This window comes from Macaca nemestrina, chromosome 13 (genome assembly GCF_043159975.1).
Source record: "Macaca nemestrina isolate mMacNem1 chromosome 13, mMacNem.hap1, whole genome shotgun sequence".
NCBI lineage: Eukaryota > Metazoa > Chordata > Mammalia > Primates > Cercopithecidae > Macaca > Macaca nemestrina.
Window position 1 is genome coordinate 110,599,639 of NC_092137.1, and position 288,358 is coordinate 110,887,996.

Sequence of the window (288,358 nt, forward strand, 5' to 3'; positions counted from 1 at the left end):
ATAGGGTAGCATAGAATAGAAGAAACATTGTAACATTATGTAGTATAGTATACAATAGGACAAATAGTATGACATGGTCTAGAATAGAACAAGTGGGATAGTATTGTAGAGTACACAGTTGAACTAATGACGTAGTATTGCATAGCATAATGCAGTCTAGATTAGAACACACAGCCTAGTATTAATATTAAGTAGTATGGTGTGGAATAGTAGAGTCGCATGGCACAGAACAGAGAGGATAGTGTTCTGTAGCACTGACGCAGGAGTTTTGCTCTTTAGCTCAGCTGGGTCCAAGTTCTTGTCTCATGACCAGGAAGAAACAGGCACGGGGGCATCGAAGAGTGAGTGCAGCGGAACTTATTAAGCTAAAAGTTAAGCTCTCGGCGAAAAGAGGGGTCCTGAGAGCAGGTTGCTGGTCGCCCCCTTCCCAGTTGACTACAAGGGCTTTTATATAGAAGCTGATGGGGCTGGGCTCCCTGTCTAAGGAGCAAATTTCTGGTGGTTCCACCCCATTCCCCCGTGTGCATGGGGACCCTTAGTCTGCTGTGAGCATGTTTAGGCGAGACCCCCGTGCAAGTCCCCCTATCTGCACAAAACATGGGCTGGAGGCTCTCTGGGACCCTTCCCTTACTATCCGCCTAAAGCAAGCTGGCTAACTGCTTTCCGTATAGAAGAAAATAGAATAGAATAGAACAGATAGTACAGTATTTTATAGTATAGAATAAAGCTGTAGTATTCTATCGTAGAGAATGGAATAGTATAGAATAGAACAAACAGATCGTACTAGTGTAGTATAGAATAGTAGCCTCAGGCAGCACGGAGCAGTGTTGTGCTCCCTATGTACAGAGTGTAACCACCAGGAGAGCGTTCTTCAGTGGGGCGCCACTGGCCCTTCATATTTCTTTGGTTCTGCGGAAATGAGGAGAGGGAATTAAGAGAGGGGGAGGAGGTTGACTTTCTTACTTTTAAGGCGCTCATTACTTCTTGGGGATCATTTGATGCTCCCCTTTGGTAGTATTCTGTGAAGCAGTCTCTGTACTCTGTGTAGGGTGAAATGTGGGGCAGTCTGTGGACTCTGTAGGGTGAAATGTGGGGCAGTCTGTGGACTCTGTAGGGTGAAATGTGGGGCAGTCTGTGGACTGTGTAGGGTGAAATGTGGGGCAGTCTGTGGACTCTGTAGGGTGAAATGTGGAGCAGTCTGTGGACTCTGTAGGGTGAAATGTGGAGCAGTCTGTGGACTCTGTGTAGGGTGAAATGTGGGGCAGTCTGTGGACTCTGTAGGGTGAAATGTGGAGCAGTCTGTGGACTCTGTGTAAGGTGAAACATGAAGCAGTTGAGAAAGGATGAAGTCAGAAGTAGCTCAGCAGAGATGCACCAACTCTTACCTGGGAGACTGTGGAGCAGTCTGTGGACTCTGTGTAGGGTGAAATGAGGTGTTTTATGTAAATAGTTGTCTCATACCTGGCACATGGCAGAGCCTCCGTGGATCTTGCCATCATGAACCCTCTGATAACTTCTCTACAGTGCCCTCCACACTATGAATACCATACATTGTGGGAAGTCCAGGCCTTTTCAAAGGCTGGGTTTCATTTTAACAAAATTGGAATGCCCTGCATATTTGGAATGGCCAGATCATCCTGCACTTTTGACTTCCCCTGTCCAGCTGGGTACACCTCCTTGCGTGCTGCCAACGTTTACGGTGGAATTCCCTGATGCCACTATCCTCACTGCCTGCACCTGAATCTGCTGTGGGGTCATTTCCTTATTGGACTTGTCTGGGGACCTCTTGAGGGGTGGATGGGTCAGGACTGGGTTATCTGGGGAAGGTGTTCACAGCATTCCTGTTTGCAGTCTGTGTCCCTGTTGGAAGAGATGCTTTTAGCACATCGGTTAATCCAGACGTGATTAGCAAGGGGTGTCTCTCCCAGGTAAGAGTTGGTGCATCTCTGCTGAGCTACTTCTGACTTCATCCTTTTTCAAGTCTGTTACAAAGAGAACTTTGGTTTCTCAAGGTTTAAGAATTAATGTCAAAGAGCAATTTAGTGTTCTTTTCGAGTCGCCAGCCTTGCTGTGGATGATTCGTGAGTCCTTGGTGGTCAGGGCCACAGCACAATTGGTGGGCCGTCTGTTCCCCACCCTGGTGGATACTTTCTGACCCAAAAAAATGTATTCTGTTAACATGTCTCAATTAGAATATTTTAGTAGGAGACAGACTTATGGCTCTTGTTTTAATTTGTAATAGATGATGACTGTAGCAGGGTCAAGGTTGAGACTTGCAGTGTAGCTCAAGGAAAACATTGATTAGGAACACCCAAAATATATCACCAGCTTTGTTGTTGCAGCTCCAAGGGACTAGGAATGCATATACATTTTTTCTTTTGTTATTATTTATTATTTTTATTTTTGAGACAGAGTCTTGCTCTGTCACCCAGGCTGGATTGCAGTGGCATAATCTCAGCTCACTGTAACCTCTGCTTCCAGGGTTCAAGAGAATCTTGTGTCTCAGCCTCCCGAGTAGCTGGGATTACAGGTGCCTGCAACCATGCCCAGCTAATTTTTGTATTTTTAGTAGAGACAGGGGTCTCACCGTGTTGGCCACGCTGGTCTTGAACTCCTGACCTCAAGTGATCTGCCAACCTTGGCCTCTCAAAGTGCTGGCATTACAGGCATGAGCCACTGTGCCTGGCCGCCATGACCATTTGAAATGTGGCACTGAATATCTGCCTTTTTTTTTTTAAGAAGTGCAGATGTTACACCTCACACCTCTATTCTGGGGCTGGCCTGGGCTGGCCAGCAGGGTTCCCAGGCTCGAAGCCATGTCTGAAGTGTTGTTGGACAATGTGGATCTGTGACCCTTGGTCTTTGGGGACATGGGGCACCCCGAGACACCCACAGTCTTGCGAGGGTTTACGGCTCTGTGTGTGGCTGCTGTGAGGCAGCTTTCGGTGGGGAGGAAGGAGAGCAGAACCCATCTGTCCTGGTGCGGAAAATGCCCAAGAAAGTAAAGAAATGATACAAAAAAATCATCGTCTGCCCTGGTGCCATTTCTGTTAAAAAAGAAAAAAAAAGAAAAATTCACTCTGAATGTGGTTCTGTGCTTGTGGAGGATAGAAAATACCTGGAAAGACGCACAAAGTGTTCTTATGGGGCCAGCGCCGGGAAGTGGGATGGGAGGCTTGGGAGTGTGTGGAAAGGAGGACGCGGCGTATTTTATTCTAGTCTATTTGGTAGAGCGAGTGACGAAAGTGAAGCTTGAGTGATCGGAGCAGCTCGGCCTGGCCATGGGTAGATCCCAGCGTGTCCCGCCTCCCGCCTCCAGCTGCAGCTCTATTTCTCAGTCACAGATGAGACAGGTGGCCTGAGGCTGTGGGCGGAGGAGGGGCAGCGCGGTGTCCCCAGCATGTGACTGTCCAGGCTGCTCTTGGGCCAGCCTGAGAGAAGGGGCGGAGGAGAGCTGGGAGGGTGCACAGTGCGTCCCCCTTCCCCGCCCTGGGACTGAAGTGAGCCCAGGCTGCTGTCAGGATGGAGGAAGATGCCCTCAGGACGGAGGAAGAGGCCGGTGGAGTTTGGTCAGGAACCAGTGTGGTCTTTCCCACAGGGGATACGCAGTGCGCCAACTCGCAGGAAAAAACTCTGCTTTAGTTTTTAAATTTTGCTCATTCTGTTTATCGTGCTGGTCATGGTAAGATTTGGATATTGTTGGTAGGAATCAGTGTCAATTGCATACAGTTGACTCTTGTCCAACACAAGCTCGAGCTTTGCGGGTCAACTTATAGGTGGATTTTTTCAACCAAACTCAGGGAGAAAATACAGTGTTCTGCTACGTGAAACGCATGTCGGAGGGCTGATTCTTTGTACACGCAGAAAATACAGTGTTCCTGCCATGTGAAACGCGTGTCGGAGGGCCGACTCTTTGTACACGCAGGTTCAGCAGGTCCACCTGTGCGGCTTGAATGTGCCTGGATTTGGTGTCCATGGGGTCCTGGAACCCACTTTCTGAGTCCAGCGAGGCTGGCCCCGGGATCGACTCCTTGAGGACAGCGAGGCTGGCCCCGGGACCGGCTCCCTGAGGACAGCGAGGCTGTTTCTAGTAGCAGGTGGTTTATTTTGTGTTTTCCCCCTGGCTCTACACCCCGTTCTCAGAGACACGGCTGTCACAGGGGGACCAGCTGGGGCAGGGGAAGAGTGGAGGGCAACTGGTAGAAGTGGCCATGGACTCTCTTAGGAACGATAACCGTGGCACCTACCGTAGATGAAGGTGTTGTTGGTCTGCACTCTTCTCGTGTTGGTCTGGGGCATACAGTGGCCGTGGGTTGGTGTGGTCCACAGCCCCGGTCTGGGGCATGCAGTGGCTTTGGGCTGGTGTGGTCCACAGCCCCGGGCTCTGTGGTCCCTGACCCTGAAATCCCATCCAGTGATGTGTCACCTTGGGCCAGTTGTCTCCTGAGGGGAAGGGAACAGGGAACAGCCCTCCCCGCATGGCCTCCCCAGCACCACCCACCCCCAGGACCTCCAGTGTTGACCCTGCTGGGGGTTCCTCTCTGCTGGGGGGGACCTTGTCCCAACAAGAGGACTCCATGAGCTGCAGGAGGTGTCGAGCTATTTTCTCTCCTGGAACTGGGTTGCTGGCAGCTCCCAGATGCAGGAGGAAAGGCTCAGAAGTGCCTTCATAATAAGGAGTTGTTGACTTGAACTTTGGACAGCAAACACTGCTTACATTTCCTTTTCCGTTTTGATGCGTTAATGGTGTGTGGCAACACTGTGACACACGGGGATGCGGGTGATGGGTGACCCCCCCGCAAGGGGGCCATGCACCTGTTTGAGAATAAGAAGGCACGCTTCTCTTACTGCAAATAAAACTTTTAATGGTTTTCTCTCAGAAAGACCCTGTCCTTTATGTAGGATACATAGAGGATCATTTGGCAAAGGATTGGGGATTTGGGGTTAAACTAAAAATAAATTAATTTCATTTTATAGCACTCTGAACCCATTTGAGTTAATTATTCATTGAGAAGTTGAATAGCACACACTGTTCTGACTTCCAATTTCCCCCTAATGAACGGCATTTGCTGTAACATGACAAAACCCTGAGTCTTAGAATTACTGGGTAATGTGGAAAAAGTCAAAGTTGGTTCTCTGTTGTTTTGCTTTAAGGAAATTATATTATTTTGCAGCCACTTAGTTTTCTCCTTTCCAATAAGAAAAATTGCTTTCTTACTACCTGAAAATTCGTGAAGGTCAAGGGGACACAGGCTGCAGTGCATTAAAAGCCACCATCAAATGTGGACGTGGACTGAGTTTTCCCCTGTTCTCTCCCACCATCAAATGTGGATGTGGACTCTGTTTCCCCCGGTCTCGCCCATCATCAAATGTGGACGTTGACCCAGTTTCCCCGTGTTCTCGCCCATCATCAAATGTGGACGTGGACCCAGTTTCCCCCGTTCTCTCCCACCATCAAATGTGAATGTGGACCCAGCTTCGCCCTGTTCTTGCTAACCATCAAATGTGGACTTGGACACCCTTTCCCTCTGTTCTTGCCCACCATCAAATGTGGACATGGATTCAGTTTCCCTCTGTTCTTGCCCACCATCAAATATAGATGTGGACCTAGTTACCTTCTGTTCTCACCCACCATCAAATGTGAATGTGGACCCAGCTTCCCCCTGTTCTGGTTAACCATCAAATGTGGACTTGGACACACTTTCCCTGTGTTCTTGCCCACCATCAAATGTGGACACGGATTCAGTTTCCCTCTGTTCTTGCCCACCATCAAATATAGATGTGGACCTAGTTACCTTCTGTTCTCACCCACCATCAAATGTGGATGTGGACCCAATTTCCTTCTGTTCTCGCCCACCATCAAATGTGGACATGGACTCAGTTTCCCTCTGTTCGTGCCTACCTTGCCACCATGGCTCATTTCATAATCACTCAGGAAAGGAAGAAACATTATTTTTAATAGGCATGAAGGCAGTTTTTTTGTTTTTTGTTTTTTGTTTTTTTTTTTTTTTTGAGACGGAGTCTCGCTTAGTCGCCCAGGCTGGAGTGCAGTGGCGCGATCTCGGCTCACTGCAAGCTCCGCCTCCCGGGTTCACGCCATTCTCCTGCCTCAGCCTCCCGAGTATCTGGGACTACAGGCGCCCGCCGCCTCGCCCGGCTAATTTTTTGCATTTTTAGTAGAGACGGGGTTTCACAGTGTTAGCCAGGATGGTCTCGATCTCCTGACCTTGTGATCCGCCCGCCTCGGCCTCCCAAAGTGCTGGGATTACAGGCGTCAGCCACCGCGCCCGGCCAGAAGGCAGTTATTTTTAACCTAAGAAACAGGACATAATTCCAGCAATGGAAATTACCAGCTGAGTGGGTCTGTGTGAGGTTTGGAAGAAAAAAAGGATTTTACCTTCCCTCCTCTGTGTGTGCCCACCTGCCCCAGTTGAGAGTCACAGATTTAGTTACTTTAATTTTGGGCTTAAAATTATTTGACAGCCTAACAAAAACTACTACAGTCCTATAAAATTCTGCTGTGTGTTTGGTTTTTCAGTTGCTTGGCTTAATATGGTAAATGAATACATTATGAGTTGTTATTTTAGTAATTGCTGTAAAAATTAATGTATGTTATAACCAAGTGTTATAAAGTTAATTTAGCACCAAAGTAAAGCTAAAGCTGCATTGATTTCCCATTGTACTTGTGCATAACAACGGCTCCATGAGGCAGGCGCTGTGACCCTGTAGTCTGGTGGGAGAAGGTGCCACCTGGCTGGTGCGGTCGCTGCCCGTCCCCTCTTGCTGCCAGGCAGCTTTGTAGTTTCCAGGCTATGCGGGAGTTGAGGCGGGTGGTCAGTAAGTGACGGTGGGGAGTTGGGTGGTGCAGTTTGGAGTGGGGTGGAAGGAGACGTGGAGAGCCTGGGGAAGGCTGGACAGCAGCTCCGGTACCTGCACACGGGGGCAGGGTGCGGCGGCACCGGGAAGTGAGTAGCTCCTGGATACAACCCTTGAGGTTTTTATAGACGAGTCTGTCTTCAGCTCTGCACCTCTTTCCTGCTGAGTCCGGGTGGAGGGTGGAGGCGTCGAGCGCTTGTTTCTCCAGGTGAGGGCCCATCGGACACAACCAGTGTTTCCTGGGGTCCCCTCACCTGGGAACGTGCCCCTGCTCTTTTCAGAACAAAACAAATCTTAGTTAAACTTGACACATCACCTTTCCAGAAGGTGTTTAAGTCTGTATGCCTGTTAAGTCACCTAACTTTAAAGAGTAATGATACAATATGCTTCTTTTTAGGGGAGAAAACCTAACTGATTTAAAAGATAAAATCAGAGGTTGGGGTCGCAGCATTTTGGAGGAGACTTGGTTTATGTCCTAGTGGGCAGCAGTGTTTCCTCAACTGTTGTGTTTGCTCTATTATTACATTACAGAGGTGACACTTCAAACATGGGGAAATGGAAGACAAAACAGCCCCCCCACCCCATTCAGAGATAAACGTTATCAACGTATTCATGCACTTCCTTCTGCTGTTTTTGCTCTTCACTTTTTATTTTAAGACCGCGTTCATAGGATGGATATATAATTGTTTATGGTGATTTTAAAAGCACCTTTCTTGCTAAAAAGAGTATTTTTTTCAGTCTGGAAAATTTAGACAACATGTTTTGTTTAAAAATTAATTATAATACCACCGTGAAGTCATCAATTTTTTTTACATTTTCTTGGTCTCTTTATGGACTTAATATATACAATTTAACAAATTGGAAATAACGTAATTTTATGCATAAAATGTTTCTTGGCTTTAGAGATGGAGCAGAAAGGAGGCACAGGGCTTCCCGCTGGCTGAGGTCCTCCCAGGGTGTGACCAGCAGCCTCCCAAGTTTAGAGTCTGCACGGAGTAAGATTTCTAAATCGCCTTACACCACAAGCCCTGCAGCCATGCACCCCTTTGATAAGGGAGTGTACTCTGATAGATTTTTCAAGACAAGAGTTTGCTGGATCTGAGGCTGTTTCAGCTGCTTCTGGAGATGGCAGCTCTGGGACGTTTGTGCCAGCTCTCCCTCAAGACCCCACAGATGCCACATCCTCGTCTTTTGGAATCCAGTGTTGTAGAGGAGAAGTCTGAAGCCAGTTTGATTTTTGCTTCCTGGTAGGAAACTGATGTTTTCAGGCTTTTTCCCTTTATTTCCATAATGAAGATGATGTCCCACCTCATCCAGAGGTGTTTTTGTTACCTTGTCGGGAATGTCCAGCCCTTATGTGCCCCTTCAGGTCCTCAGTCCCTTTCTCAACTTCCTCACAATCCTCCCCATCTCATCCATCTTCACTGTAATTCTGTTATTTTTTTCATTTTTGTGCTCACTTTCCCATGCGACTTTTGTTCTTGTTTCACAGATGCCCGTGCCAAACTTTATGTCTGAGGCTCGGGGGCCGTGTTTTATTCTGTCTGCCTCTGCATGTAATTTTGAGAAGTGGGGTTGGATGTTGCCCCCCAGGTGCTGTTTCAGCAGGACCTGCCCAGACTCTGTGAATTAGGGGCGTCGGGCAGAGCCCATGTGGCTCTATGGTGGGCCGTGTTGCTGAACTGTACGTCTGAGGTTTGGGGGCCGTGTTTCATTCTGTCTGCCTCTGCATGTACTTTTGAGAAGTGGAGGTGGGGGTTGCCCCCTGGGTGTTTCAGCTCCACCTGCCCAGACTCCCTGAAGTGGGAACGTCGGGTAGAACCCGTGTGGCTCTACGGTGGGCTCTGGTGCTGACAGAGCAAGAAGCCGCACTCCCAGGACGTGCTTGCAGCTGTTGGCAGGTCTGGGATTGTGACAGGATGATTTCCTTCTCTAAAATACATCTCAACTGTTATCCACAGGGTTGGCTGTAGGCTTTCAACAGCTTCACTCTTCTTAGTGACCAGGAGACAATTCACTAAACAGAGTTGCGGTCAGGGTTTAATTAGGAATTTCTGCGAGACGCTGGCGGGACAGCTCCCTCTGCAAGCCTCCTGCAGCCTCCCTGTCCCCACTCTTGGGCCCAGCCACCTGCGTTGGTCTGTGGAGGCTGCACATTCCCTGTTCTCCTAAGGGGCTTCTGGACTTCGGGACAGCCTTGGTAAGCTGATGTGTAACTCCCAGTCTCTTCTCTCTTTAAGTAAGTAGGTTCATGGAATCCTGATCTTCTATATTGTTTCATCTTTGTAAAACAGCCACAGTTTCCTAAGCCACCTTGTGTCTGAATGTGAATCACTTGTTATTTTTCACTGCAGAATGAACAGAACTGGAATCATAAGATTTAGAGGGTGATGAAAAGACAGAGGTTAGCATATTCCATTTTCTCACCTTTTCCTTACACTTTTTCCTTAAATGCACCCCTCGTATGTCTGTGAAGTTCTTCCCAATTCCGTAGCGTCGCTCCATCCTCAAGTGGAACATTTGTGAACAGTAACAAGCATTGATGTGTACACCTCTGCAACCCAGCAGGAATTAATGCTTTTTATTGATGAATGGATGGTCATCGGATGGCCAGAGGGATTCCCTGTGAATTGCGGGGGTCCTCATGCCTGCTTGTGAGTGACATGCACATGGCGAGGGCTAGGGAATCTCAGTCTCTCTGATTCGAGTAGTGACATCGTTTACGCAAGGCAGGTGGACGACTGTTTGAGCTTGGCATGCTCCTGGGTGGCACAGCACAGCTGACATGGAGTGGGGCAAGGGCTTGTTCCACGAGTTTCTGTGTTTTTTGTTGTTGTTGTTATTTTTTTTGAGATGGAGTCTCTCTCTGTCACACAGGCTGGAGTGCAGTGGTGCGATCCAGGCTCACCGAAAGCTCCGCCTCCCGGGTTCACGCCATTCTCCTGCCTCAGCCTCCCGAGTAGCTGGGACTACAGGTGCTCGCACCACGCCCTGCTAAATTTTTTGTATTTTTAGTAGAGACGGGGTTTCACAGTGTTAACCAGGATGGTCTCGATCTCCTGACATTGTGATCCACCCGCCTTGGCCTCCTGAAGTGCTGGGATTGCAGGCATGAGCCACCGTGCCTGGCTTGTTTTTATTTTTTTGAGACGGAGTCTTGCTCTGTTGTCCGGATTGAAGTGCAGTGTCATGATCTTGGCTCACTGCAACCTCCACTCACTGCAACCTCTGCCTTTCAGTTCAAGCAATTCTCTTGCCTCAGCCTCCCTAGTAGCTGGGATTACAGGCATGTGCCACCATGCCTGGCTGATTTTTGTATTTTTAGTAGAGACAGGATTTTGCTATGCTGGTCGGCTGGTTTTAAACTGTTGGCCCCATGTGATCCGCCTGCCTTGGCCTCCCAAAGTACTGAGATTACAGGCATGGGCCACTGCACCCGGCCCTGTGTTTGACTCTTAAATCTTCTTTTTCTTTTTAATATTTCTCTTTCTGGAGGGCCACTCAGAGGATATGGAGGAAGAGTTCACAGACGTCCGTATTACATTTGTTTCTTAAATTAGCCTCCCTTGAACACTGCTGTAGGGTACAGACGCATGAAGGGCTGAAAGGGTGGTTGCGTCCCAGTAAGTGTGAGCGTGGAGCTGGTCTGTGAGACCCCGGTGCCGGTGAAGGCACCCGTGTGAGATGGCCTGGGACGGGGGTGTGCAGAGCCCTGACCGTGGCACACACCCTTCAGCTTTGATGTTTCCGGCCATTGCTGTGGTCATCAGTGAGCAGAAGGTCTAACAGCAGTGATATTTATCACTAGCTGTGTTGACCAATGTGTTAGGAGGGTGAACCTGTTTGACTTAAGCTGTTTGATGGGTTTGCATTTAAATAGACAACTGGTGACCTGGTGCCTGGACCCTTGCTCTGTGACCTGCCCCACGTGGCTTCTCCCTCTGCTATGCATTAGATGAGATGGGCGTGTTTAGGGTGGCGTGGCCCTCCACTGGAATGCATTAGAAGTGCAAACCCTGCCTCACCCCAGACCTGCCCCACCCCAGTGTGACTTTTGGAGGTGGAGGCCCAGCATCCCTCACCTGCCCTCCAGGTGGACCTGAGGATGCTGAGGTTTCAGAGCGCTGCTTTGCTGGCACACCAGCAAGTCCTGCTTAAAGAGACCAGGATCTGAAATGGCAGGTTACCAAATTGTGTAGCAGAAAAATAGAAATGTTTGCTTAGAATGGGTGTAGGAAGAAAAATGATTTCTTTCACCGTATCTGGAAAAGATTTCAAGTTAGCAGGCACTATTTTTAATTATTAGTGGTCTCTTGTACTTCTTATCTTTTTTTTTTTTTTTGATATAGGGTCTCACCCTGTTGCCCAGACTGGAGTGCAGTGGTGCAATCTTGGCTCCCTGCAACCTCCGCCTCCTGGACTCAGGTGATCCTCTCACCTCAGGCCCCTGAGTATCTATCTGGGAATACAGGCATGATACCACACCTGGCTAATTTTTGTATTTTTTTTTTTTGTAGAGATGGGGTCTTGCTATGTTGCCCAGGCTGGTCTCAAATTCAAGCATTTGTCCTGCCTCAGTCTTCCAAAATGCTTCTGTACCCCTGACCCAACGAGGAAGGACAAGAGATGTGAGCCACACTCCCGGCCTCTTGTCTTTCCTTGTTAGAGCAGGAATGGAGAAGCACTTGCCGCAGCTGACTTGAGTATATCCCGTTTTGCTTTGTTTACCTCACGGGTAACCTGGCAGTGCTGTGCACCAGTGCTGCTGGCCAGCTGTTTTTTCGATGGACTGGCAGAAAATCAAACTGAGACCCGGGTTCCTTTCTCCCTGGGTACTGACCAGGTGGGAGAGGAGGGACATTATCTGAGTATCATCTTCATGAGGGCTGGTGGGGAAACGTCAACTTGAAGGTGCCTGGGATCTAAGGCATGAAACCCAGCAGTGCAGCGGAACATAGGGGATGTAGCCTTGGGAGCAGAGACGTGTGGGCCGGTGCCCTCGTTCCTGGTGGGTTCTGAGTGCAGGGAAAGGTTAGTGAACCAGCCGAGGTCACGGAGCAACCTGCCAAGACCTGCCTGGATGTATGGCTAGCTGCCATGCTGGCCCCAAAACTGCCCATTTAGGGATTCCTTGCAGTTGCAGACCCACCTAGGAGTCCGGAGAGCGTCCCAACCATGACCTCAAAGAACGAGGTGTTGCCTTGAGAACCTCCAAGGTGAGGTTAGGATTTTTTTTTTTCAATTAACAATAATTTGTTGTGAGTGATCTTGGACCTATTTTCCACTTCTTTGTATAGGAAGAGAGACAGAATAAAAAGTCTCAATGTGCCAGATGCAACATCAATGGATAATGCTGCGATTTGGTTTCCTCCCGTGGTCCAAAACACGTTCTAGAGATGCCGCTGCTTTGTGTGTACTTGAGACAAGGGTCTAAATGTATTAGGGCCTTGATGTAATCTGTAAGACAGGCACAACATGCCTATTTCAAAGAGGCACTAGACAAGAAAGCATGCTCTACTCAGTACAATAAGAATGCTTCATTGTCATAAGCAAAGTAAAATGCCTTCAAGGCGAGCTTACCATGCGTTTAATGACCTTGGACACGAGCTTCCTAAACCTGCCAGAAAGTGCTTCCAGCGTGGCTTCATGCAGTGGTTTCATGCAGTGGCTTCAGTGGAGAATGTGCATATGCGGCTTATACTGAGAGCTGCGCAGCACCCTCCTGACCTGACGGATGCCCATGTGTGAACCGTGAGCCAGGCATCCTGACTTGACGGGTCCCCATATGTGGACCGTGAGCCGGGCAGCACCCTCCTGACCTGACGGGTCCCCTTGTGCCCATTGTGGGACCTCCGTCACTCAAGCAAGTGACACGCGTCAAACTGAATGCAGGGAGGAGGGTCCAGGATTGCACGCAGGCTCCGTGTCTCGTCCTTCTGAGGCCTTCTGGGAAGCCAGGAGGGCAGTGGGGTCTTTTGTGTGTTTCCTCCTGGTGGCTGTGAATTTGTAGCAATGGCTTTTTGTCAAAGGGCCCGGAGGCGGAATCAGAGCCTGTCTTGGAACGGATGACATCTTCACGGACACCTCTTTCCGCCACTCCAGTGCTCCTGTGATTTTCAATATGTGCACCCTGCAGACTTCAGCCTGCTAGTGTCTTGGGGGAATAGATACCAGGATTGCTCCAATGCCTGCAAACCTGAAACAGGAATTTCTCTGCATGAAGTTGGTCACCAAAATGGGAGGTAAGGGGAGAGGGGAAGGAACTTCTTGGCCTCGTCAGCCCTTTTCTTGAAACTCACAGTCAAACTTTGTCAAATTCTAGGTGATGGTGCTTCAGGCGATGCACTTGTGTATGTTATGTCTTGTTTTCTGACTATGGTGCTTCGAGAATTTAAATATTAAGGTGAAATTGCCATGCACAGTTGAATTGGCACCATAATTAGACTCTCTGTAAAGCCTTTTGGTTTCCTGTTAGAGTGACTTACCATTTTTTGAGTTAACTGAAGCAAACTCACTCTGCTGTCAGCACGAAGGAACCACTGTATAGTTAGGACATCCAATTTAATAGAATTATCCTAAATAAAGTGTGCTCTTTTCATAAATTTTAAAAATTCATTTATTCATCAAACACATATTGAGTACTTATCACCCTGGTTGCTAGTCACTGTTCATATATATTTTTAAGGAATTACTTCCACCTAGCTCTGAAATAACATTACATTTAGAATTTAGCCCAGAGGTGATTAAGCATGAACTTTTCTCAGCAGTCTTGTTTTCATTTTTACTTGACAACATGTTCTCAGACTCGGTGCCCAGCTGACATTACCGTGCGTTGCCCGAGGCACACACCTGCCCGGGGCTGTGTCTCTGGGGCTTTAGAGCAGGAAGGAAGGGCTGCCAGGTGTCTGGCCCTTCCATGTTTCCCTGGGGTAGGAATTAGGCCTTGGGCAGGAGTCTTGGCTTGTCTTACTGGATTAGCTGGTGTCATTCAGTCAGCTCTGCCTTGGTGTTAAGCTCTGGACTGACACTGACCTCCGAGTGGCAGAGGAGAGGATGGCGATTTAGAATCAGTCATGCAGACCGGGACACCCAGCGGGTCTCGGATAAAAAGTGGTAGCAATTGATCACTTGCCTTTTTGGGAGAACTGTGTGGATTGACTCAGACCTCTTTCTTTTGATTTTATCTTGAGACTTTGTAGAAGCAAAAATGCCTTTAGAAAAAATTAAATGATGGGCTTTTGTAATGTTTGTGTCTCCCCAAGATTCACAAGTTGGAATCCCCACCCGCAAGGAGATAGTGCTAGGAGGGGGAGATTTGGGCGGTGAGGAGGTCGTGAGGGTCTCATAAATGGGATCTGTGCCCTCAAAAAGGGACTACAGAGAGCTCCCTCACTCCTTCCACGGTGTGTGGACCCAGTGAGAAGGCGCCGTCTATGAACCAGGAAGCCCTCACCAGGCAAACCTGTCAGGCCTTGACTATGGATTTCTCAGCCTGAGACTGAGACTGGGAGCTGTGAGAAATGAACTTGTGTCGTTCGCCAGCCCCCACCCAGCCTGTGATATGTTGTTAGAGCAGCCTGGGTGAACGAAGGCAGGTTGTGAATTTTCTGTCGTACTTTCTGGCTTCAGATACTTGCTAAGGAGATGTCACCATCTTACCCAGGTGGCACTGTCTGGAATCAGACGTTTCGTTATGATTTGACCCTGTTCTTGCCCCACGCCTGTGCCGTTCACACCTCCAGGTGTCTCGGCTGCCCGCGGCCCCTCCAGACGTTTCTGATTCGGGGTGTGGTGCTTGTCGCGTCCGCACTGTCAGTCACCAGGAGTAGGAGCTCGCGCCCCTCGTGAACCAGCAGCCTCACCCAGAAGCTGCCGAGAAGCGTTTGACAGAAGGTGATCGCGCCTCAAGACTGAAACTTCCTGTTTACAGGGAATGGAGGTGCATAGTAGGGAATTTAATGATGGCCTTAGAAACAGATGCCTCTGGGGTAGGGGATATTCAGCAGGACAACGGCCCCTGACTCTCGAAAATTGAAGATCACAAATAAAAGGGTGCGAGGCTGTCCCTGACGAAGACGGGGAAGGAGAATCACCCGGTGCAGTGTGTGGCCCGGATAGAAAAGACGTTTTCGGGACGATTGTGCTACCTGAACATAACCTGGACAGCGATGCTCTGAAATCATTCTTGTCTGCTGATGATGGCACTGTGGCTGCAGAGGGGCCCTTATTCCTAGGGAATGTGTGCCTGAGGACTCGGTGAGGCAGCAGGAGCCTCTCACCTTCAAGTGGCTCCAGAGGAGAAACAAATCTGTCTCTCTGTCTGATCTACAGAGAGAGTGAGAAAGCAAATCTAGCGACACATTAGCAGTTGTTGGAGCTCCACGTGGAGAAAACTTGAGCACTCATTGTACTGTTCTTCCACTTTTTAAATATGTTAGAACATTTTCATAATGAAAATGTGGGGAAGTAAAAATAAATCTGGAAATTAGAACGGAAGTGAGCCCAGCCAAGTGCTCTTGGGTTCAGCCGTGAAGAGCCAATGGTCCGCTGGTGTTCTCTTGACTCGTCGTGTGGATTTCCTCCTCCTGGGTTCACCACCTAGTTTTCCTTGTGATAGTTGTTTTATACATAGCTATGAACATAGGTGATGCTGAAAACACACGTTTAGTGTGGTTTGTCATTAAGAATTTGGAGAACTGGCTAAAGAAACCACTTGTACAGAGTTGAGATGAGCACTGCCTGCCTCAGCGTCTGTGGTAACAGCTTCATTTGGGTGCAGAGCTTGGCAGAGGTTTGAGTGACTCTGTCTCGATGGTCCTCTGTCAGAGGACAAGGTTAAGCGTCACCACCAAGGGCCCTGTTGAGCCTCTGGGCTGGAAGTAACCTCCCCCGGGCTGGTGAGGCAGCCTCTGGGGGCCTTTCCTGACAAAGCCCTTCACTGAGCTGCAGTCTGGCCACCTCTGCCCTCGCCTCCCTGACTGCAGGGCCTCGAGGTCTCACCACCTCCAGCCTGAGCGCCCAGTGCCCAGGGGCAATTTCCCGCCTTCTCTGGGGGCTCAGGATGCCGGCTCCCGGGGCAGTGCCCGCAGCTGGGTCCCTCCTCCTGGGCTGGGGGTAAGGCTGGGCACGGCCTCCTGCTATGTCCCACTGGCCACTTCACGACAGCTGCAGCCCACACTGCGTGGCCGCTCCTGCTTCTGTTGGATGAGGAGATGCAGGCCTTCACCGAGGCTTCCCGGCCTCGCCCCTGCTGGCCCCAAGGCTGTGCCGCTTCCCCCTGCCCAGCCCCTGGTCTCTGTACAGTGTCTGTCCAGGATGTCTGTCCATCCGTCCTTGACCTTCTATCCAGACGCGGCCACTCTCATCCTAGTCTGTGAGGGGTGAGCAGAGCCCAGGTGTGGTCGATGTGGAGACGTTGATGGACTTCAGTGTGCAGGGAAGTGAGTTCCTTCATATCTACAGCCTCTGCACAGACAGCTGGGAGCTCACCCCATTGACTGGTGGATGTGCCTTGTTTTTTAGCCCAATCGCCTACATTAAGTCAGACAAGTCACAGTTCCCTGCTTTTCCGGCTTTCGTGACCGTCCGCCTCCCTCCTCTGCCTGGGGCTGAATGGTGGGGTCTGTCGTGGGTTCGTGGGAGCCTCTGTTCTCGTGAGGCCACCAGGGACTGTTATCCAGGCTGATTCCACAGGAGGAGTTTGGGGTGAGCTCCTGAGCGAGAGTTGGGAAGACTGACGTCTGCGTAAACCTTGCTTGTTCGTGGTTATTCCTCTCAGTCTTCTTAAATTCTGAAAAACTGGGGCCAGTTTGAAATAAGGATTTAGGTATGGATCGGTGAGGAAAGAACGTTGATCTGATTGAGTTTACGTTGTGTGTGACAATTTTATGCTACCTTCGGGAAGAACTGAAGATGTTGACAGTGTCGTGAGAATCCTTTCTTTCTTTCTTTCTTTCTTTCTTTCTTTCTTTCTTTCTTTCTTTCTTTCTTTCTTTCTTTCTTTCTTTCTTTCTTTCTTTCTTTCTTTCTTTCTTTCTTCTTTCTTTCTTTCTTTCTTTCTTTCTTTCTTTCTTTCTTTCTTTCTTTCTTTCTTTTCTTTTTTTCTTTTCTCTTCTCTTCTCCCTTCCTTCCTTCCTTCCTTCCTTCCTTCCTTCCTTCCTTCCTTCCTTCCTTCCTTCCTTCCTTCCTTCCTTTCTTCCTTTCTTCCTTTCTTCCTTTCTTTCTTTCTTTCTTTCTTTCTTTCTTTCTTTCTTTCTTTCTTTCTTTCCTTCTTTCTTTTCTTTCTTTTTTTTTTTGATGGAGTCTCACTCTTGTTGCCCAGGCTGGAGTGCAAAGGTGCAATCTCAGCTCACTGCAATCTCTATCTCCTGGGTTCAAACAATTCTCCTGCCTCAGTCCCCCAGTAGCTGAGATTATAGGCGCTCACCACTATGCCCAGCTACTTTTTTGTGTTTTTGGTAGAGATGGGGTTTCGCTTTTAAGGAGATTGTTTATTAAGTATTAATTGGTGGCCTGCCGTTGAACTAATGTTAGCGTAGTATTGACATCATCAGCCACGGCAGAAACTTACTTGGCACCCCTGGAAAAGAGGGCAGGGAAGCATAGTGCCCTGAAACCACCTAGTTCTCCAGTGCTACTTCCAACTCTGAGCTGATGGTCATTATGGGTGGATCTGCACTGGACAAGTAGTTTAGTGCAGCTGTCTTGGACAGGCAGGTTAAAAGTAACAAACCGCCACAAAACTCAGCTAATAAAATGTGAGGAGAGACATGGGGCGCCAGGAAGGGGTGAGGCCTGTCTCCCTGTGTGCCATCTGTGTGGAGCCTCAGTACCTAGGGGACAGCGTTTACGCAGAGCCCCAGGTTTTTATTAGCGTTTCCCTGAATAAAATGTCACTTGTGAGCTGCGGACTGGGAAGCTTTTTCTGATGATTAGGTTTTGTAATGTGGGATCATCAGTAGGCAAGGTGGACCTGAGGGCTGTAGGATCTGGAGACTGTCCAGGGCGGCTTTCTGGGGATGACAGGCTTGTCCTGTCAGCAGTCAAGACACCAAAGAGAGTCTTTCTGAGAATAAAAGACAGAAGCTTTTAAGGAAAAAAGCAGTTTCTCTCTCTGTTTGGGAGTTGAGTGCATTTTCCTACATTTATTCGGAGATGTTCCTTGGTTCCCACCATGTGCTATTGCCCCGCTATGGGGTAGGGTCACCCCACCGCGTACCTAACCCAGGAAAACTCCTCTGCAGTGATTTCAGAGGCTGTGTGCATTTCTCTTGCCTCAATGGGTGGAGTGAGTTTTTCTTCCTACTGTTTTTAGTCAGTTTTCTTAATCTAGCGTACCTTGCGTAGAGAGCAGTCCACCTGTAACCAGTTTGTTCCTGGAGGTGCTGCAGTGACCTTGGTTACGCGAGGGCCCCGTGGCCCAGGATGGGCTGAGGAAGGAGTGTGTGTGTGAGCTGTGGGCACTGGCCAGAGGCAGGGGAGGTGTGGCCACTTGTGGCTTAAACTCCCCCCATGCGCTCTACTGCACCGCTGGGACGTGAACACTCTCACCCTGGACGTTTTCTCTGAATGCTCAGTGCCCAGGCTCTTGGGTACACAGGCGGCCCCGGGGTTTATTTGAAAAAGGTGTCATGAACAGTGAAGTAACCCACGTGCCTAAGCTTTGATTGACATGAAGGAATGTAGAGGCTGCTGAAATCCTGGTCATTTTAGAACAAAGTATTTTATTAACAGTTTTCTGACAGAAAGAAATCGTTAAAAAATTGATCCCTGTTGAGGTAGAAGGATCTCGTCCTCATGCTTCTCAGTTCTTTCCAGAATCAGCTTCCAGTTCAGCTGCACAACAGGTTCTGCTGGTGGCTGGAGCAGCCCAGGCAGGTGCTGTTGGGTCTGAGTTCACACTGGTGCCTGTGTGGTCTCCAGTTATGGTGTGGGCTGTGGGGTCTGAGTTCACAGCATTGCCCATGTGGTCTCCAGTTACGATGCTGGCCGTGGAGTCTGAGTTCACACTGGTGCCTGCGTTTAGAACGTGAGGTTGACGTTACTGTGGTAAGGGGTATCCTACACGTCATAATTCCCAGTCAATATCGGGTACTTAGTTAAAATAGAGTCAAGTATAGAGAGGCATTGGCCCCTCTGGCGAAAGGGCAAGGCACGGTGCTTTAGGTCCAGGTCCCCAATATCAACTATGAAAATAAAACGTTGTCAACTCCAATTGCAGCCCTGTCCTCAGCGGGTCATTGTTTATGCTAACAATTATAAACAGCGTGAACTTGCTGTCCTGAGAGGCAACACACCCTCCATTCTCTCTGCAGTGCAGCTGCCTTGGTGGATGGAACATGCCCCTCCTCCCTCCCTCCACCCTCCTCTCTCCTTCCCTCCCTCCTCCTCTCTCCCTCCCTCCCCCCTCTCCTCTCCCTCCCTCCCCCCTCTCCTCTCCCTCTCTCCTTTCCTCTCCCTCCCTCCTGCCTCCTCTCTCCCTCCCTCGCCCTCCTCTCTCCCTCTCTCCCCCCTCCTCTCTCCCTCCTTCCCCCCTCCTTCTTCCTGTTTTCTCTCACCATTCTCCCTCCACCTTCTCTCCTGGGTGAAGGGCAGAAGAGAAGAGACCTCCGGAATCTTGTGCTTCATCCAAGCAGCTTTGGGGCAGCATCAACAGCTGCAATTTGGCTGCCCCAGCAGCTGCCTCAGGGCAGCCTTTCTAATGGGAGTCCTGGAATCATGTCTTTCCTTAATGTGCCCTAAAGGCTGGAGGACATGAAGTGAAACAATGCTCCATGCTCAGTCCTGTGATTTTGTGTATTTATTGGACTTACTTTGAAATTAAACTAAATGATACTCAAAGTACAGCATGAGAAAAACGAAAAAACAGGCTATGGTGTTTGAAAAACAAACAAAACCGTTTGGTTTTATTGGGGTCCGTGAGGGGGGTGGTGGAGAATGAAAGAACACACAAAAGACAAAGACACACAGAGAACATGGCGGCCGCGCTCAGAGCCTCCGCCTCACTTTATTTATACTCCATAAACCCCACCTCAGCAGAAAGAATGCAATGCAAAACAAACTTTCTTTTCCCAGATGTAACCTTCTACTCAGTTCTTTGTTTCTTTTTTTTTTTTTTTTTTTTTTTGAGACGGAGTCTCGCTCTGTCACCCAGGCTGGAGTGCAGTGGCCGGATCTCAGCTCACTGCAAGCTCCGCCTCCCGGGTTCACGCCATTCTCCTGCCTCAGCCTCCCGAGTAGCTGGGACTACAGGCGCCCGCCACCTCGCCCGGCTAAGTTTTTGTATTTTTAGTAGAGACGGGGTTTCACTGTGTTAGCCAGGATGGTCTCGATCTCCTGACCTCGTGATCCGCCCGTCTCGGCCTCCCAAAGTGCTGGGATTACAGGCTTGAGCCACCGCGCCCGGCCAGTTCTTTGTTTCTATGCTCTTCCTTATCTGCCCGCCTTCTTGGCGCCTACGGGAGTTCATTAAAAGTTCAATTGGAGATACTGTCCTTGAGCCCGATCTATTCTCAGCATACTGTTTTCAAAGGCCCCTGCATTTCCCCCTTTTTTTTTTTGTTTTGCTTCAATCCTAAAAAGGTAGCCCATATTTGTTCTTGTGTTTTCTTTTGTTTTTGGAGGCGACGGAGGGAGCATCAATCACCAAAAGAAGTAGACCCAATCCAAGTGCCCAAAGCAACATACTTCCAGAGATTGTAGAAATCCATGTCTTCTTCTGGGTCCATGGGTTAAAGGCAGCAAGGCACTGACCCAGCTCCTGAAGGGTTACAGTTTCGGACAACACATGTAATTGTTGTTGAAATGCTTCGGAAATGTTCTGAGTGAGCTCTTGGATGTCCAAACTAATATTTTTATGGCCTATTAATAATTTTTGGATTACGGTCCAATTTTGAGAGATGTTAAAAAGCACAGGCGTTACACAAAATTGAGTGGAGTTCCAATCACATTGTAATGTTATCCGAGTACTGAGGACAGTGAGCTGATCTCCAAGCCATGTCAAGGCTTGTTCCATGTTGTCCAATCTTTCAGCAAGTTGAGAATCAATGTTTCGTTGTTGAAGCCATAACCAGTGAGATTGTTCATGCCATTGCTGCACAAATTCAGCATTTTGTATGCTTTGATGAAGAGCGAGCCCTGCTATGGCCGCAGTGGAGACAATGGCGACAAGGCTCATCACCGAGGCAATTATAAGTCCAAGGGCATGGAGGGTTCGCTGGAGAGAAGTCCAAATATAAGTCTCAAGAGGTGATGCCCCCCACGGTCACGTAAGGTTAACAGGTAGCCAAATTTCCTTACGATCCCTGAGGATATAAATATCCTCAGTAAAGTTGTGCCACCAGGAATGATTGAGGCAAGACAAAATTGTACACGTATCTGTACAATTAACAATCCCCGTATCATTATCCCATGTCAAATTCCCTGCTAATAATAGGTAGGGCTTACGGACACAAGCAATAATATATCAGGAGGTATTTCAGTATAACTGAATATGAAAGGAGTTATTTGGGTTAGAAAGATTAAGGGGCATATTCCCCACAAAAGTGCTAATGGCATCGCCTGCAGCTAACAACTTCCAAAAGTAACTCTGTACTTCAGGCCTCCTTCATGCCATACCAAGGTTTCATTACTGTTAGCAGCAATACTTTTATTTACCCAGTGTCATTTCAAAGGTATGTGACTAAATTTTGTTTGAAAATCACCGTGCACACTTCAATCAGTTATTTGCATCCCATTGTATTCTAATAAAATCCGGGGTTTAGTTCCCCGACATTGTTGTCACTCAAGCACCTCAATATTAGGAGAAACCTCTAGAATAGGACAAAAAAGTAAAGAACTAGGAATAGTTTCATTACTATATACAGTATGATTATATTAAAAACTTCTAGTTACGATAATAACAGTATTAGCAGCCACATGACTATGATTATAACCAACAGCCCAGGCTTCATGCGATCTTCGGAGACAATGAGAACTATTTCCCATACATATTGGAACTCCTTCCACTCCAAATTGATATGTGTTGTTTATAATTCCCGTTTCCCGTTCTATATTGTCTTTGTCTATATAGGGAGACGGCATCCAAGTAGTGTCATTGGTGAAAACCTTAATTTCCGCCTCTCCCCAGGCGACTCCCTGATACAAGCGTGGAAAGGGAATATAAGTCCAATATTCATACAAAGCCTCACTAAGAGAAATAAGTCCCCCGCCGAGGCACATCCAACAAAGGAAGAAATGCATGCTGAATCCAGTTTTCTTTTCAACAGGGTTTCAATCATCTTGTAGGAAACCACTCAGGTCCGCTCCCTGTAAGGCAAGAGCATAGCCCCGTCCCTGTTTTAGAACTTGCCCTTGAACATACTTACCTTCTTCATTAGGATACCAAACCTTTAAACTGTCAGCGGGGACTATCACCGAGGGAGGTGAGGAAAGATGGGTTACGGCAGCGGAATCTTGCAATTGTCTCCATTGATTCAAAAAAATTAAGGTAAAAAGAACCTTCAAAATCTGGTTTCAAAATCTGGTTTCTGGGGGGCTCATTTCCCCCTTTTTGTTTAGTTTTAATAGTTAAGTTTTTAAAGTTAAATTTGCACGCTCAATGATGGCTTGACCTCGACTGTTGCCCAGGATACCGGTGATATGTTGAATATTGTATTGCTGTAAGAAAACTTGTAATTTATGAGAGACGTAAGCAGGGGCATTATCAGTTTTAAGTATAAGAGGAATGCCCATGATGGCGAAACAAACTAAGAGATGAGTAATAACAGAAATGAGAAAAGGTATCAATGGTATGATGAACATTTTAATCGTCCAAAAGAAGGGACATCTCGTGGATTAACCCCAGGATGGAAGGATGGAATGCTCAAAGGAGCACAGGAAGGACAAGCTCGAATAAGAGAACGAGCTTGTTTATGAGTTAAATGAAACCATCGTTGAAGGCCAGAACTATTAGTGTGATGTAGAGTATATTTTTGTTCTGCAGCATGTAGGTGGCCGATTAAAAGCAAATCAATCTGAGTATTACCATGAACTAATGGTCCAGAAAGTTGAGAATGAGAACGAAGATGAGTGATGAATAAAGGAGCTCGACGTTGGCTCAAAGTAAAGGATAACAAAGAAAAGAATTTCTGAAGAGAAGAAGTAGCACAAAGAGGTAAAGTGGCCTGAGAAATATAAGAAGTAACATAAACGGCGTATTGAGAATCACTAACAATGTTACAACCAGTAGTAGGGAAATCAAGTAAGACCATGAGAATAGCAAACAATTCTCCCTATTGCACCGAGGGATAAGGATAAACTGTAACTCAAGATTGATGAAGCTTCTTGCCAAGAATCAGAAGTTGCAAGAAGATAAGTGATCTGACTATGAGTGAATTGAGAGATAATTAAGGAAGGATCTCCTCCCCAAAGTTGTCGACAGGGATGCCGTCCTTTGATGATCAGTTTAGCTAAACGATAGATATAAGTAGCCAAGCATTTAGATATTTTATTGGACTAAAAGATCCATTTTAGTGGTCGACTAGTTTGATGAATCATTCCTGTGGGAGAAGGTAAAGTATGAAATAAACAAAAGGAAGGGCCTTTTGAAGTTGCTCTTTAACAAGCTGGAGTTCCTGTAAAGCCAAAGGAGTTAAATGGCGTGAGTTGTCCAAGTGACTGTCTCCTTCTAGAATAGAAAAAAGATGTTATAACTGATATGTTGGTATTCCTAAAACAGGACGCATCCAATTAATGTCTCCTAGAAGCTTTTGAAAATCATTTAATGTTTTTAAATGATCACGTCGAATTTGAATTTTTTGGGGTCGAATATTTTGTGCCCCCAAGGTATAACCTAAATATTGAATAAGAAAATCCAGTTAAATTTTTTCTGTGTCAATATTAAGTGAGTAGAAAGAAAGCTGAGTTTGTAATGATACAAAAGCATCTTGCTGCTTTTCTCTGGTTTTAACTTTGTGGGATAAGGGCAGGATTAGGAAGACCAGGCTGTAAAATTTCCCTAGGTTTAATGTAAACAATTATAGTTTTAAGACAAGACAAAGACGGGAATTCCATGCAGAAATACGTGGCTTTATATTCCTCTCGGCCATTTGTTTTTTGACTTACTCTTTTAGAGTCCTAAGTATTTCTTTAAATAATGGTCACTGTTTCACCTAAATAGGAGTGGTGGCTATGAGTTTAAAGGATTGTAGCCCATTTTGAACATCATATTTTTGGCAGCTGTGGAAATATGAGGAATGTTTAAAAAAGCAGCAAATTGTTGTGAAAGATCTTGTTCCCAAAAATTAATATTGATAGGAACAATATAAAAATAAAAAAAAAACACTTGACCTTGTTGACCTTTAGGACCGACACAGGTTAAAGGTTCTACGTCTTGATAAATCACAGAAGCAGCACCCAAGCCAGTGAGTATAACTGAAATTTGTCTTTTTTCCCATTGTATAGGCCGCTAATTTAAACAAATAATAGACATATTCACCCCCGTATCAATTAACTCTTTTAAAACTATCCCATTAATGTGCAATGAACATAAGGGCTTTTGATTAGAAACTAAAGTTTCCCAAAAAACAGTTTTTTCTGTGCTACGAAACCCTCTCTATTGAGAATACGTTCCCCTGCCTCTAGGCGTATAAATTGTGAAACTTGTACCAAAATAAAAATTTTATTAGTAATATCACGTCCTTTTGGCAAAGGGCCACACACTCTAATAGCTAATTTATATACTCCTCTATTAGGAGACAAAGTATAAGGCTGAGTAATAGCTAAGTCAGCAGCAGCGCTCTGCTTAGTTGCCGCATAAAGCTGAGAAACTGGGGTAAGGTGTGGGATCCTTAAGGAGGACTTGAATTTATTCCTTAATGTTGTAGGCCATTGCTCACTGAATATTGTAGTAGACTTGTATTGTAATTGTTGGGGCCCCAAGCCTGTGGGCCCCGGCTCCCGTTTCCCAGGAGAGGAGATAGTAAATTTCCACTTTTATCAGTTTTGGAACGACATTTATTTGTCCAATGTCGACCTTTACCCCAATATTTGTACACCTCTGAAGGCAGCTTTCTGCCTTGAGGGATAAAAGTGTTCAATTTTTATGACATTCTTTTTTGAAATGTCTAGGTTTACCACACTGAAAGCAAACACCTTGTTTGTTATTTCCTTTTAAGGCTTTAGACAAAGCTCCAGCAAATAATTGAGCATTATAAATAGCCCCTCCAACACTAACACAAGTTTTAATATATTTATCTAAATTGGCCCCATTGGCCTTTAACGATTTTAACAATTTTTAACAGTCAGCATAAGCATTTTTAAAAGACAATGTTTGTAACAAAATTTTTGAAGCAAGGCCAGCACCCACAATTTTGAAGACAGCATCCTGGAGACGGGCTACGAAATCTGGATATAGTTCATTTGTGCCCTGTAAAATCTTCACAGAGGAAAGGGAACATTTTCCTGTTATCTCTACCTTATTTCAGGCCCTTAAAAACAAAGTCTTAATTTGAGTAAGGGCAACATCATCTAGACCAGCCTGAGCATTAAGAGTAGCATATTGGCCCGTGCCTGTGAGTTGTTCCTCAGCGGGTCCAGGGGGATCACACATAATATTTTTCCTAGCCTGTACATGTGCCTTGTTCATTTACCAGTTGTGCAATTGTAACCACTGAGAATGATCAAGAAAAGCCTTCCCCAAAGTCTTCCAGTCTATAGGAATTATCAAATTTTCTGATGAAAAATATCAAGAAGACCAAGGATAAAAGGAGATTGAGGTCCATAGTTAGAAATGGCAGCTTTCATTTCTTTTTAAAAATTTAATTTGTAAGGCATTAAATTGGACATTATTGCCACCATTTGAAAACTGAGCATTAGGAGCAAAAGAAGCACAAATAATTGGAAACAGATCCAGCTCCTTAAATTTTTTTTTAAATTAAAAGTATATATAATATATAATAATACTCATATCCCCAAATATAAAGAATCTCAACATATTAATAAGAAAAGGCAAATAACCCAACCAAAAGTAGCAGAACAAGGAAATGACAATAAACCTATATGTCTAACATCATTACTCACTAGGAAATATGTATATTAATACCAAATTGAGAATCATGACATACACAATACAATGGTTAAAATTTAAAAACACAGAAAATATCAAGAGGTAGTTAATGTGTTAAGCAGCTCGAATAGTCAACTTCTGTTTGGAGTGTAAATTGGTGGAACCTATGCACCCCTATAACATAACAATTCCCTAGCTGGGGTTATTAATACTATATTAATATTAATAGTTAATATTAATGTGCTTATTTATTAACTATTGAAATACTCATAATATTTTAACAAACAACAAGATATACATATACACTGGTTTTGACATATTAAACAGGTGTTTAGTATAAATTTAAAGTATGTCTGATGTGAATAGGGCTTCAACTTTGCCAAACAAAGGTAAAGATAAGGAAGCCGGGAGATTGGAGGCACTGGAAAATCCTCTTTTAACAGGGCAGAAGGAAAAGAAACAGGGAAAGCTCACAAAGGTGAATTAGAAGAACGTATCTGTAATATTTGTTGAAGCATTTCCATAATACACTGCATGTCAGAATTTCCCTTAGAAAAAGGAAGAGCTGGCTTTTTCTCTTCTCCCCCTTTTGCTACCCCCACCATCCTCTGTTATCCTGGCACAAATGGGCTCCATTTCAGATTTATTTTATTTTATTTTTCCCAAATCCTCAGATACCTTTCCTCCTGTGGCTACGTTACCACACTCTGAATCAGTCTCAAGTAACTCTAATGTCTGAGTGATAGAGTCACACAAGGTCCACAATTTTAAAGGCATAATATCCCCTAACTGGAGAGCTCTAAGCAGAGTTTTTACTACCTGTAACCATTCTCTGCGATTCAGCTGCACTTTAGTCTGATACTGAAACCAGTAACAATGTTGTTCTACATGGGCAAACAATCACTTCAAAGTCTTTTTCTTTCACTTCTACTCCTATAGACAGCAATAGTCCTTGAAACAGCCGTAAATATTCTGAGGCCAGAGAGATGGAATTCCCCATAATGAAAGCTTAAGAAGGTTCCCCTTAACAATATCTGGGCCTTACCCGCCCCTAGGGGGTTCCCCTTCTTGTTCTCCCCTACTCACCCGTGCTGACCCTGCTCGCTGCGCCACTTGTTGGGGTCCGTGCCGGGGGTGGTGGAGAATGAAAGAACACACAAAAGACAAAGACACACAGAGAACATGGCGGCCGCGCTCAGAGCTTCCGCCTCACTTTATTTATACTCCATAAACCCCACCTCAGCAGAAAGAATGCAATGCAAAACAAACTTTCTTTTCCCAGATGTAACCTTCTACTCAGTTCTTTGTTTCTATGCTCTTTCTTATCTGCCTGCCTTCTTGGCGCCTACGGGAGTTCATTAAAAGTTCAATTGGAGATACTGTCCTTGAGCCCTATCTATTCTCAGCATACAGTTTTCAAAGGCCCCTGCAGGTTTGTTGGTTTGTTCTTAGACCTTCATAGGCTCCTAGGTCACACGTTTCAGTTTCTCAGCGAGCGACATTCTCTGCGAAATGTCAGCCTCTTGTTTGTTGATGTCAGCCACAGCAGAAAGAAGCACTCCATAGGCCCTGTGCTCAGCTCCTTGGCGTGAGCTCTTGCAATCTTCTGTTCATCCTCATCACAGCTCTGTGCAGTGGGCGTCCTCCTGATCCCGGTGGGAGGATGGAGGATGGAGGCGGAACGGTGAGTGACAGCAGGATTACATGAGGGGTCTCTCCCGAGGTAGGGAGGGGAACCGGCCCAGAATCTCAGTGCCCATTACGTCCTTCCTACTCCTCCTCTGCCTCTCTGTGACTGACTCAGGCTGCAGGGACAGACGTGAGTATGTGCAGAGTGTGTGTGCACCCCTGGGGGTGTGTGCTCATATTGGCAGGGAGGGATGTGAGTGTGTACAGAGCGTGTGTGCACACCTGGGCATGTGTGCTGGCATTGGCAGGGACAGATGTGTACAGAGTGTGTGTGCACACCTTGGGGGTGTGTGCTGTTGGCATGGACAGACGTGAGCGTGTACAGAGGAAGTGTACACACCTGGGGGTGTGTGCTGGTGGTAACATAGACAGACATTAGCGTGTACAGGGCATGTGTACACACCTGGGGGTGTGTGCTTATGTTGTTTTGTAAGCGGCAAATACGTGGCCCGATGCTTCTGGCGGCCCTGCGCCCGTGCTGACTCCGTCAGTGGCTCTCGGGTTGGGGTCTCCATCTCCCCAGACAGCACTAGAGTGTCTTGAGGATTCAGATTCTTCCTCTCCGGTTACTTGGGCCTCCTCAGACCAAACATCAGAACCAGCCAACTGCAAACTACAAGAACATTCAGATGCATCTTCAGTAGAGAAAACAAAAGCAATTGGAATAATTTTCCAACATGACCCCGTGGTTAAGCCGTTAGATACTCCAGCTAACAGATTGAGTCACTTTAAAATTCACACCAATTAAAATGGTTGTGACAGTTGCAGAGCTTTACCGCTAAACCTTGAAATAATTGAAGAGTTCTGCTCCACTTGCTTACAAACTGGGGTTGGGGATAACTTTCAGTCCAAAGTAGTAACCTTCTAAATCCACCTTAGATGCGAGGCTCCCACTCACACAGGAAGAGATAGAGACCCTTGATTATTCTCCTGTTTCAGATACTTTGTCATTTTTTTTGTATCCTGATCATCACTTCTGCTTTTCCAATTCAAACTAAAGGGAGTTTAGTTCTGTTTTGGAGAAGCTGTGGTTAGTGGTTTCTTTTCATGGTTTGCTTAATCTCTTAAGTCTGGCACTTACATTTGCCCAAATGGACTTTTCTTTAGTAAGACGGTGCCATAGCCCAGGGCTTCTCCCTCCATATCTGCTCCCCAGGAGGCCCCCTAGGAATGGGCGCTAGAGATCCAGCCCCTCTCCGTGTGCCATTTTCTTTGAGTCCAATGTAGGTTTGGCTCAGAGAAGAAAAGAGGCCTCCGGGTTAGGTGCCTCTGACTGCTTGCTTGTGAAATGTTTAATGATAAGGCGACTTCCAAACTAATTTTACACATTAATAGTTGTAGCTTAAAGTATCACTGCAGTCATAAGAACAAGAAACACTTCCATAAAGTAGATAGGCAGAAAAAAAGCCATAAAAGTTTAATAAAGTGCAAATAAAATGGTGTTGTAAGAATGTACAGTGGGAAATGTTCTCAGTCCAGCCAGATCGGCTGTGGCGTCCTCCTGTAAATACATGCAGCCACGTGTGGCCCAGATCGCAATCAGTACTGTGAATTGTGATCCAGAATGTTCTTGGGGGCCGATAGCTGGACTGTGCCAGCAGCTGAGTCTGATGGGACGTCACGGCGGTGATGTGCTAGGCGTGGCCAGCTGGGCCGAGGGGTGGCCACCTGTGCACTAGCCACGTGCAGCCGTTATTCTTGTGATGGAGTTGCACGGGGCGTGGCCTGTCCACCTGGGCTACTTATAGTACCGGGAACGCAACCTCTGGTGGGTGCCTCCCGACATGGGAGCTATCTTTTTTATCCAGGGCCCTCTGGCGCTGCAGACCCTGAGTCCATGGGGAGGCAAAGGACAGCTCTGCTGGGCCATGGAGGTCCCGGAGCAGGTGGTCACTCATTGCTTGTGGAGTGGTCCATGGCCTGTGAGTTTATTCCCGGGGTCTGTGTGAGCGAGGTTAACCAGTTCACAGCTGGGCACTTACCCCTTACACAGGTGACACTAGTTAAAGTGGAATCTATATTAGCTCGCACGGGAGTGTGTGAGGAGCTGGGAGGGTGGTGAGGCTTGGCCCTAGCACTGGAGCCCGGGCTCCTGACGTTCTGCGTCTTCCTGTTGAGGGGCCATCAGGGCCGCTGTGGGTCCTGAAGACAGTAGGTGCCATATGGACCAGGGGATGCGGAAGCCTCTAGAGGCTGCGGGAGGCAAGGAGACAGTCGCTTCCCCAGAGTCAGCCCTGCGGACACCTCGACGTTAGCTGGTGGGACCTGTTTTGGACTCCAGCTTTCAGAAATGGGAGAAAATAAGTCAGAGTTTAGGACGCTAAATTTGGGGTGATTTAGTGGAGAAATAGAAAACCAGCCCACGAAGGTGCACGTATTGAAATGTGCTGTGTCCAGGTGTTCACAGTGGCGTGAGGGGGATGACGTCAGGGTTCTGGGAACTGTGCAGTTTTACTGAAGGAAGGGGGCTCGCCACGCCTTTCCTCATGTAACTGAAGGTATGTATGCCTGCCACACTGCCCAGGAGACGGGGACTAGAATTCTGACTTTATTTCTTATGGGAACCAAGGTCAGAACACGGTAAGGGCTGAAACGAGCTTCCTACAGCCTGAACTGGGCAGAGGAATCGCAAGTAGTTTGTGTTTTTCTACACAGATCTGTCCTTTCAGGTTTTGTTAAGTTCTGGAAAAAGGGAGAAGCCAGGCACACCTCGGCGACGGACAGTGTTTCTGGAGGTGGTGTGGCTTCAGCCTGAATGTGGCCGTGTGACTGGGAGGCTTAGAAACTGCCCTCCAAGAGCACTCATCTGTTCCTTATTGCACTAATACCTCATTTACAGAAATCCACAGAAATTACAGAGCTGTGCGGGAGGCCTCTGGTCTGGATGGGTTTGTGTGGACTGAGGTCAAGGGGTGTTGTCCCAAGTACTTATCCTGATCTGGCAGAGGCTCTGTTCCCAAATGATGATGCCACAGTTTCAGAGCCTATATCTGAGTGATAGTCTTTTAACTTTGTTGCATAAAAGCAAACAAAGTATGTCTTGAGAGTCTAAAAATCCGTTTAGTAGCATGGCTGTTAAGTCATACATGGGGCATTGGGATGGAGTGAAAACCATCCCCTAGCGTGGACGCTGTGTGGTATTTTGTGTGGTGGCCTGCTCGTGCTTTGAGCTCCATCTGCAGTGTGAACAACAGCTGTGCATTTGAGAAATGTGGGCAGGTCAGCTTGCTCCTCCAGGGGCCTGCAGGCGTCCGGGAGAGGGGCCTGGGATGAGGCCACGTCAGTGGGAAGGAGCTTGGTTGTGTCAGCAGATATGTCTGCCTTTACAGGCCCGCAAGCCCGCTAGAACCCAGTTTTCCTTTGGTCATCCAATGCCAGAAAACCCGTTTCTTAGAGATTCTCGTAATTTATGTTAATGAACCATTTGACCATACATAAGATGTTATAAATGCATGAGGCTTTACAACTTGGCAGATGTATAACTCGCATGTTATGATTGAATCAAACTGTTGAAGATATTGGTTTCACTTGAAGATTTTTAGCATTTTATGCGCAAATCAAATGCCAGTAGCATTTTGAAGGAGTATTTTGGAATCGTAAATACAGTGGGACAGTGCTGGGTCTCTGGGATGCTGGTGAGGTGTACGTGACCTCAAGCTCTTGGAGCTTACAAATAAGATTCCTAAACTGTCACACCTGCAGTGCTGGAAGTCAAAGTGGATTTCTGTAAAGGAGGTATTAGTGCAATAAGGAACAGATGAGTGCCCTTGGAGGGCAGTTTCTGAGCCTCCCAGACACCCCAGGAGGAAGCGGGAGAGGGAGACAGTTACCCACCAGAAGCTGGATGGTGGAGCTGGGTTTGCTGGTGGCCCTGCGTGGCAGGTAATTACGTGCAATAAGGAACAGGTGAGCGCCCTTGAGGGCGGTTTCTCGCTCTGCTTCGGAACTGCAAGTGGAAGACGCCCCAGAGTGGGGCTGGGGGGTGTGGTCGGTTATCCAATGGGGCCAGATTTGCTGTTGGCCGCTGAGTGGCAGGTCACTCCGGGGAGCGATGGGAGGTGAGTGGAGTGGGAATAGAGGATGCAGCCTCCCACAGCTACTGCTGGGAGTTGGCTCTGGTAGCAGAGGGGGCATAGAGGGATTCCCGTCAGGGGCAACACGGCCGGGGTCCCACGTGTGCTGGATACCGAGGTGTGGCTATATGTGATCTCAGTCTCCACAGCCGTCCTGGGAAGTGGGTTCAGTCACCTTCCTTTCTCACATTTGAGAAATCTCAGGGGCTTACATCACAGCTGGGTGGGTTGGAACTAATGTCTCAGGCAGGACGTTGGCCCGAGAGCCCAGATCTTAACCACCCCCTGCTCTTTTCAGTTCACCAAGCTTGTAGAGAGGGGTGTGTGGTGGTGGGGGGCGGTTAAGAAATGAACACAGTAGAATGGGGGAAGGAAATAAACCAGGCAGGAGACACAGGCAGTGCTTGGGAGGTCTGTGTGGGGTGTGGGTGGCACCTCTGGGCCTGTGCTCTCAGCTTGCCCTGTGCTCTCGGCTTGCCCAACCTTGGCCCTCAGCCATATGCTGTGCACTTCAGGTGAAATCTCAGTCCCTTGTGTGGTGCGGGCATCTTTTCTCCCTGGCTTTGCCTCTCCTTAAATCACGGAGTCTCAGTGGGGATGGAGGGGTGGTTGGTGGTCCATGGAATTTGCCCTCCACTTCCCCATCCTTGTCCCGTCCTGTCTGGCCTGTTACCTGAATCTGTGTCTCTTCAGAGCCTGCAAATGAGTGGAGGGCACGGCAGCCTCTCGCTGACCGGCCTCTCAAACTTTTTTATTCATCAGAATCGTGTTAAATGCTGATTCCTAGGCATCCCATTAGACTCTCTATGCCTGCCTGGCATGAGTACTTTGGGGAAGGTACAGAGGGTTGCTGGGCTGTTCCAGGAGGAAAGTTGCATTTGTAGAATGTCCACTGTGGTCTTTCCAGCACTCTACTTTCCACGCACACATGGCATTAAACCTGGACAACCTCTGGGTGCTGTGCTGGTGAGGAAGCCCCGGCTGGACGAGGGGCTGCTGGGGCTCGGACTTGATTCCTGGGCTGAGGGCTGTGGGCTTATTCTCTTCTGTGGGCCTGCTGATGGGATGCCCTGAGAAGTTCTGCTGTGCACTCGGGGAAGGTGCAGAGACAGGCTCAGGAAATACAGACCATGGATTTAAAAATTCCTACTGGAAAATCTTTTATGAGCAAAGAAATTTGCATCTAACTGAAAACAATCATTGCTTGAATAATTGGTTTGTTTACCAAATTGGTCCTATGAACAGATTAAAGTTTTCATTCATGCCTTGTCTATAACGTAAATAGGAGCTATTACCGCAACCTAAATTAGCTTTAAATTTTGTATCAGATTGCAGTCCAGATTACAAACGGCTGCTTGATAATCTAATTGATAAAACGGAGGAATTTAGTACTTGGAACCCAGAGTGAAGAGAACAGAATTACTTTGGTTTCTCAAAAGCGTGTGACTGAGGGGTGACCTGGGGTGAAGAGAAGTGGCTGGAGTCATTACACTCGAGATGATCTGCCCCAGCCTTTCTCAGCTGTCTTCTGGATAAAACAAAAGGATGATAAATGGAAAAATTCAGCACTGAGTTCATCTATGCCCTGAGCTTCTCTTATGGTCATTAATGTGACCGGGCTGTATCTGTGAAGGCTCCATACAGGCACAAAGGAATTAGGCTAGAGTAAGGCGGCCGGCGACCTCTGGCGTCTGGGCCGCGTGTCATTTCCTAAAGCCCTTTTGGGTGAAATGACAATCACAATGTCTGTTCGGAGAAGTGTAATCTCACGTATGAGATGCAGATTTTAAATGATGCATATTTTAAATACCAAAGTCAGGAAGCTTGGTGGGAGTGGCTGTCTTCCAAGTGGTTTTCTGTGCTGCCATGGATGAGGCGTGGATGGGTCATCTGTTGGTGAGATCCAGTGGTGAAGGGGCTAAGCAAACCCTGGAGCTGGGGCGGTGTGAAGTTACATCTTTTCTGGCATCCCAAGTAAATACATTTTGTAAAACTTGTGAATTTGACCCTGACGCTAACCCTGAGTGTTGAAGTCTGGTGCAGTGTTTTGAGCCCTCTTCTGCATTGAGGGTGAGTGACTGTAAATGACCAATTCCTCAGTGATGAAAGTTCAAATTTAGCTTGCCTGAGGAAGCCAGACCTCAGTCACACGTATCTCCATTGTAAGCACTGTGACCTCTATGCAGGTGGCTGCAAGTTTCCAGGCCCTCCTTGGAGACACAGCTGTGCGGTGCTTGATGATTTGATAACATCAGCCACCTTCTGTCTAATGACGGTACAAATGTTTCTCCTACAAGGAAATGGATCTGGTTTCTTCCCTGATCGTTGGAAGAAGCAGCCCGCCTAGGGACTGCACCGTCCTCTGCACTTTCACAGCGAAGCCTGTATCTGTCTCCGAGGAGTGTCGTGTGTTGTGGGAATAGCAAGAATTGCCTCTTTAATTCTTCCTGCTTTTGAGGGCTCGGACAGCTCTGCCTGTTTCACCTGGGACGAGCAGCGGGTGGTCTCTGGCTGCTGTGGGACTAGGACTTGGGGTGCATCATCACATCCGGTGACCTGTCCAGGTGGGCATCATTGTCTTTTGCCTGTTGGCTGAGGCAGCTGTGATGTCATGGGGGTCATGTTTGTGTCAGGGCCAACCCAGTTCTTCCCATGCACACCTCTCCTGGAGTGCCTTTCCTTATGATGACGTGTTAAATTAGCGTGGACAATGCAGAGAGGCTCTGGGCCTCTCCTTCCCATTCTTACTCCCTGGAGCTGTGATGCCGGACAAGGTAGCCCATAGCCAGAGGCTCCTTTAAATTTAATTAGAATAAAGATTTGATTACATAGCCAAACACATTTGAAAAGAACTTCACAGATTAAATCCCAGATTCAGCCCTTCAGGCCCAGTGGTCACGTTTCGGGGCTCAGCAGCTGTAGGTGGCTGTTGTCTTCCTGTGTTGGCTCAGCAGATTGGGATGTTTCCAGTTCGGCTGGCAGTTCTCTTGAATGGCTCTGCCTGTGGTGATGACACCTTGGCTGGAGAGCCTCGTGGGGATCCTTTAGGCCTCTGGCTACAGCCAGGCTGCACGGTTCCTGTGCCCCACGTCCCCTGCAGACCCAGAACTATCCCACCACAGAGTCAACACTGCTAGACTTGGATACTGTGTGCAGACAGCAGAGGGGCACGTCTGGGTCTTGCAGGGGCTGGGGTGACTGGCCTCCTTGGCCAGGATCCCCTCTCCAAGTTTTCAGAGGAAATGCATCCACCATCCACACCGTGCACCAGAGAAAAACTGCCGGCTTCTCTGTGGATGGTGAATTGAGATCATGCAGAGTGACTAGGCTTGGGCTCCTGACCAGTGTGAAACCTGATACCTTTAGGTGGAACCTGACATGCCTCCATGTGTACATGGCAAAGAGAATGCAGCGTTGTCAGCTTGAATCCAGATGTGCTCCCGTTTTGAAGTGGAAGGTTCTGGTAGTATTGGCCGTTGGTGATTGTCCTGCCATGGAGGACTTTGAATGCAGGCACTGGCTTAGGATAACCCTGGTTTCCTGGTCCTGTATGTGGGCATCGCTGAATATCCTGGGCTGGAGGAAGGCAGGGCAGACAGGAGGGTGACAAGAGGTCAGGTGTTTCCAGCTGTGGGGAGTGATGCCATCAGATGGCCGAGATCAGGTGACCAGGGACCAAAGCAGGGGTGCATGGAAATGCCATGTTTCCCGGGGCATGTGGAGGACCTGTTGAACTCTATTCCTGGGCAACAGTTCTTCCATTCTCAGGAATCTGTGCCATTGTAATTGAGTATCAAATTCTGTAATTGCTTTAATTACTTACTGTTAAGTCCCCATCCCAATTACCATGAATTAGCAACAGTGATAACAGTTTGCCTGGTCAAGCCTTGCCAAGAAAAACCAGTGGAACTAGTTTTAGTTGCCTCAAGTTCCCTCCAAGTCGGATTCCTTAGCAGCTTCTGTCCCTACAGCTGCTGCAGTTCCTCCTGGGCCTGGCAGGCACATTCCAGACATTCACATCTCAGCTCAGATGCAGGCCTGTATATTATAGAAAATTGCACTGCGCTGTGATCAGCTTGAGCTGACGTTCTCTAGGTGGGAGGCGGAGGCCGAGGACCTGTGAGGGACTATCCGTGTGTCCTCTCATTGACTTGGAGCAGGTGTACATCGGTTCTTCAAGAGTTCTAATGGGATGAAATTAGAAATATGAATTTTTAAATTTCACGTGTTACGAGCTCTGTTCAGTGATTTCCTCTGAAATGAGAGACTATTTGCAGACGAGGCATTCAGGCTGCAGCTCTCCTTAGAACTGTCCTATACCTCGATGCTGTCCTTTGGCCTCTTCCTGGGTGTGGGTTGCTCTGCTTGAAGTAAAACCACGTGGTCTGTGCATCAGTACTGCAGCCAATTCAACGTACACACCCACTGGGAGGGGGGCCGGATCACTTAACATTTTAAATGCATTTAACATTAAACCAGCAAGTCAGCCAGTGCTTTCTGTAACCAAGCTGCCTGGCTCATGGGAACCTCACACTTAACTTTTCGGAAGAGAATACTTGCTTCTGTGGAGTGTCAATATTTGTCTCATTCGTTGAGACTCTGCTCAAAGTGATGAACGTGTGTAAATTAGGACCTTTTTGTGTAAATTGGGCCACAGAGCTCTCTAGGCACAGTCAGGGGAGTAAACGGCTGTGAAAGATGCCGCCTGATGTGAGCCGTGACCAGGCACTTTGGAACCTGGGATTCCATCTCCAGCCTTTCAAAGGACATAGAGGAATATAAAATGCAGATGGGAGAGTTCATATTTTGGGCATCTCTGTTCTTTTGAAATCAAAGTGCAAAGAAAAAGTTTTGCCTTGAGGTCTTACCCCATACTTGTTTTTCTCCTGAAGTTTTAACATTTTCTTAACTGCTTTTTTCTCCCCCGATCCTTGGGGAACTTCTATCTTCGTATCTTCTTAAAAGATATGGTTAAATTCAACACTGAAATTTAAAAACATGCTTTCATATTATTTTTCTTTAAACTGATGTATCTGACATTGGTGAAAAACTATCTGGGCGTATTGGTGTATTTTTATTTTTTGGAGACAGTCTTGTGTTGCCCAGGCTGGAATGCAGTGGCACGATCTTGGCTCACTGCAGCCTCACCTCCTGGTTCACGCCATTCTCCTGTCTCAGCCTCCTGAGTAGCTGGGATTATAAGTGCCTGCCACCATGGCTGGTTCATTTTTGTATTAGTAGAGATGGGGTTTCAACATGTTGGCCAGGCTGGTCTTGAACTCCTGACCTCAGGTGATTCGCTCGCGTTGCCCTCCCAAAGTGCTGGGATTACAGGCATGAGCCACCACCCTCGGCCTGTGATATTCTTGATGGTAACTGTAATAGATCCCTTTAATAAAAACAAAATAGAATAACAACAACAACAACATAAACAACTCTCTGAAAAGTCCCAAAATTAAAGAGCTCACTTGGACAGGGATTTGGACACCAGTTGAATGGCCCAGCACAAACCATAGTTACGTGGGCCACTCGGCCTGTTAGATCCTTAGGGTATTTGAATTCATGTGGATATTTGCATTTCTGCTTCTGGATATCGTGTCAGTATGAATTCGGCTAGTGTTTGAGGGCCAGGCTCAGATCCGGGAAAGCAAGATCCCCTGCCCTCACGGCACTTCTCTTCCATGTGTGTGTTAGGAAAATAGAAAGCATAAGATATTTTTTTCAATGAGCTGGGAAGATGGAAAGACAAGCCTAAGATGTTTACTTGTTCAGAAGAAGGGAATTGCAAGGAATACTCAGCTTTGCTGCTGCTGAAGGAGGCCGTTTCAGAGGTGGGGTTTCTCTGAGAAAAGTGATAAGAGGCAAATAGGATTCCCCATCTGGTTTGCCAGAGATGGGGAAAGTTAGTATCCCCAAAACAGCCTCAGCATTCTGGCAAAGACTTTGGAAAACCAGCTAGGGTGTGGGACCTTGTTGGCCACTGGGTGGAAGGAAAACATTGCTGGTCCTGAGGACTGTACTATTCTTCCACTGCTATAAAGAACTACCTGAGGCTGGGTCATAAGGAAAAAATGGTTTAATCAGCATACAGTTCTGTGGGCTGTACAGGCTTCTACATCTGGGGAAACTTAGAGTGGAAGGTGAAGGGGAGGCAGGCATGTCTTCACATGGCTGAAAGGGGAGAGAGTGAAGGGGAAGGTGCCATGCACCTCCAAACAACCAGATCTCAGAACTATCATGAGGACAGCACTTGGGGGATTGTGCTAAACCGTTAGAAACCACCCCCATGAGTCAGTCACCTCCCACCAGGACTCACTTCCAACAAAGGGTTAGAGTTCAGCATGAGATTTGGGTGTGGACACACAGCCACACCATGTCAGGCTTCCCATTCTTCTCCTGCACGTGCTTTGCAAATGGTTCTGTCATTGGTTTTTGTTTTTGTTGATATATAATATATGTACATATTTTCAGAGTGCATGTGATATCTTGATTCATCCCTATATTGATGAAATCTGGGTACTTGGGATGTCTTTCACTTTAAGTATTTTCTTTTCCTTATGCTGGTAATGTTCAAGTTATTCTCTCCTAGCTGTTTTGAAATCCACAGTAGATGACCCACTGGCATCCCCCTGCTGATTTATCAATAGTAGGACTTGTGCTCCCATTAGGCTGTGTGTTTGTGTCCGTTACTAGCCTCTGCCCATCCTGCTTATGAGTGGGCTCTGCTGGGCCCTGTTGACCACCTACTCTTGGCCTCCATGAGATTTGCTCTCAGCTCCTGCTTATGAGTGAGAACATACTCCGTTTCTTTGCTTGGCTCGTTTGCTTAACGTAATGCCCTCCAGCTCCATCCATCCTGTCTTGGATGACAAGGATCTCAGCTGTGTGGTGGAGTATTGCTCCTTTGTATGTTCAGGCCACGTTCCCTTCATCCCCTGTTGACGGGCACTCAGGTGATTCCGGACGTTGTCTGCTGTGGATGGTGCTGCATTGAAGCTGAGAGCAGTCACTGGCTTTATACTCGGGGGACGTGAGCCACTTTGATGTTCTCAAGCAGCCATTCCCCAAAGCCCTCCGTAGAATGCCGCATTCCTTTGTGCCCATGGCTTCCACTAGGATGAACAGCTGGGAAAGGGCTTTGAGTGAACGCTTGGGTTTCTGGGTTTAATTGGTACCCAGCTGCACTGGCCAAGTGGGGGTCCCAGTGACCCTGGACACTACTTCATATAAGGTCCAAAGATGCAGTTAGGTTCTTTTTTTAACTTTAAAAGAAAAAACAAAAAATGCTTTTGACCTGGTTAAGCTATAGCATTATCGGTTAGTGTTTTTCATATTGGAAAGGTGTATATTTTATTTTCTAAGAAGGAAAGAAATCCTGTTAAATACTCTAACCACAGATTAAATCATGTCAAGGAAAGAGGTACTATTTTGGGGGAAAATGACCCCTTCATGTCAAAGATCAAGGAGATGACTTACATTGTTTAATTGAGTTAATTATGAAATCTTAAGTGGTTTTAAGAAGATGAGCTGTGGATGCTGCAAGACATGAGACTGATGCTGATTTCATATTAGTCAGCCCTGACAGAATGTGGCTAATATTTAAAGCTTGCTCCAGTATTGCTTGAACTAGTCACACTCAGTGCATTGTTCGGCCCGAGATGGGCTGCCTCTGGATGAACCCATTGTAAGTTGAAAGTATTATGTCAAATGCACTTTCTATTTAGGATATTTTCAGCTTACACTGGGTTTATTGGAACAGTTTCATCCCATGGTAAGTCAGGGAGCATATATGCTCATAAAAGTAGAGAGGATCTCATAGATACCATGAGATATAATGTCTCTGATGTTATAGAGATATGATGAAAACAATCAAGTGGGACTTGGAAGCCTTGAAGGGACTCACAAGGGTGGCTCCTGGAATGCAAACGTGAGTGCCACTGCCTTCTGGATGTAACATCTGTGCCTTCTGCTTAGCCCAGTGGGTTATTGGCTGCTCCCGAGGGCAGAGAGGTCCATCGTTCCTGTGTTTAGGTGTTTGAGCTGCCTTAAGAGGCTAGGGCGCTCATTGGTGTCTTCAGGGCTTTAGGCCTTCTGAACAAGCAGGAGGAAGGGTGACTTTGTAGAGCTTTGGAAATCTCAACGGACTTCAGGGCCATCCCCCTTGGCAGGAGAGAGCCCCACTGGAGGTGAGCAGGGTGCCGTGCATGCCTGTGCTGGGCCCAGACGTGTACGGACATTGTGAGAACCACAGGACACAGATCGGTCTTGGTTTACAACTGGTGTCGATGGCCACGCAGCATTTCTTCCAGGTACATGACTGCGGGGACTTGGGTTTTGGGGTGTGCGTCCTGGTTGCCTAGTTGCTTGGAAGACCACTATTCAGACCCCAGCCTGAGTCACCGTGACAGGCCGCCCACTTCACACGCCACATGGAAGCCGTGGCGTCAGTCACTGACGCCCACCAGCTGTCAGATGTGTGTGTGTATCTTCCCTGGTCTCAGGATTGGTCTTGTTTTGAGGTTATAGTAAACGTTCTTTAAGAGGGGTTTTGGATTTTTTATGTTGTTTGCAAGGAGGCAGCAGGGAGCGCTTGAGCAGTGAGATCCCCTTTCCAACCAATGCAATTTCAGATTACAGCAGGTAATTAGGGCAGCGGATCTGTGGGATCACCTTTCCAACCAATGAGAATTCAGATCCCAGTAGGTAATTAGGGCAGCCGGGCGGGTGGCAGAACCCTGAACTGTGGCTGTATCTGGTGTCTTGCCCCGGACAGAGCGTGCTGGGGCCTCCGTGGTCCTCTGTGGGGTGGGTGGAGCACATGAACTGGGTGCTGCTGGGCCATGGCTGGCTCCCCAGCCTGGGGTTTATGCAGGACTCATTCTGAAGACAACTTGGAACCCAGAAAGCAGCACGAGGAGAACGTGTTTGTGCGTTTCTGGATCCTTGGCGCTTCCCAGTCTCAGACGCTGTGCAGGCTCTGAGGGGTCTCGCCAGGAAAACTTGCACAGTCGGCCCCCAGGGTGGAGTGGGGCTGTAGCAGGTCTTGCAGGAGCTGGAAGTGGGGGTGAGTTTCTCACCAGCGGGACTTTTCAAATGGGCCCAGCAGGATGCATCTGTGGAAATGGTGCCACCTAACGCAGGGCTGCGGCCAGCAGGGCCTGAAAGGCTACAGCGGGCTCTGTTTCTGCTCTCTCTTGAAAGAGTCTCTGCACGGTTTTCCTTGGTCTTTGTCTATTTGAGGGACGCTTCCCCCTTTGTTGGGCTTACCTAGCCTTCTGAGCTGCCTTGTTGAGTACGACAAAGCCCTGAGAAGGCATTTTTATTGCATAATTATGTTATCCTGGTGGCTGGATTAATGACCTGCAAATGTGGGTGACTCAATAGCTCTGAGGGTGTTCAGTATCCAAGACAGGTGGGAAGGAAATGTTCAGGCAGGCGTCAGAGGATCTGTTCTCTGCTACACACTGGGGCCCTGGTTTGCTGACAGTCTTCGTACTCGATCCAAAATGGGATAATGAAGTCTCACGGATTCGGCTTCAGCTGAGAGCTGCCTCCAGCACAGTCTTGTGTGAGTAACAGTTTATATGTTTGGTGCAAAGGGCGGGCATCAGTTGATCTTATTTGTGGTGGTGCTTATGGTGGCTTTTCCGTAAGGAATTTAGACTTTATTAGCTTTGGCAAGGGAATCCTGAGTGATAAATTGGAAGAATGTTTCAGGAAATTCTGGAACCTGCAGTGAATCTGTATGAAATTGAGATTTGGATTCCCACGATTTCCTAATGCTACCCTGAAACCCAGTAGTAGACATAGTCGTAGAGCTTCAGTTGTGCTGCCCCACTTCCCCAATTTAAAAGGACACGTTGCTTTCATCTAGAATGTTCTAAGCTCTGAGTGCTGCCGGCGGAGTGGCCAGCTCTCTGCCTCAGAGGGGAAGCCAGGGCTGCGTTTATGGCGTCGCGGCAGCTGGGAGCTGACCCTGGACCTCAGACACGTGTGATATTGACCATTTTCTGTAAACTCCAAGGGTATAGTGGTCTCCTTGGTGCTTTACAGTCTTCGGAGGCTTTTGATGTGTCTGGACTATAGATTTTTCAGAAGTAGACGGCCTTTTCCCACACCCTTGGGCTGAGTTTTGTCAGAGGCTGGTGTGTGGGAAGCACCACACCCACATTCTGATAGGAAAGACTCTGGTGCCCAACTGAGGTCAGAGTGGAAATTCCTTTTTTCCTTCCCTCCAGTCTGGTCCAGCTGCTCCCTGCTTGGCCAGAAGAAAATCATGCTTATCCAAGTCGTAGGCAAACCCCTAAATCAAACATTTCTCTTTTTTCTTTAATATGCCCATTTAGTTTTTATGGGACGATAGATAGAGAAATGTCTTTTAGGGAAAAATTAATTTCTTTAATTACAGAGAACTTTTTGGATAAAAACTGCAATCAGGAGGCTATTTTGTAATATGATCTAGTTAAATACCACAGTGGAAAGCTCCTTATATTTGATCTTAAACTTGGGCCTGGTGTGTGTGGCCGCACACTCGTACTCATGACGCCACGCTCAGCTGTGAACTACAGGCACGGTACATACTTTGTGATAGCTTTTTTGAAAGTCTTATTGCTTGGCCTCTCTGACTCAAATGTTGAGTTACGTTGATTCTGTTCAGAATGTTCATCCCTCCGTCTATGGTCCAGTCGTCCATCTCAGAGGAGGAGACCTGAGGATGAGATAGAGGCCAGAGGGCTGTGGGGCTGAGGGCGGGTATGGGGTGGGGGCCAGAGAGGCATGGGGCCAAGGGTGGGACAGGGGCCTGAGGGGTGCAGGGCTGAGGCCGGGGCAGTGGCAGAAGGGGTGTTGGGGTGTGAGCCAAGCTGCATGGTGGCCTCTATGAATTGGGAGACTCCAGGCAGGAACACAACCTACTGACCCCTTGACTTCAGCCCTGGGACTCCTGACTTCCAGGGCTGAGAGGAGGTTTGCATTTGTGGTAATTTGTTGCAGCAGCAATAGGAAGTTAATGCATTGTATCTGTTCTTCACCTCCAAACCTTTGAAAAGTAACCCTGTTGTATCGGCCTTTTGTGTGCCCTAAATTCTAATGAGATGGTTTGTAGGAAATAATGGACACAAACGACGGCAGAACACAAAGTTGGACAGAAGCAGTGTCTTCTGTGGTTCTGTAGTTTGGGTCTGGGAAGTTAGATTTCGGTCAGAGAGTGTGTGGTCTTGTTCAGTGTATACCTGGAGTACTTGTTCAGAGCTCCTGGGGGAGTGGTCTTTAACACTGTTAGCATTAAAACTCCAAGCACATCAGGGCCAGAGTTCCTGAGTCAGTGTTAGGCGACCTTTGAATAAGAGTTGGCATGTAGAATCTGCCCACTTTACTAGTATGAAGCAGCAAAATCTTTTTTCTTTTTTTTTTTTTTTTGATGGTGTACACGGGAGACAAATGAGCTCCCTTTGCCCCACACTGAGCAGAGACTGGGCAGGCGGTGGCAGCACTGTCCCCCATGGTGCATCCTTGGTGCATGGAGGAAAGTCTGTTCACCCTTAAAACACAGCCCATCCTCTCAAAGGCAGGGTGACAACCACATTTACATGTGGAATCTTAAAAAAGGGCCCATCTCCCTGAGAGAAGAATGTGGATGTGTGTGTACCTCCTTTTTTTTTTTTTTTTTGAGACAGTTTCCCTCTGTCACCCAGGCTGGAGTGCGGTGGTACGATCTCAGCTCACTGCAAGCTCTGCCTCCCGGGTTCATGCCATTCTCCAGCCTCAGCCTCCTGAGTAGCTGGGACTACAGGCACCCGCCACCACGCCTGGCCAATTGTTTGTATTTTTAGTAGAGACGGGGTTTCACCGTGTTAGCCAGGATGGTCTCGGTTTCCTGACCTCGTGATCTGCCCACCTCGGCCTCCCAAAGTGCTGGGATTATAGTTGTGAGCCACCGCACCGGGCCGTATGTGTGTACCTCTTTACAAGTCTTGCCTGACCTTTGCATATAAAAATTATTGAAAAACTTAAGGATGTAACTGACAAGTACTTTATAGGTTTCTCCAAGTAAAAATTTGGAAAAGTTAAGTGAACCCATAATGTGTTTTATTTCTATGAGTCCCACACTTGGATTTTTAAATGTGGGCAAAACATCTGTATGTTCTTCAGCCTGATTTCCGTGGAATCGTGAATGAAACGTGCTGAAGTTGCCGTGTGGATTTTGTTATGTGGCGGTGACATGTGGGGGCTGGTCATTAAACCACTGGAGGGACCCCTGTCCTTTCTGTGCTCCTGTTGGACATTAGGCACGTGCTTGAGTGTTTTCTGTGTGTGAGGACAAGATGACAGAAGTTCCAGATTCACACGGTGGTATCTTCTCCCTTTTCTGTTAAAACGTGTCTTCTGCTGCTTCTACATAGACAAAATGTTTCTTTCTCTTGCCTGTCTACATAAACGCTGTTTAACAAAAACTGTATTGTAGACATGTGAAGCTGAATTCCACATGATAAAGCAGATAGAGATGACTGAGTATACTGTTTTGTGGAAGGAAGGTTTAAAATGATTTTTAGCTTTTTCCCTGAAACAGGGAATAATTTTAACTTTTTCCCTGAGATAGGAAATAATGAAATGGGAAAATAATTAAATTTTCCCATGTAATTGTTAGATTATATTTAATTATTAGATTATTCATGTATTGCAAGGGAAAAAGGAACTCGATCACCCCATGTACCCAAATGAAAATTTAAAGGGTATGGGTGAATTCATCTGAACTCCTTTAATTTGTTTTTGTTTGTTTGTTTTTGACAGTCTCACTCTGTTTCTCAGGTTGGGTGCAGTAGTACAATGACAGCTCACTGCACCCTCAACCTTCTAGGCTCAAGTGATTCTCCTGCCTCAGCCTCCCCAACTGCTGGGATCTACAGGCGTTAACCACCACACACAGCTTATCACCTCTTGGAGACTAGCTTTGAGTTTGGGCATTCACTGGAACTATATTTTGGTTAATTCTCAAAGTTTGTCACTGTTTATCTTTAATTTGCTAAAAATCTACAGGTATTGTGAAATGCATTACATTTCCTTAGCATTTATGGATTCCCTGTTAGTGGGGCAGAGATGCAGAAGGGCAGAAGGCGTTCGGGCATCATCAGGGTTGCAGTTGAGTGCTTGCCCCGAACACACTGGGGCTCTGGGCTCTGTGGCCCTACGGGGGTCCTCTGTCCACTGAGGGGCCGGGTTACCTGGAAGGTCCCTCCAGCCTCTGCCATTTTGCCCTTTTCAGTTTAACATCTCATCGTTGTCCTGGACAGCACTGCCATTCGTTCACTGACCCACGAGTGAACAGCTGGTCCATGGCCAGTGCTTCTTCCTGCAGCTTGGAGGTGGTGATGTGATAACACTTCCTTGGAACGTGGTTCTTGGTGTGTATTAATGGTTCAGTTGTATGTTTCTTTTTAATCTGCACCTCTGAATTGGTCTTTTGATTGCAAAGAGATTGCTTACTGGATTTGTTTCTGAATATTTCGTGGATAACAGGAGAACCTTGTTTATCTGTGTGTTCATTTAATGTGTTTTTGCCAGGCATTTGAATGGGTGTGTTAGCCCTTAGCCCACTTTCTGTGTGTGGTGGAGTCATTGAAATCATTTATGTGAAGTCTCTCTTCTATTAAGGCCGGAGGACGTGGGGTGGTGTCTCCCTAAACTAGGGGGAAATGACTTGTTCTGCCCTCCTCCCTGGGAATGCTGGTGTTTCCAGGTCTCTGAACTTGGCTCCCACACTGGGAGAGTGGCTGTGGCTTCTGGAGCCCGTTTTGTGCGGGACTGACTCCTTCACTTGCTTTATTCCCCACCGTCTTTGTTGCTTTATAATGCAGGGATGAGGAAGTTGGGCCCGGGGGCCTTGTCTGTGCCTGAAGGGCCCGATGCAGAAACTCCTCGCAGAAACTCCTCATGGGAAGGATGTTCCTTGAGGGCAACTTTTGGAGTCTTTTCCTAATTTTAACTGAGAAGTAGCTATTCACATGGTTCTATTCTGCTAGGGTGTTTCAAAATAATTGGTGTAGAGTTACGAAGATGTCCGAGACACCCATGATCCACTCCGGGCCAGTGCCGGACATTGAGCTCAGATGCATTCAGACCACATTCAGATGCCAAAGATTCTTGCTTGGTTATTCTCAAACTTATGAGAATCTAAAATGCGAGCCACGGTATGGATTTTCTCTTGAGCCCCCATGACTTTGCCTTGTATTTTGGGCATGAATGACTTCATCAAGGGGAAAGAATTTGAGGAAGGAGCCTCTGAGGCTAGGAGAGGGTGGGAAGGGGCGGTGGGAAGAGAAGGGAAAAGGAGCTGTAGAGGGAAGAGCCAGGCTGGGGCTGCGGCATCTCCTCATGTTGCTCCCCCACCCCTGGCGCAAGGCCCCAGGGACTGACTGATTTTCCCACAGGAAATGGGTATGATTGCATGTCTGTTTTGTGGGCTGGCCATTTGGATTGAGGGAATGTCCGTGTTGTGATTCCTTATTGATTTGAAGGTTGAAAAGGTTTGTGCTCAATACACGGGTCTCTTGGTGCGATGAGAAATGTGACCGCAGCCGCCTTCAGGGTGGGGAGAGCCCTTGAGGCCCTCAGTGGTGGGCGGTGTCGGCCTTCGTTTCCCTGGGTGAGCTGCCCTCAGGGTAGGAAGGGAGGTCCTCGGTGGTGGCCACTTTGGCCTTCGCCTCCGTGGGTGAGTATTGCTCCATCCCCGGCTCTCTGACTCCTTGCCTGGCATCTTCTTCGTTGGAGGCCATGATCCATCAACCTTGTCCACGCGTGTCCTGTAGACTAGTGCTGACTGTAGGTTCAGGAGTGGTCAGAGGAGGCCCTCGTGATGCGAAGCTAAACGTTTAATGATGGCGCTGCCGAATGCATGAGCCACGTCAGCCCAAGTGGCTGGGTAGGAGGGAACCGCGGGGTGGAGGGAAGACTGAACAGATGGGTGCTTTCCTCGGACCCTGGGAGCACGGCCAGGTCCATGCTCAGACCTCCTGGTTTCTCCCATATTTCCATAAATAGCAAGGGAAGGACTCGGGGCACCCAGGGACCTCAGGGGGTATAAGCTGTGTCCTCGCGTGGCCCCAGCTGTGGCCAGTGATGATATTCTCTTTAACCTCAGGCTTATTTTGTATAAAAACACAAAGGGACAGAAGTAGTTCAAGGGCCTCTAAAGATTTAAGTAATTGTTAATAGGCCTACTTTTATGCTTTCTTATGTATTAAGAGCAAATCATGAAACAAACTCATTTCTGTTTGAAGAAATCTTGACGATTCTCATTTTTGTGGCAAGCAACATTGATTTTTTGTTTAGTGAGCGTTAGTGCCCTCCTGCCCAGTGCTGCTGCCTGGCGTGTCCTCGCACACAACTCTGTCCATTGGTCTCCGTTCACCTTTCCGCCTAGAATTGTAGGAGGGGCGCTAGGATCTTAGGGCTAGAAAGAAACTCTGAAGACCACTTTTAGGGGCGGCTTCTGGTCAGGGCTCTCCAGAGAGCCAGCCAGCCGGGTGTGCATGTGTCTCCAGCGGGAGGGCTGTTGCAGGGGTACGGAGTCCAAGAAGCCCCAGGACCCACAGCCTGCAAGCTAGAGTCCTGGGAGGGTGTGGCTTGAAGACTTGAGAAGCGGAGGCTGCAGATCCCACCCGGGTCTGAGGAGCTGAGACCCAGGAGCATGGGCTGCAGAAGACAAATGTCACTGGCCCATCAGCCAGATAGGTGGAGTGAACCCAGTTTTCCCCGCCTTGCTGTTTTACTCGGGCCCTGGGTGGATGGGGTGGTGTCCCCCACACCGGCGAGGATGGGTGTCCACTCAGTCCAGAGGCAAACATGCATCTCACACAGAAATAATGCAGAACCAGCCATCTGGGCACCCCGGGCACGCTCAGGTTGATGCACAAAACCGATGCTGCGCGTGGCCCTGACGTCTGCGTGTTCGCATCACTCCACGCACATTGCTCGGTCATCGCCTCGGTGAGTTTGTAAGCTCGTTGTGTGGTTCTGGGGCTCTTTGTCCGGGTGGTGGTGGTGGTGATGACAGGCTCCCCACTACCCCAGCTCAGGTATGGAAGGTGATGGCATCAACGGCTCCTTGTTTCTCAGACACTTGAGCGGGTGCTCTGTGCAGCCAGTACCACCTGCAGCAGCATCTGTTCCCTATGCCGATTCCATTCGGAGGGTGTGCCTCCCTTCTGTTGAGGGTGCAGCCTTCTTTCAGAGAAGAACTGTGTCCTGTTCGCCTATATCTCCTGTGGTGTATCTCATGGTTGAATAAGTAGCTATAGTATACCTCGGTGGCTGAATGATAGGTTCATTAGAAGGAAAACTTTATACTTTTTTTTTTTCTTTTTGGGATGGAGTTTCACACTCAATGCCCAGGCTGAAGTGCAATGACATGATCTTGGCTGATTGCAAACTCTCCCTCCCGGGTTGAAGTGATTCTCCTCCCTCAGCCTCCCAAGTAACTGGGGCTATAGGCGTCTGCCACCATGCCTGGCTAATTTTCATATTTTCGTTAGAGACGGGGTTTCACCATGTTGGCCAGGTTGGTCTTAAACTCTTGACCTCAGGTGATGCACCCACCTCGGCCACCCAAACTGCTGGGATTACGGCCATGGGCCACCACACCCAAGAACTTAATACCTTTTTTTTTTAAATCATAATGGGCTTGTTAAATGCTTACGTTAATGTTTATTTTTAAAAATGTTATCTGTGACCTTTCAGCTTTTCATAGCACTTCTCGTGTGAATATTTAAAAAAGGCCCTTTACTGGTGGGGGAGAAGCCGTTACCCCTTTCAGCAGAGGGAGATGGAGGAACACGCCCTGGTGCGTCTGAGCACAGGCAGTCACCCCAGCCTTGGTGCTGGCTTAGGTCTGTTCTCCGTTCACCGTAGCACATCCACTCTCATTGTCAGCTTAAAAATAAGCTTTTTCCTCTTTCTAATCAGAACAGTTAGTTTGTTAACCATCACGTTAAGGTATCGAGAATGATGGCTTTCAGGCCTCAGATATGACACAAGTAGTAAATGCAGCTGACCCTGAACAACATAGGTTTTGAGCTTCGAAGGATCACTTATGGTAATTATTCTCCAACCAACCCTTACTGAAAAAACCTGGCTTTGTGGAGGGCCGACGTTTCCTACATGCGGTTCCATAGGGTGGCCGCGGGTCCTGTGGATACATAGATTTGGGTAAACTCGGGGAATGTTCTGGAATCCATGTCCCTGTGTATACAGAGGGACAACTGCAGCTTTTTAAAAGTTTGTGTCCTGCCTTGTCCTAAAAAGGCTCCAAGGTGGATGCAAAATTATTTCATCCTTTTGGTTTTCTTGGTGGGATATTGATGTTTATTCTTCAGTGTCTAAAATCCTGAGTGAACAGAGTTAGTGCTTCAGGAACAAAGCCAGTCTGGAAACACATATTGAGATATCCACCTTTTCTTCATGGTTTCACTAAAGGCCATGATCCTATTTTATTCGGTTGAACTGTAGGAAACTGCCAATATTTGCTGTTTTTGGGCTACAAAATGGCAAGTTCGTACGATATTAAAAACAAAGGCTTCCTGGATGGGGAAAATAGGAATCGGTGAGAACCTGAAGTTGTCTGTCATGGCCTCTGAGTCACAGGTAAATAAACCTGCGTGAGGGGAAGTTGGCTGTACAGTATTTTCCTTCTGTTTTGAGACTGTCAGAAAAAGGACAGTTCCATTGCATTGGGTCCCTTTTCCTCACCTTTGCTGCAGAGGGGACTTGCCATTATTCCTCTTGTTTCCAGTGCCCAGGATGCTGATGTCATATAGAAGACCTGCAGGTCGATGCATGTGAAACAGGCAACGGACACGCTGTGCACCTTGGGACGCATCTGAGAAGTACGTGCTTGCAGCAGGTCTGAGGTGAGGGCGTGTTCCATCTCCTCTCGCTTCTCTGGCTTTGCAGGCCTTTGAAGTTGGTCCTGGAAAGTGAAATTAGTTAATGCTGATTAGCTCCAGGTCAAAGCCGGGGGGCCGAAGGGACCCGCCCTTCACTCGGGGTGTGAAGCATTGGGCCCTCCCATTAGGAGGCAGGAGGGACTCGAGAAAGCCGCACATGCCCTCCAGTTCCCTTATGTTGAAATGTTTTGTACTCGGCCATGCCAGGTCATTTGGGAGGTAAATGGGGGGTTCACATGGGGGTGTGCAGTATTCTTAGGTGTCAGGTGCGAGAGTTGAATTTGTAGAAGCTGTGCGGATAGGAAAGGGCCTGGCAGGGAGTGCTGTTTACATGGAGCCAATTTAACACGAGATCTGTGCTCTGCCTGGGTCCGTGTCTGACCGGTGTCTCCCAGTCTGCAACAGGACGTTGACGTGACTCGGCGCCATCGGCCCACTCTGTGTAGACGTCTGAGGATCTGTGCGCGGCTGCTCTGTGAGAATGAGTTGTGATAATGAACTGAGAAACAGTGAACAAACCCTGAATTGGTTAGCACTGGTTCCACGGCCACTTCTGCCGTGGTTGGGGTCATTCATAATAAAGTGTGCTGGACTCCTATGCAGAGCTCTGAATTTCAGAGGCCCTTTAACTCGGCAGCTAACCAGTGGCTTCCTTCAGAAGACATTTGAGTCCCCTTTACCTACCAGGGTGACCCTGGGAGTTTGAAGATGAGTGAGACAAGCCCTCCCTGTCTTGTGGATTTTACTGTCCAGAGGGGAGACAGATGTGGACGGTGAAGGGGGGGCCCTATCAGAGGTCAGCGCACGTCAGTTTTATTTCTTCAGCACTTGTTGTGTTCAGGCGGTGCCCCGGGCCATGTGTAGAGCATCTGGGGACACTGCCCATGGCATCCCAGGCACAGCTAGCATCTGCGCCATCTTCATACTTGGCCTGAGTTTTGGGGAAGCACCGAGGATGTCTTCTACCTTTGCTGGAGATTGTTGGAAGTCAGGGCAGCCCTCCACAAGGAGATGATCGCCAGCTGATTCCTCAAGAAAGAGAGGTGGTCCCCACATGGGCAGAGCAGGGCAGCATGCACAGACCTGGGTGTGGGGTCTGGGGCATATGCATCTGAGTGGGGTCTGCTGGGAGACAGCAGGGGGTGAGGTGTGAAGGCAGTTGGAATTGACAGGATAAATTATCACTAAGGCGATGCTGGCAAAACATAAAATTGGGACTCTCTGGGGTAAACGTGGACTTAGGGTGACCCTGGGCATGGGTGTTTTCAGGCTCTGAAGGCAGAGATTTAGGAAATTGGGGCAGAGCTGAGCCCCAGATGAGGATGAAGACCACCCTTGGGATGTTGAATGAGACAGGGGTGGAAACCCAGTGAATGTCGTGGGGTCAGTCCAGGAGGAAGGCAGCAGAGGAGACCGGTGTCCTCAAAGGCCCCGTGGGGCCTGCTTCTCAAAGTACTGGGATTACAGGCATGAGGCACTGCTCCCTGTGGACACTTTTAAAATTTCTAAGCTACTCTCTCTCATACCCACTCCGGTATTTTTTTTTTTTTTAGACTAGGTTTATGGCTATATTTTTTCCAAGGGAACCAAACAGTTACCTGTTTGAAGTACAAATAACACCGTGTTTAAAAACCGAAAATGCCAATTTGCATAGCAGTTTCCAAATACCCAGTTGGTTTGAGCCTTGCATTGCAGTGTCACTAACTGCTCTTAAATTTCTACATGATGTATAGATAGTGAGGCAGGGACGGCTCGTACATCTTCAGGTTTTGATTCTAGTAACTTGGGCTATATTTTCATTTATTTTGGCACATCTGTGGGTGTGGCAAGCAAGGCCAGGGTATTTATTTTGAAGCTTGTCCAATAACAGTTGGGAAGATTTTCACATTTTTAGAATTTTCATGGTAATAGTTATAATTTACAAAGAATTAAAAATTGTGTAGTCATTATTTTGCTTTTTTCTAGATATGCCCTGAAACAGGGTTGCTAACTATCATTCTACATCACAGGATTCAGAACAGTACCCTTTTGGAGATAATAACAGACCCATACCAACGTATGTAATAACATACCCATACCAACGTATGTAATAACATACCCATACCAACGTATGTAATAACATACCCATACCAACGTATGTAATAACATACCCATAGCAAGGTGTTGTGGGGCGGTGCTCAGTCCTCCGAGGGAGGGAATCGGCTCTTACCCGATTCATATTCAACAGGACCAGGGAATGTGTTCTTGTTCCATGTCCTGGTTGCCAGGAAGTCCTTGCCCTGGAGCCTGTAATGCCTGGGGTCTTCCTGATAAACGCTGGTGGCCACTGGAGCACAGCCCGGCCCCCTCCAGTTTCTCCGCTTTGTAACTGCACTTGTGTTTAGCAGGTCTTCCAGGACTTAGACGCTGCTTGGTGTGAGCCAGGTTTTGTGTGGAAAGAGGACGGATCCGAGCCGGCAACCAACCATCCCAGAACTATCTTTTATGCTTCCAGATTCTGTGGCCAAAAACTTACCCGTGGACATTGAGGGTGATGCACTTCTGCTCCAAGACGTCTGTGGACTCAGCTGGAGGGATGGAAAGGATATGGAGCCTCTTCACTCCTGGCCTGGGCTTGGACCTGCTGTGCAGCCTCTCAGTGGCACTAGGGTCCCCTTGTGTCACAGCGGTCTCGGGTTGGTGGCACTGCCCCAGGATGTCCCAGGCTTCATGATGTCCAGGCTCCTCTGGTATGGCGGCCCCAGGTAGGTGGCACTGCTCTGATGGACGTCCCAGGCTTCATGATGGTAGGGGCTCCTTGTGCCATGGAGGCCTCCGGATGGTGGCACTGCCCCAGGGTGTCCCAGGCTCCAAGGCCAGTGTTCTGTCCAGCGATGGGAAGTTGTACTGTAAGGTCTAGTATCGGAAGATGCCTGGGGTCCTATCCTTCAGAGTGGTCCTACACTCACCACAAATCAAGCCAGGGGAGGCCCTGCCAGAATTTGCAGCTGTGTTTCAGGTCGTTCCACAAGGCCTCTTTTATTTTGGCCTAGTCAGGTATATAATTCTTTATCTCTGATGTTTTTGAGACAGGCAAAAAAACCCTTTTTGTTGCCCAGGCAGTGGTGTGAGCACAGCTTACTACAGCCTCAACCTCCCAGGCTCAAACGATCCTCCTGCCTCAGTCTCCTGGGTAGCCAGGACCCACAGGCACATGTTCCACGTGTCCCCATGCCTGACTTATTTTTGTATTTTTTGTAGAGATGGAGTTTTGCAATGTTGCCCAGGCTGGACTCGAACTCCTGGACTTAAGCAGTCCAGCTGCCTCAGCCTCCCAAAGTACTGAGATCACAGGCATGAGCCACTGTGCCTGGCCAAGTGTGTTTCTAATTTCAAAATTAAGAGGACCCAGAGTCAGTGAATGGCGTCTCTACTGGAACATGCTGCTTATAGTATATTAGGAAAAATCATCCAGAGCTTGGAAAAGGGGCTGGACAGACACAGCCCTTTGAGGTTGTCTGATGAATCCCTGGGGTCTTTGACCATCTGGAGGGATGTACCGTGTCAGACTCACTGTTGTCGATGGGCTGAAGCCCAGGTTTCATGACGTTATGTGTCGGCTTGTAGTACTTTCTCTGGCAGAGATGCGAGTGACTTCTGCTCACTGAGAGACTCATCTCAGGGACTTCATGGCCTGAGGGACGGCAGCCTGTTTGAGCTAATCGAGCAATCTCGCACTACCCTTATTTTCTGAAACGCCTATGAGTGACTTCTCACATGGTCTTTGAAGCGGCTTCATGCCCGCGCTCCTTGGTAATGATCGAATGCTTTTTTTGACCCCTCGTCCCCTTTATTTGGGGTGTTCCAGTCTCAATTCTCATGTGTTCTGCTTCTACGGGAATTTCTGAAGCTGCTGAGTGTAGAAAGCACTGAGGAGGCTGTGCTCCCACCCCTGTGAGTCTTCCAGGCATCATCCTCTCCGAGGCTTGGCGAGGTGGCGTCCATGGCACACCGAAGAGGCTGTGCTCCTGTCCCCCATGAGCTTTCCAGGCGTCCTCATCTCCCCTCCGGGGGGACAGGAGGAACCTTTCAAACTCTTCTTAAACTTGTTTTCATGTCTTGGTTTTAACAGATTTCTTTTCATGGTCTCCCTTATCCAGAAGTGAGGGTGAACGCTGAGTTATTCACGGGAGTCAAGAAACCACACGCAGACCAAAGAGACGTTTGTTTCCCTGGAATGATTTGTGTGTGTTCACCTTAAAATGCAACTTAGTAAAACAGGTGTGTTTTGAGGAATGACTTTAAATTACCCAGGTAAAAATGTGACAGTTAAATTTCATCATCTGTGCTGGTGTCCACAACCCCCTTCTGTGATTGCGTGTGAGTTTGTGACTTGTGGTTATTTTTGAAGAAAGAAAATCTGTTGCTGAGGACTTCAGAGGGTGTGCTGGGATTGTGTAGGGTGGACATCGGGGGCTTCAGTGTGTGGCTTCCTTGAAGAGGTTCAAATTAAGGCTGAGAGTCCCTACTCCAAAATGCTCTGAAACCTGAAACATTCCGAGCTTTCCCATGACACTCGAAGGAAATACCCTTCAGAGCACTTTGGATTTCAGTCTGGGGATGCTCAACTGGAAAGTGAAATATTGCAAGACCCTTCTGGCCCCAGGAGCTTGGATAAGGACATGGAAGGGGGCCTGTGCCGGGTGTCCCTGGAGTGTGAGGCAGCCTGGGCTCGCTGGACTGGTTTTTGTAGGAGCCACAGAAGGGAAAGAGGGTCAAAGTGGCCACGCCTGGGTCCTGGGAAGGCTGAACCAGAAGGAGGTGGGTGCCAAGGGCAGCAGTTGAGTCCCCAGCGTCAGGGGCTCCTGTCCCTGGTGGAGTTGAGAGCCTCCTCTAGTTGTGGCCTCTCCCCTGTCAGCAGCCACTGAGGCCTGAAGGGAGAGGGGGCTGAGGAGAGGAGGGAAGGATAGACCTGCTTCTGGAGAGGGCCGGCGTCGGCCTGTGCTAGCCTCATGTGCTACTCCGGCATCCAGGGTGCACGGCCGTGCCTCGTGGTGTAGTGGTTCCTGGGATGCACGGCACTCTTGTCTGCAGTAACGTCTTTGTCTCCAACCCTTGGAGGCAAGTTACCTTTTTCCCCAGTGAAAAGAGGTAGAAAATCTTATAGAAATGCATTTGCTCTAATGTCTGTTTTCCGATAAGAAGTGGTCGCTTAGGCTAAATCTTTGGGAGGTCAAGACAGGAGGATCACTTGAGGTGAAGGGGTTGAAGATCAGCCTGGACAACATAGCAAAACCCCATCTGTATAACAGAAAAATTAGCTGAGTGTGGTGGTGCGTGCCTGTGGTCTCTGCTACTCTGGAGGCTGAGGTGGGAAGATCACTTAAGGCTACAGTGAACTGCGATTGCTCCGCTGTACTCCAATCTTGGCGACAGAGCCAAGACCCTGTCTCAGAAAGAAAAGTTAAAAAAAAAATCCAGAAATGTCATTTTCTTTTTAAATCATCCCAAAAGAAAAATCTTTTTTTCTAAGAATGTGAAGGGTAACTGATACGATTCTTTCCTTGCATTGTTTCTCCTTTTCAAATATTTACAGTAGTCCGTCCACATCATCTCTCATCTCTCATCTCATTACAGAGCAGCAGGTTTCTTTGAGGTTAGTGGTGTTTCTCTGTGTTGCACCTTGGAGAACAGCCAGCATGAAAGCTCTTACCACGATCATGCGTATTGTTTGTAGTCCCAATTAAAATCCTCTCCAGAGACGCCTGTGCTACTTATTATAGCAGAACTTTGGTTGCGGTGAAATGTGCATTCAGCTAACGGTTTTAAGTTCATATCTGAGATGATGCTGTATAATTCATGAAGCATATGGGATCAGTAATGATTGATGATAATTCTGGCTGATGTCATTTAGAGGATATTTTTCACTTCAAATTAAAACTTCCTTCGCGATAGTCATTTTGGGATTCATTTAACTATGTGCTTTATTTCATAGCTCAAATTTTCATTAGTCATTTCATAACACAGGATTTTGAAAGCAGACTTGGCAAAATCTTTCTAACAAAATGTTTGCTTCTGACGTCCCAAGGAACAGCACTCAGAATTGCTGGTAACTGTGGTACATTTTAAGGCTGATGATAGAAGTCACTTGAACGGGAAGGGCTGCTTTGTGAGGCAGATGGGGTTTGAACCCCGACCCTCCTGATACACCAGGCCTGATCCTGGCCTTCTCTCCTCTCCACTGGGAGATGAGAAGGGTGCCAGCATCCACCTCACAGGCCGTCCTGAGAACCTGGGACTAAGGGCTTGTGTTCCTCTTGCAGGTGGCGCAGATGTGGGAGCTTGACGATATACACACTGCAGGCTGCCAGTGTCGGGGTAATCCAGTTTTAGTCATAAAGGTGGGATTTGCTTTGCTCCCCTGCAGACCAGGTGCAGTGCTGCTGTTGTAGCAAGTGTGTGGATCCTCTTGGGTGGTCCTCAGGTGGACAAGGAGTCACCGATTCGGATTCCCAGTGTTAGATATGAGGGGACCAAGGACCTCATGCGTTCAGAGGGGAGGAGTAAAAAGCTTCCCTTGTAATTCCAGGACTGTCTATCCCAGGAATGCCAAACCACTGGCTTTCACCTGATGCTGCCATAGGTGACACTGTATGGAAATGAGGACTCATATTTCGCATACCTGAGCCAGTACCCATCTCCCTCCAGGGCCGTGGCCGAGCCCTCCTGATTTTGCTGGGTTTCCAGCCTGGGGATCTGTAAGCCCAGTAACGTCTCTGGTCTCGGTCCCCGCTCCCCGTGGGGACAGGAGATGGCTTCAGGAGGCTGGTGATGAACGCCTGAATGAAGTCGACTTGTGACTGCAGTTCTAAGAGCCTCCCCGGGTGTTAGATGTCAGTAAATGACACCTGTGTGTGGATCTCATGTGATGAGAGAAACAGTGGGGGAAACCAAAGCTTGTGGAGTCTGCAGGTTCTGGACTTGGGGTTGTGTGCACCTGTGTACTTGGTGAGGGGTGTGATGTCTGGAATGAGTGTGCAGGTGTGTCACGTTTGTGCGTGTGTGGTGAGTGTATTTAGCAGGTGTGGGTGGAGTGAGCATGTTCATGTGTGTCGTATGTATTTGAGGGTGTGTGTGGAGTGTGTACACGCATCATATTTGGTGAGTGTATTTGAGGGTGTGTATGGAGTGCATACATGCGTTTGCACGTCTAGTATTGGGTGAAGGGGTGGCATGTGTGGAGTAAGCATGCACACGTGTGTGCTGTGTGTGGGGTTTCTACGTGGTCCTCCCCTGAGCCTGCTCCTGGGCCCTGCTGTCCTGGCAGCTTTCCAGTTTGGTGTGTCTTTGATTCCAGAAGATTCTGCAACCAAATTCTGAAGCTGTGATCACAAACTTGCAGCCCTGGAGGACGCTGGTTCATGGAGCCAGCACGAGGGTCTCTGTGCTGGACTCACCCTGGGCTCTGTCCACAGAAGAGCATGTCTGATGATTGAGCTGTGTGGGTGTGTGGCTCCCCAGCCTCAAGTCAGCCCTCAGTTCTGTCTCGCCTCTGTTTTTCTTGCTGAGGGGCTCCGGGAAGTGGTGCCTGGGATGCCGTTTTCACCCTGGGGTTGCTTCACCAGCTGCCCAGGTGCTGGCTGCCTGAGGCCTGCTGCCATCCTGGGTGGATGGGGCTGTCACGGGGCCATGCCTGAGCACCTGTGGGAAGGCAAGGTTAGGAAGTGCCAGAGGTGAGTGGCTTCATCCCACACTTGATTTTTTGGAAAGTTCTGGATCTCATATTTTTCCCTAAGGGAAGTTAGAAACTGAGTTTCTCTTTAGGGAAACGTCTTTGCAGCGTCTGTTGTTTGAATGTTCTCCAGGTGTGGAATACTCGGGGCCGTGTGTGTTTGGGAACATCCGTGTCCTAAGCGAATTCAGTAGGGAATGGAGAGAGGCCTCCTGTCAGCTTGGCCTCTGTTTCCAGCTTGTTGAGAGTTGATGGCTGCTGGTATTCCAGGGAGAGTAAAACACTGGGCTGTGTGGGATGGGAACGTTCCCTCTGACAAGGTCAGTGGGAAAGCATCTAAACAAACGTCGCTGTTCTCCGGGCTCCTCGGGGTCGAGCTTGTTTTGTGGTGTTGAGGGAAAGCTACCCTTGTTCCTGTTCCTCACCATTTGAAAGGTGTCCAGGGCTGGTTCTTCTGGAGAGGTGATGTGCGTGAGTGGGGGCCAGGTCGCAGCCTCCGAGGTTATTTGGGACCTGTCAACTGATTTCCTGAACACACAGGTGCTTGGTAAAGATGTTCCTGATTAGCTAAAACATGTCAACAGGACGTGATAGCTGGTGGTTGTTTAAAGCCTATCACAATTTTCCTGTTACTTTTTAAATGCCTGTTGAATAAGGGAGGATTCACGTATTTTTGTTTTCCCGTCTGCATACTTGATATTTTGTTTTTTGTTTTTTATGTGGATGTGCAGTTAACAGGATTTAGAAGCAGTCTCAGCCCTGGGGAGACTTCAGGGCCACCTCAGTCAGTGCTGAAGGAGGCAGGGATTTGGGGGCTACCTCCTCCATAGGACAGACACCAAGGGCTAGAGGTCAGCAATCTCAGTGAGGTCACAAAGACGGGCACACCCAGCACCCTGGCCTATATGCCTCTCCTTCACATTTGTCTCTGCTCAAACTGTTCTCCTGGGTCATCACGGGTGATCTCTAGGCGCTTGCTTGCTTCTTGCAGAAGTGGTGTCTGGCTGTGGTCAGTGTGGGCCCTCAGGACTTCCATGTTTTTGGCTCACATCAATATTGGAGAGTGGTGTTTGTTTTGGAGTGGTAGATCCGGTGGATTTTGGCTTTACCAATTCATTTCATACCTGTTCTCCTAGATATAATACCTGTTCGTAAGCCGCATGTTTTCCTAGGTGCTGGGGCCCTATCATAAGCCGCGTGTTCTCCTAGGCGCTGGGACCCTCTTGTAAGCCGCATGTTCTCCTAGGCGCTGGGACCCTATTGTAAACTGTATGTGAGGGATCTCGGAGGTGCTCCTTATGAGGATCCAATACCTGACCTGAGGTGGAACAGTTGCAATTCAAAACCAGCCCCCAGAAAAATTGTCTTCCATGAAACCCATCCCTGGTGCCAAAAAGGCTGGGGGACAGCTGGTCTAACGCGGGCTAAGATGTCAGTAGATTTTTGGACTCGGGCCTCAGTTGAAGAGGATTAGATTTTGAAAGGTGGGGATTGAAGACTTCTACAGGGCAGGTTTTCATCTCCAGTGGGGCCTGGGCAGAACTGGGTAGAACTGACCCAGAACATGACTATAGTCAGGCTGGCTCACTGCCTGAATCCTGTGTGTGCAGCCTTGCTGTTTATTCAGTTGTCTCGTGGTGTGGATTCCATCCACAGCCTCAGAGTAGTGGAACCCATTACTTCAAGGCTGATCTTATTTAACTTTATCAAAAAGACATGAAAATCATTTAGTATAAATCTTCCAGATAGCTGTATCCTTTCTTTTCCCAGAGGCTTTTAAGTATTGCAACTTAAAAATCTTCAAAAATAACTTTAAAGGAAAACCTCTAAGTACATTTTTGATGAGCACCCTTGTCAGCTTTAATATGTGGAGTAAATTCCCTTGACTTTTGTATTCCTAGAAACTCGTTCATGTTTGCAGAAGACTTTGCATTTTGTCAACAGTGGCCACTGTTCGGTGACCATCATACCTGCCGTGTCTCATTTAGAAAGTTGGATGTGGATGTATTAACTTTTCAGACACAAAAACACATGGGCTGTTCGTTTCTGGTTTTGATTTTTTTGTTTTTTTTTTTCCCCTCAGCTGAATTCAAGAAAGGGAAACAAGCAGACAGAGTAAGTACCAGAAAGCGTCTAAGTTCTTGGGTGGGGGATCCTACTATGGTGTTGGATTGTGTTCTGCCAGACATCACTCCTCAAAAAGTTGACCCTGAAAGGGCTGGCATTGCCCTCACCCTGTGACATTCGTCTATCTCACCAGAGAATGAAGAATCTGCCAGAGTACTGTGAGTCAAATTCAGTCAGAAGTCGATTAAATAAGAGGCTTTGTCTCAAAGGCCAAAACATGAGGACACATTTAAATTTTATTTTTATTTTTATTTATTTTTTTTTTTTTTGAGATGGAGTCTCACTCTGTCGCCCAGGCTGGAGTGCAGTGGCGTGATCTTGGCTCACTGCAAACTCTGCCTCCCAGCTTCACTCCTCTCTTCTGCCTCAGCCTCCCGAGTAGCTGGGACTACAGGTGCCCGCTACCACGCCTGGCTAATTTTTTGTATTTTTGGTAGAGACGGGGGTTTCACCGTGTTAGCCGGGATGGTCTCGATCGCCTGACCTTGTGATCCGCCTGCCTCCTCCTCCCAAAGTGCTGGGATTACAAGCGTGAGCCGCCGCACCCGGCCGAAAACATGTTTCTTTACTGCCTCAGTCCTCAGTTGGGTAGTATGTTCTTTGTCTTGAAAGGCATGCTCTGCGAGATGGGAATCTTCCGGTTGATTACTTAGGGAATCCTGCCGGCTGTCATTGACTGGAGAGCGCAGTTTCCTGGCTGCCCTGGTCTTTGAGGGGAGGGAGACTGAGGGGTCATTTTCCTACCTGGACCAACATGTTTATTAAACCTGGCTTGTGGATCCTTTGGATCTTTTTATGAAGGAAAAGCCACTTCTGTGACTTTCAGATGAGTGGAAGTGATGTTAACATAAATAAATAAATAAATAAATAAATAAATAAATAAATGTATATATTTTGGCTACTATGGAGAAGTTTTGTCCTTGTGACCTCTGAATACAGTCACGGGAGAGCAGAATGTTCACGGTGTGGGTGCTTACAGTGTACATGTAGAGTCACATTCTCCACTAGTATTACGTTAAAAAGTGACAAATAAGAGAAAAATATTTTGCTCATTACAACCTCGGTAAGAAGCTGGCAGTACTCTTGTTTTTGGAAGGGTGTGAAGGGAATATTGAGAAAGTATCATCAACGTTAGACTCACCCACTCTGCAAATCCTGGGCCGGCTCGCGTGAAGACCCCGTGATGGAAAGATGCACCCTTCTGCCCGGAAGGAGGTGAATCTTTGTAGCACTCAGGACGCATGGTTCATCTCTATATAAAGGCAGAGTGTGAAACGCCATGGAGGCTGAGAGAAGAGATGTAGTTAGCAAGTATGAGTGAGAAGTTTGGGGCTTGTTAGCACCTGGCGTGTGTGCAGCAAGCTTTGCTATCTGCACACGTGTGATCCTTAGAACCCTGGCGTGTGGAGCCATGAGGCTGTCGAGGGCCCCAGCTCCCGGCAGGCTGAGGAGTTCCCTGTTACCACCAGGAGAACCGTGATTGAAGGCTGTCACTCAATCCCAAGTCCCGGAAGGGGCTCCTTTCAGAGAGGAAAACACCCCTAGAGCCTCGGACAGAATTCAGTGATTTTTCTTATGATGTTGCTTAGATTTCGCAAACATGAAACCAAGAACATATTTCAGAATGCTTATGGTTCTTTTGTAACCATGGAAACAAAGTAATTTGCAGTCCATGGACAGTTTGCAGAAGCTGAACTGCCTACAGCATGAGCACAGCGCTCTCCCTACCGCCCTGGGCCTTGCTCCGGTTTGCTGGGGAGGCTTTGCAGGACCTTTTGGCTGGGATACCTCTCCCATGTCCCATGTTGCTACCCCTGGTTACAGCCATACTACTGGGCACCTGTGCCGTGAGGACACTGAGTGGACACGGGGCCGCGGGGCAGCAGTTGGTCATGAGGTGGCATCCACATGGTCCGAAACAGGTTTCTGTTCATTAAGAATGATCGTTGCAATAAAAACATAGAGTGAAAGAAAACCCTCTACTGACCTGAGAATGCATCAGCTGAGTTGGATGAGGAAGTGCAGTGAGGAAGGTGAGGACTGAAAGGAAATGAAGGAGGGAGAGGAAAGGAGAGAAGGGAAGTGAAAGTGGGAGGGAGGATGGGAGTGAAGAGGGAGATGGAGGAGGAGGAAGAAGAGAGAGGGCAGTGGGCAGGAGCCTGGGAAATGAGTCCCAGAGTCGGTTCCTGACCGTCGTGGGTGCGTCAGAGCTGGTCTTCCAGGAGAGGTGGCCTGGGAGGGCTGACCCTTAGGAAGTTAGGGCTGGGGGGAGCTGATTTTTTGGCCCTCAGCGGGGCTGTTGCTGACCTGAGATGCAGTCGATGGTTATCCCGAAGAGGTCGTTTGCACAGCCACCGTTTGCTGCCAGGTTGGAGAGAGAAGTGCTCCCCATGGGTTGTTTCTATTTTGTGGAGTTTTCCCAGTTTAGCTGAGCAGCCTGTCAGTGGAACTGTCAGTGATTACTAACATGTCTGCATTCTATAGAGCAGTCGGCCAGCTTCCGATCCTGTAGTTGTTAGGGACACCACTCCCATCGTGTCAGTGCTGGCCTAGCATGGAAGCCACAGCCGGAGGCACTGGGAAACCTGCGTGGCTCTTGCTGCGGGGGTTCTGATGGGAGTCGTGCGCTGGAAGAATGATGTCCTTTAGGCAGAGCCTGGCGAGGAGGGGGTGCTGTTGTTGCAGCAGTACATGGAATTTCAAACGACGAACGAAACAAGCTTTTAATTATGACCAGAGTTCTATGCCCTGCTTTTCTTCAAATGGAAATGTTGTGCTGAAATGAATTTGCTGTTAATGGGTTGCCTCATGCAAGACGGAATGCTGGGAGCAAAGTAGAATGTGGACTTCTCTACGAAGCTTCCTCCTCTCAGACTATAATCAGCTGGATGGTGCTACACAGGAATATGTGAGAATTCGTCTGAGAAAGGCGATGGGTGCAGACCTGTGTGACCGGCAGGTGTTGGGGGAGGTTTGAGAGAAGCTTTTGGCTGAAGTGGTGTCAGGTGCAGGTGCTGAAGCCTGATGTCTGGCTGGATGGAAGAGCACACGCCTCTGGGCTGGGGGAAACAGATAAAGGAGGAGGTGGGCAGACATGAGTCGTGTCTTAGGAATGGTAGCAATTCAGGCAGATTCAGGATCAGGCTCCCACGGGGGAGGAGTGGACATCAGGACCCAGGGAGCGTGGGGCGGGGGTCATGCCCAGGCCTCTGCGGAGCTTGCTGCTGTGTCAGCAGGGCCCTGTGCTTGCCCTCCTTAAAGCTTTCCCGATCCATAAAACGGGCACAACAAAATCCACCTTGTGACACTGAAGCTTAAATGAGATGATCTACATGGTATCTTCCTTCCCTTCCTGACACATCCTAGACTCACAGCTATGGTAGCAGCGACAGACTGGATGGAATGCTGGAGCCACTTTGCGCCCGGTGAAGCCACATGGACTTGTGCAGTGCTGGCGACTGTCTCTGACAACCTTTAATCATGGCAGTGGCAGCCTCGAGTGGCTCTTGGCATACTTCAGTCTGTGGAGTGCAAGGTTGACTGGATCTCCGTGGCCATTGATACTATTCAGGGGTGAGCTGATGGGGCCCTAAAACATGGGGGAAGGCCGAGAGGACTTGGCGGCCAGAAGCATTGTAGATTTCTGGCTTTGAGAACTTGCTGACTTATGGACATAGGAAGGTAAACCCAGATGGCTCCAAAATTGTAAGTCCACAAGAAAGGTGGGAGGGTACAATTGCTGAGTAGGTCATGGTTGCCCTGTCCCTTTCTTTCTGGCCATCGTTTCTGCTCCCTCCCCCTGCCTTTGTGGGCTGGAGGGCCTGAGCCTGCACAGTGGTCTATTTCATGGTGACGATGGCTGATTATTACCCTGCACTAAGAAGTCTCTCCACTTTATTTTGCAGCAGTAGGTAAATAAATTTAAGGAGTGATGGTTTAGTGGTATTTGTTTTGTTTTTGCTTTTTGTTTTTTAAAGTATCATTTAACTGAATGTTATTGCCAATTTCACTGATCACTTTGAGATGCCAAAACATGCTTTGATTTGTTATTTTTTGTTTCAGCTAGTTTATTGTGTCACAGGAATGCCAATTATTCTGTTGTCACACATCAGTAAGTATCTCAAATTGTGTTACTATAGTACTTAGCTGAATTACCTCCCTTATTTTGGCTTTTAAAAAACTAAAATCTGTGTGAAACACACAGGATGGTGCATGTCCATTGAGGGTTGTTGAGAAGTGTGACTTTTCCTGACATGCTTGAGAATCAGTGACATTATTTTATAGAAACACTTTGTAACTGACACCAAAACTAGAAGCTCCTGTAAAGGGCAGGGTAGGCAACGTGTTATGTTTTGTGTGTCACAGAAGTCTCTGCATATATTTCTTTTGTTAAAACTTCAAAGTGTAAAAACCACTTCTGGTTCCCTGGCCAAGGCTCAGTCGGGGATCATGGTTTGCAGACCCTTGACAACAGCTGAGCTGAAAGCTGATCTCCCATGCGGTGAGCAGGAGCCCACCTCATTGCTTCAGCCAGGAAGATGCTGCCCCTCATGCTGGAATTTACTTCAAACAAACTTGAAAGCTCTGGCACCGCTGCTCATTTCCATACTGTTGCAGGCTATCTAAAATATGGAGCATGCCTTTGCGTTTTGATTTTGTTACTGCTCTTGAACGGCTCTGAGATGGCTCATCACAAGTTAGACACTTGCAGAAATGATCAAGCAGAGCTGGAGTCATCTTGCAGATCAAGTGAAGATTTTTCTGAAAGCTTGTTACAGGCTTAAATTTCTGATCCCGTTCCATCCACTGATCTTGTATGATTGGTTTCTTTTTGCACCCATTTGGGCTGTGAAGCGTCTCCCCACCGTGGTAGAACTTTAGCTCTGATTTCATGCATAAGCCGGTATCCTCACTCCTCTTCTGCGAGGAGAAAGCGCTGCAGGTCCTGCGTGGTTTCCGTCCCCTCCCTGCATGCGGATGGATTGGGAGGTATTTGTGGTGTGTGAACTTGCTACCCCTAGAGGCTCCTTGTTCACTCCCCTGGATCATATTCCTCCCTACTCCCATAGACTGTACTCCTCCCTCGTGGTTCATTCCCTGGACCTCATTCCTCCCTCCTCCTTCCTGTCTCACTCCCCTGGACCACACACCTCCCTCCTGGTTCACTGCCCTGGGCCCCCACGCCTCCCTCCTGGTTCACTGCCCTGGGCCCCCACGCCTCCCTCCTGGTTCACTGCCCTGGGCCCCCACGCCTCCCTCTTGGTTCACTGCCCTGGGCCCCCACGCCTCCCTCCTGGTTCACTGCCCTGGGCCCCCACGCCTCCCTCCTGGTTCACTGCCTTGGGCCCCCACACCTCCCTACTCTCCTGAGCCGCATTCCTCCTTCCTGGTTGACTCCCCTGGGTCCCCACTCCTCCCTCTTTTGGGGGCTTGGTAGTTTCTGCTGTGATTGTGCCAGCACGATAAGGCTGAGTGGCAGCTCCAGGGCTGTGGCTGCTCACGCAACTGTGGCATTAGTGCAGAGAACTGCGGGGATGCAGCTGCCCTTGCTGTGATGCTTCGAGTGTCCTAGTCGATATGGGAAACTGGGTGGGACGTGGATGTCCCAGGAAGGGACAGGAGCCTCCACTCAGCCTCTGTCAAACACTTCTCAGCCAGGCGTGGTGGCTCATGCCTGTAATGCCAGCGCTTTGGGAGGCCGGGGCGGGCGGATCACCTGAGATCAGGAGTTGGAGACCAGCTTGGCCAATGTGGTAATTTTTGACGCATTAAGGATTAAGGAAAAAGACTCACGCTCGTTTGCCTTGCTTTGTAATTGACGATTGGTGTAGCCCAGTAGTGTGAACTTGTTAAGCAACCATTCTTACCGAAAGACTAATCTTTAAAACTCTCTTCCTCTGGACACGTCTTTGGCTGCTGTAATCAAATGCAATATAATCAGCACTGGTTAATGGCTTTCCTTGCTGGGCTAACAAATGCTCCTCAGAAACGTTGGTTTCTTGTTATTTTCATTTATAAGTATGTTTTAAGCCCTCTAATGTTTCTAGCTTTCCTGCGAGTTAGGAATAACTGTGATGGGTGCTTAGTTTGGGATGTTGACGTACACTCTATGCCCAGCTACTATGCCATTGAGTGAACACTGATTTGTCACTTTCTCATGAAGACTGATTTCACCTAGTTTGGTAAATTCTATTAATTTTAAGGAAGGGGGTGGAATGCAACTGCTGTTAGGAGGCTTTTTTAAGGATCAAGGAAATGTTGCCATGATTATTACCATTACAGAAGGAACATAAAAACACGTGCTGCCTTCAGTCATGATGAATATGTAAGTCCGCATCTGTGACTGCAGAACACGGCAGCCCTAAATCTTAAAATCGTGTGGATGCACCAAGCCCATCTGCAGGGCACTGTGGAGCAGCCTGCGTTAGCCGAAGTTGGCCCACAAGCCCTGAGGGATGGTGTCTGAGTTATGATAAGGCTCTGACTTGGGATTAAACAGGCCTCCAAATACTGTGATATTCTAAACAAAGACACGATACTGCCCAGGGAGCCCAGTGGACACCTGTAGGCAGTGTAGGTGAGAAAAGGCTCCAAGGAAGATTCCTGCAGCTCAGCTAGGAGGATTCTGTAAGGCAGTAGACACATCAATGTTCACATAGGAGTGTTGAGCTATATTCATTCCTTTTAAGCAGCCAGGCTTGTGTGTGTTTTCAGGGGCACTCACATGGCGCCCCTTCCACCCTCACTGCTAGTCAGGTGAGGTGTTCAAGACTAGCCTGACCAACAAGGTGAAATCCCATCTGTACTTAAAAATATAAAAAATTAGTCGGGCGTGGTGACAGGCGCCTATAATCCCAGCTACTCAGGAGGCCGAGGCAGAAGAATCACTTGAACTCGAGAGGCAGAGGTTGCAGCAAGCCGAGATCGAGCCACTGCACTTCAGCCTGGGTGACAAAGGGAGACTCTGTCATAAGAAAAAAAAGATTTTAAAAAACCCTACATGCCCCTAGTTGCTTCTGTAGGAGACGGCATGTTCCCGAAGGTAGACTTTGTGTTGAGGACTCTGCAGCGTCAGGCTGGAGACAGTCTCCCTTCCTAGCAGCGTGGGCCCCTGGGCTGCTCTTCTACCAGAAGAGATGGTGGCATCTCTGGGAGGTATCTGTGGACTCAGATCTGTGTGGATTAGTGACTTGTGTTACTCGCAGATACGTAATTTTATGGGTAAATGAATACCTGGACTGGCTGCAACTTCAGGACGAGATTCGGAAGTAGGGAGCGAAAAGTGACGACGGAACCCTGGGCTTGTCTTGCCGCCCCCAGGAGCCGATCGGGGCGCCTTCTCATCTGAAGTCCCAGCACGAGGTCACGGTGGCCCTCCCCTCTGAAGCCCCCAGCAAGTGATTGGGGCATCACTCCCCTCTGAGGCCTCAGAACCTGGTCGGGGCACCCCTCCCTTCTGAATCCCCCAGTACCTGGTCGGGGCGCCCCTCCCTTCTAAAGCCCCCAGACCCTCCTGGCCTGCGGTGCTGCTTCTCCAAATGCTGCCCTTGGCTGTTTTCCAGGGGTCACCTGCACCCGAGCAGGCTGCCTGTTTCACTTCTCGGATCTGGGGTGTCGGTGAAGCTCATTTATCTTGTCTTCCTCCTCATGTGCCATATCTCACCTATTGTCTGTCAGAGTTCGTGTGAGTACGTGTTGTGCGTTCTCAGGCTGTAATCGGTGCTTAGGTGACAAGAACGTCTTAGAGCAACGGACTGTCTGCTCTAAAGGACGCTGTGGATGAATCGAGACACGGTTTACTTGTGGGGTTTAAATTTCCTGGGTGTTGGAGGCAATTGGGGAAAAAAGGTCTAAAAAAGCCCCTGGGGATGAGGAAGGCAATAATGAAAAGAATTACTCTATACACACTTAGCAGTTGATTTAATTTGTAGGTGAATTTTGCATTTTGGGAACTACTAAAGCTACTGTTTGTAGGGATTCCTTGATGAGCTTCTTGTTTTCTGTCACGTGGAAGGTAAATTGGATCGGTTTTGTCTTTAATTCTGACTGACTAGGATCTACTTTCTTTTTCCCCCCATTCACGTTAGGGTGGGGATTGGACTAGAAGAGCTGTAGGATCTCTTTATTTCTGATCTTAAATAAATTTTTTCTTTACTCACCTTTTTTTTTTTTTTTTTTTTTTTTTTTTTTGGTGAGCTGCTATTTTTTCCTTTAATGCACTGTTCTTTGGTTTGGGAAATGTGGTCTCTTTGTATCGTGCTTTAAATGTACACAATGGTTCTAAATTGCTATGTTTCATTAAAGTTAGATATAACATCTTAATTAAAATGTCATCTAAAAATGAGGCACAATCTGAGGCCTGGAGACCCCTCTTGTCACTTCCAGCCGTGTCTCCTTCCCTGGCCACGTTGCCTCTGGCCACATCTCCTCCCCACAGCACGTCACCTCTGGCGACATCAACTCCCTCCTGGCCACATCACCTCTGGCCTCACTGCCTGCCTCCCTCCCTCCTGGTGGCCTCCGTGGCTCCTGCTGTCTGCCCTCCCGTGGGTGTGTTCGAGGCTCTTTCCCCATTTTCTGCTCCTGAGTGGGTCTTGGGGCCTGGATGTTTCACAGGATGCAAGTTTCTTCCCTTCCAGCCACGGGTCTCTGAGCGACAAGTCCAGAGAGGGCACTAAGCTCTCCTTACCCACCTGGGGGCCCCGAGCCCTGACCGCCGACCACCAGGGCTTTTCTGTAGGGTGTGGGGCAGACTCATGCGTGAATTGGGCTAAAAAGGTGCTTCCAGGAATCCTTGTTTTAAGTGCACTGGAGCAGAGCTGGGGAGCGGGGACCACCTGGTTTGCTCAGAATTTGGTCCTGATCACAGCCGATGAGTCAACATAAGTACCTCCTGAATGAAGCATTCCACAGACTGATTTTACACATGACGGCTGTGATGGCTGGAAAAGGCTTCACACAATGAGAGAGTTTGAGCTGCATTTGAAGGAAGAACAGGTCCCTGTAGGTGGAAATGAAAGATAAAGGTGATCCAAGCCCTCAGCAGCAGCGGGGGTGGGGTGGTGCAGACTCCCCATGGATGGTGGGCATGGCTGAAATGCAGGAGAGGGCAGGGGTGCGAAGCAACAGCAGGGCGGCATTAAAATTCCCCTGCAGAGAGGGGACGTGACTGAGATACTATCACATGTATACAACTGAGAGATGATTTGAGAATGATTTCTGGGAGCCTGTGGGAAGAGCACGTGGTCATCATCAGTTCTCGGGATCTCTTTATGAAGTGAAAGAGCCGTGCCTCTGCCTATCTTGTGAGCTGTTAAGATCAAATCGGATAATCTTCAGTGAGCCTTGTAAATGCTAAAGCTTATGACAGGCTGTTCCATCCCCCTTGTCTTCACCCTCCTTTCCTCCTCGGAAACGTGAACCCTGCTGGGTACCTCATTATCTGCCTGGCTTCCTCATCCATAACGTGAGCCCTGAGTACTTGCTGGGTATCTCGCTGTTCACCTTCCTTCCTCAGTAACATGAACCCTGAGTATTTGCTGGGTACCTCGCTGCCTGCCGTACGGCTGGTTGTATCCTTCTCAAACGCACTTAGCTGGCACATAAGCAGAAGTGCTCACCGGGCTTTGGGAGGGCTTTCTGACATGTGGGTGCCTGCTTTTCCCTGTTAGGCTGGAGCTGCAGGAGCCCTCCTAGACCAGACAGAGGACCAAGGCTGTGGCCTCGGGGTGGGGGCTGGGGGAGTTCGCTGGGTTTATTGTGTGGGTGAGAGCAAACTTCAGTCCCACTGCGGCATCGGGATTCAGGGTTCCTTCTGGAATGTTCTGAGTGAGAAACAGGAAGTGTGCACAGGTGCGTCTTCTGCGGATTTTATGGTTATCTTGAGAGAGCACTGGTGCCTCTGAGCTATGAACCTGCAGAACCACTTCTTCCACTAACGGTCGCCTTTATAGAAAGAATGACTTGCAAACGATGCCACTTCAGATGGAGGTATTTGCAGGTGTGGCCTGAAAAATGAACAAAATGACTTTCATCTCAAGGAAAGTACCTTACATTATTCCCAATGACAGACATTTGAGCTTTCCAATGAGTATTAAAATATAAAAATCTTGTGTCCACCACTTTCTCATGTGATCAATGGTGATATTGATGTGTTTTTGTTTGTTTTTTGATATAGAACGAAATGTGGAAGTTGCTCATAATTCTGAACCAGTGTTTTCTAACCAATGTGTGATTACAAAATCGTGTGCTGGTAAAAGCCATTCAAGTGGAGGACGGACCAGTCGACTCAGAAGGAATTGGGGCAGAAAGGCCCGTCGACCAGAGCGCAGTCTCTGCGTTGCAGACAGCCTGTACAGAAGTGCCACTTGTTACATTTGGCAGCAGAGAATACCTAAAATGATCTGAAAACACAATGAAAATACTGCTTCCTACTTGTATATCAGCGTGGGGTCAGACTTCTTTCATAAACTTCAGCCACGGCTCTCTAGCCCACTGAACGTAGATGCAGGCATGAGAACCCTGCTGTCTGAGGTGCAGAGATGTTAGGTGTTTTCACAGCAGTACAAACTGTTGCCACGCTGCTACTTATTTTGGAAAATGGTTTCTTCTTGAAGACTGTGTTAAGATGTAATGACTTTATCGTTGTAAAATAAACTAAATTGTTATCTTTTTTTTTTTTTTTTTTTTTGAGACAGATTCTTACTCTGCCACCCAGGCTGGAGTGTAGTGGCGTGACCTTAGCTCACTTCAACCTCTGCCTCCTGAGTTCAAGTGATTCTTGTGCCTCAGCCTCCCTAGTAGCTGGTACTACAGGTGTTTGCCACCATGCCAGGCTAATTTTTGTATTTTAGTAGAGATGGGGTTTCGCCATGTTGGCCAGCCCAGTCTTGAACTCCTGACCTCAAGTGATCCACTTGCCTCTGCCTCCCAAAGTGCTGGGATTACAGGCATGAGCAGCCACCACTCCCGGCCTGATGAGAAAGCTTTTTTGTGATCTTGAATAAAGTGCAAAGGGTTCCTGAGACCCAAAAATTTGAAAACTACTGGCTTAAACTGAGAAAATTGTCCACGATTTTTCAGTGTATCTTCTAATCTGTTGATGGAGAAAGGACGGTAAGGGTTGCTTTACTTTTTTCCTTTCAGAACTCAATGGTGCTGGGACAACTAGTGTATCCACATGGAAAAGGATGGACTGGACCCTTCCTCACCCTACACGCAAAGCTCAAAATGGATTCAGCGTAAGGAGTCGACTGTGAGACCCATTCTGTCAGTCTGCTGGGTACCATAATGGACACCACAGACCGTGCGGCTTAAACAACAGCATCTTATTTCCTTTTATCTGGAGACTGGAAGCCTGGGATCAAGGTGCGGCCAGTGTTGGATTCTCTGGGGCCTCACCCCGTGCTGTGTAGACGGCGTCCTCTCTGTGTCCTCACAGGTTTCTCTTATGTGCATGTAGCACTGAGGACTGTGTCTAAATTCTCTCAAAAGAATACCAGTCATACTGGATCAGGGCCTACTCTCAAGATCTTATGTGACCTAAATTTCCAAGTTAAAGGCCGTGTACACTTAGGTACAGTGACATTTTGAGTTTCCGGGGTTGTGACTTTAACATGGGAATCTTGAGAAGGGGGGACAGTTCAGCCCATGACACCTTTAGGGAAGAATCCTGGTGAAACTGCTAACGTTGGATTAGGCAATGTTTCCTTGGCTGAGACGTCTAAAGCTGTAAGAAGCAACTGAAGGGAAAAAGACAAAATTAAAAATGTTCATTTCAGAGGATACTCTTAAAGTAAAAAGACAACCCACAGAACAGGATACATTATCATGATAAGGACCTGATATCATGAATATATTTAAAAGCTCTTAGTAAAAATCCAATTTAAAAATGGACAAGGGATTTGAATAGACATTCTCCAAAGAAAGACATATAAATGCCTTAAAAAGCACATGAGATGTTTAGCAGAATTCATCATCTTAGAAATGGAAATCAAAACTACCGTGAGACACCACTTCACAACCACCGGGATGGGTAAAACCCCAGTATTGGACAGTGACATGGTGGTGAATTTGGGAAAACTGAAATCTTGATATATTGCTAGTGGGAGGGGAAGTAAAATGGTACAGTTGATATGGAAAAGTCTGGCAGTTTCTCAGAAAAGTGAAGCATGAAATCACCGTACAACCCAGCAATTTCACTCCTAGGCATACGCCCAAGAAAATGGAAAATATTTTTGCCAAAAAAATCTGATGCAAGAGTCTTCATAGCAGCATTATTCGTAGTAGTAGAAACAGTCCAGGTATCTGTCAACAGGTCACTCACTGTGAGATTCCACTCTCCTTGGACGTGAAAGATGTCAGCACCGAAGGTCACGCACTGTACGATTCTCCTCACAACAGGTGTCCAGAATGGGCAAATCCAGAGAAACGGAAGTGGGCTGGCGATTGCCAGGGGCTGGTGGAAGGAAGGAGCAGGTGCTGACTCTTAATGGGTTCAAGGTTTCTTCGGCCCGTGGTGAAAAAGTCCCGAAATTACATACTAGTGGTTGATGTACAGCTTTGAGAATATGCTAAAAAGACTGAATTGTATCCTTTCGTATTGGGGCTTTTATGGTTTGTAAATTCCTTTCAATTTCAAAAGGAACTCAAGAACTTCTTTGGTGTTGATATTTGGATTGTGAAAGAGACAGTATCCAAAACAAGTTACTATGTAACTCAGGTCCCCAGAGTTAAACTTCATTTTCTGAGGATCTTAAAGGAAGTGTGTGAGCCTAGGAGACACAACGATCCTATACTAGATGTTACACCCCATCTTACTGATTTTTATCTTACATAACCATGTTCAGGGAAAAACGACATGTAAACGTGAGCTGAAGGCTATGCAGAGACACATTCCTCTTACCCGGATGATCTTTAGTGGTGCAGTAAGAGATGAGGTCATAGCAACGTTAGTTTAGTTAGTTTAATTTCCATGGCAACAGGAATTTGGCAAATCTGATGAGTTAGATGTCCCTGCACAGCTCCTAACGGGGTCGCCCATTTCTGTGTGGTGTCTGTGTATATTCTCGCTGTGGAAATAAGTGATAGCACCTGCACAAACACTTGCCCGGAAACGCGCACGAAGCTGGTGAAGGCAGAGGACAGGCGAGAGGGAAGCATGGCTCAGCCCTGGCAAAGAAGATCGTTATTCCGAACGCAGTCAGGTGGAGAGTCTTGCTGCTGGTATCTGGGAAATGTGTTGTGTTTGCTTCTATCTGAACAGCTGGACATGAGTGTGTCTGTGCTTTGACATTTAATCTGTACAGTATCCTTGGCAGGGTGTGTATCTCTGTGGCAGAAGACACCCCAGCCACAGTGGATGTCAGCGGCGGTGGCTGGACTCAGGGTCCGTGAATGTTGCGTGATCGAACGTGTTTGGTTCATTCTCAGCTCCTGCCCAGGTGCCTCCCGAGTATCGGGTGCTCTGGCTCCCCAAACCCTTCCCATCTGTGTGTAGCATGACCACCACCTTCCTACCATGTGTTTGTCCTACCACAGCTGCCGTGTCTAACGGGCGCTTTGCTTTCCAGCTACTTTCCTATAATCAAAACCCTTGAACGACTTTGCCTGCGTTTCAGAGATGACAGGGTACTAGTTTTTCATGATTGCTCTGAGGATTTCCAAAAGCAAATGAAACTTACAGGATGTAAGATATTAGAAGTGACAGTAATTATAGATGGTTTTTCTCAGTCTTTTGATTGTGGTAAAATTACATAGCACTCTATTTTTAAGTGTATGGTTTGGTGGCATTAAGTGTGTTCACACTGTCGTGCCGCGATCACCGCCATCCATCTCCAGAACTTCCTGGTCTCCTCACGCTTGAAACTCGATCTACCAAACACTAGCTCTCTTTCTGCCCCAGCTCTGGTAAGCACTATAGATTGCTTACATAATAGGCTTTTTCAGTAAGAGAAAGGGCAAGGAAAAGAGCTCTAAAGACTGTCTTGAGATTTGAGGAAGTGTTTTAATTTTTGCTGTCTGGTTCCCAGTGTGAAGGATGTATTGAAGACATGGGAGGGCGAAGGTCTGTGACCTCAGGAAGTGCTGGGCTGGGCAGCTTTCCTGCTGTGACGGGGGCACTTGTCCTCAAACCCGCCTGAGATAATTGCATGAGGATGGTGCTGCCTTGTGACAGCTCTGAACTTGGTCTCCTTGAACGTTGTCAAGTACATAAGCTTTGGCGGTTACCGTCTAGTGTCTGCGGGAGACCTAGAATTTGAACATTGTTGACTTTAGAACATACTTATTTGTATAACACTCTACCTGTTCTCATCAATGTGTTCTCTTTTTTTGCCTTAATATTCTGTGTTGCGGTAGCAGTAGTTGCAGCAGACGCTGCCTCTGGTTCATGGTCATTGCCAAACACAAGCTTCTGGAAACCGTGTGAAAAATGAAGGGGAAAGTGCTTTTCTGCAAAGGCCTTTTTTGAATATCTTGTTTTTTTTCTGCAATATCTGTTGTGGTGTGAAACGTTTTCATATTGAGGGGTTTGTAACGTGTTTTATACTGGTTAGCTTTGAAACCTCATGTTTTTGCATGTCATGGGGCTGCTTTGTCCTATTATTCTATGATATAGCTGGTTTGCGAAACTATTGGTTATTTCCCTTTAAAAACCAAAGCAACTTACAGATTGAGTGTGATTCCTGTAAGAATTTAATTGTAAAATTGATTTGTGTTCAATAAGCTTACTGAAATGATCAGTGGACAAAAAGATAAGAACATGTCAAGTCTCTGGGCCATGAAGGACTTCCAAATAATACACATGATACACAGTAATTTCTTTATAAAAGATTAGATTTAGTGCATAACTATTTAAAACCTCCACATTTTCTATTATAGGCATTCCACAGTGCCCATGAGGGTGTGCTGCAGGACTGCCTATGGAATCCGAGGTCTGTGGGTGTTGAGGTCCCTGCTCTAAAATGGCATGGTGTTTGCATATGACATACGCACATCCTCCTGCAGACAGTCATGTCAGGGTTGCTCGTAACAGCCATACCATGGACATGCCATGGGAGTAGTTGTTTAATGAATAATAAATTCTGAATGCTTAGTACAAACACATTAAAAAATATTCTTGATCCATGATTGGTTGAATCCACAGGCCTGGAACCCCGGGAGAGAGTACAAACTCTAGAAGCAAAACGAACAAAGAACTTGAGGTCAGCAGTGACGGGTGTGGGATCACACTGAATCTCATGTGTTTTGCTGTCTGTGTCACTGTGTCCCGTGTAAACGGGAATCATGTGTCGCTTAAGGTAAAATAGGTAACGGGAAACATTACAGAATGGGCACGAAGGCGCGTCCCTCATTACCCCGTGTTACAGCCAAGTGTCTGCCTCCTGGGGAAGGATCTGTTCTGTGGGGAGACTAGACGTTGATGATTTCCGGATGTGTGAAGGGAAATGCCCTCCGAGAAGCGTGGCTTAGGCCGGAGCACGTCAGACGAGAGTTAGCGTGGCATGGAGTTTCCACAGTGCCCCTCAGACCTGCTACTTCTCTCCTCTCCCCACCCCTGGCCCTGACTCTTACCAAGGGAGGAAAGTTCAGCTCCAGTTGAGCCCCGCGCAGGGCTGTGGATCTCTAGGGCAGGTGCCACCTTCGCCTGAATAGGCTGTGTCAGAGGAGGGTCTGGCCGTACTTGAGCTGTGAGAGATGCTCTCAGACATCCAGCATCCTGAAAACCCAGGTGCTGAAGGTTCCTCCTCCACCGTCCTGCGGGGAAGGGGGTCTTATCCTGCTTCCCCTCAACCCGAGCTGACTTTTGTCTGTTCTGTACACCTAGTTTTTAAAACCAATTATTGTTAATCATCTAGCAGACAAACACCATAAGGTGAGAGCCTAGGAGGGTAGATGGGGCTGTGGAGGATAGTTTCCTGAATAAGTGTTCAGATTCCTGTTTTGCCGTCATTTGACCCAAGGCCTCCAGATAATTGAAATATTGTCAGGAAGACACCCATTTTGTATCTGAGGTTTTTTTCATGTTGGTTTTTGTTTTTGTTTTTGTTTTGTTTTAAAGGAATGGGTGCAAATTTCTAACCAGGGACCTGACAAAAGAGAAGGATTTCTTTTCAAAGTGAAGGTCGGGGATGGTTGGCATTTGCCATCTGTGACTAGCAGGGACCCAGGCTGCTTCCCTCCTGCTGCCCGACTCCTGCCCCTCCAGCTCCTGCCCCTCCAGCTCCTGCCCCTCCAGCTCCTGCCCCTCCAGCTCCTGCCCCTCCAGCTCTTGCCCGTCCAGCTCCTGCCCCTCCAGCTCTTGCCCCTGTTCCCACCAGCAGGAAGAGGAGCGGGAAGGTGCCTTTTCCCCTTTAAGGGGATGAGGTGAGAGTTGCACCTGCCATTTCGCTAGTCCCTGGGGTGATTCTCCAGCATGGGTGGGAGTTGGGTTTGGAGGCCTGAGCCCCGTGAAGCTGGGGTTGCTTTTCCCTGAGCAGTGGGAACCTAGACTCTGGGAAGTGGGGTCAGAGGGTAGCCTTTACTGCATCCGCAGGAGGGGCCTCTCGTCCCAGTTGACATCTTCACTGCAAAAGGGGGTGTGGCCGTCATGGTCCATTGACAGAACGTTACTTGTTTTTGTTTGTTTTTTAAGCACATCGAACCCTAATTCCTTTGGCCTTTACTAAAGTGGCACTTTGTAATTCCACATGATTTCATCGTTATACTCGCAGGAGAGAATGCTTCCTGTAAACCAGAAGGATCTCTGAGACGGTTCTCGGCCCATAGAGAGTTCCTTTTCCCAAGGTTAAAGACACAGCCTCACGAGGGGTTGAGGACACACTGCGACAGCCTCAGGAGGTCCTGGACACGTGCCCAAGGTGTTTGGGGCACAACTTGGTCTTACACATTTTAGGGAGATGTGAGACAACAATATATGTGAGATGTACGTTGGTTTGGTCCAGGAAGGGAGGGACGGCTCGAAGCGGGGAGGGGTTTCCGGGTCACAGGTAGATCAGACAAAAGCGTTTCTGGTGAACCTTTCCAGAGGAAGCAGTCAGATCCGCATTTATCTCCGTGTGCAGATGGGGACTTTGGGTTCTCTCCTCTGTCATGAGGAATTTCCTTGTGGATCGGTTGTGAGGGAGGTACATGGCTTTTTTTCTTCTCCCCCAGTAGCTGTCTGTTCGGAAGAGCATGGGAGGTAGGTTTGCCCTAAGCTGTTCCTCACGTTGACGTCCCTTTAGCTTAGTGATTTTGGGGTCTTGAGATGTATTTTCAACGGCATGTTTCTGAACACACTGGCACTCTAAACAGTGTTGTAGGAGGCATCTAACTTACTTAGAAGAAGAATCTATTTGGAAGGACTTGAGCACCTTCATCCTTGAGAGAACCAAGCCTTTGTTTAGTTTGCTTTGCCCCGAGGCTGTTACTCTGCCCTGGGCTGTGCGGCCTTAGAAAGCTGTGCCCCTCTGAGCTCCTGCCTGTGGAATCTGGTGACTTTGGAGTTAATCCAGCAGCTACATGTTTTGGAAAGCAGATTGCTTCTTAAAGTGTTGGTGATTATGATTCTAACACTAGAATTTCGGTGTGTATTTTCCACCCTTCTTACTTTGTGTCCTCATACACTGAGATGCTGCTGCATTTGCCCTTAGGCTTCACTGAGGGAGGGTCAGTTCTGACCCTATCTTAGATATTGACCTTTGAACGGACAGAATCGGGATTCAGAAAAACCCTCGAGCTGTGAGAGTGTGCTGATATCTATGTAAGTGGGGTTCATGTGTCAAACTCAGGTTTAAGAAAAACCAATTCTAGGCTGGGCATAGTGGCTCACACCTGTCATCCCAGTACCTTGGGAGGCTGAGGTGGGCAGTTCACTTTTGAGCCCAGGAATTCGAGACCAGCCTGGGCAACATAGCGAGATCCTGACTCTACAAAAAATTAAATAGGAGTGGTGATGTGCACCTGTGGTCCCAGCTACTCGGGAAGCTGAGGCTGGAGGATCACCCAAGCCTGGCAGGTTGAGGCTGCAGTGAACCCTGATAGCACCACTGTACTTATGGTGCACTGTGCCTGAGTGACAGAACAAGAACCACCACCTCCCCCCCCACACACACACACACACAAAGTATCAATACATGCAGAGGCCAGTTCTGCTGGGACCACCTGTTAAGTCTACTCTGGGCCTCACGGTTTTAGAAGGGTCTGTCTGGGGGCGAGAGGGAGTGGCTTGAGGGCCTAGAAGCCAGTTCTTGTGGTTCAGCGTGACTGCGGATGTGGAGCCGGGGGCAGGGCTCTCCAGGGCATGAGTGGGTAAACGGATGGGCTTCCAGGATGAGTCCCTGTGACTTGGCCTGGTTTACATCTGTCCAATACAAATCCACAACTTCTTACTCTAGAAGCTTCTGCCGGGGCTGATGGACTGGCCTGGGGAGAGAGGGTGCCCTCAGAGCCTCAGGGTGCCATCTGGTTTAGGCAAAGCACTTAGTCACCTAGATCTAGGATTTATGGCACTACAGGGGACTCATCACACTCGGAGCAGCAGCCATCTGCATTCTAGACTTGGTTCTAGGCGAAGTACTTTGGAGTCTGTTGGTACCCTGTGTTCTGTTTATCTGTAAAACAAGTTAGAGTTATAACTACTTACAACCTATGATTAAAATTTTGCTACAGAATATGGAAGTTGTGGTGGAGCCTGGCCAGAGACCCCCCTCTCGTACGCTGCCGCGTGCTGGGGTTGCAGGCGTTGCCTGCATCAGCTGCCCCTCCTGGCGTGTCTATGTTCTTGACACTGGTGCCCATCGAGGCTCGGCCTGTGGGACTCGTGCAGCCATTTGTCTCTGTGTTCCTCTGAGGTTTCGCAGACTTCACGGTCCCGTGGCAGAGCGTACAGTATCTGCTTGCATCCTGATCTCCCCAAACCCCAGGACAGGCCAAGAGTTGCTTACACACAACTGCAGAGGGCCCCGTGGTGTGGATTTGCGGTGACACAGCCTTTCCCCAGTTCGGCCTTCATCTCCAGAGTTGGCTTTAGGGTGATAGAAGCTTCACCTGAACCCTGAAGCTTTGGTGCTAGGAATTCGGTGACCGGCACAGATGATACCTCGTTTCTCTGCATTTGTAGCAATAGTTGTTAACATGACCACGAGATGTACAGAGGAAGGAAAAAGGAGGTTTTCTTTTCCGAGTAACACTCTGTGCTTTGGGAAATGTGGTCTCGGGGGAGCTGTAAGCACGTGCCCCTCAGGAGGGGAGGAGGCCGCGGCGTTACACGTTCCGTGGTTTGTTGGCTGTGTGTGTTCATCGGGCTCATGGAATGTCGGAATGTTTACAGGGAAAGTGGGGTTTGTTCATCTGGTTCATGCAATGTCTGAACACTTATAGGGAAAGTCTAGCACACATGCAGTGAGTTAACCTGTAACATCCATGTTCGCCTTGGGGCAAGCGTAACATCTGAAATGAGGTGGACTGGGCGTGTCATGTACAAAGGTGAGCTGTTGGGTGCAGACGTTTATGCGCAGCCTCAGTCACAGCCAGGACTGGCTCAGGGTCTGCAGCTTGTGGCAGGAAGGGACATTCACGAGGCCATTCTGTCCAGTTGGGGCTGCCGGCAGGGTCCCAGGGTGGGGCTTCTGATTATGGAGGAGACTTCATGCTGGTTAACAGACTGTATAGGAGTAGTGCCGTGGAGCTTTGGGGTCCACCTTCCCTATGATGCCAGTTACATTTCTCTCTGGACCTCATCGTAGCCACAGAGAGTGCACCTCGTCTGAAAGCAGGGGGTGCCATGTTGATACAGTAATTTATTGTATTAACCTTTTTATTACTATTTTAATAACTTTTTTTTCTTTTTAAAGAGAGTGTTGCTGTGTTACTCAAGCTAGTCTTGAACTCGTGGCCTCAAGCAATCCTCCCACCTCGGCCTCCCAAAGTGCTGGGCTTACATACGTGAGGCAGTGCACCCAGCCTACAGCCATGTTTTTAAAACTCAGCACTTTAAAAATCCTACTCCTTTCACCCCCTCAAGCACGCTGCTTAGCCTTGTGCAAACTGGGGTGTCAAGATCTTGGCTCCCCTTTTATTTTACCCTTCGACCTCAAGTTCTGATGAGAACAGCAGTTACAAAATGGGCATTAGGTGATTCTTCCGTTACTAAAGCCAGAATTCTCACCAGTTAGAGATGTTTGTCCCCAGGATCCCAGAAAGCTGTTTTGAATCAAGCTCGGAGCATGTAAGTAAGGAACTAAACTCTTGGTCCTCTGCTTAGCACCTGGGGAATGGGTTAGTTGCTGATACCCTTTGATCTGTGCTCACGTGCTGCATCTCGTCACGGGAAGCAGAGTCGCCCTGTGGAATAAAGCCCAGCTCACGGTGGCACGTCGAGACGCTCAGGGCTGTCAGTCCCTTATACAGCGGCAGACTTGGAGCCTCAGCATCGCGTGCAGAGTCCGGGCAACCGGAGTGCATCCACCTTAGAGACCACAGGGCCGGTCGGCAAGGTGGATGTCCGGGCATATGCCCCTGACAGGCCCGCTGCAAGGTGAATTAGGAATTCGTTAGCAAAGAAATCAAACTCGCCTGTGGGTCCCAGCTACTTGGAAGGCTGAGGCGGGAGGATTGCTTGAGCCAGAAGGTCAAGGCCGCGATAAGCCATGATTGTAATACTGCACTCTGGCCTGGGTGACACAGGAGACTCCGACTCAAAAAAAAAAAAAAAAAAAAAAAAAAAAAGCCAAACCTTACTCTTCATAGCAGGAGGGATAATTTATCAAAGTAACTTCCACAAAATCTTAGATGATGTAATTTCAGTGGCTAAGTGAGCTGTCCAGGCTGGCTCACAACTCATGAATGTGAACAGCAGGTGGTCTGCATTCTGGGTGAGTGTGACTGTGCCACTGCAGTTTTGTTCTCATGTCTTGATGAGCATAAACGGTTCCTGACGAGGGTAGGTAAGGATGCTGTGACCTGAGACTCTGTAATATTGTTGCTTGAGGAACCAAGGAGTTTTTCTCTCTTGCAAACCCGTCAGGGAGGATGTTCCAGGCTAGTGACTGCTCCATGAGGTATTTTGGGATCCAGGTTCCTTACCGACCCCTGCTCTGCATTCCCAGGGACACGACTGTCCTTGTTGTGGTTGGGAATGGGTGATTGCCATGCTGGCGGGGGAGGCTTAAGGTGAGAGTGGCCATGATTTACCTAATCTTCATAATGGCAGGGAGCCTGGGAGTAAAGGGTAAAGGATGTTGGAGAAGCACTGGCTGCACTCACCGCAGCTGGCCCAGGGATGGGGAAGCATGGCTGAGTATGCCATTCAACGGTACCTGGTTCTTTCAGATTTGACTTCCTTATGGATTTTCTGTTGTAAAGAGGAGAGAGCCTGTGGTTCTAGGCCAAGCATCTCACTCATCTCATAATATCTTGTATCTCTTAGCCAACACTTATGTCAAGTTTTAGAAGTCCTATCAAACTGGCAAGCATTTCTCAATTTGGTTTAACTATTGGATTTGTTATCTGTGTCTGCATGTCTATTTTACATCTATGTGGTTATTTGACGCTCTGTAGTACATTTGGAATAGGTTCTATTTGGTGGAAGTTACTTTCAACAAACCCTTGCTGCTACTTGAATTTTCAAGGTTGCAAGTAGAAAGGAGAGAATAAAAACCACATCTTCTCTAGTTTTATAATGTGTTGTTCCTCAAATCACACCAGAAGAACAAATATTACAAATTACAAAAGCAGCCAGAATCAAGGTTAAGAGATTTTTGGGTGATGCTGGCTAATCAGCAGTGTTTGCTGAGGTGTGTGCAGCAGAGCTACACGCCAAGAAGCCCGGGAGCGGGGAGAGTTGGGAGGCCAGACTGTGACTTCAGAGGTGCTGTTGCCTCAGGAAGAGAAGCTAGACGCAGGGAGGATAAATGGCCACAGGTGTGACCACCGCCGTCCTTGCCGCGGTACAGAGGCCTTGGTACAGGGACCTTTGTGAGCTGAGTTAAAAATAGAGATTGAGAGAGTGCAATGCATTCTTAGTTTTTAAAATAAAATGCTAATAGAGAATGTTTTCTTTGTAAGAATGTAAAACGTTACATCTTTGTTTAGAATTTAAGGATAATAATTTGCTTCTGAGATCTTTGTGACTGAGATTTGAAATATTAACTATGGTTTTTTCATCCATGTTTTATACATATGCACGTGTATACATATACGTAAGGTATATATAAAAAAATAAGCGTGTCTGTATTCACATTTACATACACTTGCATAATGTGTATACTTCTAGTCACACATAGGTCTAAGCGACTATGACTTGACTTGATAACCATGAGAGGGTAATTAAATAAGTTACCTGCTCTTAGTCTTGCTTTTGTATGTGAGCGGGGACCCTGAGAAACGCGCCTCCCGCGTTCCAGGCCTCACGCAGCCCGTGCCACGTTTTGGAAGCAGGAGTTTGTCTGCAGTCACTTCGGGAAGCACGTGGTTGCCAGGATTGCCTAGAGCTCCAGGTTATCTCCAGTCCCAGCCTCCCTGAGGGTAGAAGCTGCCCTACCAGGGGCCTGGACATGGACGTTAGGGCCTGGAGCCAGGGACTGCTCCTGAAGCAGGGGGCTCCCCTCACGACTGGGCATGAGAACCGAGGATAGCAGGCGGAACCAGCCTTGGGCCAGTGCGTGGCCTCCCGGAAGTGCTTGCGGGAAGCCCCAGTCGCCCTTTGCTGATCCCACAGCCAGCACCAAACTCTGTGAGATCCCCTTGGCCCACCCCTCAGGTTCCTAAAATGATTAGGGTTTCCTGAGCTGTGAATTTTTAGGTGTAGGCTAAAAAGCCCTGGAACAGACTCACAGGGTTCTTTATGTAGAAATGATGAGTGTGCTGGTGACTCAGAGCAGGCACTGCACCCTCACTCCAGGGTCCTTTGCGCCAGGTGGAAATGAGCGTGTGGGTCACCCAGAGTCCCTGCATCCCTCACTCCAGGCACTACTCTTTGGTTTCTTAATTGAAAGCCTAAAAGCCTTGATAATGAAAATGCATTCTCCCCAGAGAATAGAGTTTCTGGTTACAGAGGCTCACCTGTAAATGCCGTGCCAGGTCAAATATGCTGAGATCTGGGCCAGGTCCTGCTTCCTGCCCACGGCCAAAGCAGGTACTTCTTTTGGGAGGTGACCCAGGGGGACATCTGAGAGGCCTGCCAGTCCCCGAGGGATGAATCCACTGGCCTTCACACTCGTCTCCGGCCTCCATCAGCTCCTTCCTACCTGCAAACTGCCTGCTTGGACGTTGTCATCATTGGAGATATGTTAGGGACTTAGTATGGATTGACACCCATAGGACCAGCAGATCGTGGAAAGGTGGGAACCAGGGCTGGGAGGGTGGTGACCACGGCCAAAATAAGAACCGTGGTGGGCTGGGAGGTCCATCTTCTGTCTAAAGTGTTTTTAATAATAAAAAACATAGTGTCCCAGGAGCATGAGAGGGCAGGCCACAGACGCGGAGAACATATCTGTAAAACACTCATCTGATAAAGGCTGTTATCCAAACCGTGCGAGGAACTCTCAAAACTCAACAAGAAAATGAATAACCTGATTAAAAATGGACCAAAGACCTGGACAGATACCCCGACAAGGAAGATATACAGATGGCAAATCTACACGTGAACAGATGGCCCACGTCTCATGTCATAGGGTGAGGCGTCAGAGTACACCCATCAGCCTGACAAAAATGCGAACTCCGACACCACCACATGCTGGTGGGTGTGTGAGCAACAGGACCCTCACTCATCACTGGGGGAAGTGGGGCAGCGGCTGTGGGAGGCAGCGTGGTGGTTTTCCTTGGAACTAAGCTCTCCGACCACAGGAGCAATCACAGTCCTGGACATTTACTCGGAGGAGCTGAAAGTTTACTTCCATGCGGAAATGTGCACACAGATGTTGACAGCAGCTTTGTAATTGCCAAAACTAGAAAGCAACCAAGATACTCTTCAGTAGGTGAATGGATAAACTGTGGTATGTCAGATACTGGGATATTATTCAGCACTGAAAAGAACTGAACCCCTAAGCCATGAAAAGACACGGAAGGATCTTAAACACATGTTGCTAAGTGAGACTCCAATCTGGACTGGCTGCCTGCTGTCTGAGTCCAACCACAGCACAGTCTGTAAAAGGCAAAGCTGTGGAGACAGTAAAAGAGTCAGCGGCTGCCAGGGGTTGGGGAAGGGAGAGATGAATGGGAGGAGCATAGGGGATGTGTAGGGTGGGAAACAACTCCAGGTGGGGCTTTCATGGGGGATCCATGCCGTTCCACATCTGTGAAACCCACAGAGTGAGCAGCAGCAGGCCGAGTCCTCGTGTGAGCTGTGGACTGTGGGTGGTGGTACCATGTTGATGCGGGTCTGTCGGTCATACAGACATGCTGGTCCGGCGAGGGCAGGAGAATGATGGAGGCTGTGCCTGTGCTGGGAAAGGAGATCCGTGAGGACTCTCTGTACTTTCCTCTTGATTTTGCTATGAACCGAAAATTGCTTTTAAAAACGTCTATTGAAAAGGCAAACAAAAGAGTACTGGCCAGACAGTATCTGTGTGAGGGTGTGGCCTGTGTTCTACGTTCAGAATTTCCCTGTTAGAATACACATATCTAAATTATTCAAAGTTAAACCTTTGCATTAAGTAAGTCACTACAAAGTGACAGTATCAGCTTGAGCGCTGCCAGGATGGCCAGGATCCTGTATCCTGACCAGCTTCTCCCCTTACAGGTGCAGTTGACGTCCATGGCCACATCCCAGAAAGCAGTAGGGCTTGGAATCTCAGGAGTCAGGCTTTGCGGGACAGAGAGGAAGTGAGATCTTGTAAGCACGTGGCTGAGGGCAGGCAAGGAGGAGCCCATGGCAGGGAGCCGGCAGGGATGACTTTTTGATCAGTTGTCCTTATCGCTGAGGCCTTCTTAGACTTGGAGAGTTGGGAGTCCCCACTCTTGGGCACCTCAGAAACCAAAGGCTGCTCGTAATCCTCAAGTTCCAGATGCCTCAGGGGAGGTACCTGGGTTGTTGGGTGCAGTTCCGTTATTTGCTGCTCGGTGGGATTTGCCCGCAGCATTTCTGGTTGTTTTTAAGAGCTGATGTTTGAGCTGCTTAAAATCACATATGGATGTCGATTTACCAATAAAAGTTAAGAATAGAATTTGAGTTCAGAGAGTTGTAAAAATGCTCAAGGTCGTGTACTAATGTATACATTACATTTGTGGAAATATCTAAAAGTCCAGGATTTATATTAAACACTTCTTGATTTTTGTAGTATCTACCTGTCATTTTTCCATTTGATTAATAGATGTCAGAGGGCTTAAATTTTGAGTGCCTGAATTCACTGAAATTAAATCTTCTTACATCAAATATAATTAAACTGAATGTAGCCAACAGTGCATGCTTTTATAAATATTGAGTAAAATATATATAAAAACACATATCCATCGACATGCAGATGGCGGCAACACATTAAACCATAAAAGTAGAATTAGTATTCTTTGTTTTCTGAGAAGACAAATTTTTAAACAGTCAAGGGGTCTTATAACTTTCTAGTCTCCAACTTATTTGCCCTAAAATGGAAGATTGACAGCAGTAGAAGAGGAGATCCTGGGCCAGTGCAGGCTCTGGGAGCAGCAGGGTGAGTGCTGGAAGGAGCTGGCTGGAGGCAGAGCAGGGAGGTGATCAGGGAGGCCAGGGTGGCCTCAGGGTACGCGGCTCAGTGATTGAGAAAAGGTTCACATTTCTTGGAGAGCCCTTGTCTCTGCCCACGGAAAACCCAAACTCCTTCCAACTGGGATGTGCATCTCATGTAAAAGTTGTTACTCCCAGAAAGCCAGTCGATGTAGAAATTTTTTGTATGCAGAAATTACTTCAAATGTGTTTCTAACCTTATCCTTTTCTTCCCCCGTCTTAATGTGTAGTGACTTTCTGCAGGTAACGCACACATCTTAGGAGAGCGCTGTATTTCAGTTGCTGTTGGCTCTGTTGTGACTTTGTGGTGTCCGACGTTCTGGTTCTGAGGTTCTGCGCAGAACGTGGCTCCTCCCTGCTGAGCGTTGGTTGTTGAAGGCCCATGTGGAAACCTTCCCTGTAAGCTTGTTGACCACAGCAGTCTTGGTTCAGAAATCTTTGGACCTCCTGAGACTTCACACAGACTTCTAACCTTTCTAGCGTGACCTTTTCATTTTAGTGTTCCCCATTCATTCAGATGTTTTCCAGAATGTAAGTAATCTGCTGAATGCAGGGTGGGGGGTGCCCTCCGTTGGCTCTGGGGAGAAGTATCGCTGTTTCTCCGGGTGGAGCTTCCCGTCCACCATGGTGTGCTCCAAGACGCAGCAGGGTTCTTTGGCAGAAGTAACCGTCGAAGGCCCGCGTCTCCGTGGCAGGGTGACTGTGGGTGTGTGGTCTCGCGGCCATACCGGCCCCTCCCCATCAATGGCACCACGGAGAGGAGCAGGGGGAGGCCTGGGATCTGTCTCCAGAATCATAACTGTGCTTCCGAGACTGTGTCATCCGTGTGTAAGTAGACATGCAGAGAAAGTGTTGGAGATAAGCAAGAGACGGTGTCTGTCCCTAATGAGCTCAGGCGTGCCCTTGAGAGGGTCAGGTTTCTGTGCGGCTGATCCGGACTCAGCCTGGCTGTGGCAGTGCAGGTGACTGCTGGGCTTTGGCAAGGCTGCACCCACTGTCCGTCTGAATCGGTCCCCTTCCCAGGCTCACGGTGCCAGCTGGGCGCCCAGGCCTGATTTCCCATAAGGACGGAGGCCCTGTGTATGTGTCGGGGAAGGGGGAAGTGGGGGTCCTACTTTATTGCCATATGCAATGCCATGCGGGGTCAGCACTCAGGAAACACGTGCTGTGTGGGTCAGTGATTGAGTTCAGAAACCTAGAAAATTCAGCATTGCAGGCTTTGGGCATGACCCATCCAGCCTTGGGGCTCTTTCTTTCTCTGAATTTCCTTCCATGGCATCCTCCTCATTCCAGGGGACCCTGTTCCCGTATGACTGTTGGAAGTTTCACAGCTTCCTCTGCTTCCCCTCCCGGGCCCTGATGTGGCTGGGGCAGCTAGTGACTGTGCAGACCCCACAGCCAGTAGATCGTTGGTGCCAACGCCTTTGGCCTGGGTTACCTGAGTCAAGGACTCCAATACATGGCTGAGCTCACCCCGAATGCCAGGATTGGAAGGCCTTGGGTTGCAGAAAGGTTGGGGGTTGCATATCGAAGGACAACCTGCAAAGGAGAAGGGGAAATGGCTGTGCTAGATGGCAGCTAGAGGAGTCTGTGTAGAGCCTGTTACACAGTGCAGACACAGAGCTGGCATGGGGAATGCGGTGACATAGCCGCCATGGAAGTGGGCAAAGTTACAGGCTTCGGACCGACATGGATGGTCTGGTCTAAAAGGATCCTCTGTTTCCTTTAATCCTAGCAACTGCTGGCTTACGGGGTGGGGGAGTGAGATCTGTGGTGGCCGCGAGGAGAGACAGGGATTTTAATTAAGCCCCTCTTTCTGGGAGAGGGGAGTAGCCGTTTCTGTAGGACGGTGAGCATCGTCATCTCAGGTAGCTCAGGCTGCTGTAACAAAACACCATTGCCTGAGTGGCTTGTTCTATTATAGCGGGGGTGTCATGTTAACTAGAAGTGTGCTTTTCTACTGGGCAGTAAGTAAATTAATGGTACATTTGCCAAGGACAGTGAGGTGTGATTTGATGAATCCAGTGGGGAAAAGGAGAAGGGGCTTGGCTGGGTGGGGACGTGTGTGTGGGAGCAGAATGGAGCAGCCAGGCGTGCTGTTGGGATGGAGGGGCTGCGCCCGCATTTCCATGGGATCCGTCGATGTTTGTGGCATTAGACCTGAACCTCTGTCTCTACTTCTAACACCCGCATAGTGAGGAAGCCCCTGATGGGCCTGAGTTGTTACTTCCCATTGCCATCGCTGGGAAGTGACCCAGATGCCTCTCCTGGCTGGTGACGGCCCCAGGCCTGGACACTGGATTCGTCCTGAGCTCTGGGAGGGGCTTGGGCTCCACGCGCAGCAGGCACCTGCGCATCCCTTTGGACGTGAGATGTTGGCGCTCCGCTTGGAGGCCAGCGCGATCTGCGTGTGGTCAGGATCCGGCTCATCCTTTGGAGAGAGAGCACCTGCCCGGGGGCCCCTCTGAGGTGCATAGTCGTGCAGTGCCCTCACAGGATGCCCGGTCCTCCGAGAACTTCCTGCCATTCCCCTGGACCCTCAGGTAAGGGAGTCAAGTGTGGTGTGTGTGTCATGGGCGGGGTTGCTGAGGACACCACGTGCCGACTTGTGTGAAGACCCGAGGCGCTGCGTGAGCTCGTTCCCAGGGGGCCGTTGGCATCTGGGGGCCTGTGGGTGTCTTTCCACTGGCAGGAAATAATGGGTGTCCCATGTTACCTTTTGTGTCTTTTTTTTTTTTTTTTTTTTGGTCAAAAAGCCCTAATGCCAACGTCACTGTCCCGCTATTGGAACCACCCACCTCAGGCTCACTGGTCCTCTTGTTTCTGGGCTGCTGCAGCGTTGCGTTGGCATAACTGTGTTAACTTCGTTTGAATTTTCTTCCTATTCTTTTGGAATAAGTGTTGATAGTTTGTGCTGCTTGTTCACCCGAGGCGAGGGTGTCCTTTAGGCCTGGAGGAGCACAGCCCGTGCAGGGAGGTGCCGGGCCTCTGCCTCTCATGTCGTCCGTAGCCCTCACCACACGTCTGCTCTTCGCTCCTCGTGCCCACGGCCGGGGTCACGGGCTGCTCGCTCTGCCGTTTGAGATCCTCGGAAAAGGTGGTGTTTACACTGAAGGGAGATTGGGGGTGTGCAGCTGATTTTAAATAGGAGGAAATGATGGTAACAGAATGAGCAATTCCTAGCACTTAGTCTCAGCTTGAGAAATTGTGTTTTAGAAGCAAGGTATCCCCAACTCCGGTTTTCTTCAAATTAAATCTTTTAAAGAGTCCACAAATACAAATAGTTAAAGCCTAAAACTATGCAAGAGAGGGCCTAGAGCCCAAGCCACTGCCAACTCTGACTCCAAGACACCTCAGAAACTTGGTCCTCCTCCTCAGAGAACCCCCCTTCTACTCCTCCCTGCACACTGCTCCCTCCACACTCCCCTTCCGCCCCCTCCCCTTCCGCCCCCTCCCCTTCCGCCCCCTCCCCTTCCGCCCCTCCCCTTCCGCCCCCTCCCCTTCCGCCCCTCCCCTTCCGCCCCTCCCCTTCCGCCCCTCCCCTTCCGCCCCTCCCCTTCCGCCCCTTCCACTTCCGCCCCTTCCACTTCCGCCCCTTCCACTTCCGCCCCTTCCACTTCCGCCCCTTCCACTTCCGCCCCTTCCACTTCTTCCTTCCCCTTCCACTTCTTCCTTCCCCTTCCACTTCTTCCTTCCCCTTCCCTTCTTCCTTCCCCTTCCCTTCTTCCTTCCCCTTCCCTTCTTCCTTCCCCTTCCCTTCTTCCTTCCCCTTCCCTTCTTCCTTCCCCTTCCCTTCTTCCTTCCCCTTCCCTTCTTCCTTCCCCTTCCCTTCTTCCTTCCTCTTCCCTTCTTCCTTCCTCTTCCCTTCTTCCTTCCTCTTCCCTTCTTCCTTCCTCTTCCCTTCTTCCTTCCTCCCCTTCCTCTCTTCCTTCCTCCCCTTCCTCCTCCCTCTTCTTCCTCCTCCCTCTTCTTCCTCCTCCCTCTTCTTCCTCCTCCCTCTTCTTCCTCCTCCCTCTTCTTCCTCCTCCCTTCTCTTCCTCTTCCCTTCTCTTCCTCTTCCCTTCTCTTCCTCTTCCCTTCTCTTCGTCTTCTTCCCTTCTCTTCGTCTTCTTCCCTTCTCTTCGTCTTCTTCCCTTCTCTTCGTCTTCTTCCCTTCTCTTCGTCTTCTTCCCTTCTCTTCGTCTTCTTCCCTTCTCTTCGTCTTCCCCCTCCCTCCTCTTCCTCCTCTTCCCCCTCCCTCCTCTTCCTCCTCTTCCCCCTCCCTCCTCTTCCTCCTCTTCCCCCTCCCTCCACTTCCTCCTCTTCCCCCTCCCTCCACTTCCCCCTTTTCCCCCTCCCTCCACTTCCCCCTCTTCCCCCTCCCTCCACTTCCCCCTCTTCCCCCTCTTCCCCCTCTTCCCCCTCTTCCCCCTCTTCCCCCTCTTCCCCCCGCCTCCCTCCTCTTCCCACTCCCTGTCCTTGGGCAACCTCCATGGAACTCTGGTTGAAAGTCACTGGGTCTGTGGGGCCGTGCATTTGATAGACGAGCACGCTGAGGATCAGACACAAGTGACTGACTCAGAACAGCACAGAGGCTGACCCAGCTTGCATGCTGTCTCCTGCCTCCCGTAACACCGGGTTGTCCCTAATGGAAGAGAATCAATGATGCTGCTTCACTGATCTCCAGGGAAAACAGGTTGATAACAGGTTGTAAACATGAGAATGTTTTGGAAAAGCCATCGTCCACTTGTCAGCTCCATCTCTCCTGCCCGGAAGATGTAGGGAGAACCTGCCTTGAGCCCACCCTCATCCCATAATAGGACAGAGGACAAAGGGGCAGAGACCCAAGTCCTGTCAGTGCCCTCAGGAAACCCTCTGTTTCCTCCTCTCGGTGGAAGTGGAAACCATCCCGCTGGACTAGATCTTCCTGGGAAGCCCCTCCACCCCGAAAGCAAGGAATCTGGTTTGAGCACACACCATTCTTGGTGTCTTCACTTTCTGCAGCTGAACCCTGCATACGTGGCCCATTAATCTTGCGAGTCCAGTGTTACTGGGTCCTGGCAGTTTCTGTGGACTGACGGCAGGTGTTTACCATTGTGTTTAAAGAGGAGAATAGAACTTTATTGTGTCAAAATCAGATGATAACGATTGCCATGTGTTTCCTTGGGTTGGTTGGGGTGGGTGGTGCTCAACGTTTTTCCTGAGGGCTAAGTTCTTGTTTGAGACCGTCTCACTTTGTCGCCCAAGCTGGAGTGCAGTGGTGCGATCTTGGCTCACTTGCAACCTCCGCCTCCTGAGTTCAAGCTGTTCTCCCTGCCTCAGCCTCCCAAGTAGCTGGGATTATAGGTGTGTGCCACCACACTTGGCTAATTACAAAAATGTTTAATACAGGCTGGGTTTTGCCATATTGTCCAGGGTGGTCTCAAACTCCTTGCCTCAAGTGATCGGCCCACCTTGGCCTCCTAAAATGCTGGGATTACAGGCTTGAGCCACTGTGCCCGGCCTGATCCTGACATCTTTTAAAGCTGCCTTCATGTACCAAAAGCCAGTCTATGTTTGAAAATCAGTCTTGAAGAGCCTAGGAGGAGACGGATAAGCTTCAGCTAGGTAAATCGCTATGCATATGTTAAAAATATGGGCCAAAATCTACCCCAAAATTTTAACCCTTCTGCTTTGTGTTTTATATCCGTTTATGGTTATTCTTTCAGTATTAAGATTTTAAAAGATTCTTTTGATAATTATGGACAAATTACTATTAAAACTCAGCTGTAGTTGTAACACTTCAAAGAACTAATTGGATGACATTATTTTTCCCGGAGACATTTTGGATTATGACATAATTAGTGTTTATCTCTTTGCCAGAAATCTTTTTTTTTTCTTTTCCAGAACAGAAACCTGAAAAGAAAATTCCTTTGCATTAAGTGCTATTTCACTGTGTGACAATCAATTTTTGAAGGTGAGAACAAGATCTTCGTGTATTTTTGGGATAATTCTTGCTTAATAGTGAAAATGCTAAGTGTTAAATTTATGGAACAATTTGTTTCTTTGAAAATTACTATTTGCCTGCTCGCCAGGTGGGAGCTGATGAGAACGTGGATGTAAAAATTAAATTGTATTTAGCTTATATAAAAGAAGTTTTTAAAAAAGCTTTTTTTTTTGTTTGTTTTGTGCTACAGAAGTGGCTTCGTTGTGGAAACGATGTTATTGCAGGCACCTAGAATTTTATCTCCTTCACTTCTACAATGGGAAGCAATTCTCCAACAAGCACAGGAATCTGACTTTCTGATATTGAGACTCCTAGGCATCAAGCCCCGTGGAAGGGTTGGTGATTACGTGAGCTTTGGCATTGGCGTTGATGTGGGCACCCTCCAAGCCGGACGCAGGGAGCAGGGAAGAGCAGAACAGGCCCCTCAGGAGCCATGAGAAAATCAAGTTGTTGGCAGCAGTGGTGAGGGTTGATGTCAGGGGCCAGGAGGAGGTGGCGAAGGGAGCATGTGCCTCAAGGCAGCCCTGGAACCCGCAGTCCCTGTAGTGAGGTCTGGTCTGCAGGGGATGTGGACGGCCACATGGCGAGGCCCACAGACAGCCTGGACTTGGCTGCCTCAGAATTCTGGTGGACGTTGCAAACGGCCCCACAGGGTTGCAGTGCATATTCCTCAGACAGAGAAAAGACGCTTGAAAGTGTTCCCGGCACGAAGCCAGCACCCTGTGAACAGTGGCTCCTGCTGTCGTGACTGAGTGCCGTCCAACTGGGGGCAGTTGCTCTGCTCAGTTCACTTAATTGGGCCAGGAATGGGGTTGCCCTGCCTTCTACAAGCTTGACGCATTGAACGAGGACTCAGTTGATAAAGTACTCTGTAAATATGCTCTCCCGGCTAGAGTGAGCAAAGCCCAGGGAGCGAGTGGTTCTTCAGTATTAGCCAGGTGTTTGTGGTGGGCCAGCTGTGCGGCTGCCAGAGCGAATGTGACCAGGAAGCCTCTGTCCCCCCGGAGGTGGCCAGCGTTCCTGTTACACGTGCCGTAGGCAGAAGGTGGGCACTGCTGGGAAACTTGTTCATATTGTTGTTTTCTGATTGAAAATTCAAGGTTTCTGAGCATCCTACATCGAATCTGTACATTGCTGAGACTGTACACATTTCAACACTTGTTTTTCTCTGCTTTTCGGATCCATACAACCTGGCATTTGGCCGTGGCTTCCAGGACAGGCTGGATGCAGAGTGAAGTCCTCTCCTCACTGTCAATGTTTGCAGATGTCTTTTTGTATAAACTGTATTTATTGGGAGTCTCAATTAGGTTTTTATTTAACTAGACTTTTCAAATTGCCATGTACATAACTCTCCCAGTTACAATCGTGAGCTAACGTGGGTTTTTGGTTTTACTTTGATGAACTTTTAACATTTGCATGCTAAATGTGGGGGTGGAGGTCATTTATCTGCTTTTCATTTCCTTCTTGGTTATACTTAGTGACTTTCAGGTAAGGTGTGGAAAGCGTGGTACAGGGTGAATTGCAGGCTGCAGTGTGGCGCGGTGGACGAGAGGCGGGGCTGCAGTGTGCACAGTGGATGAGAGTAAAGAGATTTCCATCCTCGAGGGAAACACACAACAAACAATTTAAAAAACTGATCGTCTAGCTTGCATGAGGTCCAACAAATTCAGTTTGCAAAGTTTAACTTCCAAGTTAACTTAGTAACTTTTCCCCTAAGTCATTAATTTAGTAGCTTATGTTTAAACATATTTTTCGCCTAAAGCAAGTCACAAATTCTAAAATGAATGACTAAACATGTAATAATTTAGGCATACAGCACCTGAAGGGAAAACTGCCAGTATGCTAAAATATTGGATACAGATGCTTAAAAAATATAATGTAGCATTCTTACAATGCATGTGCTTTTAGCATGTAACTTGGTGAGTAGTTTTGAGCTATATTTGTAGGAGTGTGTATATTGAATACTTTAGGACACCACTGCAGATGTGTGCGTGAGAGGTATAAATACTGAATGTTCTTTTCCTTCCCTTAAATGAAAAACATTAGCTCCCTTCATTTTTATTTTTATTTCTTGAAGTGGACTCTCGCTCTTGTTGCCCATGCTGGAGTGCAGTGGCGCAATCTCGGCCCACTGCAAGTTCCGCCTCCTGGGTTGAAGTGATTCTCCTGCCTCAGCCTCCCCAGTAGCTGGGATTACAGGCACCCACCACCATGCCCCGCTAATTTTTGTATTTTTATTAGAGATGGGGTTTTCCCATATTGGCCAGGCTGGTCTCAAACTCCTGACCTGAGGTGATCTGCCCACCTCGACCTCCCAAAGTGTTGGGATTACAGGCGTGAGCCACCTCGCCCGGCCAGCTCCCTTCTATAATGATTTATACAGTTGTTCTTGCTTTTTGTTTTTTCGAGACGGTGTCTTACTCTGTCGCCCAAGCTGCAGTGCAGTGATGGAAATCTTGGCTGACTGCAGCCTTCACCTCCTGGGCTCAGGTGATCCTCCCACCTCAGCTTCCTGAGTAGCTGGGACTAGACACGTCACCACGCCCAGCTATTTTTTTTTTTTTTTGATATTTTTAGTAGAGACAAGGTTTTGCCATGTTTTCCAGGCTGGTCTCGAGCTCCTGGGCTCAAGCAATCTCCTGGCCTCAACCTACAAAACTGCTGGGATTAAAGGCGTGAGCACCACATCTGGCCCATTTTTTTTTCCTTCCAGGAGTCGACTTTCAGAAAACCCTTCAACTTTGCAAGCTTAATTTTCCATAAAAATATTCCTCTACGATAAAAGCAAGACACAAAGAAGTATGTGTGGACTGCGGTTAAAAATTTTCAACACAACATAGCTTAGGAAGGTTGACATTGACAAAGAGCAGGAGGCCCGTTCAGTGCCTTCTAGGCAGTGGGAATGGCGGTCTGTGGGCGACCCTAACGTGTGCGGCGTCCTGAGACGTGATCGTGGTGGTCACGCTTTTACGGAGGGCTTCCTGGGAGTACCAGAGGCTGTTCTGCAGTCGGCCAGCCAGGCAGCAGCTGCCGGAGAAGGAACAAGCAGTAAAAGACAGATGTACACGGTGTTATTGTGGCTGAGACGTTAAAACCAGGCTCACTTTGTTCTTACCGTTTTAAAAAACTTATAATGAAGTCCTTAAATATGTTCAGGATTTCAAAGCAGTTGTGGGTGTGTCTGTGTCTCTAGCTCGTGTTTGGGTGCTTCCTGCGAAGAGAGCTCAGAGACGCTACCTTTCCTTCATGAGGTGACAGGGCCTGGAGAGGTGTGAACCCCATGGTGGGGGGATGACTGACCTGGGGTGAGGCTGGGTCAGCGTGGAGATCCACCCTCACTCCGCGTTCCTGTAGGCAATCCACAGTTCTAAGTTTTTATGATATGGGTAAAATGAACCTGGAAGAGGGGTTATTTTTTAAGAAGTAAGTGCCATGTTCTTTTTTCCTCATACTTTTCCGTGTTTAAGCAGCATTGAAGGATAAGACACTAGTAGCATGTTGTTTTGGAAGCAATGTTGTTGGTTATATTTCGTTGAATCTGACCCTAAGGTTGCCTGGTAACACAAGTTTTCCTTTAACAACATGGAACTCTGTTGAATCTGTTGCCCCATTGGCTGAGCCGCCTGAAATCAGTGCAGTGGCAGCTGAAGAGGCCTCTTCCCCTTGGAGGAAGCCGCTGGATTGGCAGGAGGCACCGCCCTGGATTGAGGGAGTGAGAGGGGTTTGCAGAGACCCCACGTGGCCCCTGTGGCTCTCTCCTGCCCCCTGCTGGTTGGCCAAGCAGCCTTGCGACAGTGTGCTCATTGTGAATGTTCACTGGGGCAGGCCAAGGCTTTTGTTCCAGAAACACTGACTTCAGAAACAGCCGGCTGTGTGTGTTGAGCATGGCAAGAAAGACTTATGTGTGTCTTAAACCTCTTGAAGAACGCAAGTTGATGTTTCAAATGCATCTCGAAGGCTAATGACTTTGCTATGGTCAAATACCGGGTCAATTTAGATATGCCTGATCTCTGCAGAGGTTTGATCAGGTAGCCCAGGAGCAGTTAAACACAAACGTTGACTGGAAACCCTGGCACAGGGAGGCACTGGAAACAGCAAGCTGCTATTAACATCATAGTGAGACGCAGTCGCCTGATCTCTTAGGGGTGTCAGCTTCTTTTGCTTCTAGACCTACATCTGCGTTACAATACAGTTTTGTTCAGTTTATCCCCATTACTCCGCTGTCTTCGCTGTTAAAGTCTCAGCCAGCACTTAGCTCTGACACTGCAGGAATTTGACTGTGCAGCTGACCAGGGCTACCTGGCATGGCTGTAAAGCAGGCGAGAGCTTTCCGGAAGGCAGTGACGAGAACCCGAAGCAGAAAAGAGCGTTGCTGGTCCACATACGACAGTGCACCTGCAGCAGAGCATGTACCTGCGCGTACAGGCTAAACAAGTGTAGAAGAGAAGAAAACCACCTATGATTAGTCACTTAAAATGCCGCACACCCAACCTTGAGACCCTAGGACATACAGTAGTAGGGGGCTTGGAGATGGCAGGTGTGCTGAAGTCTGATTTTCTCACTTAACTTTTCCAGCAGCGTTTTTCTCATCTCTAAGCTGGGGCTAACAACTGCCTCACATAGATTTGTGAATGGAACCGTGCATGTAAAGTGGGGTAGCCCCCAGGATCTAGGAAGTACTCGTGGTCAGTGTTGGTGGTCATGCATGCTGTACGGGTCCCCCAGGAGGATCATTGCTACAGATAACTCGCTCCGTTCAATGTCACTGAATGTAAAAGGTGGGAGTTTCGCTTCTGATGTGTCTGGTTTGCTGCAGGCCGCGCTGCACCCCGTGGTTCCTGAGCCCTGGGCTGAAGTACGCCCTGCTGCATCGCCTGTGCCGCTTTTGCTGTGCAACGAGAGCTCCTGCCCTGGGAAACTTCCTCGCGCCTGACGAGAACCACAGTCTGCAGCAAGACCTGTCCGAAGCGTGGGCAGCGACTTTGTGGGGTTTGTCGGCCCTTCTCTCAGGTGTCTTGTGTCTCATGGATCAGCCGACGAGCCCTGTCAGATGCCTCTCTCCTGTCTAGAGGCGCACTCTCCAAAACGCTGCCTGCCACCTGGATCTCCTGGCGCAGAGTGAGGCCACATCTGCAGACCTTAGCGCATAGAGTCCCCAGGCATTCGGCAAGAAGGGGAGTGGGCTGCATGTGAGTTCCCCCTGCGGAAGCCGACTCTGCTCCCTACTCTGCTTTTGGGGTGCCGGATGTTCAGACCTGCTGTGTCTATCGGGGGCTATGGCGGGGTGGTGGGAGTAGGGGCCGGGAGCAGCATGGATGGATCCAGGGAAGGACTTAGTTGAATGCCAGCTGTCCACATAGTTTTTGCAGGTCTTGGACAAGCTCCCTCGTTTCTGTGGGCTTCGATTTGATTGTAAGACTAGGACGCCGCCCGAGTCTGAAGATGTCGTTGTGTGCAGGAATGCCTGGCGCAGTCACAATGGGTTTTCCGTCAGCCTCCTTGCCCATCCCTGGGTCAATCAGAAGCCATGCGTGCCACAAGTAAATTCCAGTCTGTCCGAAAAACCAGTTGACCCTGAGTTTTACGGTCAAGCATCGTGAGTGTCCTTGCCAGGAAATGCCACTAGATGTCTTGGGCCTGCTCCTCTATGTCCACAGCAATCCCCGGGACAGGCTGGTTCAGGACGTGGGAGGTGGGAGTCGGTATTGTACCTAGGACAGGCTGAAGTCAAAGGCTCATTTGCTCTGTGAGGGGTGATCAGGATGACACATCAAGAGGAGCCCCGTGGCTGACCCTGGAGGTGGACGGTCGGGTCGGATTGGCCGCCCTCCAGCAGGTATTTCGAGTGATGCCTTCCCTGGGTCACGCAGCCCTGATCTGTAGCGCACAACTTCCCAGCTCCAGCCAATCTGGTCTTGCCGTCTCCTTCCAAGAAGGTAGGTGTGGCGCAGTTGCCTTTAAGCGTCTCCTACTGGATACCGCAGGGCGACAGCAAGCAAGCACGGGCGGCGTTTTCCTTACGTTGACCAAAATACGCGGGGCCAGCTTTGAACGATCTCATTCAGCATCACACGTGTGCATCGGCCACTCGCCTGTCCATCTGCCACAGACAGGCTTGGACAGGACCATTGAGTGGTCTTTACGGCAAAGAGCCTAAAGGGCTCACAGGAAAACCGGAAGCAGCGCAGTGGTAACAGCGCAGCAATACCTGTCATTGATCAAAGGGTGTTCTGGGCCGGACGTGGTGTTAAGTGATCCAATTCGGTTAGCACTCTTAAAATTAACCCCCTTTTGCCTATCAGGAAATTGAGGATGGAGGGCATTAATGCCAGGGAGCAGGGAGTAAGGGGACTCACAGAGGGGCTGAGGGGCTGGGCACTCAGAACCCACGGATCTGCCCCCAGGCCCCGGCTGCACGGGCACCAGAGTTGCTGCTCTGCAGGGGGGGGAGCAGCTCTAGGGAAAAGATGGAGCCTGACGTGGGTAAGATTTGGATATTTTCAGAAGAGACCTTCAGCCTGGAATGAGGGTGTAAGTGATTGAATTGGAGTGATGAGCCAGAAAGCCCGGCTGCAACAGCTCCCCTGTGAGGTGAGGGAGGAAAGCCTTGGGGGCGCCTGGCTGAGCAGAGGCCCTGGGTCGCCAGGAGCTGCGGCGGGCTTGGAAAGGGGGAGAAACGCAGCGCCCTGCACTGCAAGGGCACCGAGACGTGGTTGTGGTTCTTCCTGACAGTGACAGGCACAAATGGTGCTGATAGTGGAATGCACGGAGTCTGCCTTCAGAGAACTCCTTGTGTCTTTTAAAGCCTGGGCCTCTCATTTAAACTTGGTGGCCTCAGGTGAATGGTCAGAAACAGTTTCTGATGAGGTTGCAGAGATTGTGCGTGGCCTGTGATTATGCACAGCCTCTGATTGTGTTGTCTGTGCAGCCTCTGATTTTGTGTGGTCTCTGATTGTGGCCTCTGGCCTCTGCGTGGCCTCTGTGTGTGGTCTCTGATTGTGTGTGGTCTCTGTGCAGCCTCTGATTGTGTGTGATCTCCAATTGTACTCAGTCTCTGATTGCGGCCTCTGATTGTGCACGGCCTCTGTGGGTTGTGTGAGTTTCTCGGGAATAAGTAGATGAGCCTCGTGCTGGGGCAGGTGTGCCTTTTGTTGGGCATGTGGAGGAGGAAGAAGTTTAACCCACTCCCTCTTTGGGAATGGCAGGGCAGTAACAAAGGCGGTTGATTTATACATGGCCATCCTCGTGAGGTGAGGACCTGAAAGGTTTACTGCTTTCCTGGAAAGCTGCTCTGGGTGTCACCATCACTGGTCATGGACAGCAGCTCAGAAGCCCACTTAAGGTGCAGGGATGGACCGGAGCTGGTCCTGTCTGTGCCCAGGCTGCTGGTCACACCGACCGCCAGGCGATGGCTGTCTTTGCACGAAGCTGGGGTCAGAGTTAATTTGGGCAGTGTCGGCTTTGATTTAGATCAAGACTGGTCCGTCTTCCTAAAATACTAGCCATGAAAGCTTTCATAGATTGTAGTTCTTTGGGAGGTTTCTATGTGGTTTTTAGACGTTTAAAGCATAGGGCACATGGCCAGTGTTGAATTACATTTTGTTCAGTGTAACTGACAGGACACTGGACCTGAGTCCCAGGCCTGCCACGGGATTCAGGGAGCTTCAGAGAGGGGGATGTTTATGCTCAAGTTTTCGCAGATGGAATGGGACATGGGCAGAGGGTTGGAATGCTCTAACCTTCAATCTTCAGTCATCGGTATCACCTGTGCACACGCATATCATTTTCAAAGATGGATGAGCTTTTGGGAAATATCTAAAGACTTTTCAAGTTTTGAAGGAAGCCGGGATGACCCTGGAAATGTCAAGTGTCTTGGCTGGTGACCAGGTCCATCACCACGCACATGGACCCTAACCTCGCACACCTCTGTTCCCGCACAGTGGGTGACCAGGTTCGGAACCTCGAAAACTTCTGATTGGGCGCCGCTGGTGACTAGGTCTGTAACCTTGCCTGGCTCTGATTGGACACAGCAGGTGACAAGGTCCCTAACCTCAAAAGCTTCTGATTGGGTGTAGCTGGTGACCAGGTCTGTAACCTCGCATGGCTCTGATTGTGTAGAGCTGGTGACCAGGTCGCTAATCACACACACCTCTATTCGTACACAGTGGGTGGCCAGGTCCATCACCTCACACCTCTGATTGTGCATAGCGGGTGACCAGGTCTGGAACCTTACACACCTCTGATCGTGCACAGCGGGTGACCAGGTCCATGACCTCACACCTCTGATCATGCACAGCTGGCGGGTACAGGACCCACTTCAGTGAGGGGCTGACTTCCCAGGTGTGAAGGGGGAATGTTGTGTGGCTCGCTAAACCCCTCCATGCTTTGGGGGCTCCAGGCTGTGGCCGGCAAGTAGGATGTTGTCCCAGGAGGCTGCTGTGTGTGGGGGCGGGAGGAGGCAGCTGCAGGGTGGTGAGGGCGTGTGTATTGCTGGGAGTGGTCTGATCCATGCCTTCTGCACGTGAGTTCTGGCGATTCTCTTCCGGTATGTTGGTGGATCATTCAGCACCCCCATCATATTTGAGATGAACTGTGCTCTGTGAGTGGCCCTGCCCTGGGTCATGACCACACGCTGGACTTGAGCTGTGGGAGCCACATGGACAGTTGGAGGCCTCAGACCCCAGGGCTACACACACCGAGATTTCCTGGCTGCGTCTCCCCAGTACTCATGCTGATCTCCTTTGCTGCTGCTGTCTCAACCCCTGACATGGCACAGCTTCCCTCTCAGAAGATGTCATGGAGCTTGTCTGCTGTTCGTAAATCTTACGCATATTTGGAGGCATTAGCTTCATGCAGAAGTGCTGCAAGCAGGAGATAATGGAGGCTTGGCTCCACCTGGTGGTCTCCAGGAGTCTCTCTCCACCTGCAACCTAGCAAGTCAAGGTTACCTGAATGTGTCGTCCGAAGGTAACAAGCATGGGAAACATGTCAATGCCATGCAGTGTGAGGTGGTTCTGGGAATACCAGTACACTCTCGTGTTGCCAAATGTCATGTCGTGTAGATGTCACAGCCTCCTTTTCTTTGTCACTTGTGTTGGTAATCCCCTGGATTTCTCAAATCTCTGGATTTCTCAGGTTCTTTACTTCTCCAGGAAAAAAACCTGCCCCATTGTCCTGTTACCTCTGAAAGGGGGCTTTTACAGCAGGAGGTGATGCAGCAGCTGTCAGTATAGGCACATGCTGCAGGATCCTACTAGTCTCAGGTGCACCCAGAGGGAATATAGCTGGGCAGGTGGTCCCCATCTCCTGTGTCGTCAGGGGCACCCACAGGAAGCACAGCTGGGCAGGTGGCTCCATCTCCACTGGTGCCAGGTGCACACAGGAATCACAGTTGGGCAGGTTGTTTATTGCCAGGAAGTGCAGCTGGGGTTCAGCCCAGAGCCTCAGGCAGGGGGTTAATAGATTGGAAAGGTTGAGAACCTTGGCTTGATCACTGAAACACAAATTGTGGCAGTAGAAGGTGGACGTTCCCCCCACTGTTCCTCAAACGTTTTGCTTTCTCCTGTTTCCCTGAACAGCATCTTTTTAACTCCTAAGATAGCTCCTGCATATATATCTGTATATCCTTGTAGAGGGACTAGAGACACTGCTGGAAAGTTAGTAACTCTGTATTGATGAGGTGCCAGTTATCAGTCTGTTGCCTTAAAACATCAGCGATTGAAATTGCTCCTCCGAGCATCACTGGACGTGTTGCCGTTCTCTGTACAGTTTTCTTTTGGGGAGGTGTGCACGGTTCCGGGAAGGGTGCTGGGCTGCAATTATGTGGGTGTGGACACAGGTCCCAGCAGAACAGTATCCCTCGGAGGGCAGGGTGGGGATCCCGCGGGTTCACGGCAGTTTTGCTAAATGAATGAATGAACGAACGAACCTAGCACTGAGAGTCACATGAGCTCATACAGAAAAGGCTTTGAGTGTTGAGAAATGGAGATTGAAGAGCTCACCTGTTCTCTTGGAGTCCAATTTGGGGTCAGTGCCGCTTGGAGCTGAGGGGTTTGACATGCAATAAAAGCTGTGATGTAGCCATAAAGTGTGATGTTCTAGTGATTTGGTTTATGCAGCTGCTGCCTTCTGTTGAGGCTGAAAAGAACCAGATTAGTGGTCACTTGTTACTCAGGCCTTGTGCTTTCTTAGGAAAAAGGAAGGGGCACTAAATTTTTAGTGATAAAGTGACACAACATGGGAACACAGGAAGCGTCTCATCTTTTTACTTGTGACTTGGTCACGGAGCCCGTGGGTACTTCTCAACACGGTCACCCTGCAGCTTCCGAGTCCCGTCCTCACTCTCCCAGGCTAATGTGGCCATGCCAGGGATCCTACTCACAGGTCTGATGGCAACATTGCATGCTGGCTTTGTCCCCCAGGACTTGCAGGTGGTTCGTGCCTGGAATAGTTCCGTGGTAGCCAGGGTATCAGCGGGTGGCCGGCCTCAGCTTCCAGCATGGCCTTTATTCTCCATGGGGCGTTGGAACTGATTTTTGCGCAATAGTGATTTGACAGTGATTGATATGCTGTGGGTCTCCGGCCCAAGGAGATGGGGATAAATATTCTTTGCTGCTCTTTCATGCTCTGGGTGGCAGGGAGTTGGATTGAAGACTGCAAGTGACACCTGCACGTGTCGTGAGATGAAGAGAGAGTATTTCCATGAAATCCTGTGTTTACAGAATTAGATCAGTTTTTTTAATTGGAATGTTTATTGTCCTCTGTTTCTTTCCCTTTCATGTAACTTTTAGCTTGCCTTATCTACAGAAAGTCCTGGCGGGATTTATGTTGGAATTTTACGTCTGCAGGTCAGTGTCCTGCCGGGATTTTTGCTGGAATTACGTTAAGTTTATTGGTCAATGTGGAGAGAATTGGCGTCTTGACCATGTTGCCGATTCTCCTTGGACTTGTGGCTCAGGTGATGTAGCTCTTTTCTTTCTTTAGCGTTTTGTGGTTTTCTTCATACACATCCTCTGTGTGCTTTGTTAGATTTATACCTACGCGATTTTTATATAGCTACTGTGAGTGTGTGGTTTTTAAAATTTAGGTCCCAAATACTAATTTGCCCGTATGTAGAGTAAGATTTGATTGTGTGCTGTGACTTGGCTGAACTCAGTTATTAGATCTAGGACTGACTGTTGTAGATTCCTTGGGAATTTTTATACGTAGGCTTTTGGTGTGACTAGAGTTTTCTCCTTTCTGTTTTCAGTTTCTTTTATTTGTGCTCATTGTGATGTACTTTTACTGGTTTTGAGTTGAAGATGGCAGCTTAGATTATGGACCTGAGACCTTACTTTTTTCAAATATGAGCCTTTCGTGCTATAAGCTTAGTTCCCATCATGATTTTGGCTGCAATTCATAAATTTTAATTTTTGTGTCAGTTCAGTTGACAATTACTTTCCTTTGAACACTCATGGTGGTTTTATTTAGTTCACTCAAATCTCATTTTAGCAAAAGATAAAAATTCATGCAGGTTTAGTTCCTGCGTGTGCCTCATAATATCTTCACATTTTGTGCCTTGACCAGTAAATAATTGAGCTTATCAGGGAGATGGTTGCATGGTATATTGGTGTTGTAAAAATTATGTGGGAATTTGAAAGTTTCTGAGACAGGGTCTCCATCGCCCAGGCTGGAGTACAGTGGTACAATCAGAGCTCAGTGCAACCTCGAACTCCCAGGCTCAAGCAATCCTCCCACCTCAGCCTCCTGAGTCGCTAAGACTACAGGTGCATGCTGTCACACCCAATTAATTAATTTTGTTTTTTGTAGAAATGGAGTTTCACTCTGTTGCCCAGGCTGGTCTTAAACTCCCGGCCTCAAGTGGTCCTCCCACCTCCGCCTCCCAAAGTGCTGGGATTACAGGCGTGAGCCAGCGTACCTGGCTGGGAATTGAAGTGCCACGAGGGTACAGAGGTTTTATGTTTTGTGTTCTGATATTGCCACATACCTGACATTGCCTGGCCCGCAGTCGGTGCGTAACGCATATTCCTGAGTGAAAGGATACTGCGGTGCCTATGTATTGAATTAAATTTAATTTCACTCACTCGTGTTTCTCTTTGTCAGTCCTTTTGCCTCTCTGGACTGCTTTGTTCTACAAGTTACCTTGTAATAGGATCACGTTCTTCAAGTGGTTTTGCACTTTGATTATTGACCTTTTTTTTTTTTTTTCATTTTAAACGAAAGAAATCCCCCTTCCCCCCCATTCGCTCTAAGATATTGTCATCTTCCCTCGGTCATTGGGATGTATGGTACCAACACATGTCTCTTCATAAACATGTTATAATAAAAATCCTTGAATACGCAGGTGCTTACATAGACAGACGTTTCTTTTATTAAGAGTTGGTGTTGCAAAGCAGAGATCTTGACAAGTTCTACTTCTCGTAATATATCAGTGAGTATAGGATTGCATACATTCTACTTTATTTGACTTCTAAATAAAGAATATTCTTAATCATTGCCACTTAATAAACGTTGGGCAAGATCTTTTAGAAAGGATGTTTCCACAAATCAAAGTTTGTACTATCAACATTGTTATTTAAATAGCTAGTGAAACCTTCAAAATCTTATCACATTTACATGTTGCACCAGGAATCATCTCTGCTTTCCTCCCTGCAACTCGGTATTTTTGACGCGATCTGAGTTAGTGCACAGGAAGCCTCAGTGTTTCCTGGAGGGATGCCCGCAGCTCACTGGCCTCAGAGAAAGTCGTAACGTGTGCACGAACTTCTCTGGAATAACTTAAGCTTATTACATACATCTTCTGGTAGGTCGTTTGCCCCCTCCACTCTCCAAAAGAAAACCTCAGACGTCTTAAATTAACCGTAAGTCTTTTCGGGACTGAGCCATTATTTCAGAAAGCAAGATTGTCAGAGAAAAAATACAGCTTTAAGGATGATAGAAAGATCTTAGCATCTTCTGAAGCCTGAAATCTGTGGCAGGAGACAGCGCAATCATTCCTGTCCTGAAGGTACCTAGCCTGTCCCGTTTTGTTTTCCATTGCTTACCCAGATATGGTGATTAAAGAAAATCACTGGAGTCATTGAATTAAGCATCCCTTTATTTCCAGCTTTTAAAAGGTTTTAAGTTAAAATATAACTTTGTAAATCTTTTATGCAGCAAACGTTTGGCGATATTATGTCTGTGTTCTCGGTGCGCTTTCTCTGTTTTGTGTAGGATTTCTGTTTTATGTACTCTGTGCGTTGCATGGCACACAGTAGGTATTAAATATTTGGGGGATGAATGAATGAACTGGGAAACAAAGTTCAGGATAATTTCTACGGCATTTGGAGATTCTCACGTACAGCCTAGGCACATACGGTGTTACCAAACAAGGCCCAAGTGAAAGCTACAGTATTTATGTGATTGCTAAGCAGCAGTCACTTTCTCTTCATCCATCCTGGATTTGTGGGGTCACGGGACCTGCTGTGAAGTAGTACCGTATAATGTCTGACGGAGCAGCCAAGGGCTGGTGGCCACAGGTCTCAGGACGAGAACACAGAAGCAGTCGTGGGCCCTGCTCCTGAGATGGGCAGGTGTTGGCTGTGAGCCCACCTTTGCCCCAGATGTTCATGAGCAGGGAGGCGGTTGTCAGGGAAGCAGGTGCATGTTGCCTGCAGGGGTCCCCGGCATGTACAGATGGAGGGAGTGCCTGGCTGAACCCACATCTCCTGTGAAGGCTAGCAGGAGTCAGCACTTGCTTGAGGGGTCCCTAGTTTTATTCCCTGAGTCTGAACTTGCTCTCAATGGCCCTGTCTGCCTTCAGAATCCACCTGAGTGAGAGCTGGGTGGCTTAGGGTTGGGGCCACTTCCCCGGTCCCAGTGTGGCAGGGCCAGGTTACTGGAGATAAGTCCTAGTCAGCACCTCGACTACTCACAGGTTCGAGGGGCTTAGTATATCCATGCTCGCTCTATGATAAAGTCAGCAATTTGGCAGATGATAACTGGACATTTCAGAGTTCCTTTAAAAGGTGTCAGTAAAGCCCATGATATGGTTTGGCTCTGTGTCCCCACCACAATCTCATCTCGAATTGTAATTTCCATAACCCCACATGCCAAGGGCAAAACCTTGGGAGGTGATTGGATCCTGGGAGCTGATTCCCCTTTGCCGTCCTCGCGATTGTGAGGAGTTCTCACGAGATCTGGTTTTTCGTTAAGTGTAGGACTCCTCCCCCTTGCACACTTCCCTCTCGCCTGCCACCGTGTAAGACGTGCCTTTGCTTCCCCTTCACCTTCTGCCATGATCATAAGTTTCCTGAGGTCTCCCCAGCCATGTGGAACTGTGACTGAAACCTCTGCCTTTATAAATTACAGAGTCTTGGGCAGTTCTTTATATCAGCGTGAAAACACTGATGCAGCCCAGCAATCCACAGAGAGAGGAGGTGACAGTGTGAATGCTGCTGTCAGGCCTGTGATGCCAACACGTGCCACGTGTGGCGAACCTCAGCCATGCGGCCATCGAGGGGTCGCACCTGCGATGCTGACAGGGAGTCAATCAGCATCGTGTGCGGTGAACCTCAGCCGTGTGGCCGTCGAGGGGTTTAGCCGTGCTGTTCTCATTAAGCAGCCCATTTTCAAAGTCTGAAAAAGGGTAAAAAATATTAACAGTGCTAAAGTTTTCAGAGTCAGTGCCTTGCATGAAAACTGGTGGTTGAGAATTCCTCAAGGAAAGCAGAAGTTGTTCGCAGAACTCAGCAGTGCTCCGCGGCACAGAGGGACATTGGTGAGAAATGCCAGCATTGCAGATAAGTAACATTCACAGCTCTCAAAAAGCGTGTTTTATCTATAATTAGCTGGCAGGACTCAACAAATGCACATTGCCTCCTTAATTTGCCCACACTGCAGATGCTTTTTTCAGGCCGGGGGTGTTACTGGGGAGCAGTGAGTGGGGTCCTGGCTCTTTCCAAGGTACCCTGGAGGTGAGAGGAGATTTTGTACTCAGGGATGGAGGTCGGGACATGCTTGAGCCCAGAGTCTTGGGGTGAGCTGACTTCTTCATTGAAAAATTGTATTTGCTGAGAAGGAACGGGCAGAAACTTCATTTCAGACAAATGAAAGGGAAGTCAGTCATCCCTTGACAGAGGTGCATCTCTGACGTGCCCTCTGAGAGAGACCCTAGGGCAGCAGGGAGAAAGAAGAAAGCGTGACTCTCCGCTGTTCTACACGTCCTGGTGTGGGGTCTCTCAGCCGGGACCCCAGAGGAGAGGCAAGCGTCTCTACTGGTGCCTGCTTCTGTGGCACGAACTGCTGACTGTGAGTGAGATCGGTTCTCTCAGGTGTGGAGATTCGAGGGGCTCTGAGGACTTCCTTCAGCTGAGGCATCTCCTGTTGGAGCCGAGTCGTTCCCTGGGTACGGCGTGTGCCTGTCATCTGCTGCCCCGCCCTTCGTGAAGACACAACAGCAGTAACATCACCCTCGCCACAGCCAGGGAAGCTGGCTGGATAGCAAGAGGTTGGAAAAAATTCAAGTACTGTGTTTATAACTCTCATGACAGGGGCTGGATTTGGTGGCTCATGCCTGTAATCCCAGCACTTTGGGAAGCCCGGGAGGGAGGATCACTTGGGCCCAGGAGGTTGAGGCCAGCCTGGGCAACACAGCGAGACCCCATGTCTGCAAAAACTACATAGTCGGCCGGGTGCCATAGTGCCTGCCTGTGTTCCCAGCTACCTAGAAGGCTGAGGTGGGAGGATCACTTGGCCCCAGGGAGGTCAAGGCTGCGGTGAGCTATGATCACACCACTGCACTCCAGCACAGGTGACAGAGGCAGGCTTGTCTCAAGAAAAATTTGTTTTCAATCTCATGACAGATGTTTTCCCTGTCCCAACCTACTCCAAAATAGCTAGTGTTTTTGGCGCTTGCGTTTCAACTCCAAACGTATGAATGTTGCTTCAAGAAATTCTTGCTCTGCGTCTCATCTTTATGGTGGAACCAGCCAGGTGCCGTAACGTTACCGGACGCTTCTCCACATGGCCTCGTGTGCATCAGAGGAGACCTGGCCACTTGTTCAGCTTCACTGCGTCCAAGAGATTTCTGTGTGTGGCAGGACTGATCCTCACTACATACGGTTCGGATTCCTCGGGTGAGTGTCTGGAAGAAGACACGGTCTTGAGCTCACTGGCACGGCAAACACAGTTTGCAAGTGAAGGATGTCTGCTTCTCCGTGTCCAGAGCTGCCCCGTTGCTGATGAAGATTGTGAAGTTGGTCAAAAGAGAAGCAGCTGAGACAGCAGAAGGACCAGGAAGTACTGAGGGATGTGGGAGGGGAGAGCCTGTATTCCTTCCCCAACCTGCTGAATGTTAAAAATTTCCGAGATGCAGAGTTGGCCTTCCATGTTCATGGATTCTATAGCCCTGGATTCAGCCAAACTCAAAGTGAACATATTCAGAAGGAAAAGAATGTCCTAACCTGTTCTGAACATATGTAGAGTTTGCAATTTTCATTATTTTCTAAACAAGATAGTACAACACAGCACTCACATTGTTTGCGTTATTACGAGTAATGTAGAGATTGTAAGTACACGGGAGAGCACACGTGGATTCTATGCAAATGCTGCGCCATTTTCTATCGCGGACTTGAGCATCGCAGACTTTGGGATTCTGACCCTTGGAACCCGCTCCCACAGACACTGAGGGTGACTGTACTTTAACACGCTTTATTTATTTTTCTTTAAGAGACTCACTGGAAGAAAAACAGAATTTTTTCCACACAGACCAATGTTCAAAATCTTCAAATAGTTTTTAGGAGGAGGGAAAGGGTTTCAGGGTTTTTTTTTCATCTCCCAGTTCAAGCTATTGATAACACATTCCCTCACCTTGTAGTTAATTTGTGTGTGTGGTGAGAATACAGAAGATCCACTCTCTTACCCAGTTTCAGGCAGATGTTACATTGTTAACTGAATTTCAGGCAGATGGTATGTTGTGACTAATTGTAGTTACCACACTGTACATTCGGTTTCCAGAATTGACTAGCATTTCCCCATTTCCCCAATCCCAGTTCCTGCTAATCCCTATTCCACTCTTTCTACAAATGCTACTTTTTAAAGGAAAAGTTTGGCACATATAAGTGGATCATGCAGTATTTGTATTTCTGTGCCTGGTTTATTTCACTTAGCAAAATATCTTCCAGGTTGATCCATGTTTTTGCAAATGACAGAATTTCATTCTTTAAGGTGAATTGTACGCCTTGTGTCCATACACCACAATGTCTCTATCTGTTCATCCACTGACAGGTGTGTAGGTCAATTTCACGTCTAAGTGACTGTCAATAGCGCTGTGGTGGACGTGAGCATGCAGGCATCTCTCCATTAATCGTTCAATATTCCTTTGGATATTTACCCAGACGTGGGACTGATGGATCACAGAGTCCTGTTTCTAGTTTTGGAAGATGCTCCATACTAGTTCACAGCTGTGCTGCTTTGCACTCCCACCAATGGCGTGCAAGGGTTTCCTTTGCTCCACATCTGCCAACACTGCAGAATTTACATTCCTATATCCCTTGGGTTTCCTGGCGTGGGCACAGGTGGCCTGACCGCTTACTGCCACCTCTGAGTTTTGCTTTCTCACGCTGCAGACAGACTGGCTGAGGAGCCTCTTGGATTACTTTGACTCTTGGGAGTTTTGACGTAAAAAGGCAACTGAGCAGTAAAGCTGTAGCTACTACGCAGCTGCTTAAATGATTCTGTAAAGACTTAAAGTCAGACTCTGGGTGAGGGAGTGTGTGCTTCTAAAACAGGAAGACAATGCTTGATGTGTTGTGGAAAGTGGAGGCTCTGTTGGCCCCCGTTCACTGCACGCCTCTGGCTCTGGCATGAACACGCAGTGACCGTGAAGCTCTGATTACAGAGATGGGCTCCTCCTGGGGTTTAGGACTCTGGACTGCATGAGCTTTTGTGTTGACTGAGATTAGCCCACTTCTTTCTGCTGTCAAAGCGATTCCATCTTCAATGCCTTAGCAGTTTTGTTTCCTAAAAAGCACTTTCTGATGCCGAAGGGCACGTGGCACGTGGTACGTGGTACGTGGTTGTAACCACTCCCTGTGGCCTGGCATCCGAGATAGACCGTCCACTTCTCACCTAGGGGTGGTCCAGTGTGACTGTTCAGATCCTGGAAGTGACGTGGACGTTGGTTTCTTCTAGTTGTCGTCCTCCCCCTTCAGCAGGGCTGTGACATTCTCCCTGCTGGGGAGTCTGAAGCGTCTCCCGTAGTCAGGGGTGGGCTGGCACCGCTGGGCCAGGTGGTTATGCATTATGACTTTGTTGCCAGCAGTCTAGCCCTTTGGCAGGCGTCTGGGACTTGCTGAGGCTGTCATCTGTGAAACGAGGATGACAGTGCTCGTGGAATGCTTAAATGACATGGTTGTCTATAAAGTTTGCAGTAAGACCCCGACTTTGTAGGTGGATGATCGTCCTCCATCCTTTCCCCTGTCCCTCTGTCCTCATGCTCATGTTCCTTCCCAATCTGAAGAAAAATCTCCGAGGGGACCTCTCCCTCTGTCTGTCAGGGAGCAGGGGGTGGAGAGTGAGAGGCTTGCTCTCAAGCCATGAGGCCCACAGCAGGCGCCAGGCCATACCAGGTCCTCTTCTACATGTCAATCTCAATGTCTAGCTGGGAATAACGGTAGCTGGGTTTCATTGTCCCTACCTTGCCCCTTCTCCCTCCCCACAACACCAAAAAATGTAAATACAGCATCCAGTAAAACCAACTTACTGCTGAGGCCTGAGATCTGCAACATTGAGAATGTCATGGGAAAGGAAAGTAGCTGTGTTTAATAAGGCATAGTCTTCTCAGAGCTGTCTTTTTACAGGGTGGGACTTCTTTCCTTTTTGTGTGAAGGAGTAATTTCTAGCTCCCAGGACACACTGGAGAAATTATGCTTGCCCAAAGAGATTTTAGCAAGTTATGACAGCAGTTTTGTGTGAAATGGGTGTGTTTAAATCCCAGGCGGCTCCAGGATATGTGTGCTCCGTGGTCCTGCCGCTCTAGGAATCTGTGTTGTCCGCACCGGAGGATGAGGTGGGATGTGTCAACAGTCTAATCCTTTCGGGCTTTTTAGGTTTGGAAATTGGCAACAAATCCGTTGCTTCAAGGTATTTATAAAAGCAGCCATCACTGAGTGTGGCTGTGTGCCCAGGACCTAGTAGTTTGCTTTGTATATTTCGTCATATGTGACTCTCAGGGCAGCTCTCCAGTATTGCTCCCATTTTACAGACGATGCAAGGAGGAGGCTTCGAGGGATTTGAGAACTTACTCAGTGTGAGTAAGTGGCAGAGCTGGGATTCTGATGCCAAAGCCTGGACTCTTAATCCAGTTATTCTTCTGTTTCCCTGGAATGCAGGAACGTGGGGTGTTGCCAGTCCCTCGAAGCCTCCTGTCAGCGAGACGGAATCGCAGCTTGCAGAATTAAACGGAAAGAAAAACGAATGTTTCATTTTCATTATTTTAGGAAGGGGTGCTTGCAGAAGATGGAAACATACGGAATGGCTACGTAATGTGTGTACTGTGATGTTGAACTTTTAATAAACTCTTGCCAGAGACGGTATTTTTTATTTCTCCAACATCGTGTGACATACTACGTAGTTTATTGCCATTTTTAGTACTTTAAGAAATGTCGTTAAATAAATGTATTTTAGTTAACCAATTTACCTAACGCTATAAATGTAAGAAGTACCAACAAATTCTTTACTCACAATAGTGATCTATTCAATGCTGCATGAAGCTGATCCTGAATAATCCCTTCTCTTAATAGATGGATGCTTTTGGGTTCTTAAAGGCCTAAAGGGAATGAGCCATAAACAGCCACAGCAGAGAGAAAAGAGGAGAAAGATCTGCCTCTTTTGGGGTCACCAAATGCACCTCTATCAACTTATTGCCTCTCAGCTCCACATTCACCCTTTATTACCTTCTTCAGAAACCATGGATCTGAGTCCTGCAAATTCTGTTCAGTTGTGTTGGTGAAGTGTGGCAGAGGCATGTCGGGACAGTGGTTTCACTTCTTAGTCCCAGGGCCGTGCACACACGCTCTAGCAGGTCTTGCTTCTGCTGGAGTTTCTGGCCCCTGTGTTGCATGGCAGCAGCAGCTCACCCCCAGCCCTGACAGCTTTGTAGGAGCTTCTCCAGCAAGAGCCCTCCCTGCCTGAGACAGCTGCAGGCCACTGGTCTCCATGGAGCCCCCTTGCTGTGTCTGCCCCAACAGCCCCGAGTCCAGCAGTACCCATTTCGTTCCCTCATCCCCTTCTCACTCAGTATTTATGCACCTGCTTTTTGTCTCTGTTGTGATAAGACATTAATGCTGCTTTAGGATCCCAAGCTAAAATCAGTATCTTTATTTTTTTGAGGTGGAGTCTGGCTGTGTCACCCAGGCTGGAGTGCAGTGGCCTGATCTCGGCTCACTACAAGCTCCGCCTCCTGGGTTGACACCATTCTCCTGCCTCAGCCTCCTGAGTAGCTGGGACTACAGGCACCCGCCACCATGCCTGACTAATTTTTGGCATTTTTAGTAGAGACCGGGTTTCACCATGTTAGCCAGGTTGGTCCCGATCTCCTGACCCTTGTGATCCGCCTCCCTCAGCCTCCCAAAGTGCTGGGATTACAGGCTTGAGGCACCGCACCAGGGCTAAAATCATTTTCTCTTTACGTGAAATTGCAAGCCTTTACTTCTCGGCCTCTCCGTAGCTAGAAACATCCTTGACCATTTTCGATGCTTATCCTCAAAGATACTTAGAAATACTAGAAAGTCACTGCTCTCTGTCTTAACTGCTGAGCTTCCAGATGATTTTCTCCTATCTTTTTAAGCATTTGCATTTCAGGCATTTGCTGGAGTCCGTGACACTGTCTGTGTGTCCAGCATGACCAGCGAATCTTGTCACTCTCGTGCTGTCCGCATACATGTCTGTTGACTCCTCTGCAATCCTGCTTGGTACCTTTACCCCGGATGTTTCCGTTTCTCATGGTTTCCAGTCCATGACCTCTCATCTGATGTCTCGTTGACGTGGCTGGGTAAAACTGTATTCAGGGCATTTGTAATTAAGGCTTTGGAGGGCACTTGGTCAGATGCTTTCATGGATTTCTGATGCTGCACAGGTGCTGGCTTTCATCTAGTGGCTCATTTTGTGAAAAGGATGTTGTGTTTTCAAGGGAATATTTGTTTTATAGCAACCTGTTTACCCATGTTATATTTTCCTAAAAGTTCTTCATCTTCTGAGCTCTTCTCAGAATGATCTGGATTTTATGCAGAGCTTTGTAAACGTCTTTGTTCTCAGCTCATACCCTTTCCAGCACTGTGTGCTCATCCAACACTGCCCCCTTCCTCGCACCCAGGCCTCAGACTGGCCAGGACTCCCTGTGACCCGCTGGCATTGGCTCTCATGGGAGATGGGTCCATCCTGCTCCCTGTGTCCGGTGTTCGGATCTCTCCCCTCACGTGTGGGATTTGGGCCACTGGCCAGTGGACATGCTGCCTTTTAAGCTTTTAAGCTGGATGTCATAGGAGAAGACCTCCCCAGTAGCTGCATTGCGGTGTTTTCTCTGCAGCAGGGCACTAGCAAAGCACCTGGCTGTGCTGAGGATGCGGGAGGAGCAGCGAGTGGAACAGGGGGGCCATCGTGGCATGCGTTGCCTCCTTGTCCCCTCTAGGTGTCACGTTGGGAAAAGTCTGTCCACAAAGTGCTGCCCACTTAATCGCTCTTTTAGGTGTTCGTGGTTGGATGCTGCTTTCTGCCTTGGATATTTTGAGTTGGACGGGAATTATTAAACACAGCAACAACTTAGCACATGGAGGGGTTAGCATGCTCTAAGGGTCTGTGCTGAGAAGACTCCACCATACAATGTGGGGAGGCTATCCTGTTATTGTTCCTCGTCTTAACATTGTTCAGTGTAGAGTCTGACAGAATCTTCAGGGGTGCTGTTTACAGATGTTTTGAAGTGTCACCGTGCCACCGATTTCAGGTTAAAATAGAATGTGGACATGTTTTCACAATAGTTTTTAATTACTCTGCTAGTTTGTGTTGCTGTCTTTTGCTGTGCAGTCCACAGTCTGACGTCTTTGTGGTCCCCACGTTTCCCTCATGCTCGTATCACCCGATCCTACGGGTGAGCTGTGAGGAAACCACTCTCCGTCCTCATCTGGAGTGGCTTCGAGCTGGGTGTGCTGGTCTCCTTCTGGGCTAAAGTGTTCTTCTGTTACTGTTTTCTCTGTTTTTTGACCAAATTTAGTAGACTTGTGTATGGTGCAAAGACTTTTAAAAATGTATTTTGCCTTTATGAAAAAAACCACCTGCATTGCTTTAAAATGAACCTTTCCTGTGTCTCCATCCTTCCCCATAGATCGCTCTGTGTCAGAAACTCGGTGGTGTGTGCGCTTCCTGGCCTCATTCCATCAAGCACTGTAACCTCTGATTGCAAAAGTGACTACATTCAAGGCAAAAAACTTTGCAAATGTTGAAAAGAATGAATAAAAACAATATATTGTTCTCTTGTCATCCTGAAATGGCTACTCCTAATATTTTGATGTAGTTCTTTCAATTCTTTTTAAGTAAAGTTACTTCTAACACAAGCACTTTAATTGTATTGATCAAATTATATTCAGGAAATAAGGAGAAATTAAAAAGAATATCCAGTTTGGGGCAAAAAGGAAGACGACATAGAAAGAGGCTGTAAAACCCCCTGCAACGTGAAAAGCTGGGTTGTGGTGGATGTGGTTTTGCTTTTACCGCGAGAGACCACATGATTCTACTTGGCACTGAAGGGCAATAAGATAATACCCTGTGTGTGTTCTGGTGGCCGTATAAACCGAGCCACATGTCCTCTTTCCAAGCAGAGAAAGCATGAGGTTTGAGGTAGTGGTTTGGTAACTTTTTGAAAGTCTGTTTGTAGGACTGCACTGCAGAGATTAGGTCAGTCTGAAGTAGATTTGAATGATGTTCAGGCCTTGGGAGCTTTCTACACCGGGTGTACGCCTGTTCTGGATGTGGTGTAGAAGCAACAGGACTGGGAGGGTTTCTTGCCTCCCAGTCATAGAAATGCCTGCAATTATCACTGTTTGTTGTCTCTCAGGAAGCTATTTCGGGAAGGAAGTGTCCATTCCAAGGCTGCTGGTTGGCCTGTCGTCACCATGGGGGTCTTTGTGTGGGTCACGGGAGCCGTGACTGCTCACGCGTGGAGCTCTCTCTCTCTCGCTGCTGCGCCGGTGGACAGCTGATCAGCAACACAGTGTGTGTCCCAGTGGCCTTTGAGAAGAATTCTTTGCATTATTCTTATACAAGGTCCTTTTTCCTTTCAATGTCAACATCGTGTCTTCTAGCCAAGCGATATGTTCTTGCAGAAACAGGAAGTGTGGCCCAAGTGAGAAATGAGGGAATTGATCCATTACTGCTATCAGTTTTCATATAGTTGAGCCATTGTAATTTATACATAAACATGTTAAATCTGTAGAAGTGAGTCACGGTGCCAGATCCTCACAAATGCCGAATGTCTATGTGGGACCTTATACCAGTATAAGCTGGCGGCTCCTGACAGATGTAGACAGGGACAGAAGTGCCTGTGGATGGGTGTGGGTGTACATGCGTGTACATGCGTGTTGTGTGTTCTGCTTGCCGGCAACGCCCAGCGGCACCCGGTGCCCGGTCTTAGCTTCCAAACACCGTTCTTCACTAGAAGGAGCCCTGGTCCAAGGGCTGGGGAATCAGGTATCAGATCTGGAACCAGTTGAGCAACAAAACAAACCATTTTAACTGTGAATTATAACCTACCAAGCCAGACTCCATGAGTACATATGAACATATATAAATGTATGCTGAAAGATGAAATATTTTTCAGTGAATATGGCAGATCTAATGATTTAGAAGGAATGACAGGAAATCAGTGGATGATAAAACTAGTAGTGAAGAATTCATGGAAAAGAGAATATATATGCACATAAGGTCGTGGTGCCTCCTCCCAAATCTTAATTTCAACGTGAGAAGTAGCGTCTTTGCTTTGAAGGAACTTAGGCACCACCTTCACTGAGTTGCTGATGTTAACATTGTCACACAGAACAGACTTGCGGTGTCCCTGCTAAAATGCATACTCTTGAGTCTAGTCTGGAAGATACATAACTGACCTGTATTCTTTCACATTTCCAATTTCAAGAAACACAAAACCTGAGAAACTTGGATGCTGGACGGGTAAAAATCACATGACAAATCAATTCATGATCCTGGATTGGATCGAAAAAGAGGAAGACAAAGTAAGAAAATTATGGAGACAGTTGACAGCATTTGAAAGTGAACTTTGTATATGACAGTTAAATTTCCCGATCTTGAGGAAAATGAATGTGAGAGCATATCCTTGTGTTTAGGAAATACATTGTAACATTTAGGTATGGAGGGACATAGTATCTGAAATTTATTTTCATTTGACTTAGAAAATTCATGGGGGAGGGAGGAAAGCAGTGTGATGTAAGATAGGAGCAGCTGGGCCTAAGTTGAGCCTGGTAAGTTATGTGGGAATTCACTACGCTGGTCTTGCAGATTTTCTGTGTCTTTGAAATTACATTCAAAAAGTTTAAAACGGAGAATATGCAAAACAAAAAGCGATTTGTGCAAGTGAGTGGACTGTCACCTCATTGATCCCTTCAGTTTTTGGCCATGAGCCAAGTCAGTCACACAGCGGTTTATGACCTGGGAATTAGAAATAGTGGCCAGATGACCAGGCTCTATATCTAGTTAGGGAGAGTAGTGTGTACAAAGGCTGACCAAGACCAAGCAGTGCGATGAGCTGCCTGTGGGTGTGATGTTGTGGGTCTGGGTCCTGTCTCAGGTGGCAGCGTCTGGGGGGTTTAAGCCAGAAAGCCACGTCCGATTCCCTTTCAGTGGGATCATTCTCACAGCTTCAGAGAAAACGGCCCCAACCCGTCTTCACTCACGCTGGCCATTTTTGGTGGTGATGGTGTTTTTATTCTGCTAACACCGTTCTCACTGACAGTTTAGGGCCTTTGAGCGGGCTTTTCCCTGTGTCTCGAAGATTCTCGTCTTGACAGCCAGTATGGTTCATTCCTGTTGTTCTGATTTTGTGTTAAGAAGGTTCTTCCCTAGCTTCACAGTTTGGAGTTGCCACTGCATCTGTCTCTGCTTTAATTCCCTACCCCATCTATCACCTGTCTCCTCCCTTAAGAAGTGGCCAGCGTGAGATGCCATGAGACTGTCTGCCTTATCACCGCTGCGACCCCAGCCCATAGGGACTTACAGAGAAGGCATTCAGTGAATGTGTGGAATTAATGTAATGGGTTAATAGCCACAAAATGTCTTCACCCACAAAATGGGTTGTTTTAGTCCATTTTCATGCTGCTGATAAAGACATACCCGAAACTGGGAAGAAAAAGATTTAGTTGGCCTTGCAGTTCCGCATGGCTGGGGAGGCCTCAGAATCATGGTGGGAGGCGAAAGGCACTTCTTACATGTCAGCAGCAAGAGAAAACGAGGTAGAAGCAAAAGCGGAAACCCCTGATAAACCATCAGATCTCATGAGACTTATTCACTATCACAAGAATAGCACAGGAAAGATGGGCCCCAGTGATTCAATTACCTCTCCCTAGGTCCCTCCCACAATACATGGGGATTCTGGGATGTAGAATTCAAGTTGAAATTTGGGTGGGGACACAGCCAAACCATATCCATAGCCAACACAGTCCTGGCCCATGGCTGGTGTTGAGCTGAGCTGCGACCGTGGCTGTGTGAGTTTTGGGTGTAAGGCGTGCACACGCCTCTCAGCGGTACAGTGAAAGGATTTGGAGGCTCAAACGTGTGACCTAAAAGAATCTCCAAAGATCAAGGTCCATTCACCCTAAAAAGAAAAATCTCAGCGCAGTTTAGAGCCAGTGTTTGCTTTTGGATATGGATTCTACAGTCATAAAATGAATAAATAAAAGTCTGTAAATAAATTTTAATGTCTTTACTGGGATTGTAAACACTGATTTTCTTTCCTCACCCACCCATCTGTTGGTGAGTATCAGATGGATGAACCGGGCTGCGGGGACAGAGAGGAGGGTGCAGCTTGGCCTCTGGGACCTCAGCTGAGCACTGAGTGAGCTGTCTCCGTTTCAGACATCCACACGGAAGTTGTCCAGGCGGCTCTGGCCAAACCCAAAGAGCAGAAGATGGCCGGTGCCTATGCCTTCCAAACGCAGGTCCCTGGTCGTGCAGACCTCCATGGACGCCTACACCCCTCCAGGTAAGGGACACGCTCCCCGACGCTGCCTCCTGAACATGCTGGGTGCCTCAGAATTGACCACTAGCCCAGTAGTCGAGTTTTTGCCTTCAAAAGTGGGTGCAGGATGGGAGCTCTCCACAGATCCACACCAGCAGCGAATCAATCCAAGCCTGCCCATGTCACGATGACCCAGCAGTGTCTGTGCTACTTGCTAAAACAAGAGCTGGAAAGTTTCAGAGGAAGGTTAGGGATCCTGAGTGTGCTCAACATGTTACTTACAATGTGTAATACTCAGCAAATAATCACTGCATACACAGACAAACAGGAGGTAGAAACTGTGGTCAAGAAAAAGGCAGTAAAAAGTGCACACACATGCAGGGTGGTCTCTGTCACTCACCACATGAGACGGCTGAGCACATAAAGTGCGCCCGGTCTGAAGTGGACTTGCTGCGTGAAAGACATGCCAGTTAATATAAAAAACAGAAAATATTGTATTTGTATTTTTTTTTTTTTTTTTGAGACGGAGTTTCGTTCTGTTGCCCAGGCTAGAGTGCAGTGGCGCGTTCTCGGCTCACTGCAATCTCCGCCTCCCAGGTTCATGCCGTTCTCCTGCCTCAGCCTCCCAAGTAGCTGCCCTCTGCCACGCCTGGCTAATTTTTTGTATTTTTAGTAGAGACGGGGTTTCACCGTGTTAGCCAGGATGGTCTCGATCTCCTGATCTCGTGATCCACCCGCCTCGGCCTCCCAAAGTGCTGGGATTACAGATGTGAGCCACCTCACCTGGCCTATTTGTATTTCTTATTGAAAGTATAGTATGAGCATTTCAAGTTAAAAATATACTAGTAAAATTAATTGTACCTGTTTATATGAGGCTACAAGGAAGGTTTCAAGTTCTATAACAGGACTCTCATAATTCTGTTGGAAAGTGCCCGTCTAGATGTCTGATACAACAGAAGACCGAGTTTTTAAATCTATAATTATAAATATTTAGGGAATCAAATTACAACGTGTCAAAGAATGAAAATATTTTAATTCTTGAGCCAGAGGAAGGGAAGACACTTTTTACTATAATGGAGTTGGGGAATTTCAGGTTCCATACTTGATAATCTTGAGAATTGTCACTCCCTCCTCACAGGTAAAAAGCTGAGCAAACTGAAAAATCAGCAGTTCTTCTTAAACCTGCACGAGACCTGAGGTCACAGGCAAGCCACTGTCCGTAGATTGGCTGGACAGGTAAAGCAGATGAATCACCATACACTGGAGCACAATGCTCCAAGGAACCCACACTGGGATTGGAAAACCTGAACTGGAATTGACAAATTGCTGCAGTGAGGTGCGGCCACGTCTGAGAGTTAAAACCTCCAGGAGGCCTGTGCATATGGGTCTCATGCTTTTGTGAGTTGTATCATCAGAAGTTCAACCAGGTTCGCGAAGTAAACATCACAGAAAAATCCCTTCATACTTACTACAGGGGAAAGAGAATAGGAATCATTTTTCAATATGCAGGTGCACTCTTCACTAGGTCTACCTTCCAGAGAAGCTAGTTAACTAGAGACTCACCTGGTGGGATTTTATCAGAGCCTTCTGACCTGGGGGAAAGGGAAATACCCAATTCCAACCTCTAGAACTGAAAAGCAAAAAAGAACAGAGTATCCAAGCACTATGGGACTTCCACAGAGGCAGAAAATATGCATAACGGTAATACAAGGGGGAAGAAAGAGGAACAGAAGAAATATTTGTAACAGTAATAGCTGAATTTCCTCAGATTAATGCCAGACACCAAACCATAGATCCAGGGAGCTCAAGAAACACCAAGAAGGATAAATGTAAAAACGAGGACCACAAAAACAAAACAAAAATAAACTCTACTTGGGCATAAAATATTCAAACTATGGTGAATCAAAGATTAAAAAGCAAAGAAACTAGAGTAATCTCCTTCCCTATGGAGGATCAAAGATAAGAATTATATTCAACTTCCCCTCAAAAACCATGAAAGCAAGAAATGGAGTGAAGTATTGAAACTATTGAGAGGAAAAAAATTCCATTAACCTAGAAGTCTATACTCTGTGAAATTATCTTTCAAAAGTGAAGAAAAAGTAAAGACCTTCTCCGGCAAAAATTGCAAAATTTGTTGCCGGTAGACCTGCCGTGCAAAAAATGTTCAAAGTTCTTTAGAGAAAATAGTAGAGGTCAGTAACTCAGCTGTACATAAGGAAAGGAAGAGCACAGTCTGTTTACAGGGGCTCACACCTGTCATCCTAACACTCTGGGAGGCAAAGATGGGAGAACAGCTGGAGGCCGCTTAGTTTAGACCAGCCTGGGCATCGTAGTGAGACTCTGTCTCATTTAAAAAAAAAAGCCAAACGTAGTGGCCGGCACCTATAGTGCCAGCTACTTTTGAGAGGCTGAGACGGGTCACTTCTTGAACCCAGGATCCCGTTCAAGGCTGCGGTGAGTTATAATGATGCTACTCCACTCCAGTCTGGGCAACAGAGCAAGACCTTGTCTGTTTAAAAAAATAAATAGAAAAACAAAAAGCATCAAAGAAGAAATAGTGAAGGTAGTAGAAAATCTTTCATTTTTATTAATAGATCTAACATAACAGTTCATTCATAATAGCGACAGTATATTACATGCTTATGTATATGTCATATACACACACTTAAATATAAGTGAAATGAAGGAGAGCAGTGATGCCCAAGGGATGGAGGGATGGGAGAGAGCAATTAGGAATTAGGATTATTTTGTTATTATAGTGTGCTTGCATTATCAAGAAACCAGTGTAGTGTCGTTTGAAAGTGGACTTGGGTTACTTGTAAATTTATATTGCAAATTCCAAGGCAGCCACTTAAAAAAAAAAAAAAAAGGGTAACTGATATGCTAAAAAAGGAAAGAAAATAAATCATAGAAAATGCCCAATTAAGACCACAAGGAAAAAAAAAAGAGTGAAAGACAAAAACAAAAAACAAGGGCAACAAATAGAAAATAGTAACAAATATGGTAGATGTTAATTCAACTGTATATCGTTACTTTCAGTGTCAGTCCAAATGCACCAAACTATATATTGTCTATAAGAAATCCACTTTAGATATAAAGACATACATATAGATCAACAGTAAAGGGATGGAAAAAGATACAAATGTTAACGCTAATTTTTTTGCGTGCAATGGCCTGATCTCATCTCACTGCAACCTCTGCCTCCTAGGTTCAAGTGATTCTCCCTCAGCCTCCTGAGTAGCTGGGATTACAGGCATTTGTCATCATGCCTGGGTAATCGGGTTTTTTTTTTTCCCTATTTTTGTATAGATGGGATTTCACCATGTTGGCCAGGCCGGTGTTGAACTCCTGACCTCAGGTGATCATCCCGCCTTGGCCTCCTAAAGTGCTGAGATTACAGGCATGAGCCACCGCACCCGGCCAACACTCATTTTGGATAATGGAAGTGGTGATATTAATTTCAGACACAGTCGGCTTTACATCAAGGAAAGTTACCAGAGATGACTATTATGAAATAAAGGGATCAATTCTCCAAGAAGATATAACAATCCTGAAATGTATTTTTGCTAACAAAGCATCAGAATGCCAAAACAAAAACTGATACACTTCCAGGAGAAGTAATTAACCCACTATTATAGTTGGAGACGTTAACACCCCTTTATCAGAAATGGACCAATTCGGTAGCCAGAAAATCAGTAAGGACAAAATTGAAATCGGCATCCTCAGTCAACTGTATATAACTGACGTTTATAGACTATTTCCTCCAACAACAACAGAATACACAACATTCACCAAGACAATACCATGTTGTGGTCCATAAAACACACCTTAACAAATTTAAAAAAATAGGAATCAAACAAGTATGTTCTCAACCACAGTAAAGTAGAAATCAATAATAGATGACGAGAAAATATATTAGGATATTAAAAAATACACTTATACATAATACATTGCTCAAGGAAGAAATCTGAAGATTTCTTCGAATTTTTGAAGTAAATGAAAATGAAAACTTGTTAAAAATTTGTGAGCTGCAGTGACAGTAATGTTTTTAGGGAAATTTATAGATTTTAAATGCATACGTTAAAAAAAACAAGATCTAAAATCAATCAGCTTCCACCTTCGAAAACTAGAAAAAGAACATCCAATTAAATTCTGAGCAGGAGACAAATAATGAAAGAGCAGAAATCAATACATTGAAAACAGAATATCAGTAGAGAAAAATCAATGAAACCAAAAGCTGGTTCTTTGAGAGAAAATCTGTAAGCCTCTAACAAGAAAAAATAAAATACAGCAGATAAATTACCAATATCAGAAATGAAATAAGGGACATAACTACAGATCCCATGGACATTAAAAGGATAATAAAAATTATGAACAACTCTATGGCCACAAATTTGATAACGTGGATGAAATGAACCAATTTCTTTAAAGACAGAATCTGCCAAAATTTGAACAGGAAGAAACGATCTGTATAGGCCTTTATCTGTTAAATTGAATCAGTGGTTAATAACCTTTCAAAACAGGAAGTGCCAGACCCAGATGGGTTCACTGGTGAATTCTACCAAATATCTAAGAAGAAATTTTACCAATTATCTACAATCTCTTTCAGAACATAGAAGCTGAGGAATGCTTCTTAACTCATTCTATAGAGCCAGCATCATTTTAATATCAAATACCATTTTAATAACAAAATATTACAAGAAAACTACAGAACATCTCTCATGAACATAGATGCAGTAATCTTCAATAAAATATTAGCAAATTAAATCTAACAAAAATTGTGCACTAAAACCACATGGAATGTCACATATCCAAAGCTGGTTTAACATTGAAAAGTCAATTAACGTAATTCATCACAATAATGGGTCAAAGACTAACAGATGCCTCATCTAAGAAGATATAGAGATGGCAAATCGACGTATGAAATCATGCTTCACATCATGTGTCATAGAGAAATGCAGATTAAAGCAACAGTAAGATATCACTACGCCAGAATCCAGAACACTATCAACACCAAAGCCTGTGAAGACGTGGAGCTGTGGGAATTGTGTCTCAATCATTGCTGGTCTTAGTGCAAAATAGAACGGCCTTTAGGAAGACAGATTGGTGGTTTCTTTTTTTTTTTTTTTTTTTTTTTTGAGCCGGAGTCTCGCTGTGTCACCCAGGCTGGAGTGCAGTGGCGCGATCTCGGCTCACTGCAAGCTCCGCCTCCCGGGTTCACGCCATTCTCCCGCCTCAGCCTCCGAGTAGCTGGGACTACAGGCGCCCGCCACAACGCCCAGCTAGTTTTTTGTATTTTTAGTAGAGACGGGGTTTCATCATGTTAGCCAGGATGGTCTCGATCTCCTGACCTCGTGATCCACCCGCCTTGGCCTCCCAAAGTGCTGGGATTACAGGCTTGAGCCACCGCTCCCGGCCAGATTGGTGGTTTCTTACAAAACTAAATATACTCTCACCATATGATAAAGCAATTAGATTCCTTGGCATTTGCTCAAAGCAGTTGAAAACTTATGTCTACACACAAAGCCTGCATGTAGATATTTAGAGCAGCCTTATTCATAGTTGCCAAAACTTGGAAGCAACCACAATGCCCCTCAGTAGTTGAATGTATAAGTGAGCTGTGGTACATCCAGACAATGGGATATTATTTGAGGCTGAAAATAAATGAGCTATCCATAAAAAGACACGGAGGAAACTTAAAGGGCATATTGCTAAGTGAAAGAAGCAATCTGAAAAGGTTGTTGTATGATTCCAGCTTTACAACATCCTGGAAAAGGCAAGACTATGGAGACTGTAAGAAGATCAGTGGTTGCCAGGGGGAGGCAGGGATGAATAGGCAGAGCAGGAGAATTTTTAATATCATGTGATCTCTGTATGATACTGTAATGGTGGATACATATTATGCATTTGTCCAGACCCATATATTGTACAACACGAAGAATGAACCCTGATGTGAATGATGGAGTTGGAGTGGTAATGATGTTTCACTGTAGAAGTATCAGTTGTGACAAATGTACCAGTCTGGTAGGCAATGTCGATGATAGGAGATGGTGTACATATATAGGGTATACATGAGACATCACTGTAAAGCTGGAAAATATGACACTGAGATGAAATGGCGCTGATGGGCTTACCAGGTTGGAGAAGGAAGATGAAAAGGAATTAACCAAAGTGAAGCCCAGAGAAACAAAATGAAAGAAAAGCCAACAGAACCTCAAGCTCCTGTGATATGTCAATATACTTGTAATACAAGAAGGAAAAGAGAGAGAAGAGCAGGAACCTTTGAAAAAAAGGAGTCCAAATTTTCTCAGATTGATGTCAAACCACCTGTGTCCGGCCCTGAGAAGTTCAGTGAATTCCAAGCAGAACAAGTATAACAAGAATCACATCCACGTTCATGATAGCCAAAGTACTGAAATCCCAAGATGAAGAGGAGATCCCGAAAGGACTCAGAAGAAAAAGACACGTGACACACCAGAGAAGCATTTGAACAACGCGTGACTTCTGTGAAGACACAGTGGAGACCAGAAGACCATGGAAAGACATTTTTTAAAGCACTAAAAGCAGGAGAAAGGCCTGTCAACTCATATCCAGGGAAAATCTCCTTTATAAACTGGTGAAACAACACATTCCCAAACATGAAAGCTGAGAGAATGTGTTATCAGCAGAACTACACTATAAACGTGCTAAAGAATGTACTTGGCTGATTGCAAACGATATCAGATGAAAGGTTAGTTTTATGAAAAAGAACCCTAGAAATCATAACAGTGCGCTCTACATTTTGTAGAATATAAAATCATAGAATATTTTACTCTATGATTTTATGGCTTTTGTTTTTTAATGATCTTACAATTTTATGATATAAAATCATAAATTGTACATGCTTCTCTATGCCTCCATTACCTGTTTTGAAGTCCTTGCTATACCATGCATCGGTAGTTTATTCCTTAATATTTATTCATATTCTATTTGATAGATATGATACATTCTGTTTATTCATTTACCAGTTGGTTCTTCATTGTTTCCAGTATTCAGCTGCTGTCGACATTTAGGTACATATCTTTGTGTATGCATATAATTTCCTTTATCTGAAGTGGATGCCAAGTAGCATGATTGAGTCTTATTGTAAGTTTAGGTTTAGCTTTTTAAAAACTGCCAAATTATTTACAAAATAACTGCACCATTTCACACTTCCGCCAGCAGCATATGCGCATCCCAGTTTCTCCACATCATCACCACCGAGAGTTATTGTTGATGTTTTGATTTTTACCATTCTAATTGATGTGAAATGGTATATCATTGTGTATTTACTTTGCAACAATGAATGATGCTAAGCATTTTTAATGTGCTTATTAGCTTTTAATGTGCTAATTCCTATCCATAGCCATTTGTATATATTGGTAAAATGTTCAGGTTTTTTGCTCACGTTTTAAATGGGTTGGTTGTCGTCTTATGGGTTATAGGTGCCTTTATACAATCTGAATATAAGACTTTTACAGATGTAACGTTTCTCAGTGAAAGAACAAACTATTATGTAGCAGACAGAACAAAGCCTTTCCCCCAAGATACCCAGGTCCTATTCCACGGAACTTATGAACCTGTTGCCTGAAGTGGCAAAAGGGATTTTGCAGCTGATTAATTTAAGATCTTGAGATGGGACCATTATCCTGGTTTAAGTAGGTAGACCCACTGTAATCAAGAAGGTTCTTACAAGAGAAAAGAACTGGAGACTGGAGTGATGCCCTTTAAAGATGAAGAGGGGCCAGGAGTCAGGGACACAGGTGGCCTCTAGAAGTTGGGAAAGGTAAAGAAATGGATTTTCCTTTGACGCCTCCAGAAGGAACATAGTTCTGCTGACACTTAGATTTTACACTTCTGTCTTCTCCATCAGTAGGATAATAGATTCGTGTCTCGTTATAAGCCCCTAAGATCAAGGTAATTTGTTACATTAGCTATAGGGAGATAATCATCTTTTAAAACTTCAGTTTTCTGTTTTAATGAAGTCCATTTTACTAATTTTTATGGATTGTGTTATTGGAAGTTTTAGAAGTCTCATGGTCTTACTGTTCTTTCCTTTAGGTCTGTGATCCATTTGGAGTTAATTTTTGTGTGTGCAGTAGGGATCTAAGTGGGATTTTTATTTGTTTTGGTTTGGTTTGGGGGATTTTTTTTCCCACGCTTTTTCTTTTTGGTGTGTGGGTACCCAGTTGCCCCTGCAACATTTGTTGAAAAAACAAACTACCTTTCTCTTACTGAATTGTCTTGAGACCTTTGTCAAAAATAAATTAACCATAAATATAAGGCTTTATTTCTGAGTTTAATTCTGTTCCTTTGATGTACGTGTCTATTTTTGTGCTAATACCACTGCCTTGATAACCATGACTTTATGTTAAGTTTTGCAATCAGATAGTGAAGTCCTCCAACTTTGTTTTCCTTTTTCAAAATGATTTTGGCTATTGTAGGTCCTTTATATTTCCAGATAAAATTGAGAATAAGTTTTCCATTTCACACACAGCCTTCTGGGATTTTATTAGGCAGTGCCTTGAATTAATGGAACAGTTTGGGAAGAATTGTCTTGATAATGCTGAGTTTTCCAATTCACGATCATGAATCTGCCTCCATTTATTTAGTTTCCATTTATTTGGATCTTTAATTTCTCTCAGTAATGTTTTATAGTTGTAATTGTGCGCCTTTTTGTTAGAAGTTCAGCTGAGTATTTCATGCTTTTGATGCTATTGTGAATGGAACGATTTTCTTAATTTTATTTTCAGGTTGTTTATTGCTAGTGTATGTATATCTTTATCTTCTGTGACCTCATCAAACTTTGTTTTAGTAATGCAAACATTTTTGGTGTATTTCTTGCCATTTTCTACATCTCAAGGTCTTGTCATCTATGAATAAAGACACTTTTATTCCTTTCTAATCGGAATGTCTTTACTACTAAATTTGTTAAATTATTTCTCCAGCTAGAACCTACCAGATAATGTTGAATAATAGTGGCAAGAGGGGACATCTTTGTCTTGTTCTCCATCTTAGGGAAAATGCATTCTATTGTTTACCATTGAATACAAGGTTAGCTGTGGCTTTTCACGAATATACTTTAACAGGTTGAGGAAATTGCCTTCTAGTCCTGGTTTGTTGAGTTTCATTCTCTTGAATTTGTCAGTACTTTTCTATGTCTCTTAAGGCCAACTTGCGGTTCTACTCCGTAATTCTATATTGTGTATGACATTAATTCACTTTTGAATGTTAAATCAACTTCCTGTCCCCATGCTGTGTAATTCTAGTCATCACTGGTCATGCTGCTTGCATTTCATATGCTGCTTGCTTGGTTTGCTGCTATTCTGTCGAGTGTCTATATCACATTATTCTGCAGGTTTCTTGGAAAAGGTAGGTGGGAGTGAGGAATGAAAGATTGGAAAGGGTTGTGAGAAGACGTTCTGGGGAGATGGTTGTGTGCCATATGGACACCTGGTTGTGTACCTTTCTCAAAAGTCTCAAGGCTGTGTCAGTTTTACTTTTACTTTGATATAAATTGTGTAAGTTTTCTTAAAAGGCAGGGTGGGCCAGGCGCAGTGGCTCACGCCTGTAATCCCAGCGGTTTGGGAGGCCGAGGCAGGCGGGTCACGAGGTCAGGAGATTGAGACCAGCCTGGCCAACATGGTGAAACCCTGTTTCTGCTACAAATACAAAAATGAGCCAGGCATGGTGGCACGTGCCTGTAATCTCAGTTACTTGGGAGGCTGAGGCAGGAGAATCGCTTGAGCCTGGGAGTGAGAGGTTACTGTGAGCTGAGATCATGCCACTGCACTCCACCCTGGGCAACAGAGCAAGACTCTGTCTCAAAAGAAAAAAAAGCAAGGTGATAGAGAATTTTCAGGCTCCTAATATCATTGCTTGTCTAACAAGTAAACTTTAAAAAAAAATTCCCAGACAGCATAAGTCATGTGACAGTGGTAATAAGTGTGAATATTGTTTGCTATTAGTGTCTTTTAAGAAGCAAACCTGTGTTTTAAGCTTATTTGCTGTGACTCCTCCTCTCACCCAATGATCTGGAGCTGCTCACGTGAGCCAGCACCTCCCATCACTCACCTGTAAGTAGGATTCTGAGTGTCATTCTTAGGTTGAAGTTTAACAAATACACCAGCAATTTATTCCCAAAAACCTTGGTACTGCATGAAAAGTTATTAAATGAAAAATGTTCTCCTGAATTAGAGTGAAAAAATGGATGTATTTTATCATAATCCAAGATACTCAATTTGTAGATAGAAAAATCAATAATGAGAATGTATAAGAGACGAATTCTGTAAAAGTGAGTAGATGAGAGTGTAAAATGTGACATGAGGGTTTGTTGTGTGAGGTGGAGGGGCCGCTCCATGTGAGGCATATTCTGCTTTCTCTCCTGTTACCATCATCAGCGTCTTGATCCTTAGAGAGCTGCATTCGTATTGAACACACAGACGTAGAAAATCCATCACCCTCATGGGTATCGAACACAGTGACGCAGAAATCACTTGCATGGGTATCTAACACACTGATGTAGAAATAAATCAGCTGCATGGGCATCTAACACACCGATGTGGAAATAAATCAGCTGCATGGGCATCTAACACACGGACATACAAATAAATCAGCTGTAAGGTAACTAACACACAGACGGAGAAATCACCTGCATGAGTATGTAACACATACACCAATGTAGAAATAAATCAGAGCCCAGAAGAGCATCTCAGGACTAACAAGGGGTAAACATAGTCACACTGAGACTCCTGAGAGCCACACAGGCCCTCCGCCTCCCCTTGCCCTCTCACTTTCTGACTGACACAAGAAAACACTTGGTTTCTTCCCAAACTACTGTGTAGAGGAAATGTGTCAGTGCACCTTTGAGATGACAGTATCAATCATCTTATAGCATGCTTGTTTAAGGTGTTTTGGAAGCAAAATTCATCATGCTAAAGTTAAATGGTTCATTGTCTGAAAAGTGGTTTAAATTCTCAACAGTGTCTACAGCAAAAAGTCATTGAACAACTGTTCAGACTTGCGTGAAGTAAATCTGTGTTTGAGGGACTGAGATTGTGGTGCATGTTTCTGCTGCAATACATAGCAAATCGTTTTTCTTCTTACAAAGATACCTCTCCTGGCTCAGAAGACGAACACTCAGTGCAGGGGGACTCCCAAGGTACCCCGACCTCCAGCCAGGGTTGCATCAACATGGAGCACTGGATCAGTCAGGCCATCCATGGCTCCACCACGTCCTCCACCTCCTCCACCTCCTCCACCTCCTCGACCTCCTCGTCCTCCATGCAGAGCAGGGGCAGCGGGGCTGCCCACAGGCTGGCGGAGGTCATGGCCCAAACCCACATAGGTGAGCACGCTTCACAGTGTCTTTCTGTGCCTGTTGTCTAAATGCCTTTGTGGGTGCAGATTTTCCTCTGTTTGCATCATGGCTGTGGAATCCCTTGGTGGAAAGAGCGCAGAGCCCCTCTGGCCCCTGGGGTGCTTTGGTTGGATTGTTTCTGGAAGCTCCTTTACTGCTTCTCATGCCCAGGTCCCTCCCACAACTGGAATTCCAGGGGCCTTTCTACTGGGGAATCCTGCAGCCATATCCACTCCCATCTTTTCTTCTCACTTATGCTCCTTTGTGAAACCTTAACAGTCCCAGTCAATAGGACAGGGTTTTAAAGTGTGCTCCTCCTGACCACGGGAGTCATTGATGGAAACGAGGGCTTTAACCACGGCTGCTTTACGCTGCTGTCTGCCACAGGTGTTCAGATTTCTTGGGCGTGGCGCACTGTTTTGTGTAGGTTCTATGACAAGGGAGATCCTCTGTGTTAGAAAAAGAACGAAGTTAGGATCACTGCCCTACAATGTTTGAAGATGCCGTGGAAAAGGAGTGAAGTGAGAATTACTAGAGGTAGAGCCCACGCGTAGGGGAGCCATGATGAGCCTCGCGTCGCTCTGCCTTTGAATGGTTCAGGAGAAAATGTTTTCCATCAAGTATGGGACTTGGGTTGAATAGGATTTGGTGTGTGTCTCTATTAAAGCAGTAACCGGAGACGACTGTGAACCAAGTCGCCGATAACAGAGCACGAGCCACAGGCTCAGACCCTCCTGGCACCAGCTACCACAGGAAAGCCTGATCTCTGCAAAACCGTCAGTGGGAAGCAGGTGGACGTCACGTGTGATCAGACAGCCGACAGACACCCCAGAACCCCAGAATGTTCACTTCTAGATCACTGACTCCTTGACACCCAGAGGCGTTTTGGATTGACTTGGGTCCCAGCCCCTTCGGTGCTCACTGACACTGAAAGCGTCAGCTGTTTTCTGTCTGGAACAGGAGTTTGCTGTCAGGAGAGCTGGGTCTGTCTCACTTTTCCCAATAACTGCTGCTGGGATCTTGAAGTCCTTTGTCCTTGCTTTAGGCTTTGAGTGAGGGAAAAAAAATTGAAAAAAATAATTTTTCTCTCTCAACTGTTGTGAGTATAAAGGAGAAAACAGAAATACTCTCTAAAAGTTTGCAAAGTAGTACTCAAATGCACAGCAGTATTAAACTTCAGTTTGACAGTTTCAGGAACATATACACTCGTTTATGTGAATTAATAACCCTACCTGAAATCACAGTAGGCTAAACATTGAACAGAAATGTGTGACTGCTACATATTTTTCCATAATAAAATTCCATGTGTATATTGGATCGCAGGATAGTGGCTCTGCCAGACGTGAACGGGGAGGCCAGACACCACCTCTGCCTCTTGGTGGAAGCATTTGTATCCTCGGATTTCATTCAATTTTAAGAAAATACACAGAATCTTACCAAGGAAAACACGTACTTTTGAACAAATGAATCACTGCACTTGGGCCTCCCTTTGTGGGTTTACCCTTTCAATACTGGAGGAAGTTTTAGTACAAAGAATTAATTTATCCAAACTATGAGGGGCTCCTAACTCATGTACCTCAGGGCTCAGTGTGACCCAAATGTAACTCTCGGGTGATCGCGTTCCAGTAATTTCTAATTGGGCACAAAGATAATCCTAGACTATCTGGAAATTTTCTATAAGTTTGGGAGTCTTTTGGAAAAGCCATGACAAAATAATGAAACTTGAAGAGGAGAAATATTTTGTGTGGCAAAACAAGAGAATTAAAAAGTCAGATATGCATTTGACCTTCTGAGATAATCAGAAGCCTGTGAACGAGAACTTAGCATCTGTGATCGTGCGTGTGAGTGAGTGTTCTAAGGAGTCCAGTCACAACATAGTCACACTGGCCAAACCCCACCCCGGACCCTACATGGTCATAGCCATTACTGTTCCCATTTGATGAAGAAACTGAGGCACGGAGAGCTTAAGGGACATCCCCAAATCCCCAGAAGTTTCCAGAGCTGGGTTTCCAATTCCAGGCCCTGGGCTCCAAAGCGCGAGTAAAGCCCTGGGCTGTGTGGACGGTGGCCGACAGGAAACGGGACCCTTCCATGAACACACACACGCTTCCTGGCGCCCTGCCATTGCCGGTCTAACGTTATTCTAGTTAAAATGCCGCTGACGTGGCTCCTGTTAGGAAATTGAGGTTTCACCGAACTCTGCTCCATTTTCGGCAACATGAGTTATGCTGGGGTCCCCCTTTGTGCCGGATGTGTGTGGCAGACATGGCTGAGATCGGCTTTGGCTTCTCACGGCACCCCCAGGGTGAGCGCCCGCGCTCCGGTCTCTTCCTAAGTTATGGCTTGCTCAACCTGCAGAGCAAATGCCACGACCACCAGAAACACTCATGATGTGCTTCTTTACAGAAAATCATTCTGCACCTCCTGACGTAACCACGTACACCTCAGAGCACTCCATACAGATGGAGCGACCACAGGGTTCCACGGGGTCCCGGACAGCGCACAAGTATGGCAACGTCGAGCTCATGGAGACCGGGGATGGTACGTCCTAAAGCAGAGATGCGTTTTTTTCTGGGAAACGGTTTGTGTTGATGTCCCGTTCTGCGCCCGTGACTGGGTGTGTTTCTTCCTGGGGTACAATCTGCTGCCATTTTATCTGCTGAATAACTAACAGTGGTTCAGCAACTGAGAAATTCTTGTACAGGTGTTAAGACCGTGAACAGTCACTTAGAAGAGCAAGATGAAGTTAAATGTACAACAGAATTACTGTCAGATCGGGGGATATGTTGCTTTAGACTTCGGAGGAAAGAAGGTCTTTTTATCCATGTTGGACAGAGATGTCAGCGACTTGTGTAACAGGCTGTGGCCGAGGGCTGCTGCTTCCTTCCTGTGGCCTGGTCTTGTTATGTGCTGATTACAGCGGCGGTTTGTATCACCTAGCCCCTGTTCTATTTAAGTCTTAGTCCTTCCCTGGGGTCATAAAAGTCAGTGTAGAACCTAGCAGTGAATGAAATACAATGTCCCTGTGTGAAGCCTCATCGAGCAGCCTTGGAATGGTGTAATCTTGCAGTGCACGGGCCTCGCAGGTGGACAAGGAGGCCTATCCGAGCCCCAACAGGTAGACAGGGAGGACTATTGGAGCCGCGATAAGCACAGAGGACAGGGAGGCCTGTGTGGACACAGTGGAGAGGCACAGTGGCCAGGGAGGACAGCGCGGTTGTGTGGATCCACAGGACACTGTGGCGTCTAAGCACGTTCTCCCAGAGGAGAGGACTCTGCGGGCACTGATAGTGGGAGCTGGCTGAGAGTCCAGCGAGTGAGACTCCCTGTGACGTGCACAGCTGCCATCTGCGCAGCAGCTCCTGATGCCAAGATGGTCATGCGATAAATGCACAAAGCGCATCTCCAGCAAAAAGCCGCCGAGTGTCCACATCCAGGATATCCACCACGGTGGCTTTTTGGTGTTAATACGATGAATGTGAGCAGCAGGTGGTCTGCGTTCTGGGTGTGTGTGACTGTGCCACTCCAGTTTTGTTCTCATATCTTGATGAGCATGAACGGTTCCTGACGAGGGTAGGTAAGGATGCTGTGACCTGAGACTCTGCAGTATTGTAGCTTGAGGAACCAAGGAGTTTTTCTCTCTTGCAAACCTGTCAGGGAGGATGTTCCAGGCTGGTGACTGCTCCATGAGGTATTCAGAGATCCAGGTTCCTTTCAGACCCCTGCTCTGTGTTCCCACGGACACAGCTGTCCTTGCTGTGGTTGGGACTGAGTGATTGCCACGCTGGCGGGGGTAGGATTAAGGCGAGAGTGGCCATGATTTACCTAATCTACATAATGGCAGGGAGCCTGGGAGTAAAGTGTAGCCATGGCCTGGAGGATGGATGATGGATGTTGGTGAACGACTGGCTGTACTCACCGCAGCTGGCCCAGGGATGGGAAGGACGACTGATTATGCCGTTCAATGGTACCTGGTTCTTTTAGATTTGACTTCCTTATGGATTTTCTGCTGTAATGAGGAGAGAGCCTGTGGTTCTAGGCCAAACATTTCACTCATCTCATAGCATCTTGTATCCCTTAGCCAACATTTTTGTCAAGTTTCAGAAGTCCTATCAAACTGGCAAGCATTTCTCAGTTTGGTTTAACCATTGGATTTGATATCTGTGTCTGCATGTCTATTTTACATCTATGTGGTTATTTGACACTCTGTAGTACATTTGTAATAGGTTCTATTTGGTGGAAGTTACTTTCAACAAACCCTTGCTGCTACTTGAATTTTCAAGGTTGCAAGTAGAAAGGAGAGAATAAAAACCACATCTTCTCTAATTTTAAAATTTGTTGTTCCTCAAATCACACCAGAAGTACAAATATTACAAATTATAAAAGCAGTCAGAATCGAGGTTAAGAGATTTCTAGGTGATTCTGGCTAATCAGCAGTATTTGCTGAGGTGTGTGCAGCAGAGCAACATGCCAAGAAGCCCTGGACGGGGGAGAGTTGGGAGGCCAGACTGTGACTTCAGAGGTGCTGTTGCCTCAGGAAGAGGAGCTAGATGCAGAGAGGATAAACGGCCACAGGCGTGACTACCGCCATCCTTGCCGCGGTACGGGGGCCTTTGTATGGGGCCCTTTGTGAGCTGAGTTATGAACCAGATGAAGGCTGTACAGGCGTGTGAGAATCCAGGCCAGACTCGATGGGTGGAGGCTTGGCAGAGGTGAGGGGCCAGACAGCCTCGCTAAATGTACAGTGGCTCACTGCCGACAGTGCCCATCAGTCGCCAGACAGACCGGCTTGATCTTCAGCCCCCATGGCAGCTGCTTTTACCTGTCTGCCTCCACCTTCTGAGGCCTATAGGCGTCGCAAATGTGTGGTTTTTAAACAGATTTGGATGAGTTGTTTTCTGCACAACACACTTTGACAGACGGAGACTGGTTCTCCACAATGGCACCAGGGACTTGGCAGGGACTGGTGGGACAGAGCCTCAGAGCACAGCACCAGCTCCCTGGGAGAAGACGGTGCCTGTGGGACGGAAGAAAGAGGAGGCACACAGTGCTGAGGCGTGAACTCTAGTTTGCTCTTAGACATGACACACATGCCTTCTGGAAGTTTGCATGAAGCACTGCTAAAGCCACCAGTGTGGACAGGTCCTTAGATCAGGAGACCCAGAACATAGTTGTATTTGAAATTCTTCACATGCTGCAATCTCTTCAAAGACGACCACAAGTCATCTCTAATAATGTTGTAAAATTAGTTTTTAATTACGTGCCATGGCTTTTTTTTTCCTTTTTTTTTGTGGGGTAGGGCCGGTGTGTGACAGTAAAACAACAGATGCAGTGACACAGCTGGTGGGTGTTGGTTCTGGGCCCCAGTTGGGCAGTTGTATGAAAAGAAACCGAAAAGTCTCTACAGTGGTATGAACCGAAACACCTGGATTATGTGTTTTCATGTATTTGACATAAATGCATACATTTGTACGCTAAACACACATTTTTCTATATGTAATAAAATTCACACCTTTAAATAGTTAACATGTATTTTATTTTAGGACCGCCCCCACGATGTGAGGACTAACAGCCACACCCTCTCCCCCCCGGATATTAAGAGCCACATCGCAGGGCAGTGAGGCACCCCCCGCGAGATGGGGACTAATCACCACCCCCTCTCCCCCTCTGACTATTAGGAGTCACCTCGCAGGGGGGTGAGGCACCCCCCACAAGGTGGGGACTAATAGCCACCCCTTCTCCTCCCGCTGGCTGTTAGGGGCCATGGTGGACTCACAGCCTGTTTATGATATTGTGAGTAATATCATCTCCCCCTCTGGAAATTATGAACTCTTTCACAGATGGTTGTATACCCTCAGTGTGTACACCGTCAGAGGGTGTACACCCGTCTGTATTGGGAGTAATATCATCCTCTTCCTCCCTGAACGTTAAGAAGAATATCCCAGGATTGTTTCTACTCCCTGCATTATTGGGTGTCATATCTTCCTCTCCCACGTGGAAATTAGAAACAATATCACTGGGGGCGTGTACACCTTCTGTAATATTTAAAGTAATATCATCCCCTTCCCTCCAGGATCATGGGAACAATATCCCTGGGGAGTGTACGCTTTCTGCCATATATGTCATAATATCATCCCTCCCGCCTTGAAACATGAAGGACCATCTCACACGGGGTGTATAACCCTTGGTGCGATATTGAGAATGCAATTATCCTCTTTCCCCCCGGCATATTTGGAAAAATATCAGAGTGAGTGTACCCCTCCTGCCATATGAGGATTACTATCTTCTTCTTCCTTTCTGGATATTAGAAAGAATATCATACGTGGGTTTGCACTTTCTTCGATATCTGGGGTCATGTCATTCTCTCTCGTTTTGAATGGCAAGAACAATGCCTTGGGGGGGATGTACACACCCTGCCATATTGGGAGTAATATTACACTCTCCCCTCCTTGATAATTAGGAACAACATCCCATGCTCTCTGTCCCTGGATATTAGGAACAACATCACAGGTAGTTGTACACCCCCTGCGGTATTAGGAGTAATATGATTAATTATTAAACATCTATGATCGATATTAACAATTATCAATGATACTATTGATAGGATACCATTATTATGGATAATTATTTTAAATATACGATTATGCATGCTTAAAATAATTGTTAATGTTAATTCTTATTACCAGCATCACTTAGTATTGATTTAAGTAACATTAATTGCTGATATCATCATTTTATTAATAGTGATATTACTATTGATTAATGCTAATCATTAACATTTTTAACTAGTATTTTACTATCTTTACTGTGATTATTAATAGCGATGATTACTCTTAATTTTTCTTATATTTATTAATATTAATAATTAATAGACTTGTTCCTGATATCCTGCGGGGAGAGGATGATATCACTCCCAATATCGAAGAAAGTGTACACCCCTCTATGATGTGATTCCTAATAGCCAGGGGGTAGAGGATGACATTATTGAAACTATGGCAGTGGGTGTACATCACTTCGGTCGTCTTGTTCCTTATATCCTGGGTGGGAGAGGATGATACGACTCCCAATATCACAGGGGGCATAGACCTCCCCCGTGATATTGTCCCTAACATCCAAAGGTGGAGAGGATGATATTTCTTCTGATTTCACAGGGGGTGTACACCACCCCTATGATATGGTTCCTAATATCCAGAGGCGAGAGGATGATATTAGTCTCCATATTGCAGGACGTGTACACTCCCTAGTGATATTGTTCCTAATATCCAGGGAGGGAGAGGACGATATCACTCCCAATATCGCAGGGGGTGTACACCTCCTTGTGATATGGTTCCCTATATCCTGGGAGGGAGACGATGATACTAGTGGCAAAATTGCAGAGGGTGTACACACCCACTGTGATATTGTTCCGAATATCCAGAGGGAGAGAAAATGATATGACTCCCAATATCACAGGGGGTGTACATCCTCCTGTGATATTGTTTCTTATATTCAGGAGGAGAGGATGATATTACTCTCAATATCGCAGGGGTTGTACACACCTCCTGCGATATTGTTCCTAATATCCCGAAGGGGAGAGCATAATACTCTCAATATTGCCGTGGGTGTACACCTCCATTGTAATATTGTTCTTAATATCCATGATGGGAGAGGATGATATGACTCCCAATATCGCAAGAAATGTACGGCCGCCTGTGATAGAGTTCCTAACATCTAGGTGGGGAGAGGATGATATTGCTGCCCATATCGCACGAGTTGTAAAACCCCTTCGATATTTTGCATACAGTCCTGAGGGGAGAGGATATTATTCCCGATAGCGAAGAAGGTATACACCCCCTGTGACACTATACTTAATATCCGCATTGGGAGACGATGACATTACGCCCAATATCACAGGGGATGTACCCCCACCCTGGGATATTGTTCCTTATATTGAGAGGGGGAGAAGATGCTATTGCTCCCAGTAACGCAGGGGCTGTGGCTGTACACTCCTCCTATGATATTGTTCTTAATATCCTAGGGAAGAGAGGATGATACTACACCCAATATCTCATGGGCTGTACGGTGTCCGCTCAGAGATGTGTGGGGCTCTCTTACACAGGTAACTCCTTCTCTAACTTTAGCCACATGCTGGTCATCCAGGGGCCTCCTAAAATCCAGGAGTATAAAAACAAGTGGAATTTCTGAGAACCAAAGATGGCGCATGGCTCTGGTTGGGCTGCCACAGGCAGTTTTGTGAAAAGACAGAGATGTATTTCTCATAGTCCTGGAGTCTGAAGGTCCAAGGTCAAGGTGAGTTCAGGACTGGCTCCTCCTAAGGCATCTCTCCTTGACTGTCAGATGGCATCTTCTCTTGTGTCCTCGTGCGGTTGTCCCTCTATAGATGTCTGTGTCCTGATCTCTTCTTCTTACAAGGGCATCAGTTCTAATGACTTCGTTACCTTAATCACCTCTTTAAAAGGCCGATCTCCACATACAGACACATTCTGAGGTCCTTGGTTAGGACTACAACCTGGGAATCTTGGGGTATGCAATTTAACCTGAAGCAGATGGGGTCTTATAACCTGTGTCACCCAAGCTCATGCCAGAGCCCCATGAGGGGGCCCCCCCCTTTGATATGGTTTAGCTGTGTCCCCACCAAAATCCTGTCTTAAATTCTCATGTGTTGTGGGAGGATGGAAGTGGTAATTTGACAGCAGAGAAGACAATTGCTGCCAGGGAGGGGAGAGGGGACTCCAGACCTCTGAAGGTTGGAGGGTCCCGAGCCCTGGGCAGAGCAGGCAGCCCCACCCCTGTGACATCCCTGCAGATGGCTCAGGAGTTGGAAAAGGTGGAATCATATGTAGAGGCTGGTTGGGGAGATAGGAAGTTGTTGAATGAGTTTTTAAATATTTCCATCAAAATTCTTACTGCATCCTTGGTGTTGGTGGGGACCAGTGGCTTCTCTATGTGCCTGGCTTCTTCCTGGCTCTGACTCTGGGAGCCTGGCCTGGCCTAGGGCTGCTGGTTGGATTCATTGCTGGCAGCAGGTAGAAGGTGGAGGAGGGAGAGGAACTGTCCTCAGTCCTCTCTTACTCATGCCTGTCCACGTTAGCAGCCCCTCCCCAGGCATCCCTTGCCCATGATCTGGGGAGAGCTATTCTCACTTCCCTTGGGCCCTGCCCACCGATCTCCAAAGAATCCCGTCAGTGACTCCTTTTAATCACCTCTTTGCCTGTGACAAAGTCTTCTGGGACCTCCTGACTGATACAAGGGGAAGCCTGGCTATCTGTGCAACTTGTAAAAGTGAAGTGAGTCATTCGCACTGGCATGTATCTACAAGTCACACAGCTTTGCAACTGGAGTGACTTTAAGCTCATTTAACCAAACCTTCCATGACAGATGAGGACACCCAGAATCATAGGATAGAAGTGAGTTGCTCCCATCTGGGTCGGCCAAGCTGAGACTCAAGTGTAGAGTCTAGCAAAGCACACTTCATCCTCCCTTAGAAGGAAGATCCTACCCGCACGGCTCACCTCCACCTACCCTAGGTCTCCCCCCCCCTTCCCTTAGAGGGAAGCTCCTGCCAGCATGGCTCACCTCCACCTATTCTAGGTCTCCCCCACCCTCCCTTAGAAGGAAGGTCCTGCCAGTATGGCTCACCTCCACCTACCCTAGGTCTCCCCACCTTCCCTTAGCAGGAAGGTCTTGCTGGCATGGCTCACCTCCATGTACCCTAGGTCTCCCCACCCTCCCTTAGAAGGAAGGTCCTGCCAGCATGGCTCACCTCCACCTATTATAGGTCTCCCCCACCCTCCCTTAGAAGGAAGGTCCTGCCAGTATGGCTCACCTCCACCTACCCTAGGTCTCCCCACCTTCCCTTAGCAGGAAGGTCTTGCTGGCATGGCTCACCTCCACGTACCCTAGGTCTCCCCACCCTCCCTTAGAAGGAAGGTCCTGCCATCATGGCTCACCTCCACCTACCCTAGGTCTCCCCCACCCTCCCTTAGAGGGAAGCTCCTGCCAGTATGGCTCACCTCCACGTACCCTAGGTCTCCCCACCCTCCCTTAGAAGGAAGGTCTTAGAAGGCAGCACGGTTCACCCTCCCCTAACCTAGGTCTCCCCCACCCTCAGAGGGGAGTCTTTGGGTCAGTCACAAGACTACTCCGGACATCTGTAAGAACAAATGGTTTCCAGCACAGTCCTTTCCTGGGGTCTGCATTTTCCCTCTGGGATGCTTGGAAGTTGAAGGGGTCAGGCAATTCAAGTTCTCCCTGGTATCTCAGGGGCCACTGACACACAGGAAAATGTGCTGCTCTGCTCGCTGTTTGACTTTGATGGATGCAAATTTGTTCTAAATGAGCCTGACAATCATTAGCATGTAAACATATGTTACTGGTGGCGGCTCGCAGGGCCACATGCTGATGGATTTTGTGGGCTGCCCCCGCCAGACATTACCAGGCTGCCTGGGTCTGTGCTGCTTCTGGCTAAGGCTCTAGATGTTTTCGTGCACTGTGAAGTAGACATTTTAGCTACAGGGTTATGTTTTTTTTCCACAAAAGAAACACAGACAAATCTGTGAAAAGAACTTGAGTTTCTGTGCCGATCTACTGGAAGGAGACTCTTAGAATGTCAGCTGTTCAGTGTCTGCTTTGACTCCCGGGCAGTTCACTCTGTCCTGTGGCTCAGAGACTCTGTGGGGCTGAATTATACATTTGGTTCCAGTTCTGCTCAATATTTCCCCACAAGTAGTGCTGTGGATGCGACTGATGCCTTTGGAGATATCTGCAGCAGGAACAGTGCAGAGAATACAACACGCCATGCTAAAATATTTTGAGCTGAAGGCAATTAAGAAGCACTCTGGCCTTCCCTCTATTTTCTGAAAAGCATACAACATAATCATATTATACAAAGACAAAGGTGCCCTTTCTCCCCTCTCTGCCAGAAAGGACGCAGGTCAATCTCTGTACACAACTTCAGACTCTTATCATTCAGGAAACAGCACCAGAGGAGTTTACACAAAAATCTATCATTTATTGGCCTTCCCACAATTTGTTGCCCCCAATGACCCAAAGTCCTTTTACTTTGTCTTGGCACTTCTATAAACATTATTATCCTTGTTGAAGATGTTATATAAAAGAAAGGTCTGAGCTGTCTCTTTGAGATTCCCTCATTCCCTGTGTATCTCCCATGTATATATGAAATACACATGCTAATAAGCCTCCGTTTGCTTTTTTGGGGGTTCATCTGTCTTTTGTTATAGGAACCCCAGCCAATGAAGCTAAGATGGGTGGAAGAAAAGATTACATTTTTCTCCCCTGTAGTAGCATTATTCTAGCAATAGCATTCTTTTTTTTTTTTTTTTGTAGATTTCTGTTGAATACATACACACACACACACACACACACACACACACACACAGAGCAATGTAAAGAAAAAGAAGTGTGGGGAGTCCTGATGACATTTTAGGTCCCAGAGATACCTAAATATGTTGAGAAGTTGTCTTTCAACATTGATTTTTTTTTCCCACATTTATTCTCAAATTTTTGATATTTTTTTCTTCTGAGATATCATTTCTACATTGTTTTCTCTACATTTTCTTGCAAGTCCGAGAGAGTATGCTGGTTAGTAGTGTGTCCAATGCACCACCTCTGTCCCTGTCAGTAAAGAAATGTAGAAATTGAGAGGGATGTGAGAGTCACGCTACACAGAGATGGAAACACAGATAGGAGGTAAATAAAAACACGTGAAAACCCAGCATTTCTGGAACTCTCACCTACTCCTGTGCCGATATTCATCCTTCAGCTCTGCCTCCATTCTTCCCTTCTTCCCTTCTTTTCTCATGCTATGGGGTCTGCTTTGGAAATGTTATCTACTTTCATTCTTCCAAAGTCAAGCTTCTAGCTTTGGTTGGAACTGCAGACCCATTTACTCATTCAGCAAATACTTTCTAAGCACATGGATAGTCACTGAGAATACCGTGGTTCACCAACATGACCGTGGCCCCTGCTCTCACGAACCTGCGGCCTGATGGGGAGAATGGGCACTAATGTGACAATCACTCTAATGGGTTTCTGATGAAGAATTGAGAGAAGCGCACCAAAGAAAGGGAAGCGGGATTCTCTAAATTTATGCTGTAAAAGAATCTGGCGTATCTTGGGATGAGAGGTAGAAAACCAATGCATTCTGGAAGGTATGATCCCCTTGCAGTCTGGAGAGAAGTAGAGGTTGATTGCTGAGGGGGGTGGAGTGTAGGGACAGCACGGTCTAAACAGAGATGGGGGTGCGTGCAGAATGCCTCTTGCAGCAGGAAACAGGCACGTTCAAGGAAGTAAACACCAGAGAAAGTGGCACAAGACAAGAATGAAGGAAGGCAGGCAGGGGCTGGGAGATGATGGTAGATGCTTTATTCTCTTAATAACAGCAATAGGATGCTGTTGAAAGCACTTGAGGGAGGTGGGGAAGTGGGTATGACATGTTTTGTGTTTGTAAAATTATCACATTGTCTTACCAAACTCTACTCCCTATTTTTTATTTTTAAATTTTACTTTAAGTTCTTGGATACATGTGCAGGTCTGTTACATAGGTATACATGTGCCATGGTGGTTTTCTGCACCTGTCAACCCATCATCTAGGGTTTAAGCCCTGCTTGCATGAAGTATTTGTCCTAATGCTCTCCCTCCTCTTGTCCCCACCCCCCAACAGGCCCCCGTGTGTGTCGTTCCCCTCCCCGTGTCCATGTGATCTCATTGTTCAACTCCCACTTATGAGTGAGAACATGTGGTGTTTGGTTTTCTGTTCCTCTTTTAGTTTGCTGAGAATGATGGCTTCCAGCTTCATCCATGTCCCTGTAAAGGACAGGAACCCATTCTTCTTTATGGTTGCATAGTATTCCGTGGTATATACATGCCACATTTTGTGTATCCAGTGTATCATTGATGGGCACGAGATATCCTCTTAATATGTGATCCAGCAATTGCACTCTTCGGTATTTATCCAAAGGAGTTGAAAACTTGTGTTCACAGAAAAACCTGCACATGGACATTTATAGAAGCTTTAATCATAATTGCTCATTTTATTCCAGCTTTATTCATAATTGCGCAAACTTGGAGGCAACGAAGAAACCAAAATGTTCTTCACTAGGTGAGTGGATAAATAAGCTGTGATACATCCAAACAATGGAATATTCTTTAGCACTGAAAGGAAGTGAGCTGTCAAGCCATGAAAAGACACGTAGGAACTTAAAAAATGCACGGCTACACAAAAGAGGCCCATCGGAAAAGACTAAATACTGTAAGCTTCCAACTAAAGGACATTCTGAAATACTGTAAGCTTCCAACTAAAGGACGTTCCGAAAAAGGCCAGACTAGGGAGTGAAAATATCCGTGGTTCCCAGGTGTTGGGAAGAGGGAGAGATGATGAGGTGAAACACGGAGATTTTTAGGATTTTAGTGCAACTGCTCTGTACGATGCTATCACGGTGGATACATGTCATGACATATTTGTTCAAACCCATAGAACCAGCACCAAGACGGAGCCCTCATGTAACCTGTGGACTCTGGGTGACAATATGTCAACGTAGGTTCTTCAATTATTGCAAATACTCCTTCTGGGCAGGAGTGTTGTTAGTGGGGGAGGCTGTGCACGTGGGGGAAGGGAAGGCGGCATATAGAAGGACTCTCTGCACCTTTCCCTCAATTTTTCTGTGAACCTGAAACTGCCTAAAAGATAAAGTGTATTTTTAAAAAATAAAGTAAAAAAAGGAAACAAAAAGTCCTCACAAAAATCAAATGAGAAAATGCTCACACTGGGTGCTTCAGGTCAAAATGGAAGAACAAGGGCTGTATTTACCATCCCACCTGATGACTTTTTTCTCACTGCTTTTCAGCATTTTTTTGGAGTCTAGTCAGTGCAATAAGGCAAGTTGAAATATATAAAATGCACGCTTATTAGAAAATAAGATTTAAAACTATCTGTATCTGCAGGTGACGTGATCACCTGTGTGGAAAATCTCCTGAAATCACAAAAAGCCACTAAAACTAATAATAATAAATTACTTACTAATAAGTGAGTTTGGAAAGTTTGCAAGACACAAGCCAAACACATAAGCAATATTTATTTCTTTACACACTGGCAAAGAAATAATTGGAAATGGAAATTTACCAAGCAATATTTTTTATAGCACATCAAAACATGAAATCCTTCAGACTAAATCTGAGAAAAGATGTGTAAGATCTATACACTGAAAAGCAGGCCGTGATGCTGAGATAAATTAAAGAGCTAAATAAAGTGATATACTGTGTTCATGGATCAGCAGGCTCAATACTGTTAAGATATTGGTTCTGCCCTTGAGGATCAGAGGTTTAATGCAATTCCAATCAAAATCCCAGCATGATTTTATTTATTTATTTTTTTTTTCAGTAGAAATGAACTAGCGGATTCCAAAATGTGTCTGGAAATTTAAAGAACCCAAAAGAGCTAAGACAACTTGGAAAAAAACGGTGGAGGACTTACCTGAACTATCAAGATAGTGTGGTATTGCTATAATAAGAGAAAACCGGGTTAATGAAACCTCCTAGAGGGTCTAGTAATAATCTCACAAACATGTTACACATACATAGTGGATTTTTGAATAAAGGTTCAGAGACATTAAATTAGAGAAAGGACGACAATGATGATAGAAGGATTAAATACCATAGGCCAAAAAGAGAAAAAAGAGCTCCTGCTAAAGATCTTCACATTGTTGGTGTCACTCATGCAATTCAGTTCACATTTTGTGTGTCTAAAAGTTGAACAGACCTCTTCATTCTCTTTCCCCAATTCACTCCACAGAGATGCTGGTGTCTTTCAGTGGAACTTGGAAGTTTGCTCTTCTTTTTAAAATGACTCTCTTAGATCCTGTTTATGCGAGAAGTTGTGGGACTATAACTTACAAATACTGTTGTAAACCTTGGAATCACACGTTCCCCTTTTTCTGTACTTATCGTTTCTAATCAGTTTCCCATTTCCTCTCTCTTCTTCATGTTTACACTGCATTCCTTTTAGTTCAGGCTCTTGTTACCCCACTCGATCTCTTGATGTGGTCACCTGAATGTCCTTCGTGTTCCAGCCTCCTGGAATCCTTCCTTCATGACCCTGCAGAACTGCCCTCCAGACCTGCAGGTGTGACCCGGAATCAAGGATCTCAAAGCCGAGTGGGATCCGAGAGGCTATCTAGACCAATCCTCCATTACAGACGTAAACCTTTTGATGAATTCACTTCAGAGCCCAAAATATTTGCACTGCAGGCAGAATCACCTAAATCACTTAATATGATGTTCAGTCTTCCCGTGGTATTTTCCTCTCTGCATCTCCCTACTTTCGGTCAGCCATTTCTCACTCATGACACCGAACCCTTCATTCACATCAATTATTGTTCTTCTCCACACACACTTATTTGTTTTCTGCCTGAGTTTTTTGTTACATTATTCCCTCTACTGGAAATATCATTTTCCAAGATCTGACTACAGAATTTTAACGTATTCCTCAGAATGACTCACATATCACATATTCTACCAAATGGCTGCAGATTCTGTCACCTCCTCTCTTATCCTACGGCAACTTGGAGAACGTTCTTCTCTTAGCCAATAGGATTTATCATGGTTCTTCTTTATCTCAACAATAGTTTAGCAGGACTGAGAACTGGGAAGTAGATTTTTCTCCCAGGGGTGAGAACTGTCTTAGTTTAGCAGCTCTCCCTGGGTCTCCATTCTGGTTGTAGAAAAGCAGCCCATAGGGCACGGTGGGGAGGAGAAGAAGGGGAACTAAGCTGTGTTACATGAAGATGGACAGTTGTGACCCTTACCTCCGGGGTTGGGAGTTGAGGCCCCTAGGAAGGAGAAGCTGTAAGGATGAAGACGAGGCATAAAAAGTGATGCAGGCCGGGTGCGGTGACTCACGCCTGTAATCCCAGCACATTGGGAAGCCAACGTGGATGAATCACGAGGTCAAGAGTTCAAGACCAGTCTGACCAATATTGTGAAACCCTGTCTCTACCAAAAATACAAAAATTAGCTGGGTGTGGTGGCACATACCTGTAGTCCAGCTACTCGGGAGGCTGAGGCAGGAGAATCACTTGAACCTGGGAGATGGAGGTTGCAGTGAGCCAAGATCATGACACTGCACTCCAGCCTGAGTGACAGAGCGAGACTTCATCTCAAAAAAAAAAAAAAAAAAAGTGATGCATAGTAACAAGACTGCCTGAGGAGAAGAGACAATCAGCAACCTTCTCCAGGGTGGGATGGCTGAAGACCCTTTAAGAACAAAGGTGTCTACTTTCCTTCTTTAGGATGCTCTATCGTGATTTAATGAACCCTCCCAATCTACTGTATTCAGTATTTGGCATGAGTCAATTTAGGGGAATTCTAGAAAACATAGCTGGCTGTTACCATCAGGTTAATGTAGATTGGGAGGTAGGGAAAAACCCCAGGAGACACGTAGGAAGGACAATACGTGAAAACAGAAGAAACTTGGAGTCAGTTCACCCTTCAAACAAAATCCAGTTTCCAGAAGACATTGTGAGGGCTGCTAGGTCTTCCTCACCTGAAGATGGGGGATTCCAGATAATTATACTTGAATCTCACAGGATGGGGTGATCACCACCAGCTCTCAAATGGGATGAGTTACAATATCTTCTATCGGGAGGTGGTAAATAAGAGGTTAGCTACATGTCTGTAGTCATCACAATTTTGTCAAGATTGCTCTTTTTACTTCCATGTCATAGATGGAGTGCCTGATGCTTGTGGAAGTGATTGGCTCAGGGTCTCACCATCAAAAGTGGCAGAGGAAAGATTCCAACATGTTTTAAAAGCTGCAAACAGACCTGACTCCCATCCATGCTGTCATACCGACTTTGAGATTTCAATCCTCCTGAAGGCAGGAAACTTATTCCATTTGCTTTTATACCCTCCATAACACTAGTGAGCAAGTTTTGCTCAAAGTAACATGGAATATTTTGCTGACTCAAGGTGAAAAAGAAGTAAGAGACTTAAATGACACCTTCACAAGTCAACATTCAAGGAACAGAGACATATGTAGCATTAGCTGTCTCAGTCAAATCAACATAAACATGCACGTTTATCCTTTACATGGGGGTAAGACAGCAAACACAATTGAAAAAATGAGCCAAGTGTAAAAAATTTGTCACAAAGGGATGGATTTAGACAGGAGAGCAGTGAAGTAGGTTATAAAATGGTCAACATAATCCATTTTAATGAATTATTAGCTGAAACATGCAAAGCATTGAGGATTTCTGGGAGAAGTGTACAAACACACCAAATGTTTGTCCGACATTTTCTTCACTGCTTCTGTCTTTCCACAGGGCTGGAGATGTTGACCAACAGCCTTGGGAGGAGAGGTTGCAGCTGAGCCCACACCCTCTCAAACTCCTTCAGACTGTTTCTGTTTTTGTAGACTACTTTACCCTTAACAACAAATCCTAAGATTTACTCAATCAGTACAGCAGTCGTTGGCCAGAGTTCAAATTTCTGATTCGAAGGAATCTGCCCTCTGCCTGCCAGGATCGACTATTAATGGCTTCGTCAGTAGAGGAGCTGTGTCTTTGCTCACTACGGAACAGTATTGAGGCTTCGAAAGGGGTATTTTGCTGGTCACCTCCTGGTCATCCTTCTGCTCACCAAGAACAGATACTGTTCTCAGCCCCTTACATTTACAAGGTCGTTTAATTCTCACATAGCCCTTTCAGATAGATGCGACTATTACCCCCATTTTACAGAGGAGGAAATCGAGAGGCGGAGGACATAGGTGAATTGTCCCAGATCACAGAGCTGGCCATGGAGCTGGGACTTGCACCCAGCCAGCCTGGCTCCAGAGTTCACTGCCCTCCTCCTGTACAGCACCTGTGACCTGCAGTAATCACCACCCAAACAGGCAGGCACTGCGGATAGCCAAGTACACCTCTTCCGACTTCAGCACGGAGGACGGTTCGTTTTCATTCTGGTGTTCAGCTCAGGACTGTGTTTATCACCACAAGGACGCACAACCCAGAAAGCTCAGTCACGTGCCATTGCCTTCTACGGTCATGGTTTTCTACTTTTTGGCCCCATTTTCCTGCGCACTTGGCCTGCTGGGACGTGAATGATGCGTTACTACTTCTACAGAATGCAGGTGAGCAGGTAGCATGGCAAGGTGGGTGATTGGATAAGATTTCCCGACAGCTGGAAGCTTGGGGGAGACCCACGGTGGCCCCTTGTTATTCTTCCTGGACGAGCCTCCTCTGGGGTCGAGCGTGAGTCCCTCATCGCTGGTGCCAGGCAGTGTCACAGTTTTCAGCACCCAACAGCCAGGGCAGCTTCTCTCTGTCCAGCTCGCCCCGCCCCGCCCCGCCCCGCCCCTCTCCTTTAGTGAGAGAAGTTCTCTGACTCTTGGGATTTTGCAGTCAGAAGAGTGATCATTACAATTTTCATTCTGAATATTGTGGCCCTGCTGGACTGCGGTGCAACAGGCTCTTTCATGAAGATTGGCAGAGATGCTGACGGCTAGGGCATCGGGACCGAGGGGAGCGAGCAGGACTCATGGGATACAGCTCAGAGAGAGAGGGAGCCATAGAAATGTGAGGCTGCTCTTCACATGGCCGCACTCTCTCCTGTGTCCTCCGTGGAACCTATGGAGGCGGCGTTAGGCGCTGGCTCTCTCCGGGGTGTGAGCTCAGTCAGCAAGAGAACATCTGCCTTCCCACCCCCATCTCTGCAGCTGGTTCCTCTTGCAGTTTTGATTTTTAGAATGAACGCAGTAACCTGCCCCATTCTGCTGATGCTGCAAAAAGGAGCTGGAAAAGAACGTGCACAGCTTCTCCAGTCTTAGCATTTGTTACCTTGTAGTTTGGGAAACTTTGCTGCCCCAGTACAAGAGTGTGCTGAGGATTCTATTATCCTGCTAGATTCTCCCGGGAGGTCAAGTTGAAAACGAGCTAGGTGCGCTCTCTCTGTTTCTCTTTCTCTTGTCTGTCTCGTCTGCCTGTTTCTCTGTTCCCCTTTTCCTCTCTTCTCTCTCCCTCCCTTCCTCCCTGGCTATTGCTGCAAAGAATATTCTTGTTGAATTTGTTTCTCCATATCTTCTGCCTTTCCTTAGAATACATTCCTAAGAGTCTACTCATTGTGAAAAGCAAACGGCCTTTAGATGTTTTCCAAATCTAACAGATGGGGGTCCTTTCAGACAGAGTTTCATTTTACACTTTTATCAAGAAGCCCGTGGCTCCCTGCTCGCCATGCTGCAGTCGCCCTCAGGAGGTTCATGGAGAGCAGAGGACTTGGGGCTACATCGAGGGCTGTCTTTTTTCCAATGTCCGGAAGGTATACTTTGGGGGGGGGGGCAGTTGAAGTACGAAAGTGACATCAGCACTTCATGTATGGGATGGGTCGATCAAGTACAGTGTGCACCAGACTCCCAGACTGGCGCTGGGTGGGGACAAAGGACTCCAGTTATTACAGGGTGGGTTGGGCAGGCGGCTGCCCAGCTCTGGGGACAGATGCGTCGGCTCTCAAAGCCCAGGTATCACCTGTCAGACTGCACAGCCCTCCTCACCCCTTCAGTTCCTGAAGGGAAAGGCCCCAGGAGACTCTGAGGTGAAGAATGCTCTCCCATTTTCAACTCACCCACCGTCAGGGTTCTGCCCCCTCTACCCTCCAGCCCCCCAACTGTGAAGTTCCCGGGGTCCCTGGCCAGTGACTTGCTGAAGCCTCACTCTCCAGGACCTCTGTAGAGAGGCACCCTACTCGAATGCATGCTTCTCCAGGAATATTTGCTCTGGTAACAGCTGAGAAGAAAAACCCATCTCTAACAGTTTGATTGCAGGTGGGTGGCCCCGGGGCAAGTGATTTTGGGAAGGTGGGGCTAGCTGGCGCCCTGTGTCCTGACTTTTCTTCTGAGCCTTTGCAAAACCACTTTTGAGAAAATTAATCGGGGTGGGTATTCCTGGGTGGCATTTTCTTCTAAGTGAAAATCTGTAGAATTCCTGTCGTTGCGGGAGCTGTGGTTTTCTGTCAAGACCCTGTGGGGTCCTGGCAGTGTGGGGCCTGTTTCTTATCCAGACTCTTCTTATCCAGAAGAGTCAGGTGCCTGGCAAGTGAACTGGCCAACTCAAATTTGTACGTCACTCGTATCGACCTAAAATGAAATACAAATAAAACGTCTCATTTCTGGCATGAAAGAGACCTAGGAAGGGCAGGCTTAGGGCTGGCTTCTTCACAATCCAACTGGAAGTAGGGTAGCCGGATCCTGGCATCCATCTCTCCTGCTGGGTGAGGGCCACAGGATCTCAGCACCCAGGTGAGGCAACGATGTTGAAAGAGGCTTCAGAAGAACTGGGCCAGAACAGTGGAATCAAACGGAAAAGACTGTAAATTCAGCCAGCTTGGGGAATGACCAGAAAGTGTCTGTTGCCCCAGCAAGGATTGAAAACAAAGATTCCCAGCAACAGGGCCACAGCAAAGCTCTCTCAGCACACCTGTCCCGGACCGTCAGCTGATGAGAGCTTGTGATTGTACCATCCAAGGAGACGTAGCTATTTGGTCTTCGGCTGGTTCTGGGCACAGAGGGTCTAAGACCCTTGGAATCTTTGGAGTGTCAGAGTGCCTTTGTTTACTCAGGACAGGCCTGGGAGCTGGGGACCCTTAGGCAGCCTCAGGGTGGGTCTGGGGTTCAGAAAGACCAAGGCGGGACTAGAGGGCTGGAGCTGTCAGTCTCCAACCCAATCTCTCACCTGGAGGGAGAGGGCTGGAGCTGAGTCAATCCCCAATAGCCAAAGATGTCATCAACCATGTCTATAGTGACCCCTCTAGAAAACCCTAAATGGTGGGGGTTGGAGAGCTTGCAGGTTGGGGAAAACCTTGATGTTCTGGGAGGGCAGCATTCCCACTCCCCAGGGACAGAAGCACTTGCACTTGGAACCCGCCCCCGCCCCCCAGGCCTGGAGCAATGCACCTCTTCATCTGGCTGTTCACAGGTCCTTCATAGTGAACTGGTGACAGTAGGTAAAGGTGTTGCCCTGGGTGCCATGAGCCAGTCTGGCAAGTTATTGACCTTAAGGAGGAGGACATGGCAAGCCTGATTTTTAGGTGGTCGGTCAGAAGCAAGGGAGACCTGAAACTTGCCATTGGTGAAGCGGGGGCCGTCTCATGGGTCTGAGACCTTGACCTGTGCGGTCTGCCCTAATTTCAGACCTGAATTCAGTTGTAGAATACACAGTTGGTGTCCAGAGAGGGTGAGAGAAACCGTACACTTGGTGCTAGAAGAGGTGGAATAGGTCATAGGACCTTCCGTGTCACAGAGGGTGGCCTCATTTGTATTTGTTTCACCTGCTGTAGTTTATTAATGTGTGAGTACTTTCTTCTTTGAAAGGCTTAGAATTAAGAATAGAGAGAATAAAAGAAATCAGCTTCCTAGAATCCACACGTCTTGGTTTTTAGAAACCATTTGTTTCTAGTTTGCATTTTAAGTAATTGTAATATTTAATATCACAAATGTACTATTACATTGTAATTATAACTATTTTAAATATTACATATTACAATATTAATATTTTAGAGAATCTAGGTGTTTGAGCTTCCTGGATCTATGGTTTGGTGTCTGGCATTAATCTGAGGAAATTCAGCTATGACTGTTACAAATATTTCTTCTGTTCCTCTTTCTTCCCCCTTGTATTACCGTTATGCATATTTTCTGCCTCTGTGGAAGTCCCATAGTGCTTGGATACTCTGTTCTTTTTTGCTTTTCAGTTCTGGAGGTTGGAGTTGGGTATTTCCCTTTCCCCCAGGTCAGAAGGCTCTGATAAAATCCCACCAGGTGAGTCTCTCTGGAAGGTAGACCTAGTGAAGAGTGCACCCACCTATTGAAAAATGATTCTTCTTCTCTTTCCCCTGTAGTAAGTATGAGGGGATTTTTCTCTGATATTTACACTTCGAGAACCTGGTTGAGCTTCTGATGATACAATTCACAAAAAGCATGAGACCCATAGGCACAGGCCTCCTGGAGGTTTTAACTCTCAGACGTGGCCACAGCTCACTGCAGCAATTTGTCAATTCCAGTTCAGGCTTTCCAATCCCAGCGTTGGTTCCTTGGAGCATTGTGCTCCAGTGTATGGTGATTCATCTGCTTTACCTGTCCAGCCAATCTGGGGACAGTGGCTTGCCGGTGACCTCACGTCTCTTGCAGGTTTAAGAACTGCTGATTTTTCAGTTTGCTCAGATTTTTACCTGTGAGGAAGGAGTGACAATTCTCAAGATTATCGTGTACGGAACCTGAAATTCCCCAACTCCATTCTAGTGAAAAGTGTTTGCCCTTCCTCTGGCTCAAGAATTAAAACGTTTTCATTCTCTGACACGTTGTACTTTGATTCCCTAAATATTTATAATTATAGATTTAAAAACTCAGTTTTCTGCTGTATCAGCCATGTAGACTGGCACTTTCCAACAGAATTGAGAGTCCTGTTATAGAACTTGAAACCTTCCTTGTAGCCTCATATAAATATATAAACTAGTATATTTTTAACTCAAAATGCTTATACTATACTTTCGATAAGAAATACAAATAGGCCGGATGCGGTGGCTCAAGTCTGTAATCCCAGCACTTTGGGAGGCCGAGGCGGGTGGATCACGAGATCAGGAGATCGAGACCATCCTGGCTAACACGGTGAAACCCCATCTCTACTAAAAATACAAAAAGTTAGCCAGGCGTTGTGGCGGGTGCATGTAATCCCAGCTACTTGGGAAGCTGAGGCAGGAGAATGACATGAACGCGGGAGGCGGAGCTTGCAGTGAGCCAAGATCACGCCACTGCACTCCAGCCTGGGCGAAAGAGCAAGACTCCGTCTCAAAAAAAAAAAAAAAATATATATATATATATATATAAAAATATATATATATATATACACACACAAATACAGTATTTTCTATTTTTTATAGTAACTGGCATGTCTTTCCACTTCATGTGCTCAGCCGCCACATGTGGTGAGTGACAGAGACCACCCTGCATGTGTGTGCGCTATTTTACTGCCTTTTTCTTGACCACAGATTCTACCTCCTGTTTCTCTGTGTATGCAGTGATGATTTGCTGAATATTACACATTGTGGGTAACTTGTTGAGCACACTCAGGATCCCTAACCTTCCTCTGAAGCTTTGCAGCTCCTGTTCCAGCAGCTAGCACAGGCACTGCTGGGTCATCGTGACATGGGCAGGCTTGGTTGGATTCGCTGTTGGTGTGAATCTGTGGAGAGCTCCAATCCTGCACCCACTCCAATCTCCCCCTCCTGGACCTGGTAGGATGGCCGTGCTCCGCCCACACCTGAGCTCTCGGTGCCACGATCTGCAGGTGTACTCCAGAGGACAAGTGTACTGTGGGTGCGTCTCATTCATTCTCCTGCCCTTGCCCTCAGGTTCTGGCTGGCACAGCTGTGGTCACAGACTAAAAACAGCCACCTCATTCGTTTTATGCAGCTTTACAGTTGTTTATGGCAGATGTGTGACTTCGGTCCCTGTTCCCTCATCATGGCTAGAACAAGTTTTGGCAAATTATTCCTTTATCTTTACATGTGAAAACTAAAGGAAAGTTTCACCCATAGAATATTAGTGTTGCCGCAATCCTAATGAGTGTTTCTCCAGAAACTACGAGCCAGGTCAGCAGCCAGTCATTTCATAGAAGATAAACTTCAAGAACATTCTCTGAAGGGCAATGAAACTGAGTAAGATCTAACCACTGTTACCAGCAACCAAGAAAACTAGGTAAGAAAATGCAGCTAAGATTTGGACCTAGTAACTACGGTAATAAACATGCAAACTATCGCTAAGCACAAAATAGGCTGGGAGTAAAAAAATTTTATGATATTGACATTTATGATTTTACAAAACTGCCCCATGTGATATCAAGAGGACTCCTGATGAAAATTTACAAAGGATGCTTTATGGTTTATATTAAAATGTTAGTCAAATCCAAACATTTCACAAAAATAATTCAAATATTCTTTTATATTTTGCAGACAATTAAGTTATTCATCATGCATGACCCAGTAACATTTCTCAGCAGTTGGATTCAATACGAGAAATAAGCAAATAACCGCAATGCTTCTTCCATTTCAAAGTCATTTCTCTTATAAAAAGTGGTCAAGAAAAATGCCTGTTACCTTACATACTGGTTAGTGCCAAAAATTTGGTTTAAAATATTTCAAGTGGGTTATCCTTTTACGTCCATGTTTTTAGTTACACAAAGAACACATACAAATGCAATTTTTCCATAAGTTTTTGCAAATTATAAACTAAAGAAACAGGATTAAGCATTTTATTTTTTGAGATAGGGTCTAGCTCTGTTGCCCAGGCTGGAGTGCAGTGGCACGATCATGGCTCCCTGCAGCCTCAACCTCCCCCAGCCCAGGTGATTCTCCCATCCCAGCCTCCCGAGCAGCTGGGACCACAGGCACACACCACCATGCCTGGCTGATTTCTGTACGTTTTGTAGGGATGGGCTTTGGAATGTTGCCCAAGTGTATGTGGACATACACTTGACCTAAGCTCTGATCTGAAGCACGTCCTTCTGTCTCACTGCTTGCCGAGACTAAGCTAAACTTCAGAAGTAAAAATACTCCCCCAAATATTGTATATGTAGCTTCAACGTGGGATGTAAGGTGATTCAGGTCCTTTGAAAGACAAGCTTGCAACAACGGCATGAATAATGTTGGAATCAAAATCACAGAAACTAAACACCAAATAGCATCGGTTCAATCCGTGTCTCTAACAAGTATCTGGATAACTAAACTTTCTGCTTTACTTGGGTGTGAAGATCATGAAATGTAGTTTATAATGATTTGGGCAGAGAAAAGAGAGAATTGGGGTAGTTACATAAAATTCAAGATTAAAGAAAAGCAGTATTATATAGCAGAAATATAAATTGGCTATTACCTTCAGTAATTTAGATCAGGGGTTGGCAGGTCCGTGCACCAAATCTGGTCCGTTGTTCTTGTAAATAAAGTTTTCTGGGTACACAGCCATACGCATTTGCTATCACCCATGGCTGAGGGCACAGTTGAGTGGTTGTGAGAGACTTTATGGCCTGCAGGAACTAAAATACTAGCTGGCACCTTGCAGGCAAAGCTTATGACCTGATTCGGGTAGCTGCCGAAACTGTCCAATTCACTTGTTCTAAAACAATCCAACAATATAGCACACTTATCTGAAGATATGAGAACACGCATGCACCAGCCTAATCAGAAGAAAAGTCCAATTCCACCCAGAGGGTTACGAACTCTTCCCTTTTCCCTACAAGGAATTAAATGAATAAAACTGTGTGAGATTTTACTGGTATGTATCGTATGTATGAATCTTGATGAAAACTTAAAAATGTGTATTTATACAGATACATAATGTTACTTTTCATACACTGTTTTTGGACTTCTGGTTCACAAAATCTGCATTTCTGCACCATGACTTTGAAGGCAGAAACCCGACTACTGGGCTAGTGGTCAATTCTGAGGCACCCAGCATGTTCAGGAGGCAGCGTCGGGGAGCATGTCCCTTACCTGGAGGGGTGTAGGCGTCCATGGAGGTCTGCACGACCAGGGACCTGCGTTTGGAAGGCATAGGCACCGCCATCTTCTGCTCTTTGTGTCTGGAGCCGCCTGGACAGCTTCCGTGTGGACGTCTGAAACGGAGAGAGCTCAGTCAGTGCTCAGCTGAGGTCCCAGAGGCCAAGCTGCACCCTCCTCTCTGTCCCCGCAGCACGGTTCATCCACCTTCTGAAACTCACCAACAGATGGGTGGGTGAGGAAAGAAAATCAGTGGTTACAGTTCCAGTAAAGACATTAAAATTTATTCACAGACTTTTTCATTTTAATACTTTAGAATCCATATCCGCAAGCAAACACTGGGTGTAAACTGCACTGAGATTTTTCTTTTTAGGGTGAATGAACCTTGATCTTTGGAGATTCTTTGTAGGTCACACGTTTGAGCCTCCAAATCCTTTCACTGTACCGCTGAGAGGCGTGTGCACGCCTTGCGCCCCAACTCACACAGCCACGGTCGCAGCTCAGCTCGACACCAGCCATGGGCCAGGACTGTGTTGGCTATGGATATGGCTTGGCTGTGTCCCCACCCAAATCTCAACTTGAATTCTACATCCCAGAATCCCCATGTGTTGTGGGAGGGACTTAGGGAGAGGTAACTGAATCATTGGGTCCCATCTTTCCTGTGCTATTCTCGTGATAGTGAATAAGTCTCATGAGATCTGATGGCTTATCGGGGTTTCCGCTTTTGCTTCTACCTCGTTTTCTCTTGCCGCTGACATGTAAGAAGTGCCTTTCGCCTCCCACCATGATTCTGAGGCCTCCCCAGCCATGCGGAACTGCAAGGCCAACTAAATCTTTTTCTTCCCAGTTTCGGGTATGTCTTTATCAGCAGCATGGAAATGGACTAAAACAACCATGAAGACATTTTGTGGCTATTAACCCATTACATTAATTCCACACATTCACTGAATGCCTTCTCTGTAAGTCCCTATGGGCTGGGGTCGCAGTGGTGATAAGGCAGACAGTCTCATGGCATCTCACGCTGGCCACTTGTTAAGGGATGAGACAAGTGATAGATGGGGTAGAGAATTAAAGCAGAGACAGATGCAGCAGCAACTCCAAACTGTGAAGCCAGGGAAGAACCCTCTTAACACAGAATCAGAACAACAGGAATGAAACATACCGGCTGTCAAGACGAGAATCTTCGAGACACAGGCAAAAATCCGCTCAAAGGCCCTAAACTGTCAGTGAGAACGGTGTTAGCAGAATAAAACCACCACCACCAAAAATGGCCAGCGTGAGTGAAGACGGGTTGGGGCAGTTTTCTCTGAAGCTGCGAGAATGATCCCACTGAAAGGGAATCGGACGTGGCTTTCTGGCTTAAACCCCCCAAGCTGCCACCTGAGACAGGACCCAGACCCTCAGCATCACGCCCACAAGCAGCTCATCACACTGCTTGGTCTTGGTCAGCCTTTGTGCACACTTCTTTCCCTAACTAAAGAGCCTGGTCATCTGGCCACTATTTCTAATTCCCAGGTCAAAAACCACTGTGTGACTGATTTGGCTCATGGCCGAAAACTGAAGGGATCAATGAGGTGACAGTCCACTCACTTGCACAAATCGCTTTTTGTTTTGCGTATTCTCCGTTTTAAACTTTTTGAATGTAATTTCAAAGACACAGAAAATCTGCAAGACCAGCGTAGTGAATTCCCACATAACTTACCAGGCTCAACTTAGGCCCAACTGCTCCTATCTTACATCACTGCTTTCCCCCCTCCCCCATGAATTTTCTAAGTCAAATGAAAATAAATATCAGATACTATGTCCCCTCCATACCTAAATGTTTCAATGTATTTCCTAAACACAAGGATATGCTCTCACATTCATTTTCCTCAAGATCGGGAAATTTAACTGTCATATACGAAGTTCACTTTCAAATGCTGTCAACTGTCTCCATAATTTTCTTACTTTGTCTTCCTCTTTTACAATCCAATCCAGGATCATGAATTGTCATGTGATTTTTACCAGTCCAGCATCCAAGTTTCTCAGCTTTTGTGTTTCTTGAAATTGGAAATGTGAAAGAATACAGGTCAGTTATTTTACAGTTTGTCCTTTATTTTGCTATCTTCCGGACTAGACTCAAGAGTATGCATTTTACCCGGGACACCGCAGAAGTCTGTCCTGTGTGACAATGTTAACATCGGCAACTCAGTGAAGGTGGTGCTTAAGTGCCTCCAAAGCAAAGATGCTACTTCTCGCGTTGAAATTAAGATTTGGGAGGAGACACCCTGACACTATGTGCATATTCTGTTGTCCATGAATTCTTCACTACTAGTTTTAGCAACCACTGATTTCCTGTCATTCCTTCTAAATCATTAGATCTTCCATATTCACTGAAAAATAATTATTTTATCTTTCAGCATTCATTTACATATGTCCATATGTACTCACGGAGTCTGGCTTGGTGGGTTATGATTCATAGTTACAATGGTTTGTTCTGTTGCTCAACTGGTCCCAGATTTGACACCAGATTCCCCAGCCCTTAGGCCAGGGCTCCTTCTAGTGAAGAACGGTGTTTGGAAGCTAAGAGTGGGCACCGGGTGCTGCTGGGCATTGCCGGCAAGTAGAACACACACACGCATGTACACGCATGTGCACCCACACCCATCCACAGGCACTTCTATCCCTGTCTACATCTGTCGGGAGCCACCAGCTTATACTTGTACCTCCTGCTGCAACCTAATCCCACGTGATCCATTCCAGGCTTTGGCCTTTTCTTATTTCTACCTCTTACCAAGAAAGAAACCTGGCACCTGTAGCACTCAATATATTCACTGATTTATTAAGCTTATTTGCTTAAGCCTGGAGATAAAGAAATGCTTTCAGAATTGCTATCTAATACCACTGTGAAAAATCGATCGACTTCAGTGCTCATTTGTAATTATTGTTTTCATTGTTTTTTTGGAAGGTAGGGAGTACAAAGTATACACAGTGAAATGTTCGGATCTTGAGTACACTTGGCACATTTCGATAAATGGAAATCTATTACCCTAATCAAATCTTTTGCATCCAAGTTCCCACAAGTCCCCTCCCAGTCAATCCCAGCCCTCAAGAGACAGCCACTGTTCATTCTCGAGGAGTGTTCTTGGCGCTCTTCCGTCACCCGAGACTCGCATAGATTCTCCATTGTCACATGGACTCTACGGCGTGGTGTTCACTCTCTGCTCAGTTCAAGGCATCTGGAACTCATCCCCGTTGTCTGTTTTGGTTTCAGTATTTTGTACGTTTTTCCTGCTGGGAACTAGGACAATGTATGAACATATCAGAATTTGCTCATGTTTCTCCAGATGAGAGAGAATTATGTTGTTTCCAGTTCTTGGCTATGACAATTTACTCTGGAGATAATGTGCATTCTTTTACAAGGACACACATTTTCAGCTCTCCTTGGTGAACGTCTACAGCATACCTGCTGGGCCATATGGTAAGTGTACACATTTTAAAGAAACTGCCATAGTTTGCTGAAGTGGCTGTGCCATTTTAAGTCTCCTTCAGTCTGAGATCCAGTCTGTCATATCTTCAACCAACACCTGCTACTGTCCTCCCTTCTCCACTCTTGTGAAGGGGAACCTCGTGGGTTTAAGTTGTACTTACTCAATGACTCCCTGGTGAGCACTTCTCATGGGCCACCGGGCATCTGTATACATCTGTTGCGAAGAGTCCATCTTGCATGCTTGCAAAATTCACATCATTTCTGGTTGTTTGTACATTTCCTAAAATGTTCTAAATAAGGCCCTGTGTCTTCTGTACATCAAGCATCTCCCTGCTTCCAAGTCTTTATGCCTCTTAGTTCTCCTGACTCACTTCACAGACGAGGGCCCCAGTGCGCACCATGCGAACCTGAAGCACGGAGAATGGCCATGCTCCCGACAGCCCTGACTGTGGGCAGAGCTCCCCGGCTGCCACCACCGAGGAGGGGGGTCAGCTCTTGTTTCTCAAGAGTGGCCTTTATCAAACGGAGAAAGTTCCCTTCTGTTCCTGATGTGATAGGAAATTCGTATAAGGACTATTAAATTTCAACAGATGTTTTCCAGTGTCTACCGAGAGGATAAAATAAATGGATTTTCTGCTTTATTTTTTGTTAATGTGGTGAATTACATTGATTTTTGAATGATGAGCCAAATGTGCAATGCAAAACTACACATCATGAGAACAAACTCTAAGTGTTCATGGTATTCTTATCCCTTTTACATATTTCTGGGTTTGATTTAGTAAGAATTTGTTCAAAGCTTTGGCATCTGTATGTCAACAAGAGTGAAAGGCGTGAGATTTTGCCTCGCATGCAAACTAACAAAGGGAGCCAACACCAGCCCAATGCCCTGACGGAGCCGGCACATTTCCGGGCCAGAAACAAAGGGCTTGTCACACACAGTGGGGGCAGCAGGACCCACTCACCCCTGTCGATATTCAGGATCACACAGTGGGGCAGCGGGACCCACTCGCCGCCGTCAATACTCAGCAACGTCCTGTATCCCTGTACAAAGACAAGATGTTATTTAGGCAAAACAAAATTAACGATCATGTAAAGAACTGCTTACATTTTTCCTTTCTGAGAAAATTTGTTTTTAGCAACCACGGCTCTCAAGGCACTCACTTGCACATTATACATAATACTGCTCGTGGCCAAAGTCATGGTACCTTCCTATTCTTAAATAATTTACCAAGAGTTCTGAAAGGTGAGTATTTTGAAGAGAAAAGCGGTATGTGGCTTACCCCAGGCTAAGGAGTGAGTTAGTTGGACAATTCTTCTGAAATATGTGCTTTTTCTAATTAGAAAATCTGAGAACAAGGTATCAGTGTGAGTCTGTTATCTCCATGAAGGAGTGAAATGGATGCTGGGAAATTGAAGGAGCTTCAGAACGGGAATCTCACAACCTCAAATGGGGAGACCGGCAATTGGGAAAGCAGTCGCTCTGATTCATGGAGTTTTCGGAGATTCACGTCCACTCCGTGCTGCATTTGAGCGACTTTTCTTCTTGTGATGTGGACCCGATAGAAGAGAGGTCCCACGTAGACATTCGGCATTTGTGAGGGTCTGGCACCGTGACTCACTTCTACAGATTTAACATGTTTATGTATAAATTACAATGGCTCAACTATATAAAAACTGATAGCAGTTATGGATCAATTCCCTCATTTCTCACTTGGGCCACACTTCCTGTTTCTGCAAGAACATATCGCTTGGCTAGAAGACACGATGTTGACATTGAAAGGAAAAAGGACCTTGTATACAAATGATGCAGAGAATTCTTCTCAAAGGCCACTGGGACACACACTGTGTTGGTGACTAGCTGTCTACCAGCGCGGCAGCGAGAGAGACAGAGCTCCACTCGTGAGCAGTCACGGCTCCCGTGACCCACACCAAGACCCCCAGGGTGATGACAGGCCAACCAGCAGCCTTGGAACGGACACCTCCTTCCTGAAATAGCTTCCCGAAACACAACAAACAGTGATAATTGCAGGCATTTCTATGACTGGGAAGCAAGAAACCCTCCCCGTCCTGTTCCTTCTACACCACATCCAGAACAGGCGTACACCCGGTGTAGAAAGCTCCTAAGGCCTGAACAGATCATTTGAATCTACCTCAGACTGACCTAATCTCTGCAGTGCAGTCCTACAAACAGACTTTCAAAAAGTTACCGAACCACTACCTCAGACCTCATGCTTTCTCTGCTTGGAAAGAGGACATGTGGCTCGGTTTATACGGCCACCGGAACACACACAGGGTATTATGTTATTGTCCTTCAGTGCCAAGAAGAATCCTGTGGTCTCTCACGGTCAAAACAAAACCACAACCACCACAACCCAGCTTTTCAAGTTGCAGGGAGTTTTACAGCCTCTTTCTATGTCGTCTTCCTTTTTGCCCCAAACTGGATATTCTTTTTACTTTCTCCTTATTTCCTGAATATAATTTGATCAATATAATCAAAGTGCTTGTGTTAGAAGCAACTTTACTTAAAAAGAATGGAAAGAACTACATGAAAATATTAAGAGTAGTCATTTCAGGATGACAAGAGAACAATATATTGTTTTTGCTCATTCTTTTCAACATTTGCAAAGTTTTTTGCCTTGAGTGCAGTCACTTTTGCAATCAGAGGTTACAGTGCTTGATGGAATGAGGCCATGAAGCACACACACCACCGAGTTTCTAACACAGAGCAATCTATGAGGAAGGATAGAGACACAGGAAAGGTTCATTTTAAAGCAATGCAGGTGTTTTTTCCATAAAGGCAAAAGACATTCTTAAAAATGTTTGCACCATACACAAGTCTGCTAAATTTAGTCAAAAAACAGAGAAAACAGTAACAGAAGAACACTTTAGCCCACAAGGAGACCAGCACACCCAGCACGAGGCCACTCCAGATGAGTAGAGAGTGGTTTCCTCACAGCTGACCCACAGGATTGGGTAACACGAGCAGGAGGGAAACATGGGGACCACAGAGATGTCAGACTGTGGACTGCACAGCAAGAGACAGCAACACAAACTAGCGGAGTAATTAACAATTATTGTAAAAAGAGGTCCACATTCTATTTTAACCTGAAATCAGTGGCACGGTGACCACCACACCACCCTGCAGTTGCCTCCTCCCTCCCCCACACACAGCAGCCTCCTGGGACAACATCCTACTTCCAACTTGCAGTTGCCTCCCGTCCCACCCCCCCACAGTGGCCCCCTACAACATCATCCTACTTCCACCCTGCAGCTGCCTCCCATCCCCAACACACAGCATCCTCCTGGGACAACCTCCTACTTGCTGCCCACAGCCTGGAGCCCCCAAAGCAAGGAGGGGCTTAGCGAGCCACACAGCATTCCCGCTTCACACCTGGGAAGTCAGCCCCTCACTGAAGTGGGTCCTGCGCCCGCCAGCTGTGCACGATCAGAGGTGTGAGGTTATGGACCTGGTCACCCACTGTGCAGAGAGGCGTCAGGTCATGGACCTGGTCACCCATTGTGCACGATCAGAGGTGTGCAAGGTTCCAGACCTGGTCACCCGCTATGCACCATCAGAGGTGTGAGGTGATGGACCCGGTCACCCGCTGTGTACGAATAGAGGTGTGTGTGGTTAGTGACCTGGTCACCAGCTCTGCACAATCAGAGCCACGCGAGGTTGCAGACCTAGTCACCAGCTGCACCCAATCAGAAGCTTTTGAGATTAGGGACCTGTTCACCTGCTGTGCACAGAAGTGTGAGGTTATGGACCTGGTCACCCCGCTGTGCATGATCAGAGGTGTGCGAGGGTTAGGGACCTGGTTACCTGCTGTGTCCAATCAGAGCCAGGCAAGGTTACAGACCTAGGCACCAGCTGCGCCCAATCAGAAGCTTTTGAGGTTATGGACATGGTCACCCACTGTGCGGGATCAGAGGTGTGCCAGGTTAGGGACCATGTGCGTAGTGATGGACCTGATCAGCAGCCAAGACACCTGACGTTTCCAGTGTCATCCCGGCTTCTTTCAAAACTTGAAAAGTCTTCAGATATTTCCCAAAAGCTCGTCCATCTTTGAAAACGATATGCGTGTGCACAGGTGATACCGATGACTGAAGATTGAAGGTTAGAGCATTCCAGCCCCATGCCCATGTCCCATCCCATCGGTGAAAACTTGAGCACAAACATCTCCCTCTCTGAAGCTCCCTGAACCCGGTGGCAGGCCTGGGACTCAAGGTCCGGTGTCCTGTCAGTTACACTGAACAAAATGTAATTCAACACTGGCCATGGGGCCTATGCTTTAAAAACCACATAGAAACCTCCCAAAGAACTACAATCTATGAAAGTTTTCATGGCTAGTATTTTAGGACGACTGACCAATCTTGACCTAAATCAAAGCCGACACTGCCCAAATTAACTCTGACCCCAGCTTCGTGCAAAGGCAGCCATCCCCTGGCCGTCGGTGTGACCAGCAGCCTGGGCACAGACAGGACCAGCGCCGGTCCCTCCCTGCACCTTAAACGGCCTTCTGAGCTGCTGTTCATGATCAGTGATGGTGATGCCCAGAGCAGCTTTCCAGGAAAGCAGTAAACCTTTCACGTCCTCACCTCACAAGGATGGCCATGTATAAATCAACCACCTTTGTTACTGTCCTGCCATTCTCAAAGAGGGGATGGGTTAAACTTCTTCCTCCTCCACATGCCCAACACAAAGCACACCTGCCCCAGCACGAGGCTCATCTACTTAATCCCGGGAAACACACAACCCACAATCAGAGGCCGTTCACAATCAGAGGTCGCGCACAATCAGAGACCACATACAATAAGAGGCTGCACAGAGACCACACACAATCAGAGACCACACACAGACACCCACACAATCAGAGGCCACAAAGAGGCCAGAGGCCACAATCAGAGACTATACACAGTCAGAGGCTGTGCACAAGCAGACGCCACGCACAATCTCTGCAACCTCAACAGAAACTGTTTCTGATCATTCACCTGAGGCCACCAAGTTTAAATGAGAGGCCCAGGTTTTAAAAGACACAAGGAGTTCTCTGAAGGCAGACTCCGTGCATTCCACTATCAGCACCATTTGTGCCTGCACAGTCAGGAAGAACCACAACCAAGTGTCGGTGCCCTTGCAGTGCAGGGCGCTGCGTTTCTCCCCCTTTCCAAACCCGCGGCGGCTCCTGGCGACCCAGCGTCTCTGCTCAGCCAGGCGCCCCCAAGACCTTCCTCCCTCACCTCACAGGGGAGCTTCTGCAGCCGGGCTATCTGGCTCATCACTTTGATGCAGTCACTTACACCCTCATTCCAGGCTGAAAATCTCTCCTGAAAATATCCAAATCTTACCCACGTCAGGCTCCATCTTTTCCCCAGAGCTCCTCACCCCCTCCAGAGCAGCAGCTCTGGTGCCCGTGCAGCCGGGGCCTGGGGGCGGATCCGTGGGCTCAGAGCACCCAGCCCCTCAGCCCCTCTATGTGTCCCCTTACTCCCTGCTCCCTGGCGTTAATGCCCTCCATCCTCTATTTCCTGATAGGCAAAAGAGGGTTAATTCTAAGAGTGCTAACCGAATTGGATCACTTAACACCGCGACTGGCCCAGAATACCCCTTGATCAATGACAGGTATTGCTGCGCTGTTACCATTGCGCTGGGTCCAGGTTTCCTGTGAGCCCTTTAGGCTCTTTGCCGTAAAGGCCACTCAATGGTCCTGTCCAAGCCTGTCTGTGGCAGATGGACAGGCGAGTGGCTGATGCACACGTGTGACGCTGAATGGGATCGTGCAAAGCTGGCCCCGCGTATTTTGGTCAACCTAATAAAAAAGGCGCCCATGCTTGCTTGTTGCCGCCCTGCGGTGTCCAGAAGGAGCCGCTTAAAGGCAACTGCGCCACACCTACCTTCTTGGAAGGAGACGGCAAGACCAGATTGGCTGGGAAGTTGTGCGCTGCAGATCAGGGCTGCGTGACCCAGGGAAGGCATCACTCGAAATACCTGCTGGAGGGCGGCCAATCCGACCCGACCGTCCACCTCCAGGGTCAGCCACGGGGCTCCTCTTGATGTGTCATCCTGATCACCCCTCACAGAGCAAATGAGCCTTTGACTTCAGCCTGTCCTAGGTGCAACACCGACTCCCACCTCCCAAGTCCTGAACCAGCCTGTCCCGGGGATTGCTGTGGACATAGAGGAGCAGGCCAGAGACATCTAGTGGCATTTCCTGGCAAGGACACTCACCATGCTTGACTATAAAACTCGGGTCAACTGGTTTTTCGGAGGGGCTGTAATTTACTTGTGGCACGCATGGATACTGATTGACCCAGGGAGGGGCACGGAGGAGGCTGAAGGAAAACCCATCGTGACTGCGCCAGGCATTCCCGCACACACCGACATCTTCAGACTTGGGCGGCGTCCTAGTCTTACAATCAAACGGAAGCCCAGAGAAACGAGGGAGCTTCTCCAAGACCAGCAAGAAGTATGTGAGCAGCTGGCATTCAACTAAGTCCTTCCCTGGATCCATCCGCGCTTCTCCCCGCCCCCACTCCCACCACCCTGCCATGGTGCCCGATAGACACAGCAGGTCTGAACATCTGGCACCCCAAAAGCAGAGTAGGGAACAGAGCCGGTTTCTCCAGTGAGAACTCACATGTAGCCCACTCCCCTTCTTGCCGAATGCCTTCGGACTCTGTGCGGTAAGGTCTGCAGATGTGGCCTCACTCTGCGCCAGGAGATCCGGGTGGCAGGCAGCGTTTTGGAGAGTGCACCTCCAGACAGGAGAGAGGCATCTGACAGGGCTCGCCAGCTAATCCATGAGATACAGGACACCTGAGAGAAGGGCGGACAAACCCCACAAAGTCGCTCTTAGCCTGGAGACGACAGGGCCATGGCGGGCTCCTCCCAGCCCACGCTTCCCACAGGTCTTGCTGCAGCCTGTGGTGCTTGTCAGGCGCGAGGAAGTTTCCCAGGGCAGGAGCTCTCGTTGCACAGCAAAAGCGGCACAGGCAATGCAGCAGGGCGTACTTCAGCCCAGGGCTCAGGAACCATGGGGTGCAGCGCGGCTTGCAGCAAACCAGACACATCAGAAGCCAAGCTCCCACCTTTTACATTCAGTGACATTAAACGGAGGGAGTTATCTGTAGCAATGGTCCTCCTGGGGGACCCGTACAGCACGCATGACCACCGACACTGACCACGAGTCCTTCCTAGGTCCTGGGGGCTACCCCACTTTACACGCACGGTTCCATGCACAAATCTATGCAGGGCAGTTGTTAGCCCCAGCTTAGAGATGAGGAAAACGCTGCTGGAAAAGTTAAGTGAGAAAATCAGACTTAAGCACACCTCAAGTCTCCAATACCACTACTACTCTATGTGCTAGGGTCTCAAGGGTTGGGTGTGTGGCATTTTAAGTGACTAATCGTAGGTGGTTTTCTTCTCTCCTACACTTGTTTAGCCTGAACGTGCACGTACATGCTCTGCTGCAGGTGCACTGCCGTATGTGGACCAGCAACGCTCTTTCCTGCCTCAGGTTATCGTCACTGCCTTCCGGAAACTCTCGCCTGCTTTACAGCCAAGCCAGGTAGGCCTGGTCAGCCGCACAGTCAAATTCCTGCAGTGTCAGAGCTAAGTGCTGGCTGAGTCTTTAACAGCGAAGACAGCGGAGTAATGGGGATAAACTGAGCAAAACTGTATTGTAACGCAGATGAACGTCTAGAAGCAAAAGAAGCTGACACCCCTAAGAGAGCAGGTGATTGCCTCTCACTATGATGTTAATAGCAGCTTGCTGTTTCCAGTGCCTCCGTGTGCCAGGGTTTCCAGTCAGCGTTTGTGTCTATCTGCTCCTGGGCTACCTGATCAAAGCTCTGCAGAGATCAGGGATATCTAAATTGACCCACTATCTGCAGGCTGGCTGCTCAGAGGCCGTCTTGTGGAGCGGCCAGGACATCGCTTAGTCATACAGGGCACAAGCACGTCACTTGCCACTCCTGTCTTTCTATTTCATCAAACCCTCTTTTCTCCTGAATATTGACCATAGCAAAGTCATTAGCCTTCGAGATGCATTTGAAACATCAACTTGCTTTGTTCAAGAGGTTTAAGCCACACTTAAGTCTTTCTTGCCATACTCAACACACATGGCCGGCCGTTTCTGAAGTCAGTGTTTCTGGAACAAAAGCCTTGGCCTGCCCCAGTGAACATTCAAAATGAGCACACTGTCGCGAGGCTGCTTGGCCAGCCAGCAGGGGGCAGGAGAGAGCCGCAGGGGCCGCGTGGGGTCCCTGCAAACCCGCCTCACTCCCTCAATCAAGGGCGGTGCCTCCTGCCAATCCAGCGGCTTCCTCCAAGGGGAAGAGGCCTCTTCAGCTGCCACCGCATTGATTTCAGGCGGCTCAGCCAATGGGGCAACAGATTCAACAGAGTCCCATGTTGTTAAAGAAAAACTTCTGTTACCAGGCAACCTTAATGTCAGATTCAACGTCAAATAACCAGCAACATTGTTTCCAAAACAACATGCTACTAGTGCCTTATCCTTAAATGCTGCTTAAACACAGAAAAGTATGAGGAAAAAAGAGCATGGCACTCACTCCTTAAAAAATAACCCCTCTTCCAGGTTCATTTTATCCATATCATAAAAACTTAGAACTGTGGATTTCTTACAGGAACGTGGAGTGGGGGTGGATCCCCACGCTGACCCAGCCTCCCCCCTGGTCAGTCACCGCCCCCCCCACCACAGGGTTCACACCTCTCCAGGCCCTGTCACCTCATTAAGAAAGATGGTGTCTCTGAGCTCTCTTCGCAGGAAGCACCGGAACAGGAGCTACAGACACAGACACACCCACAGCTGCTTTGAAATCTTGAATATATTTAAGGATTTCATTATTAGTTTTTTAAAACTGTAAGAACAAACTGAGCCTGGTTTTAACCTCTCTGCCACAATAACACCGTGTACATCTGTCTTTTACTGTTTGTTCCTTCTCCAGCAGCTGCTGCCTGGCTGGCCGACTGCAGAACAAGAGCCTCTGGTACTCCCGGGATGCCCTTGTAAAAGCGTGACCACCACGATCACGTCTCAGGACGCGGCACATGTTAGGGTCGCCCACAGACCGCCATTCCCACTGCCTAGAAGGCACTGAACGGGCCTCCTGCTCTTTGTCAATGTCAACCTTCCTAAGCTATGTTGTGTTGAAAATTTTTAACTGCAGTCCACACATACTTCTTTGTTTGTGTCTTGCTTTTATCGTAGAGGAATATTTTTATGGAAAATTAAGCTTGCAAAGTTGAAGGGTTTTCTGAAAGTCGACTCCTAATCCTGGAAGGAAAAAAAAAATGGGCCAAATGTGGTGCTCACGCCTGTAATCCCAGCAGTTTAGGAGGCTGAGGCGGGCAGATTGCTTGAGCCCAGGAGGTCGAGACCAACCTGGAAAACATGGCAAGACCCTGTCTCTACTAAAAATACCAAAAAAAAAAAAAAAAAAAAAAAAAAAAAAAGATGGGCTTGGTGACATGTGTCTAGTCCCAGCTACTCAGGAAGCTGAGGTGGGAGGATCACCTGAGCCCAGGAGGTGAAGGCTGCAGTCAGCCAAGATTTGCATCACTGCACTCCATCTTGGACGACAGAGTGAGACACCGTCTCAAAAAAACAAAAAGCAAAAACAACTGTATAAATAATCATAGAAGGGAGCTGGCCCGGCGCGGTGGCTCACACCTGTAATCCCAACACTTTGAGAGGTCGGGGTGGGCAGATCACCTGAGGTCAGGAGTTTGAGGCCAGCCTGGCCAATATGGCAAAACCTCATCTCTAATAAAAATACAAAAATTAGCGGGGCATGGTGGTGGGTGCTTGTGATCCCAGCTACTGGGGAGGCTGAGGCAGGAGAATCACTTCAACCCGGGAGGCGGAAGTTGCAGTGGGCTGAGATTGCACCACTGCACTCCAGCCTGGGCAACAATAGCGAGAGTCTACTTCAAAAATAAAAATAGGCTAGGCGTGATGGCTCAAGCCTGAAATCCCAGCACTTTGGGAGGCCGAGAAGGGCGGATCACGAGGTCAGGAGCTCAAGACCATCCTGGCTAACATGGTGAAACCCCATCTCTACCAAAAAATATAAAAAACTAGCTGGGCGAGGTGGTGGGCACCTGTAGTCCCAGCTACCGGTAGGTTGAGGCAGGAGAATGGCATAAACCCGGGAGGCAGAGCTTGTAGTGAGCTGAGATCCGGCCACTGTACTCCAGCCTGGGCAACAGAGCCAGACTCCGTCTCAAAAATAAATTAATAAATAAATAAAAAATAAAAATGAAAGTAAAAATGAAGGGAGCTAATGTTTTTCATTTATGGGAAGGGAGAAGAACATTCAGTATCTGTACCTCTCACGCACACATCTGCAGTGGTGCCCAAAAGTATTCAAGACACACATTCCTACAAATATAGCTCAAAACTACTCACCAAGTTACATGCTAAAAGCACATGCATTGTAAGAATGCTACATTATATTTTTTAAGCATCTGTATCCAATACTTTAGCATACTGGCAGTTTTCCCTTCAGGTGCTGTATGCCTAAATTATTACATGTTTAGTCATTCATTTTAGAATTTATGACTTGCTTTAGACAAAACATATTTTTTAACATAAGTTACTAAATTAATGACTTAGGGGAGAAGTTACTAAGTTAACTTGGAAGTTAAACTTTGCAAACTGAATTTGTTGGACCTCATGCAAGCTAGACGATCAGTTTTTTAAATTGTTTGTTGTGTGTTTCCCTCGAGGATGGAAATCTCTTTACTCTCATCCACTGTGCACACTGCAGCCCCACCTCTCCTCCACCGCGCCACACTGCAACCTGGAATTCACCCTGTACCACGCTTTCCACACCTTACCTGAAAGTCACTAAGTATAACCAAGAAGGAAATGAAAAGCAGATAAATGACCTCCACCCACACTTCCAACATGCAAATGTTAAACATTCATCAAAGTAAAACCAAAAACCCATGTTAGCTCACGATTGTAACTGGTAGAGTTATGTTCATGGCAATTTTAAAAGTCTAGTTAAGTAAAAGCCTAATTGAGACTCTCAAGAAATACCAAGTTTATACAAAAAGACATCTGCAAACATTGACAGTGAGGAGAGGACTTCACTCTGCATCCAGCCTGTCCTGGAAGCCACGGCCAAATGCCAGGTTGTATGGATCCGAAAAGCTGGAAAAAACAAGTGTTGAAATGTGTACAGTCTCAGCAATGTACAAATTTGATGTAGGATGCTCAGAAACCTTGAATTTCCAATCAGAAAACAGCAACATGGGCAAGTTTCCCAGCAGTGTCCCCCTTCTGCCTACAGCACGTGTAACAGAAACGCTGGCCACCTCCGGGGGAACAGAGGCTTCCTGGTCACATTCGCTCTGGCAGCCGCACAGCTGGCCCCACCACAAACACCTGTCCAATACTGAAGAACCACTCGCTCCCTGGGTTTTGCTCACTCTAGCCGGGAGAGTGTATTTACAGAGTACTTTATTGACTGAGTCCTCGTTCAATGCGTCAAGCTTGTTGAAGGCAGGGCAACCCCATTCCTGGCCCAATTAAGTGAACTGAGCAGTGCAAATGCCCCGACTTGGACAGCACTCAGTCACAACAGCAGTGGCCACTGTTCACAGGGCTGTGGCTTCGTGCCGGGAACAGTTACAAGCGTCTTCTCTCTGTCCGAGGAATGTGCACTGCAACCCTGTGGGGCCGTTTGCAACGTCCACTAGAGTTCTGAGGCAGCCAAGTCCAGGCTGTCTGTGGGCCTCGCCACGTGGCCGTCCACGTCCCCTGTAGACCAGACCTCACTGCAGGGACCGGGGTTTCCAGGTTTGCCTTGAGGCACATGCTCCCTTCGCCACCTCCTCCTGGCCCCTGACATCAACCCTCACCACTGCTGCCAACACTTGATTTTCTCATGGCTCCTGAGGGGCCTGCTCTACCCTTCCCTGCTGCCTGCATCCGGCTTGGAGGGTGCCCACATCAATGCCAACGCTCACGTAATCACCAACTCTTCCACGGGGCTTGATACCTAGGAGTCTCAATGTCAGAAAGTCAGATTCCTGTGCTTGTTCGATAATTGCTTCCCATTGTAGAAGTGAAGGAGATAAAATTCCAGGTGCCTGCAATAACCTCATTTTCACAGCTAAGCAACTTCAGTAGTAGCACAAACCAAAAAAAAGCTTTATTTTTTTTTTAACTTCTTTTATACAAGCTAAATACAATTTAATTTTTACACCCATGTTCTCATCAGCTCCCACCTGGTGAGCAGGCAAATAGTAATTTTCAAAGAAACGAATTTTTCCATAATTTTAACATTTAGCATTATCACTATTAAGCAAGAATTATCCCAAAAATACACGATGATCTTGTTCTCACATTCAAAAATTGATTGTCACACAGTGAAATAGCACTTAATGCAAAGAAAAATATCTTTTCAGGTTACTGTTCTGGAAAAAAAAAAAAAGATTTCTGACAAAGAGATAAATATTAATTATGTAACAATCCAAAATGCCTCTGGGAAAAATAATGTCATCCAATTAGTTCTTTAAAGTGTTACAACTACAGCTGAGTTTTAATTGTAATTTGTCCATAATTATCAAAAGAATCTTTAAAAATCTTAATACTGAAAGAATAACCATAAAGGGATATAAAACGCAAAGCAGAAGAGTTAACATTTGGGGCAGATTTTGGTCCGTATTTTTAACGTATGTATAGTGATTTACCTAGCTGAAGCTTATCCATCTCCTCCTAGGCTCTCCAAGACTGATTTTCAAACATAGACTGGCTTTTGGTACATGAAGGCAGCTTTAAAAGATGTCAGGATCGGGCCGGGCACAGTGGTTCAAGCCTGTAATCCCAGCATTTTAGGAGGCCAAGGTGGGCCGATCACTTGAGACAAGGAGTTTGAGACCACCCTGGACAATATGGCAAAACCCAGCCTGTATTAAACATTTTTGTAATTAGCCAAGCGTGGTGACTCACACCTATAATCCCAGCTACTTGGGAGGCTGAGGCAGGGAGAACAGCTTGAACTCAGGAGGCGGAGGTTGCAGTGAGCCAAGATCGCACCGCTGCACTCCAGCTTGGAGAACAAAGTGAGACGGTCTCAAACTAGAACTTAGCCCTCAGGAAAAGCGTTGAGCACCCCCCACCCCAACCAACCCAAGGAATCACATGGCAATGGTTATCATCTGATTTTGACACAATAAAGTTCTATTCTCCTCTCTAAACACAATGGTAAACACCTGCCATCAGTCCACAGAAACTGCCAGGACCCAGTAACACCGGACTAGCAAGATCAAAGGGCCACGTATGCAGGATTCAGCTGCAGAAAGTGATGGCACTAAGAATGGTGTGTGCTCAAACCAGATTCCTTGCTTTCGGGGTGGAGGGGCTTCCCGGGAAGATCTAGTCCAGCGGGATGGTTTCCACTTCCACCATGAGGAGGAAACGGGGGGTTTCCTGAGGGCACTGACAGGACTTGGGTCTCTGCCTCTTTGTCCTCTGTCCTGTTATAAGATGAGGGTGGGCTCAAGGCAGGTTTTCCCTACATCTTCCGGGCAGGAGAGATGGAGCTGACAAGTGGACGATGGCTTTTCCAAAACGTTCCCATGTTTATAACCTGTTATCAACCTGTTTTCCCTGGAGATCAGTGAAGCAGCATCATTGATACTCCTCCGTTATGGACAACCCGGTGTTACGGGAGGCAGGAGACGGCATGAGAGCTGGGTCAGTCTCTGTGCGGGTCTGAGTCAGTCACTTGTGTCTGGTCCTCAGCGTGCTCGTCTATCAAATGCGCGGCCCCACAGACCCAGTGACTTTCAACCAGAGTTCCATGGAGGATGCCCAAGGACACGGAGGGGGAAGAGGAGGAAGGGGAGGAAGGAAGAAGGGAAGAGGAGGAAGGAAGAAGAGAAGAGGAGGAAGGAAGAAGGGAAGAGGGGGAAGGAAGAAGGGAAGAGGGGGAAGGAAGAAGGGAAGGGGAAGGAAGAAGGAAGAAGGGGAGGCGGCGGAAGAGGAGTGTGGAGGGGGGAGTGTGGAGGGGGGAGTGTGGAGGGGGGAGTGTGGAGGGTGGAGCAGAATAATGGGGGTTCTCTGAGGAGGAAGACCAAGTTTCTGAGGTGTCTTGGAGTCAGAGTTGGCAGTGGCTTGGGCTCTAGGCCCGCTGTTGCATAGTTTTAGGCTTTATATTTGTGGACTCTTTAAAAGATTTAATTTGAATAAAACCGGAGTTGGGGATACCTTGCTTCTAAAACACAATTTCTCAAGCCTGAGACTAAGTACTAGGCATTGCTCATTCTGTTACCGTCATTTCCTCCTATTTAAAATCAGCCGTACACCCCCAATCTCCCTTCAGTGTAAACACCACCTTTTCCGAGAATCTCAAACAGCAGAGCGAGCGGCCCGTGACCCCGGCCGTGGGCACGAGGAGTGAAGAGCAGACGTGCCATGAGGGCTGCGGATGACACGAGAGGCAGAGGCCCAGCACCTCCCTGCAGGGGCTGTGCTCCTCCAGGCCTAAAGGACATCCTCGCCTCTGGGGTGAACAAGCAACACAAGTTATCAACACTTATTCCAAAAGAACAGGAAGAAAATTCAAACGAAGTTAACACAGTTATCCCAACACAACCCTGCAGCAGCCCAGAAACAGGAGGGCCAGTGAGCCTGAGGCGGGCGGTTCCAATAGCTAGACAGCCATGCTGGCATCAGGGCTTTTTGGCAAAAAAAAAAAGACACAAAAGGTAACGTGGGCCACCCATTATTTCCTGCCAGTGGAAAGACACCCACAGGCCCCCATGTTAATGGCCCCCTGGAGACGAGCCCACGCAGCACCTCAGGTTTTCGCACGAGCAGGCACGTGGTGTCCTCAGCAACCCCGTCCATGACACACACAACACACTTGACTCCCACACTTGAGGGTCCAGGGGAATGGCGGGAAGTCCTCCGAGGACAGGGCATCCTGTGAGGGCACTGCACGAATACGCACCTCAGAGGACCCCCTGGGCCGGTGCTCTCTCCGCAAAGGATGAGCTGGGTCCTGACCACACCCAGATCGCGCTGGCCTCCAAGCCGAACGCCAACATCTCACGTCCAAAGGGATCCGCAGGTGCCTGCTGCGCAAGGAGCCCAAGCCCCTCCCAGAGCTCAGGACGAACCCAGTGTCCAGGCCCGGGACTGTCACCAGCCAGGAGAGGAGTCTGGGGCACTTCCCAGCGATGGCCACAAGAAGAAACAACTCAGGACAAACGCAGTGTCCAGGCCCAGGGCCTTCACCAGCCAGGAGAGGCGTCCGGGACACTTCCCAGCCATGGCCATGGGAAGTAACAACTCAGGCCCATCACGGGCTTCCTCACTATGTGGGTGTTAAAAGTAGAGACAGAGGTTCAGGTCTAGTGGCACAAACAGCGTTGGACCCCATGAAAATGTGGGCGCGGCCCCTCCATCTCAACAGCCTGCATGGCTACTCCATTCTGCTCCCATCACACACATCCCCACCCAGCCAAGCCCCTTCTACTTTTCCCCACTGGATTCATCAAATCAAACCTCACTGTCCTTGACAAATGTACCATTAATTTACTTGCTGCGCAGTAAAAAAGCACACTTCCAGTTAACATGACACCCCCGCTACGATACAACAACCTTAATTCAGACATGACGCAGAGGAACAGGGGGAGGAGGGGTCGAGGGCCATCCAGGAATCAGCAGCTGTTTTCTAGGAAAAGCCTCCATCCCACCCGAGCCCGACACTCGTGCCACACTGTCCCGATGGTATCTGAAAACTCCATGAAGACAGGGTCACTCTGACCCCTTCACACCCACAAAGCCAAAGAGGAGCAGGTGTTCAGGAAAAGTCTCCTGCTAGTGCTGAAGACAGGAATAATTCCTCGTGGTGCCCAGAATGTCAGGAGAAAACAAGGCACCACGTGGACACCTTCCAGGTGAATTTTGGAATGACTCTACCGAATGCCAGTCATCCTTTTTCAGAACAAAAGAAAATACCAGAAAACATGTGTCGCCAGCAGAGAGATTGTCCCTTTGATGGCTTACAAACACACCTACGTTACACTGAATTTGTCTCAAGCCACCCTCTCTGTGCTAATGTAAAAAGTCTCCTTTATTAACCAATAGCCTTTTTCATATGGTGCTTTTTAACAAGCAAGACGGTCCTGTAACACTCAGGCATTGTTGAAAACGTCAAATGGAAGCCTAGAATCCTCTTCCGTGCAGCTTCACTGCAAAGTATTTTGACATGAGCCAAATCGTGCTATTCCTACATCTCCATAGGAAACTCAAGGCTTCATCAAGGAAACGCAGCATGATTTCTGCTAGGCACAGAAATTGGTGGGGTGAGCATGGGGTTGAGGGAACACTACATAGAAAGAACAGCCCGATAATCACCTGCATGAGAGCCACAGTGGCCGGCAAGCCCCGGTCGGCTCGGTCTCTGCACAATCACAGGCGTGAGGCCTGGTGGGCAGACACCTGGCACTGCTGACCACCCCAAGGTCGTGGCCTCTGCCCCTTCTCTGCTGCCCATCAGTTCCAAGCTTCTGGCAACACCGCCTGCTGCCCCCACTGCCTCATCGACTCTTCGTGGAAAGCAAATGTTGCCAGGATAGCTTATGAGTACATTTGCCAAGAAAGCAGCTCCGATTGACGCTGAAACCCCGTTCTCACACCCCTGGCAGCTCCCTTGCCCCCGATGTGTACATGCTTTCAGCTGTGACCTTGTTCAGTGTCCACACAGGCTCTGTCTCCTGGAGAGCCGAATACAGACTCAATGTTGAGTCAGAAATACACAAAGAGGATGACGGTTACGAACTGCCTGCTTGCCCCCCAAAACACAGGTTGAAATCCTCACCCTCAATGTGATGCTGTCAGGTGGTCTTTGGGAGGTGATGAGTTCACGAGGCTGGAGACCCTTGAATGGGATTTGTGCCTCAGAAAGGGGCCCAGCAAATCCCTCACCCTCCCATTGTGTCAGGGCCAGAGAGAAGGTGTGTGCCAACCAGGAAGGAGCCCACACCAGAACCCACCCGTGTGGCACCCTGATCCTGCCTTCCAGCCGCTAGAACTGTGAGAAACAAATTCCTGTTGTTCATAAGCCTCTCAGTCAATGGTGTTTCGTTACAGCAGCCTGAGCTGCCTGAGATGACGATGCTTACCACCCTACAGAAACGGCTACTCCCCTCTCCCAGAAAGAGGGGTTTAATTAAAATCCCTGTCTCTCCTTGCGGCCACCACAGTTCTCACTCTCCCCCACCCTGTAAGCCAGCAATTGTTAGGATTAAAGGAAAATGAGGATCGTTTTAGATCAGCCCCTCCATATCGGTCTGAAACCTGTAACTTTGCCCACTTCCACGGTGGCCGTGTCACTACATTGCCCATGTCAGCTCTGTATCTGCACTGGGTCACAGGCTCTGCACAGACTCCTCTAGCTGCCCACCCAGCACAGCCAGTTCCCCTTCTGCTTTGCAAGTTGTCCTTCAATATCCAACCCCCACCCCTCTGCAACCCAAGGCCTTCCGATCCAGGCATTCGGGGTGGGCTCAGCCATGTACTGGAGTCCTTGACTCAAGTAAACCAGGCCCAAGGCGTTGGCACCAACGATCTACTGGCTGTGGGGTCTGCACAGCCACTAGCTGCCCCAGCCACACCAGGGCCCCGGAGGGGAGGCAGAGGAACCTGTGAAGCTGCCAACAGCCATATGGGAACAGGGGCCCCTGGGATGAGGAGGATGCCATGGAAGGAAATTCAGAGAAAGAAAGAGCCCCAAGGCTGGACGAGTCATGCCCAAAGCCTGCACTGCTGAATTTTCCAGGTTTCTGAACTCAATCCCTGACCCACACAGCACATGTTTCCTGAGTGCTGACCCCGCGTGGCATTGGATAGGGCAATAAAGCAAGACTCCCATCTCCCCCTTCCCCGACACATACACAGGGCCTCCGTCCTGGCGGGAAATCAGGCCTGGGGGCCCAGTTGGCACCGCGAGCCAGGGAAGGGGGCCATTTCAGATGGACAGTGGGTGCAGCCTTGCCAAAGCCCAGCAGTCACCTGCACTGCCACGGCCAGGCTGAGTCCAGATCAGCCGCACAGAAACCTGACCCTCTCAAGGGCATGCCTGAGATCATTAGGGACAGACACCGTCTCCTGCTTATCTCCAACACTTTCTCTGCATGTCTAGTTACAAACGGAAGACGCAGTCTCGGAAGCACAGCTGTGACTCTGGAGGCAGATCCCAGGCCTCCCCATGCTCCTCTCCGTGGTGCCATTGATGGGGAGGGGCCGCTATGGCCGCGAGGCCGCATACCCACAGCCACCCTGCCACAGAGACACGGGCCTTCGATGGTTACCTTCTGCCAAAGAACCCTGCTGCGTCTTGGAGCACACCATGGTGGGCGGGAAGCCCCACCCGGAGAAAGAGCGATGCTTCTCCCCAGAGCCAACGGAGGGCACCCCCCACCCTGCATTCAGCAGATTACTTACATTCTGGAAAACATCTGAATGAATGGGGAACACTAAAATGAAAAGGTCACGCTAGAAAGTTTAGAAGGTTGTGTGGAGTCTCAGGAGGTCCAAAGATTTGTGAACCAAGACTGCTGCGGTCAACGAGCTTACAGGGAAAGTTTCCACAGGGGCCTTCAACTTGCAACGCTCAGCAGGGAGGAGCCACGTTCTGGGCAGAACCTCAGAACCAGAACGTCGGACACCACAAAGTCACAACAGAGCCAACAGCAACTGAAATACAGCGCTCTCCTAAGATGTGTGCGTCACCTGCAGAAAGTCACCACACCTTAAGATGGGGGAAGAAAAGGATAAGGTTAGAAACAAATTTGAAATAATTTCTGCATACGTAAAATTTCTACATCCACTGGTTTTCTTTCTGGGAGTAACAACTTTTACATGAGATGCACATCCCAGTTGGAAGGAGTTTGGGTTTTCCGTGGGCAGAGACAAGGGCTCTCCAAGAAATGTGAACCTTTTCTCACTCACTGAGCCGCGTGCCCTGAGGCCGTCCTGACCTGCCTGAGCACCTCCCTGGCTCTGCCTCCAGCCAGCTCCTTCCAGCACTCACCCCACTGCTCCCAGAGCCTGCACTGGACCAGGATCTCCTCTTCTGCTGCTGTCAATCTTCCACTTTAGGGCAAATAAGTTGGAGACTAGAAAGTTATAAGACCCCTTGGCTTTTTAAAAATTTGTCTTCTCAGAAAACAAAGAATATTAATTCTACTTCCATGGTTTAATATGTTGCCCCCATCTGAATGTTCATGGATATGTATTTTTATATATATTCTAATCAGTACTTATAAAAGCATGCACTGTTGGCTACATTCAGTTCAATTATATTTGATGTAAGAAGATTTAATTTCAGTGAATTCAGGCACTCAAAATTTAAGCCCTCTGACATCTATTAATCAAATGGAAAAATGACAGGTAGATACTACAAAAATCAAGAGAAGTGTTTAATATAAATCCTGGACTTTTAGATATTTCCACAAATGTAATGTATACATTAGTACACGACCTTGAGCATTTTCAAAAATTCTATTCTTAACTTTTATAGGTAAATCGACATCCATATGTGATTTTAAGCAGCTCAAACATCAGCTCTTAAAAACCACCAGAAATCCTGCGGGCAAATACCACCAAGCAGCAAATAACGGAACTGCACCCAACAACCCAGGTACCTCCCCTGAGGCATCTGGAACTCGAGGATTACGAGCAGCCTTTGGTTTCTGAGGCACCCGAGAGTGGTGACTCCAACTCCCCAAGTCTAAGGCGGCCTCAGCGATAAGGACAACTGATCAAAAAGTCATCCCTGCCGGCCCCCTGCCATGGGCTCCCCCCTACCGGCCCTCAGCCACGTGCTTACAAGATCTCACTTCCTCTCTGTCCCGCAAAGCCTGACTCCTGATTCCACCCCTACTGCTTTCTGGGATGTGGCCATGGACGTCAACTGCACCTGTAAGGGGAGAAGCTGGTCAGGATACAGGATCCTGGCCATCCTGGCAGCGCTCAAGCTGATACTGTCACTTTGTAGTGAGTTACTTAATGCAAAGGTTTAACTTTGAATAATTTAGATATGTGTATTCTAACAGGGAAATTCTGAACGTAGAACACAGGCCACACCCTCACACAGATACTGTCTGGCCAGTACTCTTTTGTTTGCCTTTTCAATAGACGTTTTTAAAAGCAATTTTCGGTTCATAGCAAAATCAAGAGGAAAGTACAGAGAGTCCTCACGGATCTCCTTTCCCAGCACAGGCACAGCCTCCATCATTCTCCTGCCCTCGCCGGACCAGCATGTCTGTATGACCGACAGACCCGCATCAACATGGTACCACCACCCACAGTCCACAACTCACACGAGGACTCGGCCTGCTGCTGCTCACTCTGTGGGTTTCACAGATGTGGAACGGCATGGATCCCCCATGAAAGCCCCACCTGGAGTTGTTTCCCACCCTACACATCCCCTATGCTCCTCCCATTCATCTCTCCCTTCCCCAACCCCTGGCAGCCGCTGACTGTTTTACTGTCTCCACAGCTTTGCCTTTTACAGACTGTGCTGTGTTTGGACTCAGACAGCAGGCAGCCAGTCCAGATTGGAGTCTCACTTAGCAACATGTGTTTAAGATCCTTCCGTGTCTTTTCATGGCTTAGGGGTTCAGTTCTTTTCAGTGCTGAATAATATCCCAGTATCTGACATACCACAGTTTATCCATTCACCTACTGAAGGGTATTCTTGGTTGCTTTCTAGTTTTGGCAATTACAAAGCTGCTGTCAACATCTGTGTGCACATTTCCGCATGGAAGTAAACTTTCAGCTCCTCTGAGTAAATGTCCAGGACTGTGATTGCTCCTGTGGTCGGAGAGCTTAGTTCCAAGGAAAACCACCACGCTGCCTCCCACAGCCGCTGCCCCACTTCCCCCAGTGATGAGGGAGGGTCCTGATGCTCACACACCCACCAGCACGTGGTGGTGTCGGAGTTCGCATTTTCGTCAGGCTGATGGGTGTACTCTGACGCCTCACCCTATGACATAAGACGTGGGCCATCTGTTCACGTGTAGATTTGCCATCTGTATATCTTCCTTGTCGGGGTATCTCTCCAGGTCTTTGGTCCATTTTTAATCAGGTTATTCATTTTCTTGTTGAGTTTTGAGAGTTCCTCGCACGGTTTGGATAACAGCCTTTATCAGATGAGTGTTTTACAGATATGTTCTCCGCGTCTGTGGCCTGCCCTCTCATGCTCCTGGGACACTATGTTTTTTATTATTAAAAACACTTTAGACAGAAGATGGACCTCCCAGCCCACCACGGTTCTTATTTTGGCCGTGGTCACCACCCTCCCAGCCCTGGTTCCCACCTTTCCAAGATCTGCTGGTCCTATGGGTGTCAATCCATACTAAGTCCCTAACATATCTCCAATGATGACAACGTCCAAGCAGGCAGTTTGCAGGTAGGAAGGAGCTGATGGAGGCCGGAGCAGAGTGTGAAGGCCAGTGGATTCATCCCTCGGGGACTGGCAGGCCTCTCAGATGTCCCCCTGGGTCACCTCCCAAAAGAAGTACCTGCTTTGGCCGTGGGCAGGAAGCAGGACCTGGCCCAGATCTCAGCATATTTGACCTGGCACGGCATTTACAGGTGAGCCTCTGTAACCAGAAACTCTATTCTCTGGGGAGAATGCATTTTCATTATCAAGGCTTTTAGGCTTTTAATTAAGAAACCAAAGAGCAGTGCCTGGAGTGAGGATGCAGGGACTCTGGGTGACCCACACGCTCATTTCCACCTGGCACAAAGGACCCTGGAGTGAGGGTGCAGTGCCTGCTCTGAGTCACCAGCACACTCATCATTTCTACATAAAGAACCCTGTGAGTCTGTCCCAGGGCTTTATAGCCTACACCTAAAAATTCACAGCTCAGGAAACCCTAATCATTTTAGGAACCTGAGGTGTGGGCCAAGGGGATCTCACAGAGTTTGGTGCTGGCTGTGGGATCAGCAAAGGGCGACTGGGGCTTCCCGCAAGCACTTCCGGGAGGCCACGCACTGGCCCAAGGCTGGTTCCGTCTGCTATCCTCGGTTATCATGCCCAGTCGTGAGGGGAGCCCCCTGCTTCAGGAGCAGTCCCTGGCTCCAGGCCCTAACGTCCATTTCCAGGCCCCTGGTAGGGCAGCTTCTACCTCAGGGAGGCTGGGACTGGAGATAACCTGGTGCTCTAGGCAATCCTGGCAACCACGTGCTTCCCGAAGTGACTGCAGACAAACTCCTGCTTCCAAAACGTGGCACGGGCTGCGTGAGGCCTGGAACGCGGGAGGCTCATTTCGCAGGGTCCCCGCTAACATACAAAAGCAAGACTAAGAGCAGGTAACTTATTTAATTACCCTCTTATGGTTATCAAGTCAAGTCATAGTCGCTTAGACCTATGTGTGACTAGAAGTATACACATTATGCAAGTGTATGTAAATGTGAATACAGACACGCTTATTTTTTTATATATACCTTACGTATATGTATACACGTGCATATGTATAAAACATGGATGAAAAAACCATAGTTAATATTTCAAATCTCAGTCACAAAGATCTCAGAAGCAAATTATTATCCTTAAATTCTAAACAAAGATGTAACATTTTACATTCTTACAAACAAAACATTCTCTATTAGCATTTTATTTTAAAAACTAAGAATGCATTGCACTCTCTCAATCTCTATTTTGAACTCAGCTCACAAAGGCCCCTGTACCAAGGCCTCTGTACCGCGGCAAGGACGGCGGTGGTCACACCTGTGGCCATTTATCCTCCCTGCATCTAGCTTCTCTTCCTGAGGCAACAGCACCTCTGAAGTCACAGTCTGGCCTCCCAACTCTCCCCGCTCCCGGGCTTCTTGGCGTGTAGCTCTGCTGCACACACCTCAGCAAACACTGCTGATTAGCCAGCATCACCCAGAAATCTCTTAACCTTGATTCTGGCTGCTTTTGTAATTTGTAATATTTGTTCTTCTGGTGTGATTTGAGGAACAACACATTATAAAACTAGAGAAGATGTGGTTTTTATTCTCTCCTTTCTACTTGCAACCTTGAAAATTCAAGTAGCAGCAAGGGTTTGTTGAAAGTAACTTCCACCAAATAGAACCTATTCCAAATGTACTACAGAGCGTCAAATAACCACATAGATGTAAAATAGACATGCAGACACAGATAACAAATCCAATAGTTAAACCAAATTGAGAAATGCTTGCCAGTTTGATAGGACTTCTAAAACTTGACATAAGTGTTGGCTAAGAGATACAAGATATTATGAGATGAGTGAGATGCTTGGCCTAGAACCACAGGCTCTCTCCTCTTTACAACAGAAAATCCATAAGGAAGTCAAATCTGAAAGAACCAGGTACCGTTGAACGGCATACTCGGCCATGCTTCCCCATCCCTGGGCCAGCTGCGGTGAGTGCAGCCAGCGCTTCACCAACATCCTTTACCCTTTACTCCCAGGCTCCCTGCCATTATGAAGATTAGGTAAATCATGGCCACTCTCACCTTAAGCCTCCCCCGCCAGCATGGCAATCACCCATTCCCAACCACAACAAGGACAGCCGTGTCCCTGGGAATGCAGAGCAGGGGTCGGTAAGGAACCTGGATCCCTAAATACCTCATGGAGCAGTCACTAGCCTGGAACATCCTCCCTGACGGGTTTGCGAGAGAGAAAAACTCCTTGGTTCCTCAAGCAACAATATTACAGAGTCTCAGGTCACAGCATCCTTACCTACCCTTGTCAGGAACCGTTTATGTTCATCAAGACATGAGAACAAAACTGCAGTGGCACAGTCACACTCACCCAGAATGCAGACCACCTGCTGTTCACATTCATGAGTTGTGAGCCAGCCACGTGGCCTGGACAGCTCACTTAGCCACTGAAATTACATCATCTAAGATTTTGTGGCAGTTACTTTGATAAATTATCCCTCCTGCTATGAAGAGTAAGGTTTGGCTTTTTTTTTTTTTTTTTTTTTTTTGAGTCGGAGTCTCCTGTGTCACCCAGGCCAGAGTGAAGTATTACAATCATGGCTTATCGCGGCCTTGACCTTCTGGCTCAAGCAATCCTCCCGCCTCAGCCTTCCAAGTAGCTGGGACCCACAGGCGAGTTTGATTTCTTTGCTAACGAATTCCTAATTCACCTTGCAGCGGGCCTGTCAGGGCCATATGCCCGGACATCCACCTTGCCGACCGGCCCTGTGGTCTCTAAGGTGGATGCACTCCGGTTGCCCGGGCTCTGCACGCGATGCTGAGTCTCCAAGTCTGCCGCTGTATAAGGGACTGACAGCCCTGAGCGTCTCGACGTGCCACCGTGAGCTGGGCTTTATTCCACAGGGCAACTCTGCTTCCCGTGACGAGATGCAGCATGTGAGCACAGATCAAAGGGTATCAGCAACTAACCCATTCCCCAGGTGCTAAGCAGAGGACCAAGAGTTTAGTTCCTTACTTACTTGCTCCGAGCTTGATTCAAAACAGCTTTCTGGGATCCTGGGGACAAACATCTCTAACTGGTGAGAATTCTGGCTTTAGTAACGGAAGAATCACCTAAAGCCCATTTTGTAACTGCTGTTCTCATCAGAACTTGAGGTCGAAGGGTAAAATAAAAGGGGAGCCAAGATCTTGACACCCCAGTTTGCACAAGGCTAAGCAGCGTGCTTCAGGGGGTGAAAGGAGTAGGATTTTTAAAGTGCTGAGTTTTAAAAACATGGCTGTAGGCTGGGTGCACTGCCTCATATATATAAGCCCAGCACTTTGGGAGGCCGAGGTGGGAGGATTGCTTGAGGCCACGAGTTCAAGACTAGCTTGAGTAACACAGCAACACTCTATCTCTTTCAAAAGAAAAAAAAGTTATTAAAATAGTAATAAAAAGGTTAATACAATAAATTGTTATATCAACATGGCACGCCCTGCTTTCAGACGAGGTGCACTCTCTGTGGCTACGATGAGGTCCGGAGAGAAATGTAACCGGCATCATAGGGAAGGTGGACCCCAAAGCTCCACGGCACTACTCCTATACAGTCTGTTAACCAGCATGAAGTCTCCTCCATAATCAGAAGCCCCACCCTGGGACCCTGCCGGCAGCCCCAACTGGACAGAATGGCCTCGTGAATGTCCCTTCCTGCCACAAGCTGCAGACCCTGAGCCAGTCCTGGCTGTGACTGAGGCTGCGCATAAACGTCTGCGCCCAACAGCTCACCTTTGTACATGACACGCCCAGTCCACCTCATTTCAAATGTTACACTTGCCCCAAGGTGAACATGGATGTTACAGGTTAACTCACTGCATGTGTGCTAGACTTTCCCTATAAGTGTTCAGACATTGCACGAACCAGATGAACAAACCCCACTTTCCCTGTAAACATTCCGACATTCCATGAGCCCGATGAACACACACAGCCAACAAACCCCGGAACGTGTAACGCCGCGGCCTCCTCCCCTCCTGAGGGGCACGTGCTTACAGCTCCCCCGAGACCACATTTCCCAAAGCACAGAGTGTTACTCGGAAAAGAAAACCTCCTTTTTCCTTCCTCTGTACATCTCGTGGTCATGTTAACAACTATTGCTACAAATGCAGAGAAATGAGGTATCATCTGTGCCGGTCACCGAATTCCTAGCACCAAAGCTTCAGGGTTCAGGTGAAGTTTCTATCACCCTAAAGCCAACTCTGGAGATGAAGGCCGAACTGGGGAAAGGCTGTGTCACCGCAAATCCACACCACGGGGCCCTCTGCAGTTGTGTGTAAGCAACTCTTGGCCTGTCCTGGGGTTTGGGGAGATCAGGATGCAAGCAGATACTGTACGCTCTGCCACGGGACCGTGAAGTCTGTGAAACCTCAGAGGAACACAGAGACAAATGGCTGCACGAGTCCCACAGGCCGAGTCTCGATGGGCACCAGTGTCAAGAACAGACACGCCAGGAGGGGCAGCTGATGCAGGCAACGCCTGCAACCCCAGCACGCGGCAGCGTACGAGTGGGGGTCTCTGACCAGGCTCCACCACAACTGCCATATTCTGTAGCAAAATTTTAATCATAGGTTGTAAGTAGTTATAACTCTAACTTGTTTTACAGATAAACAGAACACAGGGTACCAACAGACTCCAAAGTACTTCGCCTAGAACCAAGTCTAGAATGCAGATGGCTGCTGCTCCGAGTGTGATGAGTCCCCTGTAGTGCCATAAATCCTAGATCTAGGTGACTAAGTGCTTTGCCTAAACCAGATGGCAGCCTGAGGCTCTGAGGGCACCCTCTCTCCCCAGGCCAGTCCATCAGCCCCGGCAGAAGCTTCTAGAGTAAGAAATTGTGGATTTGTATTGGACAGATGTAAACCAGGCCAAGTCACAGGGACTCATCCTGGAAGCCCATCCGTTTACCCACTCATGCCCTGGAGAGCCCTGCCCCCGGCTCCACATCCGCAGTCACGCTGAACCACAAGAACTGGCTTCTAGGCCCTCAAGCCACTCCCTCTCGCCCCCAGACAGACCCTTCCAAAACCGTGAGGCCCAGAGTAGACTTAACAGGTGGTCCCAGCAGAACTGGCCTCTGCATGTATTGATACTTTGTGTGTGTGTGTGTGTGTTGGTGGAGGGGGTGGTGGTTCTTGTTCTGTCACTCAGGCACAGTGCACCATAAGTACAGTGGTGCTATCAGGGTTCACTGCAGCCTCAACCTGCCAGGCTTGGGTGATCCTCCAGCCTGAGCTTCCCGAGTAGCTGGGACCACAGGTGCACATCACCACTCCTATTTAATTTTTTGTAGAGTCAGGGTCTCGCTATGTTGCCCAGGCTGGTCTCGAATTCCTGGGCTCAAAAGTGAACTGCCCACCTCAGCCTCCCAAGGTGCTGGGATGACAGGTGTGCGCCACTATGCCCAGCCTAGAATTGGTTTTTCTTAAACTTGAGTTTGACACATGAACCCCACTTACATAGATATCAGCACACTCTCACAGCTCGAGGGTTTTTCTGAATCCCGATTCTGTCCGTTCAAAGGTCAATATCTAAGATAGGGTCAGAACTGACCCTCCCTCAGTGAAGCCTAAGGGCAAATGCAGCAGCATCTCAGTGTATGAGGACACAAAGTAAGAAGGGTGGAAAATACACACTGAAATTCTAGTGTTAGAATCATAATCACCAACACTTTAAGAAGCAATCTGCTTTCCAAAACATGTAGCTGCTGGATTAACTCCAAAGTCACCAGATTCCACAGGCAGGAGCTCAGAGGGGCGCAGCTTTCTAAGGCCACACAGCCCAGGGCAGAGTAACAGCCTCGGGGCAAAGAAAACTAAACAAAGGCTTGGTTCTCTCAAGGATGAAGGTGCTCAAGTCCTTCCAAATAGATTCTTCTTCTAAGTAAGTTAGATGCCTCCTACAACACTGTTTAGAGTGCCAGTGTGCTCAGAAACATGCCGTTGAAAATACATCTCAAGACCCCAAAATCACTAAGCTAAAGGGACATCAACGTGAGGAACAGCTTAGGGCAAACCTACCTCCCATGCTCTTCCGAACAGAGACAGCTACTGGGGGAGAAGAAAAAAAGCCATGTACCTCCCTCACAACCGATCCACAAGGAAATTCCTCATGACAGAGGAGAGAACCCAAAGTCCCCATCTGCACACGGAGATAAATGCGGATCTGACTGCTTCCTCTGGAAAGGTTCACCAGAAACCCTTTTGTCTGATCTACCTGTGACCCGGAAACACCTCCCTGCTTCGAGCCGTCCCTCCCTTCCTGGACCAAACCAACGTACATCTCACATATATTGTTGTCTCACATCTCCCTAAAATGTGTAAGACCAAATTGTGCCCCAAACACCTTGGGCACGTGTCCAGGACCTCCTGAGGCTGTCGCAGTGTGTCCTCAACCCCTCGTGAGGCTGTGTCTTTAACCTTGGGAAAAGGAACTCTCTATGGGCCGAGAACCATCTCAGAGATCCTTCTGGTTTACAGGAAGCATTCTCTCCTGCGAGTATAACGATGAAATCATGTGGAATTACAAAGTGCCACTTTAGTAAAGGCCAAAGGAATTAGGGTTCGATGTGCTTAAAAAACAAACAAAAACAAGTAACGTTCTGTCAATGGACCATGACGGCCACACCCCCTTTTGCAGTGAAGATGTCAACTGGGACGAGAGGCCCCTCCTGCGGATGCAGCAAAGGCTACCCTCTGACCCCACTTCCCAGAGTCTAGGTTCCCACTGCTCAGGGAAAAGCAACCCCAGCTTCACGGGGCTCAGGCCTCCAAACCCAACTCCCACCCATGCTGGAGAATCACCCCCAGGGACTAGCGAAATGGCAGGTGCAACTCGTACCTCATCCCCTTAAAGGGGAAAAGGCACCTTCCCGCTCCTCTTCCTGCTGGTGGGAACAGGGGCAAGAGCTGGAGGGGCAGGAGCTGGACGGGCAAGAACTGGAGGGACAGGAGCTGGACGGGCAAAAGCTGGAGGGGCAGGAGCTGGAGGGGCAGGAGCTGGAGGGGCAGGAGCTGGAGGGGCAGGAGCTGGAGGGGCAGGAGCTGGAGGGACAGGAGCTGGAGGGGGAGGAGTCGGGCAGCAGGAGGGAAGCAGCCTGGGTCCCTGCTAGTCACAGATGGCAAATGCCAACCATCCCCGACCTTCACTTTGAAAAGAAATCCTTCTCTTTTTTCAGGTCCCTGGTTAGAAGTTTGCACCCATTCCTTTAAAACAAAACAAAAACAAAAACAAAAACCAACATGAAAAAACCTCAGATACAAAATGGGTGTCTTCCTGACAATATTTCAATTATCTGGAGGCCTTGGGTCAAATGACGGCAAAACAGGAATCTGAACACTTATTCAGGAAACTATCCTCCACAGCCCCATCTACCCTCCCAGGCTCTCACCTTATGGTGTTTGTCTGCTAGATGATTAACAATAATTGGTTTTAAAAACTAGGTGTATAGAACAGACAAAAGTCAGCTCGGGTTGAGGGGAAGCAGGATAAGACCCCCTTCCCCGCAGGACGGTGGAGGAGGAACCTTCAGCACCTGGGTTTTCAGGATGCTGGATCTCTGAGAGCATCTCTCACAGCTCAAGTACGGCCAGACCCTCCTCTGACACAGCCTATTCAGGCGAAGGTGGCACCTGCCCTAGAGATCCACAGCCCTGCGCGGGGCTCAACTGGAGCTGAACTTTCCTCCCTTGGTAAGAGTCAGGGCCAGGGGTGGGGAGAGGAGAGAAGTAGCAGGTCTGAGGGGCACTGTGGAAACTCCATGCCACACTAACTCTCGTCTGACGTGCTCCGGCCTAAGCCACGCTTCTCGGAGGGCATTTCCCTTCACACATCCGGAAATCATCAACGTCTAGTCTCCCCACAGAACAGATCCTTCCCCAGGAGGCAGACACTTGGCTGTAACACGGGGTAATGAGGGACGCGCCTTCGTGCCCATTCTGTAATGTTTCCCGTTACCTATTTTACCTTAAGCGACAAATGATTCCCATTTACACGGGACACAGTGACACAGCAAAACACATGAGATTCAGTGTGATCCCACACCCGTCACTGCTGACCTCAAGTTCTTTGTTCGTTTTGCTTCTAGAGTTTGTACTCTCTCCCGGGGTTCCAGGCCTGTGGATTCAACCAATCATAGATCAAGAATATTTTTTAATGTGTTTGTACTAAGCATTCAGAATTTATTATTCATTAAACAACTACTCCCATGGCACGTCCATGGTATGGCTGTTACGAGCAACCCTGACATGACTGTCTGCAGGAGGATGTGCGTATGTCATATGCAAACACCATGCCATTTTAGAGCAGGGACCTCAACACCAACAGACCTCGGATTCCATAGGCAGTCCTGCAGCCCACCCCCATGGGCACTGTGGAATGCCTATAATAGAAAATGTGGAGGTTTTAAATAGTTATGCACTAAATCTAATCTTTTATAAAGAAATTACTGTGTATCATGTGTATTATTTGGAAGTCCTTCATGGCCCAGAGACTTGACATGTTCTTATCTATCCACTGATCTAGTCATTTCAGTAAGCTTATTGAACACAAATCAATTTTACAATTAAATTCTTACAGGAATCACACTCAATCTGTAAGTTGCTTTGGTTTTTAAAGGGAAATAACCAATAGTTTTGCAAACCAACTATATCATAGAATAATAGGACAAAGCAGCCCCATGACATGCAAAAACATGAGGTTTCAAAGCTAACCAGTATAAAACACGTTACAAACCCCTCAATATGAAAACGTTTCACACCACAACAGATATTCCAGAAAAAAACAAGATATTCAAAAAAGGCCTTTGCAGAAAAGCACTTTCCCCTTCATTTTTCACATGGTTTCCAGAAGCTTGTGTTTGGCAATGACCATGAACCAGAAGTAGCGTCCGCTGCAACTACTGCTACCGCAACACAGAATATTAAGGCAAAAAAAGAGAACACATTGATGAGAACAGGTAGAGTGTTATACAAATAAGTGTGTTCTAAAGTCAACAATGTTCAAATTCTAGGTCTCCCGCAGACACTAGACGGTAACCGCCAAAGCTTATGTACTTGACAACGTTCAAGGAGACCAAGTTCAGAGCTGTCACGAGGCAGCACCATCCTCATGCAATTATCTCAGGCGGGTTTGAGGACAAGTGCCCCCATCACAGCAGGAAAGCTGCCCTGCCCAGCACTTCCTGAGGTCACAGACCTTTGCCTTCCCATGTCTTCAATACGTCCTTCACACTGGGAACCAGACAGCAAAAATTAAAACACTTCCTTAAATCTCAAGACAGTCTTTAGAGCTCTTTTCCTTGCCCTTTCTCTTACTGAAGAAGCTTATTTTGTAAGCAATCTATAGTGCTTACCAGAGCTGGGGCAGAAAGAGAGCTAGTGTTTGGTAGATCGAGTTTCAAGCGTGAGGAGACCAGGAAGTTCTGGAGATGGATGGCGGTGATCGCGGCACGACAGTGTGAACACACTTAATGCCACCAAACCATACACTTAAAAATAGAGTGCTATGTAATTTTATCACAGTCAAAAGACTAACTGAGAAAAGCCATCTATAATTACTGTCACTTCTAATATCTAACATCCTGTAAGTTTCATTTGCTTTTGGAAATCCTCAGAGCAATCATGAAAAACTAATACCCTGTCGTCTCTGAAATGCAGGCAAAGTACATGGTAGGAAGGTGGTGGTCATGCTACACACAGATGGGAAGGGTTTGGGGAGCCATAGCACCCGATGCTCGGGAGGCACCTGGGCAGGAGCTGAGAATGAACCAAACACGTTCGATCACGCAACATTCACGGACCCTGAGTCCAGCCACCGCCGCTGACATCCACTGTGGCTGGGGTGTCCTCTGCCACAGAGATACACACCCTGCCAAGGATACTGTACAGATTAAATGTCAAAGCACAGACACGCTCATGTCCAGCTGTTCAGATAGAAGCAAACACAACACATTTCCTAGACACCAGCAGCAAGACTCTCCACCTGACTGCGTTCGGAATAACGATCTTCTTTGCCAGGGCTGAGCCATGCTTCCCTCTCGCCTGTCCTCTGCCTTCACCAGCTTCGTGCGCGTTTCCGGGCAAGTGTTTGTGCAGGTGCTATCACTTATTTCCACTGCGAGAACACACACACACACCACACAGAAATGGGCAACCCCATTAGGAGCTGTGCAGGGACATCTAACTCATCAGATTTGCCAAATTTCTGTTGCCATGGAAATTAAACTAGCTAAACTAACGTTGCTATGACCTCATCTCTTACTGCACCACTAAAGATCATCCGGGTAAGAGGAATGTGTCTCTGCATAGCATTCAGCTCACGTTTACATGTCGTTTTTCCCTGAATATGGTTATGTGAGATAGAAATCAGTAAGATGGGGTATAACATCTAGTATAGGATCGTTGTGTCTCCTAGGCTCAAACACTTCCTTTAAGATCCTCAGAAAATGAAGTTTAACTCTGGGGACGTGAGTTACACAGTAACTTATTTTGGATACTGTCTCTTTCACAATCCAAATATCAACACCAAAGAAGTTCTTGAGTTCCTTTTGAAATCGAAAGGAATTTACAAACCATAAGAGCCCCAATATTAAAGGATACAATTCAGTCTTTTTAGCATATTCTCAAAGCTGTACATCAACCACTAGTATGTAATTCAGGGACTTTTTCACCACGGGCCGAAGAAACCTTGAACCCATTAAGAGTCAGCACCTGCTCCTTCCTTCCACCAGCCCCTGGCAATCGCCAGCCCACTTCCGTTTCTCTGGATTTGCCCATTCTGGACACCTGTTGTGAGGAGAATCGTACAGTGAGAGACCTTCGGTGCTGACATCTTTCACGTCCAAGGAGAGTGGAATCTCACAGTGAGTGACCTGTTGACAGATACGTGGACTCTTTCTACTACTACGAATAATGCTGCTATGAAGACTCTTGCATAAGATTTTTTTGGCAAAAATATTTTCAATTTTCTTGGGCGTATGCCTAGGAGTGAAATTGCTGGGTTGTACGATGATTTCATGCTTCACTTTTCTGAGAAACTGCCAGACTTTTCCATATCAACTGTACCATTTTACTTCCCCTCCCACCAGCAATATATCAAGATTTCAGTTTTCCCAAATTCACCACCATGTCACTGTCCAATACTGGGGTTTTACCCATCCCGGTGGTTGTGAAGTGGTGTCTCACGGTAGTTTTGATTTCCATTTCTAAGATGATGAATTCTGCTAAACATCTCATGTGCTTTTTAAGGCATTTATATGTCTTTCTTTGGAGAATGTCTATTCAAATCCCTTGTCCATTTTTAAATTGGATTTTTACTAAGAGCTTTTAAATATATTCATGATATCAGGTCCTTATCATGATAATGTATCCTGTTCTGTGGGTTGCCTTTTCTTTAAGAGTATCCTCTGAAATGAACATTTTTAATTTTGATCCCGTCTTTTTCCCTTCAGTTGCTTGTTACAGCTTTAGACGTCTCAGCCAAGGAAACATTGCCTAATCCAACGTAGCAGTTTCACCAGGATTCTTCCCTAAAGGTGTCATGGGCTGAACTGTCCCCCCTCTCAAGATTCCCATGTTAAAGTCACAACCCCGGAAACTCAAAATGTCACTGTACCTAAGTGTACAGGGCCTTTAACTTGGAAACGTAGGTCACATAAGATCTTGAGAGTAGGCCCTGATCCAGTATGACTGGTATTCTTTTGCGAGAATTTAGACACAGTCCTCATTGCTGCATGCACATAAGAGAAACCTCTGAGGACACAGAGAGGATGCCGTCTACACAGCACGGGGTGAGGCCCCAGAGAATCCAACACTGCCCACACCTTGATCCCAGGCTTCCAGTCTCCAGAAAAAAGGAAATAAGATGCTGTTGTTTAAGCCGCACAGTCTGTGGTGTCCGTTATGGTACCCAGCAGACTGACAGAATGGGTCTCACAGTCGACTCCTTACGCTGGATCCATTTTGAGCTTTGCGTGTAGGGTGAGGAAGGGTCTAGTCCATCCTTTTCCATGTGGATACCCTAGTTGTCCCAGCACCATTGAGTTGTGAAAGGAAAAAAGTAAAGCAACCCTTACCGTCCTTTCTCCATCAACAGATTAGAAGATACACTGAAAAATCGTGGACAATTTTCTCAGTTTAAGCCAGTAGTTTTCAAGTTTTTGGGTCTCAGGAACCCTTTGCACTTTATTCAAGATCACAAAAAAGCTTTCTCATCAGGCCAGGAGTGGTGGCTGCTCATGCCTGTAATCCCAGCACTTTGGGAGGCAGAGGCAGGTGGATCACTTGAGGTCAGGAGTTCAAGACTGGGCTGGCCAACATGGCGAAAACCCATCTCTACTAAAATACAAAAATTAGCCTGGCATGGTGGCGAACACCTGTAGTACCAGCTACTAGGGAGGCTGAGGCACAAGAATCACTTGACCTCAGGAGGCAAAGGTTGAAGTGAGCTAAGGTCACACCACTACACTCCAGCCTGGGTGGCAGAATAAGAATCTGTCTCAAAAAAAAAAAAAAAAAAAAAATTAGTTTATTTTACAACGATAAAGTCATTACATCTTAACACAGTCTTCAAGAAGAAACCATTTTCCAAAATAAGTAGCAGCGTGGCAACAGTTTGTAATGCTGTGAAAACACCTAACATCTCTGCACCTCAGACAGCAGGGTTCTCATGCCTGCATCTGCATTCAGTGGGCTATAGAGCCGTGGCTGAAGTTTATGAAAGAAGTCTGACCCCACGCTGATATACAAGTAAGAAGCAGTATTTTCATTGTGTTTTCAGATCATTTTAGGTATTCTCTGCTGCCAAATGTAACAAGTGGCACTTCCGTACAGGCCGTCTACAACGCAGAGACTGCGCTCTGGTCGACGGGCCTTTCTGCCCCAATTCCTTCTGAGTCGACTGGTCCGTCCTGCACTTGAATGGTTTCTACCAGCACACGATTTTGTAATCACACATTGGCTAGAAAACACGGGTTCAGAATTATGAGCAACTTCCACATTTCGTTCTATATCAAAAAACAAACAAAAACACATCAATATCACCATTGATCACATGAGAAAGTGGTGGACACAAGATTTTTGTATTTTAATACTCATTGGAAAGCTCAAATGTCTGTCATTGGTAATAATGTAAGGTACTTTCCTTGAGATGAAAGTCATTTTGTTCATTTTTCAGGCCACACCTGCAAATACCTCCATCTGAAGTGGCATCGTTTGCAAGTCATTCTTTCTATAAAGGCGGCCGTTAGTGGAAGAAGTGGTTCTGCAGGTTCATAGCTCAGAGGCACCAGTGCTCTCTCAAGATAACCATAAAATCCGCAGAAGACGCACCTGTGCACACTTCCTGTTTCTCACTCAGAACATTCCAGAAGGAACCCAGAATCCCGATGCCGCAGTGGGACTGAAGTTTGCTCTCACCCACACAATAAACCCAGCGAGCTCCCCCAGCCCCCACCCTGAGGCCACAGCCTTGGTCCTCTGTCTGGTCTAGGAGGGCTCCTGCAGCTCCAGCCTAACAGGGAAAAGCAGGCACCCACATGTCAGAAAGCCCTCCCAAAGCCCGGCGAGCACTTCTGCTTATGTGCCAGCTAAGTGCGTTTGAGACGGATACAACCAGCTGTACGGCAGGCAGCGAGGTACCCAGCAAATACTCAGGGTTCATGTTACTGAGGAAGGAAGGTGAACAGCGAGATACCCAGCAAGTACTCAGGGCTCACGTTATGGATGAGGAAGCCAGGCAGATAATGAGGTACCCAGCAGGGTTCACGTTTCCGAGGAGGAAAGGAGGGTGAAGACAAGGGGGATGGAACAGCCTGTCATAAGCTTTAGCATTTACAAGGCTCACTGAAGATTATCCGATTTGATCTTAACAGCTCACAAGATAGGCAGAGGCACGGCTCTTTCGCTTCATAAAGAGATCCCGAGAACTGATGTTGACCGCATGCTCTTCCCACAGGCTCCCAGAAATCATTCTCAAATCATCTCTCAGTTGTATACATGTGATAGTATCTCAGTCACGTCCCCTCTCTGCAGGGGAATTTTAATGCCGCCCTGCTGTTGCTTCGCACCCCTGCCCTCTCCTGCATGTCAGCCATGCCCACCATCCATGGGGAGTCTGCAACACCCCACCCCCGCTGCTGCTGAGGGCTTGGATCACCCTTATCTTTCATTTCCACCTACAGGGACCTGTTCTTCCTTCAAATGCAGCTCAAACTCTCTCATTGTATGAAGCCTTTTCCAGCCATCACAACCGTCATGTGTAAAATCAGTCTGTGGAATGCTTCATTCAGGAGGTACTTATGTTGACTCATTCGCTGTGATCAGGACCAAATTCTGAGCAAACCAGGTGGTCCCCGCTCCCCAGCTCTGCTCCAGTGCACTTAAAACAAGGATTCCTGGAAGCACCTTTTTAGCCCAATTCACGCATGAGTCTGCCCCACACCCTGCAGAAAAGCCCTGGTGGTCGGCGGTCAGGGCTTGGGGCCCCCAGGTGGGTAAGGAGAGCTTAGTGCCCTCTCTGGACTTGTCGCTCAGAGACCCGTGGCTGGAAGGGAAGAACTTGAATCCTGTGAAACATCCAGGCCCCGAGACCCACTCAGGAGCAGAAAATGGGGAAAGAGCCTCGAACACACCCACGGGAGGGCAGACAGCAGGAGCCACGGAGGCCACCAGGAGGGAGGGAGGCAGGCAGTGAGGCCAGAGGTGATGTGGCCAGGAGGGAGTTGATGTCGCCAGAGGTGACGTGCTGTGGGGAGGAGATGTGGCCAGAGGCAACGTGGCCAGGGAAGGAGACACGGCTGGAAGTGACAAGAGGGGTCTCCAGGCCTCAGATTGTGCCTCATTTTTAGATGACATTTTAATTAAGATGTTATATCTAACTTTAACAAAAGATAGCAATTTAGAACCGTTGTGTACATTTAAAGCACGATACAAATAGACCACATTTCCCAAACCAAAGAACAGTGCATTAAAGGAAAAAATAGCAGCTCACCAAAAAAAAAAAAAAAAAAAAAAAAAAAAAAAGTAAAAAAAAAATTTATTTAAGATCAGAAATAAAGAGATCCTACAGCTCTTCTAGTCCAATCCCCACCCTAACGTGAATGGGGGGAAAAAGAAAGTAGATCCTAGTCAGTCAGAATTAAAGACAAAACCGATCCAATTTACCTTCCACTTGACAGAAAACAAGAAGCTCATCAAGGAATCCCTACAAACAGTAGCTTTAGTAGTTCCCAAAATGCAAAATTCACCTACAAGTTAAATCAACTGCTAAGTGTGTATAGAGTAATTCTTTTCATTATTGCCTTCCTCATCCCCAGGGGCTTTTTTAGACCTTTTTTCCCCAATTGCCTCCAACACCCAGGAAATTTAAACCCCACAAGTAAACCGTGTCTCGATTCATCCACAGCGTCCTTTAGAGCAGACAGTCCGTTGCTCTAAGACGTTCTTGTCACCTAAGCACCGATTACAGCCTGAGAACGCACAACACGTACTCACACGAACTCTGACAGACAATAGGTGAGATATGGCACATGAGGAGGAAGACAAGATAAATGAGCTTCACCGACACCCCAGATCCGAGAAGTGAAACAGGCAGCCTGCTCGGGTGCAGGTGACTCCTGGAAAACAGCCAAGGGCAGCATTTGGAGAAGCAGCACCGCAGGCCAGGAGGGTCTGGGGGCTTTAGAAGGGAGGGGCGCCCCAGCCAGGTACTGGGGGATTCAGAAGGGAGGGGTGCCCCGACCAGGTTCTGAGGCCTCAGAGGGGAGTGATGCCCCTATCACTTGCTGGGGGCTTCAGAGGGGAGGGCCACCCTGACCTCGTGCTGGGACTTCAGATGAGAAGGCGCCCCGATCGGGTCCTGGGGGCGGCAAGACAAGCCCAGGGTTCCGTCGTCACTTTTCACTCCCTACTTCCGAATCTCGTCCTGAAGTTGCAGCCAGTCCAGGTATTCATTTACCCATAAAATTATGTATCTGCGAGTAACACAAGTCACTAATCCACACAGATCTGAGTCCACAGATACCTCCCAGAGATGCCACCATCCCTTCTGGTAGAAGAGCAGCCCAGGGGCCCACGCTGCTAGGAAGGGAGACTGTCTCCAGCCTGACGCTGCAGAGTCCTCAACACAAAGTCTACCTTCGGGAACATGCCGTCTCCTACAGAAGCAACTAGGGGCATGTAGGGTTTTTTAAAATCTTTTTTGTTCTTATGACAGAGTCTCCCTTTGTCACCCAGGCTGAAGTGCAGTGGCTCGATCTCGGCTTGCTGCAACCTCTGCCTCTCGAGTTCAAGTGATTCTTCTGCCTCGGCCTCCCGAGTAGCTGGGATTACAGGCGCCTGTCACCACGCCCGACTAATTTTTTATATTTTTAAGTACAGATGGGATTTCACCTTGTTGGTCAGGCTAGTCTTGAACACCTCACCTGACCAGCAGTGAGGGTGGAAGGGGCGCCATGTGAGTGCCCCTGAAAACACACACAAGCCTGGCTGCTTAAAAGGAATGAATATAGCTCAACACTCCTATGTGAACATTGATGTGTCTACTGCCTTACAGAATCCTCCTAGCTGAGCTGCAGGAATCTTCCTTGGAGCCTTTTCTCACCTACACTGCCTACAGGTGTCCACTGGGCTCCCTGGGCAGTATCGTGTCTTTGTTTAGAATATCACAGTATTTGGAGGCCTGTTTAATCCCAAGTCAGAGCCTTATCATAACTCAGACACCATCCCTCAGGGCTTGTGGGCCAACTTCGGCTAACGCAGGCTGCTCCACAGTGCCCTGCAGATGGGCTTGGTGCATCCACACGGTTTTAAGATTTAGGGCTGCCGTGTTCTGCAGTCACAGATGCGGACTTACATATTCATCATGACTGAAGGCAGCACGTGTTTTTATGTTCCTTCTGTAATGGTAATAATCATGGCAACATTTCCTTGATCCTTAAAAAAGCCTCCTAACAGCAGTTGCATTCCACCCCCTTCCTTAAAATTAATAGAATTTACCAAACTAGGTGAAATCAGTCTTCATGAGAAAGTGACAAATCAGTGTTCACACAATGGCATAGTAGCTGGGCATAGAGTGTACGTCAACATCCCAAACTAAGCACCCATCACAGTTATTCCCAACTCGCAGGAAAGCTAGAAAAATTAGAGGGCTTAAAACATACTTATAAATGAAAATAACAAGAAACCAACGTTTCTGAGGAGCATTTGTTAGCCCAGCAAGGAAAGCCATTAACCAGTGCTGATTATATTGCATTTGATTACAGCAGCCAAAGACGTGTCCAGAGGAAGAGAGTTTTAAAGATTAGTCTTTCGGTAAGAATGGTTGCTTAACAAGTTCACACTACTGGGCTACACCAATCGTCAATTATAAAGCAAGGCAAACGAGTGTGAGTCTTTTTCCTTAATCCTTAATGCGTCAAAAATTACCACATTGGCCAAGCTGGTCTCCAACTCCTGATCTCAGGTGATCCGCCCGCCCCGGCCTCCCAAAGCGCTGGGATTACAGGCATGAGCCACCACGCCTGGCTGAGAAGTGTTTGACAGAGGCTGAGTGGAGGCTCCTGTCCCTTCCTGGGACATCCACATCCCACCCAGTTTCCCATATCGACTATGACACTCGAAGCATCACAGCAAGGGCAGCTGCATCCCCGCAGTTCTCTGCACTAATGCCACAGTTGCGTGAGCAGCCACAGCCCTGGAGCTGCCACTCAGCCTTATCGTGCTGGCACAAGCACAGCAGAAACTACCAAGCCCCCAAAAGAGGGAGGAGTGGGGACCCAGGGGAGTCAACCAGGAAGGAGGAATGCGGCTCAGGAGAGTAGGGAGGTGTGGGGGCCCAAGGCAGTGAACCAGGAGGGAGGCGTGGGGGCCCAGGGCAGTGAACCAGGAGGGAGGCGTGGGGGCCCAGGGCAGTGAACCAGGAGGGAGGCGTGGGGGCCCAGGGCAGTGAACCAGGAGGGAGGTGTGTGGTCCAGGGGAGTGAGACAGGAAGGAGGAGGGAGGAATGAGGTCCAGGGAATGAACCACGAGGGAGGAGTACAGTCTATGGGAGTAGGGAGGAGTATGATCCAGGGGAGTGAACAAGGAGCCTCTAGGGGTAACAAGTTCACACACCACAAATACCTCCCAACCCATCCGCATGCAGGGAGGGGACGGAAACCACGCAGGACCTGCAGCGCTTTCTCCTCGCAGAAGAGGAGTGAGGATACCGGCTTATGCATGAAATCAGAGCTAAAGTTCTACCACGGTGGGGAGACGCTTCACAGCGCAAATGGGTGCAAAAAGAAACCAATCATACAAGATCAGTGGATGGAACGGGATCAGAAATTTAAGCCTGTAACAAGCTTTCAGAAAAATCTTCACTTGATCTGCAAGATGACTGCAGCTCTGCTTGATCATTTCTGCAAGTGTCTAACTTGTGATGAGCCATCTCAGAGCCGTTCAAGAGGAGTAACAAAATCAAAACGCCAAGGCATGCTCCGTATTTTAGATAGCCTGCAACAGTATGGAAATGAGCAGCGGTGCCAGAGCTTTCAAGTTTGTTTGAAGTAAATTCCAGCATGAGGGGCAGCATCTTCCTGGCTGAAGCAATGAGGTGGGCTCCTGCTCACCGCATGGGAGATCAGCTTTCACCTCAGCTGCTGTCAAGGGTCTGCAAACCATGATCCCCGACTGAGCCTTGGCCAGGGAACCAGAAGTGGTTTTTACACTTTGAAGTTTTAACAAAAGAAATATATGCAGAGACTTCTGTGACACACAAAACATAACACGTTGCCTACCCTGCCCTTTACAGGAGCTTCTAGTTTTGGAGTCAGTTACAACGTGTTTCTATAAAATAATGTCACTGATTCTCAAGCATGTCAGGAAAAGTCACACTTCTCAACAACCCTCAATGGACATGCACCATCCTGTGTGTTTCACACAGATTTTAGTTTTTTAAAAGTCAAAATAAGGGAGGTAATTCAGCTAAGTATTATAGTAACACAATTTGAGATACTTAATGATGTGTGACAACAGAATAATTGGCATTCCTGTGACACAATAAACTAGCTGAAACAAAAAATAACAAATCAAAGCATGTTTTGGCATCTCAAAGTGATCAGTGAAATTGGGAATAACATTCAGTTAAATGATACTTTAAAAAACAAAAAGCAAAAACAAAACAAATATCACTAAACCATCACTCCTTAAATTTATTTACCTACTGTTGCAAAATAAAGTGGAGAGACTTCTTAGTGCAGGGTAATAATCAGCCATCGTCACCATGAAATAGACCACTGTGCAGGCTCAGGCCCTCCAGCCCACAAAGGCAGGGGGAGGGAGCAGAAACGATGGCCAGAAAGAAAGGGACAGGGCAACCATGACCTACTCAGCAATTGTACCCTCCCACCTTTCTTGTGGACTTACAATTTTGGAGCCATCTGGGTTTACCTTCCTATGTCCATAAGTCAGCAAGTTCTCGAAGCCAGAAATCTACAATGCTTCTGGCCGCCAAGTCCTCTCGGCCTTCCCCCATGTTTTAGGGTCCCATCAGCTCACCCCTGAATAGTATCAATGGCCACGGAGATCCAGTCAACCTTGCACTCCACAGACTGAAGTATGCCAAGAGCCACTCGAGGCTGCCATTGCCATGATTAAAGGCTTTCAGAGACAGTCGCCAGCACTGCACAAATCCATGTGGCTTCACCAGGCGCAAAGCGGCTCCAGCATTCCATCCAGTCTGTCGCTGCTACCATAGCTGTGAGTCTAGGATGTGTCAGGAAGGGAAGGAAGACACCATGTAGATCATCTCATTTAAGCTTCAGTGTCACAAGGTGGATTTTGTTGTGCCCATTTTATGGATCGGGAAAGCTTTAAGGAGGGCAAGCACAGGGCCCTGCTGACACAGCAGCAAGCTCCGCAGAGGCCTGGGCATGACCCCCGCCCCACGCTCCCTGGTTTCTGATGTCCACTCCCTCCCCCATGGGAGCCTGATCCTGAATCTGCCCGAATTGCTACCATTCCTAAGACACGACTCATGTCTGCCCACCTCCTCCTTTATCTGTTTCCCCCAGCCCAGAGGCGTGTGCTCTTCCATCCAGCCAGACATCACGCTTCAGCACCTGCACCTGACACCACTTCAGCCGAAAGCTTCTCTCAAACCTCCCCCAACACCTGCCGGTCACACAGGTCTGCACCCATCGCCTTTCTCACACGAATTCTCACATATTCCTGTGTAGCACCATCCAGCTGATTATAGTCTGAGAGGAGGAAGCTTCGTAGAGAAGTCCACATTCTACTTTGCTCCCAGCATTCCGTCTTGCATGAGGCAACCCATTAACAGCAAATTCATTTCAGCACAACATTTCCATTAGAAGAAAAGCAGGGCATAGAGCTCTATTCATAATTAAAAGCTTGTTTCATTCGTCGTTTGAAATTCCATGTACTGCTGCAACAGCAGCACCCCCTCCTCGCCAGGCTCTGCCTAAAGGACATCATTCTTCCAGCGCACGACTCCCATCAGAACCCCGGCAGCAAGAGCCACGCAGGTTTCCCAGTGCCTCCGGCTGTGACTTCCATGCTAGGCTAGCACTGACACGATGGGAGTGGTGTCCCTAACAACTACAGGATCGGAAGCTGGCCGACTGCTCTATAGAATGCAGACATGTTAGTAATCACTGACAGTTCCACTGACAGGCTGCTCAGCTAAACTGGGAAAACTCCACAAAATAGAAAGAACCCATGGGGAGCACTTCTCTCTCCAACCTGGCAGCAAACGGTGGCTGTGCAGACGACCTCTTCGGGATAACCATCGACTGCATCTCAGGTCAGCAAACAGCCCCGCTGAGGGCCAAAAAATCAGCTCCCCCCAGCCCTAACTTCCTAAGGGTCAGCCCTCCCAGGCCACCTCTCCTGGAAGACCAGTTCTGACGCACCCACGACTGTTAGGAACCGACTCTGGGACTCATTTCCCAGGCTCCTGCCCACCGACCTCTCTCTTCTTCCTCCTCTATCTCCCTCTTTATTCCCATCCTCCCTCCCCCTTTCACTTCCTTTCTCTCCTTTCCTCTCCCTCCTTCATTTCCTTTCAGTCCTCACCTTCCTCACTGCACTTCCCCATCCAACTCAGCTGACGCATTCTCAGGTCAGTAGAGGGTTTTCTTTCACTCTATGTTTTTATTGCAACGATCATTCTTAATGAACAGAAATGAACAGAAACCTATTTCCGACCATGTGGATACCACCTCATGACCAACTACTGCCCCGCGGCTCCGTGTCCACTCAGTGTCCTCACGGCACAGGTGCCCAGTAGTATGGCTGTGACCAGGGGTAGCAACATGGGACACGGGAGACGTATCCCAGCCAAGAGGCCCTGCCAAGCCTCCCTAGCAAACCGGAGCAAGGCCCAGGGCGGCAGGGAGAGCGCTGCGCTCATGCTGTAGGCAGTTCAGCTTCTGCAAACTGTCCATGGACTGCAAATTACTTTGTTTCCATGGTTACAAAAGAACCATAAGCATTCTGAAATATGTTCTTGGTTTCGTGTTTGTGAAATCTAAGCAACATCATAAGAAAAATCACTGAATTCTGTCCGAGGCTCTAGGGGTGTTTTCCTCTCTGAAAGGAGCCCCTTCCGGGACTTGGGATTGAGTGACAGCCTTCAATCACGGTTCTCCTGGTGGTAACAGGGAACTCCTCAGCCTGCCGGGAGCTGGGGCCCTCGACAGCCTCATGGCTCCACACGTCAGGGTTCTAAGGATCACACGTGTGCAGATAGCAAAGCTTGCTGCACACACGCCAGGGGCTAACAAGCCCCAAACTTCTCACTCATACTTGCTAACTACATCTCTTCTCCCAGCCTCCATGGCGTTTCACACTCTGCCTTTATATAGAGATGAACCATGCGTCCTGAGTGCTACAAAGATTCACCTCCTTCCGGGCAGAAGGGTGCATCTTTCCATCACGGGGTCTTCACGCGAGCCGGCCCAGGATTTGCAGAGTGGGTGAGTCTAACGTTGATGATACTTTCTCAATATTCCCTTCACACCCTTCCAAAAACAAGAGCACTGCCAGCTTCTTACCGAGGTTGTAATGAGCAAAATATTTTTCTCTTGTCACTTTTTAACGTAATACTAGTGAAGAATGTGACTCTACATGTACACTGTAAGCACCCACACCGTGAACATTCTGCTCTCCCGTGACTGTATTCAGAGGTCACAAGGACAAAACTTCTCCATAGTAGCCAAAATATATACATTTATTTATTTATTTATTTATTTATTTATTTATTTATTTATTTATGTTAACATGACTTCCACTCATCTGAAAGTCACAGATGTGGCTTTTCCTTCATAAAAAGATCCAAAGGATCCACAAGCCAGGTTTAATAAACACGTTGGTCCAGGTAGGAAAATGATCCTTCAGTCTCCCTCCCCTCAAAGACCAGGGCAGCCAGGAAACTGCGCTCTCCAGTCAATGACAGCTGGCAGGATTCCCTAAGTAAGCAACCGGAAGATTCCCATCTCGCAGAGCGCGCCTTTCAAGACAAAGAACATACTACCCAACTGAGGACTGAGGCAGTAAAGAAACATGTTTTCGGCCAGGTGCGGCAGCTCACGCTTGTAATCCCAGCACTTTGGGAGGAGGAGGCAGGCGGATCACAAGGTCAGGCGATCGAGACCATCCCGGCTAAGACGGTGAAATCCCCATCTCTACCAAAAATACAAAAAATTAGCCAGGCGTGGTAGCGGGCACCTGTAGTCCCAGCTACTCGGGAGGCTGAGGCAGAAGAGAGGAGTGAAGCTGAGAGGCAGAGTTTGCAGTGAGCCAAGATCACGCCACTGCACTCCAGCCTGGGCGACAGAGTGAGACTCTGTCTCAAATAAATAAATAAATAAATAAAAATAAAAATAAAAATAAATAAAAGTAAAAATAAAAATAAATAAAATTAAAAATGTGTCCTCATGTTTTGGCCTTTGAGACAAAGCCTCTTATTTAATCGAGTTCTGACTGAATTTGACTCACAGTACTCTGGCAGATTCTTCATTTTCTGGTGAGATAGACGAATGTCGCAGGGTGAGGGCAATGCCAGCCCTTTCAGGGTCAACTTTTTGAGGAGTGATGTCTGGCAGAACACAATCCAACACCATAGTAGGATCCCCCACCCAACAACTTAGACGCTTTCTGGTACTTACTGTGTCTGCTTGTTTCCCTTTCTTGAATTCAGCTGAGGGGAAAAAAAAAAAAACAAAAAAATCAAAACCAGAAACGAACAGCCCATGTATTTTTGTGTCTGAAATTTAATACATCCACATCCAACTTTCTAAATGAGACACGGCAGGTATGATGGTCACCGAACAGTGGCCACTGTTGACAAAATGCAAAGTCTTCTGCAAACATGAACGAGTTTCTAGGAATACAAAAGTCAAGGGAATTTACTCCACATATTAAAGCTGTCAAGGGTGCTCATCAAAAATGTACTTAGAGGTTTTCCTTTAAAGTTATTTTTGAAGATTTTTAAGTTGCAATAGTTAAAAGCCTCTGGGAAAAGAAAGGATACAGCTATCTGGAAGATTTATACTAAATGATTTTCATGTCTTTTTGATAAAGTTAAATAAGATCAGCCTTGAAATAATGGGTTCCACTACTCTGAGGCTGTGGATGGAATCCACACCACGAGACAATTGAATAAACAGCAAGGCTGCACACACAGGATGCAGGCAGTGAGCCAGCCTGACTATAGTCATGTTCTGGGTCAGTTCTACCCAGTTCTGCCCAGGCCCCACTGGAGATGAAAACCTGCCCTGTAGAAGCCTTCAATCCCCACCTTTCAAAATCTAATCCTCTTCAACTGAGGCCCGAGTCCAAAAATCTACTGACATCTTAGCCCGCGTTAGACCAGCTGTCCCCCAGCCTTTTTGGCACCAGGGATGGGTTTCATGGAAGACAATTTTTCTGGGGGCTGGTTTTAAATTGCAACTGTTCCACCTCAGGTCAGGTATTGGATCCTCATAAGGAGCACCTCCGAGATCCCTCACATACAGTTTACAATAGGGTCCCAGCGCCTAGGAGAACATGCGGCTTACAAGAGGGTCCCAGCGCCTAGGAGAACACGCGGCTTATGATAGGGCCCCAGCACCTAGGAGAACATGCGGCTTATGAACAGGTATTATATCTAGGAGAACAGGTATGAAATGAATTGGTAAAGCCAAAATCCACCGGATCTACCACTCCAAAACAAACACCACTCTCCAATATTGATGTGAGCCAAAAACATGGAAGTCCTGAGGGCCCACACTGACCACAGCCAGACACCACTTCTGCAAGAAGCAAGCAAGCGCCTAGAGATCACCCGTGATGACCCAGGAGAACAGTTTGAGCAGAGACAAATGTGAAGGAGAGGCATATAGGCCAGGGTGCTGGGTGTGCCCGTCTTTGTGACCTCACTGAGATTGCTGACCTCTAGCCCTTGGTGTCTGTCCTATTGAGGAGGTAGCCCCCAAATCCCTGCCTCCCTTCAGCACTGACTGAGGTGGCCCTGAAGTCTCCCCAGGGCTGAGACTGCTTCTAAATCCTGTTAACTGCACATCCACATAAAAAACAAAAAACAAAATATCAAGTATGCAGATGGGAAAACAAAAATACGTGAATCCTCCCTTATTCAACAGGCATTTAAAAAGTAACAGGAAAATTGTGATAGGCTTTAAACAACCACCAGCTATCACGTCCTGTTGACAAGTTTTAGCTAATCAGGAACATCTTTACCAAGCACCTGTGTGTTCAGGAAATCAGTTGACAGGTCCCAAATAACCTCGGAGCCTGCGACCTGGCCCCCACTCACACACATCACCTCTCCAGAAGAACCAGCCCTGGACACCTTTCAAATGGTGAGGAACAGGAACAAGGGTAGCTTTCCCTCAACACCACAAAACAAGCTCGACCCCGAGGAGCCTGGAGAACAGCGACGTTTGTTTAGATGCTTTCCCACTGACCTTGTCAGAGGGAACGTTCCCATCCCACACGGCCCAGTGTTTTACTCTCCCTGGGATACCAGCAGCCATCAACTCTCAACAAGCTGGAAACAGAGGCCAAGCTGACAGGAGGCCTCTCTCCATTCCCTACTGAATTCGCTCAGGACACGGATGTTCCCAAACACACACGGCCCCGAGTATTCCACACCTGGAGAACATTCAAACAACAGACGCTGCAAAGACGTTCCCCTAAAGAGAAACTCAGTTTCTAACTTCCCTTAGGGAAAAATATGAGATCCAGAACTTTCCAAAAAATCAAGTGTGGGATGAAGCCACTCACCTCTGGCACTTCCTAACCTTGCCTTCCCACAGGTGCTCAGGCATGGCCCCGTGACAGCCCCGTCCACCCAGGATGGCAGCAGGCCTCAGGCAGCCAGCACCTGGGCAACTGGCGAAGCAACCCCAGCGTGAAAACGGCACCCCAGGCACCACTTCCTGGAGCCCCTCAGCAAGAAAAACAGAGGCGGGACAGAACTGAGGGCTGACTTGAGGCTGGGGAGCCACAGACCCGCACAGCTCAATCATCAGACATGCTCTTCTGTGGACAAAGCCCAGGGAGAGGCCAGCACAGAGACCCTCATGCTGGCTCCATGAACCAGCGTCCTCAAGGGCTGCAAGTTTGTGATCACAGCTTCAGAATTTGGTTGCAGAATCTTCTGGAATCAAAGACACACCAAACTGTAAAGCTGCCAGGACAGCAGGGCCCAGGAGCAGGCTCAGGGGAGGACCACGTAGAAACCCCACACACAGCACACACGTGTGCATGCTTACTCCACACATGCCACCCCTTCACCCAATACTATACGTGCAAACGCATGTATGCACTCCATACACACCCTCAAATACACTCACCAAATATGATGCGTGTACACACTCCACACACACCCTCAAATACATACGACACACATGAACATGCTCACTCCACCCACACCTGCTAAATACACTCACCACACACGCACAAACGTGACACACCTGCACACTCATTCCAGACATCACACCCCTCACCAAGTACACAGGTGCACACAACCCCAAGTCCAGAACCTGCAGACTCCACAAGCTTTGGTTTCCCCCACTGTTTCTCTCATCACATGAGATCCACACACAGGTGTCATTTACTGACATCTAACACCCGGGGAGGCTCTTAGAACTGCAGTCACAAGTCGACTTCATTCAGGCATTCATCACCAGCCTCCTGAAGCCATCTCCTGTCCCCACGGGGAGCGGGGGCCGAGACCAGAGACGTTACTGGGCTTACAGATCCCCAGGCTGGAAACCCAGCAAAATCAGGAGGGCTCGGCCACGGCCCTGGAGGGAGATGGGTACTGGCTCAGGTATGCGAAATATGAGTCCTCATTTCCATACAGTGTCACCTACGGCAGCATCAGGTGAAAGCCAGTGGTTTGGCATTCCTGGGATAGACAGTCCTGGAATTACAAGGGAAGCTTTTTACTCCTCCCCTCTGAACACATGAGGTCCTTGGTCCCCTCATATCTAACACTGGGAATCCGAATCGGTGACTCCTTGTCCACCTGAGGACCACCCAAGAGGATCCACACACTTGCTACAACAGCAGCACTGCACCTGGTCTGCAGGGGAGCAAAGCAAATCCCACCTTTATGACTAAAACTGGATTACCCCGACACTGGCAGCCTGCAGTGTGTATATCGTCAAGCTCCCACATCTGCGCCACCTGCAAGAGGAACACAAGCCCTTAGTCCCAGGTTCTCAGGACGGCCTGTGAGGTGGATGCTGGCACCCTTCTCATCTCCCAGTGGAGAGGAGAGAAGGCCAGGGTCAGGCCTGGTGTATCAGGAGGGTCGGGGTTCAAACCCCATCTGCCTCACAAAGCAGCCCTTCCCGTTCAAGTGACTTCTATCATCAGCCTTAAAATGTACCACAGTTACCAGCAATTCTGAGTGCTGTTCCTTGGGACGTCAGAAGCAAACATTTTGTTAGAAAGATTTTGCCAAGTCTGCTTTCAAAATCCTGTGTTATGAAATGACTAATGAAAATTTGAGCTATGAAATAAAGCACATAGTTAAATGAATCCCAAAATGACTATCGCGAAGGGAGTTTTAATTTGAAGTGAAAAATATCCTCTAAATGACATCAGCCAGAATTATCATCAATCATTACTGATCCCATATGCTTCATGAATTATACAGCATCATCTCAGATATGAACTTAAAACCATTAGCTGAATGCACATTTCACCGCAACCAAAGTTCTGCTATAATAAGTAGCACAGGCGTCTCTGGAGAGGATTTTAATTGAGACTACAAATAATGCGCATGATCGTGGTAAGAGGTTTCATGCTGGCTGTTCTCCAAGGTGCAACACAGAGAAACACCACTAACCTCAAAGAAACCTGCTGCTCTGTAATGAGATGAGAGATGAGAGATGATGTGGACGGACTACTGTAAATATTTGAAAAGGAGAAACAATGCAAGGAAAGAATCGTATCAGTTACCCTTCACATTCTTAGAAAAAAAGGTTTTTCTTTTGGGATGATTTAAAAAGAAAATGACATTTCTGGATTTTTTTTTTTAACTTTTCTTTCTGAGACAGGGTCTTGGCTCTGTCGCCAAGATTGGAGTACAGCGGAGCAATCGCAGCTCACTGTAGCCTTAAGTGATCTTCCCACCTCAGCCTCCAGAGTAGCAGAGACCACAGGCACGCACCACCACACTCAGCTAATTTTTCTGTTATACAGATGGGGTTTTGCTATGTTGTCCAGGCTGATCTTCAACCCCTTCACCTCAAGTGATCCTCCTGTCTTGACCTCCCAAAGATTTAGCCTAAGCGACCATTTCTTATTGGAAAACAGACATTAGAGCAAATGCATTTCTATAAGATTTTCTACCTCTTTTCACTGGGGAAAAAGGTAACTTGCCTCCAAGGGTTGGAGACAAAGACGTTACTGCAGACAAGAGTGCCGTGCATCCCAGGAACCACTACACCACGAGGCACGGCCGTGCACCCTGGATGCCGGAGTAGCACATGAGGCTAGCACAGGCCGACGCCGGCCCTCTCCAGAAGCAGGTCTATCCTTCCCTCCTCTCCTCAGCCCCCTCTCCCTTCAGGCCTCAGTGGCTGCTGACAGGGGAGAGGCCACAACTAGAGGAGGCTCTCAACTCCACCAGGGACAGGAGCCCCGGACGCTGGGGACTCAACTGCTGCCCTTGGCACCCACCTCCTTCTGGTTCAGCCTTCTCAGGACCCAGGCGTGGCCACTTTGACCCTCTTTCCCTTCTGTGGCTCCTACAAAAACCAGTCCAGCGAGCCCAGGCTGCCTCACACTCCAGGGACACCCGGACTCCCTCCATGTCCTTATCCAAGCTCCTGGGGCCAGAAGGGTCTTGCAATATTTCACTTTCCAGTTGAGCATCCCCAGACTGAAATCCAAAGTGCTCTGAAGGGTATTTCCTTCGAGTGTCATGGGGAAGCTCGGAATGTTTCAGGTTTCAGAGCATTTTGGAGTAGGGACTCTCAGCCTTAATTTGAACCTCTTCAAGGAAGCCACACACTGAAGCCCCCGATGTCAACCCTACACAATCCCAGCACACCCTCTGAAGTCCTCAGCAACAGATTTTCTTTCTTCAAAAATAACCACAAGTCACAAACTCACACGCAATCACAGAAGGGGGTTGTGGACACCCGCACAGATGATGAAATTTAACTGTCACGTTTTTACCTGGGTAATTTAAAGTCATTCCTCAAAACACACCTGTTTTACTAAGTTGCATTTTAAGGTGAACACACACAAATGATTCCAGGGAAACAAACGTCTCTTTGGGCTGCGTGTGGTTTCTTGACTCTCGTGAATAACTCAGCGTTCACCCTCACTTCTGGATAAGGGAGACCATGCAAAGAAATCTGTTAAAACCAAGACATGAAAACAAGTTTAAGAAGAGTTTGAAAGGTTCCTCCTGTCCCCCCGGAGGGGAGATGAGGACGCCTGGAAAGCTCATGGGGGACAGGAGCACAGCCTCTTCGGTGTGCCATGGACGCCACCTCGCCAAGCCTCGGAGAGGATGATGCCTGGATGACTCACAGGGGTGGGAGCACCACCTCCTCAGTGCTTTCTACACTCAGCAGCTTCAGAAATTCCCGTAGAAGCAGAACACATGAGAATTGAGACTGGAACACCCCAAAGAAAGGGGACGAGGGGTCAAAAAAAGCATTCGATCATTACCAAGGAGCGCGGGCATGAAGCCGCTTCAAAGACCGTGTGTGTGAGAAGTCACTCATAGGCGTTTCAGAAAATAAGGGTAGTGCGAGATTGCTCGATTAGCTCAAACAGGCTGCCGTCCCTCAGGCCATGAAGTCCCTGAGATGAGCCTCTCAGTGAGCAGAAGTCACTCGCATCTCTGCCAGAGAAAGTACTACAAGCCGACACATAACGTCATGAAACCTGGGCTTCAGCCCGTCGACAACAGTGAGTCTGACACGGTACATCCCTCCAGATGGTCAAAGACCCCAGGGATTCATCAGACAACCTCAAAGGGCTGTGTCTGTCCAGCCCCTTTTCCAAGCTCTGGATGATTTTTCCTAATATACTATAAGCAGCATGTTCCAGTAGAGACGCCATTCACTGACTCTGGGTCCTCTTAATTTTGAAATTAGAAACACACTTGGCCAGGCACAGTGGCTCATGCCTGTGATCTCAGTACTTTGGGAGGCTGAGGCAGCTGGACTGCTTAAGTCCAGGAGTTCGAGTCCAGCCTGGGCAACATTGCAAAACTCCATCTCTACAAAAAATACAAAAATAAGTCAGGCATGGGGACACGTGGAACATGTGCCTGTGGGTCCTGGCTACCCAGGAGACTGAGGCAGGAGGATCGCTTGAGCCTGGGAGGTTGAGGCTGTAGTAAGCTGTGCTCACACCACTGCCTGGGCAACAAAAAGGGTTTTTTTGCCTGTCTCAAAAACATCAGAGATAAAGAATTATATACCTGACCTCGCCAAAATAAAAGATGCCTTGTGGAACGACCTGAAACACAGCTGCAAATTCTGGCAGGGCCTCCCCTGGCTTGATTTGTGGTGAGTGTAGGACCACTCTGAAGGATAGGACCCCAGGCATCTTCCGATACTAGACCTTACAGTACAACTTCCCATCGCTGGACAGAACACTGGCCTTGGAGCCTGGGACACCCTGGGGCAGTGCCACCATCCGGAGGCCTCCATGGCACAAGGAGCCCCTACCATCATGAAGCCTGGGACGTCCATCAGAGCAGTGCCACCCACCTGAGGCCGCCATACCAGAGGAGCCTGGACATCATGAAGCCTGGGACATCCTGGGGCAGTGCCACCAACCCGAGACCGCTGTGACACAAGGGGACCCTAGTGCCACTGAGAGGCTGCACAGCAGGTCCAAGCCCAGGCCAGGAGTGAAGAGGCTCCATATCCTTTCCATCCCTCTAGCTGAGTCCACAGACGTCTTGGAGCAGAAGTGCATCACCCTCAATGTCCACGGGTAAGTTTTTGGCCACAGAATCTGGAAGCATAAAAGATAGTTCTGGGATGGTTGGTTGCCGGCTCGGATCTGTCCTCCTTCCACACAAAACCTGGCTCACACCAAGCAGCGTCTAAGTCCTGGAAGACCTGCTAAACACAAGTGCAGCTACAAAGCGGAGAAACTGGAGGGGGCCGGGCTGTGCTCCAGTGGCCACCAGCGTTTATCAGGAAGACCCCGGGCATTACAGGGTCCAGGGCAAGGACTTCCTGGCAACCAGGACATGGAACAAGAACACATTCCCTGGTCCTGTTGAATATGAATCGGGTAAGAGCCGATTCCCTCCCTCGGAGGACTGAGCACCGCCCCACAACACCTTGCTATGGGTATGTTATTACATACGTTGGTATGGGTATGTTATTACATACGTTGGTATGGGTCTGTTACTATCTCCAAAAGGGTACTGTTCTGAATCCTGTGATGTAGAATGATAGTTAGCAACCCTGTTTCAGGGCATATCTAGAAAAAAGCAAAATAATGACTACACAATTTTTAATTCTTTGTAAATTATAACTATTACCATGAAAATTCTAAAAATGTGAAAATCTTCCCAACTGTTATTGGACAAGCTTCAAAATAAATACCCTGGCCTTGCTTGCCACACCCACAGATGTGCCAAAATAAATGAAAATATAGCCCAAGTTAGTAGAATCAAAACCTGAAGATGTACGAGCCATCCCTGCCTCACTATCTATACATCATGTAGAAATTTAAGAGCAGGTAGTGACACTGCAATGCAAGGCTCAAACCAACTGGGTATTTGGAAACTTCTATGCAAATTGGCATTTTCGGTTTTTAAACACGGTGTTATTTGTACTTCAAACAGGTAACTGTTTGGTTCCCTTGGAAAAAATATAGCCATAAACCTAGTCTAAAAAAAAAAAAAAAATACCGGAGTGGGTATGAGAGAGAGTAGCTTAGAAATTTTAAAAGTGTCCACAGGGAGCAGTGCCTCATGCCTGTAATCCCAGCACTTTGAGAGGCAGGCCCCACGGGGCCTTTGAGGACACCGGTCTCCTCTGCTGCCTTCCTCCTGGACTGACCCCACGACATTCACTGGGTTTCCACCCCTGTCTCATTCAACATCCCAAGGGTGGTCTTCATCCTCATCTGGGGCTCAGCTCTGCCCCAATTTCCTAAATCTCTGCCTTCAGAGCCTGAAAACACCCATGCCCAGGGTCACCCTAAGTCCACGTTTACCCCAGAGAGTCCCAATTTTATGTTTTACCAGCATCGCCTTAGTGATAATTTATCCTGTCAATTCCAACTGCCTTCACACCTCACCCCCTGCTGTCTCCCAGCAGACCCCACTCAGATGCATATGCCCCAGACCCCACACCCATGCTGTGCATGCTTCGCTGCTCTGCCCATGTGGAGACCACCTCTCTTTCCTGAGGAATCAGCTGGCGATCATCTCCTTGTGGACGGCTGCCCTGACTTCCAACTCTCTCCAGCAAGGGCAGAAGCCGTCCTCGGTATTTCCCCAAAACTCAGGCCAAGTATGAAGATGGCGCAGATGCTAGCTGTGCCTGGGATGCCATGGGCAGGGTCCCCAGATGCTCTGCACATGGCTCAGGGCACCGCCTGAACACAGCAAGTGCTGAAGAAATCAAACTGACGTGCGCTGACCTCTGATAGGGCCCCCTTCACCATCCACATCTGTCTCCCCTCTGGACAGTAAAATCCACAAGACAGGGAGGGCTTGTCTCACTCATCTTCAAACTCCCAGGGTCACCCTGGTAGGTAAAGGGGACTCAAATGTCTTCTGAAGGAAGCCACTGGTTAGCTGCCGAGTTAAAGGGCCTCTGAAATTCAGAGCTCTGCATAGGAGTCCAGCACATTTTATTATGAATGACCCCAACCACGGCAAAAGTGGCCGTGGAACCAGTAGTAACCAATTCAGGGTTTGTTCACTGTTTCTCAGTTCATTATCACAACTCATTCTCACAGAGCAGCCGCGCACAGATCCTCAGACGTCTACACAGAGTGGGACGATGGCGCCGAGTCACACCAACGTCCTGATGCAGACTGGGAGACACCGGTCAGACACGGACCCAGGCAGAGCACAGACCTCGCGTTAAATTAGCTCCGTGTAAACAGCACTCCCTGAGGCCCTTTCCTATCCGCACAGCTTTTACAAATTCAACTCTCGCACCTGACACCTAAGAATACTGGACAACCCCATGTGAATCCCCCATTTACCTCCCAAAATGACCGGGCATGGTCGAGTACAAAACATTTCAACATAAGGGAACTGGAGGGCATGTGGGGCTTTCTCGAGTCCCTGCTGCCTCCTGATGGGAAGGCCCAATGCTTCACACCCCTAGTGAAGGGCAGGTCTGTTCGGCCCCCTGGCTTTGACCTGGAGCTAATCAGCATTAACTAATTTCACTTTCCAGGACCAACTTCAAAGGCCTGCAAAGCCAGAGAAGGGAGAGGAGATGGAACACACCCTCACCTCAGACCTGCTGCAAGCACGTACTTCTCAGATGCATCCCAAGGTGCACAGCGTGTCCGATGCCTGTTTCACATCCATCGACCTGCAGGTCTTCTATGTGGCATCAGCCTCCTGAGCACTGGAAACAAGAGGTATAATGGCAAGTCCCCTCTGCAGCAAAGGTGAGGAAAAGGGACCCGACGCAATGGAACTGTCCTTTTTCTGACAGTCTCAAAACAGAAGGAAAATACTGTACAGCCAACTTCCCCTTACGCAGGTTTATTTACCTGTGACTCAGAGGCCATGACAGACAACTTCAGGTTCTCACCGATTCCTATTTTCCCCATCCAGGAAGCCTTTGTTTTTAATATCGTACGAACTTGCCATTTTGTAGACCAAAAACAGCAAATATTGGCAGTTTCCTACAGTTCAACCGAATAAAATATGATCATGGCCTTTTGTGAAACCATGAAGAAAAGGTGGATATCTCAATATGTGTTTCCAGACTGGCTTTGTTCCTGAAGCACTAACTCTGTTCACTCAGGATTTTAGACACTGAAGAATAAACATCAATATCCCACCAAGAAAACCAAAAGGATGAAATAACTTTGCATCCACCTTGGAGCCTTTTTAGGACAAGGCAGGACACAAACTTTTAAAAAGCTGCAGTTGTCCCTCTGTATACACAGGGACATGGATTCCAGAACACTCCCCGAGTTTACCCAAATCTACGTGTCCACAGGACCCGCGGCCACCCTATGGAACCGCATGTAGGAAACGTCAGCCCTCCACAAAGCCAGGATTTTCAGTAAGGGTTGGTTGGAAAATAATTACCATAAGTGATCCTTCGAAGCTCAAAACCCATGTTGTTCAGGGTCAGCTGCATTTACTACTTGTGTCATATCTGAGGCCTGAAAGCCATCATTCTCGATACCTTAACGTGATGGTTAACAAACTAACTGTTCTGATTAGAAAGAGGAAAAAGCTTATTTTTAAGCTGACAATGAGAGTGGACGCGGCTACGGTGAACGGAGAACAGACCTAAGCCAGCACCAAGGCTGGGGTGACTGCCTGTGCTCAGACCCACCAGGGCCTGTTCCTCCATCTCCCTCTGCTGAAAGGGATAACCGCTTCTCCCCCACGAGTAAAGGGCCTTTTTTTAAATATTCACACGAGAAATGCTATGAAAAGCTGAAAGGTCACAGATAACATTTTTAAAAATAAACGTTAACATAAGCATTTAACAAGCCCATTATGACTTTAAAAAAAAAAAAAAGATATTAACTTCCTGGGTGCGGTGGCTCATGGCCGTTTTGGTGGTTGAGGTGGGTGCATCACCTGAAGTCAAGAGTTTAAGACCAGCCTGGCCAACACGGTGAAACCCCGTCTCTAAAGAAAATACGAAAATTAGCTAGGCATGGTGGCAGACGCCTGTAGCTCCAGTTACTTGGGAGGCTGAGGGAAGAGAATCACTTGAACCTGGGAGGGAGAGTTTGCAATGAGCCGAGATCGTGCCATTGCACTTCAGCCTGGGCATTGAGTGTGAAACTCCATCCCAAAAAGAAAAAAAAATTATAAAGTTTTCCTTCCAATGAACCTATCATTCAGACACCGAGGTATACTATAGCTACTTATTCAGCCCTGAGATACACCACAGGAGATATAGGCGAACAGGACACAGTTCTTCTCTGAAAGAAGGCTGCACCCTCAACAGAAGGGAGGCACACCCTCCGAATGGAATCGGCATAGGGAACAGATGCTGCTGCAGGTGGAACTGGCTGCACAGAGCACCCGCTCAAGTGTCTGAGAAACAAGGAGCCGTTGATGCCAACACCTTCCATACCTGAGCTGGGGTAGTGGGGAGCCTGTCATCACCACCACCACCACCACCACCCGGGACAAAGAGCCCTAGAACCACACAACGAGCTTACAAACTCACCGAGACGATGACCGAGCAATGTGCGTGGAGTGATGCGAACACGCAGACGTCAGGGCGACGCGCGGCGTTGGTTTTGTGCATCAACCTGAGCGTGCCCGGGGTGCCCAGATGGCTGGTTCTGCATTATTTCTGTGTGAGATGCATGTTTGCCTCTGGACTGAGTGGACACCCATCCTCGCCGGTGTGGGGGGCACCACCCTATCCACCCAGGGCCCGAGTAAAACAGCAAGGCGGGGAAAACTGGGTTCACTCCACCTGTCTGGCTGATGGGCCAGTGACATTTGTCTTCTGCAGCCCGTGCTCCTGGGTCTCAGCTCCTCAGACCCGGGTGGGATCTGCAACCTCAGCTTCTCAAGTCTTCAAGCCACACCCTCCCAGGACTCTAGCTTGCAGGCTGTGGGTCCTGGGGCTTCTTGGACTCTGTAGCCCCTGCAGCAGCCCTCCCTCTGGAGACACACGCACACCCGGCTGGCTGTCTCTCTGGAGAGCCCTGACTAAAAGCCGCCCCTAAAAGTGGTCTTCAGAGTTTCTTTCTAGCCCTAAGATCCCAGCGCCCCTCCTACAATTCTAGGCGGAAAGGTGAACGGAGACCAATGGACAGAGTTGTGTGCGAGGACACGCCAGGCAGCAGCACTGGGCAGGAGGGCACTAACGCTCACTAAGCAAAGAATCAATGTTGCTTGCCACAACAATGAGAACCGTAAAGATTTCTTCAAACAGAAATGAGTTTGTTTCATGATTTGCTCTTAATACATAAGAAAGCATAAAAGTAGGCCTATTAACAATGACGTAAGTCTTTAGAGGCCCTTGAACTACTTCTGACCCTTTGTGTTTTTATAGAAAATAAGCCTGAGGTTAAAGAGAACAACATCACTGGCCACTGCTGGGGCCACGCGAGGACACAGCTTATACCCCTGAGGTCCCTGGGTGCCCCGAGTCCTTCCCTTGCTATTTATGGCAATGTGGAAGAAACCAGGAGGTCTGAGCATGGACCTGACCGTGCTCCCAGGGGCCGAGGAAAGCACCCATCTGTCCAGTCTTCTCTCCACCCCGCCGTTTCCTCCTACCCAGACTCTTGGGCTGACGCGGTTCATGCACTCAGCACGCCATCATTAAACGTTTAGCTTCGCATCACAAGGGCCTCCTCTGACCACTCCCGAACCTGCAGCCTAGAAGGTTGGGGTTGCAGTGATCTGTCATTGCACTACTGCACCCAGCCTGAGAAACAGAGTGAGACTGTCAAAAACAAACAAACAAAAACAAATTAAAGGAGTTCAAATGAACTCGCCCATACCCTTTAAATTTTCATTTGGGTTCATGGGGTGATCTAGTTCCTTTTTCCCTTGCAATACATGAATAATCTAATAATTAAATATAATCTAACAATTAAATGGGAAAATTTAATTATTTTCCCATTTCATTATTCCCTATCTCAGGGAAAAAGTTAAAATTATTCCCTATTTCACGGAAAAAGCTAAAAATCATTTTAAACCTTCCTTCCACAAAACAGTATACTCAGTCATCTCTATCTGCTGTATCATGTGGAATTCAGCTTCACATGTCTACAATACGGTTTTTGTTAAACAGCGTTTATGTAGACAGGCAAGAGAAAGAAACACTTGGTCTATGTAGAAGCAGCAGAAGACACGTTTTAACAGAAAAGGGAGAAGATACCACCATGTGAATCTGGAAATTGTCCTCATCTTGTCCACACGCACAGAAAACACCCAAGCACGTGCCTAGTGTCCAACAGGAGCACAGAAAGGACAGGGGTCCCTCCAGTTGTTTAATGACCAGCCCCACTTGTCACCGCCACATAACAAAATCCGCACGGCAACTTCAGCACGTTTCATTCACGATTCCACGGAAATCAGGCTGAAGAACATACAGATGTTTTGCCCACATTTAAAAATCCAAGTGTGGGACTCATAGAAGTAAAACACACTATGGGTTCACTTAACTTTTCCAAATTTTTACTTGGAGAAACCTATAAAGTTCTTGTCAGTTACATCCTTAAGTTTTTCAATAATTTTTAAATGCAAAGGTCGGGCAAGACTTGTAAAGAGGTACACACATACGGCCCGGCGCGGTGGCTCACACCTATAATCCCAGCACTTTGGGAGGCCGAGGTGGGCAGATCACGAGGTCAGGAAACCGAGACCATCCTGGCTAACACGGTGAAACCCCGTCTCTACTAAAAATACAAACAATTGGCCAGGCGTGGTGGCGGGTGCCTGTAGTCCCAGCTACTCGGGAGGCTGAGGTTGGAGAATTGCATGAACCCGGGAGGCGGAGCTTGCAGTGAGATCTCACCACCGCACTCCAGCCTGGGTGACAGGGAAACTGTCTCAAAGAAAACAATGGAGGTACACACATACATGCCACGTTCTTCTCTCAAAGAGACGGGCCCTTTTTTAAGATTCCAGATGTAAATGTGGTTGTCACCCTGCTTTTGAGAGGATGGGCTGTGTTTTAAGCATGAACAGACTTTCCTCCATGCACCAAGGATGCACGATGGGGGCAGTGCTGCCGCCGCCTCCCCAGTCTCTGCTCAGGGTGGGGCAAGGGGAGCTCAGTTGTCTCCCATATACACCGTCAACAGGCCAGGTGCTCAGAAGGAGGCTTCCAGTACTCGCTGGAGGCATTCGTTAGCAGGGTAGGCAGTGCCTCGTGCTGGTGGGCATCCAGCAGTAAGGGGGTCTTGCACTTCTCTCCCTGGGCCCAGCCCCAGACAGAGGGGAAAGAGACACCTGTATCGTAACTTATGTATATTTATAGACACACAGAGACTCTGCAGTGCAAGGTGCAGAACTAAAAGGAATCATGGAAATAAGAGAGAAGACATTTGGTTATGACTGGCAGAGCCACCTCAAGCCTCAGCATTTCCTGCCGGAGCCTTCACTGACCAGACTCCTCCAGGGTCACTGCCACTGCCTTGCCCAGCTCATGACAGGGCAGACAGTGACAGAGCCTCAGAACAACCTCCCACTCCTTCCTCCCCAGCCCAGGGGACAAGCTGTTCATGAGTGTCCCAAAGCCTGAATGCGGGAACACAGAGGTGACTGAGCAGAAAGGGGGACAGGAACAATGGCCGCGGGTGAGCAGATATTGCGGGGCACCCCAGCAGCCCTTTCCACCTTAAAGAGGACGGCCATGGGTGTGCGGATGCTCCCGCGTGACCCAGCCGTCCTTTCCACCTTATAGGGGAATGGCCACGGGTGTACGGATATTCCCGGGTGCCCCAGAGCCCTTTTCACCTTAAGGAGATTTTCACAGTCTCATATCAGTCTCCAAACTATTCAGTGAGGTTGGAGGCGTATCACTGTGGACCAACACTAAGTAAGGGCAATTTTATAACCATGTCTCAACCATGAAACAATCAGGTCTTTGGCCATCTGGTCTAAGCTTTTTCTATAACAAAGTTGGATAATTAAGTTGAACTTTGGTTTTCCAAAGCTTGTTACAGAAACCACATCTTCCTAGGTGTGGCTCCGTGGTGTCACGTGCACACATCAGTAGCCAGGCTTGCCAAGACTCACGGCACATTACACGTTCACCTGAGAAGGCTGCTCAATCACTGAGGGCTCTGGCGTGCTCTGAAATGAATTTGCCACTTCGGCCTACACTCTACTCCCTTGTTTGGTTAAAGAAACCCAAAAAGCAGAATTTGTTTTGGCCAATCGCCTGCTGACCCAACTGCAGAGGTTTTCATTAGAGTACTTTCATTGCATCATAGAAAGCAAAGTCATAGAGATCAATTCATAATTACCACTCCAAAGGTTTAGTAAATCTCCAGATACTCAGGCAAACATTTTAAGAAGCTACATTAAGCTTTACAATACTCAAAATTTCAAACTACATCCATGCTTCAAAAAACCACCATTCCCATTTTAGATGGCCAAATGCATATGAGAAAGAAAGAAACGTGCTGAGCGCATTTTTTGGGTAATCTTATGGAGAAACTGCCACTTTAAAAATGGCTCCAGTTCCTGGCTCCAGATGGGTGTGGTGGGTTGCCTCACTCAATTTCAACTCCACCTGAAGCTGGGACACTAGAAATCCATTCCCAGACTCCAGGGCACAAGAATTCCCACTTCTGGAAACAGCCTGGAATGCAGACCTGTAGCAGAGAATTCTTTCCTGCCCATCCTAACCGTCCTCTGTGGAAGGCAACAGTCAAAGACAAGTCCACCCCCCTAGGCGCAACTGCACCACGAAGAACCATTTCAAGGTGGGAGGTGATTGATCAGTGGGAACAGGCAGTTTAGCTAATCACTTATAAGGCAGAGATGGGGGGTTTGAAGGCCTGTGTCTGGCCTTGTCCTCGGTAAATGGTCATCCGCCAGTCAGCCTAAGCCACATGGGAAGGGGCTTCTTGCAGTAAAAGTGGGGACCTAGTTGTAGGGAGGGGGAATGTCTTAACCACCACTGTTTTACAGGATCACAGGGCTCAGGAAATATTCAGTATTATCACACACCAAGGTTTTTACAGTCTGAAGAAAAGTACAGTCCTAAGGTGTCAGTTCTCAAAGCCTCGAGTTCCTCCTGCTAAGATTCCCCAGAGGGTCTCCACTTCTTGCACCGAACCACAACTTGCACAGGCACCTGCGTCTTCCTCCTGCAGCAAATGCAGATGAGAAGGCTGTGGCTCTGCTGCAGTAATGATGCCATGCAGCCCTAACACCACAGCAGAGCAATGGCTCTGGCCTGAATGTCCCCAAAACCTCATGCTGAAACCATCTCCGGTGGGATACATTAAGAGGTGGGGGGCCGGGCGCGGTGGCTCAAGCCTGTAATCCCAGCACTTTGGGAGGCCGAGACGGGCGGATCACGAGGTCAGGAGATCGAGACCATCCTGGTCACCACGGTGAAACCCCGTCTCTACTAAAAAATACAAAAAACTAGCCGGGCGAGGTGGCGGGCGCCTGTAGTCCCAACTACTCGGGAGGCTGAGGCAGGAGAATGGCGTGAACCCGGGAGGCGGAGCTTGCAGTGAGCTGAGATCCGGCCACTGCACTCCAGCCTGGGTGACAGAGCGAGACTCCGTCTCAAAACAAACAAAAAAAAAAAGAGGTGGGGCCTTTGGGAGGTCCTGCTCTCAGGACTGGGGTTGGTGTCCTTGTTGGGAGATGGAGGAGCCCTCCTGCTCCTCCACCATGTGAGTCCCGATGAGACGCCTGCTGCCACGCAAGACCCTGTGAGGTGCTGCCGTCTGTATGCCACAGGCCCTGGAACACCAGATGTGCAGGTGCCTTGACCTTGGACTGCCTTGACCTTGGACTTTTCCGCCTCCAGAGCTGTGAGCAATAAATGTCTCTTTACAAATCACCCAATCGACAGCAGCCGGACAGAGAGACAGTAATGTCACAACATGAGTCGCTTTCTCAGTGGGCCAGAGGCCTTCCCATGAGCCACCACTGTAAAGCAAGAACTCCCTGGAGGATGCAAAGGGGTTCACAAGGAATTCTACCCAGCACCAGGGTGTCTGTCCTTTCTCGTAGGAAGATAGCTGAGCCATGGCAGGAAACTACGGGGTGGGTGGGGCTGGACAGTAATGTGTCACCTGCTCATCTGAGCCTCAGTCTCCTGCCTCTCATCATGACAGCGGGGGTAACCCGCTCACCTGAGCTGTTGGGGGAGGTAAGAGTGCTGGGTGATTAACAATTGTTAGCTCCACAGAAATTAGGCAAAGAATCCGCCCCTACGTCTTATAAAACCAAACCAGCCCAGGAATTCCACATCACTACTAATTTGCATGGGAAAATGCTGGATTCTCATAAGTTCTGGCATGTCATTTGTATTGATAAAGTTTGCAGAGTTGTCATATACTAAGTATATAAAACAGAAAAGTAAATCATGCAATTTGGAGGTTGAAGCAGGAGAATCACTTGAGTACAGGTGGCGGAGGTTGCAGTGAGCCGAGGCCGAGCCACTGTACTCCAGTCTGGGTGACAGAACAAGACTCGGTCTCAAAAAAAAAAAAAAAAAAAAAAAAAAAAAAAAAATTGGCTGCTTCATGCTAGTAAAGTGGGCAGATTCTACATGCCAACTCTTATTCAAAGGTCGCCTAACACTGACTCAGGAACTCTGGCCCTGATGTGCTTGGAGTTTTAATGCTAACAGTGTTAAAGACCACTCCCCCAGGAGCTCTGAACAAGTACTCCAGGTAGACACTGAACAAGACCACACACTCTCTGACCGAAATCTAACTTCACAGACCCAAACTACAGAACCACAGAAGACACTGCTTCTGTCCAACTTTGTGTTCTGCCGTCGTTTGTGTCCGTTATTTCCTACAAACCATCTCATTAGAATGTAGGGCACACAAAAGGCCGATACAACAGGGTTACTTTTCAAAGGTTTGGAGGTGAAGAACAGATACACTGCATTAACTTCCTATTGCTGCTGCAACAAATTACCACAAACGCAAACCTCCTCTCAGCCCTGAAAGTCAGGAGTCCCAGGGCTGAAGTCAAGGGGTCAGTAGGTTGTGTTCCTGCCTGGAGTCTCCCAATTCATAGAGGCCACCATGCAGCTTGGTTCACAGCCCCACACCCCTCTGACCACTGCCCCAGCCTCAGCCCTGCACCCCTCAGGCCCCTGTCCCACCCTTGGCCCATGCCCCTCCGGCCCCTACCCCACCCCCGCCCTCAGCCCCACAGCCCTCTGGCCTCTATCTCATCCTCAGGTCTCCTCCTCTGAGGCAGACCCTCGTACTCCCTCTCATCAATGCACATGTGAGGACGCTAGACCCCACCTGGACAACCCAGGGTCCTCCCCCATCTCACTGTCCGTTACAGTCACATCTGCAAAGCCTCTTTTGCCATGTAAACTTCATTATACTAACAGTCATTTAACAAGTCCATTATAATGATGTAAAAATTGGCATTGTTTTCCTCCTAATGAACAGATCAGTCACCCATGTAACCTATAAATATTTAACTATTAAATATACAATACTGTAGGGGACAAAGATGAGGAAGACGGTTCCTTCCTGAAAGATGACTGGACCCTAGATGGAGGGATGAACATTCTGAACAGAATCAACCTAACTCAACATTTGAGTCCGAGAGGCCAAGCAGTAAGACTTTCAAAAAAGCAACCAGAAAGTCTGTACCATGCCTGTAGTTCACAGCTGAGCCTGGCGTCATGAGCACGAGCGTGCGGACATGCATACCAGGCCCAAGTTTAAGATCAAATATAAAGAGCTTTCAACTGTAGTATTTAACTAGATCTTATTACACAATAGCTTCTTGATTACAGTTTTTGTCCAAAAAGTTCTCTGTAATTAAAGAAATTAATTTTCCCCTAAAAAACACTTCTCCATCTATCGTCCCATAAAAACTAAATGGGTATATTAAAGAAAAAAGACAAATGTTTGACTTCGGGGGTTTGCCTATGACTTGGATAAGCTTGATTTTCTTCTGGCCAAGCAGGGAGCAGCTGGACCAGACTGGAGGGAAGGAAAAACAAATTTCCACTCTGACCTCGTTTGGGCACCAGTCTTCGCTGTCAGAATGTGGGTGTGGTGCTTCCCACACACCAGCCTCTGACAAAACTCAGCCCAAGGGTGTGGGAAAAGGCCGTCTACTTCTGAAAAATCTATAAAGTACAGACACATCAAAAGCTTCAGAAGACTGTAAAGTGCCAAGGAGAACACTGCACCCTCGGAGTTTATAGAAAATGGTCAGCATCACACGTGCCTGAGGTCCAGGTTCAGCTCCCAGCTGCCGCGACACCGTGAGCACGGTCCTGGCTTCCCCTCTGATGCAGAGAGCTGGAAACTCCGCTGGCAGCACTCAGAGCTCAGAACATTCTAGATGAAAGCAACGTGTTCCTTTTAAAATGAGGAACCAGGGCAGCACAACTGAAGCTCTACGACTGTCTCAACTACTGGGTTTCGGGGTAGCATTAGGAAATCGTGAGAATCTAAATCTCAATTTCATACAGATTCCAAACTCACTGCAGGTTCCAGAATTTCCTGAAGCATTCTTCCACTTTATCACTCAGGATTCCCTTGCCAAAGCTAATAAAGTCTAAATTCCTTACGGAAAAGCCACCATAAGCACCACCACAAAGAAGATTAACTGACGCCCGCCCTTTGCACCAAACCTATAAACTCTTACTCACACAAGACTGTGCTGGAGGCAGCTCTCAGCTGAAGCCGAATCCGTGAGACTTCATTATCCCCATTTTGGATCGAGTGTGAAGACTGTCAGCAAACCAGGGCCCCAGTGTGAAGCAGAGAACAGATTCTCTGACGCCTGCCTGAACATTTTCTTCCCACCTGTCTTGAATATTGAGCACCCTCAGAGCTACTGAGTCACCCACATTTGCAGGTCATTTATCCAGCCACCAGGATAACATAATTATGCGATAAAAATGCCTTCTCAGGGCTTTGTCATACTCAACAAGGCAGCTCAGAAGGCTTGGTAAGCCCAAGAAAGGGGGAAGCGTCCTCCAAATAGACAAAGACCAAGGAAAACCGTGCAGAGACTCTCTCAAGAGAGAGCAGAAACAGAGCCCGCTGTAGCCTTTCAGGCCCTGCTGGCCACAGCCCTGAGTTAGGCGGCACCATTTCCACAGATGCAGCCTGCTGGGCCCATTTGAAAGGTCCCGCTTGCGAGACACTCACCCCCACTTCCAGTTTCTGCAAGGCCCACTGCAGACCCACTCCACCCCGGGGGCCGAATGTTCAAGTTTTCCCGGCGAGACCCCTCAGAGCCTGCACAGCGTCTGAGACTGGGAAGCACCAAGGATCCAGAAACGCACAAACCCGTTCTCCTCATGTTGCTTTCTGGGTTCCAAGTTGTCTTAAGAACCAGTCCTGCATAAACCCCGGGCTGGGGAGCCAGCCACGGCCCAGCAGCACCCAGTTCATGTGCTCCACCCACCCCACAGAGGACCACGGAGGCCCCAGCACGCTCTGTCCGCGGGGAAAGACACCAGAAACAGCCACAGTTCAGAGTTCTGCCACCCGCCCCGCTGCCGTAATTACCTGCTGTGATCTGAATTCTCATTGGTTGGGTAGGTGATCCCACAGCTCCGCTGCCCTAATTACCTGCTGGGATCTGAAATTGCATTGGTTGGGAAGGGGATCTCACTGCTCAAGCGCTCCCTGCTGCCTCCTTGCAAACAACATAAAAAATCCAAAACCCCTCTTAAAGAACGTTTACTATAACCTCCAAACAAGACACATCACGAGACCAGGGAAGATACATACGCACATCTGACAGCTGGTGGGTGTCAGTGACCGACGCCACGGCTTCCGTGTGGCGTGTGAAGCGGGAGGCCTGTCACGGTGACTCAGGCTGGGGTCTGAATAGGGGTCTTCCAAGCAACTAGGCAACCAGGACGCACACCCCAAAACCCAAGTCCCCGCAGTCATGTACCTGGCAGAAATGCTGCGTGGCCATTGACACCAGTTGTGAACCAAGACCGATCTGCGTACTGTGGCCCTCACAACGTCCGTACACGTCTGGGCCCAGCACAGGCACGCACGGCACCCTGCTCGCCTCCAGTGGGGCTCTCTCCTGCCAAGGGGGATGGCCCTGAAGTCCGTTGAGATTTCCAAAGCTCTACAAAGTCGTCCTTCCTCCTGCTTGTTCAGAAGACCTAAAGCCCTGAAGACACCAGTGAGAATTGACCTAGCCTCTTAAGACAGCTCAAACACCTAAACACAGGAACGCTGGACCTCTCTGCCCTCGGGAGCAGCCAATAACCCACTGGGCTAAGCAGAAGGCACAGATGTCACATCCAGAAGCCAATGGCGCTCACCTTTGCATTCCAGGAGCCGCCCATGTGAGTCCCTCCAAGGCTTCCAAGTCCCACTTGATTGTTTTCATCGTATCTCTATAACATCAGAGACATTATATCTCATGGTATCTATGAGATTCTCTCTACTTTTATGAGCATATATGCTCCCTGACTTACCGTGGGATGAAACTGTTCCAATAAACCCAGCATAAGCTGAAAATATCCTAAATAGAAAGTGCATTTGACATAATACTTTCAACTTACAATGGGTTCATCCAGAGGCAGCCCATCTCGGGCCGAACAATGCACTGAGTGTGACTAGTTCACACCATCACAAGGTTGAAAAAAAAAATCACAAATGTAACCATTGTGAGCCAGGGACCATCTGTATTGTGGCTCCTGTCTTCAGAGACAACAGAAACCTCTTCTTAGACAAGAATCACAATTTATAATCCTCAAAATGTTAAACTTAGTTTAACAATCTACAGATTCAAACAAAGCCGAGGTAGGCCCACAAGACCGTTTGTGCCATTCTCTAAGACACACAACTCTGTAATAACCCTCATCACAGCCCCTCAGGGTGAGTCCCAGAGGCGGTTGTGGCTTGTAGCTACAGACACTAACGAAATCAAAATCAGAGTACGCAGGTGCAGTCAAGTCATATGACTTCTCCACTAGCATATGCACAAATGTTTATCAGCAAATCTGATCTTTGCTTTACCTCCCTTCCATGACCTAAAAAGGAGTCCACCACACACACACACCACACTTCAAAAACATAATTCGTACTTGCTTTCAATTCTGGGCATTTAGAATAAACCTAATGGGTGATTAAACCTCTCCTCCAACCCATTGCTTAGTCTTCTTAGAGGATGAAGGATTTTGCATAACACAAGTCAGCATATAAAAGATCTTGTATAGAAACAAACTTTCAAGTTGTCCTCATTATAGTGATTCAACTAATATACAAAGGACCCAACACACAGCACAGTGTCTATTAGAAGAATGATTAATTGGTTCCCCTCAAAATCCTAATATCTACACAGAAAAAATACCCGATACACATTTTATCATTCTTTACCAGTATAGTCATACAAAGGAGTATCACAAAAGCAAAAGAACACATTTGGTTTCACTCGCAGTTCTAAATTTAATATAAAATTGCTAAAACCACCAAGACAAACATGACTATGAAATATTTAACGATCTTCACCTAAATTCAAGTCACTATTCAATCACCAATACCTCTGCTCTCCTTACAGGAACTTTCCAAAAGTAAATTCTGGAATTAACAGGACAAATTTTTCTAGTGATAGAAAGTAGGAAGAAATTGGTTGAAGGTGGTTCCTTGGCTGTCAAACTTTTTCTCCATAATAGTTTGTAAAACAAAAGCATCAAACAGATCTTTACATTAACTTACAATCTAGCAAGCAATACTGGAGTAAGCTTTAAATATTTGCCACATTCTGTCAGGGCTGACTCACATTAAATCACCATCAGTCTCATGATGTCTTACAGCATCCACAGCTCATCTTCTCAAAACCACTTAAGATTTCATAATTAACTCAATTAAACAATCTAAGTCCTCTCCTTGATCTTTGACATGAAGGGGTCATTTTCCCCCAAAATAGTACCTCTTTCCTTGACATGATTTAATCTGTAGTTAGAGTATTTAACAGGATTTCTTTCCTTCTTAGAAAATAAAATATATACCTGTCCAATATGAAAAACACTGATAACGCTATAGCTTAACCAGGTCAAAAGGGTTTTGGTTTTTTTTTTTGTTTGTTTGTTTTTTTTTTTTTTAAGTTAAAAAAAGAACCTAACTGCATCTTTGGACCTTATGTGAGGCAGTGTCTAGGGTCACTGGGATCCCCACTTGGTCAGTGCAGCTGGGTACCAATTAAAGACAGAAACCCAAGGGTTCACTCGAAGCCCCTTCCCAGCTCTTCATCCTAGTGGAAACCATGGGCACAAAGGAATGCGGCATTCCAAGGAGGACTTTGGGGAATGGCTGCTTGAGAACATCAAAGTGGCTCACGTCTCCCGAGTATAAAGCCAGTGACTGCTCTCAGCTTCAATGCAGCACCATCCACAGCAGCCAAGATCTGGAATCACCTGAGTGCCCATCAACAGGGGATGAAGGGAATGTGGCCCGAACATTCACAGGAGCAATACTCCACCATACAGCTGAGATCCCTGTCATCCGCGACAGGATGGATGGAGCTGGAGGACATTACGTTAAGCAAATGAGCCAAGCAAAGAAACGGAGCATTAAGCAGCAGCTGAGAGCAGATCTCATGGAGGCCAAGAGTAGGTGGTCAACAGGGCCCAGCAGAGTCCACTCATAAGCAGGATAGGCAGAGGCTCGTAACGGGCACAAACACACAGCCTAATGGGAGCACAAGACCTACTATTGATAAATCAGCAGGTGGATGGCAGTAGGAGAGAATAACTTGAACATTACCAGCATAAGGAAAAGAAAATACTTAAAGTGAAAGACATCCCAAGTACCAGATTTCATCAATATAGGGATGAATCAAGATATCACATGCACTCTGAAAATATGTACATATATTATGTATCAACAAAAACAAAAACCAATGACAGAACCATTTGCAAAGCACGTGCAGGAGAAGAATGGGAAGCCTGACATGGTGTGACTGTGTCCCCCCCACCCAAATCTCATGCTGAACTCTAACCCTTTGTTGGAAGTGAGCCCTGGTGGGAGGTGACTGACTCATGGGGGTGGTTTCTAACGGTTTAGCACAATCCCCCAAGTGCTGTCCTCATGATAGTTCTGAGATCTGGTTGTTTGGAGGTGCATGGCACCTTCCCCTTCACTCTCTCCCCTTTCAGCCATGTGAAGACATGCCTGCCTCCCCTTCACCTTCCACTCTAAATTTCCCCAGATGTAGAAGCCTGTACAGCCCACAGAACTGTATGCCGATTAAACCTTTTTTTCCTTATGACCCAGCCTCAGGTAGTTCTTTATAGCAGTGGAAGAATAGTACAGTCCTCAGGACCAGCAATGTTTTCCTTCCACCCAGGGGCCAACAAGGTCCCACACCCTAGCTGGTTTTCCAAAGCCTTTGCCAGAATGCTGAGGCTGTTTTGGGGATACTAACTTTCCCCATCTCTGGCAAACCAGATGGGGAATCCTATTTGCCTCTTATCACTTTTCTCAGAGAAACCCCACCTCTGAAACGGCCTCCTTCAGCAGCAGCAAAGCTGAGTATTCCTTGCAATTCCCTTCTTCTGAACAAGTAAACATCTTAAGCTTGTCTTTCCATCTTCCCAGCTCATTGAAAAAAAAATGCTTTCTATGTTCCTAACACACACACACACAGAAAAGAAGTGCCGTGAGGGCAGGGGACCTTGCTTTCCCGGATCTGAGCCTGGCCCTCAAACACTAGCTGAATTCATACTGACATGATATCCAGAAGCAGAAATGCAAATATCCACATGACTTCAAATACCCTAAGGATCTAACAGGCCGAGTGGCCCACGTAACTATGGTTTGTGCTGGGCCATTCAACTGGTGTCCAAATCCCTGTCCAAGTGAGCTCTTTAATTTCGGGACTTTTCAGACAGTTGTTTTTGTTGTTGTTGTTGTTCTATTTTGTTTTTATTAAAGGGACCTATTACAGTTACAATCAAGAATATCACAGGCCGAGGGTGGTGGCTCATGCCTGTAATCCCAGCACTTTGGGAGGGCAACGTGAGCGAATCACCTGAGGTCAGGAGTTCAAGACCAGCCTGGCCAACATGTTGAAACCCCATCTCTACTAATACAAAAATGAATCAGCCATGGTGGCAGGCACTTATAATCCCAGCTACTCAGGAGGCTGAGGTAGGAGAATGGCGTGAACCAGGAGGTGAGGCTGCAGTGAGCCAAGATCGCGCCACTGCATTCCAGCCTGCGCAACACAACAAGACTGTCTCCAAAAAATAAAAATACACCAATACGCCCAGATAGTTTTTCACCAATGTCAGATACATCAGTTTAAAGAAAAATAATATGAAAGCATGTTTTTAAGTTTCAGTGTTGAATTTAACCATACCTTCTAAGAAGATACGAAGATAGAAATTCCCCAAGAATTGGGGGGGAAAAAAGCAGTTAAGAAAATGTTAAAACTTCAGGAAAAAAACAAGTATGGGGTAAGACCTCAAGGCAAAACTTTTTCTTTGCACTTTGATTTCAAAAGAACAGAGATGCCCAAAATACGAACTCTCCCATCTGCATTTTATATTCCTCTATGTCCTTTGAAAGACTGGAGATGGGATCCCAGGTTCCAAAGTGCCTGGCCACGGTTCACATCAGGAGGCATCTTTCACAGCCATTTACTCCCCTGACTGTACCTAGAGAGCTCTGTGGCCCAATTTACACAAAAAGGTCCTAATTTACACACGTTCATCACTTTGAGCAAAGTCTCAACAAATGAGACAAATATTGACACTCCACAGAAGCAAGTATTCTCTTCCGAAAAGTGATGTGTGAGGTTCCCATGAGCCAGGCAGCTTGGTTACAGAAAGCACTGGCTGACTTGCTGGTTTAATGTTAAATGCATTTAAAATGTTAAGTGATCCGGCCCCCCTCCCAGTGGGTGTGTACGTTGAATTGGCTGCGGTACTGATGCACAGACCACGTGGTTTTACTTCAAGCAGAGCACCCCACACCCAGGAAGAGGCCAAAGGATGGCATCGAGGTCTAGGACAGTTCTAAGGAGAGCTGCAGGCTGAATGCCTCGTCTGCAAATAGTCTCTCATTTCAGAGGAAATCACTGAACAGAGTTCGTAACACGTGAAATTTAAAAATTCATATTTCTAATTTCATCCCATTAGAACTCTTGAAGAACAGATGTACACCTGCTCCAAGTCAATGAGAGGACACTCGGATAGTCCCTCACAGGTCCTCGGCCTCCGCCTCCCACCTAGAGAACGTCAGCTCAAGCTGATCACAGCGCAGTGCGATTTTCTATAATATGCACGCCTGCATCTGAGCTGAGATGTGAATGTCTGGAATGTGCCTGCCAGGCCCAGGAGGTACTGCAGCAGCTGTAGGGACAGAAGCTGCTAAGGAATCCTACTTGGAGGGAACTTGAGGCAACTAAAACTAGTTCCACTGGTTTTTCTTGGCAAGGCTTGACCAGGCAAACTGTTATCACTGTTGCTAATTCATGGTAATTGGAATGGGGACTTCACAGTAAGTAATTACAGCAATTACAGAATTTGATACTCAATTACAATGGCACAGATTCCTGAGAATGGAAGAACTGTTGCCCAGGAATATAGTTCAACAGGTCCTCCACATGCCCCGGGAAACATGGCATTTCCACACACCCCTGCTTTCATCCCTGGTCACCTGATCTCGGCCATCTGATGGCATCACTCCCCACAGCTGGAAACACCTGAACTCTTGTCACCCTCCCATCTGCCCTGCCTTCCTCCAGCCCGGGATATTCAGGGATGCCCACATACAGGACCAGGAAACCAGGGTTATCCTAAACCAGTGCCTGCATTCAAAGTCCTCCATGGCAGGACAATCACCAACGGCCAATACTCCCAGAACCTTCCACTTCAAAACGGGAGCACATCTGGATTCAAGCTGACAACGCTGCATTCTCTTTGCCATGTACACATGGAGGCATGTCAATTTCCACCTAAAGGTATCAGGTTTCACACTGGTCAGGAGCCCAAGCCTAGTCACTCTGCATGATCTCAATTCACCATCCACAGAGAAGCCGGCAGTTTTTCTCTGGTGCACGGTGTGGATGGTGGAAACTTGGAGACGGGATCCTGGCCAAGGAGGCCAGTCACCCCAGCCCCTGCAAGACCCAGACGTGCCCCTCTGCTGTCTGCACACAGTACCCAAGTCTAGCAGTGCTGACTCTGTGGTGGGATAGCTCTGGGCCTGCAGGGGACGCGGGGCACAGGAACCGTGCAGCCTGGCTGTAGCCAGAGGCCTAAAGGATCCCCACGAGGCTCTCCAGCCAAGGTGCCCTCACCACAGGCAGAGCCATTCAAGAGAACTGCCTGCTGAACCGGAAACGTCCCAATCTGCTGAGCCAACACAGAAAGACAACAGCCACCTACAGCTGCTGAGCCCCGAAACGTGACCACTGGGCCTGAAGGGCTGAATCCGGAATTTAATCTGTGAAGTTCTTTTCAAATGTGTTTGGCTATGTCATCAAATCTTTATTCTAATTAAATTTAAAGGAGCCTCTGGCTATGGGCTACCTTGTCCGGCATCACAGCTCCAGGGAGTAAGAATGGGAAGGAGAGGCCCAGAGCCTCTCTGCATTGTCCACGCTAATTTAACACGTCATCATAAGGAAAGGCACTCCAGGAGAGGTGTGCATGGGAAGAAATGGGTTGGCCCTGACACAAGCATGACCCCCATGACATCACAGCTGCCTCAGCCAACAGGCAAAAGACAATGATGCCCACCTGGACAGGTCACCGGATGTGATGATTTACCCCAAGTCCTAGTCCCACAGCAGCCAGAGACCACCCGCTGCTCGTCCCAGGTGAAACAGGCAGAGCTGTCCGAGCCCTCAAAAGCAGGAAGAATTAAAGAGGCAATTCCTGCTATTCCCACAACACACGACACTCCTCGGAGACAGATACAGGCTTCGCTGTGAAAGTGCAGAGGACGGTGCAGTCCCTAGGCGGGCTGCTTCTTCCAATGATCAGGGAAGAAACCAGATCCATTTCCTGTAGGAGAAACATTTGTACCATCATTAGACAGAAGGTGGCTGATGTTATCAAATCATCAAGCACCGCACGGCTGTGTCTCCAAGGAGGGCCTGGAAACTTGCAGCCACCTGCATAGAGGTCACAGTGCTTACAATGGAGATACGTGTGACTGAGGTCTGGCTTCCTCAGGCAAGCTAAATTTGAACTTTCATCACTGAGGAATTGGTCATTTACAGTCACTCACCCTCAATGCAGAAGAGGGCTCAAAACACTGCACCAGACTTCAACACTCAGGGTTAGGGTCAGGGTCAAATTCACAAGTTTTACAAAATGTATTTACTTGGGATGCCAGAAGAGATGTAGCTTCACACCGCCCAAGCTCCAGGGTTTGCTTAGCCCCTTCACCAGTGGATCTCACCAACAGATGACACATCCAAGCCTCGTCCATGGCAGCACAGAAAACCACTTGGAAGACAGCCACTCCCACCAAGCTTCCTGGCTTTGGTATTTAAAATATGCATCATTTAAAATCTGCATCTCATACGTGAGATTACACTTCTCCGAACAGACATTGTGATTGTCATTTCACCCAAAAGGGCTTTAGGAAATGACACGCGGCCCAGACGCTAGAGGTCGCCGGCCGCCTTACTCTAGCCTAATTCCATTGTGCCTGTATGGAGGCTTCACAGATACAGCCCGGTCACATTAATGACCATAGGAGAAGCTCAGGGCATAGATGAACTCAGTGTTGAATTTTTCCATTTATCGTCATTTTGTTTTATCCAGAAGACAGCTGAGAAAGGCTGGGGCAGATCATCTCGAGTGTAATGACTCCAGCCACTTCTCTTCACCCCAGGTCAGCACTCAGTCAGACGCTTTTGAGAAGCCAAAGTAATTCTGTTCTCTTCACTCTGGGTTCCAAGTACTAAATTCCTCCGTTTTTATCAATTAGATTATCAAGCAGCCGTTTGTAATCTGGACTGCAATCTGATACAAAATTTAAAGCTAATTTAGGTTGCGATAATAGCTCCTATTTACGTTATAGACAAGGCATGAATGAAAACTTTAATCTGTTCATAGGACCAATTTGGTAAACAAACCAATTATTCAAGCAATGATTGTTTTCAGTTAGATGCAAATTCCTTTGCTCATAAAAGATTTTCCAGTAGGAATTTTTAAATCCATGGTCTGTATTTCCTGAGCCTGTCTCTGCACCTTCCCCGAGTGCACAGCAGAACTTCTCAGGGCATCCCATCAGCAGGCCCACGGAAGAGAATAAGCCCACAGCCCCCAGCCCAGGAATCAAGTCTGAGCCCCAGCAGCCCCTCATCCAGCCGGGGCTTCCTCACCAGCACAGCACCCAGAGGTTTTCCAGGTTTAATGCCACGTGTGCATGGAAATTAGAGTGCTGGAAAGACCACAGTGGACATTCTACAAATGCAACTTTCCTCCTGGAACAGCCCAGCAACCCTCTGTACCTTCCCCAAAGTACCCATGCCAGGTAGGCATAGAGAGTCTAATGGGGTGCCTAGGAATCAGCATTTAACACGATTCTGATGAATAAAAAAGTTTGAGAGGCCGGTCAGCGAGAGGCTGCCTTGGCCTCCACTCATTTGCAGGCTCTGAAGAGACACAGATTCAGGTAACAGGCCAGACAGGACGGGACAAGGATGGGGAAGTGGAGGGCAAATTCCATGGACCACCAACCACCCCGCCATCCCCACTGAGACTCCGTGATTTAAGGAGAGGCAAAGCCAGGGAGAAAAGATGTCCGCACCACACAAGGGACTGAGATTTCACCTAAGGCGCACAACATGTGGCTGAGGGCCAAGGTTGGGTAAGCCGGGAGCACAGAACGGGGTTCACAGGCCCAGAGGTGTCCCCCATACCCAGACCCCCGTGCAGACCTCCCAAGTACTGCCTGTGTCTCCTGCCTGGTTTATTTCCTGCCCCCCCCGTTCTATTGTGTTGGTTTCTCAACCGCCCCCCACCACCACACACCCCTCTCTACAAGCTTGGTGGACTGAAAAGGGCGGGGGCTGGGTAAGATCTGGGCTCTGGGGGGCCAACGTCCTGTCTGAGACATTAGTTCCAAACCACCCAGTTGCGATGTGAGCCCGAGATTTCTCAAACGTGAGATGGGAAGGTAACTGAACCCACTTCCCAGGACGGCTGTGGAGACTGAGATCACATATAGCCACATATCAACGTCCAGCACACGTGGGACCCCGGCCGTGTTGCCCCTGATGGGAATCCCTCTATGCCCCTTCTGCTACCAGAGCCAACTCCCAGCAGTAGCTGTGGAGGGTGCATCCTCTATTGTCACTCCACTCACCTCCCATCGCTCCACAAAGTGACCTGCCACGCAGCGGCCACCAGCAAATCTGGCCACACTGGATAACCGACCACCAGCACACCCCCCCCACCACCACTTTGAGGTGTCTCCCACTTGTAGTTCCGAAGCAGGCCGAGAAACCGCCCTCAAGGGCGCTCACCTGTTCCTTATTGCACGTAATGACCTGCTGCGCAGGACCACCAGCAAACCCAGCTCCACCATCCAGACTCCTGTGGATAACCGAACCCCCACCTTGGGGAGTCTTCCACTTGCGGTTCTGAAGGGGACCGAGAAACCGCTCTCAAGGGCACTCACCTGTTGCTTATTGCACGTAATGACCAGCCACTCAGGGCCACCAGCAAACCCGGCTCCACCGTCCAGGTTCTACTGGGTAACTGCCCCCCTCCCCCGCTTCCTCCTGGGGTGTCTGGGAGGCTCAGAAACTGCCCTCCAAGGGCACTCATCTGTTCCTTATTGCACTAATACCTCCTTTACAGAAATCCACTTTGACTTCCAGCACTGCAGGTGTGACAGTTTAGGAATCCTGCTTGCAAGCTCCAAGACCTTAAGGTCACGTCCACCTCACCAGCATCCCAGAGACCCAACACTGTCCCACTCTGTGTTTAAAATTCCAAAATACTCTTTCAAAATGCTACTGGCATTTGGTTTGCGCATAAAATGCTAAAAACCTTCAAGTGAAACAAATATCTTCAACAGTTTGATTCAATCATAACATGTGAGTTACACATCTGCCAAGTTGTAAAGCCTCATGTATTTATAACATTTTATGTATGGTCAAATGGTTCATTAATATAAATTATGAGAATCTCTAAGAAACAGGTTTTTTTCTGGCATTAGATGACCAAAGGAAAACTGGGTTCTGGCTGGCTTGCGGGCCTGTAGAGGCAGACATATCTGCTGACACAATCAAGCTCTTTCCCACTGATGTGGCCTCATCCCAGGCCCCTCAACCAGATGCCCGCAGGCCCCTAGAGGAACAAGCTGACCTGCCCATAGTTCTCAAATGCACAGCTGTTGCTCATACTGCAGATAGAGTTCAAGGCACCAGTAGGCCACCACGCTAAAAATACCACGCAGCGTCCACGCCAGGTAACGGTGGTTTTCACTCCATCCCAAAGCCCCATGTATGAGTTTACAGCCATGATTACTATATGAATTTTTAGACCCTCAAGACATACTTGCATACAAGCAAACGAGCCAAGGAAAGAAACGGAGCATGTTCTCACTCATAAGCAGGAGCTGAGAGCAGATCTCATGGAGGCCAAGAGGAGCTGGTCAACAGGGCCCAGCAGAGCCCACTCATAAGCAGGATGGGCAGAGGCTAGTAACGGGCACAAATGCACAGCCTAATGGGAGCACAAGACCTACAATTGATATATCAGCAGGGGGATGGCAGTGGGTCATCTACTGTGGATTTCAAAACAGCTAGGAGAGAATAACTTCACATAACCAGCACAAGGAAAAGAAACCATTTAAAGTGAAAGACATCCCAAGTACACAGATTTCATCAATATAGGGATGAATCAAGATATCACATGCACTCTGAAAATATGCACTCTGAAAATATGTACATATATTATGTATCAACAAAAATAAAAACCAATGACAGAACCATTTGCAAAGCACGTGCAGAAGAATGGGAAGCCTGACATGGTGTGGCTGTGTGTCCCCACCCAAATCTCATGCTGAACTCTAACCCTGTGTTGGAGATGAGCCCTTATGGGAGGTGATTGACTCATGGGGGTGGTTTCTAATGGTTTAGCACAATCTCCCAAGTGCTGTCCTCATGATAGTTCTCCTGAGATCTGGTTGTTTGGAGGTGCATAGCACCTTCCCCTTCACTCTCTCCCCCCTTCCAGCCATATGAAGACATACCTGCCTCCCCTTCACCTTCCACCGAGTGTAAGTTTTCCTAGATGTAGAAGCCTGTACAACCCACAGAACTGTATGCTGATTAAACCTTTTTTTCCTTATGACCCAGCCTCAGGTAGTTCTTTATAGCAGTGGAAGAATAGTACAGTCCTCAGGACCAGCAATGTTTTCCTTCTACCCAGCGGCCCACAAGGTCCCACACCCTAGCTGGTTTTCCAAAGCCTTTGCCAGAATGCTGAGGCTGTTTTGGGGATACTAACTTTCCCCGTCTCTGGCAAACCAGATAGGGCATCCTATTTGCCTCTTACCACCTTTCTCAGAGAAACCCCACCTCTGAAACAGCCTCTTCCAGGGGCCTCCTTCAGCAGCAGCAAAGCTGAGTGTTCCTTGCACTTCCCTTCTTCTGAACAAGTAAACATCTTAAGCTTGTTTTTCCATCTTCCCAGCTGATTGAAAAAAGTATCTTATGTTTTCTATTTTCCTAACACACACACATGGAAGAGAAGTGCCATGAGGGCAGGTGCTCTTGTTTTCTCGGATCTGCACCTGGCCCTCAAACACTAGCCGAATTCATACTAACACGATATCCAGAGGCAGAAATGCAAATATCCCCACGACTTCAAATACTCTAAAAATCTAACAGGCCAAGTGGTCCATGTAACTATGGTTTGTGCTAGGCCGTTGAACTGGTGTCCAAATCCCTGTCCAAGTGAGCTCTTTAATTTCGGGACTTTTCAGACAGTTGTTTTGTTGTTGTTGTTCTGTTTTGTTTTTTTTTTTAAAGGGATCTATTACAGTTACAATCAAGAATATCCCAGGCCGAGTGTGGTGGTTCATGCCTGTAATCCCAGCACTTTGAGAGACCAAGGTGAGCGAATCACCTGAGGTCAGGAGTTCTGGCCAACATGTTGAAACCCTGTCTCTACTAATACAAAAATGAACCAGCCATGGTGGCAGGCACTTATAATCCCAGCTACTCAGGAGGCTGAGGCAGGAGAATGGCGTGAACCAGGAGGTGAGGCTGCAGTGAGCCAAGATCGCGCCACTGCATTCCAGCCTGGGCAACACAGCAAGACTGTCACAAAAAAATAAAAGTAAACCACTATGCCCACTTAGTTCTTCACCCATGTCAGATACATCAGTTAAAAGAAAAATAATATGAAAGTTTGTTTTTAAATTTCAGTGTTGAATTTAACCATATCTTTTAAGAAGATATGAAGATAGAAGCTCCCCAAGGATCGGGAGAGAAAAAAGCAGTTAAAATGTTAAAACCTCAGGAGAAAAACAAGGATGGGGTAAGACCTCAAGGCAAAACTTTTTCTTTGCACTTTGATTTCAAAAGAACAGAGATGCCCAAAATATGAACTCTCCAATCTGCATTTTATATTTCTCTATGTCCTTTGAAAGGCTGGAGATGGGATCCCAGGTTCCAAAGTGCCTGGCCACGGTTCACATCAGGAGGCATCTTTCACAGCCATTTACTCCCCTGACTGTACCTAGAGAGCTCTGTGGCCCAATTTACACAAAAAGGTCCTAATTTACACACGTTCATCACTTTGAGCAAAGTCTCAACAAATGAGACAAATATTGACACTCCACAGAAGCAAGTATTCTCTTCTGAAAAGTCAAGTGTCAGGTTCCCATGAGCCAGGCAGCTTGGTTACAGAAAGCACTGGCTGACTTGCTGGTTTAATGTTAAATGCATTTAAAATGTTAAGTGATCCGGCTCCCCCTCCCCAGTGGGTGTGCGCGTTGAGTTGGCTGCAGTAGTGATGCACACTGACTACGTTCTTTCCTTTGGTTTTGCTTCAAGCAGAGCACCCCACACCCAGGAAGAGGCCATAGGATGGCATCGAGGTCTAGGACAGTTCTAAGGAGAGCTGCAGGCTGAATGCCTCGTCTGCAAATAGTCTCTCATTTCAGAGGAAATCACTGAACAGAGTTCATAACACGTGAATTTTAAAAATTCATATTTCTAATTTCATCCCATTAGAACTTTTGAAGAACAGATGTGCACCTGCTCCAAGCCAATGAGAGGACACTCGGACAGTCCCTCACAGGTCCTCGGCCTTCGCCTCCCACCTAGAAAATGTCAGCTCAAGCCAATCACAGCACAGTGCGATTTTCTATAAATAATGTGTACGCCTGCATCTGAGCTGAGATGTGAATGTCTGGAATGTGGCTGCCAGGCCCAGGAGGAACTGCAGCAGCTGTGGGGTCACAAGCCACCAAAGAAGCCGATTTGGAGGGAACTCAAGGCAACTAAAATTAGTTCCATTGGTTTTTCTTGGCAAGGTTTGACCAGGCAAACTGTTATTACTGTTGCTAATTCATGGTAAATGGGATGGGGACTTAACAGTAAGTAATTAGAGCAATTACAGAATTTGCTACCCAATTACAATGGCACAGATTCCTAAGAATGGAAGAACTGTTGCCCAGGTCCTCCCCATGCCCAGGAAACATGGCATTTCGACACACCACTACTTTCATCCCTGGCCACCACCATCCTGATCTCGGTCCTCTGATGGCATCACTCCCCACAGCTGGAAATACCTGACCTCTTGTCACCCTCCCATCTGCCCTGTCTTCCTCCAGCCCGGGATATTCAGGGATGCCCACATACAGGACCAAGAGACCAGGGTTATCCTAAACCAGTGCCTGCATTCAAAGTCCTCCATGGCAGGACAATCACCAACGGCCAATACTCCCAGAACCTTCCACCTCAAAACGGGAGCACATCAGGATTCAAGCTGACAACGCTGCATTCTTTGCATGTACACACGGAGGCATATCAGGTTCCACCGAAAGGTATCATCAGGTTTCACGCTGGTCAGGAGCCCAAGCCTAGTCACTCTGCATGATCTCAATTCACCATCCACAGAGAAGCCGGCAGTTTTCCTCTGGTGCACGGTGTGGATGGTAGATGCATTTCCCCTGAAGACTCGGAGATGGGAGCCTGGCCAAGGAGGCCAGTTACCCCAGCCCCTGCAAGACCCAGACGTGCCCCTCTGCTGTCTGCACACAGTACCCAAGTCTAGCAGTATTGACTCTGTGACGGGATAGTTCTGGGCCTGCAGAGGACGCAGGACACAGGAACCGTGCAGCCTGGCTGCAGCCAGAGGCCTAAAGGATCCCCACGAGGCTCTCCAGCCAAGGTGCCTTCACCACAGTCAGAGCCATGCAAGAGAACTGCCTGCTGAACCGGAAACGTCCCAATCTGCTGAGCCAACACAGAAAGACAACAGCCACCTACAGCTGCTGAGCCCCGAAACGTGACCACTGGGCCTGAAGGGCTGAATCCGGAATTTAATCTGTGAAGTTCTTTTCAAATGTGTTTGGCTATGTTATCAAATCTTTATTCTAATTAAATTTAAAGGAGCCTCTGGCTATGGGCTCCGTTGTCGGGCACCACAGCTCCAGGGAGTAAGAATGGGAAGGAGAGGCCCAGAGCCTCTCCGCATTCTCCACCCTAATTCAACAAGTCATCATAAGGAAAGGCACTCCAGGAGAGGTGTGCATGGGAAGAGCTGGGTTGGCCCTGACACAAGCATGACCCCCATGACATCACAGCTGCCTCAGCCAACAGGCAAAAGACAATGATGCCCACCTGGACAGGTCACTGGATGTGATGATGCACCCCAAGCCCTAGTCCCACAGCAGCCAGAGATCACCCGCTGCTCGTCCCGGGTGAAACAGGCAGAGCTGCCCAAGCCTTCAAAAGCAGAAAGAATTGAGGCAATTCCCACGATTCCCACGACACACATGACATTCCTCGGAGACAGACACAGGCTTCGCTGTGAAAGTGCAGAGGACGGTGCAGTCCCTAGGCGGACTGCTTCTTCCAACGATCAGGGAAGAAACCAGATCCATTTCCTTGTAGGAATCATTTGTACCGTCATTAGAAGGTGGCTGATGTTATCAAATCATCAAGCACCACACGGCTGTGTCTCCAAGGAGGGCCTGGAAACTTGCAGCCACCTGTGTAGGGGCCGCAGTGTTAATGGAGACATAGGTGACTGAGGTCTGGCTTCCATGGGGAAGCTAAATTTGAACTTTCATCACTGAGGAATCGGTTATTTACAGTCATTCACCCTCAATGCAGAAGAGGGCTCAAGACACTGCACCAGACTTCAACACTCAGGGGTAGGGTCAAATTCACAGGTTTTACAAAATGTACTTACTAGGGATGCCAGAAGAGATGTAGCTTCACCCCCCTCCCTCCAGGGTTTGCTTAGCCCCTTCACCAGTGGATCTCACCAACAGATGACACATCCAAGCCTCGTCCATGGCAGCACAGAAAACCACTTGGAAGACAGCCACTCCCACCAAGCTTCCTGGCTTTGGTGTTTAAAATCTCCATCGTTTAATATCTGTATCTCATACGTGAGATTACACTCCTCTGAACAACAGACATTGCGACTGTCATTTCACCCAAAAGGGCTTCAGGAAATGACACGTGGCACAGATGCCAGAGGTCGCCGGCTGCCTTACTCTAGCCTAATTCCTTTGTGCCTGTATGGAGGCTTCACAGATACAGCCCGGTCACATTAATGACCATATGAAAAGCTCAGGGCATAGATGAACTCAGTGCTGAATATTTCTGTTTATCGCCCTTTTGTTTTATCCAGAAGACAGCTGAGAAAGGTTGGGGCAGATCATCTCCTCGAGTGTAATGACTCCAGCCACTTCTCTTCACCCCAGGTCACCCCTCAGTCACACGCTTTTGAGAAACCAAAGCAATTCTGTTCCCTTCACTCTGGGTTCCAAGCACTAAATTCCTCCGTTTTATCAATTACATTATCAAGCAGCCGTTTGTAATCTGGACTGCAATCTGATACAAAATTTAAAGCTAATTTAGGTTGCGATAATAGCTCCTATTTATGTTATAGACAAGGCATGAATGAAAACTTTAATCTGTTCATAGGACCAATTTGGTAAACAAATCAATTATTCAAGCAATGATTGTCTACAGTTAGATGCAAATTCCTTTGCTCATAAAAGATATTCCAGTAGGAATTTTTAAATCCATGGTCTGTATTTCCTGAGCCTGTCTCTGCACCTTCCCCAAGTGCACAACAGGACTTCCCAGGGCATCTCATCAGCAGACCCACTGAAGAGAATAAGCCCACAGCCCCCAGCCCAGGAATCAAGTCCGAGCCCCAGCAGCCCCTCGTCCAGCCGGGGCTTCCTCACCAGCACAGCACCCAGAGGTTTTCCAGGTTTAATGCCATGTGTGCGTGGAAATTAGAGTGCTGGAAAGACCACAGTGGACATTCTACAAATTCCCTCCTGGAACAGTCCAGCAACCCTCTGTACCTTCCCCAAAGTACCCATGCCAGGCAGGCGTAGAGAGTCTAATGGGGTGCCTAGGAATCAGCATTTAACACGATTCTGATGAATAAAAATGTTGAGAGGCCAGTCAGCAAGAGGCTGCCGTGGCCTCCACTCATTTGCAGGCTCTGAAGAGACACAGATTCAGGTAACAGGCCAGACAGGACAGGACAAGGATGGGGAAGTGGAGGGCAAATTCCATGGACCACCAACCACCCCGCCATCCCCACTGAGACTCCGTGATTTAAGGAGAGGCAAAGCCAGGGAGAAAAGATGTCCGCACCACACAAGGGACTGAGATTTCACCTGAAGTGCACAGCATATGGCTGAGGGCCAAGGTTGGGCAAGCCGAGAGCACAGAACGGGGTTCACAGGCCCAGAGGTGCCACCCACACCCCACACTGACCTCCCAAGCACTGCCTGTGTCTCCTGCCTGGTTTATTTCCTTCCCCCATTCTACTGTGTTGGTTTCTCAACCACCCCCCACCACCACACACCCCTCTCTACAAGCTTGGTGAACTGAAAAGAGCAGGGGGGGTTAAGATCTGGGCTCTCGGGCCAACGTCCTGCCTGAGACATTAGTTCCAACCCACCCAGCTGTGATGTAAGCCCCTGAGATTTCTCAAATGTGAGAAAGGAAGGTGACTGAACCCACTTCCCAGGACGGCTGTGGAGACTGAGATCACATATATCCACACCTCGGCGTCCAGCACACGTGGGACCCCGGCCGTGTTGCCCCTCATGGGAATCCCTCTATGCCCCCTCTGCTACCAGAGCCAACTCCCAGCAGTAGCTGTGGAGGGTGCATCCTCTATTCCCACTCCACTCACCTCCCATCGCTCCCCGGAGTGACCTGCCACACAGCGGCCAACAGCAAATCCGGCCCCATTGGATAACCAACCACACCCCCCACCCCCACTTTGGGGCGTCTTCCACTTGCAGTTCTGAAGCAGAGCGAGAAACCGCCCTCAAGGGCACTCACCTGTTCCTTATTGCACGTAATTACCTGCCACGCAGGGCCACCAGCAAACCCAGCTCCACCATCCAGATTCTGGTGGGTAACTGCCTCCCTCTCCCGCTTCCTCCAGGGGTGTCTGGGAGGCTCAGAAACCGCCCTCCAAGGGCACTCATCTGTTCCTTATTGCACTAATACCTCCTTTACAGAAATCCACTTTGACTTCCAGCACTGCAGGTGTGACAATTTAGGAATCTTATTTGTAAGCTCCAAGAGCTTGAGGTCACGTACACCTCACCAGCATCCCAGAGACCCAGCACTGTCCCACTGTATTTACGATTCCAAAATACTCCTTCAAAATGCTACTGGCATTTGATTTGCACATAAAATGCTAAAAATCTTCAAGTGAAACAAATATCTTCAACAGTTTGATTCAATCATAACATGCGAGTTATACATCTGCCAAGTTGTAAAGCCTCATGCATTTATAACATCTTATGTATGGTCAAATGTTTCATTAACATAAATTACGAGAATCTCTAAGAAACGGGTTTTCTGGCATTAGATGACCAAAGGAAAACTGGGTTCTGGCGGGCTTGCGGGCCTGTAGAGGCAGACATATCTGCTGACACAACCAAGCTCCTTCCCACTGACGTGGCCTCATCCCAGGCCCCTTGCCTGGACGCCTGCAGGCCCCTGGAGGAGCAAGCTGACCTGCCCACATTTCTCAAATGCACAGCTGTTGTTCACACTGCAGATGGAGCTCAAAGCACAAGCAGGCCACCACACAAAATACCACACAGCGTCCACGCCAGGGGATGGTTTTCACTCCATCTCAATGCCCCATGTATGAGTTAACAGCCATGCTACTAAACGGATTTTTAGACTCTCAAGACACACTTTGTTTGCTTTTATGCAACAAAGTTAAAAGACTATCACTCAGATATAGGCTCTGAAATTGTGGCATCATCATTCAGGAACAGAGCCTCTGCCAGATCAGGATAAGCACTTGGGACAACACCCTGTGACCTCAGTCCACACAAACCCATCCAGACCAGAGGCCTCCCGCACAGCTCTGTGATTTCTGTGGATTTCTGTAAATGAGGTATTAGTGCAATAAGGAACAGATGAGTGCTCTTGGAGGGCAGTTTCTAAGCCTCCCAGTCACACAGCCACATTCAGGCTGAAGCCACACCACCTCCAGAAACACTGTCCGTCGCCGAGGTGTGCCTGGCTTCTCCCTTTTTCCAGAACTTAACAAAACCTGAAAGGACAGATCTGTGTAGAAAAACACAAACTACTTGCGATTCCTCTGTCCAGTTCAGGCTGTAGGAAGCTCGTTTCAGCCCTCACCGTGTTCTGACCTTGGTTCCCATAAGAAATAAAGTCAGAATTCTAGTCCCTGTCTCCTGGGCAGTGTGGCAGGCATACATACCTTCAGTTACATGAGGAAAGGCATGGCGATCCCCCTTCCTTCAGTAAAACTGCACAGTTCCCAGAACCCTGATGCCATCCCCCTCACGCCACTGTGAACACCTGGACACAGCACATTTCAATGCGTGCACCTTCGTGGGCTGGTTTTCTATTTCTCCACTAAATCACCCCAAATTTAGCACCCTAAACACTGACTTATTTTCTCCCACTTCTGAAAGCTGGAGTCCAAAACAGGTCCCACCAGCTAACGTCAAGGTGTCGGCAGGGCTGGCTCTGGGGAAGCGACTGTCTCCTTGCCTCCCGCAGCCTCTAGAGGCTTCCGCATCCCCTGGTCCATATGGCACCTACTGTCTTCAGGACCCACAGCGGCCCTGATGGCCCCTCAACAGGAAGACGCAGAACGTCAGGAGCCCAGGTTCCAGTGCTAAGGCCAAACCTCACCACCCTCCCAGCTCCTCACACACTCCCGTGTGAGCTAATATAGATTCCACCTTAACTAGTATCACCTGTGTAAGGGGTAAGTGCCCAGCTGTGAACTGGTTAACCTCGCTCACACAGACCCCGGGAATAAACTCACAGGCCATGGACCACTCCACAAGTAATGAGTGACCACCTGCTCGGGGACCTCCATGGCCCAGCACAGCCCTCCTTTGCCTCCCCATGGACTCAGGGTCTGCAGCGCCAGAGGGCCCTGGATAAAAAAGATAGCTCCCATGTCGGGAGGCACCCACCAGAGGTTGGGTTCCCGGTACTTTAAGTAGCCCAGGTGGACAGGCTGCGCCCCGTGCAACTCCATCACAAGAATAACGGCTGCACGTGGCTAGTGCACGGGTGGCCACCCCTCGGCCCAGCTGGCCACGCTAAGCACATCGCCCCCGTGACGTCCAATCACACTCAGCTGCTGGCACAGTCCAGGTATCGGCCCCCAAGAACATTCTGGATCACAATTCACAGTACTGATTGCTATCTGGGCCACACGTGGCTGAATGTATTTACAGGAGGATGCCACAGCCGATCCGGCTGGACTGAGAACATTTCCCACTGTACATTCTTACAACACCATTTTATTTGCACTTTATTAAACTTTTATGGCTTTTTTCTGCCTATCTACTTTATGGGAGTGTTTCTTGTTCTTATGACTGCAGTGATACTTTAAGCTACAACTATTAATGTGTAAAATTAGTTTGGAAGTCGCCTTATCATTAAACATTTCACAAGCAAGCAGTCAAAGGCACCTAACCCGGACCTCTTTTCTTCTCTCAGCCAAACCTACATTGGACTCAAAGAAAATGGCACACGGAGAGGGGCTGGATCTCTAGCGCCCATTCCTAGGGGGCCTCCTGGGGAGCAGATATGGAGGGAAAAGCCCTGGGCTACGGCACCGTCTTACTAAAGAAAAGTCCATTTGGGTAAATGTAAGTGCCAGACTTAAGAGATTAAGCAAACCATGAAAAAGAAACCGCTAACCACAGCTTCTCCAAAACAGAACTAAACTCCCTTTAGTTTGAATTAGAAAAGCAGAAGTGATGATCAGGATACAAAAAAAATGACAAAGTATCTGAAACAGGAGAATAATCAAGGGCCTCTGTCTCTTCCTGTGTGAGTGGGAGCCTCGCATCTAAGCTGGATTTAGAAGGTTGCTACTTTGGACTGAAAGTTATCCCCAACCCCAGTTTGTAAGCAAGTGGAGCAGAACTCTTCAATTATTTCAAGGTTTAGCGGTAAAGCTCTGCAACTGTCACAACCATTTTAATTGGTGTGAATTTTAAAGTGACTCAATCTGTTGGCTGGAGTATCTAATGGCTTAACCACGGGGTCATGTTGGAAAATTATTCCAAGTGCTTTTGTTTTCTCTACTGAAGATGCATTTGAATGTTCTTGTAGTTTGCAGTTGGCTGGTTCTGATGTTTGGTCTGAGGAGGCCCAAGTAACCGGAGAGGAAGAATCTGAAACCTCAAGCCACTCGAGAGCTGTCTGGGGAGATGGAGACCCCAACCCGAGAGCCACTGACGGAGTCAGCACGGGCGCAGGGCCGCCAGAAGCATCGGGCCACGTATTTGCCGATTACAAAACAACATAAGCACACACCCCCAGGTGTGTACACATGCCCTGTACACGCTAATGTCTGTCTATGCTAACACCAGCACACACCCCCAGGTGTGTACACTTCCTCTGTACACGCTCACGTCTGTCCATGCCAACAGCACGCACCCCCGAGGTGTGCACACACACTCTGTACACATCTGTCCCTGCCAATGCCAGCACACATGCCCAGGTGTGCACACACGCTCTGTACACACTCACATCCCTCCCTGCCAATATGAGCACACACCCCCAGGGGTGCACACACACTCTGCACATACTCACGTCTGTCCCTGCAGCCTGAGTCAGTCACAGAGAGGCAGAGGAGGAGTAGGAAGGACGTAATGGGCACTGAGGTTCTGGGTCGGTTCCCCTCTCTACCTCGGGAGAGACCCCTCATGTGATCCTGCTGTCACTCACCGTTCCGCCTCCATCCTCCATCCTCCCACCGGGATCAGGAGGACGCCCACTGCACAGAGCTGTGATGAGCATGAATAGAAGATTGTAAGAGCTCACGCCAAGGTGCTGAGCACGGGGCCTACGGAGTGCTTCTTTCTGCTGTGGCTGACATCAACAAACAAGAGGCTGACACGGCTTCCGCAGAGAATGTCACTCGCTGAGAAACTGAAACGTGTGACCTAGGAGCCTGTGAAGGTCTAAGAACAAACCAACAAACCAAATGGTTTTGTTTGTTTTTCGAACACCATAGCCTGTTTTTTCTTTTTTCTCATGCTGTACCTTGGGTATCATTTAGTTTAATTTCAAAGTAAGTCCAATAAATACACAAAATCACAGGACTGAGCATGGAGCATTGTTTCACTTCATGTCCTCCAGCCTTTAGGACACATTAAGGAAAGACATGATTCCAGGACTCCCATTAGAAAGGCTGCCCTGAGGCACCTGCTGGGGCAGCCAAATTGCAGCTGTTGATGCTGCCCCCAAGCTGCTTGGATGAAGCACAAGATTCCGGAGGTCTCTTCTCTCCTGCCCTTCACCCCAGGAGAGAAGGTAGGGAGAGAAAGGTGAGAGAAAACAGGAATAAGGAGGGGGGAAGGAGGGAGAGAGGAGGGGAGAGAGAGGGAGAGAGGAGGGCGAGGGAGGGAGAGAGGAGGCAGGAGGGAGGGAGAGGAGAGGAGAGAGGGAGAGGAGGGGGGGAGGGAGGGAGAGGAGAGGGGGGAGGGAGGGAGAGAGGAGGAGGGAGGGAAGAAGCGAGGAGGGGGGAGGACGGGAGAGAGGATGAGGGAGGGAAGGAGAGAGGAGGGTGGAGGGAGGGAGGAGGGGCATGTTCCATCCACCAAGGCAGCTGCACTGCAGAGAGAATGGAGGGTGTGTTGCCTCTCAGGACAGCAAGTTCACGCTGTTTATAATTGTTAGCATAAACAATGACCCGCTGAGGACAGGGCTGCAATTGGAGTTGACAACTTTTTATTTCCATAGTTGATATTGGGGACCTGGACCTAAAGCACCGTGCCTTGCCCTTTCGCCAGATGGGCCAATGCCTCTCCATACTTGCCTCTATTTTAACTAAATACCCGATATTGACTAGGAATTATGATGTGTAGGATACCCCTTACCACAGTAACGTCAAACTCACGTTCTAAATGCAATTTGCTCAGGGACTGGCTTCTAAGTCTGGGTAGGAATGTTAAGCTCAGGCCAGTTCAATTCAATGAGCATTTATCAAGAAACTCCTAGACCAAGAGCTGTGTTAGACACTGGGTATAGGGTGATGGGGATACGAAGATGTGGAAATAGAACTCGAGAAGCTCAAAAGCTCTCATTTCATTCCCTAATGCAATTACCTAGCTTCAACCTGAAGGCTGTAATGTCTAAATTCACTTTTTCTTTATTCCAGTTCTACATAACAAAGCATAAATAATCACAGAGGAATGATTCTGTGTTGGACTATTCAGTGGACAGAGAAGAGCATTCTGACCGGCGTGAGACACTGTCTCAGTCCCCAGGGATCCCGTGAGGTGGCTGCACGGAGCACACGCGTGAAGATTCAGGAGCACGAGTGTCAGGTGATGGGAGGGGCATGGAGGCAGCACCAGACAGATGCCTGCCCAGGGGCCACTGCAGCCGGGCTGGCCGGGAAGGTCATGGGAGTGGGCGCAGGCATCTACCTCCAGCCGCACTTCGTTTTCATGAGGATGCGTGCAGGGAAGGGGATGACACCGAAATGCTGTGGCGCTGAGGGGAGGAGGGGAGGGACGCAGGGCTGAGGGCTGGCCACCACCCCTTGGGTCCCTGCCCCTATGAACGCTGCCAACATCAGCCCCAACGGGGAGAAGTGAGGGGGGTGAAAGAGGTGGACAGACTTGGCTTCCATGGAATTCACAGATTCCAGTCATTAAAAATCCCTTCTGAGTTTTCATCTGGAAAACTTTGCAAATGTATTTAGGGACAAGAGGCAGAAGATGAAGCCAACACAGTTGGGCTCAAACCACCGCCCTTCTCCTTCTCTCTGCATCCAGGACCCGCCCTGAGCCCCTGAGTGCGAGGACCCCGAGCTGCCCAGCCCAAGGGCACGGCCCCTGACCAGAGAAGGGAGCCGCACAGCGGGGCCCCCAGCACGTGGATGGCAGAATCTGTGCTATCTCAGTCCCAGGACCCCAAGCAGAGAAGGCCTGGGACTCCCAGCTGAAGCTTTACTGTCTCCTCTGTCACCAAAGTCGAGAAGGACTGAGTGGGACCAAGGCCGGACCTGCCGGCTCCTCAGTGGCTGCCGATGTGTCCCTCAGGCTGCAGGTGAGACCGTCTTGTGATTCTCCAGACAGTGGTGAAAATCACAGCCAGGAGTGCTCCACTTGCCCCAAAACTCAAGCATAGACTGAGGAAGGCACCGCCCGTTCAGATCCCCGTCCAGGCTTGTGTGCCACACTCGAGAGGCACACGGCACCAGAACATGGCACTTTAAGTGGCTTTGTGGGGTGTAGAAACACAAAGTGTGGTCTCGAGTGGCTCAGAAGTCACTCCCACCAGCCTGCGGGACCCGGATGGCCCCTTTGGACGTGGCTGGAGTCTCTCCAGGGCGGGCTCCAAACTCCCAAGGATGAGGTGAGCGTCGGTCTTGCTCTGACCTGAGGAAGGCCCCTGACAAGTATCCTGAACATGCAGGCACACTGCTGGCTGACTCATGAAGGGACCTGCTGAGCCAGGAGCCAGGGACTCGACTGACACACGAACCCTGCCCAGGCGCCCACCTGGGGCGCCCACGAGAAAACTACGGAAGCTGTGAAGACGGAGGTGTGCACGGGGCTGGGAGAATCCTGGGAGAAGCCGCACTGGGGACCGGGAGGGACGGAAGGCTGGGCCCCACAAGCAAACGGCGGAGGCACTCGGTGCCCTGTAGAACCCTCTGACCCACAACTGCAGGCCTGGCTGGCAGCACGACCTTGTCTGCAGGGGCCCAGGAGCATGTATGTTTGGCAGGCGCTGTCCTCCTGGAGCCACACTACAGGTACCGTCATTTTAGAGGCAGGTACCTGATATCAACGATGACAATCAACCATGCCACCCTGAATTACAGCCCTGTCCTCAGCGGGTCACTATTTACGCTGACAATTACAAAGAGTTTGAACTCGCTGTCCCAAGAGGCAACAAACCCTTCATTATCAGGGCCGCAAGCCTCTGTGCAGCCCTCCTCCCCCGCTGCTTCCCGTCGGGGCAATGTGAAGTCCCATGACGGTGACTCAGAGCCAGCCCAGTAGCTTCAGTGCAGGAAAAATCACAAAAACTCAAACACATCCTAAACATGGGCAGTTGGTAGGAGCCGATTCCTCAATTCAACCTGTTCAGAGGCTTTCTGGGCTAGCACAGCTCTGATCACAGGCTTTTGCTTTCTGCTCCCCATGAAGGGCGGCGAGGAGGCCGGGCTCTGCCATTCTGTAGGCTCCGCTACGTGGAACCTGCCCTGTGGCCTCGGTGGCCTGTGCCAGACAGCGTGACCGTCGCCCGCAGTGAACACTCCGCACAGCGGAGCAGGCTTGGGGAAGAACAAAAACTTACCTGTAAGCCTAGAGAAGACACTAAGCCACGCACGGCCTCATGCGCACTGCATGTCAATCGCCGCCGAAGCAGGAACGAGCTCTTAATAGTTCCAGTAAATGCAAAGGCCGCCCTGGAAAACTGCGTGAACCTTTCTGACCACTCACAGGTGGGGAGCCACTGCCTGAGACACAAAGGTGAAGAATTAACCTGAAACTGCATATTATAAAACATATTTTTAAATGATGGCGCTTCATTGAAAAGACTCCCAAAGAGTACTGCATTAGAAAGTGACAGAGTGAAACCGTGAGGCTGACCACAGGAGTCCCTGGAAATGTCACCAAATGTTGTGTCAAAACTGGGAACCAGAAGAACTGCACCTGATGAAACATTCGATTAATCACTCGAGTCCTCCCCACATACGAAGCTATGTAAAAAGTGTTCCCAGAAGGTAAAGGGAGCAGGAGGGCTGTGAACACACAAAGAGAGAGCCACTTCATCCACGGACCACAATAAAAGAAACGCTAACAAGTGCCGACGACACGCTGGAGTCCAGGGCTCTGGGCGCAGCTGTGACAGGGACACTCAGGGTCCCACTGTCCAGATGGGAAACCAGGGTGGAAACACCAGGGAGCCTGTCTCAGGGGGCAGAGCCAGTGAACGGTGGTTCGTACTGGGCCAATCCCAGCTGCCAGGCTCTGGGGCTTCTGGGCACAGAATCCTGTTGACTTCACTCTGGGGTGCGAGAGGCGGCAGCATCCCGCAAAGGCACCTGGAGAAGTGGTGTTACCCTACATCCCCTGTCCCCGGCGTTACCCTCCATGCCCCTGTCCCCGGCGTTACCGTCCATGCCCCTGTCCCCAGTGTTGCTCACCATCCTCATCACCTCCAGGCCCCTCTCCCTGTCCTCCCTCATTTTCCTGTTCAGCCAGAACACATCACATGTCTCTTCCCTTTTCAAGAGGCTCAGCTGCACCCGGAGGCATTCCAGCCTATTCGGGATGGGGCACACACCCTGGGGAATTGCCAGCACAGGGCCGGAAGGGCCTGAGACCCTCTCACTGTTACCCAGGAAGGATGGAACAGCACACGGTCACGCTGATTGTCAGGCAGGATGAAAAATTCTGTGTTTGAAATGTTCTTTTCACTGGAACTGCTCGGACCATTCGGGAACGAATCAGTTAAATACCAGCAAGGGCCATTCCCACTTATTCTCTGGCTACAGTTTTCCACCCACCAGCAACCACACTCCTAGGAATTATCCCTAACGCAGAATCAGCGCCTTGTGCCTTTTAGGAAAACCTCTTTCCCTCCAGCTTTGTCCTCCTTCCACAAAAGGTGCCTCTGACTGCCTCACTCGCCATACCAGGATTTCACTCGGCTACTGAGGAAAATCTGCATGGGGCTCAGAGGTGGGTGGTCCCCGCATGGGCAGCAGCTCTGTGACATCCTCCGAGGAGCCTGGCCCAGGCCTGCCTCACACGCCAGGACTCTGCCTTCGGGCCCTCGGGCCCCCGAAGCTGCTTTCCCTCCAGGCGTCCTGCTCCAGGCAAGAAGGCTGGACAAGGGCTCAGGGCTGCTGAGGGTCGGGAAAGCCTCCTGACACCTCCCTCTCCAGGACCCCCCATCGGCATCCCAGCATCTGGACCTGTGTCACCAGCCGCTCCGCCATGCAAGAGAATTGGATTTTCAACTGGGTGTGCTGCTTCCCTAAACAAAATAAGGTGTTGTTACTGAGGAAAAAGGAAAAAAATGGCATCTTCTTGGCAACTCCGCGACATCCAGCCACCGGTTCTCATCACCCCAGAGATGTCCACCCAGGGCAGATAGTGTCTTCAACCAAGCGCCACTGACCCAGAAGTGCAGTAATTAGTACACTATCACCAGAATCACCCACTCTTTCACCTTTACACCCAAGAAAAACATGTTTGCCAGGCAAACTAGATGTCCAGGAGGTGTAAGGAAATCCCAAGCCTGCTTTAAGCCTCAGACTTTTGAGACCGTTGAGGGCTATGCACACAAGAGCAAGGCTGCACCCGAAAGCTCTGCTCCTGCTGGACGTCATGAACAGACCACACGGCTTAGCCACATGGACCCTTCCAGGACGTCACGAGAGGGACCTCCGTGGTACACGCAATGACGTGCACTTCGTTGAGCCTCGAACAGACCACGCCCTGGTTACAGGGTCGGTGATCCACCTCCTGCCGTCAGTCACCCACCTCGCCAAGGGTCTGCGTCTGCATCTGTAATAACTTTGCTGTTTTACCTGGGTACCAAAATGCAGCATCGTGATGTTTAAAGGACTTTAAATATCAACACTCCGGGTGCAGTTCTTGTCACTTTAATGCAGTCACTCGATGCAGGCCTCACTCACGACTCTGAGGTAGCTCATACCTTCCCTACCTAACCAAGGAAGAAACGAAGGCATGGAAGGTGCAGCTCCTAAGGAGCAGATTAGGATTCAAACCAGTGATCTTCGTCACATGCTGACCTACCTCTCAGGCTGAGATAACGTTGAAAATTAGCCAGGTAGAACAGTGTTCCATAAATCAGCTGGAAATGGTCCTCGTGGATGGGCCTGTGGTTACTCCCTGAAGAACAAGACCGTTAGCCCAAAAATCCACCTGTGTCACACTCAAATGTTTACATATCCAATTATTTTTAAAATAACCTAATCAAGCATGTTCACAGCCATTTAGAGCCATATAGATTGTCTGCTTTGCTGACAATCAACCCAAGACCTCTGTCGGCAAAGGGCACGGTGCCAGGTCCAGAGAAGGTGGGACAGAGACACAAACAGGAACCTCTCCTTCCCTGGGAGCCTCGCTCTGATGGGCCCGCGAGGACATGGTACAGACCGTGGGATGCAGGCAGACGGCAGGCCAGGAGAAGGGGCTGAGTTGCCGGGAGGCAGTGCTTTGAGCTCTAATGGATGGAACACAGCTAACCAGTGAAGGTGGAGAGAGGGCACCCGTCTGAGAGGATGCAGAGGCAGCAAAGCACAACGGGCCTCAGGGAACCAGAAGCCACAGGGACATCAGGTTGGGTGCTGCTGTCTGCTGGCCACCGGCTGGGGGACTGTACTGGGCCTGGAGGGACATCCCTGACACTCCCCACCAGATGCCAGGGGCACCCCCAGCCCCAGGTGAGAATCACGGATCCCATAGCGAATGAGGCCAGCCTGTGGGAAGTGGGGCTGGGACAGCTCTGCACAGCTTAATAGGAAGTTGGGTTCTATTTTGTGGGGTTTTGGTCACGCCAATGGCTAGTCAGGGCTGTCCGTCAGGAAGTGATTTGAGGACAGACTAGAGAAGGGGCTACCAAGGCCAGCGGGGCACTCGCTGCCTGGGTCCAAGGAAAAGGAAATAAAGGCTGGTGATGTGACAGTGGGGGGAGCACAGAGGGAAGGAACTGGTGGAGACACAGGGCTGGCCCCGCACAGGGCTTTGAGCAGCTACCCGGGGGTCATCCTATTAATTCTCCTCATGGCCCCAAGAGGCGGCTGTGAGGATCCGTCTCCTGAGGACAGAACTGCTCCAGAGCCACACAGCGAGGATCCACAGAACCAAGATCCGGGCCAGCTCCAAAGCGGGCGAACTTAAAACCTCACGCATGGTCCTGAGGCAGGGATCGGAGCCCCCTGGACACACAGACACAGGAGCTGCAGGAAAGGGAAGCAGACACCCCGGACTAGTGGCAGGACCCAAGGTTTCTGCCCTCCAGGGCACACTGGGACCAGCCACTGCACAGGTGGACACACGGTGCTTTAACCTGTGCTGGGGGAAGGAGCCCTCACTCTCAGGGTGGAGACCGCAGCTCGATCGGGCCAGCCTCCCTGCTGGGCACAGCCTGAGCCACACAGGATGCTGAGGTGCCCCAACGTTGGGGTGCTCAGAGCCACTCAGCTGAGATCGTGGTGCTTTCTGTAACCACCCTCGTTTCTTTATGGTATAGATCTGGACTCCATCCTTTGCAATGTGTGGGGTTCTAGGAAGAGGCTGGCCAGCTGGGGAAGTATCCTGGGCTCTGTCCCAGTGATGACGAACTTGGCTCCTCACAGGGTGGCCTATTCACCACAGTGACCCCCGGGGACCACGCCTGCACCCACCTTGCTGAAGATAATTCACTTCTCATCCGTGAAAGAATAAAGCTGGACCAACTCAATTTCACACTCACTTCCAACTTTAACAACTTGTGTTAGGAAATCAAAGACAAGGACTCTGACCATGCCACAAACCCAGGAAGAAAAACCCGAGACTAACGGAACGATGCCACCTTCGCGGTTCCGAGCTTAACTAGTTGTTTTTCTTTTCTGGTCTGTTTTTCTCTTTTGGTTTAAATAATTAAAGATCCTCGTTGACAAGTAAAAAAAATTCTCTATGAAGCTAAAAAAAGGGGTTCTAAGTAAACATTTAAACATTCTTCCCTATACTTTTAAAAACAGTTGCAGTTATAGCTCTACTTACTGTTAAGTACTTTAACTAAATGAAAGATTAATTATACAGACTGGTAATTATAAAAAATAAGGCTACATATTCATGGCATCATGAATAATTAATAAGAACTCTTTGATTTCATTCAGACCAGGGATTCTGTGCTAATAGGCTCTCAGCTGTCTTGAAGTAATGGTGAAATTTTAAAATTACTTTTGTACTTAAACGTGTCCCCAAAGTGAAGCACAGCGGCTAACATCCATCATGGTGCCCAGCAGTGCGACCCGCCACACTATGGCAGACACCCTGATTCACCAGTGCTGCATCCCGGAGCTGTGCTAGTGCAGAGAATGTTCAGGAAACAGACCAGGTGGCAGGAGGGGGTCTTGTCCTCAAGGAACCTCATGAGTCTTGCTAGGGGGACAAACAGCGAGAGAATGAAACCTGTAGCCATGGAATCTGGACAGCGATACCCAGGCCTCGCTATGAATACCCCCTAGCTAGCATATCCGTGAGACCCGTCTGGCACAGGCAGCAGCAGGGTCCGGCCCTTGGAGCACAGGGATGGCAAAGCAGGGCCATGAAAGCGGGTGGCATGCCGACAGCGGCTTCTCTGCAAGAGCTCCTGGCTCTCACGGAGCTGAGGGCTCCTCAATGGGAAATTCTGGCCGAGCTCCAGGGGAAAGCCGGTGGGAGACCCGTCTCCTCTGTCCCCATCTCCTCTGCCCCAACCCTGGAAGAGGGTCAGATATCAATGCTAACTCTTGTGCTGACTCAATTAATTCAAACAATTCAGAAAACAAACTTGCTTTAAGTATTAATTTCCTAAAAAGAACTAACATGAGTTCAAATAATTCACATAATTAAAATGATTTTAATTGTTAATTTAATTAAAACATCTCCGTTTTCACAGCGTCACGTACCTTGGTACTTTCTCCTTATTGCGTTTCCCATCTTCCAGGGCAGGTATCCTTCCACCCAGGGCAGCAGCGACTCTGGTGTCTCGGGTGTTCCCAGGCTTCCGTCAGCCCCTGGGGGGGCTTATAGTTCTGCAGCGGTCCCCATCCTCATTAATCTGCATAAGAACATCCATCTGCAGAGATGCCCTGTGGCCCCGTGGCCACATCTGACGTGCAGCTAAACGCTGGGCGTGTCGCCTGGTGACAGCAGATGACAAAACTGTGGGCAAGGTAGCACCTCTGGGCGCCGACACTCTTAATGAGTTTTTTACAAGACCATTCTTTAATGGGTGAACCCCGACAGGAAACACTAAAGATTGTTTTTAACTATTTTTTTATCAAGACATATCTTTATCTAACGTTCACTCAATGCTAAATGTCACTTCTCCAGCCTACCCATTTAAGAATACCTAAAAGTTAAGACTGGAATGACGCTTTCAAACACATACTCTACTCATGCATTCCCGGGAGCAGAGAGCAGCTTAATGTTTTCACGATATGCAGGCATGAAGTTTGGCGAAGGCATTTTAATATTTTTACCTGAATATTTTAATAAAATCAAAAGATCATTTTCACTCTAATACTCTACTTAGAATGTAATTTTCCATTAAATAAACAGTCAATGTTCAGTAACCCACATGCTGATAAACTTTTGAAAAGTTTAGAAAGTATTAAGTATAATCAAAGATTACTTTTAATTTTCGAGCTGGCAAGAGCCTGTGTCAGGGAACAGAGTTCAGATTGAAGAGATAAAAGCACGATTATTTTCTTAAAGAAAAGCGAAATTCATAAAAGAGACCAGGTGATTCTATAAAGCAACACAGAATCCATTTTCAGAAAAGGCAAACGTGGACCACAGAACATCAGTGTTGCCCGTGATGAGAGAAACAGTTAAAAAGAAGAATTCACGGTGGCCCAGCATAGATCAGGTGTGGGAGGACAGAGAGGTGATGAAATGATCCTCCTTCTAACTTCCCAGAAAGGCACAAATGGCCAGCACTGTAACTGAAGACCACGCAGGCACCAGTGTGAACTCAAACTCCATGGCCAGCACCGTAACTGGAGACCACATGGGCAATGCTGTGAACTCAAACCCCACAGCCCACACCATAACTGGAGACGACACGGGCACCAGTGTGAACTCAGACCCAACAGCACCTGCCTGGACTGCTCCAGCCACCAGCAGAACCTGTTGTGCAGCTGAACTGGAAGCTGATTCTGGAAAGAACTGAGAAGCATGAGGACGAGATCCTTCTACCTCAACAGGGATCAATTTTTTAACGATTTCTTTCTGTCAGAAAACTGTTAATAAAATACTTTGTTCTAAAATGACCAGGATTTCAGCAGCCTCTACATTCCTTCATGTCAATCAAAGCTTAGGCACGTGGGTTACTTCACTGTTCATGACACCTTTTTCAAATAAACCCCGGGGCCGCCTGTGTACCCAAGAGCCTGGGCCCTGAGCATTCAGAGGAAACGTCCAGGGCGAGAGTGTTCACGTCCCAGCGGTGCAGTAGAGCGCATGGGGGGAGTTTAAGCCACAAGTGGCCACACCTCCCCTGCCTCTGGCCAGTGCCCACTGCTCACACACACACTCCTTCCTCAGCCCATCCTGAGCCACGGGGCCCTCGCGTAACCAAAGTCACTGCAGCACCTCCAGGAACAAACTGGTTACAGGTGGACTGCTCTCTACGCAAGGTACGCTAGATTAAGAAAACTGACTAAAAACAGTAGGAAGAAAAACTCACTCCACCCATTGAGGCAAGAGAAATGCACACAGCCTCTGAAATCACTGCAGAGGAGTTTTCCTGGGTTAGGTACGCGGTGGGGTGACCCTACCCCATAGCGGGGCAATGGCACATGGTGGGAACCAAGGAACATCTCTGAATAAATGTAGGAAAATGCACTCAACTCCCAAACAGAGAGAGAAACTGCTTTTTTCCTTAAAAGCTTCTGTCTTTTATTCTCAGAAAGACTCTCTTTGGTGTCTTGACTGCTGACGGGACAAGCCCATCTTCCCCAGAAAGCCACCCTGGACAGTCTCCAGATCCTACAGCTCTCAGGTCCTCCTTGCCTACTGATGATCCCACATTACAAAACCTAATCATCAGAAAAAGCTTCCCAGTCCGCAGCTCACAAGTGACATTTTATTCAGGGAAATGCTATTAAAAACCTGGGGCTCTGTGTAAACGCTGTCCCCTAGGTACTGAGGCTCCACACAGATGGCACACAGGGAGACAGGCCTCACCCCTTCCTGGTGCCCCATGTCTCTCTTGACATTTTATTAGCTGAGTTTTGTGGCGGTTTGTTACTTTTAACCTGCCTGTCCAAGGCAGCTGCACTAAACTACTTGTCCAGAGCAGATCCACTCATAATGACCATCAGCTCAGAGTTGGAAGTAGCACTGGAGAATGAGGTGGTTTCAGGGCACTATGCTTCCTTGCCCTCTTTTCCAGGGGTGCCAAGTAAGTTTCTGCCGTGGCTGAGGATGTCAGCACTACACTAACATTAGTTCAATGGCAGGCCACCAATTAATACTTAAAGAACAATCTCCTTAAAAGCGAAACCCCATCTCTACCAAAAATACAAAAAATTAGCTGGGCATGGTGGTGAGTGCCTATAATCTCAGCTACTGGGGAACTGAGGCAGGAGAACTGTTTGAACCCAGGAGGCAGAGATTGCAGTGAGCTGAGATTGCACCATTGCACTCCAGCCTGGGCAACAAGAGTGAGACTCCATCAAAAAAAAAAAAAAAAAGAAAAGAAAAGAAAGAAAGGAAGGAAGGAAGGAAGGAAGGAAGGAAGGAAGGAAGGAAGGAAGGAAGGAAGGAAGGAAGAGAGAAGAGAAAAGAAAAGAAAAAAAGAAAAAGAAAGAAAGAGATTCTCACGACACTGTCAACATCTTCAGTTCTTCCCGAGCGTAGCATAAAATTATCACACACAACGTAAACTCGATCAGATCAACGTTCTTTCCTCACCAATCCATACCTAAATCCTTATTTCAAACTGGCCCCAATTTTTCAGAATTTAAGAAGACTGAGAGGAATAACCACGAACAAGCAAGGTTTACGCAGACGTCAGTCTTCCCAACTCTCGCTCAGGAGCTCACCCCAAACTCCTCCTGTGGAATCAGCCTGGATAACAGTCCCTGGTGGCCTCACAAGAACAGACGCTCCCACGAACCCACGACAGACCCCACCATTCAGCCCCAGGCAGAGGAGGGAGGCAGACGGTCACGAAAGCCGGAAAAGCAGGGAACTGTGACTTGTCTGACTTAATGTAGGCGATTGGGCTAAAAAACAAGGCACATCCACCAGTGAATGGGGTGAGCCCCCAGCTGTCTGCGCAGAGGCTGTAAATATGAAGGAACTCACTTCCCTGCACACTGAAGTCCATCAACGTCTCCACATCGACCGCACCTGGGCTCTGCTCACCCCTCACAGACTAGGATGAGAGTGGCCGCGTCTGGATAGAATGTCAAGGACGGATGGACAGACATCCTGGACAGACACTGTATAGAGACCAGGGGCGGAAACCCCTCCCCGCTTCGAGCTGTCCCTCCCTTCCTGGACCAAACCAACGTACATCTCACATATATTGTTGTCTCACATCTCCCTAAAATGTGTAAGACCAAGTTGTGCCCCAAACACCTCGGGCACGTGTCCAGGACCTCCTGAGGCTGTCGCAGTGTGTCCTCAACCCCTCGTGAGGCTGTGTCTTTAACTTTGGGAAAAGGAACTCTCTATGGGCCAAGAACCGTCTCAGAGATCCTTCTGGTTTACAGGAAGCATTCTCTCCTGCGAGTATAACGATGAAATCATGTGGAATTACAAAGTGCCACTTTAGTAAAGGCCAAAGGAATTAGGGTTCGATGTGCTTAAAAAACAAACAAAAACAAGTAACGTTCTGTCAATGGACCATGACGGCCACACCCCCTTTTGCAGTGAAGATGTCAACTGGGACGAGAGGCCCCTCCTGCGGATGCAGCAAAGCCTACCCTCTGATCCCACTTCCCAGAGTCTAGGTTCCCACTGCTCAGGGAAAAGCAACCCCCAGCTTCACGGGGCTCAGGCCTCCAAACCCAACTCCCACCCATGCTGGAGAATCACCCCAGGGACTAGCGAAATGGCAGGTGCAACTCTTACCTCATCCCCTTAAAGGGGAAAAGGCACCTTCCCGCTCCTCTTCCTGCTGGTGGGAACAGGGGCAAGAGCTGGAGGGGCAGGAGCTGGACGGGCAAGAGCTAGAGGGGCAGGAGCTGGAGGGGCAGGAGCTGGAGGGGCAGGAGCTGGAGGGACAGGAGCTGGAGGGGCAGGAGTCGGGCAGCAGGAGGGAAGCAGCCTGGGTCCCTGCTAGTCACAGATGGCAAATGCCAACCATCCCCGACCTTCACTTTGAAAAGAAATCCTTCTCTTTTGTCAGGTCCCTGGTTAGAAGTTTGCACCCATTCCTTTACAACAAAACAAAAACAAAAACCAACATGAAAAAAACCTCAGATACAAAATGGGTGTCTTCCTGACAATATTTCAATTATCTGGAGGCCTTGGGTCAAATGACGGCAAAATAGGAATCTGAACACTTATTCAGGAAACTATCCTCCACAGCCCCATCTACCCTCCCAGGCTCTCACCTTATGGTGTTTGTCTGCTAGATGATTAACAATAATTGGTTTTAAAAACTAGGTGTACAGAACAGACAAAAGTCAGCTCAGGTTGAGGGGAAGCAGGATAAGACCCCCTTCCCCGCAGGATGGTGGAGGAGGAACCTTCAGCACCTGGGTTTTCAGGATGCTGGATGTCTGAGAGCATCTCTCACAGCTCAAGTACGGCCAGACCCTCCTCTGACACAGCCTGTTCAGGCGAAGGTGGCACCTGCCCTAGAGATCCACAGCCCTGCGCGGGGCTCAACTGGAGCTGAACTTTCCTCCCTTGGTAAGAGTCAGGGCCAGGGGTGGGGAGAGGAGAGAAGTAGCAGGTCTGAGGGGCACTGTGGAAACTCCATGCCACGCTAACTCTCGTCTGACGTGCTCCGGCCTAAGCCACGCTTCTCGGAGGGCATTTCCCTTCACACATCCGGAAATCATCAACGTCTAGTCTCCCCACAGAACAGATCCTTCCCCAGGAGGCAGACACTTGGCTGTAACACGGGGTAATGAGGGACGCGCCTTCGTGCCCATTCTGTAATGTTTCCCGTTACCTATTTTACCTTAAGTGACAAATGATTCCCATTTACACGGGACACAGTGACACAGACAGCAAAACACATGAGATTCAGTGTGATCCCACACCCGTCACTGCTGACCTCAAGTTCTTTGTTCATTTTGCTTCTAGAGTTTGTACTCTCTCCCGGGGTTCCAGGCCTGTGGATTCAACCAATCATAGATCAAGAATATTTTTTAATGTGTTTGTACTAAGCATTCAGAATTCATTATTCATTAAACAACTACTCCCATGGCATGTCCATGGTATGGCTGTTACGAGCAACCCTGACATGACTGTCTGCAGGAGGATGTGCCTATGTCATATGCAAACACCATGCCATTTTAGAGCAGGGACCTCAACACCCACAGACCTCGGATTCCATAGGCAGTCCTGCAGCCCACCCCCATGGGCACTGTGGAATGCCTATAGTAGAAAATGTGGAGGTTTTAAATAGTTATGCACTAAATCTAATCTTTTATAAAGAAATTACTGAGTATCATGTGTATTATTTGGAAGTCCTTCATGGCCCAGAGACTTGACATGTTCTTATCTTTTTGTCCACTGATCTAGTCATTTCAGTAAGCTTATTGAACACAAATCAATTTTACAATTAAATTCTTACAGGAATCACACTCAATCTGTAAGTTGCTTTGGTTTTTAAAGGGAAATAACCAATAGTTTTGCAAACCAGCTATATCATAGAATAATAGGACAAAGCAGCCCCATGACATGCAAAAACATGAGGTTTCAAAGCTAACCAGTATAAAACACGTTACAAACCCCTCAATATGAAAACGTTTCACACCACAACAGATATTCCAGAAAAAAACAAGATATTCAAAAAAGGCCTTTGCAGAAAAGCACTTTCCCCTTCATTTTTCACATGCTTTCCAGAAGCTTGTGTTTTGCAATGACCATGAACCAGAAGTAGCGTCCGCTGCAACTACTGCTACCGCAACACAGAATATTAAGGCAAAAAAAGAGAACACATTGATGAGAACAGGTAGAGTGTTATACAAATAAGTGTGTTCTAAAGTCAACAATGTTCAAATTCTAGGTCTCCCGCAGACACTAGACGGTAACCGCCAAAGCTTATGTACTTGACAACGTTCAAGGAGACCAAGTTCAGAGCTGTCACAAGGCAGCACCATCCTCATGCAATTATCTCAGGCGGGTTTGAGGACAAGTGCCCCCATCACAGCAGGAAAGCTGCCCAGCCCAGCACTTCCTGAAGTCACAGACCTTCGCCCTCCCATGTCTTCAATAGGTCCTTCACACTGGGAACCAGACAGCAAAAAATAAAACACTTCCTCAAATCTCAAGACAGTCTTTAGAGCTCTTTTCCTTGCCCTTTCTCTTACTGAAGAAGCTTATTTTGTAAGCAATCTGTAGTGCTTACCAGAGCTGGGGCGGAAAGAGAGCTAGTGTTTGGTAGATCGAGTTTCAAGCATGAGGAGACCAGGAAGTTCTGGAGATGGATGGCAGTGATCGCGGCACGACAGTGTGAACACACTTAATGTCACCAAACCATACACTTAAAAATAGAGTGCTATGTAATTTTACCACAATCAAAAGACTGAGAAAAGCCATCTATAATTACTGTCACTTCTAATATCTTACATCCTGTAAGTTTCATTTGCTTCTGGAAATCCTCAGAGCAATCATGAAAAACTAATACCCTGTCATCTCTGAAATGCAGGCAAAGTCGTTCAAGGGTTTTGATTATAGGAAAGTAGCTGGAAAGCAAAGCGCCCGTTAGACACGGCAGCCGTGGTAGGACAAACACATGGTAGGAAGGTGGTGGTCATGCTACACACAGATGGGTAGGGTGTGGGGAGCCACAGCACCCGATACTCGGGAGGCACCTGGGCAGGAGCTGAGAATGAACCAAACACATTCGATCACGCAACATTCACGGACCCTGAGTCCAGCCACCGCCGCTGACATCCACTGTGGCTGGGGTGTCCTCTGCCACAGAGATACACACCCTGCCAAGGATACTGTACAGATTAAATGTCAAAGCACAGACACACTCAGGTCCAGCTGTTCAGATAGAAGCAAACACAACACATTTCCTAGACACCAGCAGCAAGACTCTCCACCTGACTGCGTTCGGAATAACGATCTTCTTTGCCAGGGCTGAGCCATGCTTCCCTCTCGCCTGTCCTCTGCCTTCACCAGCTTCGTGCGCGTTTCCAGGCAAGTGTTTGTGCAGGGGCTATCACTTATTTCCACAGCGAGAATATACACAGACACCACACAGAAATGGGCAACCCCGTTAGGAGCTATGCATAAATAGTATATTCTCCACTTTCTTTCTTTTTTAAATTATACTTTATGTTCTAGGGTACATGTGCACAATATGCAGGTTTGCTACATATGTATATATATGCCATATAGACCTAAAACCATAAAAACCCTAGAAGAAAACCTAGGCAATACCATTCAGGACATAGGCGTGGGCAAGGACTTCATGTCTAAAACACCAAAAGCAATGTCAAAATTGACAAATGGGATCTAATTAAACTAAAGAGCTTCTGCACAGCAAAAGAAACTACTATCAGAGTGAACAGGGAACCTACAGAATGGGAAAAAAATTTTGCAATCTGCTTATGTGACATAGGGCTGTTATTCAGAACCTACAAAGAACTCAAACAAATTTACAAGAAAAAAACAAACAACCCCATCAAAAAGTGGGCAAAGGATATAAACAGACACTTCTCAAAAGAAGACGTTCATACAGCAAACAGACACATGAAAAAATGCTCATCATCACTATCCATCAGATAAATGCAAATCAAAACCACAGTGAGATACCATCTCACGCCAGTTAGAATGGCAATCATTAAAAAGTCAGGAAACAATAGATGCTGGAGAGGGTGTGGAGAAATAGGAACACTTCTACACTGTTGGTGAGACTGTAAACTAGTTCAACCATTGTGGAAGGCAGTGTGGTGATTCCTCAAGGATCTAGAACTAGAAATACCATTTGACCCAGCCATCTCACTACTGGGTAAATACCCAAAGGATTATAAATCATGCTGCTATAAAGACACATGCACACATATGTTTACTGTGGCACTATTCACAATAGCAAAGACTTGGAACCAACCCAAATGTCCATCAATGACAGACTTGATTAAGAAAATGTTGCACATACACACCGTGGAATACTAAGCAGCCATTAAAAAGGATGAGTTCTTGTCCTTTGTAGGGATATGGATGCAGCCGGAAACCATCATTCTCAACAAACTATCGCAAGAACAGAAAACCAAACACCGCATGTTCTCACTCATAGGTGGGGATTGAACAATGAGAACACTTGGACCCAGGAAGGGGAACATCACGCACTGGGGCCTGTCGTGGGGTAGGGGGGAGGGGGAGGATAGCAGTAGGAGATATACCTAATGTGAATGACAAGTTTATGGGTGCAGCATATCATTTAGTTAATTCTTATTTCTCTATTTTGATTTTGTTTCATTTGCTTTGGGGGTCTTCATCATAAATTATTTGCCAAGGCCAGTGTCTGCAAGAGTATTTCCTAGGTTTTCTTCTAGGAGTTTTATAGTTTGAGGTCTTATATTTAAATCTGTAATCCGTCTGGAGATTTGTTGTTGTTGTTTTTCCAGAGTATTGTCACTCAGGCTGGAGATCAGTGGTGTAATTATAGCTCACTAGAACCTTGAATTGCTTGGCTGAAACATGTTTCCTGCCTCAGCTTCTGAAGTAGCTATGACAACAGGCACATACCACCACATTCAGCTATTTTTTCTAACTTTTGATAGAAATGGGGTCTCATTATGTTGTCCAGGCTGGTCTGAAATTCTTGGGCTTAAGTGAACCTCCTTGCTCAGCCCCTCAAAGCATTGGAATTACAGACATGAGCCATTATGCTTAGCCTTGAGTTAATTTTTGCATGTGGTGCAATATGTGAGAGGTAGAGGTGCAGTTTCATTGTTGTGCATATAATTAGCTCATTTTCTTATTCCCATTTCCAGAATAGGATATCCTTTCCTCATTTATTTTTGTTGACTTTGTGGAAGATCAGTTGGTGGTAGGTGTGTGACTTTATTTCTGGGTTCTCTGTGCTGCTTCATTGTTCTTTGTGTCTCTTTTTGTACCGGAATCATTCTGCTGTTTTGTTTACTGTAGCCTTGTAGTACAGTTTGAAGTCAGGTAATGTGATGCCTCTGACTGTATTCTTTTTGCTTCATATTGCTTTGGGTATTCAGAGTCTTTTTTGTTCCTTATGGATTTTAGAATAGTTGTTGCCAATTCTGTTAAAAACAATGTTGGTAATTTGGTAGGAATAGCATTGAATCTACAGATTTCTTTGGGCAATATGGACGTTTTAATGATATTTATTCTTCCAACCCATGAGCACATAATACTATTCTATTTGTTTGTGTTGTCTCTGACTTTATTCAGCAGTGTTTTGTATTTTTCTTGTAGAGGTATTTCACCTCCTTGTTGAGATGTATTCTCAGTTTGTATATGTGTGTGGGTATCTATTGTAAATGCTTTTTAATTCTTGATTTGGTTTCAGCTGAATGTGATTGGTATATAGAAATACTACTGAATTTTGCATCCTGAGGCTTTGCTTAAGTCACTTATCTAGGAGTCTTTTGGCAGAATCTTTAGACTTTTCTAGGTGTAGAATCATGTCGGTGAAGAGAAATAATTTGACTTCCTATTTTCCTATTTTGATTATTTTATTTTCTTCCCCTTCCTAATTGCTATGGCTAGGGCTTCAACTATGTTAAATAGTGAACATCCTTATCTTGGACTAATTTTTAGGGAGAAAGTTTCCAGGTTTTGCCCGTTCATTATGTTGTTGGCTATGGGTTTGTCATAGATGGGTCTTAATATTTTGAGATATGTTCCTTCGGTGGCTAGTTTCTTGAGGATTTTTATCATGACAGAATGTTAGATTTTATTACTTTTTTATATGTCTATTGAGATGACCATATTTTTTATTTTTTAATTCTATTTATGTGGTGAATCACATTTACTGATTTGTGTATGTTGAACCCTCCTTGCATTCCAGGAGTAAAGCCTATTTGATCATTGTGAATTAACTTTTTTATGTGTTGTTGAATTTGACTTTCTAGTATTTTGTTGAGGATTTTTGCATCCATATTCATCAGGAATATTGACCTGTCATTTTCTTTTTTGGTTGTGTCTGCCAGAATTTGGTATTGCAATGATACTGGTTTTGTAGACTGAGTTAGGGAGCAGTCCCTCCTCTTCAATTTTCAGTAGTTTCAGCAGGATTTATATCACCTTTTCTTCAAGGTCTAGTAGAATTTGGCTATGAATCCATCTGGTGCAGAGCTTTTGTTGGTTGGTAGGTTTTTAATTACTGATTCAATTTCCTTACTTATTGGTCTGTTCAGGATTTCTGTGTCATCCTGGTTCAACTTTTGAAAGTTGTGTGTTTTTAGGAATGTAGTCATTTCCTCCAGTTTTTCTAGTCTGTGTGCAAAGAGATGTTTATAGTCATTTCTGAGGATGTTTTGTATTTTTGTGGGATTAGTTGTGATATCATCTTTGTTATTTCTGATTGTGCTTATTTGGGTAATCTCTTCTTCATTAATTTAACTAGCAGTCTGTTAACCTTTTAAAAACTGCTTTTATAGAGCCAACTATTTGTGTAATTCTTCCTTTGTATGGTTTTTTGTGTCTAAACGGAATTTAGATCCTACTCTGATTTTAGTTATTTCTGTTCTTCTGTTAGCTTTGCGCTTACTTAGTTCTTTGTTTCTCCAGTTCTTTAGGTGGAGGTTAGGTTGTTAATTTGAAATCTTTCTGTCTTCTTGATGTACGTGTTTAGTGTTATAAACTATTCTCTTAAAACTGCCTTTGCTGCGTCCTCAGTGGTTTTGCTGTATTATGTCTGTATTTTCACTTGTCTCAAATAATTTTTTGTTTTCTGCCTTAATTTTGTCGTTTTCCCAAAGTCATTCATGAGCAAGTTTTTTAGTTTCCATGTATTTTGTGGTTTTGAGAGTTCCTCTTTGTAGTGACTTTTTTTAGTTCCACTTTAGTCTGAGAAGATGGTTGTTATGATTTTAATTTTTTTGAGTGTATTGAGACTTGCTTTATGACAAAGCACATGGTCCTTTTTAGAGTATGTTCTGTGTGCAGATGAGAAGAATGTATATTCTTTGGTTATTAGGTGCAGTATTCTGTAGATGTCTATTAAGTCCAGTTGGTCAAGTGTCATATTTAGGTCCAGAATTTGTAGTTTTCTATATTCATGATCTCCCTAATGATGGCAGTTGGGTGTTGAAATTCTCTACTATTATTGTTTGGCTATCAAATTCTTTCCTGATGTCTGTAGGTATTTGTTTTATAAATCTGCATGCCCCAATGTTGGATGTGTATATATTTAGGACAATGAAATCTTCCTGTTGTACCAAACATTCTAACATTATTTAATGCCCTTCTTTGTCCTTTTTTACTGTTGTTGGCTTCAAGTCTATTCTATTTGATAAAAGAATAGCAACCTCTGCTCTCTTTTGTTTCATATTGGTGTGATAGATATTTCTTCATCTCTTTACTTTGAGCCTGTAGGTGTCATTACATGTGAGACAGGTGTCATGAGGACAACAGAAGGGTTAATCTTGTTTTTGTATCCACCTTGCCACTCGATTTCTTTTAAGTGGAGTGTTTAGGGCATTTATATTAAATATTAATTTTCATATATGAGGTTTTGTTCCTGTCATAGTGTTGTTAGCTAAGTGATCTGTAGTCTTGATGGTGTGGTTGTTTTATAGTGTCCATGTCTATGTGCTTGTGTGTGCTTTCGTAGCAAGTATCATCGTTTTGTTTTCATATTTAGAACTCTCCTAAGCATCTCTTGTAGGGCCAGTCCTATGGTGATGAATTCCTTTAGCATTTGCTTGCCTGGAAAAGACATATTTCTCCTTCGTTTATTAAGCTTAGTTTTGCAGAATATAAAATTTTTGGCTGGCATTTTTTTCCCTTAAGAATGCTAAAAATGAGCCCTCAATCTCTTCTGCATTGTCAAGGTTCCGCTCAGAAGCCCACTGATCATCTGATGGGTTTCCCTTTATAAGTAATATGACCCTTTTCTTTAGCTTCCTTTAAGATTTTTTCCTTTCATATTGATCTCTGGTAGTTTGATAAATATATGTCTTAAGGATGGTTGTCTTGTATGGTATCTTATAGGAGTTATCTGGGTTTCTTCTACCTACATGTTGATGTCTCTAGAATGATTGGGTAGATTTCTGTAAATTATATCCTCAAATATGCCTTTCAAGTTGCTTACTTTCCTTTCTCTATCTAGAATGCCAATAAGTCATAATTTGGTAACTTCACTTAATCCCATAAGTGAAGTCTTCTTTACTTAAACTTGTTTTTTTTTTCTTTATTTTTGTCCGACTGGGTTTATTTGAAGGACCAGTCTTCAAGCTCTGATATATTTGTCTTCTGCTTGGTCTCATTTGTTGTTAAGACTTTAAATGACAGTTTGAAATCTTTTTTTTTTTTGATTTGAACTTCTTAATTCCAGCAGTTCTGTTTATTCATTTTTTAATACAGTTAAATCTTTGATCATTTTTCTGGCTTCTTTGTGTTACATTTCAACTTTCTCTTGGATCTCATTGAATTTGTTTTCATCCATATTATGGATTCTATATGTGTCATTTTAGACATTTCATTCTGGTTACTATCTATTGCTGAATAGTTAGTGAGATCCTGAGGAAACACTGTGTGTGTGTGTGTGTGTGTGTGTGTGTGTGTGTGTGTGTGTGTGTGTTTTCATTGTCTTGCCAGAATTCTTGTGGTGGTTCTTTCCCATTGGAGGAACTGACACTTTCCTTCTTCTTCTCCTTCTCTCTCCTTTTACTTTCTTCCTTGAATTTACTGTTGTTTTAATTGGGCTTCCTGATTTTTTACTCTTTCTTTTCCCTCGGAGATATTACTGTGATGTATATTGTAGATGATTACATGGCTTTGTTTTGTGGTGCTTTCAGGATGCCAAGGCTCTGTATGGGTTTCTTGGCTGCAGTTAGTTTTGTAGCTTTCTCAGATGTTAATTGTTATAGTGAGGTAATTTCATTTGGTTGTTTAATTTAGGCTGCAGTCCTTACTGAAAGTAAGCTCCAACAAGTTAGGATGGACCAGTGTCAATGAAGAAGCACAAAATGTGCCTTTCCTCAGTGTGCATTTGCCTTCAGTGGGGTGGGAGCTGCTGGAGAAGACTGAGGACCACACTCTTTTAGCCCACACTCTCTGGGCCCCAATGAGAAGAGTCACTGCTGAGTCTGCAACAGTGCACTAAAGAGTGGGGCAGTGAGGAATAGATGATTCCCTCTCCACGTCAGTGTCTGCTGCCATGTTTGTGTTCTCCTTGACACAGGGCGGGGCTTTGGTGGGCTGTGCTTTTCCCTCCCTTAGGGGCGGTCGACACTGAGGGTTAGATCTCGAGAGGAATGTGGGTTCACCTCCTCCTTGCTCTTCAGAGTCAGTGGGGCACTTTTCCCCCACTGACCAAGGACGTATGGAATATCATGTTTTCATTTTTTCAGACTATGAGTTTCTTTTAAGGTAAGATGAGTCTCTTGGAGGCAAAATATATGTAGCTCTTATTAATTTCTTAATCCATTCAGTAACTAGATGCCTTTTGATGAAATAATTTAATCCACTTACATTCAAGTAATTATGGACAGGTAAAAGTTTGCCAGTTCCATTTTGTTTATTGTTTTCTTGTTGTTTTAAGATTCTTTGTTTTTTTCTACCTCTCTTGTTTTCTTTCTTTGTGGTTTGATGGCTTTATGTAGTGATATGCTTTGGATATATATTTTTTTTCTTTTGTTTATCTATTATAGGTTTTGCTTTGTAATTACCTTGAGGGATACACAAAACATCTTATAACTGGTTATTTTAAGCCAATAACACCTTAATTTTGATCACACACACACACACACACACACACACACACACACACTATATTTTTACTGTCCCTAATTCCACATTTCATGTTTTTAATGTCATCATTTATGATGTGGATATTTTCTCAGTTATCCAGTGGGTAGTAATTTTTCAACTGGTTTTTGACTTTCTGTCAGAGGGAAGTCATCTATGAATATATATTTATTGGGTATGTTTGTGGGTGGAGTAGAGTAAGGAGCCTCCTATTCTGCCATGTCAAAATATCCTATTGAAACAGGTCAGTGGTCAATGGTCTCGTGTCTGAGGTGTTATCTGAGCTCATTGTCTCACAACCAAGAAAATTAAGGAGCTGGGACAGAAAATGTGAGGTTGGAGTAAAAGTTTAATTAGTGAAACAAGAAAGTTCTCTGCAGTGGAGAAGGGAGCCTGAGCACACTGCTACTTTTACAGTTGAGTGCAAAAGCTTTTATGGGAAACTCCTCTCATTTCTGTGGCTGTTTGAGTAACTTCTCTTACCTGTAAAGTTGTCTGTATAACTTTCCTTATCTATGCAGCTGCAAGCACACCAAGTGCAGCATCTCTTGTTTATATAACTGTGGGTCTGTTTTAGGTAAACCCTCCTTCCTGTACAAGTTCCCATGGAGCCCATGGTGTATATGCCTGAAAAGGGGAGGACACTTTCCTGGGACTCTGTTAATCATACAAAAAACAAAAGGCTTCTATGCTGGACTTTGTCTCCTTATCTCTCTGTCCCTGGGCAGTCTGAGTTTTCCCCAGACTGCTCTATTTTTGCCTGTAGCTATCTGCCTAACTGATTTTTCTTTTTCTTCTCCCTCACTATTCCACTGACACCAAAATACACTATTTTAAATATACACTTAGGTGGTTTTTAGGATATTCACAGAGTTTTGCAGCCATTATTGCTATTTAATTCCAGAATATTTTATCACCCCATAAAAGAAACGTTATACCCATTATCAGTTGCTCCTCATTCTATAGCATACTGTTTTCAGGTTCATCCATGTAGTAGTATATATCAGTACTTCATTTCTTTTTATGGCAAATATTCCATTGCATTTTTATACTACATTTTGTTTATCAGTTGTCAAAGTCAAATTGAGTATAAAGGAAAATTTCTAAATTTGAAATATTTTATTTGGGAACAAGAATTGCAATTTGGGACATACCACAGACTGTGTGGTCTTTAGTATGTCTGAAGAACAAAGACAAGATTCAAAGTGTTATAAAAAGGAGGAATGTTCCACAGTGTTCTGAAAGAAAGTTCACTGGCACCAGTAAGATTTTTGGGAGCTGGTAAGTTCTGATTGGTAAGTGACAATGTTGGGTAAAACTACTCTTAGAATCACAGCAGGCTGTTTCAGCAGCCATTGGATTAAACTGACTTCAGGTTACAGCAGACAGCTTTGGCATGCAGGCTTGCAAAGAGTTACATTCTTGGAGTAAAGTTTTATTCCCTGGGTGATTTCCTACCTGTTCTGTTGACTCTGTTTTAGTTGGTATGACAGGAATTTCCCTTGTGACTAATGATATTGAGTATCACACTATTCTATATGCATGCTATGAATTAACAAAAAATTAAAAATATACTTGTAATTTATTTTTTAGACACATAATATATTATGATATTTGGTAATTACTTTGCCTGAGTTATTGTTTTTTTTCTTTGAGACAATGTCTGGCTCTATCACCTAGGTTGTAGTGCAGTGGCAGGATCTTACCTCACTGCAACCTCTAGCTCCCTGGCTCAAACCATCCTCCCACCTCAGCCTCCTGAGTAGTTGGGATTACAGGCATGCACCACCTTGTCCAGCTAATGTTTTATATTTTTTTGGTAGGGACAGGGTTTCACGATGTTGCTCAGACTGATCTTGAATTCATGAGCTCATGCAATCTGCTCATCTTGGCCGCCCAAAGTGCTGGGATTACAGGCTTGTGCCACCACATTGGGCCTTGCCTGAGTTTTAATGTTTTCAGCGGTACCTACCCTCATTACATACTTTCATTTAACTTTATTATGTGTATCTTTAATACTATGTAACAGTATATATATTTAATTGGGAATCTGTTTAATTTAGGCCAATTTATGTGTCAGGAGGGAGTAAAATGTCTTTAAAATTATCTCAGCATTTAATCAATATGCACATGACCCCTGTAGCTATATTTTCAAAAAAATCCCTCTCCCTTAATCTAAAGAAGATAGGCATAGTAGAAATTCAGGCAGTCTATAGGAAGAAATGCCTTAAAATATAATCTCCTAGATTAGAAAATGGAATTTGGCAGATTTTTATAGATTACTAAAAGCAAATGATGCCACAGATTTAAGTAAGAGTAGAAAATGATTTAATGTGGTCAAATAGGTATATAAAATATTTAGTAAACAATTAAAAAAGAAACTTTGTTTTATTTTATACATTTTTACCAGAAGACATCTCATAGCTCTAAAACACATGTATAGTCCTGAATAATTTACACCATTTACCTTAAACTGTTTCCAGACAGGTGAGTTACTTGCTATCCAAAAAGAATTAGTGACACCCCTAATAATTAGCAAACACTTAAAAATACTTAATACTGATGAAGATTCATTTAGATGTTCAAGAATTGTTGATGGAATGTCAAATTGGCATAAATTTCTTAAAATAATTGAGCCTTGTGCGACCATGAGTCTAAACTTATTGACCCAATAATTATACATCTGAAAACAAATATTAATTCATTTAGAGACCACAGTTTATATACAAAGATGAGTATTGCATTGTTAAATTAAAATGGCAAAACTGAAAAATTATCTCATTGCTAGAATTTGTTAAATGAGTCATAGCACATCTTTATGATGCAATATTAATCAGGCACTAAAATTACATGTACAAATAATTATTGATAAAATACATGAAATTATAAATCATTATTAGGAAGTTTTTATGTTGTAGTCACTAAATAAACATTTTACATGAGTCAGCACTACTAAGCCTATCAAGAAACCTATGATGTTAGTGCTATCAGTATTCATGTTATTCATATTTTATAGACAAGGAAACAGAGGTACAGTGGTGGTAAGTAATCTGCAGCTTATAAGAGGTGTAGTAGGGATTTGAGCTCCGTTTTCATGGTTGGAGTGCTTGGATTTAACCACTGTGCCATTTTGCTTCTCTCTAGATCAGGGAGTGTTAAGTGTCTTATTCAAAGTAATAAGGCTAATAATTATTAAAACCAGGCACTGTGTCTGAAACAGCAAATTCAAAGATAAGGTTCTACAACCTGGTTGCTTATGGTATCTCAAAACTCTCAGATGAAGGGAGACCTGGGAAATCTGTTGGGGGATTAGAACATCTTTAAATATGTTAGAAATCATAAACACGGAAGAAGGAGTGGACAGGCTTGAGCACTATTATTGTGATGATGATGATTAGAGATGGTCTTGCTTTGTAATCCAGGCTGGAGTGCAGTGGCACTATCTGATCTCTGCTCACTTCAACGTCGCCTCCTTGGCTCAAGTGATCCTCCCACCTCAGCCTCTGGAGTATCTGGGACCACAGGCCCCCATGTCCGGCTACTTTTTTGTATTTTTTGTAGAGACAGGGTCTCACCATGTTGCCCAGGCTGGTCTCAAACTCTTGAGCTCAAGGTACATCTGCCTGCCTGGGACTACAGGGGTGAGCCACTGGGCCCAGTCTTGTGCACCTTCTAAGAGCAAAATTACCACATGCAAATCAAAATTTTAAATGAATTTTAACAAACTGTTTTCAATTCAGAAATTTACATAACTAGAGCCATCTAGTTATTAGACAGGAAGTCTTGAAAAGAAGTATAATGGAAACATTTTGGCCAGACGTAAAAAGACTCTCTTTTAGAAATATTGTGCTAAGAATTTCTGCGTGAGATAAAGTTTCTTTTAAATACCAGGAGTCTGCCAAAATGTCAGGATTCTTCAGAATTTTAACCTAGGCGTAAACCATTAGAAACAAAGAATGTTTGTAAAGCAATTGGCATTATAACTATTTACCATTAAAGACAAAATGCCTCCTACTTTTATAAACATACATATCTAAATATGATATATTATTTAGATATGATATCTAAATAAGATATTAGTTCTAAATATATATAGAAATAACTACATGTATCTTTTAGCAATAGGTGGCGTCCTCATGGGAGTCAGTAAACTGCAATCTAGTCTGGTCTGATTTGTATGGTCAGTGTACTAAGAATGATTTTTATATTTTTAATGGGTTGCTAAAATAAGACAAACCAAAACAAAGGAGAATATGCAACAGAGATTATATGTGCTCTAAAATGCTTAAAATATTTACCCTATAACCTTTACAAAAAATGACTGATTCCTGCTTTACATTAAATAATTTGATATCACATAATGACTTATTTTTTTTCTCTACAAGATTAAACAATATTTTGTTGCCAAAATTTATTTGTCTAACAGCCAACAGAATTGTAAAATAACAGTTTGGACACTAGAGGGAGACTTTAAGTTTTTCTTTTTGGTTTTCAGACAGAGTGTTCAAACGAATACACTCATATTAAACTTGAGATAAATTCAGATTGATTTGGTGTTATCTTTTCTAGGACAAGACATCACAGATGGTACCAGTAATGAAAATTTTCCTTGAGTTTGCTTTCCATAGCTGCAGCAACAATGGTGTGTTTTTCTAATCTGGCTAATGACGTTGTACCAGATTCCTCTTACGCTCCTCAGACCCACTTATCCTCCGCCATCTCTCATTCTAGCTCTGTCTGGCTTCTGCTGGTCTTTCTACAGGTGCCACCTAGCGGTCCTTCACCTCCTGCCCACAACACACACTTAGCCGTCTTTCCCAGAAATGCCCAGGTGTGTGCAGTCCCGAAGTATGGGGAGTTCATATTCTAAACGGTGTTTTTGTATTTGCCTCCTCTGAGGGACAGCCACCGCATGCTTCTCACGTGGCTTTTTCAGGTATGCTTCCACTAACTGAGCAAGGGCTCAGTTTCCACAGTTAGCAAAGGGCCGGCTGCATAATGTGTCCTTGTCTTGGCTCCCCTGCCTCTTCTGTTTTACTAGCTTTGTTCTTCACTTCTGCTGTGTGGGAGTGTGCTTCTAATAAAATAGTGGTTCATAAGCTCTCTACATTAGGCTCAGCTCTTTGAGAAAGCCAACCTAAGAGAAATTGTGAAGGAGAAAAGAAAAACTCAGCTTCATTGTTCTGGAATCCATCTGGTTGCCTGGATTTTGATGTTAGAACACTTGAGATGTATCCTTATTTTTCCACACGCTGGGGAAAAGTGCCCTGTGCTTGAAATGTACATTCTAAACATAACCACTTAGGTCAAAAAAATAAGAAAATCAAGTTAACATCCACAAACCCAAATGAATCCAGCACCAATTACTGCTAACTCTTTCTTTCTTTGTGTGTGTGTGTGTGTGTTTTCTGGGAATTTCTCACATATTTCCAGAAGGATTATCTATGACCACAAAGCAGATCCTTCTCTCTGGCCAAAGATACCCTAAAAGGCTGAGCCAATCAGAGCTCTTTCTCAGGAATTTGGATTTTAGCTGACTGAAGCTCAGTTTGCACCTAGTCTGTGGCTCAGATAGGATGCAAGCACACTTTTATATCACCCCAAAAAACAGCACTTTTATTATTAAAGTGGAGCCTATCTTTTCATCAGTGAACAAGTGGCATTATATATTGCTTCCAAGATGGGAAATGTAAATTTTTGTTATCTATTTGCTAGTCTTTCATTTAAAAAAAAAATCCCTTCACAAGTTTTTACACATAGTATTGTTACTAATATTTTAAAAGGCTTTTTACTGAAGAACAGCAGACGAACAGAAATGCATGCTAATTATAAGAATACAACTGATTACATTTCATAAAGTGAAGACATCTTTGCAACCAGTACCCAGATTAAGAAAAATAACATCACTCTTTCCCAGGAAGTCCCCCTTATGTTTCCTTCCTGACCTACTCCCTTCCCCTGACATCAAGGACAGACACTACTGTGATTTCAAACACTGTTCTTTTTTTGAACTTTAAATGGAATCATACAGTGTGTACCCTTTTGTGTCTGGCTTCTTTCGTTCAGTTTGTCTTGGTGATTCATCCAACTCGTATGCAGTTGTATTTCATTCTTTCTTAATAGAATTCCATAGCGTAAATAAACTTTATTTGCTTTTACTTTATTCAACTATTGAAAGGCAGTTTCTAGTTTTTGGTTGGTTGTGTGCAGTTAGCAGACATTGCCAAAAAGTTTCTCTGTGGTTGTGCCAATTTACAAACCTCTAAGATGTGTAAGAGAGTTTTATAGGTATGTTACGATACTATATTGTGGTTCCACTTTTTATTTCCGTAATGATTAATGAAATCAAGCATTGATTGATTGATTGATTGATTGATTGAGATGGAGTCTCACTCTGCCACCCTGGCTGGAGTGCAGTGGCGCAATCTCGGCTCACTGCAACCTCTGCCTTCCAGGTTCAAGTGATTCTCCTGCCTCAGCCTCCCAAGTAGCTGGGACTACAGGCGCACACCACCACATACAACTAATTTTTGTATTTTTAGTAGAGATGGGGTTTCACCGTATTGGCCATGCTGATCTTGAACTCCTGACCTTGTGATCTGCCTTGCCTCGGCTTCCAAACGTGCTTGGATTACAGGCGTGAGCCACCACTCCTGGCCTCAAGCATCTTTTTATATGTTGAGTGGCCATTTGGATATTTTCTTTTGTGAAACAGTTTTCTACAGTGTTTTCTTCTTTTTGACTCATAGAAGTTACTTACGTATTCTGGGTGTTTGTCCATTGTGAGTTGTGATTATTTCAGATATCTTCCCCCAATGCACAGACCCGACATTTCACTCTTTTAATTGTACCTTTTGAGAGACAGATCGATTATTGTCCAGTCTATCAGTATTTTTCTTAGTAACTACAGCTTTTTTGTTGTACTTGAGAAATCTTTGCTCATTCCAAGGTCACGAGGATGTTCTCTTATGTTTTCTTCTGGTAGTTTAATTGTTCTACTGTTCATACTCAGATCTCCAGTCCATCTGGAGTCTACTTTTTATCAACTGTGAAGTAGGAATCAATGTTGACATTTTTCATGTGAATGTGTAATTGACCCAGAACTATTATTTGAAGAGACGTTTCTTTTCTCTTTGCACTACAATTTACCTCCACCATAATAAGGTGTGGGAATGTGTTTCTAGATTTTTCTGTTTAGTTCCTTTGGTTTATTTGTCTCTCTTACTGCCCACAGCACCCAACTTTAATTACTACATCTTTGTGTTAGATCTTAATTTGGGGTAGTATAAGTCCTCTGGCTCTCTTCTTCATAATTGCCTTGACTATTTTTAGTTTTGCATTTCTGTGCAAAATTTTGAATCAGTTTGTCAAGTTAAAACATACGTACACACAACTTTTCTGAGACTTGGTTCAACACCCTGTATTGAGTGTGGACTCTAAAGATTGTTTTTGGAAGAATTTAAATCTTTATTAAGTCTACTGATATGCACACATGATATATATCTCTATTTAGATTAACATAATAATGCAGAGATCTTGTATGACATATTTGGTTAGATTTATTTCTGAACATTGTCGTATTTTTTATTTCCAAAATACACATTTCTTTTGTGTGTTTTTGGTACACTAGGATACACTTACTTTTACATCTTTTTGTACTTTAGAACTTTTGTTAATTTGTTTATTAGTTGCAATATGCCTGTAAATTCTTTCAGATTTTCTACATATACAATGTGATGTCTGCAAATAATATCTTTCCCTTTCCGGTCTTTACAATTCTTATTCCATTCTCTTACTTCATAACATTCATTCATTCTCCACTTCTAAGTAGAAGAGAAATTGTTAAAGTGGATATCTTTATCTTCACCTTAATCTCAACATTTCACCATTAAGAATTTTTTTTAATTAAAAAAGTCTTTACCAATTTGAGGAAGTTCTCTTTTATTCACAGTTTGGCAAGAAAGCTTGCATAACTGGCTAGCCACATGCAGAAGAATGCATATAGACTCCTACCTCTCACCAGATAAACAAACTAACTCGAGATGGATTAAATCTTTAGATGTAAGACCTCAAACTATACAAATCCTAGAAGAAAACCTAGGAAATACCATTCTGGACATTGGCCTTGGCCAAAAATTCAGGACTAAGTTCTGAAAAGCAATTGCAACATAACCAAAAGTTGATAAGTGGGACCTAATTAAACAAAAGACCTTCTGCACAGCAAAAGAAACTATTGACAATGTATACAGGCAACCTACAGAAAGGGAAAAAATATTTTCAATCTACACCTAATAAAGTTCTAATATCAAAGATCCACAAGAAACTTAAACAATTCAACAAGAAAAAAATGGATAACCTCACTAAAAAGAGGGCAAAGGACAAAAACAGACTCTTGTCCAAAGAAGACATATAAGCAGCCAATGAGCATGTGAAAAAATGCTCAATGTCATTAATTATCAGAGAGATGCATGTCAAAGCACAATAAGATACTATTGCACACAAGTCAGAATGGCTATTATTTAAAAGTTCAAAAATAACAGATGCTGGAAAGGACGTAGAGAAAAAAGAACACTTACACACTGTTGAAGGGAATGTAAATTAGTTCAGCCATTGTGGAAAGCAGGGTGGTGATTTCTCAAAGAATATAAAACAAAGCTACCACCTGACCCAGCAATTCCATTACTGGGTATGTACTCAAAGGAGAATAAATCATTCTGTATAAAGACACAAGTGCTCTTATGTCCATCACAACACTTTTCACAATAGCAAAGACATGGAATCAATTGAGATCCCCATCAATGGTGGATTGAATAAAGAAAATGTGGTACATGTATACCTTGGAATATTATACAGTCATAAAAAACAATAGAATTATGTTCTTTGCCACAACATGGATTCAACTGGAGGTCATTATCCTAAGTGAATTAATGCAGGAACAGAAAACCAAATACTGCATGTTCTCACTTATAAGTGGAAGCTGAACACTGAGCACACATGTACGTAAAGATGGGAACAATAGATACTGGGGACTGCTAGAGAGAGGAGACCAGGAGGGGAGCAAGGTCTGAAGGATAGCCTATTGGGTACTATGCTTACTAACTGAGTGATGGGGTCATTTGTATCCCAAACCTCAGCATCATGCAATCTATCCATGTAATAAGTTTGCACACATACCCCCGAATCTAAAATAAAAATTGAAATTATAAAAAAGAAATGTTAAAAATAAAATAAAATATCAATAATATTGAAATTTATCAAACACTTCTTTTCCATCTATATTTACTTATTTTTTCTAGCCATTTTTATATTCCTAGGGCCAAAAACTTGTTATCATATATTTATAAATTATTGGACTTTGTTCACTAATTAAAAATATTTTTGTTTATGAAAGAAATGGCAAGTAATTATCATATCTTTGTCAAGTCTTCATATCAAAGTTATGTTGGCCTCATAAAATAAGTTGTGAAGTCTTCTCTCCTTTTTTCTATGTGATTTTATGTAACAGTGGTGCTATTTGTTACTGAATTGTTTTTAAAAAGTCACCAGTGATACCTACTGGGCCAGGATATATCTTTGCAAAATGGTTTTAAAAATCAAATTATTAAATATAGAGGCATTCAGGTTTTCCATTTCTTCTGAATTATTCTTTCATTACAAGGCTATAGTAGTGAAGGTTATGTTATATAAGTGGCAGGAGAGACACAGATTAAAGAAACATAATTGAAAATCTGTGGCAGACTACCATGGTTACTACTTCAGACCCTCACTACGATAGTTGTAACTGTTACTACTTGAGACCACCATTATGAGACTGAACAAACAGGCATGAGCACAGAAATGAAAACTTAAAACAAAAGAAACTATTTTAAAGAAAGGGGCCAGGGGAAAAAGAGGGCTGTGTGCTTTTAGTGAGTAAAAGTAGCTGCCCTGAGCTTCTACAGCCCTTTGTATTTATTGGGTAGAAAGAGCAGGGAGGAGGAGCCAACGACGTCAGCTGCTTGATTGATCACAGGTTCATATTATTACTAACGGGCTTCAGATTTGCCTGATCACAAGAAACACTTGTGCCTGGGTCGTGACTGCCCTCAGCATTCCTTCTGGACAGGAAAACATCCTGCTTTCATCAGAACAGTTTGCTGTTTACTCATATAGCCTCCAGTGGTATACTGAGTTTGCCCTATGCTCATTCTTTTGGCCTTCAACAAAATCCAGAAATAGACCCATACACCTATTAAGCTGGATATTTTTTCTTTAAAAATATTAACTATTTAAAGTAAATGTTCAAATTTATTGGAAAAAAGTTTTTTTTACTAGTTTCTCTTACCTGTTTATTATATGTCAGTGCTTTTCATAATATTATCTTTTTCATTCCAAATATTGGAATTTGTAGATTTTCTCTTTCTCTCTTGATGGATAGACTTGCTAGAAGTCTATCCATTATATTAATCAGTACAAATAACTAACCTTTGGCTTTATTGATTTTTTTTGTTCATTAATTTCTGCTTTTTTCTTCATTTTCTTTCTGCTGCTTTCTTTGCTTTTCATTAGGTATTCTTTTCCTAATGTCTTGAGATGAATAATTAAAACTTGATTTTCAACATTCTCTATTTAATATAAGAACTGAAAGCTATAAATTTTCCTTTAAGCCTATGAAACTCTTTAGTTTCATAAGTTTTGTTATGTTTTATTATCATTTTCATTCAGAATACGTTCTGATTATTTTTTAATATCTTCTTTATGTTTAAATGTATATTACTTTTTTTCAACAGTTGAGGATTTTAGTCATATATATATAAATTGGGTTTTTTTAAAGCATAATTTTGTTATGGTCAGAAGACATACTCTGAAAGATTTCAATTCTTTTCATTCGTTGAATGAAAAGCTTATCTTGTTGTTAGTCTGGGGAAATATCCCATGTGTATTGGAAAAAATGCATAGTCTGTCATGTTGTGGTTTCTTATATTTGTTAATTAGATTAATTATAAATTCCTTATATTCTAATATTTTGTCAATTATTTTGTTTGCTTGTTTTATCAGTTGCTGATAAAGCCTCCAATTCTGGTTATAGATTTTTCTATTCCTCCTTTTTAGTTTTATCAATTTTTGCTTTACATATTTTGGAAGTATATTATTGGCTGTATGTTGCTTAGGAGCATTTTATCTTCTTGCTAAACTTATGTAGGTACTGACATATTTTGGGTTTATTCATTTTCTTGCTATTATTGTTTTCATTCAATTTGCTTTACATTTCGGTTTCACTGTCTTTGCCTTATTTTGAATTAATACAATATTTTAAATATAATAGACTCTATTGTTATTTATATATTCATATTAAATCTTTTAATGATTAACCTCAAGATTGCAATATAAAGTTTCACTTTACCATGTCCTTGACAATACTATGATATTATAATAGTTTAATTCCATTTACCCTTTTTGGTAGAATACCCTTTTGGTAAATGGAATTAAATAAGGGGCTAAATGGAATTACATAGAGAATAATAAGACATTATTATTGTGATACTCTTTCCTTTGCTCTTTTTTTTCTGCTTTTCTGTCCTTTTATCTGGAATCCTTTTCTTTTTGCCTGTAGAATTTCACTTGATATTGCTGTTAGTTTAGATTTGCTGACAACAGAGTTTATTTTTGTTTTTCGAAAACATTTTTATTTCACCTCCATGTTTTGAAGGATTTTATTTGCTGGGTATAGAAACCCAGGTTGTTGGATATTTTTTATCAGCACTTTTAAGATGTAATTACATTGTTTTCTGGCTTCTGATGATAAGTCAAAAGGTAATAGGGTAATATGTCTATTTGTCCACGTTGTTTTTGAGATTTTGATCTTTCCTTTGGTTTTCAGTAGTTTTGTTATGATGTACACAAGTGGTTTTTTTTTTTTTTTTGAGACAAGGTCTCACTCTGTTGCCCAGGCTGGAGTGCAGTGGCACTATCACAGCTTACTGCAACCTCTGCCTCCTAGGGTCAAGCAATCCCCCTACTTCAGCCTCCCAGGTAGCTAGGAATACAGGCGTACACTACCACATCCAGCTAATTTTTTGTATTTTTTTGTAGAGACGAGATTTCTCCGTGTTGCCCAGGCTGGTCGCAAACTCCTGGGCTCATGTGATCCTCTCACCTTGGCGTCCCAAAGTACTGGGATTGCAGGTGTGAGCTACTGCCTCTGGCCTTAATGCTTTTTCTGTATTTGCCGTGTTTCACTTTGTACTTCAGTCTATATATTTTCAATTGATCTACCATTGACTTCCACTTTCTGGATTGCTGTGTATAAGAGACAGTTTTGGCAATATCCTCAGTGGCATTTTCACCTGAAGTAGTTCCCATGATGGGCTAGTTTTGTGTCATTCTGTAAGTCTCCTTCTGATTATGATGGAGTAACTTGTGGTACATCAACCCCCCACTGAGAAACATTAGAAGAGTTTTTTTTTAATCTCAGTTGATTCAGTAGCTTTCCAATGTCTTCAAAAGTTGTTGTTGTTGTTTTTATTTTTTATTTTTTATTTTTGGTGTTTTATCTGATCCTGAAACATTGCTGAAGAATATCTTCATGTTGCCAGGAACTTGCTGATCAGGAGAAACAGCCTCATCATCACCTTCCTAAACTCATGGGAATATATCTAACTCATGGCATGAAATTTACATGCAAACTCCATGCTATATGATAGCCTGGAATATGTAGCTTTTATCTTACCAGCTTTGTCAATGATAAATAGAATGAATGGAGCTTCAGTGAGCCATTTCATCATATGTAGTGTCATATCCTTTGGCAGGATGACCTTTCTATCTTTTCTCTGAAAAATGGGGAAAATAATACCTTGTTTGTTACTACCTGGTTTATAAGAAATGGAGAAGTTTATGAATGATGATTTAAAAATACTTATTTCATTTTCAGAAGAGCACAGTAAGTAATTTCTCTATCTAACTTAGTCTGATCATTAAATGATGGAAAAAGCCACATGGCTGGGAACCAGAGATGGCTTCAAAACTGCTTCAAAGGAGATTTTATTTCATTGAATGGAATAGCGTGAAGTCAGAGTGGCTTGCTTGGGTTAATCGGGGGAAATTTTAGAGATCCTGAAATATCAAGGAAAGCCAATGAAAGCAATTCAGAGTAGAGCTGATAGAAAAGAGAACCATATGGGAAGAATAGAAATAGCTAATATGGATTTTTATGAAATGATTATTGTGCACAACAATGAAATGTACACCATCTTACTTATCTTTCAGCCAAACCTTTAATGAAAGTCTTGTCAATCACTAATGCACTATGGCATTGAATCACTTATTCTTTCATTTTAGTTTATTTGTTTTAAGAGATGTGGCCAAATGCTGAATATGGCCTCAAAGTAGAACTTGGGTCAGGACAGAGATTTGCAAAGGACAAGTTTTTGTATTTGCTTCATATAAAGTATTTACTATAGTAAAATTATGCTGCTATAAAGACACATGCACACGTATGTTTATTGCGGCACTATTCACAATAGCAAAGACTTGGAATCAACCCAAATGTCCATCAGTGACAGATTGGATTAAGAAAATGTGGCACATATACACCATGGAATACTATGCAGCCATCAAAAAGGATGAGTTTGTGTCCTTTGTAGGGACATGGATGCAGCTGGAAACCATCATTCTTAGCAAACTATCACAAGAACAGAAAACCAAACACCGCATGTTCTCACTCATAGGTGGGAACTGAACAATGAGATCACTCGGACTCAGGAAGGGGAACATCACACACCGGGGCCTATCATGGGGAGGGGGGAGGGGGGAGGGGGAAGGGGGGAGGGGGGAGGGATTGCATTGGGAGTTATACCTGATGTAAATGACGAGTTGATGGGTGCAGCACACCAACAAGGCACAAGTATACATATGTAACAAACCTGCACGTTATGCACATGTACCCTACAACTTAAAGTATAATAATAATAATTAAAAAAAAAAAAAAAAAAAAAGAACTCTTAAAACTGTGACATAGTTACATTTATTTCAAATTTATTCCTTTCTTCCTGTTTAAAAATCTTTTTAATTTGGGGATTTGACTACAGTCTTTACAGTAAATTACTGTTAACCTTAATGATACATGACTTTAGCAATGCCATATACATAACCCAGTCCCCATATATAGCTAATATATTTGCAAATGTGAGAAAACAATAAAAAACTATAAAGTTGTCTTCCTGAGTATTGAAATCTGGTTAGAGTTTAACTCATCTTAATGTTTAAGAAAGAACAAATTATTATTCACAAAAGGTTATGATGATAAATCATTGATTTTTATGATAAATAATACAATGTTACAACTGTAGAGTAAAATAAAACCAGCAAAGATTCAGAATCACTATCTGTTTATTATTTTATTTTCAGACACACATAAACATTAAACTTTTTTATTTTTATTTAAAATACTTTTACTGGCTGGGTATGGTGACTCATGCCTATAATCCCAGCACTTTGGGAGGCCAAGGTAGGCCTGACCTGATGTCAGGGATTTGAGACCAGCTTGGCCAACATGGCAAAACCTCAACTCTACTAAAAAATACCAAAAAAAAAAAAAAAAAAAAAAATTAGCTGGCATGGTGGTGTGCACCTATTGTCCCAGCTACTCCAGAGGCTGAGGCAGGAGAATCGCTTCACCCAGGAGGTAGAGGTTGCAGTGAGCCGAGATCCTGCCACTGCACTCCAGCTTGAGTGACAGAGCAAGACTCCATCTCATAAATAAATGAATAAATAAATAATAAATACTTTTACTTCCTTGATGTAAAGACATTAGGCTCTGCTATAGTCTGATTGTTGGTATCTCCTTAAATTCAAATGTTGAATGAAGTCTGAACCCCCATGGTGAAGATATTAAGAGAAGGGGTTAGGGGGAGATGACTAGGTCCTAAGAACAAAGCCTGAAAGAATAAGATTAGTGCCCTCATAAAAGAGCCCCTAGAGAACTAGTTAGTCCCTTCTGCCATGTGAGGTTACAGAGGCAAAGCTGCTGTCCGTGAAGGAAGGAGGCCCTCACTGACTCTGTCGTTGCCTTGATCTTGGACTTCCCAGTACAGAACGGTGAGAATTAAATTTCTGTCATTTCTAACCCACCAGTCTATGGTATTTCGTTATAGTAACCTAAACAGACTAAGGCAGGCTCATTTGATGGAAAGAAGAATAAAATAAAAGGGCAGGATCCAGGGTTTCTGAACATTAAAAATAAATGTAATTTCAGGGTTTAGCTTCAAGACAGTCTTTTTAGGTCATTTGCTACTTCCATATAATTGCTCTTACTGGATACATACAGGTGATAAGGTATAGAAATTTGAAGAAATAATCTAGGAAATTTAGTCCCAGAATGTTTTGTCAAGTGGAACTAAACTTATTAAAATTGAGTTTCATAATATTTTACTGGATTCGTTCTATACTGTTTCTTTTTCAGAAGAAAATAAAATGTTCTACAGGAATCCAAGCTTGTCACTCACTCAGGCCCTCACTTGGTGGCAGTATGTTAGAGAAGACGGCTTATTCCAGAGCCTGGTTCTCAGCTTCGTAATCTACAGATGGTTCATTCTAGCCACATGTGCAAGGATGTGATATTAACTAGAGTACACATTGATTACTTGAACTTCCTTGAAATATCATTTTCAAGACGAGACTACTAAGGACTGTGAGTACATTCTCTCAATACTATAATAAGACTAATAATGATATCTTACATTTTTGAGGTTTGAGGAGACACTAGACCCTGTTGTGAGTACTTTACATGTATTGACCCATTCGTTTCTCACTTTGACATTGTGGACCAGGGCTTTCATGACAGCTATCTTACCAGATGATTAGACTAGGACAGGCAGAGGTAAAGTAACTTGGCAAAGGTTACAATAAATGACAGAGCTGAGATACAGTCCCTGGCAGTCTGATCCCAAAGCCTATGCTCTCACTACCATTTGAATTGTCTATAGCAGTTTCTACAGCACATGAACTCAAAGTATTGGTGGCCAAAATACCAGCCATAGATGTTAGTGATTGTGGAGCTCTTCTAGGCAGTTATCCTTCAAGGGATGACTTCTGGGGTATGGCCTTCTACTGTGTAGTCAGTCCATCATTTATAAATTATTGCCTTCTGTTAATGATGGCTAGGGCTCTATGATAAATTCATATCTAACAATGCTTTCGCAGAACATATACATGATCTGATAAGATTGTGTGCCATTGATAAGTCTGTGCCTTATGGCTGTATGGAGGCTGAGGTAAGCAATGCAAGGTCATCATGCAAGCCCCCTGGATGTGCCATCAGTGAGGCATGAACACCTGGAGGCCCTGAAAAGACTGTGAGGCACTGTGAGGAACTGGCTTTTACCCTGAGTTCATACAGCATCACAGGTTTTGGAGCCCAGGTCCAGGTCACTCTTGTTGTAAGAATAAACCATGGAGACTCAAGGGCAGAATCTGGGAGACCAGTGAAAAGCTGTCACTATAATCTAGGTGAGGTTCAATGGTGCCTGGACCAGGGAGGCAGTGGAGAAGGTGAGATGTATTTTGAATTTGAATGGGAATCAGGTGGAAGAAAAAGAGAAGGAGCAAAGCATTTGGGCCTGCCCATCTGGAATGCAGCTTCCAGTTAGAAAGGGAGCCATGCGTATTAGCATGATGAGCCTGGAGCCAGACTGCTCCGGCTTAATTCCTGATTCTGTTATTTACTTCCTGCAGCCTCGGGCAAGTTACTTTTCTGTGCATCAGTTTCCTCATCTATAAAGTGGAATTACTGATAGTATTTCTTTACAGTGTGGTTGTAATGGTTTCATCAGCTACCATACATCAAACAGGTAGAAAATATTGTAAACATTGCAATAACATTTACATTTATTGTTTACTGAGATGGGGAAGACTGCATGGGGGTCTTTTCGAGAGAAAAATTATCGATGCAATACTGCTTCCATCGTAGCTCATCATTGATGTGTCTGCCAGCCTTATATGTCTGTGAGCCCCTGGGGAAGGTTAGTACGGGTCTCATTCTAGGAAAGCACTTTGCGCAGCCCCTGGAATGGGGGAAAGCCTCCAGCATGCCTGCTAAGAATGTACAGTGTTGGAGAAGCCCTGGTGGTCCAGGGGATAGCTTGAGGGGGAGGCTTAACTTCTTTCTTGTCTTACCAGTCCCTAAGATATCACGAACAGGAAAGGGAGGAAAAAAAAGTCTTTTTCCTTTACCAGTCTTAGGTTATTTGCTGGGGCCCTGCAAATCAGACTGACAAAAGACAGCGTAACAGGAGAAAAATAGATTATTCAGATTATTATCCTGTGCAGGGTACGAGGAGGAATCTTAGTGAAGAGTAGCACAAAGGGATAGTTAGAACTGGGGTTTACATAGCATCTCAGCAAAGAGCAATGCCTTTGTAGTGGTGACAAGACCTTTAGCCTTCCGAGGCGGAAGATTAACACAGGGGGGCACTCATGGAGTAAGCTTTGCTTGTACAGGTCCATCTCAGTGTGGATGTTTTGTTCTTTTCATAGCCAGAAAACTTCCTTGTGAAAGGAATTGATGGAAGTTCTCATTTCTCAGGAGTTTCTGCTTTTACTCAGATAAGGGTTGTGCCGGGAAGGCACATGCGTCTGTTGGGTCTCATTGGCCTCCAGTTCAAAATAACGCTTATGCCAAAGTGGTTTATGTTGGGGTGGCATATTTTGATCCTCAACAAAAGTAACATTAAAAAATTGAAACATTGTGCTTGCCACAGACATTCATTTCAACACACCCCAATGCAATAGCATTTAAACTCTCACCGTGATCAGGGGCCCTAGATCTGAAATCGGACTAGGTTGATTTTGCATCTCAGTTTTGCTTCTTGATCCATGTGTGACTTTGAGTGGATTGAAAGGCTATTCTAAGTATATTTTGCTGCCTGAATTGAATATAATAATATTGAATGCCCTACGGGGTTACAATAAGGACTAAATGACAATGTATATAAAGACCTTATAGTGTTTGGCATATAGTAAGTGTTTGATAAATATAAATTTTAAGTTTTGTTATTATTATGTCAATTCTCCTACTAAGACAGACACTATGAAGGATGTTCATTTGAAGCCAAATTCGATGGTATATTCTCTCTACTATGCATGGGAGGAAGAGCTATCAAATTGTAAACATTTTACTTTTTAGAAATAGGATGCCATCTACTTAACTTCCCTTGCTGCTTTTGACAACCTTTGCAAACCATTGATGGAGACCAAATCAAAGACAGAATCCCTGTGCATGATGGAGGAGCAGCACCTGAATCAATCTGGTACCTTTCAGAGGCTACAAGGCACAGAGAAAGCTTAGCCTTCTTGGCTCATTGGTGTTGAAAAAAAATCTTGAAGCTCATCTTATGCAAACTCCTCATTTCACCTTTGAGAAACTAATCTGCAGAGATTAAATGTTGTGCTTTGGGTCACACAGAAGTGTTAAGAGCAGAACACTTGTTCTGTGATACCAAGTAAGGTTGGGGACCATTCTTCTCCATCACTGATTCTCAAATGGTGGTCCCTGATCTAGCAGCATCAGCTTCACCTGGATGGGAACTGATTAGAAATACAAGGTCTCAGTTTTGTCTTAGGGCTGTTGAATGAGAAACTGTTGGGGTCAGGCACAGGAATCTGTGTGAAAACAAGCTCCAGGTAATTTTGATGCATAAGCATATTTGAAAAGTACTACTACTCTTTGTTGTGTTTACACTGACCATTTTTCCAACCTATTAATATATATTTCTGCATATCAAGATAGAAATGTAAGGAAGCCTGAATATACACACAAAAAGAAGAAAAAGTAGAGATCTTTTGGTAGTATCCAAGACACACACATACACACACTTTTTGTTTTCCCACAGAAGACAAGTTACCAATTTATTTTACCATCTTTAGGTCTCACTACTAAGAGAGCAGCTCTCTTCTGTGATTTATTGCAAAGATACAAGTACATTCCCGGTTTCAATATTATTGGCTGGATGTAGTAATGACTATTGGCTCTTCCAAGCATGTAAACATAAATACACCAGAGAAGGCAGAAGGTGTATTTGTTTGAGAAATATTATTGTTTGGTCCAACTATTTTGTTATTTTTCTCCAAAAATATAACAACATGAAAAAGTAATGTGAGAGTGCCAAGAAATTGATGTTTCATGGCAAAGCCAACAGTCTCTGGAATGCTTAAATCATGTTACATAGAGCTGTTACTTCCTTCTCCCTGAGCATCTGTAGGTGGTGCATGAAAGCTGTTGAGTGTAATATAATAATGATTTTTCATAGGTCTTTCTGGACAGATCTTTCTCACTCATCATCAAACTCTATAAAAGTGCCTGGTGATATTGTAGCTCCTGGAGCGTTTTGATTATTTTGTATGAAACTTTATAGCCAAAGCATTGGGTTTCTAACACTCTCACAACAAAAGAATAAAATAGTTTGATTATTTTATAAAAAGTTTGAGATGAGCTGGTTTAGGGCATTGATAGTCCTTGGAAAACATTGCTAGGCTTCTACAGGATTGTCTTCACAATTTGGGGTAATCGGGCCAAATTAAAATTGGTAATTTTAAGGCTTAAATTGGAGTTTCAATCTTAAGTAGGGATTTTGGATGTGGATCATTGATTATGGGAAGAATTACATATATTGTCAGCCTTCTAACCACTTCACACATGATAATCATTATTCTTGCTCTTTCTCAGAATCTTCATCATCATCATCATTAACGTCATCACAGCTGACATTTACTGAACGTTAGCAATGTGGCAGGCACTGCAGTAAGAGTTTTCATGTTTCTACTCATGTAATCCTCAATGGAACCTTAATGGTGAGTAATGTCATTGCCCATTTTATAGATTAAGGAACTTAAACAGAAGGATAAAATTAAGTAACCCAGGATCACAGGGGTAGGGAGCAATGCTCAGGATAGAAGTCCAAGATGTTTGTCTCCAGAGCACTCTTCTTAACCTCTATATGCTGCTGTTTTTTCATTTCTTTAAACCTGACGTCACTGCTAAATTATGTGTGATTACTTCCTCTATATGAGAAAACAAGGCTGAGAAAGAGGAGAAGCCTTGTTAAGGTCATAGGGCCAGCAAGTGGAAGGCTGGTCTGTGTGGGCCATTTGCACCCCCTGCACTGTCTTTCACAGTGCTTCGCACACGATTTTGGTGTCTTGTGTTTTTCTGTGTCTTGCCTTTGGCTCCAATGTGTGGTGATTTTCACAACATTTGTCCAAGAACCATCTAGTCT

The 288,358-nt window shown here is 46.9% G+C and overlaps 1 protein-coding gene and 3 long non-coding RNA genes across 9 annotated transcripts; 2 read left to right on the forward strand and 2 right to left on the reverse strand.

Moving 5' to 3' along the window:
• The first annotated feature begins 27,509 nt into the window (after positions 1–27,509).
• On the forward strand, positions 27,510–91,544 carry LOC139357952 (uncharacterized). Its single transcript, XR_011612040.1, has 6 exons — positions 27,510–27,605; positions 49,469–49,586; positions 52,117–52,366; positions 53,762–53,882; positions 91,004–91,073; positions 91,294–91,544. It is a non-coding gene; the product is annotated as an uncharacterized lncRNA (long non-coding RNA).
• A 253-nt stretch (positions 91,545–91,797) lies between these two features.
• Positions 91,798–148,838, forward strand: LOC139357953 (disco-interacting protein 2 homolog C-like). Of its 5 annotated transcripts, XM_071077153.1 has the most exons (8): positions 95,185–96,292; positions 96,473–96,699; positions 117,216–117,342; positions 128,447–128,683; positions 131,102–131,236; positions 141,757–141,815; positions 146,032–146,837; positions 148,359–148,838. In XM_071077153.1, exons 3-6 carry the CDS (start codon positions 117,282–117,284, stop codon positions 141,813–141,815), a joined length of 492 nt encoding a protein of 163 aa, XP_070933254.1. In that variant the 5' UTR covers positions 95,185–96,292; positions 96,473–96,699; positions 117,216–117,281; the 3' UTR covers positions 146,032–146,837; positions 148,359–148,838. The 5 variants fall into 5 exon arrangements, 4 of the variants coding, with proteins under 4 accessions (XP_070933256.1, XP_070933254.1, XP_070933257.1 ...); XM_071077155.1 differs by lacking the exons at positions 146,032–146,837; positions 148,359–148,838 and adding an exon at positions 91,798–92,148 and having other exon boundaries at positions 95,920–96,292; positions 141,757–142,933; XM_071077156.1 differs by lacking the exon at positions 141,757–141,815.
• A 58,699-nt stretch (positions 148,839–207,537) lies between these two features.
• Positions 207,538–214,863, reverse strand: LOC139357951 (uncharacterized). The gene is made up of 3 exons (XR_011612039.1): positions 212,173–214,863; positions 209,447–209,696; positions 207,538–208,075 (listed from the first exon to the last, which is right to left on the reverse strand). It is a non-coding gene; the product is annotated as an uncharacterized lncRNA (long non-coding RNA).
• Positions 214,864–244,564: 29,701 nt separating this feature from the next.
• On the reverse strand, positions 244,565–254,959 carry LOC139357954 (uncharacterized). Of its 2 annotated transcripts, XR_011612043.1 has the most exons (5): positions 253,922–254,959; positions 251,057–251,156; positions 250,832–250,964; positions 248,587–248,749; positions 244,565–245,231 (listed from the first exon to the last, which is right to left on the reverse strand). It is a non-coding gene; the product is annotated as an uncharacterized lncRNA (long non-coding RNA). The 2 variants fall into 2 exon arrangements; XR_011612042.1 differs by lacking the exon at positions 250,832–250,964 and having other exon boundaries at positions 251,061–251,156.
• Between the last annotated feature and the right edge of the window lie 33,399 nt (positions 254,960–288,358).

Bases quoted from the DNA above. Each gene is read 5' to 3' on its own strand.
- LOC139357953 (XM_071077155.1), top strand. From the start codon at position 117,282: ATGCCTTCCAAACGCAGGTCCCTGGTCGTGCAGACCTCCATGGACGCC. The intron at 128,684-131,101 runs GTGAGCACGCTT...GCTTCTTTACAG, and splicing joins CATGGCCCAAACCCACATAG to AAAATCATTCTGCACCTCCT. The intron at 131,237-141,756 runs GTACGTCCTAAA...ATTTTATTCCAG, and splicing joins GCTCATGGAGACCGGGGATG to CTTTATTCATAATTGCGCAA.